Source organism: Microcebus murinus, chromosome 9 (genome assembly GCF_040939455.1).
Source record: "Microcebus murinus isolate Inina chromosome 9, M.murinus_Inina_mat1.0, whole genome shotgun sequence".
Lineage (NCBI taxonomy): Eukaryota > Metazoa > Chordata > Mammalia > Primates > Cheirogaleidae > Microcebus > Microcebus murinus.
In genome coordinates, this window is record NC_134112.1 from 27,223,254 (window position 1) to 27,511,611 (window position 288,358).

The following is a 288,358-nucleotide window of genomic DNA, read 5'->3' on the forward strand; positions in this document are numbered from 1 at the left end:
GGGCCCGACATCTCCCCGGTGCGCCCCCCCGACTTGGGTCCTGAGAAGTGTGCGAGGACTTTGGCCGAAGCCAAGGCCTGGGCCGCGAGCGACAGGGCTCCGGGGGAGTCGCACGAAGGAAGGCAACCCGCTCCCTCTGGGCCTTGCGGGCGTCTCGGGCCGCAGCCACCGCCGGGCGAGCCCCTCCCGCAGCTTCCCGCCGCCAGCCCCGCGGCTGCAGGGGGCGGGGACGGAGCAAAGGTCCCAGCGGGCCCGCCCTTCTCCCTTCTCCCTCCTCCCCGTCCGAGTGCCCGCCCGGCTCCGCCGACCCTGGACCCCGCGGGCGCAGGGCGCGAGCGCGCGACAGCCGGGCCGAGGGAGGCGCGCGGGTAAGTGCGCGGCGGGCGCGAGCTCCAGGCTCCGCTCCCGCTCCTCTGTTTTCCGTCCGGTGTCCCGCGCCGAGGGGAGCGGAGGCGGCGCGGCGCTTTCTCGCTGGGACACCCCTCCCCGCTCTCCTTCCTAAGGGAGACGAGTCGATTGGCTGCCCCGTCGCGCCCCTCGCCCTCCCCATACCCGGCCCCAGTCCGGTGACCCATCTCCCCGCCACTCCTGCACGCGCGCTCCCCGTCCCCGACCTCGCCCGCTGCCATTTCCTCTCCTGGCTGTTGCAGGCGCAGCTGGCACCTTCCTTCCCTGTCCCCCTCCCCGCCCCGTCCCCACTCATTCATCCTTTGTCTCCCGGTTTCTCCTCCGGGCGTCGCCGAGGCTCTCCTGGCTTGGGGGCGTGTGTGCGGGAGAAAGGCCCGAGCAGGCCTGGAGTTCAGTCCCCGCACCGGACGGCCTTGGTCCGAGGTACGGTGGCCCCGAGCTTGGGGACGAGGCCAAGCCCCCTCGCCGTGGCGGGCCGGACTGGGATGACCCAACGGCAGCCCGTGGGGCGTCCTTTGGCCTGGACAAGAGGACCCCTGGCGGTCCGGTCTGCACCTGGGAAGGAAGGACTAGCGGGCAGCGCGTGGAAAAGCGCAGGTTGTAAACACGCAATCCAGCCGCTCCTCTGCCCCAAATGGGGAATGGGGTAGTGAAAGGGCGGCCGTCTTGGGATCGCTGCCCTCAAGAGGCGGGCAGATGGCCAGACCGACGGCCGAGTCCAAGTGAAATGAAAGAAGTGCTGTGGGGTTGGAGAAGACGCCGAGGAGTGAAAATTAAGCATCTTCAAAATCCACAACAGACAGGCTCTTCTAAAGGAAAGCGGGGACAAGTTGAGCCCACAGATCTGGGAGAGAGGCCCGGACTCCCCAGCCACTGTCCCGTAGCTCCCCTGCCTTAAGAGGAAGCTCCACATTTTCCAGAACTGCTTTTCTCTTCGCTCTTTTTGCCCTCCCAAGGCACTCAAAGCGTCTTCCCTATTCTCAGACTGTTACCCACTCCGCCTCCTAAAAGCCTTCATACCTCACCTTGGCTCTTTTCAACCTCTTGCCTGTCTTGTGGCCATCATTTGTGTACTTTACATCCGATTTTTATTTCAGAAAGAAATAATAGAATATCTTGATACTGTACTTCCATTAAAAAACGAGTTCAGGTACTGGGCTGTAAGCATCGGAAGATATTATGTAAAAAGATGACACATCTGTTTTAGTTTAATAGACGTAGTTTCACTTTGTTATTTAGAAAACCAAAAATAATTCAGTTGTGCTGAATTTGTTAACCATGAGACAAGTTAGGCAAGTACAGCACTGTCTCATTTCCCCAGATAGTGAGCAATGATTTTTGTTCCCACCATAACTGAAGTTTACCCTTTCAAGCACACTTTCTTCCTTTACAAAACGAATCCTGTGTTGCCCAAATTAAAAAAGACAGAAGCTGAACAGGGAGTCAGCAGAGCAGGGTGGTTGAGGGCACAGGATTTGGCGTCAAATAGACCTTGGATGTAATCTTGGCTCAGCACTGATTCTCTGTGTGACATTACTACCCTCTAAAGACCACCAGGAACAGGCCCAGAGTTGAGCAAGTTGAGTCTGTTGCTCTTTGCAGCCAGGGAGACCACAGGGAAACTTGAGATGCCTCAGTAAGGGGGTGTTAGAAAGGACTTAGAGGATTTGGGCTTGGAGTAGGCAATCTGGGGGTGGTGAAGGGTTTAAGGAAGGTGGCTTTGCTCTGGATTGGATGTTGTCAGAAAGTGGAGGAAATTCTATGATTGACATTTTTCATAAATCTTATCTAAAAGGAGAGAAGGCCAGAGAGGGGCTAAAGCTGTGATTGGTCAAGAAGCAGCAGTCACTCATTAGGATTGAAAAGGGGGTGGTATTTGGTCACTTTGGTGGGGGAGTTGAAAATGTTCATGCTTAGTCTGTGTTCAGACATGATCACAGAGTGGGCTTGTTTTTGTCTTGATGCATCATGATCACGGAGGGCCTTGCCAAATGGTGATGCTATGTGAATTGTTCATGTTCAGCAACGCTGGGGCCTAGCCGACAGTACCAGGCCAGCTCCCAGATGTCAGGGCTGCTTCTTTGATCTTGTGATCTTGGACAAGTTACTTAACATCTTTGAACTTCAGGAACCACATCTGAAAAATGTGGACAATACCTACTTTATAGGAAGAATAAATAAGGAAATGGGTATAAAGTATTAAGCCCAATGCCTGACATATAGCAGGTACTCAACAAACAGTTGCAGTTCTCTTTATCTAGAGTATTTTGATGTTGAGGTTTCTTTTGTAGAACTGTTCAAACAGAGGGCCAGAGTTAACCACAGCTACTCTGAAGAAGAATCCTAAATGGAGTGTTAGAAAGAACTGGATCCAATTTAAAGGCTAGATAATCCTGTGACTCTGAATCACTCCTAACAGGTGTCACTGAATATAGCATCCTCTCCTGCAGTCATTACCTTGGCAGGTGTTTTTAAGATTCTTTGTTCCCAGTGGCCCCAGTTGGCTGTGTGCTTTGCTAACTTTGTGTCATTGCCTTGCTTTCATGGTTTCTTCCCTCCAGGTCTCCTGTCTGGCAGTCTAACTCTAGCTAGAATATCCTTACTGCATTCACTTGGCTGTTTCAGTTCTGATTTGCTTTGAACTGGGAAGCCACATAGGTGCTGTTTGCTAATATAATTCTTAAGGCTCTGTGTGAGAGCCCAGGATCTGTGTAGCAACTGTGAAGTGCAGTGGCTTTTTAGGCCATGAGCTATTTGAGCTATATCTCCTCTGAGGCCATTTACAGCTACTTTCAGGCTGGAGTATTGTGGAAATTTGAGTTCAAAGTCTGACTTCTGGCTGATCAAGACATTACTATGCTTGTCTGTGTCAGGCAACTTGGGTTCTAGATCATTCATTTGTTTGGACCTGGGCACATTTTTTAATCTTTCCTGGATAGACTAGTGATGTTTGACAATAATGGTGGAAGTCTATTATCTCCTAATGCTTCATGACAAACTCTGTTGTATTAAATGTGTAGCCTATATTTTGGCTGATCTATTATATCAAAAGTTCCTAGAAATAAAAGCAAAAAAAAAAAAATCAACACTAGAAAATGGGCCAAGGACACCAACAGTGAACACATTGACTGCCACACTAGAAAAAAATTCTTCCCCAGGGCCTCAGTGTTTTATTAAAACGAAATGATCCTTTCTAATTTGTTATTTTTTATTGTTTTCTGTGCGTGAGTTATTTGCAAAACAATCCACATTTTTAGAATTCAATTGTCAATTATTACAATAAGAACATCGACAAGTAAAATTTTCACAAATGAACTGCAAGGTTTTGCTTCACGAGGCCCTGGGCTCAAAACTAGCTTGAGTTAAATACAACTCACTTGGCAGTCAATGTGTTAAAGAAAGAAATACAAAAGCCTTTAAACAAAATGAATGGTGCTTGATTTTAATTGTGTTAACATGATATAACCTAAAACTATACTGAGATTCCATGTCTTACCTATCAGACTGGCAAAAATCCAAAAGTTTGATGACACACTGTTGCTAAAACTAATACTGTTATACATTTGGTGAGTCTACAGCCCCGAAAATTACAGATGCATTTATGCATTGATCTAGCATTCTCTTTTCTACCCTTCAGGTACATTGTCCATGTATGACGAAGACATGTGTACAGGGGTACTTAGAGAGGGAATCTTTAAGATAACAAAAATTTAGGAATAACCCAAGTGGGCAGCAACATGGGACAGATTAAATAAGCAATGATATCTCCATGTGAGGGAGTATTGTGCAACTGTAAAGAATGCACTACCATATTTATTCTTAGATGACAGCAAGGTGCAGAGCAGTATACAGACTTTTGCTTATGTTTGTATAAAGAAACATGAAAGCAATATGCCTGCAGGGGAGAGGTATAACAGTTGCTGGGATGTGAGCGGGAGTGGATTTCCTGGTGTATATCCTTTTGCATAGTTTAGATGTTTGAGCCATCTTAAATGTATTAAGTATTCAAACATAATAATAAAAAAGAACCCTCTAACTTTAACTTCACAAGGACAGTATTCTCAAAGTCTCATGATTGAATAAACCCGATTCTCATAAAAACCTACAAAGCAACAGCCGCCTCCATTCACGCTCCCTAAAGCAACTGCTTTGTCAAGAAGGCAAATTGTCTGTGTTTGATGTTAGATGAAAAAAAGAAACATTAAAAATTAATTTTGGAATTTCCTTTCTTTTACACTGTAATCCCTCTGGGGAGGATTGGTATCATTACTAAAGCTTTGCCTCCCACAACAGATGGGTTTTATTTTGTTTTTTAACAGCAAGCCTGATTTGGTTTCTCCAGAAACCTGTGTGATCTGAAGGCAAGTTAGTGAACTCCCTTTCAGTTTGTCCTGGGAAAGAATAGAAACCATAGAAATAAAGATCATGGCGCTAGCAGTAAACTGAGGCAGATCCTGCTGCGGCTCTTCTCTTGGACCAGCAGGAGGAGTTCCCACAGGTGATTGGGGAGACCTCATTTTGTTAAATGTTCATGCCCCGTGTTTGGCAACATAAATCCTGCACCTTACCCTAGATGTGTGCTCCCCAGTGACTGCCTTATTGGGTCCCATTGTTCTGCTTTCTCCTGAATTCCCAATCTTGGTAACTGGCTTCTCCATCTCATCGCTCAGCCCATACCTGGGATATTGAGGACATCGAGGGAGTCTTCTTTTATGACTGGCCCCTCATCCAACCAGAGCTTGGCAAAACCACCAAACCAGTATCTTTTCTATCTTTATGCCACTAGCATAGTTCAGGGCATCATCATTCTTGTCCATCTCTAATCTTGTTCTTCTCAGGCCCATTTCCTATTTTGCTTCCAGAAGGTCTTTTAAAGTGACCATTCTGATCACATTGCTCCCTAGACTCAGCCTCCAGTGGCTCCTGCTGCCCTGGCTCCCCTGCACGGGTGGCATGGACCTTCAGAACCTGGGCCAGGGTGGTGGCCTCAGCCTTGTCTCTGGCGCTTCTCCACTCTGGAACCTGGGCTCCAGTGCACGCGGCAATCCTGGAGTTGGACAGCCATTCTAGTCTGTTGAAGTGGTGGATAGACACTGTGACACACATCACAGTGTCTCCTGGGCCATCACGAGCTTGCTGGTGACACATCTCGCCTCGTACTATCTTCATCACCCCTCCACCACCTGCTGCAAATACTGTGCTTTTATAAAGGCTGCTTCTTGGCTAGAGCATCCTTACAGTGTTCCTTCGCCTGGCTGGCTTCTACGTAGTCTGCACATGCAGCTGGGATGCCCTCTGCTCCTGTGACCCTACATCCCTGTTATTCTTTGCAGGTCACTGTTTTAGAAAGGAACTTCCTTGCATATTTTTAGCATCTCTTCGTAAATGTTTATTCTACCTAGTAATATAGAAGAATATAGAAGAATAGGGTCAGGTAGCTATTGCTTCATAACAATCTAAGAAAAGGTACTTTAGAGAAGAATTAGTGATAGGTAAAGGCAAATGACTTCTGATACCCTAGAGGAGGGATTCTCATTAAAGAAAGAGGAGATAGTCTTATTAAAGAAAGTGGATTGAACTAGTTAAGGTCTGAGCTTACTCCTAGCTCTTACATTCTTTCATTTTTTTTTTTTTTAAATAAGATAGGATTTATTTATTTTTTTAAATAAGATAAGATCTTGTTTCGTTGCCTAGGCTGGAGTGTGGTGGTGTGATCATAGCTCACTGTAACTTTGAACTCCTGGGCTCAAGGAATCCTCTTGCCTCAGCCTTCCGAGTGGCTAGGACCACAGGCACACACCAACATACTTGGCTAATTTTTAAAATATTTTGTGGAGATGGGGTTTCACTATGTTGCCCAGGCCCAGCTGTTAAATTCTAAGAGAGCTGTGTGAATATGTGAGCATGCCAAGAGCCAGGGTGTGAATATATATATGAAGCATACTTCCTGTCCATTTGACTTTTCAACTTTTGACCATGGATAGTTTTTTTTAAATGTTATTTCTAGTTTAGTTTTTTTATATAATAAATTTTTAAATTATACACAAATGTATATATATAGTGTGTATGTGTGTGTGTATTTGGCTATTTGCAATTTGTGTATTGTTTATAACCTTTGCCCATGTTTCTACTGGAGTACAATATTTATTTTAAAACTTGATTTGTAAAACTGTTTTTTAAATATATTAAGCATTCTTGTTCTTTGTCATGAATACTACAAGTATTTTCTCAGTTTGTCCCTTGACTTTCTAAAGGCCCTTCCATCCTACAATTGTGTAAATGTTTGTCTACATTTTTTCTACTACTTTTAGGGTTTCATTTTTCCTTAAAGAAACTTCTGATCCATTGAGAAGTTGTTCTTGTGTATGGCAAGAGAAATGAATCAGACTTAATTTTTTCCAGATGGTTAACTCATTGTTCCAACACCATTTCTTAAATGGTCTATACTGAATAGAAAAATTAGCTGGACGCAATGGAGTGTGCCTGTAGTCCCAGCTACTCAGGAGGCAGAGGCAGGACGATCACTTGAACTCAGGAGTCTGAGGTTGCTGTGAGCTATGATGATGGCACTGCACTCTAGCCAGGGCAACAGAGAGAGAGACTCTGTCTCCAAAAAAATAAAATAAAATAATAAATAAATAGTCTATACTTCTTGCACTGAATATAGTACTTTTCTTTTATATCTTCTAATGTGTCTCTTCTTTTTCCCTCCAGCTGAAGTACAACTGTGCCTTCATTTTTGGATGAAAAATTCATAGCTAGGTACTTTCCATTTCTGCATAGGAGAGATCCCACAGTGTAGAGAAAAAGCACCTTTGACCCTTTAAAAAGTAGTCATAGGTAAGCTACCTATTGCCATCAGTATGTTGTTCTTGAACAAATATTCCCAGGTCTCTGCCTTCTAGATTCTTGGTAGGATTGTATTTCCTGACCTTTATGGTTGGCTGAGGCCATGGACCAGTTCTGACAGGTTGTAAGTGAACATGCCATGTGTCACTTTTAGGCCAGAGCATTTAACTGTTGGTGTGAGAGCTTCCAGAACTTTCTTTTCTGTTGGATAATGACTGACAATGTTCAAGATGGTGTCTTCCCCTTCAGCCTGGATCCTTGAGACTTTAATAAACAAAGCTCTCTTGTCCCCCTGTATTGGACCTGTAGTGTGAGCAAAAAATAAACTTTTATAGTTATAAGCCACTAGGATTTGGGGGTTGTTTGATTCTGAAGCACAACGTAGCCTGTCCTGACTGGAACACATGTGCTCTCTCAGTGTCTCAATTTGATTTCTTTGTCAGTTGAACTCAAACAGGAGGGGCTCGTCTCCTAGGGAGAAGATAGTCTTTCATTTGTACTCTTGAGACTAGGAAGAAACGTGATAATTTTAGGGCACATACCCCACAAAATACTAACTTCTCATTTGATGTTAGCATAACTTCATTTTTTTCAGGTAATCTGGAGCTTTCAAAATGTTTGCCAAAGCCACAAGAAATTTCCTTAGAGAAGTTGACAATGGCGGCGACCTGATCGCAGTGTCAAATTTGAATGACTCTGATAAACTACAACTTCTAAGTCTGGTGACCAAAAAGAAGAGATTCTGGTTCTGGCAACGACCCAAGTACCAGTTTTTATCCATCACCCTTGGAGACGTACTCGCAGAAGACCAATTTCTGAGTCCAGGTACGTTCCCTGGGAATATTTCACAATTAGTCCCAGAACAGGAGATTCTTCTTTTAGAAGCATGTTGTCTTGAGTCTAGATACTTTATAATGAATTCTCCTGTTTCTTTGCTGCCCGCCTGTAAAACATGTCCTTTCTTAAAGTGAACAAAATTCTGTAGGCCTGACATGAAAAGTTTATAGCTTAATCTTTTAAAAATAATTTTGCATTTTTGGTCTAAAAGTAAGACATGCCACTGAAAATTTGCTTCAGGGTTGAGATTGATGATGCCACATACCCATCAAGAGGGCGTGAAAAGTTTTATCACTCACATAATGATGCTTTCTGGGGAGAGGAGGGCAGGCTCTAAAGCTGGCCCAAAGTGGCTACGGAGAGGGGGATAAGGAGATGGGCTCACTGTTTATTGTGATTAGTGAGTGGAGATGGGTGAGGATCCCTGCCTGAGGGCTGGGCTTATGTAGTTCGAGCTGTCACTGGCACCTGTGGACAGAGCACCTGGATGCTCTTATCAGTTTGCCCAGAAAGAGAAGGAGGACTGGAATTTGAAAGCTGTCAGCAGACATCAGAAATGGAGTCACATGCATTATTGCAGTAGAGTACAAAATATGGAAAAGGATGAAGAAGACTTAAAAATCAACAAAAACCCCGCCATCACATATTAATTCCAGTGAACATTTAGATTGTAGTCTTTTATTCTCTGCATTCAATTTTTGTTGTTGTTGTTTTTGAGACAGAGTCTTGCTCTGTCGCTCCCGATAGAGTGCAGTGGCATCATCATAGCTCATTGTAACCTCAAACTCCTGGGCTCAAGCGATCCTCCTTTCTCAGCCACCCGAGTAGCTTGGACTATAGGCATGTACCACTGTGCCTGGCTAATTTTTCTATTTTCTGTAGAGATAGGGTCTTACTTTTTCTCAGGCTGGTCTCAGACTCCTGAGCTCAAGCTATACCCTACCCCCCTCCCTGCGCCTCAGCCTTCCAGAGTGCTGTGATTACAGACGTGACCCACTGTGCCTGGCCTGTATCCAATTTTTTAATAACAAAATTGGAAACATTACTACATACAATTTATATTTATTCCTTATTTTTTTATTTAACCTTATTATGCTTTCCTCCATAGATTTAAATATATTTTTAATGCTATTTTCAATGAACACATAATATTCCTTTGAGTGTATATATCCTAATTTGATTAACTGTTCCAATTTAGTGCTTAATAAATAAGACTACTATGAGCATTTTTGTTTGTATTTTTGTTGCTGTTTTTTAAGCAATTGTTTTAGCATAGATTCTTAGAGATTGAATTACAGGACCAGAGGTTGGGAGCTTTTTGAAGATTTGGTACTCATTGCTACATTACTTTTGGGGACATGATGATATATGAAAATATTATCAACTCTTTTTTTTTTTTTTTGAGATAGGGTCTCTCTCTCTCTCTGTTGCCCAGACTAGAGTACAGTGGCATCGTAATAGCTCACTGCAACCTCAAACTCCTGGGCTCAAGTGATCCTCCTACCTCAGCCTCCTAAGTAGCTGGGACCCAGGTGTGAGCTACCATGTCCAGCTAATTTTTCTGTTTTTTGTAGAGATGGGGTCTCACTATATTGCCCAGGTTGGTCTCGAACTCCTGGCCTTAAGTGATCCTCCGGCCTTGTGCACACTTCTGCATTGTCATCAACTGCTACTGGTGGAAGAGATTACAAGTGTGAGCCACCCCACCCAACCATCACCTCTTAATTATTGGACAAAATGATGTCCGAGTCCTCTTTCAGCTCTAAAGTTCTCTAATTTTGTGATTGCATCTTTATTAAAGGGGAAAAGACATAGAGGAGATAATTTGAGTTTACCCAAAAAATGTCCAGACCTTCTTCCAGACAAGCATTCTGGCCAGTGTTGTCTTCTACCAGCTTATCAGAGCTGCCAAGCAATGGGTGAATGAGTTTATATTAATTTTATGTCATCTCAGCCCCACCAGATTTTGTGTGCTTTCTGCTAGAAATTCTATTGAGTGGTGAAATAACTAAATATGAACAGGAGCTAAAGAAAGAAAAATTTACAAAATGGACCAGGGACCCCTGAGTAATTGGAATTTCACCACTCTGGGATGTTAAAATACCTCTTATTTGTTGTCCTGAGAGGTTGTGAAGCCCCTGTTAGACTGGTGAGGCTGGTGGCAGTCACTCCAGATGAAGAAGCCCTGAATATTCTGATCTCTGAGGTCGGAGCTCATCCTGGATTGTGTGTCCAGTTGGTGTTGGTGCTGTGATGAGAAGTATCCTCTACTTTGCCTACTGAATAGGCTCAGGATACTTCACCTTTGTCATTTTTTGCCACTTGCAACAACACCAGCCTGTGTGTTGCCCAGGGATGTGCAGGCTGGAGGGTGGCGATTTGGCAATTGGCTGTCCAAACCGTAGCCTGTTGGTTCCTTCATTTCTTCCCTTCCACCAGCAGTAGTTGATGATATCGTGGAAGTGTGCACAAATGACATCTTTTTTTAGAGCGAGTCTAGTTCTGGCTTTTGGAATACATAGACAAAATCTTGAGTGCCCCTACCTGCTGTGGAGTCCAGTCTTGGAGATAAGAGTTGTCAGGAGTGGTATTGAACTTGACTGAGACCAGCACGGTGTTCTGAAGATAGAATATCTATCTTTTCACACATCGTAGAACCTAGCACTGTCCTGTTTATCAGGAAATGATGTTGCTCTGGCCTAAAGCCAGTGGATAGATTGAGCCTTGCTGTGTGTCAGGCTCTGTGTTACATGCTGTACATACATCAGCTTGCAAGAGACTCCATCAGGTGGGTGCCATTAATGGTCTCCCAATTGCATATGAAAATCTGAGGTTCTGGAAGGTGAATGTTACCCAAGATCTCCCAGTTAGTAATACTAGAGTAGGGATATAATCTTAGGCTCTTAGTATCTGCTCTGTCCTGCTTATCAAAGCATTTCCTAAAGTGTTTGTTTTCCACCAGATATTAATAGGAAAAGCTTTGAATTGAAGGCATTTTCACAACCATTTTATTTTTGGCGGTGGTGGGGGAGGTGAATCTCTAGTTTGCAAATTGCAATGACAATGAATGGTGATTGCTTCTGATTAACCCTGGTTAAGGTGTGGGTTTTCTTCATTGGAGTGAAAGATATATAGGTGAGATATAGGTGTCAGGGCAGTGAGTGGGTGGAAAGAAGCCTTTCAGACTCTAGGGGGGTTTGAATCACTTGTGATATGCAACCTAGAGCCTAGGAAAGCCTTGAGTTGGGGAAATGGAAAATGCCAAGTGTGAACTTCCTAGAAGATTTAAAAAAAAATTTTTTTTTGTTTTTTAGATAGGGTCTTGCTCTATTTCCTGGGCTAGAGTGCTATGGTGTCAGCTCACTGCTGACATACTCACTGCATACTCAAACTCCTAGGAGGTCCTTCTACCTCAGCCTCCCAAAGTGCTAGGATTACAGGTATGAGCCACCGTGCCTGGGTCCTAGTAAACTCTTAATGTATCCTTACCACATGGTGATGATACAGACCATTTTTAAGGTGGTTTTGGTTGGATTGAGAATGAGAACAGTAGGAACCTGGAGCTATGAGAAGGCTGGCCATTCGGATATGAGATCATCAGACATTATCATTAGGGTTTGGATAAGAAGGGCCTGTCCTCTGACTTTATCAGAAAGTCAGAGATAAAGAGTTGCATGATAAGGAATTGAGTGACTGGGTAGAGGTCAGATATAAAAACATAAATGTGGGAAGGGAGTTATTTGATTGGAGATGGATCATGAGGGCCAGAGGACTGCTCTCCAAGCTGGTGGGTGGGAAGGCAAGATGCCCTGGGACAGGCCCAGGTGGCCGCCCTGCCCGATGCTGACTAAGGCAATCCTCAGTGCACCTGGGGGAGGCTGCTGAGTCTCTCTGTGTAGGTGTCATCCTCGTCTAGTCCCTCCTCAGGCTTTCATCCCGGAAAAGCACACATTGAAAATGTTCTGTTTCTACCCTGGACAATGGTTAAAGAGATGCTCACTTTAAAATTATTCGTTAAACTGTACAGATGGTTTTTGTGCACCTTTCTCCACATATTGGAATTGAAAAATGGGAAAACAATAAAGCACCCTGTGGAGCCCTGGCTAGCAGGGTGCACACAGGCGAGCTGGCCCCGTTTTCTTGCCCATCCACGTGGCTTGGCTGCTGGCTTTCCATCCAAATGCCAGCCTCCTGTTTCCCGGAGGAAAACAGGCTTTGGAAAGCTGGGCGACTGGAGACACAGGTGGCCTTGTCGTCATTAGATGCCTCTGCTTGTCCGGTCCATTCCAGTGGTCGTGGAGTCGGACTTTGTGAAATACGAGGGCAAGTTTGAGAACCACGTGAGCGGGACCATCGAGACAGCGCTGGGGAAGGTGAAGCTGAACCTGGGCGGCAGCGGCCTCGTGCAGAGTCAGTCTTCGTTTGGGACCCTGAGGAAGCAGGAGGTGGACTTGCAGCAGCTCATCGGGGACGCGGTGGAGAGGTAGGAGTTCTGTTTGGCATTTTGGATTTTGACACGTCTCACATTTAAAGGTCATTCATTTGAACCTCTGTTAAAAGGGTGACAGCTGCCATCTTTGCCGATCAAGGGAAGCTTTATCTGATGCCTGCTGTGCCGAAACTTCTTGAGAAGCACATTCTTGGGTCTGAGATTGCTTGACTGTTCTTAGCCTGAGGGGGAGACTTGGGAAGCACTTTAAAAGGATGCAGCCATGGCCTGGTGCGGTGGCTCATGCCTGTAATCTAGCACTCTGGGAAGCTGAGGTGGGAGGATAGTTCAAGGTCAGGAGTTTGAAACCAGCCTGAGCAAGAGCGAGACCCTGTCTCTACTAGAAATAGAAAGAAATTAATTGGCCAACTAATGTATATAGAAAAAATTAGCCAGGCATGGTGGCGCATGCCTGTAGTCCCAGCTACTCAGGAGGCTGAGGCAGAAGGATTGCTTGAGCCCAGGAGTTTGAGGTTGCTGTGAGCTAGGCTGGTTCCACAGCACTCACTCTAGCCTGGGCAACAAAGCGAGACTGTGTCTCAAAAATAAATAAATAAATAAAAGGATGTAGGCAAATATGTACTTTCTTCAATCTTGTGATTGATAAAATGCCAATGATACAACGGCTTTGTCCTGCATTTTTTTTTTTTTTTTTTGAGACAGAGTCTCACTCTGTTGCTAGGGCTAGAGTGCCATGGCATCAGCCTAGCTCACAGCAACCTCAGACTCCTGGGCTCAAGCAATCCTCCTGTTTCAGCCATCCCCAGTAGCTGGGACCACAGGCATGTGCCACCATGCCCGGCTAATTTTTTTTATATATTTTTAGTTGTCCAATTAATTTCTTTCTATTTTTAGTAGAGACGGAGTCTCGCTCTTACTCAGGCTTGTTTTGAACTCCTGACCTTGAGCGATCCGCCCGCCTCGGCCTCCCAGAGGGCTAGGATTACAGGTGTGAGCCACCACACCCAGCCCCTGCATTTTTGAATATTAACATCCGAAGTAGGAAAATCACAGCCTCCCTCTGGCTCCTAGTCATTTTCTGATGGGGAAAAGAAGAAAGCAGATTGGGGGCTTCACGGGAAGGGCTGTTTTTCAACCTTCAAAGTCTTGGAGAAAACCCCACATTTATTTGTTTGTTGGCTTTCAGGTAAAAACACTTTACCCCAGTTTAGCTCATCATTATCTTTACCTTATGTCTAGCCCAGCGCTCAGTAAATAGCTTTGCGCAGTGCCTACTGTGTGCCACATGCTGCTCTGCATGCTGGGCATGCTGCAGGGGACAGAGTGCCGCATTCCTGTCCTGCGTTCTAGTGGGGACAGACACAAACTATACAGCCAAAGTGAAACGTGCAGTAAGTTCATGGGTAGCGGTGGCAGGGAGGGGGATAGGAAGTGCTGGGAATGGGGGCTGTGATTTTACAAGGCTTGGCCAGAGAAGGCGTTCAGAGAAGCTGGCATTAGAGCACAGACCTGCAAGAGGGGAGGGAAGGAGCACAGGACGTCCTGGGCAAGGCCTGGCGGGGAGGCAGCATCAGTGGGACTGAAGCTGAATAAGGTTGGAGGGGAAGAACGGAGGGGGGAACTGAGTCCCACAGGACCTGGGAGGCTGTTGGAAAGACTTGCTCTCACAGGGAGTGAGCTGGGAAGCCGCTGGAGGATTCTGAGCAGGGAAGCAACACAATCTGACTTGGTTTTTTAGAAGATTCATTCCAGCTGCTGGGTGAGAAGAGACTGGCTGGGCAGAAGGAGGGAGTCCAGTTGGGAAGTTATTGCAGTAATCCAGTGGGCGTGATATTCAGTTTGTGCAGTAACTTACGTGCGCTTTCCTGTGAATTTTACCACCCCTTCTTCTTTTAAAACTGAAAATTCAAATCCAAATAATTAAGAGAGAACTCACTTATATTTAAGCATGAGTGGCTTATCTCCTCTTTTCCGACATTTTTAGGATTATATAGAATATTAGATATTAAATGAAATTATGCATAAAGATTTCAAAATTAAATTATGTATAAACAATTAATGAATAAAAAAATAAAATAAAACTCACACATCAGCATGTGATGGGAGGGTTTTGCACAGACATTGAGGATGCTTGGGCAACAGTGAGCTTCCAAACCCACGCACCTCTCCAGGAACTGCCCATACTTCACGGAAGGATGGTGACCACTATTCGCCACCTTCTGGCATTCCCCAGGACCTCATGACCCCACGGAGTTATGGCTCCATCAGGAATTCCCTTTTGATCTGAGAACTTGATGCTCTCCCTGGTGGCGCCAGGTGGGATGGCCACCTCTTTTTCTGGCAGTCATGATCATTATTTTCCTTTCTCTACTACTTTCCTTTGCTAGAGAAGCATTTTCCTTCCTGTTAGTTATCCGAAATGAAGATTTAACTGGGCATTCTACATCTTCATTTGTTAAATCGGGTGATGCTTTCTACTGGGGCAGGGGTGCAGCGGGGCGGGGAAGCCCGGGGCCTCTTCTCTCTCCCTCAGCCTTCGCAGCCCTCTAAAGCTTGGCCATATTTTGCAGTCTTGTCATTTCTATTTCGAGAACCACAGTTTGGCAATGCTCTGTAATCACGTTTCCCGAGACAGGTTTTTTAAACACTCGTCATGATTCAGGTGTAGAAGCTCTTGCCAGCAGAAGGCAGATGGGGAGGGGTCACCGAGCAGAGATGGGAGCCAGCAGTTACATGTGGAGGGACAGGGAGAGAGGGGGAGGAAAGGAGCTTCCACGGAGCACCTACTATGTGCTGGGCACTGTGTACACGTCTTCTCATTCACGCTGCACAGCCGTCTGCTTTTACACTTGAGTGTAAAAGCACTGCGGCTCAGGAAGGAGAAACAACTTGTTCCCAGGCACAGAGCTCAATTTGGGTGCTGGAGCTGGGATTCAACTCAGGATTTTCCAGCTCCGAAGCTCCTGTTCTTTCCTGTAAATCGTGTCAAAGTAGTTGGAATGACAGCACAGAACGGGAAGGCAGAGGCATGGGTCTGAGTCCCCACGGAGGATGCCGGGTGGGTGAATAGGGGCACGTGCACTGTCCCGAGCAGGCCCATGTGACTAGCTAGGCCTGTTTACCTGGAGGTACCTGGACACTGGGATAAGGTCACCTGGGGAGACTCTTCAGGAATCCCACGGGTTGTAGAGGTGACGGAAGAAGCGATGGCCCAGTGAGGGGCGATGCCAGGAGCGTGACAGAGAATAAATGTAGACTGGGCGTGTTGACTCACGCCTGTAATCCTAGCACTCTGGGAGGCCGAGGTGGGTGGATTGCTCGAGGTCAGGAGTTCGAAACCAGCCTGAGCAAGAGCGAGACCCCGTCTCTACTAGAAATAGAAAGAAATTAATTGGCCAACTAATATAGAAAAAATTAGCTGGGCATGGTGGTGCATGCCTGTAGTCCCAGCTTCTCTGGAGGCTGAAGCAGCAGGATCACTTGAGCCCAGGAGTTTGAGGTTGCTGTGAGCGAGGCTGACACCATGGCACTCACTTTATCCTGGACAACAAAGTGAGACTCTGTCTCAAAAAACAAACAAAGAAAAAGAGAATAAATGTAAGGCCTAGAAACCAAAGAGATGTCTTATCACAGTCACCCCTCGTTATCTTGCTAAGTGGAAAAGGTGAGCTGCTGGGAAGGGGGAGGGAAGACTCTCCCGAGCCTGGGACAGAAATAAGTAAAGCTGACATGCCTGTCACTTCATGCTGGAGTAATAAATTCTTATTCTGCTTGTCTTTGGACTCTGATAGCATCAGCAGGATTGATAAGACACTGTTGATACATCTGTGGCCTTGGGAGTGGTGATCAGTGATGCTTAAGTACTGTATGTTCTCGAGGGCTTATTTATGGTCAGTCATTTTTATTTCAGGTCATTTAGATAAGTTGTCTGCATACAAGTTATGTCAGCCCTCAAAAAATTAGAGTACCAGCTTTACTGTCTGGGAAATATGTGCACATCTCAAGAAACAAACTTCATCTATCCTTGAAAAAACAAGCGTGCACTGGGCACAAAGGCATTCCACAGGAAAGAACCTTCCAGATACCTGGAGCTGACCCCTTTGAATGAAATTGCCATGCGTACCTTAAACATTCTGGATGCAAACCATTCTATATTGTGTTTTTCTTCTTCTTTTTTTTTTTTAAATGGGGAATAACAGCTGGGACTTTTTTGTAATGACTCAGATTCATGTCTTAGTCTTAACACCCGGTATTATACTGTAATAAGCTCCTCACTCTTTCTGCCTCATCTTCCAGTGCCAGCTGCCATTTGTTACTGCCTTAAATGTAGAAGCCACACCCCACCCCACCTCTGTCACCAATTTATTGCTCCTAATCTCCTAGGGTCTGGGGATTTTATTCCTGGTCAGTAACTTAAGTGGACATGGTAAGTCCACTGCCCTGCCCTTGGCCTCATTTTCCCCAGCTGTATGTGAGATGGTTGGAATAGATGATTTTCTTTTTTTTTTTTGAGACAGAGTCTCACTCTGTCATCAGGGCTAGAGTACAGTGGTGTCATCATAGCTCACTGCAACCTCCAACTCCTGGGCTCAAATGATCCTCCTGCCTCAGCCTCCCAAGTAGCTGAGACTACAGGCATGAGCCACCATGTTTGACTAATTTTTCTATTTTTAGTAGAGACAGGGGTCTAGCTCTTGCTCAGGCTGGTCTCAAACTCTTACCTCAAGTGATTCTCCCACCTCGGCCTCCCAGAGTGCTAGGATTACAGGCGTGAGCCACCGCACCTGGCCTGGAGCCACCTCATCTGGCCTGGAATATAGATGATCTTTAAGGTTTTCTCCTGGCTAAATGTCTGCAAGTGAGTGGACTGCAGAGTGCACCTGCCAGCTCCTTTCCCTTGAGTTCTGGGCCTTGGTCCCATCGGTTTTCCATTTTGTGTTTTCCTGGCTATTTGGGGATTGAGGTGGGTATTACCATAAAAGGCACATCCCACTTTTATTCTTTGTGTATTGTAAAGTGAATTTTGGTAAAGCAGGTGACATTTTCCTATGTATCCATGGTAATGAGAAGGTTGAGTTTTCATTAAGAACTCCAAATTAAATAAATTATATGAAAATAGCATATCATGAAAGCAATGGCACAGCCATATTAAACTTTCACGATTATTTAAAATATTTTAAAATTACACTGAAAGTTTTATTACATCAAAATACAAATTCTACAAGTTTCGTATGTGAGGCATTTTTAAAAAAATGCTATTCTTTTTTATGGCCTTTATTTGACCTCTTTAAAGCTGTTGCAGCAGCTCCCATGAGTACTGCTGCAATGTGCTATTAACTCTTATTTTATTTAGGAGTTTTTTGAGGGGAAGGATTTGAGGGCTCAAGTTTTTCTTGAAAAAAAAAAAACAAAACAAAGTTTGACCTGGGCTTCTTTTCTACTTGATGGAGAAATTTCCCTGGGGCAAGCAGAGGGTTCAAAAATCACCCCACTGTGTCTGTGCTTTACTCAGCACTGGCATCGTTATTTTTAGTAAACAGAGTTTGTGCCCAACAAGGCGAAGACTCTGTCCACATGTACTGTGTTTCCCCAAAAATAAGATAGGGTCTTATATTTATTTTTCCTCAAGAAGACACCCTACGGCTTATTTTCAGGGGATGTGTTATTTTCCCCTCAAAGCCTCAGCTTGCAGCACGCACAGGATGGTCGAGACCTGACGGGGAGCCGACCTTGTTGGTGGGGCTGCCCGCACCTTTCCAGTCACCTCTGGGATAGTAGCTGTCACGATGGGGCAGATGAGAAGGGCTGCTTGTCTTCTTCACCGTTCCATGACGAAATGCATGGGTTGTGCAGACACGCTGTGTAGCCACGCCCATCACTAGGTCTTATTTTCGGGGTAGGGCTTCCATTTTGCGCAAATGCTTAGACATCCTGCTAGGGCTTATTTTATGGGTGGGTCTTATTTTCAGGGAAACACGGTACTTGCAGAACAGGAGAGTCCTGAGTCCAGTCTTGCTGTTGACTGTCTTTTTTTTACTGTGTCTCTCCTTCAGGGGCAGCCTGTGTGTTGTCAGGATCCACCAGGTGAGGGCGCCCTGAGGTCAGGGAGCAGGAGGTGGCAATGCCTCCCAGGTGCCTCTGCTCTTGGTGGGTGGAAGTATTTTTAGGCCGGTTGCAGGGTGGTAAACTTCAGGCTCATTTTAAAACATCAAAACAATTGGTGTGGAAACATATAGAAGATTTAAGGAATAATATAATAAATGTTAATATACCACCTCCCACCCAGCTTAACAAAGGAGTTTTTCTATAACACATTGACTGCCACACTAGAAAAAAAAGTTTTATCCTTGGAGCCATGGTGTTTTATTACAAAAATAGAATAAAAACTTCAAAAACAATCCTTTTTAATTTAATAATTTGTTATTTTCTTATAGTTTTCTGTGCATGAGTTACATGCAACTTGAAAAATTGTTCACTGGGCTCCCAAGGTGAAGAGACATATGAATTGTGTATGCTTTATGAGGCCCCAGGCTCAAAACTAGCGTGAGTTAAATACAACTCACATGGCAGTTAATGTGTTAAACCAAGATACAGGAGCCATCTTTTCCTGCCTTCACTGCCCAGGATCTCCTTAGCAAAATGGGATTAGCGCTTCTGGGAGAATTAAGTGAGAGTATAAATGAGGCAGGTAGAACAGTACCTGGCATGTGGCGAGTTTTCATTAACCATAGCTGTTCGTGTTACCACTTCCAGTACCCATTGCTGTCACTCTAGCCCCACACCCAGCCTGGTTAGCAAGCCTGGGGAAGGCTAGAGCTCTCGGGAGGAGAGATGTGACTCGGCATGCTGTGAGCAGGGCAGGGAGATGTGGAGCTTCAGAACTGAGATGAAGGGAAGCCCTCAGTTTCCGACACGTGGTGTTTCTGATGCTTGCCACCTTTGTGCTGAAGATAGGTAACCGTGCAGTCTCCGCGCTGAACTTCAGTGCAAGTCGGAGTAGCAGCAGCTTGTGTACCATCCAAAATGAGTGCTGACCCAGATGGGTCGCTGTGCCATGGAAAAGTCTGGAAAGCACACAGGATGTTCTTTGTACATGTTTTGTTTGTAGTGGGAGATGCTTATTGGATTAAGTAAAGATGAATGCAGCTCTTGAACAACATCAGTAAGATCTTCGTGGGCCTCGGTCTGGCCACCGTATTCTTTATGGAAAGCACGGCTCTGAAACTCAAGGCCCCACCAAATGCACTCTTTGTAAAAGATGTCTTTCCCGGGACCTTTAGGCCACACCATCTCCATGCTATCTGAAACTCAGTCAGTTTATTGTCATTTTTTTCTAAATGCTTCTGTCTCCTGGTCTTGGTTTTAGTGGGCCCCTGGAAGCTTGTCTGACCTTGTCAGACCCTCCGTGGTTTCCTTACACCGTATAAACACGGCCCACTGCTAATCCCCAACTCCGTGCTGGAGAGAAGGGCAGGGGACGTTTTCTAATACCTGTTCCCAGGAATGGCTCTTGTCTTTTTGTAGAAATTGTCTTGTCCTATGAGCTGTACTTTTAAATTCTACTTCAGATTTTTCTTATTTGTTTTTTGTAGAGATGAGGTCATGCTATGTTGCCCAGGCTGGTCTCGAACTCCTGGGCTCAAGTGATCCTCCTTGCCTCGGCCTCCCTAAGTGCTGGGGTTACAGGTGTGAGCCAGTGTGTCAGCCTCAGATCTTTTTGGAACTAATAGAATTTAAGTCCTAACAAGAGACATTCAAGTACTATTTTCTTCCAAGATTGATAGACATTTTTGTATTTCATCAAATCCAAGATGTCATCCATTGTAAGATGCACCATTATTTTATGTACCACCGAGAAAGAACACTGCCAATTAAACCATACCACCCGTCAATTTTAAAACAGCCTGATTCAGAGATAATAAAATGTGGGGGGAAAAGTGTATGTCTCGGAATTGCTGAGCTACGGTGTCCACAGTTGGGTTGGCTGGTATGAGTCATGAGTTGGAATTCAGATGAGCAGACATTTATTCCTCTTGGGCTTTTCATAGAGTGTCTGACACAGGGACTCAGGCCGTCACTGCACTTCTCATCTCCTCTCCAAACCCTCCAAGGAGCTCATGGGTGAGGCATGGGTCCAGCTATCTCAGCCAGGAGTCTGGGTATCAGATGTGGCCCCTTCCTCACCTTCTCTGCTATAGCTAGCCTCTCACAGTCCATTCTGCCTCTTCAATATTGGTCTTACCTGTTTCCATTGCCCCAGCCTCATCTCGCAGCTAGCCATCTCTTACCTGCGCTAGCCCCGCCCCTTCCAGCTGATGCTCCGCAGGGCAACCAATCAGATCCCAGCACTGCCTGGCCCATGCCCTTCCGTGCTCTCCCAATGTCCCCCTCACGTTCTCCAGCCCTGTCCCCTGTTCCAGTTCCTGGGATTAACACTCCAAGCCCTCCCTCAACTCCAAGCCTGGGCTGCAGGCCCCTCCTGGCCACATACGCTCGCTCCCTCTGCTATGCCTGGCCAGTTCCTAATTATTCTTTATGCCTCGGATTAGACGCCACTTCCTTCAGGAGCCACGCCACCCCACGCTTCCCCAGTGGGGTAAAGTATGTTGTAACTGCCTGGGTCTATGTCTGTGTCCCTCCTGGAACATGCCTCTCTTGTTGGCCGTGGGGTCTGGCACGGTGCCTGCCACATACTGAGCGCTGTTTGGTTGAAAGGATAATTGGTTTATCTTCGTTTTGCAACTGAGGATCCTGAAATGCAGAAATTAATTAGTTTGCCTGGACTCAGGATTTAAGGTCAGAGCCACAAAGCACATGATTTTTCCAGTCCAACGTCTATGCTCAGAGCTTGGAAAGAGAAATGCGTTGCAAGGGCTCCTGCCTGAATTCACCTCTCCGCATCAGCTCGTCCGGTTCATCATCTTTCGGGCCTGCTGCATCTCATCCGCTGGTTGCAGTTAATTAACTCCACGTCTGAAAGGCTGAACGGCTGTCACTGCTCAGTCCTGCTCCCCTTTCTCTCTCCTGGGTCGTTGTCTGTGAGTGGATGAGGAGGTAGAGACCATCATGTGGACAGAGGTAGAGCAGTCGCAGTGTGGGGCTGGCCTGGTGGCTCTGGTAATGATGTGCAGTTAGCTTTATGCCACAGCAGTTTTCAATCCTGAAGTCATCTTCGTCACAGCAAACGAGAGAAAGCGAGGAGGGCTTTTCTCACTATTTGGAAGTGGAAGCCACCCCGGGGCACAGTTGTTGGAAGTTTCTAGAGGTTTCCCGGCCCCTGCTCCAGTTGAGCATCTCTGGTGTGGGGGAAGTTTCTGTTGTGGTTGGAATGGGGACAGCCGGTTGGCACTGAGGACCCAGTGATGGCTTCTTCGGTTTCCAAGAGGATCCTCTGCCTGTCGCTGGGAAACTTGAGCAGATAAGGCTGCTTGTTCATTAACAGTCAACCACACATTAAGTACCTCCTGTATGCAGGGCCCTGGAGGCCCAGGAGGGAGAGGGAAGAGAGAGCTTCCGGGGATGTTGCTGAGCAGGTCCTCGTCCTGCCCCTTGCCAGCCGTGTGCCTTTTCGCCCTTGGCTTGTGAGTTCTCTGTGCTGCTTGTCCTTCTGTGAAATAAGGGTGACAGTAGCTTCCTGTGCCAGTTAGCGTGTCTAGTTGCAAAGAGCATTTGTTATTATCTCACATAAGGAAACAACCAAGGCAGGGCGAGTCCTAGTTAACCAAATGAACTAACGTGCAGTGGCTCCCCAGACCCTGACAGCCCCCACCCATCGTTCGTCCTGGCAGCCCAGGTTCTCTCTGTCCCTAAATGGCAGCCACATTGCAGACAACAAAGGCCAGAGGCAGAAAAGCGGTCTCTTCTTTGTGTGTCTTTTTAGACTGAGTAAAACCTGGGAACCCCCAACAGACTTTTCCTTAGGTCTCAACGACCCCAATACCTGATAAGAACCTGGAGCTACAGGGTTTGCTGAGAGACAAATCAACACTTGTCGGCAGGGCTACCTCCACCCCAAGGCCCTTAACCAGACTGGGGAGGGCAGCGAGAGGCACCCCACTCCCAGTGTGATGGGCTTGGAGCCTCCAAGCGCAGTTGCTCAGGGCAGCCCCCTGGGAGCAGCACAGAGGTGGCCTGAGGGCTCCTCCTTCCCCCTCCTCCTCCCCCCTCCTCCTCCCCCTCCTCCTCCCCCCTCTCCCCTCCCCCCTCTCCCCTCCCCCCTCTCCTCTCCCCTCTCCCCTCCCCCCTCTCCTCTCCCTCTCCGCCCTTCCCTTCCCTCCTCTCCTCCCTCTAGTCCTCCTCCCCCTCCCCTTCCCTCCCCCTCCCCCTCCTCTCCTCCTCCCCTCCTCCTCCCCCTCCTCTTCCCCCTCCGCCTCCCCTCCTCCTCCCCTCCTCCTTCTCCTCCTGGCAACAGCATCTCTATTCAGGATTTTAGGGGGCAATTGCCAAAATTAAGCACTAATCACGGGCTTGTGTGGATGCTTTGCCACCTCTGTGGACTGGAGGAGGTTGGTTATCATAAGAGGAGACTTTCCACTTGTCGAAGTGTCAGAAGGGCAAGCCCTCAAGTTTACGGGCAGCGTCTGTGGACCTGATTCTACTCTACAGCTGGGCTGTGAACACACATGCGCTTCTTTCTCTTTCGACTGCAGCTTTAGCCAATAAATCAGAACTCTTTGGGAGAAATACCTGAATTACTGAAGCCTTAATGGTCAATATATGTTTCTATTTCTGTGGGTAATTCTTGCTTAGTATCCTTGCAATGGCAGGCCGGCTACCTTCTTCTGGCTCCTTTTAGTGTTCCCATCTCTGTTCCTGGGGACCTACTGACACCACTGCTGACAGTATTGCACTGTTTCTTCAGAATGCATTTGTCCCTTCTGCCTCTCGTTGTTGGCGTTTATTATAGAACAGCGTAGCGGGAAAAGTGCTGGCCTCCGATCAGAAGGCGTGTGTCCTGATTTGGGCTCTGCCACCAATGTGCCATGTGGTTCAGGTGCGTCTGGAACCTCTCAGGGTGCTCCTCATTAATGAGCAGAGATGTTGGATTAGATCCGGGCCAGCCCCCTCCCGTGCCTGTGCCGGCGCCACCAATTAATTGCGGCTTTCGTGCGTTTTTTCCTGCCCCCAGCCCAGCCTCAGTCTCAGAATCCTTCCCCGACCGCTGGGCAGCAGTCGTGCGGGTTGAGCAGAGGTGGTACTCGGGGCAAAGCCGACTTTCCACCGCAGAGCCACATAATGCCCTGGGTCTCTGCTAGTTTTGTCATTTCTCGATAGCAGACACAACAAAAGCTCCTACTCTGTCGTGTTGGCTTCTGGTTCTTGGAGAGCCTTATTGGAACTCCACTGGAAACTCTTCCTTAAGGACGTGTTACTGTCAAGGGTTAGTACAGAAGAGGACCGTGCCAACTGTGGCAGCCTTGGTCTCGTTCCCTGAGGAGCAAGCGTCTGGCCCGGTGCCTGGAGCGTCGCAGGAGTTGACGTTTGTGCGGGTGAGGGGTCTGTGTGGGAAAGCACGTCCTCCCGTCCTTGTGCTTTGGGGAAGAAAGCTGCCTCCCTCCTTTTGGATAGCGTCAGAGTTTTCAAAGTCTCCTCTGGATTTCTTTCCTGTGTGTTTGCAGTTTGGCTTTTGAAAGCCTTAGAAGTAGAGAAAATGGGCATTAAAGCTTCAGCCTGGGAGAGCAGGCAGCTTCATTAGGGCTGGCCTGGGGAGCTGATGGCTGTCTCAGCAGCCTCCCTTCCCGCTGGGCGGCTCTGGCCCACGGCCTGGCCCCCAGCAGCCCTGCCGGCTCTGGGCCACGCGTCCTCCCGCCCTCTGTCATTGCCTGCTGCCTCCCAGCAGCTCCGTCCTGAATCCACGTAGCCATTTTCCTCGTCGCTCTCAGCGCTCACTCCCGGCCGAGGGCTCACCTCGTGGAGCATCCTGAAGGCTGTGGCCGTGGCTTTCAGCAGCCTGAGAGGGATCTGGCCTTGGCTTCTCTGCCAATGGTGGAAGGAAGGAAACATTTACGGAGCAGCTGCCTCGTGCTGGGTAGAGTGTGGGCCACGTTGTGCAAGATTTTGCTCACCGTAACCCTCGGAGCAAGGTCACGGTTTACAGACATGGAGACTGAGCCTTGGGGACTGGCGGTGGGAACCCAGCTAGGAGGAGAGCAAGCTTGGGCCCGACACAGGTGTTGGTGGTGCACAGGCCTGCCAGGTACACGGGGCGGGAGGAGGAGCTCACAGAGGGGCTGGCGGTGGGGCCGGCAGGTCCAGTGAGGGAGGACAGGGAGGTCTCCTCCCTTCCGTCCCCCTCCACACCTGCTCCTTTGGATCTGGCCCTTTGTCTTTGACGATGTTATGCCTCTGTCTTGGTGGTCTCCTGTTCCTGCCTTCCTGTTGCTGTCCCCCAGGAGGAGCAAGGCACCTCGCTGTTGGAGGCTGCTCTCAGAAATATGTAGGAAGTGGATGGAGATCACCTGGTTGCTCATTTTCTGGCAGGGAGTGCTCCTGCCCCGTTGCTCCTGTGTGTTTGCACTGACCCCTGGCTGGGCTAGGGGACAGGGTGTCATTTCAACCCTGCCTTTAAGGCTTTATTAGATAAATTATTCACATCCCCCCCCCCAAGTGTGTGGGTAGCACAGGGCTGGGCACCAGTAAAAAGGGCAAACGCTGTTGTCCTCGAGCTTATAGTCTGTGCAGAAAGTCTTTGCTTTTTTTTTTTATATATGTTTTGAATAGGTAATCTATTTACATGGTTTCAATGTCAAAAGGCCAAAAGAAAAAAGGTGAAAATGAACTCCCAGCCATCTAGTTCCCCACCCAAGAGGCAGCCACTGCCAACTGTTTCCTGTGTCTCTTTCTAAAGCCATTCTGCCCGTGTCCTTCAGTGGCCCTTACCAGGCCAGGAGAGAGGAAGCCGGTCAGGACAGCCAGGGAATGGCTGTCTGAAGGCACTGGCTGCTGCCATCGAGGGTGGGGCCAGGGTTAGGGAGCACAGGCAGGCGTGGATGTTCTGAGAAGGAATTCCAGAAGATCTGGATGTAACCCTCTCTCCCACCCGCCGACCACTGGTCTGGTTAGGCAGGCGGGGTGTGGGCGTATAGAGTGGGCAAAGCAATGTGGGAGTGAATAGAGACCCAGGCCACGTTCCTACTGCAGCCGAGGGTACTGTCACCCAGAGGAGGGAGACAGCAGCTGTGGGCTTTTGTGCAAGACCTAGATGGGCTTCTTAGCTGTGTGACTTTGGTAACTGCTGGCAGCCTCTTTGAGCCTCCTTTCTCCTCATTTCTGAAACCACTAATCCAGGGTTTTAAGTGTGTTTGTTTCTTGAACCCCATTAGCAGTCTGAAAACCCATGGATCTCCACAAACGTATATAGGAAAATGTGTAAGGTTATAATGTAAACAAATTACATCGATATGTGGCTGGTTTCCTCACTCGGTGGGCCCAGAGAGCCCTGTCTCGTGATTCCTGCTCTGAGCGGGGCCAGGGCCTGGCTCTCTTGGGCTGCTCTGGGTGTGCACCTGGGGACACTGTTCCCAGGGCAGCACCTGTTCCCCCCGGCCTACGTGGGGCCCGGCAGAGGTGACTAGGGCAGGAGGTGAGGAGGAATTCCCTTTGGAGACTGCTTTACAAAGAGTCAAAGCGACAATCCGTTTTCCCTGGTGAGTGGCTTCCCCCTCTTCCCCATGCGATCTCCCCTGACTGGAGGTGATTAGATTTGTCCAGCGTTCAGTTTCCAAAAGGTGGCAGCACTGTTCTGGCAATCGGAATCCCAGCGACTTGGGTGGAAGCGTCTGGGTCTCTTCACAGCCGCTGAGGTTGCTGCCGGGTGGATGCCGCCTGCCGTCCTCACAGCCCTGTGACTCTGTCCTCCCCAGTCACCTAAATCTTAGCCTCAAACATGGGCCCTGTCCCTGGTGGGGCTGCCCTCAGGGACCTTCTGAGGGGACCGATGCTTTGAAGGAGCTCGGCTGGACCCAGCAAGCACCCCGGGACTGTCCTGCCATCAGATGCAGAAGGAAGTTTCATGCCTGCCACAGACTGCTCCCCTCTCTTTTGGTGTGCCTGGGGTGGCTGGGGGGGTTCCTGGAGGGAGGTGGGCATTTTAGGCAATGGAGTCTTGGGTGGTCTGGGCTAAGCTTTTGCTTTTCAGACAATTTCATGTTAGCTGAGAGCAGCGTCAAGCGTCTCAGGGAGTCTATTGAAGGCACGTAGCTGTGCAGTGATTTCCAGTCTGGTAGAGTCACATCGGACTCCTGAAGGCACCTTCAGTGTCCCTCTGCCATCAGTTATGAGGTTGTCACCAGGCAGGATACCACTGCCTCTGACGTGGCATCCAAGTGGGGATGAGCCAATACCTTAACTGTAATTGAGGGTGTAGATTTTCAAGAATCTGCTACAAGATAGGGTTTTGTACAACAGAAGGAAGAGACCATTAGGGAATATTTGCATGCATGTTCCGACTGGTGGATACAATGGCTTTTATCTTTAAAGTTTCTGCCTGTAGGAGACCAGAACACAACCCCTTCGGAAGATTCACATCTATATATTCTTTAAACCAACCTGCTAGTCCTCCATCTTCCATGTGTTTTCTCTCTTTCACACACACGCGCACATACGCATTTGCACATTGATTAAAGCAAATAGAGGAAAACACCCACAAGTTTTATTTATTCATTTATTCCCATAATATTTACTGAGCCCTTCCTGTGCACTAGGTACTGATCTTGGCCCTGAGATGTGCAGTAGACGAGACGGCACGGTCCCCACCTCTGTGGAATTTATGTTCTAGATGGAGGAGGCAGGGAGTGAACAAATAAAGGAATGAGCTAGAAAATTATCACATGGAGATGTGCTCTCCAGAGAAGTGGCTTTAGGATGTGATAGCGCGATGGCAGTGCAGGGGACACCTCCCAGGAGGTGACAACACGTCAATGAGATGTGGTCGGGGACATGGAGCTGAGGCCTTGGGGTGAGCATGCACTTGGTGAGTCTAAGGCACGAGAGAGAAGGCTGGAAGGGTGAGGTCGACAGGGAGTAGGGGCCGGATCACGTAGGCCTCACAGCGTGGGTGAGGAGTTGATGTGGGGTGCAGCCACGGAAGGCTTTTAACAAGGCAGTGATGTGAAAAAGTACCTCTGACCCAATTAAATAGCTCGTGAAGTGCACACATTGAGGCATTTTTCTCTGGGCTTCATAGAGGAACATGTGAGGGTGGCTGGAGCCAGCCAGAGTCGCCGTGGCTTTTAACTCTGCTGGGCACGTGCCAGCTGCTCACTGCCAAACCCCAACGCAACCCCGTGAGAAGGGCATCGGCACCGTCAGTTTATCGATGAGCAAACCTGGGTGCAGAGGTGAAGCCGTTCACTCCAGGTCCCCAGCGAGAGGGCAGGGCTGGGGTTTGAAGCCCAGCGGGGCGGGCTCTAAGCGCTCTGTCCTATGTTCCTTCCTGGAAGTGGAGTCCGAGGGCAGCTTTGTGGTTGTTATCAATATGTTTTTATTACATGTGAAACACTTTCATAATTTGTATTTCCTGGACAAGTACTATGATTGAATCAGTTTTTCATATGTCTTTTTTTTTTTAATTGTGGTAAACTGTCTATAACATAACATTTGCTATTTTAACAATTTTTAAGTGTATAATTCAGTGGCGCTAAGTATAGTCACACTGTGGGGCAGCCATCACCACTCCCCGTTTCTAGAATTCTTCATCACCCCTCCCCGTTTCTAGAATTTCTTCACCACCCCAAACAGGGACTCTGAAGCCATCAAGCACTTGCTCCCTGACCTCCCAGCCCCTGGTAACCTCCAGTCTACTTGCTGTCACTATGAACGTGCCTATTCTACATGTCTCACATAAGTGGAATCGTACAGTATTTGGCCTGGCCTTAGTCACTTAGCATAATGTCCTGAAGACTCATCCATGCTGTAGCATGTATCTGAACTTCATTTCTTTTCGTGGAATGTAATATATACGAATACACCACATTTTGTTTCTCCGTTTGCTGATGGACACTCGAGTTGTTTCCACCCTGGGCAGGCTATCACATTGAGATGATAGCAGCTCTTCCAGCTACTCACTCCAGTCTGGGGCTACTTTCTGAAACCCGGAGAATCTGAGTGTGCCCAAAGTTGGCAAGCCAGCACTGCGTGGTGGCAGGAGCTGAGCTCTTCAAGGTGACTGACATCTGGCTGTTTAAAAAGACCAGGATGGACACAGTAACTCTCATTGTGCTGCTACCAACTCTAATTTGGCTCTTTTCCTGTCCATTTCGTAGAATCATAGTGTTGAATGAGATCTCCAGACAGGGCATCTTTTCATTCATCATTTGCTTCTAAGCATGAAATCATCTCCTGTTAGATACAAATTTAGTCTGTTCTTGAAATTCTACAGAATTTCAAGGGGCCGGGTGGGGGCCCATGTCTCTGCCAAGTGACCCTGGGCAGGTCATGCCTAACTGGCCTCAGTTTCTCCATATGTAAAATGCGGTAAAGCCCCTTCTAAGGGATTAAAGGTTAAGACATTCCTTTTTAGTTCAAATCTAATTTCCTCCTTGATACTTGTACTTTAAGTCTGTTCCTTTCTCCTGTGTGAGAAGCATGTGGCCACCGTTCCCGCCATTATAACCCTTATTCCCTGGCCCACGGCTGTGGCGTCTGACATCCTTCAGCTCTGATTGAATAACGAAAAGTGGAGTTCCCAGAGTCCCAGGCAGGTGGATTGCAGTTCCCCTGCTGGCTGGTTTCATTTCTTCTTCCTTGACAAGCTGCTGTTTGACTGAGAGCCCCTGTTCCCTCTGGAGTCCAGCCTGTTTCCCTGGCCTTGGAACTGTGGTTTATGCCTTTCCAGGTGACCTGCCCCCTCTTTTGTCACCAGGAAGTTAAGCTGTTGTCACCTGTTTGCTCCCCAGCCTCCCGCTGTGCAACAGGAGGAAATTCGCTCCGCATCATCAGGCACGGGACCACTCACAGCCATTTTTTCTCTTTCAGAACGATCAATCTGAAAAACCCCATTCTGCAGCAGGTGCTGGAGAGGAGGAACGAGGTCTTGTGCATCGTGGTGCAGAAGATCATGACGACGCAGAAGTGTGCCATCTCCGAGCACGTGCAGGTGGAGGAGAAGTGTGGTGGCATGGTGGGCATCCACACCAAGACCGTGCAGGTGCATGTCCAGGGGCCCTGGGAGCAAGGCCACGGCAGCCCTGGTGACCTGGGTCAGGGGGCTCTTGGAGGGTGTCTTCATTCGTCAGGACTCTTTCTGTAGTGAGTTAACAGAAATCCAGCTCGGATTGGTTTAAGTGAGCAGGAATTTATTGGCTTGTGTAGCTGAAACACTTGGGGTAACCTAGCTTCAGTCACTGGATCCAGGACTTGGGGACATTGTGAGGTGCCTTCCCTGGGCCTGGTGCTCTCTCCTGTGGTGCCCACAGCTCTGAGCTCTCACCTGACTTCCTACTCGGGGCTGGGGCGTTTTCTCAGCCTCTCTTGAGCACAGGGCATGAGACCAGACGTGGGGGAGGCCAGGGAGGCCTGAATGCATAGGAGGCATCGTGTGCTCTCGCCCACAGGTGTCAGCGACGGAGGATGGCAACCTCGTCAAGGACACCAACGTGGTGCTGGAGATCCCAGCCGCTACCACCATCGCCTACGGCGTCATCGAGTTATATGTGAAACTGGATGGCCAGTTTGGTGAGAGCCACCTTCTCAGGGTGCACAGGGATCCCCCATGTTCCCCGGAGGTGCACACACGTGGAGGCTCCCCTACTGCTTTGGGGACCGTGGCACGGAGGCCAGAGCTGCCAGGACAGCTGGGCTGCACTAGGGGGAGGCTTTGGGGGGAGGGGATGCTGGGGACAGCGTCACCCTCTCTCCCAGACCCCAGCGTGGGGCACGGCAGCAGGGGAGGATGGGTCTCTGCAGGCCGACGGGTGGGCAGCAGCCCCGTGCCCCGACATTCAGTGACATCTCGCCCAAGCCGGTGGGTTTTGGTGAGCTTAGCTTCCTTGTGTCTGGAAGAAGGACATTTCCTCCCTGGGCTGTGGGGAGGACTGCATAAGATGAGGTCTATGGCGTGCCTGGCACAGTGGTTCCATGTTAGCCACTAATAATGTCATCGTTATTGTTGTCCCATCTTCCCTCCCCCAACATGAAGCCAAAAATGCTAAACTCGACCTTTCTGTGCTCATCACGAGTGTGTTCAGAGTGTGGAAATCTGGGTCATTGGTCGTCACTGTGTGGAGAAAATCAGAGCTCCTGAGCTAGTGTCTGCCCATCCTAGACGCCCACAGCCCCTCGAGCCTCGTGTTCCCAACGAGAAGGGCTTGTGCTGAGCCCCAGAAAACTGTGTGCCTGCTGCTTGGGGACATGAATGAGGAAATAGAATAAATTGTCATTCACCTTTTTAGGTGTGATAATGATGTTATGGTCATATTTATAAAAACGAGTCATCTTTTAGAAATTTGTACTGGAATGTTCAGGGACAAAGTGGTAGGTGACATGAGAGAAGATGAGCGGGGCGTGCGCAGGGTGGGGGCAGCGGTGGGGAGCAGTGGCCGAGGGCGACAGCGGTTGAAGCTGCGAGGTGGGAGAGCCGGCACAGACCGTGTGCACGCCCGTTGCCGAGGAGGAGGAGGTAGCTTCCGTGAGACGGCTTGCACGCTCTCCTCGCCCACGCGAGCTCCCACGCCATTCCGCGGCAGCTGCAGGGACGCGGGACAGGATGCCGAGTGTCCTCATGTGACACTCCCGACAAGCCACAGGGCGTTTGAGGATCGTAGGAGAAACAGCGGGGCGCGGGGTGAGGTCACTGAGCGTCCCTGTCTTACTTTGTAGCTGAAGCAGCCTGGTGCGTTAGGGAGGTGGAGTGACTTACCGGATGTGACGTAAAGAGAACAGGTCAGTTTTAAGAAATTGGTCTGGAGAAGGCAGGTCAGGGACCCAGAAACACCAAGGATGCCAGGAATGGTGACCTGTGTCCTTTAGGCTCGTGGTTCCCAATTGGTGTCATCCTGGGCCTGTGGGTTGTTATTGCTTTATTCTTTCTCTTTGAAAGCCTTTTGTCTTCCAAACTGTGTTATGAAGATGACTAAATCGTCCCTCTGCTTTCTGTTATCGGGGTGTGATAAGCAGCGTTACCACGTGCACGTAGGCGTTCCCGATGCTTACGCCTTGGGTTGTCCAGCCTTATTGGTGGTCAGAGGTCAATGTGTCACTCTCCCACCTGCAGCTTTATTTAGACATAATTGACAAATAAAAAATTGTATTTATTCAAGGTGTACAACCTGATGATTTGATAGATATGTTGTGAAACGATCATCACCACAATCAAACTAATGAACACATCCATCACCTCACGCAGTTACCATTTGGTGTGCTTGTGTGTGGTGTGAGGAAACTTTGTGTTCTTAGCAAATCCCAAGGCTGGGAGCAGTGGCTCAAGCCTGTAATCCCAGCACTTTGGGAGGCCCAGGCAGGAGGATCACTTGGGGCCAGGAGTTTGAGACCACCCTGAGCAACATAGCAAGATCCCATTTCTATAAAATTAAAAAAAATAAATTAGCCGGGCATGGTGGCGCATGCCTGTAGTCCCAGCTACTCGGGAGGCTGAGGCTGGAGGATCGCTTGAGCCCCAGGCGTTTGAGGTTGCTGTGAGCTAGGCTGATGCCATGGCACTCTAGCCTAGGCAACAGAGTGAGATGCTGTCTCAAAAAAAAGGAAAAATCTCAAGAATACAATACAATATTATTACTATTAACTACTACCACTGGGCTGTATGATACATTAGATTCCCCAGAACTTACGCATCTCACAACTGAAAGTTTTACCCTCTGACCAGCATGTTCCCATTCTCTTTCCACCTTCCTCCCCCACCTACTGGTAACCACTCTTTTCCTCTCTGTTTCTGTGGGTTTGACTTGTTCGGATTCTACACATAAATGAGATCACATGGTATCTGCTTTCCATGCCTGGTTTATTTCCCTCAGCATGATGTCCTCCACCTTCATCCATGCTGTCACAAATGGCAAGACTTCTTTTTCTTAATGGCTGGCTAATATTCCATTGTGCATGTATATCACATTTTTCTTTATCGAGTTAGTCATCTGTCAGTGGACACTTACATCATTTCTGTACCTTGGCTATCTCGAGTAACGCCGCTTTCAAAAGGCCTTCGGAAATGTTGGTGCGCGCCCAGGAATGCCATGAGCACCCCGAGGACCCTTTGGTGGCGGGGTCCCTGGCCTGGCCTGCTGCTCTAGGCAGTGGTTCTCACATGAGATCCTTCCTGTTTGTCCCAGGAGGTGACCGGACCCTGCCCTGCACGCACCCCCCTTGGGGTGGCCTGTTGCTTCTGTGGCGGCCTCTTTTTTTCTCAGAAGCGGGTTGAAAGACACAGCTTGGTCTGGCAGGGCTCTCCTGTTTGCATTTCAATTTCAAGCCTTTTTATCTTTGCTTCTGCCCCTATTGAAAATAAACTCCTCTTTGTGCTGCCTAGAAGAGGTACCCTAGGGACATCTTGACCATTCCTTTTGCTCATCACCCCCAGCCTGGCCTGGGGGGCAGCTCTGTGGCCCGTTTCCACTGCCCAGCACAATGCCTTCGCCGCTTGCTGGTGGCACCACTGTTCTGGGTGGGCGACTTACTGCCTGACTCTAAACCAGTTCTGCTTTGCTCTTTTTGCTCATCTGTCTTCTGTCGCTCTTGCCGCAGAATGTTCTGATACAGCTTCATAAATGTAAACCTGCAGGGGCTGGAAGGGCCCTTAAGAGGCTGTCTGCTCTCTCCTCCCAGGTGGGATTGCATCTGACAGGGACCCAGGTTGTCTTCTGAAACGCCAAGACAATGCGGACTCCTCCCATGTCGCTGTAGCATGACCCCTTCCTTCACCAATAGCTCCCCTCTCTGGAGTCACTTGTGGCCAAGCAGAAACATCCTCTCATGATCTCGAACTTCAGCTTTGCACTTTTGTACAACTTGGCATTTGCTAGCGTCCTTTCAGCACACTGCACCTGAATCTGTGCACTTCCCCCCAGGCCCAGTGCCCTGACACCATCTTTCCCCTGGTGTCCCTTAGAGTCGGGGTCTCACTATGTTGGCCAGGCTGGCCTTGAACTCCTGGACTCAAGCGAGCCTCCTGCCTCAGCCTCTTGAGGAGCTGTGACCACACAGGGTCATGCCACCATGCTTGGCTTCGCCACACACCCTTAACTGGCTCTTCTACCTCTCTGAATCTTAACTGTCTGTCCCATCCTAGCAGTGCAGCCAATGTGCTTATTTTGAAATAAAAACTGGATCATTTCACTTGCTCAAATACCCTTTTGTGGCTCCTTTTGTCCCAAGGACAAAGTTTGTGCCTCAGGGGCATTGTGGGCCCAGCCCTGTGTGTCTCCAGCCCGCCCTCCCTGACTCGGGGATCTTGCCAAAGTCGGCCCACTCTCCGGACGTGCCACTCTCTCACCCCTGTGCCTGCTGCTCTCTGTGGAGCGCGCTCCCGGCTGCTTTGCCTGGGTCCCGCCGAACCGTCGGGAGGCTGCTTAGGTGCTGCCTCCTCCGGGAAGTCTTTTCTGGTTCTCTCTCTCTGTGATGGGGTCCAGGACACACGACCCCAAAATATTTTAAAGTGAAGGAATTTGAGAAAACTGCAGAAGCAGAAAAGTCACTGTGACCTTCCCTTCACTGTTCTGCCCTGAAGAGGTCACGGAGCCTCATGCGAGAGGTGGCCTCCCTGTAGGTGGGGGGAGGGAGCAGCCTTAGCTGGAAGGCACAGGGACACAGAAAACCTGCACAGACAGGCCTCGCTGAGTTCCCCCCAGGTTGGCCATCATGTGATCATGTTTTTTGGCCTGTCGTATCTCTCCACTACTCTCCATCAAGCCTAGCACGCGGTACTCAGGGTTAGCTGTGTCTGCGGTCTCCTTTCCTCACGAAGGCTGCCGTGTCACATAAAACTAACAGTAAATTTGTGTGCTTTTCTCTTGGTAATCTGCTGTTTGTTATGAAGCCCTCAGCCGTCTACCTGGGACGGGCAGCAGGGTGAGCTATTTTCCTCCCCCGAGCCACCCTTACCACGCCGACTGCCCAGGCCTGGTTGCGTCCTCCTGGCGTAGAGTGGGGTCCTCGCGTGTCTGCCGGATGGGAGGGATGGATAAATGAAAGGGGATGAGGGAATAGGCAGCGGCTGCAGGGGCTGTGCGTGGGTGAGGCATTGGTGTCGTGGACTCCTCAAATGCCGGTTGGCTCTGCATCATCCTGGGGACCTGACAGGGCCCCTGGCAGGATTCGAGGCTGTGCGAATGGTCACTGCACCTGTCCTCAGGGAGCAAAAGCATGGGTGCGGGTTTGCATTTAGCCACTGCAGTGGATAAGTGCAAAGGCCGGAGGATCTGGGGCCCTGCGTCTCCAGCGAGCATGGGTCGGTCGAGTAAACCAGGGATCATTTCACTTGCCTTTAGGCATTCTATCTCCATGAGCATCGTTAGTGAAGCAAATGAAAATATGTGCTCATACCCGTGCCTCCCACATTTCACTGAAGTCCAGGCTCAGCCGTATTTTTATTCTGCAGCTTTTGCTTAGGTATGCCGATTATTAAGTAGAGGCGCCGAGAGACCCCTAATTCTTGAGTTCACTTACTGTCCCTGCTTAGCAAGGACATAACAACTGTTACATTTCTACCCACAACTTAAGTATCTTAGCAGGGTTCTCAAATATGGAGGTGTTTGATGAAATGTTTATTTTTGTTAAAAACATTTTATTGTGGAAATTTTCACAAGTGCAAAAGTAGAGATGATACTATGGTGAACCCCCATGTGCCCAACATCCGGCTTCAGTGACTATGCTAATTCATGTGTCATCCATCACTCCACCTCCTCCTTCCTTTCACACTGGGGTGTTTTGAAGCAAATCCTAGGCATTATATTGTTTCACCTGTAAATATTTCAATACTTTTAAATGGTAAGGCTCTTTAGAGACCAGTTTTGCTTTCATATAAATAGATATGTATGGAATGTATTCTTTTGGCTTTTCTCACTCAATGTTTGTGAGATTCATTCATACAACTGCAGAAATCAGTTCATTTTTTATTGCTGTGATGATTATATTTATTAATAAAGAAAAGACTCCTTGAAAACATAACCATATACCATAACTACTTATGAACTCAAATATAGTGATAATAATTCTTTAATATTGTCCATGTTCAAGTTTTCCCAGTTGTTTTACACATGGAAGGTTTCATTTATTTAGAGGTGGTCTGTTTATATCAGGATAAGAAAATATATCCAGTGTTTTAAAGATTGCATCCTGCCTACTCAGAGAGTACCCAGTAGAGAGATTTATGTTAAGAACAACCATTTCTTCTGTGTTTGTAGGAAGTAGCTGGGTTTTTGGCCAAGCAGCATAATGTGTGTAGGAATCAGGTTTTATGGGCAAGAGGGCGGAAGTGTCCCCTGCCCCACCCCCTCCCCCAAGTTAGGTAGAATGTGTCAGCAAGGCCAGGCTGACCCTGTGCCTGGCTTGTCCCTTTCTCCTGCACTACAGAATTCTGCCTCCTCCGAGGGAAACACGGTGGCTTTGAGCACAAGAGGAGAATTGGGTCTGTCTGCCTGGATCCCCTGGTCTTTCCAGACTTTGCATTCGTGGACGTGCCAGATGCTGGACACGGGACGTCTTCCCAGGATGGGGTGTTCAGTGTTTTAAAACAAGGTATTGCCAGCAGGGCGGGGCGTGGGCAGTTGAGGGCCATTTGAGCCCTGGGTCCCAAGAGGTGCATGTGGCTTTCAGGATCAGTGACCCCTCAATGACTCACAGAAAACATTTGACAAAACAGGGCAGTGCAGTGGAGTCCTGGTCCCCTCGGCAGGACTGACTGTGGTTGGAGCGTAGGGAGCCCCGGGCCTTGGGTGCCATGTTCTGAGGAGAGGTGGGGAGAAAGACCCTACGTGGAGCAGAGCTAGGAGGCCGAGGAGGGAAGCTGTCAGGCTCCTGGCATTTTTCTTTCCTAGTAACCACAGCAGCCCTGCTGGCTACTGAGAACGGCTAGTCACAGCAAGCATGGAGAACTCAAGTTTTGCATCTGTGTCGTCATATCCCAGGCTTCATTGCCAAGACAAGCGACGCTTTGTCAGCCTGGCAGAATGCCGTCGTGGAGCCTCACGTTATCCACACGGCTCGGGCTGCCCGGTGCCAAGGAGGAAGAGGGGCAGGGCCCGGGACGGGCCTGCGGCAATTCCTTTAGCTCCTCACAGCCTGTTGTGTTTTAAAAAGATGGCTGCTGCTTGGTGGGCTGTGGGCTGCAGTGTGGCATACAGGAGGAGGAGGAGGGGATGGACAAGGAAGAGGAGAAACAAATAATCGGGGTGAAAGCTTAGTGCAAGAGAGAGCTGGGGGACAGCCTCTGGCTTGGAGGGCGACAAGAGAGACTCCCCCATGGAGCTTTGATGAGGCTTTTGCTCCTCCAAACCCCAGAGGAGGCTTTTGCTTCTGCAGCAAAAATGTCAGTGTTGGAGGTGATGACAACGCAGGCCCAGTCTTTCCCTCCTGGCTCTTTTGAGATGGATAATTGGGTGTGATTTTCGGCTGCCACTTAAAAGATGTTGTTGTGGGTTAGCACCACAGCACAGCGGTCCTGCCGCCTCGAGCAGCACCTCAGGGACGTGCAAGGGCAGTGAGTGCTGCAGCTCTCTTGGCACGGCCTTTCCCGCGGGCCTCCCTTTGGAGTCGGCCGTTCCTGTCAGGTGGGCAGCCAGGTGTGCCGGGCAGGAATACAGTAGGGGCCTGGTTTTTGTGCCCTCAGAACCTAGGCCAACCTGCACAGCTCTTCTCTTCAGGCTGGGGTTGGCAAAGGGAGTTTTTGAATATGTCGGTTAATGATGTTAGACGTTCTTCTCTATGGGGCTTTCTACAACTGTTTGCTGGAATTTTCCATCAACACAGGTGGTGCATGTATGTATTAGTGTGCATCCCTGCAGATGGAAAGATGAAAGCATTGCTTTATCAAATCTTTAATTTATGAGAAGCTTTTGACTATTAGAGAAGAAAAAAGATGATTACAAGGAGAGGGCTCCTAAGCCTTCTACAGGGGGGACGTGAGTGACAGACACAGCATAACGGGCCTAGTGCTCAGCTTGAGGACTCATGAGGAAGGGATTGGATGGGAAAAGTAGAATAGCTGTGTTTGCCGTGAAAATACGGTGCAAGCTTCTTTGAAAAATGTGCATTAAATATTAAAGGGTACAAAATCTGCAATGTATTATAAGAAAGGACATGAAAAATAACGTATTTTGGGATTTGTATGGCTCTGAAGTATTATAAAAGTACCGACTTGTGTTTAGTAATTCAGCTTTATAATTTACAGAAATCGTGTTAGGAATCTAAATGACTTTTCCAGAAAATGACTGATTAGGCTTAATTAATGTTTAGAGAGTCATTAGAGGAGAGTGAAGCCAGAAATACAAAACCCAGCTTCCTTCTTTCTTTCTCTCTCTCGTCCCACTCTCCTTCCCTTGCCTCTGGTAGGAGTTTGGTTATTGAAAAATATGCAGGGTGGCCTTTAACTTGACGTCAAGTTCCATGGCTGACTCTGTAGCCGGGAATATCTGGGAAAGAACTGACAGTTAGCTATAAAAAGCAGGAGTTGCTGTCCCGTGTTGTGAGACGTGCGTAGCAGTCACGAGACTGGGTATGCTGTGTGTTCACAGCCACCCTGCTCTTGGAGAGGAATTTCCAACCCTTTGTGGAGCTGCCAGAGTCGCAACAGACGGCAGTGAGCAGCGTCCTCCAGGCGGTCCTGTTCGATGAGGAATTACTCGTGGCCCTGGAACAAGTGGTAAGACCAGACTTGTCTTAAGGTGGTGTTTTCACCTGGATTTTCTGGGAACGTCCACAGGCTGGGCCTCTTGGGCTTTGAGCCAGACTAGAATTGTGTTAAAGTTTTCTCCACCTCCTTTTAACTCTAAAGCTTGTCTCCCTTTCCTTCTCTCAGGTCCTTAGTTTTCTAACTGCAGACAGGAAGCTGCCGTGAGGAAGAGAGGGACTTAGTAGTTTCCTAGGGCAGCCTCATCAAATTAACTTGGGGGCTTAAGACAACAGAAACGTGTTCCCTCACAGTTCTGGAGGCCGGCAGTCTACAGTCAAGGTGTGGGCACAGCCATGCTACCGCCAGAGGACCTAGGGCAAGTCCTGTCTTGCCACCTCCAACTTCTGGTGGCTCCTGGTGTTCCTTGGCTTGTGGAAGCGTCACTCCAGTCTGCTGTCTTCACGTGCTCTTCCCTTTACTGTCTCTTAGAAGGACACCACCATTGGATTGGGATCCACCCCAATCTAGGATGATCTCACCTCGAGATCCTTATTTGAGTTACATCTGCAAAGACTAAGGTCATGTTCTGTGTTTCCAAGTGGACATATATTTTGGGGGCCCCCCTCAGCCCATCCTAAGGGGGCTGTGTGGTAGAGTCCAGCAAGTCAACCTGTTCCAGTTAGACCAGAGACATAAGTAGGCCTTTGCATTCTTCTGTTTTACAGGAGGAGGATTTCCTGGGGAGGCCAAGTTCCTTAACTCTTAGTTGTGCAAATGGTGAGGGGCACACAAGCTGTCCGACCCTCCACTCCCCAGATTCCGTGTTCCCCTTCACTAAAGAAAGCTGAGGCTTTATAAACCTGATTTTTTTTTTTTTTACTATAGTTTTATTTTTTTTGTTCTTTTGTTTTTTCTGTTGTGAAGGGAGTTTAAATAACTGCTTTAATGCTTTATGGTTTCCAGTGAAGCATTCATATTATTTTTCCCTCTAAAAATTAGATTGTGCCCAAAGAGCTTAGTTGCCAGTGACGGAAGCTGCATGGGTGAAACAGTCCTAACGGTCCACGACACCTTCACATTCTGAAGGATGCAGAGCTCAGCCCCCAGGAGAACAGAAACGTTTCAAAATGCTCATTGACTTTTACTTCCTAAAATAACTCCTTCCAAGAGGAAAATGTCAGGCCAGCACCCTGTGGGGAGAGCCTCAGCGCCTAGTTGGACGCTGGGGAAGCAAGCTGCTTGGGCAGGGTTGGGCTGGGGAGGGGGCCGGCTTTCATGTGAGTGGACGTGGACCCAGAGGCTACAGTGGAGCAGAATTGGCTTGCTCAGCAGGGCCCCCTGCCCCATGGCAGGCCCTGTGGGGACAGAGGAGACTGCCTGGAACTAGCTGGGGGCTGGAGAGCCAAGCTTGGAGCTTGAGAACCACCACGAGATGGTGCATTTGTATTCCTTTCCGCAGTCCTGCATGTAACCACTTGTTTCTGGTCCATGGTACGACCTGGCAGACCCTGTCCTGGTCTGGAGGGTTCTATCCCACCAGTTCCTGCATGCCTCCTCCACTCTCGGTGAATGTGCAGTACTTGGGCAAAGCTCAGCTTACTGTCTCCTTAGGAGGAAATGTAACCCTGTTGATTAGTAATTTTAAAACACAGAAGAGTTGGGCATCTTTCTTTACTTGGAATAAGGTGAGAGGCAGGTGTGTGCGCTGTGGGGCAGAGGCCCTGGGTTGCACTGCCAGGTCTCTAACTCTGCAACAACTGTCTCCTTTATCCCCCGCCCTGCAGTGTGAGGACGTGGTCAGTGGTCTCTCGCCCCCGCTGGCACTGCTGGCGGAGCTGACGCCCCCGCGGCAGCAGAACCTCACGACCTTCCTGCGGCTGGTGGGGTGCAGCGTGCAGGGGCCCGAGGACTCGGTCAGCAATCAGAGGCTCTTTGCAACGGCCTACTTCCTGGTCAGTGCTCTAGCAGGTATGGAAAAAAGGAAATGAAATGGCTGTTGTCACTTTGAAATTGCTTTGCCTAGTATACATTCTTCTGGGTACAAAGAAATAACTGTGGGAGATCTGGTACACATGGGTCCCTGGCTCCCAGCACAGGGAGGAGTAGAGGTGAGGCCTTTCCATTGCCGTGAGCCTTCTTCCCTGCTCTCTCCTAACCCCCACAGGGAGAGCCACCTACGGGCACACCCTGCCAACAAAGCCCAGCATCTCCCAAAATACAGCCTGCGAGTCACATGTGAGCCCTGGCGGAACTGAGTGGCAGTGGCTTTCGTTTTGTAGCTGTTCTCCCCTAGGGTTCTGGTGCTTCTGATCCTCTCATTCTCTGCACACTCGTCACTCCCCACCCGTGTGTAGTGCCGTTGCCATCGGGGGCTTTGAGGCTGTGGTGAGCATCCCGCGATCCAGCACGCGAGGCTGGGAGGCAGAACTGTGGCTGGGCCGGCAGCTCCATAGCTTCCTGCACGGGTCCTGAAATGGCCTCCCAGGGGAGTGGCCATCCAGTTACAGAGCAATCCCTGCCACCCCCCAACACTCCTAGAACGCACCATGCTGTAGGGCCTGTGGTATCAGGACGTGGTCATCCTTCGTGAGGAAGCTGGGCTTTTTTGTTCCTGGCCTCCCAGTCTTCCTCAACTTCCCTCCCAGTCGATATCATCAGGGCACTGAGTTTCTGGCACATTTAAGGTTCCCACCCAGCACCACACAGAAACAGAAGCCTGGTAATCTTCAATTTTTAGAGACTGAATCAGAGGGAATGCCTCTCCCAACTCCATGTGCTGACGAGTGTATGCTCTGCGTCTTGTTCTGAGTTACAAGATAAAAATTTTGACTGGTTACCTGTGATAGCAAATAAGACGGAGTCCTGCGGAACTCCACTAGAGACTTTTTCCCGATGTTAACACGAGGGTATTAGTGACAGTCTTTGCGTACAGCCATTCTGTCAGGCTGATCCATAGGCCAGGGCTCTGCAGCTTGTGAGAGGCCTTTACTTCACATCCCCCATTACTTATTGCGGCCTTTTTATCAATAGGCTGGATGAGTGATGTCCAATATGTAGCACAGGGCCGGCGCTGCGCATGACCACAGTCTCATTCTCCTTGGGCCTAAATGTGGCTTCAAATTCTCTGCAACCCTGCACATAGGTAGCTGCTCGGACTTGACATATAACATGCGTCTTACTTGCTATTTCTGAGCTGGAAGCTCAGATAGTGAAGTCGTTCGGTGCAGCTATTGTCTCTAAATTTCTAAACCAGGGTTGCTGTCTCCTAACTGCCCTCCCACTGATGTGTGACAACAGAGGCTGGGCTGGTGTTGAGCTCTTCTACTCATGCTCTTGTTAATCCTTGGCACTTCTGAGTTGACTTTTTCCTCCTACATAGTATAGTCTCCTCCTTAGAATCTGGGGAAAGTACCAGAATAGAATATGGGCTCTTCTTAGGTCCTCACTCCAGTGTTTGGCTTTATGGTGCTTTTAGCTGTTTTTAGCACGTCAGTGCCACATGTGATGTGTCTCCTGGAAAACTTCCTCCACCGCCTGGTAACCTTACACGAGTCATCAAGTTCTGAATGTCTTGGACCTCATTTATAAAAATGGAATTGGTATATGGAAGAGCAGTCAAAATAATTCATTTCAGTTGAAGAAACATTTAACAAGCTTATATTGTTTTAGGTACTACTGGGTACTGAGGGAGGAGAAAATAACAAGTCCTGGCCCTCCAGGACATCAGAGTCCAGTAGTAAAATGAGTTGGAAGCTGTCCTTTCGGTCCTGTGCCCCTAGGACCATGCTCAGAATAGCAAACGAACAATATGGAACTAAAGTAGTGCTGAGAATAAGGGATGAGGGTGTTGATGCCATGGACAGGGGAGATGGCATGTGTCAGTGACTCAGCTGGGTACACAGGCCAGATGAGGGCCTACTTGAGAATTTGTTGAAAGCTATGGACCTTCTCTGTAGGCAAATGCACACACATTTGAATGCAATGTTGGGGGATCATCTCCCCAGGGGTTGCCCCACACCATGGTTGCCTTCCTGGGGTCACCACCTCAGCACACTGCCTTTTATAAGTAAGGCTGCTAATGCAGAGGCCATCGACTCGCTCACGCACAGCCCCTGGACTAAATGATTCAGCAGGTGACTCTTTCCTTCTTTAGCTCATCTTGTACTACCCCCACCCAACCAGGGATTGGGTTCCTTTTAGGAACTGTATCGTCTACCCTGGGAGGTGTTTAATATCCATTTTGAACAATGCTGACCTGGATTTCCTGTCCCCAGGGTTTGGCAAGGCCTCTCTGGGGCAGCCCCAGCCTTGCACAGCGCTGCCCCCACCCTTCTGCTGTTGGTGCTCCTGGCCTCAGGATTTCCGTGGTGCCACCCCTGATCAGGCCACACTGTACTGTACTTTTCCCCCCAAAATGATTGGTGACATGGGTAGAGCCCTTTATGCAGTGCTCTGACATATGCAAAAATAAAAATACGATGAAAGGAGGAACCCGAGGCTCAGAGAGGTATATCCAAAGTCACATCCCAAATATGCGGAAGTGCTCATAACGTAGCTCTTCTGTCACCAGGTTGCAGGGTCTTTCTACTTTTCCATGTTGATTCTCTTCCCCAGAGTCTGTGCAGTTCTTCCTGACTGGTAAGTTGAATATCAAGGAATATTCTCCGGTGAAACACAGAGCTGGTGACCAGGTTCCTATGTCTGTTTTCCAAAAGGTCTTTGCTGCCTGTTTAGCACCATTCATTCACTTAATTCAACAATTGCTGAGCACCTCCTCTGCTTAGCTCCTGGGAAGGTACTAAAATGTCAATTAGATACCATCCAGGAGCTGGCTCTGTTCTTGTGGACTTTATTTAGGACAGTGACTGTGGTTTTTGTCTCCTGCAGAAATGCCAGATAATGCAGTAGTTCTGCTGGGCACTTGCTGTAAACTCCAGATTATTCCTGCGGTTTGCCACTTGGTAAGAAACCCCCCATATGGGAGCTTGGGATGGATAAGAATGGGGAAATGAGGAGAGGGGTGGACAGCTAACAGCTGATAAGACACCTCTAGGCTTTCTCATCCACAATAGCTCTTCAGGACAGTTATACAAGAATTGTTACCCCCTTTTATATACATTACACCACCCCCACAGGAAGACTGAGGCCCAGAGGGAAAGGATTTGTTCAGAGAACTTGTTAGTAGGGCCAGGACCCCAACTTTGTCTTTATACCCCAAATCTTATGCTTTTCCGATTGTTTGCAGAGAATTTTGGCCAGGGCTTAGTGCTACATTGCACTGTATTATTGGCAATGGCAGTTTTATGCTTAGACTAGTTTGATTCAGCTCTGCATCAGATTCACCAGGAAGGTGTTCAGGACTGATTTGTCTCAGGGAGATACAGCTTCTTTCATCCTCTTTTAGGAGTATCATTAGCTTGGTGCCCTCAGGAAATGTCATTATAAGAGCAAGCTGAGTTGAACCCCAGAGAGTCAAGGTTAAGCCTTTCCTTTTTAAATTACAAATTGAGCCATTAGCAGAAGGAACCACCAATAGGCTACCCTGAAACCAGTCTAATGTAGCTTTTGCAGGTGTTGGTCAGCCTGGGGCAGAGGAGCACAGCATGCATGGTCTTATTATTTTAAGGTCTAATTACTAAGGGGCAAGGCCAGTCTGTTGTGTTGGCCCAAAGGATCATATCTCAGAGCTCTGCTTAGATTTGGGAAGCAGGTATTGGGGTAGACTGCCTAGATAGGACATTTGTTATACATCTACTCTGGGAACACTGAGCAAGTGGTTACTGCGTGTGTCTTTGCATAGCAGACATCAGAAGACTATGCAGCATGGCATCATTCCCAAAAGCAGTTTAGATGTAATTCACCACTGAAAGCAGATTTTACAGTCCCAGAGGAACTTGTGTCCTTGTATATTGACTGCAAAAACTGAGCTACTTGAAAATGTGCCACCGTCTGAGTCCTGGGCCAGCTGGGGGTAAAGCTTGTGGCATAGTTTGGTCATGAAAACAATATGTGTCATTATCCTAATTGTATGCAATGATGAGCAAAACAGCTCTGCTTTCAGAGCCCAGCTCCTTTTGTAGCAACTGAGTGCTCAGCATTTACCAACTTAGCCCTTCCTAAGTATTTACAGACCCATCAGCTGCATTCAGGAAGTATATTAAAGAGAAAATCCTCCTCCTAACAGACTTGTCATTTTCCATGAAGATCAGCTGTAGGATCTTATCTTTGTGTTACCCCCAGGTTCTGCTCTGTTAGTATTCTAAGAGGAGCTACTAGAACACCATCCAGAATGGATTGTGTGCTGCCTTTGCACAGAGCCCCACCCACAGTCATTTGTTTCTTTTGGTAGCTGCCCAACATAAAGAACTCCTTTTTCTTATCTTCCTAGGTGTCTTCATATAATCTCCCCTTAGATGTGCAACAGCTCTTTTTAAAACATCAAGGCTCCTGCCTCCTGAAAGAATTTGAGCATCTTGTGTTTCTTAAAGGGATTTACTTAGAACAGGACACAAAATCTATCTGGTGGCCAGAGTAACTTTGAGAGAAACTTTCTGAAGTTTCTTTTGGAGGACTGTCAGAGATTCTAACACATTTGCCAAGAACTGGTAAAAGGGTTAGAATCATGAATAGAGGATGTTAACTTCACAACCCTTTGGGTCGCTGTTATCCTAGGGGTTGGCAGATGTTTAGAGAAGGAAGCTGGATATTGCTCAGCCCTGTCCACTATGCTGAGGATGCAGAGCCTGTACCAGTGGAGCTTGTTCTTAAATCACTGGGATGTGGTGCTTGTGCTTAAAGAGCAGGCCTAATCCACTCTCTAAAGCACAATCAATAGTTTGCAGTCTGAGCCAAATGGTAACATTAAGCCCGTGGTTACTGCACAGGCTGCATGTTACTTTCAGTAATGTCACCATCGCTCTGAACATTTTTGGAATTCTTCTTTTGGATTCACTTCAGATTCAGTTAAAATTCACACATTTTAGTTTCATTTTTAAAATTTTACTTTCTACATTATTAGTCTGATCTTGAATGTCTGTTTAAAAATTAAATCTACTGACAAACTTGTAATTGCTGAAGATCTTTTTTAAAATACTACCAGCATGGATCAAGACCCTAAAAGCAAATCAAACATTTCAAATGTTTTAAGCAGTTGGCATTAGAGCAGCATCCAAAATGACCTCTGTGAAGAACAAATGTTCCTTCAATACATTGAGTATCTGTTCTAGGTAGAGCTCACATGCCCACCTTAAGGTTTAGTGAGGGGAAACAGACTAAACAGTGAGTATCAAACAGATATTTGATATAGTAAGTTAATGGGGACAATATAATGGAGGAACGTAAGTGTCTCTGGGATGCAGGGTGGGAAAGGGGAGATGAGGAAAGGCCTTCTCATGTGGCATTTCAGCTGCCATCTGAGTGACGAGAAAGGAAGGTCACAGGTTCTTGAGGCAGGAAGCATAATTAAACTGTGGTACCTACCTTTGAGGCATTCATTAAAATCTATAAGAAATTCTAATATTGTCATTAAAATAAAGACATACTATGTATATAAGAAAATGTGCATCCTGACCTTTTGAACCTACTGGAGTTAATGGGTCTAATAGAAAGTAAATTGGATAAAATCAGGTCCTGGCCTGAAATCAAATATATCTTGTTATGTCTTAAAGGGTCTCCTGCTCCACTTGGGGAATTTAAAAGGTGACAAACTTAGTTTTTTTCTAGAATTACCTCCAAGTGCACTACTGTCTAACAATGTGGATTTTCTGTAACATTTTAAGGTGAATTTGTTTAAATGTGTCATTTCAGCTTCAGGCTCTGTCTGATGATGGAGTATCTGATCTTGAAGATCCAACCTTGGCTCTGCTGAAAGATACAGAAAGGTTTGGGATTGTGCAGCGCTTGTTTGCCTTAGCAGACATTCGCCTGGAGAGACTGCAGTCGTCCGTTAAAGCCATCATCCTGAAGGACCCTAACGTCTTCCCACTAATTCTTTATATAACCTTGAATGGGCTCTGTGCTCTAGGCAGAGGACATTAGTAATGTCATATGTGAATTAGAAGTACATGTTTTTACCCACAACTGAGTATTTCTCAGAATTGTTAAGATACTACTATTGGGTTTAGGTAAGATGTACGTTAAAAATTGATCAATGAAATGAATTGACAAAACAGTTCAGCTGTTTAAACTGAGGCCATTCATACTGCAGAAAGTCACTGCTTCTTTCTCATCAGAGGCCTCTGCTGTGCTGGTGACCCATGTCTAGGTTAGCTTCCAGCACCTAAAAAGCTGAGGGTTGAGAGTTTGTAGTGAAGGTTCAGATCTGTTTTTCTACAGAATGGGGTCCATCTAAATTGTGAATGCTGTGGGAAGGCAATTTCTCTTCACAGAAGAGGTTATGTTTTGGATGTGATATGTTATTTGCTTGAAAATTAATTATAAATACCACTAGAGTGTGTGTATATATTCTCTCGAACAAATTATACTAAAAAAAAAATCTAACAGCAACCCCTTGCTTGGGGGTCTACCTTATATGTGGGTTAAAAAGGATATGAAGGTTGTACACTGTGGCAGCAACTATACAAAAAATAAGCATCTTATATATAAACTGGAAAGGAACATGCAAAAGTGAAAGTAATTGTGCTAAAATAGTAGCACTGTGCCTTATCTGGTTTTCTGAAATAAAATAAGAAAAACAGACCAATGTATAATATGAATCTATTTGTGTAAAAAATTTTAGATGTGTAGAGTTCACCATGGCTCCTTTGGGTAGAGAGACTAAGAGGCTGGGACAAGAGGGAGACTTTTCACCCTTTTTTTGAGACAGGGTTTTTGCTCTGTTGTCTGGGCTAGGGTGCAGTGGCAGCATCATAGCTCACTGCAACCTCAAACCCCTGGGCTCAAGTGATCCTCCTGCCCCAGCCTCCCAAGTAGCTGGGACTACTGGAGAGTAACTCGTGAGTAGCCTGGCTAACTTATATATTTTTTGCAGAGACAGAGTCTTGTTCTTAGGTGGGTCTCAAACTCCTGGCCTCAAGCAATCCTCCTGCTTCAGCATCCCAGAGTGCTAGGATTATAGACGTGCTTTTTCACCCTTCTAGTCCTGTTAGAATTTTGTATGTATTGTCCTCCCTAGCAGCTTTGCCCAGAGGAGGGGCATAGACCTTTGACCCCTGCACATTCCTGGCCAGGATTGGGTGGAACTTGAGGGCAGGCTCACCCAACCCAGCCCGACCTAGCTGCCTCCACTTTATTCTCTGCTGGAGAATAAGGACACACCTGGAATTTCCAGGGCCCCAACAACCACCTGGGGCAACAGTGATTCTCCTGAGGAACTAGAGCTGTTCATAGGGCTCCAAAACAACACTGCAGCTTTTTCCTTCCAGCAAGTGCCTACTGAAAAGGTCAATTTGTACACCCTTTTACTAACTCATCATACAGGGGATGGTTGATTCACAAACACTACAAACTGGCTTAGAGATAAACTGGGCATGTCATTTTCTAAACAGAAGAAAATCCAAATTAAACAGCAACAACTGCTCCAGGCGAGATGGAAACAGCGAAAGAACTCAAAGTACAAAGAAAGCGAAAGGACACCCCCAAAAGGGGACACCAGCTTTCTAGCTATGGATACCAACCAAAATCAGAATACTGAAATGACAGAAGAATTTGAACATGGGTTATAAGGAAGCTTAGTGAAATGCAAGATAAAATGGAAACCCAAGACAAACGACAAAAACAATGAAAGAAATGAGTAAAAAATTCACTACAGAAATTCTTATTAAAGAAAAATCAAATTTTGAAAATGAAAAATTCCTTCAAGGAATTACAAAACACAGTGGAATGCCTTCAGAATAGGTTAGATCAGGTAGAAGAAAGAATCTCAGAGCTTGAAGACCACACCCTTTAATTAAACAAGTCAGTCACAGAGCAGAGAAATAATATTCCTACAAGAAATAAAGGATTATATAAAAGGCTTAACATAAGATCATAGGCATGCCTGAGGGTGAAGGAAAAACTCACAAGGGTTGGAAAAACTACTTGAGAGAATTGAGGAAAATTTCCCTGGCTTTGCTATAAATCTAGATATCTAGGTACAAGAAGCTCAAAGGACTCCTGGTAGATTCATAGCAAAGAAGAAAACATCACAACACATAGTCATCAGACAGGCCAAAATAAACATGAAAAGGCCCTACTAGGAGCATTAAGGTGAAAGTAGCAGGTAACGTATGAAGGAAAATACATCAGACTAACTGCAGAATTCTCACCTGAGACCTTACAAGCCAGAAGGGATTGGAGCCCCATGCTCAGTCTTCTCAAACAGAATAATGGCCAGCCCAGAATTTTGTATCCTGCAAAAGTAAGTTTTGATTATGAGGTAGAAATAAAGACTTTCTCAGACAAGCAAACACAGGGAGTTTGTCAAGATGAGACCTGCCCTGCAGCTCAGAACTGCAGGGCGGTTATACACAGATCAGCACAATAGACACCCACCAGTGTAAAATCACCCAAAAGTTAAAGGTGAAAGGCCAGATACCACAATGGCTCAAGAGAGAAAACAAAGCAACAGAGTTCTACTCAACAGGATGAACAGAAATCCATCCCACTTATCAATTCTTCCAATAAATGTGAATGGCTTAAACTCCCCACTGAAGAGACATAGGCTGGCTGAATGGATAAATAGGTACAAGCCAAGTATCTGCTGTCTCCAGGAAACACATCTAACCCAAAGGAATCATTCAGACTCAAGGTGAAGAGATGGAAAACAATATTCTACACAAATGGAAACCAAAAGATAGCTGGTGTAGCAGTTCTCATATCAGATAACAGTCTTCAAATCAACAAAAGTAATGAATCATTCAGATTCATTATATAATGGTAAAGGGAACAGTTTGACAAGAAGATATAACAATCCTAAGTAGTCATGTACCTAACACAGGTGCACCTAGATTCATAAACCAAATTCTACTTGATCTAAACAAAATGATAAACAGCAGCACTGTAATAGCCAGGGATTTCAATACCCACTTGACAAAATAGGACATATCCGACAAACAGAAAAGAAACAATGGACTTAAATAGAACTCTAGAACAAATGGGCCTAACAGATATTTACAGAACATTCTACCCCCAAAACTACTGAATATACATTCTTCTCATCAGCTCATGGGACATTCTCTAATGATCACATTCTAAGCCACGAAACATGTCTTAACAAATTAAAAAAAAAATAGAAATGATACCATGCATTTTCTCAGACCACAGTGGAATAAAATTAGAAATCAACAGAAACACTTATCTGTACACAGAGTCATGGAAACTAAACAACCTACTGCTGAATGGTAGGTCAAGGAGGAAATTAAGATAGAAATCAAAAGATTCCCTGAACTAAATGATAAACGGGTACAAGTTATCAAAATCTGTGGGATATAGCTAAAGCAGTCATGAGCAGAAAATTCAGTCATAAGTGCCTATATCCAAGAGACAGGAAGATCACAAATCAACAATCTAATGAATTGTCTCTAAGAACTGGAAAAGAAACAAACCAATCTAACCACAGCAGAAGAAAAGAAATAACCAAGATCAGAGCAGAATTAGATGAAATCGATAAAAAAAGAACTATATAGGAGATTAATGATACATAAAGTTGGTTCTTCAAAAAGATAAAATTGACATGCCACTCAGTAGATTAACTAGAAGCAGAAAAGAAAGGACTCTAACAAATTTGATCAGGAATGAAAAAGGAGAAATTATTACTGCTACCATGGAAATACAAAATATCATCACTGAATACTATAAAAATCTCTATGCACATAAACTTGAAAATGTGGTGAAAATGGACAATTCATAGAAACACACAGCCTTCCTAGGCTCAATTAGGAAGAAATAGAATTCCTGAACAGACCAATATTAAGTACTAAAATTGAAACAGCAATAAAAAATCTTCAAAAAAACAAAAGACTGCTGGACCAGATGGTTTCAGACCTGAATTTTACCAGACCTACAAAGAAGAATGGGTACCTATCCTGCAGAAATTATTCCACAACATTGAGTAGCAAGGAATTCTCCTCAACACGGTTTACAAAGCCAACATCACCTTGATACCAATGCCAGGAAAGGACTCAATAGGAAAAGAAAACTACAGACCAATATCTCTTATGAATATAGATGCAAAAATTCTCAATAAAATCCTAGCAAACCAAGTTGAGCTGCTCATCAAAAAAATAATCCATCATGAACAAGTGGGCTTCATCCCAGAGATGCAGGGATAGTTCAACATATACAAATATATAAATGTAATTCACCACATAAATAGAAGTAAAAACAAAGACTTTATGATCCTTTCAATAGATGCAGAAAAAGCAGTTGACAAAATTCAGCATCCTTTTATAAGAACTCTTAATAAAATAGGCATAGCTGGGACTTACCTCAAAATGATGAAAGCCATAGATGACAAACCCAGAGCCAACTTCATACTGAATAGGGAAAAATCAAAAGCATTCCTGCTTCAAACTGGAACCAGACAAGGTTGCCCTCTATTACTGCTTCTATTCAACATAGTGTTGGAAGTCCTAGCCACAGCAATCAGACAAGAGAAGGAAATCAAGGGCATCCAAATGGGGGCAGAAGAGGTCAAACTGTTGTTATTTGCTGATGATATGATTTTATATCTAGAAAACCCCAAAGATTCATCCAAGAGACTCCTGGAATTGACAAATAAATTCAGCAAAGTGTCAGGTTACAAAATCAATGTACACAGATCAGTAGCATTTATATACGCCAACAACAGTCAAACTGAGAACTAAAAAGACTCAATACCTTTCACAATAGCAACAAGGAAAACAAAATACCTAGGAATATATTTGACTGAGGAGGTGAAAGACCTCTACAGGGAGAACTACAAAACACTGAGGAAGGAAATTGCAGAGGATGTAAACAGATGGAAAATCATACCATGCTCATGGATTGGGAAAATCAATATTGTTAAAATGTCTATACACCCCAAAGTGATTTACAGATTCAGGGCAATTCCTATTAAAACACCAAAATCAATTTTTGCAGATTTAGAAAAAATAATTCTATGCTGCATATGCAACCATAGAAGTCCCTACGTAGACAAAGCAACCTTAAACAAAACAAAAACAAAATCAAAAACGAATTGGGAAGTATTAATTGACTAGACTTCAAGGCTACAGTAACCAAAATAGCATGGTACTGGCACAATAACAGAGACATAGACCAATAGAACAGGATAGAGGACCCAGATATAAAACCCTCCTCATATAGTCACCTGATCTTTGACAAAGCAGACAAAAACATACACTGGGGGAAAGAATCCCTATTAAATAAATGGCGCTGGTAAAATTGGATAGCCACATGCAGAAGACTCAAACAGGATCTTTACTTCTTACCTCTCACAAAAACCAACTCATGATGGATAACAGACTTAAACCTAAGGCATGAATTCTAGAAGAGAATGTTGGAAAAACTCTTACAGACATTGGCCTAGGCAAATAATTTATGAAGAAGACCCCACAAGCAATGGCAGCAATAATAAATATAAATAAATGAGACCTGATTAAATTAAAAACTTTCTGCATAGCCAAAGAAACTATCATTAGAGCAAATAACCTACAGAATGGGAGAAAATATTTGCATGCTATACATCTGATAAAAGGGTGATAACTAGAATCTATATAGAACTCAGGAAAATCAGCAAGAAAAAATATCAAACAACCCAATTAAAAAGTTGGCAAAGGACATGAACAGAAACTTTTCTAAAGAAGATAGAGTAATGCCAACAAACATGAAAAAATGCTCAGTATCTCTAAGCATCAGGGAAATGCAAATCAAAACCAAAATGAGATATCACTTACCTCCAGTGAGAATGGCTTTTATCAAAAAGTCCCAAAATGATGAATGCTGGTGTGGATACGAAGAGATAGAAACACTTATATGCTGCTAGTGGGACTGCAAATTAGTACAACCGGAAAGTAGTATGGAGATACCCCAAGTGACTAAAAGTAGAACTACTATTTGATCTGGCAAGCCCACTACTGGGTATCTACCCAAAGGGGAAAAAGACATTCTATAAAAAAGATGTCTGCATCAAATATTTACAGCAGCACAATTCACAATTGCAAAGATGTGGAAACAATCCAAGTGCCCATCAATACATGAGTGGATTCATAGAATGTGGTATATGTATACCATGGAGTACTACTCAGCCATAGAAAAAAATGGTAAACTACCTCCTGTATTATCCTGGATAGAGCTGCAGCCCATTCTCTGAAGTATCACAAAAATGGAAAAACAAATACCATATGTACTCACCATTAAATTGGTACTAATCAATCAAAACTTATGTGCACATATAGGAGTAACATTCATTGGGTGTTGGGTAGGTGGGGGGAGGAAGGGATAGATAAACTCATCATCTAATGGGTGTGGTGCGTGCTGTCTGGGGAATGTGCATGCTTGTAGCTCTGACTCAGGTGGTGCAAAGGCAATTTATATAACCAAAGCATTTATACTCCCATAATATTCTGAAATTAAAAAAAAAAAAGAATTGGCTATTAAAAAGGAGGTAGTTTTATGCTGCTACAGGAGGTCCCAGCCTCCAGTTATTGCTGGGCTTCCTAGCAGACACCTGCAAAGATGTGGTGGGTGAGGCAGTGCTAGGCATGGTTGCCATGAGGTGAAACTGGGCTTCCAAAAATTTAACTAGACAGGATACCCAGTTTCCTCATTAAAAAAAAAAAATGTACCCTTATTTACTGGTTGAGATCAAGCCATGCTTTTTTTTGTTTTTTTTTTTTGAGACAGAGTCTCGCTTTGTTGCCCAGGCTAGAGTGAGTGCCGTGGCATCAGCCTAGCTCACAGCAACCTCAAACTCCTGGGCTCAAGCAATCCTGCTGCCTCAGCCTCCCAAGTAGCTGGGACTACAGGCATGTGCCACCATGCCCGTCTCATTTTTTTCTCTATATATTAGTTGGCCAATTAATTTATTTCTATTTATAGTAGAGATGGGGTCTCACTCTTGCTCAGGCTGGTTTCGAACTCCTGACCTCGAGCAATCCTCCCGCCTCGGCCTCCCAGAGTGCTAGGATTATAGGCGTGAGCCACCGCGCCCGGCCCAAGCCATGCTTTTTTCCATAATTAGATTTGGAAACAATTTCTAGTAGCTCAGGTCACTTGGAAAATAGTAAATAAATGTATTATGTCCTAGAACAGCACAGGACAGCCACCTTAACTCTGATGTTTCCATTCATGAAAGAGGAACAAACCACTTTTCCCATAAATAGATTCAGGAAGTACCACTGACATTAGTGTGGATGGTCCATTAATGGCTCATCAAAGAAGTCCAAGACCTGGTCCCTAAAACCTGTGAATATGTTACCTTACATGGAAAAAGGGGAATTTGCAGATGTTTTTAAGGTTATGGAATTTGAGATGGGCAGATTATCTTGGATTCTCTGACATGGCCCTTAAGGGAAAACAGGCATAAGAGTAAGTGAGAGACTTGGCTGAAGAAAATGCAGGAACAATGAGGCCAGGAGAAAGAATCCATGTGCTGTTGCTGGCTCTGAAGATTGAAGGGGCCAGTTTAAGATGAGAGAGAACAGGCTCTCTGACAGCCAGCAAGGAAATGATGACCTCACTCCTGTAACTGCATAGAACTGAAGTCAGCCAACAATCTGCATCAGCCTGGACACAAATTCTCCCCCAGACCTTCTGATAAGAGGCCCAGCAAGCCCTGGCTGACACCTTGATTTTGGCTTGATGTCATCTGTATTAGACTTCAGATGTATAGAACTGAGAAAATTAATTTGTGTTCTTAAGCTGCTAAATTTGTGGTTGTTATCACAGCGATAGACAACTAAGGTAGTATAAAATAGAAGAATGAACAATTCTTAATTCTTCTGGAGATATCACAAATACACTGTGCTAGCAAGTGTGAGGTATAGAATCCTAGAAACTAGCTTAGGAACGGGTTGCAGAGGCCCTTTCTGGACAGAGGCATGAGCTGTGCCCCACAGCAGGTTGGTTCACTGTCTTTCCCACCAGGGTTTCTCTCTTTCCCAGCTACCTGGGTGGGAAGGGTCAGAGCATACCCCGCTGTCTAAGCATAGAGGCCTTGTTTTCTTGATCCCATATTTTAACCTTCCCTACTTCTGAAATTCTTACCTGGGCTGGGATAGAGGAATGGTTAGGGCTTCCTTGTTGAAGAATAAAGGCAGGTGAAAATTTTATTTAGGTGGGAAAAACTAAATGACATTAGGGGCTTTTTACAAAGACAATTAGCACTTAAAAGAAGTTACCAAAGCTAATCTGAGGTCCTGTTATTTTATCTCTAAACCTTAGCTCTACCTATAAATGAAACACATTTTCCAATAGTAAATATTTATTTCTTTATATATACAAAAATATTTTACCAGGAGTATGTAATCTCACAGATTAAACGTTTCAGTAATTTTCATTTTGGGCAGCATATGGAAATACGTGAAAAGATTTATAGGGACAGTTTCTGAAAAATCAATACTTAATTGATTTTATTTATACAAGAACAGCAGTAATGTTTCTTTTATACAGGAACTAATAATACAATTACCTGGAAAGCAGTAGCAATTAATTTTTATTTTTAAACTTCATCAGAAACTTACTTAAGCAACTTGTTTAGCTTTGATTTTCAGATTGCTAACAAGCATTTTGCCCTCCATTAAAAAAAAAAAAAGATTCTCTTCTATAATCACTTCAAAGACTAGAGGTTAAAAAAAAGCATGCATCTGTGTTCAAAGGAAAGCTATATATCAAAACAAACTGGGGGGAAAAAAGGAAGAATAAACAATTCCCCCACACAGCCAAGTTTTCACATCAAATACTCATCATGGACTCTCAGAGCTCAGCATAGCATATAGAAAATCGCACTTTTTGCTGAACTCTAGTGTTCATTCTTCTACAACAGAATCCAAGGTATCACTTCTTTAAAAAAAAATCAATGTTACTGAAGAAACAGAAGCCAGTCAGTGGTGTTTTCTAAAAGAGGATATACAGCCAAAAGAAATATTTGTCTTATATTTCAAGAACAGATGTAGCTGAGCTATGCCTGAAATCCAGTTCTACCTGAAAAGACGAAGGTATTTCTCGTTTGGACCAGGTTTACCAGAATAAGCTTTAAACAGGTTTTCAAAGCAATGTTACTTATAATACTGTCCACCTCTCCTATTTAAGAAAATGAGATGAAAACTACCCATTTTAACTGTAATGACTTCTGGTTTAATGTTGGTAATTTATAGCTGATGAGTTTTTAATGCTATAATGTTTTCCTCTTTAAGTTAGTTTATTAGGCTTTCTCCAAGCTCCCAGGCCACCCTGAGTAATAGGTGGAAAGCCAAATTTCAGATATGGCCTGTCATAGTTATATATGCTGCTACTCCTGGCTTGCTGTTGGCTAAAGTACAATAAACACATCTATTTCCAACATTTAAAATAAGACATTTTGGCCTCTATTGCTAGTAACAATACCTACTGCATGAGACTCAAAGATAGTTGTTCTACAAGCAATAAATCATTTAATCTTCCAAGTTATAAGCAGCATTTACTTTAACTACAGATGTATTCATTTAGTATTCATTTAGCTGGAGATTAGAAAACAGTAAGAGTTGGGGAAGGAAAAAAGAGAGAGAATTGTTGCTTCTGACCAACTTGTGTGTGTGGAGATAAGTCAGATTTATCACACAAGTGCATTATCAGTCAATGAAGGGGAAGCAGTTAGAAGAGAAAGCAATAACCAAAATGGATTAATGTCTGGATTTAGAGGCTCACTAGCTGGACCTAACAGTGTATGTTTTTTCCTATAAAGACACAGATGCCTTTGAAACTTAATGCTATGAGTTAAACAATATGGCTGCAGTGATAAATTTCAGGCATAAGGATAAAATAGGACAGCTTTAAGAAGCAAAGATCAGAGTCTGTTCTGAGGTAAAAGAGTACTGGATTGCTTACTTAAATTTTGTTTGATTTGTGAGTGGTCTGTCAGGCAGCAAGGACTTGCTAAGGGTTTGGAATTAGAATGAGATTCTAAACTAAAAGGAACCTTCTAACTAGAACCACTAAGCAAGCAGATCAGACCCTCTTCCAGGCTGGAATTTCATCCTTGGGGCTGTTTTAAAACTGGAGGTAGGATTCCTGAATGGTGTTCACCATTCATTACTTCAGAAAGAGGTACACATTAAAAGAACTAAGCAATAAAAAGGAGCCCAATAAGGATATTATAGTTAAGCATTTACCACCCTACAGTTATAAATTACTTCCTATAATTTAAGGTGAAGACAAATATTAACTGAGCCCTATCTAATAAGTAAAATATTAAAAGTGAAGGGAGACATACATTTTATCAAACTTCACATGGTCAGAAGTCATAATTAGTATCTTTGCCAGTAGATGTACATTATCTACATATGAGTGTACATAAAACTACACTTTTATCACTGGAGAATATTTTTAAGAAAGTACTGCCAAAGTGGTTCAAACCATGCTTTCCTACCTTGAAAATGAGATGTCATCATTTTTTCACTTTTTTGTATAACAAGGACTCATGTTTGATTCTGTGCAGTTTTCCAAAAACCATTCCAGGAACACAGAAGGTAACATGATGAATTATGGGAAATATTAAAAAAATGAATATAATTTGAAAAATTCTAGAACAAAAATGCAAAAAATAACCTTACCTTACAAAATTATAGAATTGTCATCTTCCTCAGGTATATAACATATACTTACATAAAAACTGATATGATGCTGAATTATTATTAGTCAAAGGTCTGTGAATAATATTCACTTGTACTATATACAATCCCATTATTTAAAACACTGACTTTCTCCCAAGAACTCCAAATACATTACAAACATTATTACATGAATTCTCATAGCAAATCTCTTGGAATGAGGGCAGGTATCAAAATCTCTAAGCCTGAATCATATCATAAATTCATTCAAAGGTTTAAATAAGTATTAACCAAGAGGCTTCCATCCAGAGCTCTATCCTTTTTCCTTAAGAAAATTAAATCATAATAATGAATGATTAGTTTCTGAGCTTAATCCCCCAGAGCCTTTTAAAACAATCTATAAAAAGTTTCAGAATGTCTAAGAATTGGGAGTAATTAAAAATTTTAGAACACTAGTTATAATTACATGGGTGAATATATTTTTATTATTTATGTATTTGGGGAGAATTTTACATATTATACATATAGCTATATATATATATTATATGGTCACTCAAACATTTAAAAAATGAACCGCTATCTATTAATATGTACATAAAACGTCAGGATTGCCTTTTCCATATATTTAGTATAAAGATTCATTACTATAAAATAACCGGCTCTCTAGCCTGTCATTTCTGGATAGTGGAGTGCTGTTTCAGAAGTCATAAAAGTAAAATGCAAGTAGATTATTATTTTGACCAATTTTTAAAACATTTATCTTCAGTATTTGACAATTTAAAATAATTTTACCTAACCCTATGGCTATCCATCTTGAAGTGTCAACTCCAATCACTGGGATCATGACACTTACTATACATAAAAATAAGTACCATTTAAAATTTTTAAAGCAAGAATCATCTTTTTTTGGTCATTGGCATATTATGGTCAAAGCAGTTAGTATCTGCCATAATCTATAATGTCACACTATTGTATTTTATTGCTAATTTGGATTATTTTATAAACATGTCTTAATAATCAATTTGCTGTTTTAAAGGAAACATCTCCTTATAAGCTACTATGAAAATTATAAATTTATTAGATTCTAGAATCTAGGCTTTAGGCTGCTATTGCTGTGGTCACTGGGTTTCTGAAACAATTTCTATTTTAGAAAGCTATGTTCAGCAATTGAATAGAGCTGGCCAAAATAAACAAAGCCCTGATGTATTTGACATTTGATATTATCCAAATATCACACAGAAATGGAGACTGCATAATAAAGGCATGGCTGTAATGAAGGTGAAAACTCTACGTGTAGGGAATCACATGTATTCCACTAGTCATAGTTAAATGACTTATCCAGGACATCGCCTCTATGACTATTTGTACATTTGAAAATGAATATATACATATAGTCATGCCCTGAATGCTGAATGTGGACACTCGCCTGTCCACAAGGAACCCTCAGGCACATTAATGTATTGGCACATCATGTTTCCCAAAAGCATATGCTTGTTTGTGTATTTTAACTATTACCAATTGTTAAACGTCACTTTAACCCATTTTCTCTCAGTATGGCTAATTATCTTAGACCTTCCCAAAAGAGAAGTTCACATTTCCTTGATCACAACTATACTCTCATTACTTAAGAAGAATGCTGGGGCCTCTGGGACTTCTTGCCCCAGCACAGCACTGCTGGTTCCTGCAGACTAAGATAAGACATGGATCTCAAATTTGATAACTCTTCATTGAGATACAATGAACTTTTCTAAATTTATTCTCTTCAGCATTGGCATCTAGACTGAAATGAACTAAACTGCATAATTTCATTTTATATTGGGAGGGATCTAATATGCATTAAGTAATCAATCATGAATACCATTTATAATAGAAATAATTCCTTTAAGTACAGACAATTTTCTAAATAATATGTATTTTATCTCACATGATAAGGCTAACAATATATATGTTGTAAAGGTTATCTCTATTGTACCAAAATGGTTGAAATATTTTTCAGATAAAATTCTTGTGCTGCCATAATTATACCAAAGCTGTTTAAAGAGGCTCCATGCAGCAGCATGAAGATACATTGAAGAATACATGTTTCCTGAGAATGCAGAACTGAAATTTCTGTTAAAATTTACAGTGTGTTGAGTCACACATTTACAGTGTGTTGTCCTATGACATTAAGTCATAGGACATCACCTTGATAATGTGCTTTGATTCATGTTGCTTTGAGAAGCCAAGAATTCGGTGTAAATATACATGGTTTAAAAGTTTCCAAAGTTATTAAAAGAGTATGATCAGTTTTGTCACCAATTTCCTATCCTAGAACAAGGAACATGAATTTATGTTCTGGCTATAAAATTCTAGAATTAAAAAAAAAACACCTATAGATTTCCAATTTTAATAATATAACAACTTGGGTATTTTGTTTTATTGTGAAAAAGATTTAAAACAATGTGTGACAAAAAAAGAAACAAAAAACAATGTGTGAATACTACCTATTGTCCTATATTTTCTCTTTCCTCAAAGTCCTCCCAGCTGGCATTGGAATATGACAGCTTTGGTGAGGGAAAAAACACTTTCAGCAGCCAGGTGACTGGTGCCTATCACCAGACAAAGATGACTATCAATATTTAAGCACCTAACCCTTTGATGTATGAATACTGTTTATGTGAAAAGATAGCAGCAATATAAAGTATGGTTAATTTATGTTAATGATGAGCTGTATCTCTCAATATGTTTTTTGAGTCAGAGTCTCACTCTATTGTCCAGACTAGTGTGCCATGGCGTCAACCCTGCTCACAGCAACCTCAAACTCCTGGACTCAAGCAATCCTCCTGTCTCAGCCTCCCAAGTAGCTGGGACTACAGGCATGCACCACCATGTCCGGCTAATTTTCTATATATTTTTAGTTGGCCAAGTAATTTGTTTCTATTTTTTAGTAGAGACAGGGTCTCGGTCTTTCTCAGGCTGGTTTCGAACTCCTGACCTTGAGCGATCCACTTGCCTCAGCCTCCCAGATTGCTAGGATTACAGGCGTGAGCCACCACGCCCGGCCTCTCAATAAGTTTTAAGAAGAATTTCTACCATCCAAGAATCCTACAGGAAGAGAATAACTAAGGTGAATGCAGAAATTTGTATGTTGATGCATCTAAAGGAAAACTTTTTTCCCTAATCATGAAACAAAAAAGTGCATTTCTTAAGTGAAATGTAAAAAATATACAAAACATTATTTAATATATTATATAATACATATATAATATACATATTATATAATGTATATATTTTGTATGTATATATATGTATATATATATCTATAAAACAGCTGACAATTATTTCTCAATTTTGCAAATTGTTGAATGGATTTGGTTCTCAACACAACAAATAGAACAGGTATCCTAAGGATCACATCACATTTCAAAAAGCACATTGATCATTCACAAAAACCCCCAAATGCAAACTTAGAGGCATCTTTAAACATCACAGAAATTTGCAGAGGCATGATACATTTGCTGACCATATCCTAATTTAAAAAACCATTTAAAGCAGTAGGTTCATTTTATCAGTTAAATTTTTACATGTGAAAATAAATAAACTTTTTTTCAAGTGTCATTTTGCTTTAAGGTTTTACAGGATAAGGCACTCTCTCAGTCTGCATGACCTTGCTTCCAGCCCCAGAACGTACTGAGTACATGTTAAATTAGTTAGCATCAGCATGTCACTGCAACAAATAAAAAGAATAACCTCATAAAGAGAGTGCAAGGTATTGCTCTTCAATTTTTCACTAAAGATAGAAATGAAGAGACAAAACTAATATATCTGTATAAATTAGAATGGATAGCCATAAATCTTTGAAATAATGAAACTATGTGAATTGAACAGACTTCTGATGTCAGATTTAAATGGTAGTAGATTAACTATAGCACTGACAATAAAATTCTGCTTTTATAAGAAATTCAATTAAGAAGGAAGGTCAATAATTACTATTTTCTTCTATTAAGAGTAACTGACCCTTCACTAATTAAATACTGAACTAAATAACAGCATTACAAAACTATTTCAAGTAGTATTCATTATCACAGTGAAAATGTGAGACCAATGTTAGAGTGAATGATTTGAAAATTCCTTTGATGAAAAAGGCAAGGGTACTAAATTAAAACATATACAAAATGCTTCAACGCATTTATGTGATATGAATAGAAAGATTATCCATAAAAAGTTAGAAAAATTAAGATAAATTATATATTAGTACACCTTCCCAACCACATTTTATATAAAAATTCAGAATAGTGTACTGTTACTTCAATCTACACAATAAAAATGCCTGGACTTGGCAGATTTCTTCTATCTGTGCATGTATTTTCTCAGTAGAAGGTTTATTTGTTGCAGTCACTTTTTAAAAGTTTAACTTTAATTGTTAACCTTACTGAGTCATCAGTAAACCCAGCTGATTGGGACCCACTGTGGTTCCATTCTCAGTTTCTCAATGGCAGTCTGTAGTTTTTCAAAGGCTTTGTCTAGATTGTCATTTATGATGATCAAATCAAAATAATGGTTGTATGCTCTCTGAATCCGTGCACTTTCATCCACTGTTTTCTTCAGGTCAGAGTCCTGTTGAACAGTTTTAAAAGGAAATGCTTGTGTTATAATGTATATTTACTTGTTCAAACTCTAACTAAAAGTGATCATAAGTAATAAGTAGGTTAGATATGTTTATTGTAATTCTGATATTAATCCTCAGAATTCAATCTATAGAGTGTTGAAGAAGACATCACTGTCTGTTCATATCCTAGTCTTTCCAGCTATACTCATGTTTACATTTATGAGTATTCTGTATCTTCTGCTTCACTCATATTAGGATAAGATTCCTAATTAAGAGAGTGCTGACAATAATCGTAGGGTGAATCTAAGGTAACGAAAGAACTATTGCAGGTGACTGCTTTCGAGCTTAATGGTATCATCCTTTTGGAAAGATTTTTATCTTATGGCCTATGTAAATCGTGGAACCCAATTTGCAGTGGCTGTTGACCTCACAACCAAATGTGCTGCCTATTTCTAAGAAAGTCAGAAAATCTTAGAGGAGTGTAATTAGAATAACTTTACCTACTGCCCAGCCCCCACCAAAACACACATTCACACACTTTCATTTGTTTTTATCCTAATATTGTTTATATTTCATAAAGCAGTTCTAATCATTTTGAAATGACATGGGGAGTACCTAAGTAAGTATATGGGCTCTGTGTGAGAAGTAAAGCTTTTCATAAAATCACAAGTGTTTTGAAATTTCACTATATTTCTACATATTCTACAAATATTGGGTTCCTACTAAAATGTCTATTATGTTTCAGATTCAGTGGATATAACAATGAGTAGGGCAGGGAGTACTCCTATCCTTTAGCGGAGGAGACAGTTTATCTCTTATTTATTTTACGTTTTAATTTATTTATGTTATAAATGTTTAATTTATTATATTTTAATTTAATTTTATTTATTATATATTAATTTATTAAAATATTTTAATTTATTATGTTATAAATAAACATAAAATATTACAAGTTGTAATAAGTACTATTAAAGAAACAAACCAGGTACAAAGAATTATAAGAGATCTTCTTTAAATAATGTAATTAGAAAGACACTGAGTAAATGACATTTAAGCTGAGAACTAAAGGAAAATACAAAGGTGGGCATGTGTACAGTGGGGGAGAAAGAATATTCCAAGCAGAGAAAACAGCAATGCAGGGAATAAAAGAAATGACCCTGGTGCATTTAAGATACTGAAAAAAGACCAGAATCTATGGAGGGTTGGGAGGTGGGTAGGTCACAGAGGACCCATATGCGATGGAAAGCTATCAGTGGGTCCTGAGTGGGAATGTGACACAGCACGAGTGGAAACAGGATGACTGATGGCATCATCCTGGTCAGAGAAAAGGGCAGCCTGGACTGTGATAGGGGCAGAGGAGGTGGAAATAACACCACACTAGAAATTTATTTTGGTGACAAAATCATCATAATTAGTTTTTCACATCATCAGGATGTGAAAAGAAAGGAAAATGAACAAATCAAGGCTAGTCTTTGGGTTTCTGGATTGAGTAAATGGGAGGCTGTAAAAGATGCAGAGTTGAGGTTTGGGGAGAACATAATTTTGGGGGGAAAACAAATTGTTCTACTTTGTATGTGGTAAGTTTCAGATGTCTGTGAGGCATCCAAGTGGAGACATAAAGCAGGCGACTGGTTATAGGAATTGGAGCTCTGAGGTCTAGGCCCACTGTATATAAATCATTAAAATAACAATGGTATGTATGTAAATGATTTTGAAATCACGGGACAGTGTAGAGAGAGAAGGGGATCCACCACTAGGTCTGAGGAACCCTAATACTTATATTAATATTTCAGTTAATACTTTCATTTAGATTGCTAAGTAAGTTTGACAACTAAAATATCTCTGATCATAGATGTATAAACAGGCCACAATTCAACTTGAAAGCAATTCTTACCTATTATAGTCATTAGCAATCTGATTTATTAAAAAAAGAAAAACCCCAAAATCCTATAACAATAATGGAATATGTTATATAGATGGAAAAGGGATAAAGACTCTCTCTATTGCTATAGAGTGGTCTTTAGGATATACTGGTAATAGAAAAATGCAGGCAGACTATTGTATATAATAAGCTACCATTTATGTAAGAAACACAGAAAGGAGGACACACATACAAACTTGTTTATATTAAAAAATAAAATAGTAGAAATGGCTACTGATTACAGCTACCTATGGGTAGGAGAGAATAGAGAGGATAGAGAAAAGCTAAATTGGTTTTTAAGATCTATGTCAGAGCTATGAAAATGTATAGAATTATCTAATAAAAAATAAATTCAAATGGAAAAAAGAGCAATACCTATAATCAAAAGCAAAATGAAACAACTTATTGGTTTAACCACACAAAAAGGAATTATTTCAGTGATTTTAAAACAAAATAATTAATACCTATTGGGATATATCCTAAGAACAATTAAACAAAAGCCTGAAACTTAAAACTTTTCAATAATCATATTGATCTCATTATTGAGAAATTATATATATATGTGTGTATGTATGTGTGTGTGTGTACTTAGTTTACATACATGTAAAATAATAAATTATCTTAATATCAGGAACCACGATTTTCAGGATAAGAGGAAAAAAGACAAATATAAAGTCAAAGAAGTAAAAATAATGTAAAATTTGAATTGGAATTATCAAACTGACCTAATGATGTATGTTTCCTAAAAAAGAAAAATATATTTCCTACCTCTAGTTACTGAAAAAGTCTAGAAACAATGTCTAACTGAGTTGAAGATACACCCTTAGTGACTATACTCTCTTTACCATTTCCCTCTAAAAGAAACCAGGACTTTTGGATAGCTGGTTTCGGGTCTGGGACATGAAATGTAGAATAACCTGGAATAGCTTGTCATATCAGAAAGCAAAAAATCATCAAAGACTATTGTAATTGTGTTAAAAAGACTCAGAAGCCAAGCTGAATAGGTTCCTACTTGCTAGCTGAAGACAGGACAATTTAAACAACAAAAAGAATAATAACTGACCTAAGTACACAGAGAGGAAATATTGCAATTGCAAGTGACTTTAAAGCACAGACACTTGACTGCATATACTTAGTAGGATATATTCTAAGGATAGAAAGAACTGTGTGGGAGCTGCATGTTCACAGTAATCATACCATTGGTGGTTGTGCTGATATACTTATTGTGTTGATATGCTGTTGACATACAAACTGTAGTGTATGTACTGTACAATAAAGCAAATGAACAATTATATTCTAATTTTAACATTCCAAGTGTTTTAAGAACTGGGATATTCAGCTTAAGAGAAAGGAATTAGACATATAAAAGCAGTTAATCCTGTAATCCTGGATTTGATTGGGTCCTGATTCAAACAAATCAACTGTAAAAAAAATTATAAATCTTAGAGAAATTCAAATATAGATGATATTAAGCTATTACTTATTAATCTTTTGTGTATTAATATTATGATCATGTTTAAAAAGTCTATCTTTTATAGATAAATATGAAAGTATGGATGACATAATATCAAAAGTTTGCTTCAAAATAATTCAAAGTGAAGGAGAAAGTGGGGGAAGGGTCTGATCGAAATAGGAATTGCCAGGTATTATTGAAGCTAGGTAATGGCACATTGGTGTTCATTTTTCCCTCTTTTCTATATTATTTTTACATTTCCATAATATGAAAAAGGAGAGAGGAAGAAAAAGAGAAAACATGGAACAGAAATTAAACACCAGAATACCTAACTCTACCAGTAATAAACCAGATGATGGACATGCTTATTAATGGTCTTGGAGCCTAGTTACCTCATTAATGAAAAGAGGAGGTTGGATTAATATGTGTATTTAATACTGGTCTATTTCATTTTACAAAAGGAAACTAAACTTTTTTTTTAAAGTAAAGTGAACATGATTTTCAAGTAAAAGTAATACTGTTCCAAATCCTAACTATATCTACTGAATTTTTATTCTATGACACCTTATGTATGTTTATTTCATAAGCATGATTAGAATTAAACACGCTCAAAAGGAAAGGAAAAATTTTAAAAGGAAAAGAATATTGCTAGCTCACCGTCAAAAGCTTGGTAGTGATTCCGGCATCCACCACAGCCTTGTGCATGGCACGTAATGTCTCTAGCTCTGGAGCAGCGATAAATACCACATAGGGCATAAACTCAGATGTCCTCAATACTTTCAGTGCCTGCATAGAAGAATAATTATAAACCAATTTATATAGAATAAGACATTGAATTATGCTATCCTTTAGTATAAACCAAAGTCTATCTGCCCTCTTCCTAAAGGTAAAGGACATAATTTAATACTTGTCCCTCCTGTCCTTCTGATTTCCTAAAGTAGTGATCCATTTATCTCGTTCTGAACTCAGTCTCACTCCTCTTTGTTCCTCTTGAACAAAGGAAAGTATAAAACTTAATGACCTAAAAATCAAGAGTGATGTAAACTCTTTCTATGTTAATTGTGGAATTCTGTTAATTAATTGGAGGGTGGTAAATAATGAATATACTTCCATACTTTGAAGTATGACACAGCAACTACAAAGAACAAAGAAAGCTCTACAGTAACTGACATGAAAAGATCTTTAATACTGTTTAATAACAATGAAAAACCCTAAAGAATCTATATAGAATTTTTCCATTTATGTAAAAGGAAACAACAAAAACAGAAAGCTCATTAATTTTATATTTGTATTTAAGGCATATAAAATGACTAGAAAAACACCAAACTATTAACAATATTTATCTCTGAGTAGAGAAGTAAGGTTGGGCTGAGTGTAGAGGGGTGGGAAATGATGGGTTAAGAGAGATGTGGAATGAGAATAAAATGAATTGTGTGTGTGTGTGTTTTAGGTGAGAAGAGGAGTGACTTAAATTATTTATTTTTTTATTTTTTGGGACAGGGTCTTGCTCTGTTGCCCAAGTGGGATGCAGTGGCATCATCATAGTTCACTGCAACCTCAAACTCTTGGGCTCAAGTGATCCTCCTGCTTCAGCCTCCTGAGTAGCGAGGACTACAAGCCCATACCACTATTTCTATTTTTTGTAGAGACAGTATCTTGTTATGTTGCCCAGGCTAGTCATGAACTGCTGGCCTCTAGAGATCCTTCCATCTCAGCCTCTCAAAATGCTAGGATTATGGGCATGAACCACTGCTGGGCAATTTTTTATTCTCTATGTTGCAGCCTTGTTTGAGTTTTATTAATAAATTTGACATTTCTAAACATACTTGAGCAGGTAATACATACTAAACTTCTACTGCAGACCTACTCACAGTTTCTGTAGCCTCTGTTGGTTAACTGATCAGAGATTTATTTAGCTATGGATGCATAAGAAGGCTGTGTATCATTAAAGGGACTAGAGAGAAAGAGCCACCTTATTACCCTGACAAAACAAACATACACCCCCTCCCTAAAAAAAAAAAAAACTCCACAGGAAATAAAATGTACGAAAATGGCTTTGGATTCTACGTAGCTTACTTGTGGGTTGACGTCCAAAATGCAAGTTCGTCCAGTTTGGACAACTTCTAGGATAGAATCAATCTTGGTTCCATAGAGATTTCCTTCATATTCCCCATGTTCCAAATACTTTCCAGCTTTGATATCTGCTTCCATCTCAGAGCGTGACACAAATTTATATGCCTGGCCATCTTTTTCATCTTCCCTCGGTTTCCGTGAAGTAACTAAATAAAATAATGTCAAGAATTTGTACAAAGAGATTGTAGGGTGTAAAGATTAGACTAAAATACACAGGTAGCTTAACAGTTTTGCATGTAATGCAGGGGTCAGTTAATCATAGTCTATGGCCAAATCTGACTTGCTTCCTATTTTTGTAAATAAAGTTTTACTGGACCACAATCATGCTCATTCACTTATGTATCATCCATGTTTATTTTATTTAAAAAGGATTACTAGTTGTGACAGAGACTGTATGGCCTCCAAAGACTAAAATGTTTTTCATGTAGCCCTGGAATAGAAAAGATTTGCTGACTTCTGATTTAGAGGAATGTTTTATGAGGCAGATCCAACATAAAATTTGTATCAAAAATGTGCTTTTTAAAGTCATTTTGTAATTCAAAATATATTTACCTACAAGCAGAGACTTCAATTAAGTTCTTAATTATGGTGAGTCTTAAGTGTTAGGTATGTTACCTGTGAATATCTTTTCCAATTGACCAGCACACTTTCCTTAAAGAATCTATTATAACCTTCCTTTCCACTTTAACATTTCCTAATTGAGTGCTCAAAAGGTGAGCAAAGTTCACCTATTCTTACTTGGTAATATCAATCTTCTGAAGTATAGTTTTATCCACAAATTATCCTTTATCTTGTCTCAACCCCAAACCTTTCTTTTAGTTTCCTGTTTATTGATCTCCCAAACGTTAAATGTCCTGATTTTACACTTCAGTGGTGGAGCCAGCCACCTCATTGTTATGGTCTATTAACCTCCTCTACCCTGACCTGACATGTTATTTCTGAGAGAATGAGAGTGAATAGCCCAAGTCAAAATTTAGACGTAGGGGAACTTTTTGTTTGATATTTTAGAGTTTTGAATACTTTCAGAGCCATACAACTCTTTTGCAAATTGGTCTGTGCTAATAATGATTATCATCTTTCAAACTGTTGCAGAAGTATACTTTCTGACAACTTTGTTAACAACTTTGAAGATGAGAAATAATTTTTTTAAAAATATGGAATGCTTCATGAATTTGTGTATCATCCTTGGGCAGAGGCCATGCTAATCTTCTCTGTATCATTCCAATTTTAGCACATGTGCTACTGAAACAAGTACAAGAAAAGTAATTTTTGTGTGTGTTATTTCAAGCTTAGCCTTAATCTGAGCTTGGCTGGATAAGCTATGAAAAGTACCTATTCCACTAAGTACTTATAAATGTAGAATATGTGACCAAATCATTAAGTACATAAAATTAAAATGAGAAAGTAATCTAAATAAAAAGTTGACCGTGTTTTGACTATTCCTAGAATAAGCATGAGATGTGAAGAAAACTTTTATAAGAACAAATGAACTTCACTCAAAAATAAGGGTCTATCTAATTCATAAATAAGGTCATTGTGCACAACAGGACTCTCTTTCTCTCCTGCTGTTTTCTGGCTTAACTTTGAAGGGGGTCATTCCAAACCCCTGTGAAAAGCATTTATAAAGTAAGCTCAATAATCTTTAAGATGCTATGATGGCTTTTCATATACAAAACTGTGTGATCTCTAAGGTTTCTGAATTAGTCCCCAAAGGTGTATGATAAAACTTCTAAGGCAACTTTAAACTCCCCACATGAATGCAAAATAAAAGTTGGCTCAATCTGTGGACATAATTCTAAAGAGTACTGCTTTCTAGTGAAGCCCTACAATGAAACCATATATGGAAATGTGCTGCTTAAAATAAATATGCATATACACACGTATTATCCCTATCTCTACCTCCCAATACGTTGAGGGAATCTTAATTCTCAGCTAAATGTTCTTTACAAGTGAATTTTAACTACAATCTAATTCTCTATTGAATACTCTAAAAAAATTAAAAAATAAAAATCCATACTGCAACATACTTAAACTTCTTTCTATTCTTAGAATAGAGAAGTTAGAACAGAATGGCTTGACTATAGCCAATTTTTTAAGGTTATATACTGAGCAACTAAATAATGTGATTTTCTTAGAAATGAATTTTTGTGACTGATAGGCAAAATTCTAAATATTAGCAGTTCTTCAAGTAATGAGGATACAATCAACAAAGTAATACTTCATTTGTTATCTAAGCTCAAGAGTCAATGTTATTCTCTTCTTCAGATGGCTAAAAATATAAAAAAAGTTTTTTAGAAGGGTTAATGTTAAAGAGAAAATAGGATTCACAAGGTAGTTTATCCCCCTGGAATAGCAAAGTTTTTCTTTTTTATTTTAGAATAATTTTATAATATATGAAGAAAATTAAATCAACCCAATACAATGCCAGCATTTACCTCACTTCCTATACCACCTGACAATTTGTAGCACAATACTGTGTATGAGAAATTAGGCAAACTTGTCACATTTAATCAGTGTTTCTTTTCTGTGCTGATTCTGAGACTTTAAGAAAAGCTAGATGCTATATAAATATGAATGACTTAAAGAAAATTAAAACACACATTATATAAAGAAGTGAGAGTTGACTTGATGTATGGATATACATAAATCCTTCCATATAAAAATTCAGACTTCAATCTTTACTAAAAATAAAGGTCAGTTCAAAGGTAAAATAGAACATCTTTCTGGACATTAATTTGGCACTAGAAAATCAAGAAGTTGAAATTTTTATGTCTACCTTTTGATCTAATAATTTTACATTTGATATTCATGTATTTACACTTTACCATCACTTTGTCTGTAACAAAAATACCCCTCCTACAATAGCAGTAATGGTTAAATTAAGTGTAGCATACTTATATATTGAAATATTAAGAAACTATTAATAGATTAAGATTTTTTAGTGTTTTTACTGTGCTAAAATATACATAACATAAAACTTACCATTTTAAACATTTTTAAGTGATAATTCAGTGGCATTAAGTACATTCACATTTTTGAATAACCATCAGTTATTCTTTTCATGATCCCAACTGAAACTCTGCACTCATTAAACAACTCCCCATTAAGCTCTCCCCCATCTCCTGGTAACCACTACTCTACTTTTTCTCTACAAATTTGATATATTCTAGGTATCCCATATAAGTGGAATCACACAATATTTCTCTTTTTGCATCTAATTTCACTCAGCATGTCTTCAAGGTTCATTCATGTATCAGACTTGAATGTATGTTGTATCATACATGTATGATGTATCAGACTTGAATATATGACTATGAATGTAATGTTGTACTATGTATCAGACTTTCATTCTTTTTAAGGTTGAATAATATTCCAGTACTCATCACATTTTGTTTACCTATGTGTCCATCTATGGACATTTGGGTTGTTTCTACGTTTTGACTATTATAAACAATTCTGCTATGAATGCTAGTTTATAAATATCTGTTTGAATCCTAGATTTCAATTCTTTGGGGTATATACCTAGGAACTGCTGGATCACATGATAATTCTATGCTTAATTTTTTAAGGATACATTATATTGTTTTCTACACTGGGTACATCATTTTACATTCCTACCAGTAATGCATAAAGGTTCCCACATATTTCCACACTTCACCAACACTTATGACTTTTTATTTTTTCTAAAATATAATAGCCATGCTAATGGGTATGAAGTGGTGTATCCTTGTGGTTTTGATTTGCATTCCCCTAATGGTTACTGATATTGAGCATATTTTCATGCGTTTATTGGCTATTTTTATACTTTTTTTGAAGAAATGTCTACTTGCCCATTTTTAATTTTTTTATTGAGTTGTAAGATTAATGTTTACAAAGATGCTTTAATGACTAGTGAGAAAAAAGCTCATGATGTTCATTTGTTTATCAAATATTTTTTGGGTATATACTATGTGTCAAACCCTATTCTAGGTGCTGGGTCTACAGAAGTGCAAAAGACAGACAAGTTCTCTGTTCTTATGAGACATATGCCTTAACATGGAGATAAGTGAGTAATCAAATAACAAATAAGAATTTAAGTGCTAAAACACAACCACTAAGCAATGGAGAAGCTCCTGTAAGTTGAATGGCCTGTGAAGGCCTCTGAAAAAATAAGACTTGAATAAAATGTAAAATTCAAAAGCATGTGAAAATCTGGGAGGCAGAGTGTTCTAGGCAGATGGACTACAAGAACAAAAAAGGCATGAATAATAAGCTTGAGAAGTTTGAAGAAAAGAAAGATTAGTGTGTTAAGCCAGGGAAAAAAGTATAGAAATTTTATATGAACAATACAACTGTAATTGTGCAATGACAAATTCTGTAATTAGAAGTTATTAAACTGTTCTGAAGGTACTCTGCACAGAAAGGTGGTAGGAGTGGTAGAGAATGAAACAAAAAGAGAACATAAAATATGGGATAGGAGCTGGAGGTGAGATCACAAGGGGACAGCTAGAGATTGTAATACCCTTGGGCCAAGGAATTGCAGAGTACAGAAGTCTCCATGGAGTCTCCAAACAACCTGCAAATAGGCCTCATTGAAGAGACAGTATTTGGACATTCGGGACATAAAGGACTTTAACAGGCAAGATTTCACATGACAGTACTTTATCTCTTTTCCTTTAATGCCTCATTATTCCTGTTCTCTCTTGAGAAATAGCAGAGCAGGATGTAAAGGGAAGGTAATAAACTATACCCTACTCTTCACAATGCAGGTCCTGAACTATGGATAAGGAAATCAGCTGTGAGGAAGGGAAAAACTGTAAATTGAATGCAAGACTAAAGTTTTAAGGGGACTAGTCTTTCTAAAAAAAATACAGTCAGCCCTCCTTTATCTATGGGTTCCGTACCTGTGGCTTCAACTAGTCGTTGGTTAAAAATATTCAGAAAAAAGATTGTGTCTTTACTGAACATATATAGATTTTTCTTATTGTCATTATTCCCTGAACAATACAGTGTAACAATTTATATATACATTGTACTAGGAATTACAAGTAATCTAGAGATGATTTAAAGTATATGGGAGCTGTGGTCCCCAACCTTTCCGTCACCAGGGACCGTTTTCATGTAAGACAATTTTTCCATGGACTGGGGGGGGAGTGGTTTCAGGATGATTCAAGTGCATTACGTTTATTGTATACTTTATTACTATTACATAGTGATATACAATGAAATAATTATACAACTCACCATAATGCAGAATCTAATGATGCTGCTGATCTGATAGGAGGCAGTGATGTGAGTGATGGGACTCCTCATTGCTTGCATCACCGCCTGAACACCATCCCCAGATGGGACTGTCCAGCTGCAGGAAAACAAGCTCAGGGATCCCACTGATTCTACATTATGGTGAGCTGTATGATTATTTCGTTATATATTACAATGTAATAGTAATAAAAATAACGTACTCAATAAATGTAATGTGCATGAATCATCCCAAAACCATTCCTTATGCCAGTCTGTGGAAAAACTGTCTTCCATGAAAATGGTCCATGGTACCAGAAAGGTTGGGGACCGCTGCTATACTACAACCATTTTATATCAGGGACGTAAGTATGCATGGATTTTGGTATCCATGAGAGGTCCTGGAACAAATCTTCCACAGATAAGAGGGATGACTGTACTTGAAAATGAGTCTTATTTGACAAAATGACTGTTCTTATAACTGAAAATGATTAGAAAGTTATAAAATCTTCCAGGGGAGTGATGAAAAAAAAAGTGAGGGGGGAGAAAGAAGATCTGACAGAGCATGTGTGAAGTCAGCAGCTGGATAAAAATAGAGCTCTTTCTAGTATGTACACCAAAGAGCTCAACAATTCAGTAAGCCAGTTAGTTACTAACTGGCAGGAATAACTTAGTCAAGGGACACTGAGAAATGAAGTTTATCTGTGTGATCTCACAAAGTGAGAAGAGATTTTGGAGGACTGATAGCTGTTTCCTCAAATTTAGAAAAAGATGATATATTAATAAATTATTGATAAATGTTAAAATTGTGTGAAAGTTTGTTGAGGAGGTTGTTGAAAATATTTATACACTTTCAAAGTATCTTTAAATAGATTACTTAATTACAAATGGAAATTACCTTTTATAGTGGAGAAATCTAGCAAATTTCTAAATCTAAATCAATAAAATTAAAGGATAAAACATGATTTATATCTTTCCAATAATGCATTACCTGAACCTAATCATGAGGAAACAATCAGGCAAATCCATACTGATGGACATTTATTCACCTTACTAGTAATTACATTAAATGAACAAAAGAAGACTCTAATTAAAAGGCAGAGATTGGCAGAATGAACTAAAAAAAAAAAAAAAAAAAGATCCAACTATATTCTGTCTACAAAAGACACTTTTGATTCAAAGACACAAATAGGCTGAAAGTAAAAGGATGGAAAAGAGACACCATGCAAACAGTAACCCAAAGAGACCTAGAGTGACTATACTCATATCAGACAAAATAAACTGTAAGACAAAAGCATGTTATTAGAGACAAAGAATATTTTATAATGACGAAAGGGTTAACCTGTCAAAAAGATAAAACAATTATCTATATCTATATCCACACACACACACACACACACACACCCCTAATAATAAAGGCCCAAAATACATGAAGTAAAACCTGACAGAATGGAAGGGAGAAATAGACAAGGCAACAATAATATCTAGAGACTTCAATACACCATTTTCAATAACAGATAGAACAGACATGACAGTAAGAAAACAGAAGATTTGAACAATATTGCAAACCAACTAGACCTAAAAGACATCTAAAGAACACTTTGCTCAACACCACCAAAGTATACATTCTTTCTGACAGACTATACCTGAAGCCATAAAACAACTCTCAGTGTATTAAAATGAGGAAAATCATTGTTTTGACTACAATGGAACAAAATCATTAATTAATAACAGAAGAAATTTTAGAAATTCAAAAATTTGTGGAAATTAAACAATATACTCCCAAATAACCAATGGGTCAAATAAGAAATCACAAGTGAAATTAGAAAACGCTTTGAGATGGAGATGGTGCAGATGGAGAGTGAACAAGTTACTGATGGAACACTTCCAGAGTGCTAGTTGTTGGGCAGCATGTTTATCACCTCCAAGAAGTATTATGGTTAAACTAAACCCATTCTAAGGAAAGAGTCTGTGGCCAGCTTTAAGCCCTCAGACATTTGTCTTAAGAGCTACTAATGGGAAAAAGAAGATCGGCACTGTGGTGAGCTCCAAAGAAGTGAACAAGGTCAGATGGCTTATTCAAACCTATTAAGAGCTCACAAGAATGGGCTGAAGAAGGGGGACAAGAAGAACACGAATAAGAAGCACAGTGAAGGGCACTGAATTTCTTGCTTTCACAAACTAACCACTGGATTGCTATTTTTACTTTGATTTTTACTTTTGGCCACAAAGATAGGCTCTAGTTCCCCCACAGTAACTGTTTTCATGTGAGATTGGGGTCATTTTGGAGGGTAACAGGGTGGTTGTGGTAAGAAGCAAGTTTATTTTAGATCTGGTTAATTGGTCTGTGTCACATGGTTGTATATATCTGGATGTATGTATGTACATGTTTGTATGTTTGTTTATTGACTGATTGATTGATTGAGTGACAGACATAGCCTAAGTCACAGAAGCCTGTGGATTATAGTTTAAAAGTTTCGGTAGCCATCTACAGAGCAATGTATTAATAAACCTATATATAAAAAAAAGAAAGAAAGGAAGGAAGTTTGAGATGAATTAAAACCTACCCAAAAGAACAAAACACACTCTATAAAAAAGACACCTGCACTCAAATGTTTATAGCAGCACAATTCACAATTGCAAAGATGTGGAAACAACCAAAGTGCCCATCAATACATGAGTGGATCAATAAAATGTGGTATATATACACCATGGAGTACTATTCAGCTATAAGAAACAATGGTGATATAGCACCTCTTGTATTTTCCTGGATAGAGCTGGAATCCATTCTACTAAGTAAAGTATCCCAAGAATGGAAAAATAAGCACCACATGTACTCAACAGCAAATTGGTTTCACTGATCAACACCTAAGTGGACATATAGGAATAACATTTATTGGGTGTTGCACAGGTGGGGGAGGAGGAGAGGATGGGTATATAAATACATAATGAGTGCGATGTGCACCATCTAGGGGATGGACATGCTTGAAGCTCTGACTCGAGGGGAGGGGAGGGGCAATATATGTAACCTTAACATTTGTACCACCATAATATACTGGAAAAAAAAAAACAGAAACAGCATACCAGAAATTTCAGGATACAATTAAAGCAGTGTTTAGAGGGAAATTTACAGCTCTAAATGCCTCTGTTGAAAAAGATCTCAAATCAATAAGCTAACCTTTCACCTAAAGAAACTGGAAAAAGAGCAAACTAAACCCAAATCATAAGTAGGAAGAAGAAAATAATAAAGATTATAGCAAAAATTAATAAACTAGAGAATAGAAAAAATATAGAAAAATCAACAAAAGCAAAAGTTGGTTGTTTGGAAAAAAAATCAACAAAATAAGAATTTAAGTAGACTAAGAAAAAGAAGACTCAAATTTCTAAAATCAGAAATGAGAGAATGTTACTATGAACCCTGCAGAAATACTGAAACTGATCAAAAAGAAATAGAAAATCTGAGCAGACTTGGAACAAGAGACCAAATTAGTAATCAGAACTTCCATAAAGAAAATGTACAAATCCTTACAAAATACAAGCAAAATGCATCTAGAAGCATATAGAAAGGATTGTATATGATGACCAAATGGAATTTGCCACAGGAATACAAAGTTGGTTCAATACATAAAAATCAATGTGATGTATCATATCAAAAGAATAAAAAACAAAAATCACATGACCATCTCAATAGATAAAGAAAAAGCAACTGACAACAACCAGTATCCTTTCTTGATATAAAGTCAATAAAGCAGGAATAGAAAGGAACTTTTCCAACTGATAAAAGGCGTCTATGAAAAACCCACAGCTAACATCATATTGAATGATCAAAGATTAAATACTTTCTCCTAAAGATCTTAAACAAGACAAGGATGTCCACCTTTTCCACTTCTATTCCACATTGCACTGCAGGTTTTAGTTGGAGCAATTAGATAAGAAAAAGATATAAACAGCACCCAGATTGGAAAGGATCTCTATTTGCAGATGACATGATTTTGTATATAGAAAATCTTGAAGAATTCACACACACACACAAAATCATTAGGACTAATGAGGTCAGCAAGATTAAAAGACAAGGCTATAATAACATACAAAAATCAGTTGTATTTTGATACACTAGCAAGGAACAACACAAAAAGGAAATTAAGAAAATAATACTTTTGCTATATTTTGTTAAAATATTTTGGAATAAATCTGACAAAAGCAGCATAAGATTTGTACACTGAAAACTACAAATATCATTAAAATAAAGACATAAATAAATGGAAAGACATCATGCACATGGACTGGAAGAATATTGTTAAGATGGCAATACTTTCCAAGTTGATCGACAGATTCAATACAAGCCCTCTCAAAATTCCAGATGTCTTTTCTGCAGAAACGGAAAGCTTCTTTTATAATTTTTTTTTTTTTTTTTTTTTTTTTTGAGACAGAGTCTCACTTTGTTGCCCAGGCTAGAGTGAGTGCCGTGGCGTCAGCCTGGCTCACAGCAACCTCAATCTCCGGGGCTCAGCGATCCTACTGCCTCAGCCTCCCGAGTAGCTGGGACTACAGGCATGTGCCACCATGCCCGGCTAATTTTTTGTATATATATTTTTAGTTGGTCAATTAATTTATTTCTATTTTTGGTAGAGACGGGGTCTCGCTCAGGCTGGTTTCGAACTCCTGACCTTGAGCAATCCGCCCGCCTCGGCCTCCCAAAGTGCTAGGATTACAGGCGTGAGCCACCGCGCCCGGCCTCTATAATTTATATAGAAACACCAGGGACCCAGAAAAGTCAAAACAATCTTGAAAAAGAAAAACAAATTTGGGAGATTCATAATTCCTAATTTTGAAACTTATTACAAATATACAGTAATCAAGGCAATGCGGGACTGACATAAGGATAAACATGTCAGTTAATGCAACAGAATTGGGAGTCCATAAATGAATCTTCACATTTACAGTGAATCGATTTTCAAGAAAGGTGGCAAGACAATTCACTGGAGGAAAGAAATAGTCTTTTTAACAAACTGTGCTGAGACAACTGGATATCTGCAAGCAAAGGAATGAAGTCGGAACCCCTTCCTCACATTCCACACAAAATTAATGCAAAATTGATCAATAATCTAAAAGTAAGAGCTAGTATTATAAAACTCTTAGAGGAAAATACAGAAGGAAAGTTTTGTGGTCTTGGGTTAGGCAAATCTTTGACATATCATATTTGATATGAGATATCAAAGGCATGAGCAATAAAAAAGATAAATAATACCGGACTTCACCGAAATGAAAAATTTTTATATATCAAAGGACACTATCAAAAACATGGAAAGTCACCAAAGAATGAGAGAAAATATTTGCAAATCATAAATCTAATAAGGAACTTATACCCAGAACATAACATGAACTCCTACAACTCAAGAAAAAACCTAGTTAGAAAATGGGCAATTGATCTGAATAGATATTTCTCCAAAGAAAATATATAAATGGCCAATATATACATGAAATGTTGTCCAACACTATCAGCCGTTAGGGAAATGCAAATCAGAATCACAAGAAAATACAACTTTATACTCACTAGGATTACTATAATCAAAAAACTGGATGACAGACATTCGTAAGGATGTCGAGAAATTGGAAATTTCATACCCTGCTTGGATTGTAAAAAGGGTACACATAGCTAATGTGGGAAACAGTGTGGCAGTTCCTCAAAATGTTAAACATAGAGTCACCATATGACTCACAAGTGCCATTCCTAGTTATATGCCCAAGAGAAATATTAATAAAGCACATGTCCATACACATAATTATTAATGGCAGCACTATTCATGATGGCTAAAAAACATAACAATCCAAATGTCCATCAACTAATGAACAGATAAATAAAATGCAGTACAGCCATAAAATAGAGTATCATTTAGCAATGAAAAGAAACTAAGTACTGATACATGCTACAACATGATGAGACTTGAAGCCATCACATTAAGGAGCCAGTCACAGAATACCACATATTGTATAACTCCATTATAGGAAGTGTCTGGAATAAGCAAATTTATTGTAACAGAAAGGTTAGTGATTGCTAGTGGCTGTAGGGGGAGATGGGCTTGGTGGGAAATGGGTACAGGATTTCTTTTGGGGGTGAAAAAGAAATTTTACAATCCAGAATTTGTATTCTCAGTTAAGCAATCAATCAAATATAGAGCATAAAATATACATCTTAAATATAAAGATGCAGAAATTACATTCCATACACCATTTTTTGTGAAGTTACAGAAGGATGTGCCCCAGCAAAACAAGGCGACAAACCAAGAAAGAAAAAGAATGGGATCTAGGGACAACAGTTTCAACCCAGGATAACAACAAACTACTAACACTGGAACTACCCCAGTGTTAACAGCTGGGCAGCTAGAATAGAGAACAGGTAAACTTCACTGAAGCAGGAAGACTGAGGGTTCTGGGACAGAGGGCTCCTAGAAAAAAACATGACATAAGAGATGAGTGAGTCTTTGGTTTAAAAAACAGTAACAAAAAAATTATATACACATAACACATAAGATCAGGTAAAGAGTGGAAGGAAGAAAAGAACTCCAGCTATTGCTGGTTGAGGGGAGGATGGAGGGTATTCAATAAAGTAAAATTGAGTTAACTGAAAATAGAGCTATCTTTAGGTTGGGAGGACAGTAAAAAGTTAACAGATAAGGACTAAATTGGATAAAGCAGGAAATAGCAGAAAGAGACATTATTAAGAAATATGGAACACTACCAAAAGAAATAGCAGAAAGAATGAAAAGCAACTGTTTCTGGTAAGTGAGCCAGAGGTGGAGTAGAAGAGAAGGGGTTATTTTTTTCCATTATAAGGTCTTTAAGAATTACTTGCTTAAAATACTGTGCACATATTAATTTGATAAAAATAAAAAATAAACTTTTCTCTATTTCACAATGGCAGCTTTAAAATACTTTGATTACAGTGAAGGTTTTATTCTGTTAACCACTTAACTAGGATTTGTCTGAATTAGGGATTTACAGTGCCTATAATGAAATCCAAAGCCTTACACTGTAGGGATTATAAGTAGCAATGACTAGGTTACACCCCCAACCCTTAAGAATTTGAGCAGTAAGAGTGTTCGCTGAGAATTAAACCTCAAAACATACTGGATAAAACTAGATGAATTCTAAAATTCATTTAAGAGATGGGGTGGCCTGGGACTAAGATTTGACTCAAAACAGTTTAAAGGCATTAATGTACCTCCAGGAATACTGTGTTATAAGGGGGTTTGGTTATAAACAGAAGCACAGGAAAGGGAGTTATAAAAGCAACATTAGCTTGTCTCCTGTTTTGTTCAGGGAGACAGCATGTGAATTCCCACATTTAAAGGCTCATGCATCTCTAAAACAAAGACAAATATATATTAGTCATTACAATAAGTCAGTGATATCCAATTCCTTGATCTAATTCCATTCTCATCAAGCATACTTCTGACATTTGCCTTTTCATGTAAATATGCAAAATAGAGAAAGAATGCAAAGATCATAAAATGAGTGTTTGGATCACTTAACGGTTATACTTCCTCATCAGTATTATTTTACTTTATACATCAGTCTTTGTGACCTTAATTAACACTGCTTGTGGTGGAAGATTAATTCTTGATATGCTATCAAAAATCAGGCTTGGAGGGGCATGGTGGTTCAAGCCTATAATCCCAGCACTTTGGGAGGCCGAGATGGAAGGATCGATCACTTGAAGCCGGGAGTTGGAGATCAGCCTGAACACACAGGAAGACCCCTGTCTCTACAAAAATAGAAAAATTAGCCTGGTGTGGTGGCACATGCCTATAGTCTCAGTTACTCTGGAGGCTGAGGCAGACGGATGATCACTTTGAGCCCAGGAGTTTTGAGGTGGCGGTGAGTAATGATGATGCCACTGCACTCTAGCTTGGGCAACAGAGCAAGACTCAGTCTCAAAAACAAAACAAAAAATCTGGCTTATGATCTTGTAGGACTGAGAGCTATAAGCCAGATCACAAAAATTCACAAAGATACTGCCACACTGCATGTGTGTGAGCTTTCCCCTTTACACAGAAATGGGTGAAACATTCAACTTTTCAGACAGATATCAGTTGTGCAAGAAAATACTAAATTAGTGCCAATTTTGTCACAATGCTTAACTCTAACATTTCTGGACTGAATAGTTTGGAGAAGCAATTGCCACCAGACAGCAGGTCAACAGTGCCAAAGCACTATTTCAAGACAACCATAGAACTGCTGAGTTTTTCAGTATTTCTACTTGTTCATTTTCACTGGCATAATCAAAATTTGGAATAACAATAATTAGTAATAATAACTCTCTTCCTCCTCCATATGCCAATACTTTTCCCTGCCAATTAAATAGCAAAGAAAACACAGAAAACTTACATGGCACTGTAGTTCCAAATCTAGTGGGATTCAATACTATGAACCTGTTTTTCAAGCTTCTTCGGCCCACACCTTGAGCTCCTATCAGTACTAGTGTTTTTCTTTGGAATGGAGGCATTTTGGCTACCTCCTCATATATCTGGATCTCATGACGATCAAATTCTAAATGTAAAAGGAAATGGGAAAACATGTATTCAGTTATCTTTTACATACATGAAAAAAACTCTGCTATTTTGTCTAGTAATGGCTTAGTTGTCTTGATAGTTAAATATCACTTCAGTTGTACCCACTTAGCACAGACTTGTTACAAATTTGGTAAAGTACAATAAATTATTTTGTATCTTGATTTAAACATCTCCTTCCATTCATTTGCCCTTAAAAAATTTTGTCTAACCAAGCTAAAATAATTCCTTTGTTTTATCCTTATTAGAGAGGTTTCATTGAAACCTCTTTATTATGAATTTGTCAGTAGAAATAATTCCTTTAATATAAATAAAACTATAGATAATTTTATATATTAATAAAAAGTATGTATCAAATACGGGGGACAGGAGTACAACTTCTGTGGCCGCTTAAGTAAGTTCCATAGAATAAGTATGCCTGTCCAATGACATAAATGAAAAAATACTGTGTGGCAAATCTGCAATTATCAGTTTGATTAATAAAATGAATATGACAACATATTCACATTTAAATATTAAGATTCTGAAATTTGTGTATAAAATAAAATTTTGGATACAAACTATTTTCAGTAGTGACAAATCCCAAAATTATAATCTTAATCAATGGGAAAACTACAAATTTTCTATTTTGTAAAAAAGCCTTGAGGACATATATTTAATGAATAATAAGGCCAAAGTAGATCTGAAGTATTATATTACCTATAACAATTCCTGTAACTCAATCTGTAGTAATAACATTTCTTTCCTACGTTATTACCTTAACAGCGACCCTTTCTTTGCACAACCTTCTCATGGTAGATTAAACCAATATTAAAAGAGAAAAAGCCTATTTCTCCCTTCTGTATTATTTCCTTTATAGTGTGCTAGTTTATTAGCAGTACAGAGGTAGCTCTGAAGTCAAGAAAGTATTTTAAAAATTTCCGATTCGTTTGATTAAGCCTCCAGAACCTTCTGATTCAAAGAGCTGCATTTCACTCCTACCATTCTCTGTAACTGGGAAGAATACAATAGTTTCCATTCCTTTCCTCCCCTACCTCCTTTTTATTTATTTATTTTTATAGGGAAGGGGTACCCAATCTAGGCCTGAGGTTTTAAAATTTTTTTAAAAACTTTTCAGCTTTATTGAGGTATAATTGACAAATAGGAATTATGTATATTTAAGGTGTTCAGCTTGATGTTTTAATACATGTATATACTGTGAATGATCACAATCAAGCTAATTAACATATCCATCACCTCACATAATTATCATTTCTTTCTTTTTAGAAATACTTTTTAAAATTTTTTTCCCTGTTTTTGACAGTCTTGCTCTGTCACCCAGGCTAGAGTGCAGTGGCTCACTTTCAACCTCAAACTTCCGGGCTCACGTGATCCTCTTGCCTCAGCCTCCCAAGTAGCTGGACCTACAGGCCCATGTGCCACCATGCCTGGCTAAGTTTTTCTATTTTTAGTAGAGGGTCTTGCTGTTGCTCAGGCTGGTGTTGAACTCCTGAGCTGAAGCCATTGTCCAGCCTCAGTCTCCCAGAGTGCTAGGATTATAGATGTGAGCCATTGCAGCCAGTCAAAAAAAAAAAAAATTCTCTTCCTTTAAGATAAAAAGATTTAAGAAAGAATCCTATTATTAAATACATCAGACTAAGATGTGTTTGGTCCAGTGCTATTTTTCCAGTATCACGAACAATGTTATGGCAGAATACAATTGCCATTAATCATAAGTTAATATCTTTTAATATCTTCAGAAAGGCATTCACCATTTTAGAAATGGCATATAAATTACTATTTCAAAATTCTCTGACAAATAGTTTCAATGATAATATCGCTCCTTAATTAATACAAACATAAATCCTAATTCATTTATTGTGTAGTACACTATATTGACAAAATAAAGCACACTAGTAGTATATATTGTGAGGATTTAAATAATTTCTTTATATTATATTATACCACATGTTCACATGCAAACTTCTTGAAATTGATTACTGATCTGAATTATGTTCATTTTAAATTATACATTTTAGGTTCACATCATACTAATAATATGAAGCTACTTCACTTGGACTTCTCAAAAAATATTTAAAACCTACCTGCATTTCTGGTTGTGAGATACATCATTTTTTTCTTTTTTTTGCTACTTATAGTTCCACAAAAAGGTCCTGAAGGTATGACAAGACAAATATAATGTAAACAATATGCAGAATATGAAAGAATTGCCCTGTGGTATTCTATAGGGGTGGGAGAATTATATTCCCAATGTTGCATCCATCCTAGGAAGCAAAAAGGGGTCGGGAGAGTTAAGCCACGGAATTTTGAAACTCTACCAGCAGGTGGCAGAAAGGGATCAAAAAGATTATTTTTGAGAGAGAAAATAAAGTAGATGGGAGGGATTAACTCTAGACATGTAGTTTACATAAATTCATTTGTTTATTCAGACAAAAGAGGCAAAGATAGGTGGCCACAAAGGACTGCTTATTACTTATTGTGTCGAGCTCATCACCTGAATTGTCCCAGTCTCTTCTAACAAATGCCTTTCTCTTCTCTTCCAGGAATTGGCTTGGAATGAGACCAGCGCTTCCTCCCTCTTTTACATGGCTAGCCTAGAATCAAATTAATGAATTGTATATCTCAGTGACCAAAATTTGAGACCATATTGTAATAAGCAGGACAAGCAGTGGTCAGTAAAAAAAAAAAAAAGTCACATTTGCTCTTAAAAACAACCTTGAGATTTAAATCCATGGCATTGTCAGTTCCGATATTTAAACACTTAAGCATTGAGGAATCAATTGGCACCTACAGTTCCTTTATATCTGTCATCTGATAGTGAAATTTGGAAACCAATATAAAGGTGTATGAGTACTTTAAATTACTAAAATTTTTTATTTATAATACTAATTTAGTCAAAAACGGGAAGGAAATAAATACTATTCTATAGTGAGATGTGTTTACAGGCCATTTCATCTAGCACCTTTTAGTAAGACATTTACTATCAACCTTAATCCTACCACGTTGGTATTTCCTAATGCCAAATCAATGAAATGGAAACAATATTGGGAATATAGAGGTATAAATTTTAATTCATGCTACCAGGAATCTAAATATCCTGAGAGTTTGTAAATTTAAAATGGGTAAAACTTCACCAAATGTAAAAAAAAAAAAAAAAAAAGAAACAAAAAACAGTTTAAAAAACTAACTTTTAAAATAAAATCCAAAGAGAAATATTTTAAAACAGTGGTTAGAAAACTGGCTGCTAGTGGCTTGTCTCACAAAGTTAGTATCTTTATCCTTACAACTAGCATAGAAAATCTGGTATCATTTTTAGAATTAAAATCCTGAAAATGGAATTAAAGTAAGGGACTATCAAAATGCAGGAAGAGATTGAGATAATGGTAATAGGATTAGAAGAAAAAAAAAAAGAGATGAAAAAGAGAAAAAAGAGGGAAAATTAGAAAAATCCAACAAAGGAAGCAGCCACAGAAAGAAGATTTTAAAGAAAAAGATTCTAAAAAAATTCAGTGGAAACCTCTTGAACTCACAGATTCTGTTTAATTTACCCATTTCTTAGTTGTCTCACCACATACTACACTTAAACGTAATAATGTCTTAAATTTAAGGACACATTCTAGTAAGATTATTCTCATTCTGTGATTCATTTTCCCTTAGAAGTCAATATAATTTATTAGAACTAATATAGGCTACCAATATCTTAGTTAATTTTAGAGTTTGGTGCTAAGCCCTGGGTCCTTTCCTCTTATTCCTTGTTTTTTAATGAGACTCTCATTTGCTCTGATAGTTTTGGAGTTTCAGACTTTCTGACTTGTCTGTTTTTCAGTTCTGAATACCGTGGTTGTTAGCTGATATAAACAATTACAAAAAGAGAGTTATTACTGCTGCTAGACATTTCTGAAAGCTGTATTAAGAGGAAGGAAAAATAATACCATCACATAGATCTTCTGGAAAATGGAGGGAGGGAAAAATACAGTAATAACACACATCTCTTTCCACGTACACAGATTTTAATCCAAAATCAAACAAAACTGACAGAGCAAACCTTCATTTCTCAACAACTGAGAAGGGGTAAGCAAATAGATTTAAGATCTTCTAGTCATAATCATACACAAGAGGGGGGGGGGCAAGAAAACAACTAGTATAACCACAATAAAAGACCTCTAGCTAAAAGAAACAAAAACAAACAATGAAAAGAGATAACATCAAGTTAGTTCTTCTTGCCCAATGGGATATTTTAATACAATCACCCATGTGAAAGAACCAATTGGTCTAATCCTTAAACCAATGGGACTGTACCACAGGCTGGTAATTCTGCACTTACTAACAGTTACTTATGAATTCCCTCTCAATTTGGTCTTAAGTCCACAAATTAGCAGCCATAAAGCAGGAGCTGTTGATATGGGGAAAGTCATTGGAGCAAATGCTAACACTAACACAAATGCAAATATTCTTCCTGAATACTCAGATATTGGCCAGATCTAAGATTAAAAGTAGAAAAGTTGAGAAAATTTTGAGAGGCTTACTAACCTGCCACCAATTTGGATCTTCTCTGTTTACAATCTGAAGAATTTCTCCTTTGGAAAACTTCAATCCTGCTTCTTTACAGGGTATCAGGTTATCATTATATGGATTATAATCAAAGTGACACTTCACAAATACCTAAAACACACAGCACAATTAAATATACTATAGATGTATTATTTGCCACTGGATTTTTATAATCCTTTTCAAACCACTGTGCTATAACTGTAACTGACAATGTATTTAGTACTTCAGATAAGGAACTTGTCTCAAATAAAAATCAAGTTATTCAAATATTAATATATTAAAATTTCATTTCTATTTTAACATCTGATCTTAAACCTACTAAAGAATTTGATAATCATACTCTTCTACCATTCTTCCACTTTCCTCTCTTTTCACTTGATTTTCCAACCAACATAGCATAATTCTTAATGCAAGTAAATGCTACACTCCAATTAACATCCTGATCATATGCAGCTGATTTAAGGCATATATTTCACATATATTAGAACTAACCTTATGAAAGTCCCCTGAGACCAAAATTAAACAATAAAAGTTCATGTTGAAGTCAGACCTGAATGAAATAAACTTGGTAGCCTTAGAAAAAATTAAAATCCAACTTTCATTCCTGGTAATGTTTTTAATTATACAGATTTACACAGGCCAGAACTAATGTGGATAATACTTTTTCAGAATTATCTTGCTCTGATTTATATGCTCGCCCTAAATTTAAATGATCAGCATTAATAAGATAAATACTGAAAAAGCCTTGAAATTATTTTCTAATCTAAATTCACTTACACATACACATTTCTTTTAAATTTGCTTTATTAATAAAAGTATGTCAGTTACCAGTGTTAGTTATCATCTCCAATATGTGGAATATTTTGCTTATTTGCTTTAATTTGAACTCTAATTATTAAGCATTTTTATCATTTGCTGGCAAGATCAGACCAATTGGTTTCTTAAAACAGACTTGTTTTATACATATTTATAGAAATTCAAATTTTATCTTCTAAAAAATTGCCTTAGCATGAATCAGCATGTAAACTTTAATAAGAAAGCACATAATTAGTCAAAATAACAATGTCATTTCTCTATTTATCATACTATTATAACCAAACAAGATATTCAAATAACACAAAGTAGATACATTATTATTAGTGTCGTAAAAAGTAATGTAATCGATGCATACTAAAATAATTTTAAAACAATTAAATTTGGGAACATATGATAAAATTTTAGTTATTTATGATTATTTTGGTAGAAAGCATTCAGAACATTTTAATAACTTTAGAAAAGTTAAATATTAATGCTTAAAAAAATCACTAAGCCAGTAATTTTTTTCTTGATAAACAATTTTAGAGCTATCTAAAAAGCAAGCACACGAACAATATTAGGGTTGCTAAAATGTGATAACTGGCTACCTACACAATGACATGCAGCTCAATGTTTTGGCAATGGAAAAAACTCAAAATAATTAAGTTCAATCAAGGTAAATTTAGTTGGCTGATGAGGCAGAAAAACAGAGTACCACAGAATGTTCTGGAATGACACCATACCTGACGGATGTGTGCTGGATGCTTCTCCATATTGATGCAACTCTAAAAATATATTTTTAATTGCATAAATAAAGCCAGGCCTTTAAGTTATAATAAATTAACAAAATATAAACAAACTACCGGCCCATTTTCTTACTTCACTCATTTGATAAAGCAACTACCTCCCTAACACAGGGTATAATATCTATAAATTACAAATGACAGAAACAAAAAGTTAAGAGGTATTTGAGATGAGGCTGAGGAAAAGGATTGGTAGGCTCAGTTATAAAAATACCTGCATACTCTTTACTTCTCAAGAAAGGTACACTGAATGGAGACTAGTAAGAGTACTCTGTCATCTAACCATGAATGTGTTTATCATTCTTATGTGTAGGACAGAATATATTTTGTAACCATAAAGCTCAGACTTTATAAGACAGTCCAAATTTCAAATATTTGTTCCCCCACACCCATCAAATTATTCTGCAAATGCCATTATTTGTAGAATACAAACCACCTCTTTCAAAGGTAAAAGATTTTTAGAAGAAATAATTCGTATATTTTCATTTACCAAACTAATTTTGGAACATTACTCTTATGCTCAAAAATTCTGATTAACCTGATTTTACTTTGAACTTTGAAAATCTGTCTGAAAAATCAATTAACCCAACCTTTGATCTAAGCATTTTGTAATGATCTTAAAACCTTTAAAGATTTGACTAGATTTAGCATAATTATATTTTATTAGATGCATTTTAAAGTATTTCACTAGTAGGCTATGAATATTAACTGTTCATTCACTATTAAGTTACTAAACACTACTACTAACATATTTCCATTTAATATTCTTTCTAAAAGAAAGAACTGAATGACTAACAATTTACAGTAGACAGAACAGAGAAAAGGAAATACAAACGGTTATAAACATAGGAGATACTCAACCTCACTCAGAGTGGAAATACAAATTAAAACTATGGTACGATAACATTTTCTTCCTATCAGGTTGGCAGAAATCCCAATATTTGATAAGATTCTCTAAATAAGGCTATGGGTTAATAGGCACTTCCCTAACAGGCCTGTGGAAGAATGATTTAACCCCTTGGAAGGACAATTTGGCAATAGCTTTCTGGGAATGTATTCAACAGCTATATTACTCAAATACATTCAAAATGACTTATGCACAGACTATTAACTACTGAATTATTCCTAATAGTAAAAGACTCGAAAGCCACCTATTTGTTTAACAGCAGGAAACTGGTTAAACAACTGATAGTACATCTATGTAATGTAACACTATCTAGCGTTAAAAAGTGTGTGTGTGTGTGTGTGTGTGTGTGTGTGTGTGTGTATAGAGTCAGCCTTACCAATAAGTAAACATCCTCAAGATACATGGTTAAGTAAAAAAAAAAAGGAGGTCAAATTAGTACATACACTATGGAATCTTTTTATGAAAAAAAGGTAGAAGGGCAAATAAGAATATGTAATTTTTATTTACTTGCATATGAATGAAGTAACCCTGGAAAGATAAACAGCATGGTTTCTTTTGGGAGAGAGAGTGAGGACCAAGTTGGTAGTAGAAAGGATTCAGAGGGAGACTTCAACTGACTACATATTCATACTTTCTTGATTTCTGAACCATGGGAATGATTAACCCATTTAAAAATTAAAATTTTGGTGCGAGGGAAGATGTAGCAGCCTCTTCTCCGAACCACCCCTTTGCCTCCGGACTTTTCTGGGGCCGGCAGCCGCCTGAGCAGGGGCCAGGGGCCGCGGGCTCAGCCGACGACCATGGGCTCCGTGTCCAACCAGCAGTTTGCAGGTGGCTGCGCCAAGGCGGCGGCGGAGGCGCCCGAGGAGGTGCCGGAGGACGCGGCCCGGGCTGCGGACGAGCCGCAGTTGCTCCATGGTGCCGGCATCTGTAAGTGGTTCAACGTGCGCATGGGGTTCGGCTTCATGTCCATGACCGCCCGCGCCGGGGTCGCCCTCGACCCCCCTGTGGACGTCTTTGTGCACCAGAGTAAGCTGCACATGGAAGGCTTCCGGAGCCTGAAGGAGGGTGAGGCAGTTGAGTTCACCTTTAATAAGTCTGCCAAGGGCCTGGAATCTATCCGAGTCACTGGACCTGGTGGGGTGTTCTGTATCAGGAGTGAGAGGCGGCCAAAGGGGAAGAACATGCAGAAGCGCAGATCAAAAGGAGACAGGTGCTACAACTGTGGAGGTCTAGACCATCATGCTAAGGAATGCAAGCTGCCACCCCAGACCAAGAAGTGCCACTTCTGCCAGAGCATCAGCCACATGGTAGCCTCGTGTCCACTGAAGGCCCAGCAGGCCCCTAGCGCACAGGGAAAGCCAGCCTACTTTCGGGAGGAAGAAGAAGAGATCCACAGCCCTGCCCTGCTCCCAGAGGCCCAGAATTGAGCCATAGTGGGTGGGGGCTATTCTTTTGCTATCAGGAAGTTTCAATGAGCAGCAGAGTGGAGAAAGTGGGGACAGGGTGGGTTGGGGGTGGTTGGCACTGCCATGTATCTCAGGCCAGGTTCATGGCATCACCCCTTCTTCCTTCTTGGTGGGGGGAAAGGGTGAGGCAAAGGAACCCTACCCATGCTCTATCCAAATGCAAGGGAGGACTTTATGGGGAAATCACCCTAGAACCTGAATGCTTTATCTGAGACTCCATCCCCGAATCTCTAGCTTTTGAAAGTGGCCTGGATAGGAGGTTGTTTTCCTTTTAAAGAAGGATATGTAATAATATAATGCCCATGCCAGAGTGAAACGATTAAGTACAAGGGGGCTCAGTCTCCTGCAGTTCAGGAATAAGGGGAAGGGATGAGGAAAAGAACAGACAAGTACAGGCTTTCCTACCCTCCCCTCCCTCCCCATAAATTCAAGATTTCACACAAAGCTTTGGTTTCTAGCAGTAAACATGGAGTTACATTCGTCCGTCTCCTATTAAACAATCTTGTGGCCACTTTGACATAAGTTTCTTGCACCTGTATTATAAAATTTCCTGAGTGACTTGGATATACATTCATAATCCCTTTCTTGGTCTCCTGCCCTCACTTTCTATATGTAAGGCCCCCAATTGTGTCTCTCTACTTTCAGATTACAGATTAAGTAGGTTTGATCCATCCAAAATACAGTAGTTGTTTCAAGTGTTTGGCATGAATCACCATCAAGAAATGGTCTTGACTTAAGAGGTTGGGAACAAGGAATGGAGGGTTCCTAGCTTCTTCAGGATTTTTGCATAAATCATTGAAGAGTTGTGGAGGCATCCCAAGAATTAAATGCATTATGTGTGTGGGTGTGTAGGTTTTCTTTTGGGGGGGATGGGAAAGAGGGTAGGGTAGGAGACAAGTTTTTTAGGACAGAAGATCTGGTGGAAAATAGGAAACAGGGCATGGGGAACACAAAAGAAAAATGAAGAAAATATCCTGCCAGGAGGAGATGCGCCTCATCATGCCCCCCTCCCTTCTTGGAGACATCCTTTGCAACCCATTAGCAGCCCTAAGGGTATGCAAGACAAACCTGTAGGTCCTCAATTTATACAACAAATCTATGTCTGGTGGCTTATCTCTGATAAACAACTTATGTTAAAACATTCCAAGCATTTAGACAAAGCTTCATGTCTTTAACCAATTACAAGTCAAAGAATCTTTAAACCCACCTATATAACCTGTAAGCATCCCCCCTTTCGAGATGGCCCACCTTTTTCGGCCAAACCAATTTATGCCTCCCATGTATTCATTTATGACTTTACCTATAACCCTTGTATCTCTGAAATGCATAAAACCGAACTGTGACCCAGACACACCGAGTCCACTTGCTCAGGCTTCTAGGGAATGGCTCTGGGTCATGGTCCCCAAATTTGTCTCAGAGTAAATCTCTTTAAAATTATTTTACAGAGTTTGGTCTTTTTTTCCATTGACAATAGCAAGAGATTCCAGGTCTCCTAGGGATGCAAGTGTGTGACTTGCCTTGGTGCAATTGCCCCACCTGGGAAGAAAGACAAAGGTGGGCCCAGGCTCCCATCTTGGTCCTGCCCTTAATCCTTAATCCCACTTCAATCCTGCCCTGAGTTATGGCCATACCTGGGGTAGGAGGGAATACCCTGCAAATCTGTCAGTCAAAACTTAGTACACCAACTGCAAAAGAATTCAGAGGACTCTCTGGCCCATAGGCCAAGCAGCATAGGTACCACAGACTCCAGAAATTGACCTAGAACAATGTACGTGCATAGTCTAAGACTCAGGTCATGGAATTCCGAACTGTCCAAAGTGGTTCCATGGTGACATCTCAGCCACAGGGAGGTCCCAATCCAGGCACTATAAAACAAAGTGCAGACCATAACCAAGCCCTTTTGCTCTCCCTTTGCTGTGACAGTGGATCCCGTCTTCTGTGGTGTATGTATCATACTCTGTGAACCTATATCTTGCTCTTGCTCTGTAATCCTGTCTTTCTCAATAAACCTCATTTTTGTGCTCACCTTAAAAAAAAAAAAAAGGAAAATAGTAAAAGTATTGAGAAAATAAATATTGCATGGAAATATGCTGCGCTTATGCAAACGACAATAATTAGTGTGAGAAAAGAGATAAAATGGATGAAATGGATGGAGAAACAGCTCCACTGTGACCCTAATGTTAAATCAGAAGGTAGTAATTTGTTTGGGAATGTGCTGACTAAACATGGTGCAAATGTTGCTTAGAGAACCTAGGTCTTAAGCCATAGTTCCAGGACCAACTGAATCTGCACTTCGGAGTGATTGACAAGAAGGCAAATAAGTCATCATCACTGCTAAGAGGTTCTCCATGACAACAGCTGAGATGATCAAGGAAGGAAGTTTTTTTTCCTAAAGATTTTCACACCATGAACTTGGCTTACTTGGTTAAATACAGACACATGAACATTTTGAGAATAGCTAGACTATCTGTTTAAAAAAGCTTTGAGGGGCAATTCACATCCCTATTTGGTAAATATCCATCTGGAGGCCATAAATTTAAGCCTCAGTTACTCAAATAAAAAATTTTATTAAAAAAATCTAATAACCTAGGATGTTCAGAATAATACTAATCATAATTTTTAAATTTATATCACACTGAGCCACTGGCTCATGCAAGCACTGCTTCTATTTAGTTAGTTTTAATACTGTGATAAACAGCCAGAGACTTGCCACCCAAAACCAAAGCTAGAACCCTGCTTGCTCCCCCTGTGCCCATCATCCTGGCTTCCCCAACCAAAACACCTTTCACTCTAAATCTTGTGTGTACAAATTCCTTGTTTTTCATTTTGCATATAGTTTTACTGCATCCATATTTATTCTTTAAAATTATGTATTTAGATGTTTTAAATTTAATAATATCATGCTATTTGCATGTAATCTTTGGGGTTTACATGCTTGTTAACATGTTTCCAGCAATACATATGTAAGAAATTGTCCTAGGAAATTACTGCATCTTGATATATGTGGACATTCAACTCTAAAAGATACTACTAAACTTTTTCCCCCATGTGCTTACACCAACTTACACTGCCACTAGCAATGTAGAAGAGATGCTACAGATTCACAGCTATAATTTTTGCCAACTGAATGGTATACAATGGTATCTCACATAGTGATTTTTAACATTATCTTCATATGTTTACTGACCACATCTCCTTTTACTTGATTTTTCTATGTAGAATGAAACAGGAATACAATTTCAAATAGTATCCCCATGAATAACCAATTTCCCCCCATTCACTGAATCGCCTCTCCTTTTCTCACTGAAAGACATATGTCATCACATATCATATAGGTGTTGGTCTCTTTCTGAGCTGTCTAATCCATTGATCATGCTGCCTATTCCCATGCCAACACCACAATATCTTAATTTCTACATATTAATAATAAGCACCCAATTTGCAGCCGGGAACCTGGGGCCTCAAGGCCACATGTGGCTCTCCAGATCCCCGAATGTGGCCCTTTAACTGAATCCAAACTTCACAGAACAAATCCCTTTATTATTATTTATTATTATTATTGTTAAAAGGATTTGTTCTGTGAAATTTGGATTCAGTCAAAAGGCTAAGGATCCAGAAAGCAACATGTGGCCCCGAGGCTACACGTTCCTCACAAATCAAATGCTACGAAAAACCCTGTCGGAATTTTGATTGAAATTCCATCTACAAGTCAATTTGAGGAAAATTCACATTTTTACAATACTGTCTTTCTGATCATGAACATGATGTAAATATCTATTTGCTTAGATCTTCTTTATAATTCTTTCGTGTAGAGGTCCTGAATTTTTTTCATTAGATTTAGTCCTAGACATAAATGTTGACATTCTCTGACTTTATTGTGAATGATGTCTTAGTTATGTTTCTAAATGTATGCTGATAATATATAGAAATAAAGTTGACTTTTGTATACTAATCTTATTTTCAATTACCTTGCTAAATTCTATTATTTCTAATAATTTGAAGTTTTGGGGGAGTTTTCGATGCAAAAACTCTTATTTGTAAATAAGAAGTTTTATTTCCTCCTTTCCAAACCTTCTGCTTCTGTAATTTATTTTTGTCATATTGTGCCTATGGAATCTTCAAGAAAATACTGAATAGAAATGGTGCTAGTGAACATCCTCCTATAGTTAATTTTTTTAACTACACAAAGACTTTATTTATCTTTGTTTTAAATTACTTTCTGACTTCTTTGGCTTAATTTGTTACAAACAAATAATTGTCTATAAGCAATAATTTAAAAGTAGCAGTGTTCTAGGGCCTTGGAATTTAAAATATTAGGGATCTATATTTCATCATATATATCCTAAACAAAAATTTTAACAGTTGTCAAAATTCTTGAAGTTTTATTATTATTTTTTAGAAGTTGAATCAAGTCAGTTTGCCTCATTGTTGGAAGCCTCATCAAAATTCTGAACAAGATCCCCTTCCTCCCCAATAGCAAGCGGTACTTTTCCATCCGGCTTCTGCCAGTGTCCTTAAGTTGTTTTGACACCAAGCTGGTTTAAGATGCTGGGTGGCATTTCTGTCAGCTGCTTTTCTCAGCTTGGCTGGTAATGGCAAAAGTGTTTGCTGCCAGGGATGTCTGAATATTGGGACTATAAAAGTGGATTACCATTCCCTGGTTGGCAAACATATCTATCTCTTTAATATCAGAGATAATACTTATTCTTACTTTCTTTAAGAAGAACTAAAGATTTTTATTATTTATTGTAACAGGTAATGTTTATTATATTATCTGAAGGTAGTTCCTTTTTAGCAATGCACAATTGTGCCTAAAGTTTGGCAAGTTTCTCTTGGTTTATGATGGGTTCTTTCATTTTGTGGCACTCAAGAGATCTCAGGCAAACCAGCTAAGAGTCCAGTCTCTGGTTTTAAAGGGAAAGCTTCTGAAATCCAACTATTCTGAATACAGTTTATTCTATTTGCTTTAAGATAAAGGAGGTTCCCTTCTATTTCTAATTTACTGATCTTTAAAAAAAAAATCATGAGTATGTATTGAATTTTTACCGAATTCTCTATCAAAGTTATTTTCTTTTAAACTGTTAATGTGTTTAGTTACATATACAGATTTTCTAATGTGAAATTCTAGTATACCTGGGATAAATCCAATTGGACACATTGTATTATCTTTTTTATGTACACAATTAAATTTGATTTACTACTATTTTGTTGAGAATTTTTACATGTATATCAGTAAGTGAAACAGACCTGTAATTTTTTTTAACATTATGGTGTCCTTATTCACGCTGGCCTCAAAAATTGAGCAGGAGAGAATTCCCATCAGTTTTACCTTCACAAATGGAATTATGAATAGCCTCTGGGAACCCAGCTTGTATGCAAGTTGAAGAATTTCACAGTTGGCTAAAACTTCTAATTCACCTTAGTCTTCAAGTTTAAAAATATAGATCTTTATGTTCCATAAAAGATTTTGGACTTTTAGCAAGCACCTCAAATGATTCTGATCAAGATGATCTACTGGCCATACTTTGAAAAACACCATCCTGGTAGAGAAAGTCCCCTGGCTGCCCATCTGCTCTCACAGCAATCCAGAGCCGAGACAGGCTCCACAGTGCTGTGTGGTGAAGCTTCTAGTCAAAGAGCTGAAGAGGTTAAATGCCTTTGCTTCCCCTTAGCATTTTTTGGTAGTTATGTTCATGGTTTGTGGACAGTCCTGGCTTATGCCTATTATTCCAACATAATGAGTAACAGTTCACCTTTTCATTTAAAAAAAGTCAATTTGGATATGTCTTAGCCCTCTTTTATAAGCCTTCATATTACAGTCTCTTTTCCTGCTCATGGGAGGACGGGCCAGAGACTGACTCAGGCTTGTATGACCTCTTCTGTTTCAATCCCCTCCCCCAGCTCTCAATGCCAAGTCAAAGCCAGAGTTTGAGAGGGTATGGAATTTGTGCATAAACAAAGGCTAAATATCCTTACATTTCAGGGTATTCAGTTTACCAGGTACAAAATCTACAAAGTAATTTGGGCTAAAGCTCTAGCTATTGATACTACAAAAATTTATTTTGCCTTTAAAAGTCCACATAGCCATGGCAAGCTGTAAGAATTCTTGGAGTTTGGACCACAGAGGGGGGAAAAATCTTCATATCACAACACATTAATAATAAAAATAATAAATAAATATTAGATTTTTACTCTTCCAATCTATTCAGGTCCAAGACAGGTCTCAAGCTGTCACAAATGGAAATGTGCCAAATGAGGAATAAAGGTGGTCCGAGAAGTATTAGTAATATGAAATGTCTAAGTTCTGAAACCTTTTTTAATTTTTTTCACAGTGCTTTTCCTTGAGGACCAGCTCTCCACTTTCATTTCAACCAAAGTTCATTACAAGCTTATTTATTTTGAGAAGTCCAATTTACATGCTCATATTCATAACTAAAGAATCTATCTTATCTTCTAAGGACAGTTTAAAACAGGTATTCAATGAATGTTGTTTCAAAGAACTGTATGGAAATATAAAAATCAGGCTTTTAAAGTCTCTTATTAACAATATGAAAATAAGATACACTGGCAGTGTCTTATATAAGAAAGCTTGTAATTTCACTCATACATAATAAACTTCAATCAATAAAGCTGAATATTAGAGGTATCTATTTCTATATTATCTAGGCTTGAAAACTCTCTCTTCAGTTTCAACACTCCTACCATATTTTCAATTCTTCCTTTGCAATTACTTTCTTTCTTTATAGTTCCATCATTCCATCACTGCCTCGCCACCAGTGTCACGTTAGCAATAGCAGCCGCCTGTTGAGCACTCACTATGTGCCTGGCGTGGCTACGGGGACTTTACATAATTAGCTTATTTAATCCTCACAATGATCTTTTAAGAAAAGAAATATTATCCATAACTATATAGATGAGAAAAATGAAGCATAAAGAAGGTAAGCTGGTAAGTGGCAGTGCTGGTATTTAAACAGTCATCTTAACCATTCATTTAGAGCTGTCCTTCACAAATCACCTCACACCTTCACAAAGCTGCTACTACCTGTTTACATGATCTCACACCTCCCTTTTTTTTGAAATTTACTCAACATAATGAGGTTAGATGATCTCTACCATTAAAACATTCCCCTGTTCAATTATCTATTTTACCTAAAATTAATTATAAAATACAGATCAAATTTGTACAAACCAGGTGGCCAAGACTTTCTTCAATCTCTACCCATCCCCCCTTCTGGCCTTGTTCGTCATTTAGCCCATCATGTGAACACTAAGCTGGAAGTTATCTAGACTACTTTCTTATTCTCTCACAGGGCCTAGAGCAATGTCTGGGACATTACAGCTGCCAAAAATGTTTGCTAGATTGGTTCTTCTGATACCTAGCTATAGGTTACTTTGATACCAGGGTTCATGGTGTTCACAAAGAATGTCCTTACTACTTCCTCATTATAATAGTGTTGTTGGCCCCCCGGTGCGGTGCCTCATGCATGTAATGCTAGCACTCTGGGAGGACAAGGTGGGTGAATTCTTTAAGCTCAGGAGTTTGAAACCAGCCTGAGCATGAGCAAGACCACATCTCTACTATAAATAGAAAGAAATTAATTGGCCAACTAAAAATATGTAGAAAAAATTAGCCAGGCATGGTGGCTCGTGCCTGTAGTCCCAGCTACTCGGGAGGCTGAGGCAGAAGGATTGCTTGAGCCCAGAAGGCCGAGGTTGCTGTGAGCTAGGCTGACGCCACGGCACTCTAGTCCAGGCAACACAGTGAGACTCTGTCTCAAAAAAAATAAAAAAATAAAAACCTCACCTATGACAGAGTAAGACAATCAGACAATTGTTTTTATCTTTTCTTTGGCAAAATAATAGCAACTGGTGGTTCTATCCAACAGTGTGATTAAAGAAGTATTCTTAATATTACCAAAAATTTTATTACTAACCTGTTGAGGAGTAATGGTATCTCTATAACTTGGTAAAATTTTTAGGGTGACACTTCCACTAATATTTTTCAGTAATTCTTGTAATTCCTTTGGATTGTTTCCAACCTCATGGCCATTAACTTCTTTAATGATATCTCCCACATGAAGTAGACCTTGTCGATCTATCATTCCTCCATGAAGAATTCTGGCGATTACTAGGTCATTATTTTCAACTCTAAATGTTACACCCTATAGAAAATAAGAAACAGAATTATCATTCATTTTATTTTATTAATATTAGGGATAAATACTTAAATGCTCATGAACATATATAAGAAAATAATTCTAAAACCAGGTAAATGAATCGTTCTTACTTTTCTCATGTTCTCTCCTGTCTCAATATTCAAACACCATTAAAATGTGCAACTGTGGCAATATATACTACTCCCTGAAAAAGGGCTTCAATGGTAAGGTTAACCTTAAAAATGAAACATATACTAGTATCTAGGCTGTATTCCACAGCATAATGGAAGTTCAAGGGAGCAAGAAAAAGTATTTGTGCAGCCTAAAGAACTTATTTCTGGCTTTTTTTCCCCACTTCACTGTTCTTATAGTCAGGATCCAGAAATAACAATTTTAGCAGGAAATAGTAGACTTCACTACTTATAGAGTTCCACCATAGCTTCACTTTTTAATAACAATCTTCTTCCATGTTTTGATACTATCATTAACATTTGTTCAAAGAGGAGTTCATTTCTACATTTTTGCTGTCCGTTGGCATACTTCTTCTATCTTCTGTTTCAGCTTAACTTTTCAATTTTGGTTTAATTTTGCAGGCTAAATTGAGTTGAGAAAGCACCTGCTATGTATTTATACACAGGCCAAAAAAGACTGATAAAACAAACATGAATACACTTTTCATAAAAATATATTAAGGAAAAGGAAAAAAGATGACAGAGTAGTGACTGAACCACAAATTATGTCATATTTCAGATTTAAGAAGGCACTAATTTATTTACTCACCAATGGCTCCCCAGCTCTTTTGTGAATACCAAGAATACGAATGGCATCTACTGGTAATAACTGATTATTGATAGAAGCATTATTCATTTCTGGGCTTGATGGAGGTGACTCATAACACTTTGATGCCACAATATCATGGGCCTCCAAGAGTGACTATAAGGAGTCAGAATAGCCTGTGGTTATTAACTACTGATGAAATATGTTACTAAAAATAATTTGTTAGTTCATTATCCCAGTAGAGTACTAAAAATTTCCAAGGCACACATTAAATTCCCAAATATAAGTTGAATCAAATACATGTAGAATCTTAATATAAAAGCATACACTTTTACTTATCATCAAAAAATATCATATTCCTTGTTTGATACGTGAAGAGACAGAGTTCAGTGACACTTTTTAAATGGCATGTTCACTGGAAACTGCTCCTAGGTTTCTAAGTCTGGTGCAATGAAGGTACTGAATTTCACTGCTACCATTGTAATTATCCTTATTGGATGTTTATCATTAGTCTCTATTTATTAAGGTATTATAAAAACCCAAATGACAGGAACCCTAACTTTCATCCTAATGTTGCCATGCACAAAATGTCCATTAAAGAGATGTTCAATAGAAAATGGATAAATATCAGCATCTTGTCTCAGTGACAGAAAATGTATACTACCAATAAAGGTTTTAGTCTACAAAAGAAACACTTTTTGAAAAAAAAAAAAAAGGTCAGTAATGGCCCTGAATATAATGTATATCTTATCTTCTATATTTACTATGTATGTGTGATCAAAATCACTGCTGATTTTGATCTAGCTTTCTAGGAATTTCTTGCATTTTTGTTGTACATTTAAAAAGATCTTCATTCTTTATCTTAAAGGAATAATTTTTACTACAATTGTGAATAAAGCTAGGTTTAAAAAATAATTTTGGATGGATTGAATAGAAGTTCAAAAATCGTAAAACAACACAGAAAGAAGGACGCAAATATCAACATGTTCAGAATGGAAGTAATCAGGATACTGGCTTAATTGGTAATTAATTTCTGGTCATTTCATGAAACCATTTCTAAGATTAGAGAAAAAGGAAACCATTTTAAGACTGGAGTTTAAACAAACAAAACCCAACTCACTCAAATCCAAATCCATATATAAGAATTCTTTCTATAAATGCTGAAAGTTACTCAAAAACTCTAACCTGGGCTGCTTAGTTTTCCATCCTATCCTCTCCTTAGGCAATATTATTTACTCCCATGACTTGAACTACTGCTTATACAATGATAACTCCCAATTTCATATCTCCAGTCCAGAACTCTCATGTGCTTCAGGTTCATATACTAAATCTGCCTCAATTGCCAAAAATCATGGCAATTTGAAAACTAAAATTAGTAAGGATTGGAGAGGATTGAAACATTGAATTAATGAAAAATCCATAGATCCACAATGCTAAATTAAAAAAACTCTTTTCTTTGAAAATTGGTAAAAGGAAGCATCAAGCATATTCTTGCCTTTTCAATAGAAAATGCATTATAGGATAACTAAATAACAATAGTCCAATTGATATGAAGCTTTACATTATAGAAGAACAACAGCTAATTAAGTGTAGAACGAGAGAACTGAAAAATGTGCATTTGTGTGTAGAAAAATATGAAGGAATATGGACTAAGATACTAATGATCCTTAAAATACATTATGTCCAAAACAATCTTCCCCAGAATATTCCTTATCTCAATGAATGGCCATCAACTGTTTGTGAGAAATTGTTCTTATCAACTTCCCACATATCCCTTTTGCAACTGTCATGTATAGCCAATCACCAAGTCCTCTTGATTTTATCACGTTAAGACTTGAAAATACTCACATTTCTCACTATTTTGCCATCACAATTTCCTGCCTTCGTACTTAACCATCTTGCTCTACAATTTGACCTTTCCCTGGTAATACCCAGCACATCCCAACCCACCAGGTTTCCTACTATTCTCAGGATAAAGTTCAAAGACCTAAGTATGCCAAGCGGCCCTTACATATAGGTATCTCTGACTTGTGTCCATTTTTTTGTACCTAAGACACCAATTTATGTAGGAACCATATGACAATAAATATTCACATTTTATAGTAACATTATTGCAGAGTCACACAAAGTCTCTGGCTAAGAGCAAGCAAGGGATGATGTTACCATTTGATTATCTGTGCCGAGATTTGTGGTGGAAAGTAGGTAACACTTTATTCTTCTATCCCAGCACCATTCCTTCTCCACTAAAATGCAATGTCCCCATCATAAATCAAGTTACCATATACAACTGAATGTATTTCTGGGGTTTCTATTATCTTCAATTAGTCTATTTTTCTAACATTGCTCCGATACCATGCTTTTTAAATTATTACAGACTTACAATAAATTTTTCCCACCCTTCTTCTTCTGAAATGGATTATTCTTTGTTAAACTGATTCCCTTGTACAGGCTGATGCTGAAATTGCACTTATTTCTCTACCCATGGAGAGTATGTTGTGTAATAGTTTCTATCTCAACACAGCTCTCTTTTGTTCCAGTCATTGAATGTACCCCTATCTTGAGCAGTGATATTTGCAACCTCTAATGAAAATACTGATTTAGGCAAGGATATTAATTTGTGTTCATCAGTAGGTAAATGGTTGATAGGAAATAGAATTTGGATAATGTCAGAATAATAATACACTAGATTACTTCCTAGTGGAGAGGATTTCAAAAAAAACAACCAGGCTGTCATCACCTTTAATCAATGGACCCAATCTCAGGATCGATGCTGGTGGGTCAACCAGGTATCATATATCTTCTGAAGTGGTTTAATTCATGCTGCATCACATAAGATGCATTCTAACTCCAAATAATTAACTTGAATCATCAACCTTTTATATAGAAATTCTGTTTACAGGAAATAGAAGGAATAACTAAACACAGCAACGAAGCAACCAAATCTTCAATAGATCAACATCATAATCTAGGGGAAAGGGATGGATGGTTCTACCAGATGCCACACATGGACCTAAGCTAGAAACTCATATGTCCAAACCATCTGTAAATAATATTTGGTGTTAAATGGAGAAGTCTGAATTCAGATTGTGTATTATGAGAGACGGAAGTTCACTGAAATGGAAAAGTAGAAATCAACAACTGAAGAAAAAGGTAAGTTAAAAAGAGCTTCTGCAAAATGACCTCAAATTAGTAAAAAAATTATGTATCTTGAGCAGCAATACTAAAAAGTGTGTATTACTGGGCCCAAAAAGGGGAAACAGAATAGTAGTAAGGAAGAAAAAAATCCATTACCCACAGTAGGGAAAATGTAGTCTCTAGTATGTGATCTGATGGTAAACCAAGGTTGACGTTTTCTTTAACTGTAAAAAGGAAAATTGCATTTTTGTGACAGTGTACATTAATGTAGTGTCTATACCAGGGGTGGGGAAGCTGCAGCCTTAAGGACACATGTGGCCTTCTAGGACTTTCTAGGTCCTTAAGTGTGGCTTTTTGACTGAATCCAGATTTTATAGAACAAATTCTTTTATTTTTGTTAATACATTTGTTTATCTTTTGTATTTTTTAAATGAACACAATAAAACAAGTTTCAATGAAATAATCCTCCCAGATTGACCGGCACAACGAGAGCATTAATAAAGCCACGAGGGCTAAACTGATGGCTGCTATGCTCATGATTTAGTTCTAACTTCCCCAGCCTGACTGGCACCACTACGGCATGAGGCTGGTTAGTGACAGTTTATGGAGGTCGTATACATCAATTTGTTATCAGCTTTTGATAACTCTGCACCATGTTTCTGTTTGAAGTGGAATTTGTGAATAGATGCACAGCCTGACAGTGTTTTTAAATTCTGTCTGCTTAACAGCCCATCATGTCAAAGAAGACCAAGAGAGGGCCGGGCGGCACGGTGGCTCCCGCCTGTAATCCTAGCACTCTGGGAGGCCGAGGCAGGTGGATTGTTTGAGCTCAGGAGTTCGAGACCAGCCTGAGCAACAATGAGACTCCATCTCTCTCCCAAAAATAGAAAAAATTAGCTGGGCACAGTGGCGCATGCTTGTAGTGCCAGCTACTTGGGAGGCTGAGGCAGAAGGATCGCTTGAGCCCAAGAACGTGAGGTTGCTGTGAGCTAGGCTGATGCCATGGCACTCTAGCCAGGGCTACAAAGTGAGACTCTGTCTCAAAAAAAAAATAAAAAACATAGAAGACCAAGAGAACACTGAATGAAGAAAGCAGATTTTTTAATAAGGATTGGAAACTGCAATATTATCTTGTTTCTGCTAAAGATAAGATTTGCTTGCTTTGTGATACTACAATATCAACATTAAAGAAACTCAAAGCTCATCAGCATTATAACACTCATAAGGACCACAAATATTTTAAATTAGAGGGAGAGGTGTGAAAGGTTGTATCACAGAAATTAAAAGATGAAAAACAAAAGCAAAAACAATTCTTTCAAGCAGCAGTAAGATCTGGAAATAATGTCATGGGAGCAACTTATGAATTAGTTCATATACATGTGACAAAAGGGAAGCCATTCGATGATGTAGAAATTGTGAAAGGATTAATTGTCAAAGTTGTAGGATACTTAGACTCTGATAATGTTTCAAAGTACAAACAACTGTCTCTTTCAGGGAGAACCATAATGAACCACAGAATGAATTAGCCTTCAACTTAACAGAACAACTCCATGCAATACTTCAAAAGGAAAATATATTATTCAATCACTTTGGATGAATTGACTGATACTAGTGACTCAGTGCAGATTTTATACTTCATTCGGATCATAACAAAAGATTTTCTTTCCTGTGAAGAGTTACTTGCTTTGGGCACTCTTGGGAACAGAACACGAGGAATAGATATCTTCAACAACTTTCAAAATAAATGCTGTGAAGTTGGACTGAATTTAGTGAGTGTACGTACACATGGTGCACCTTCTATGACAGGAAAACATGAAGGGTTTATTGCACAGATAATAAAAGTATTAACAGATCCAGATGCTCTCATTTCTTTTCATTGTATCTTGCATCAGCAAAATCTCTGTGCTAAAGCTACTGTTTTAAGTGATACTTTGCAAGAAGTTATAAGTATTGTTAACTATATTCAGATAAATGCAACATGGCATCATCATCAGTTACATAACATGCTAAAGTTGACCAAGGAGGTATTCAGTGTGGATTTGCCATATCATTCTAAAGTGTGTTGGCTATTACAAGGACAGGTGTTAGCCAAAATTTTGTCTCTGCAAGAACAGATAAATTTTATGAAGAACAGAATCAGCAATGTGAATTATTGAAAGAAGATTTTTATAGGAAGGAGGCATTTCTGTGTGATAACATGTCAAATCAAAATGACTTCAATATTTCTTTACAATATTTCTTAGTTTTACAAGGTAAAACTAAGTCTATATATGATATGTGGCAAAAAATTCAAGCATTTTGGAAAAAGTTATCTTTTTTCAAAACATTTCTTCAGAAGGAAATTTCAGATGACCATTTTCCCCCATTAGCAAAGGTCACTGATGAGCAGGATGACAAATGTGAATTGCTTGAAGAATATGCAGCTGTTACAGACCTATTAATTGGATAATACAACAAAAGTTTTACTGACTTTGAGAATCATGACATCACACTCAAATTAGCATTTCCAGTCTCACCTAGTTGATATCACCAACTCACCTAAAGAACTACAGATAGAATTGACTGAGTTTTCAGTGGATGACATTCTAAAGTCATTGATAAATGCTAAGAAAGCTCCAATCGAAATATGGGAAAATGCAGTAAAATACCCCTGCCTTCAGCAACACGCCCGAAAAATGCTTTCTTGCTTTTCAATTGCTTATTGCTGTGAATCTACATTCTCCTACCTTACCCAAATCAAGACTCCCTTAAGGTCACAAATAATTGATTTCCATCTAGAAGAGCAACTGAAACTGAGAACCTCCATGCTGCAACCAAATATTCAAATACTTTCCAACAAAAAGCAGCAAAAAGCTTTCCAACAAAAATGCTTTCCAACATAACAAAGTCATTAAAAGGTTACTTAACTTTAAAATTAACAAATAGTTTTCACTTTTTGATATTATTAAGTACATAGTAGTCTTTTACAAAATAATGTATATTTTGAAGTATATCTAATTGAAGTTTCTTGAATGCATCCTTATTTGATTACAGCTAAATTAATGTGGCCTTCCAACATTAAAAGATTCCCCACTCTGGGTCTATAGTTATATGTGTATGTTTATGTATCCTCAGCATATCAGGATATTAAAATACCTAAGTTAGAATTTACATACCAAATGTGGTCCCAAATAATCTTTGGGGAAAAAAATCACCTTAAACTGAAACTTAACTACAAAAGAGTGATAGGGAAAGGTTACCTGGAAGTGAGGCTCTTTGAGTATACCAACTAGTTCTGCCACATTTTCATCCACATTTATTAGGGGAGTGATATCTTCAAGAATTTCATTGACTAATTCCAGGTTATTGTCACTGACAGCTTCTAGTTTTGAATCTTCTAGCTTCTCATGAGCCTGAAAAGACAACAGTGCATTTAAGTATTACACTTGCTCGTTTTGCTCCAGACCATGGTTATTTCTTGATTTATTTCTTTTTCGTAAAGTTATAAAAGATATTACTTGGAAGTTTGAGTCAAGGAAACCAAATTTAATCTTTCAATCAGAAGCAATATATAGATTTTATGGAAAGTGTACCATATAATTATAAATCTTGGCCTCTATTTCTATCCTAAAAGACATGAAATATTCATTTTTGTAACTAAACCATGAAAAAATTGAAGAAACCAGATAACTATTTTAAAAATGTATTATAGTCCTTATATACCAAGAGAATTTCCTAATGACTTTCTAGTCAAGGCTCAAACTCTAGATGCTATTATTTATGTTTTATTAAAATAAATAAGTACAATAAAAACAAAGATTAGGAATATAATAATTATATATGTTAACATTTTAAAAAATGATAAAATCATTTTGGAAACCCTACATTCCTGAATTTACTATCTTCTAATTTTGAAAATCAGCAAAAAAGTCAATTTAGAGCATGTGGCCCTTGAACTGAATTTTGAAAGACCATATGATTTAATTAGGAGAATGATTCTCTCCTGTCTTTATATCTTAAGCTGTTTTTGTTTTTCAAATCTTATATTTTTTTCCATAGAAAATGAACCATGAATCACTGTCACAGAAAATAAATAATCCTAATTATCCTTTAATAGTAGGTGTAGAGTTTTTAATTTAAACTGAGAATGAACACTAAGCTGGCTCTATCTTTTAAGTGCTCTTTGCTTTCTTGATAAATGGTTGCTATCTGATTTTGAAGATAGGAAAAGCATAATTATCAAGAATTAAATGATCAATAAAACCACGTAAGTTTGACATTGTGGGTTATTAAAAAAACCTACATAAGATGACAAATCTTACACTTATATTTTAATATTCAATTCTGTAAGTGCTGAAGAGAAATTTAAATTTAAAGTGCTAACAGTAGCAACTAAACTTTATCAAATACCTATACTGTCATACATATTATTTCTATCATACAGAGTGCATCTTTCAGAATCCAAATAAAACATTATAATTTTAAAAAAGACATTTTTTTTTGTTTAAATGTATTTTTTTCTAAAGGATTCACAAGTGTGAAATAAGTCCTTAAGTGAAGAGAGGGCTATTATATATTAAGCAACATTTTTAAGAAAGACCTCAAAAGAAGAAATTTTAAAAGTCATATGAAATAGACTGTTAAAGGAGAAAAAGATTATTATTAAACAAAAAGAAAAATATCAAAAGACCAAATGTAAATTAAACAGATGAAAAGATTCCTATTAGATAAGAAAAAATTAGAAGGACTAGAAAATGCCACAAAGAATGAGCATAGGTAATTTTGTAATTTTCTGAACGTATGTATTAGAGCCAGATAAGGATGGGATGAAGGACACTCAATATTTACTATGAAATGATTACCAGCATTTGAAAAAACTAAAATAATCTACGTAATTAGTTAACTCTTAAAAAATAAACTAGAATTGCCAATTGCTTAAATACAAATATTGGCTGGTAAAAACAAACAAACAAAAACACCTAATTTAGCATCTGTAACCTTGAGATACTCCAATACTCCAATGGTTGAATAACAAGAAAGCTCATACAGAAAGGAAAGAACCTTAATATTTATTGAGGGCTTTTGTGTGTTGGGTACTATATTCTAAGTAGTGTGTGTGTGTGTGTGTGTGTGTGTGTGTGTGTGTGTGTGTGTGTGTGTGTGTGTGTTCAGCAAAGGTACGTATTTTATGATCCTCACTCTACAGACGAAGATACTGATACGAAACAGGTGAAATGATTTGAATCCATACTATTGGTAAATGGCAGAGTCAAGTGGTCTAATACGAAGCCTTGAGCTCTTATCTACTAAAGCTTATTTGACTTGATCAACACACAGAGAACCACTCTATCACCATCTTGCAGTTAATGATTCAATTGGATATATGATGCATTATTCTCAGTCACTTAAATATGTGACATATGATCTCACTGACTGCTAGCTTAGCTATTGCTTGTTAGCATGGCTCTTCCAGTCTAGATATGTTAATTCTGTTCTGCCGAACCTATCCCCTTGGTTAGTTTGTACTCCTATGGTTCGGAATGCCACTTCGTCCCTCTGACTTTCACACCTTTGCTCTAAGTAAGAGCTATAAAGATCATCTGTTCCCCCATGAAAGAGATAATGACCAGCTTACTACTTTCATGTATTATGTCAACATATTTTCTGTATTGTCCTATGCAATCAGTAACGATACTCGGACATTGGCAGACTTTAGTTGAAATCAGGACTTCAAGACAAGTAAAGGAACAGAAATCAACATTGACTTGAAAACTCCCTTCTTTACTACGTGTAGTTACCTAATGATCCCAAATTAGGCAAGGAAAAGTGGAAATGAGGAAATACTGATGGCAAGTGAGAAAGAGGAATTCAAGTGGAAGGGCAGAAACATTTTATAAAAAAACCCCATATATACCTGATAACTTTTCACATCAACCTCACAGACCAGTTCTATGGAAGAAAAGAATCTCACCAGAAAATACAGAAATTCTCAGGGGAAAAAAATACTTTTTACTGAAATTGCAGTTATAATTATATTAACAAGCAAAGCCAATTTCTGAAATATATTTAGGTTCAATCAAAATCAATTTTACTTTTTCGAACAAAGCAAATGTGGGTCTGTATTTGTTAGTAAGTGTTTTAAGCTCTAAGATATTGTCAAAGAACATGGAACTTCTAATTCACTTTAAAGTCAGAATTTAGTAGCTTTCAAAAGGCAAGTACCAACTTGAATTTAACTAATCAAACTAAAAAAGATAAAGGAAACATTAAAAAATGACCAGAGGGGCAGATGAGCCATATGCTCTTTGAATAAATGGGTCTTGTTTCCTTTAAGAAAAAGCAGTATTAGAAAGCTAGTGTAACTCAATAAAAATATATTTAACCTGCCACAAGTGGTTGGAAGAACATTCCCTAATTGGCATTATACAACACTTGGAGCTGATACAAATACCGCCCACCCCCTTTATATATCCAGTTCTGAGAATCCTATTCACCACTGCTCCCTAGAAAAATAAACTATGGAGAAGAAAAAGGTCTTTCAGAACTTCTGAGTATTTCACCCAAGCACAGTCCAACCATGCTTGCAAATAAAAAGCTTTTTAAACAAAAGCTGTGGCCCATATCTACAATGACAAATACTATTTTCTAATAATTATAGCATTATTATTTTGTGCAGTAATTTGACCTTTCCCTCTAAAAAGCTAGGACTATATCATAAATTTTGTTCTTAGAACAGGGCTAAGTATATAGTAGTTACTTATAAAGTATTTCTTAAAAAAGCTGTAAGTAAATGGGAAATAAGTTTGACTGTCATCAAGAGTCATCCTCTTATTCTAGAAACCTAAAACACAAAAGATAAATCCACAAATACTCAAAAATAAGTAAGAATTTGAGTAGAAAGTAGAAATGAGACAGAGAATGGAGAATTTAATTTCTATTTTGCTTCTGCATACATTATATTAAAAAGGATAGGCTTCACTCTGGAAAAAAAAAATGGATGAAATAAGTAAATTAGAATGGAATTGTCTAATGAGTAAAGAACTTGTCAGAAATCATCTAGTTAACCAAAAGAAGTTCAAATTCCTACATTAGATAAGTTATATATCAAGGTACTCAGAGAGCTTCTAAATAACAATGCTAAGCCTCTCAGAGATATTGGTAGAATTAGGAGAATCACACAGATGTCAAAAAACTAAAAAAAGGAATATGTTATACTTTTTGGAAAGAAAAAAGAACACTTTAAAAGCTTGCAGTATTCAGAGAAAATATAAAAGAATCTTTTTATAATCTTTGAGTGGGAATGACCTTTCTAACTATAATACAAAATCTGCAAGCTATAAATTATACCCAAAAAGTCCAATAAAATTCACTAGTGAACATTTAAAATCTCTCATCAAATATCAGCAAAGTCAGGCCAGGCGCGGTGGCTCACGCCTGTAATCCTAGCACTCTGGGAGGCCAAGGCGAGCAGATTGCTCCAGGTCAAGAGTTCGAAACCAGCCTGAGCAAGAGCAGAGACCCCGTTTCTACTATAAATAGAAAGAAATTAACTGGCCAACTAATATATATAGAAAAAATTAGCTGGGCATGGTGGTGCATGCCTGTAGTCCCAGCTACTTGGGAGGCTGAGGCAGCAGGATTGCTTGAGCCCAGGAGTTTGAGGTTGCTGTGAGCAAGGCTGATGCCACAGCACTCACTCTAGCCTGAGCAACAAAGTGAGACTCTGTCTCAAAAAAAAAAAAAAAGATCAGCAAAGTCAAAACACAAATGACAAATTAGAGTCAAAACACTTACAAATCATATTAAAGACAGAGGCTAATATCCTGAAATATAAAGGAATTCCACAAATCAGTTAAGAAAAAGACCAAGAACTCATTAACAGAAATGGGTGAAGAATAAGAAATCACAAAAAGGGAAATTCAAACATCTTTTAAATTTAATTTTTATAATTCACAAATAATAACTATACAGATTTATGAGGTACAATGTGATGTTTCAATGCATGTGTCCACAGCTTAATCATCAAATCAGGGTAATTACCATGTTCATCACTTTAAACATTTATCATTTCTTTGTGTTGACAACATTCAAAATCTTCTCTTCTAGCTACTTTGAAATATATACTACATTGTTATTTGTGAGTCACTCTACCGTATATCAAATATATCTTAAACATATAAAAATATATATAGCCTCACTCATGAGAGAAGTGCAAACTAAAACTGTAATGAAACACCCTTTTTCTTATCATTGGCAAGAATAAAATCCTGGTAACATACCAGGTTGGTGACAATGTGGGAGAAGACAGGCACTCTCACTTTTTTTTACTAGTGGAAACATACTGGTGGGCAATTTGACCAAAATTACCAAAATTATAGTGATTCTTCTTCTAAGATTTAGCCTAAACATATAAATACATGTACAAAATAACATAGCAAAATTACATATTATAGCATGACTTGTAAGGAAAAAGGCCATCTAAATATCTAATCACAAGGTGTACTAAAAAAAAATCTGTAGTATATCTGTATAATGGAATATTATGGCATCTTTACAAAGAATGAAATTTGCTCTGTAGGTACTGATATGGAATCTTCTGCAAAAATTAAGGTTTAGAACAGGCAGTATTAAACCCACAACCTCCAATACATTTACTAGTGAAAGATTAGATGCCTCTCTCTGAGATCAGAAAGAAGACAAATATGCATACTCTTACCACTTCTATTCAACATCTGTACTGAAGGTTATAGTCAGATATTTAGGCAAGGGGAAAAAAAAGCTATCCAATCCAGATTGGAAACAAAAAAGTAAAACTATCTTTATTCAGATGACATAACCTTGTATTTAGAAAATGCTAAGGAGTCCACTAAAAGACTACTAGAACCAATAAACAAGGTCAGGAAGGTTGCAAGATATAAGATCAATGTACAAAAATCAATTGTATTTCTATACAGTAGAATGAAAAATCTGAAAATGAAATTAAAAAAACAATTCCATTCACAATAGCATCAAAAGGAATAAAACACTTAGGAGTAAATTTAACAAAAGTGCAAAACATACTCTGAAAACTACAAAACATTGTTGACAGAAATTCAAGATTTAAATAAATGAAGAATCATCCCATGTTCATGGATTAGAAGATTTAACATTGTTAAGGTGGCAATACTTCCCAGAATGATTTACATATTAAATGAAATGCCTATCTGAATCCCAGCTGACTTCTCTGTAGAAACTGACTCTAAAATTTTTATGAAAATAAAATTTATGAAAATACAAGGAACCTGGAACAGCCAAAACAATCCTGAAAAAAAAAAACAACAACCCAGAAGTACTCACACTTTCTGATTTCAAAACTTACTACAAAGCAATAATTATTAAAACAACTCCAGCCCCATCTAGCCTTCCTGTTTCAACTAAGCCGGGAGGGGTAGAAACAAACTGAGAAGCACTTACGATGGTTACAGCCTAGAGAACAGGCTCACTACAAGATTAAGACCTAATCATAGGAATACTGAACACTTCCCCTCCTCCTCATACCTCACAATCACATCAGTAGGGTTCTGATATAAAAATAGGGAATGTAACTGAAAGAACTGCACATCTTAGACCTTATTTAATAAGAAGTCTCTTAAGATAATGGAAGAGACAAAAACAAAGACATCAGAGGAAATTTTAGCCTCTGACAGACACCTACAGCAACAGTAAACACAGCCTAACTCCTTCCTAACCAGATAAACATAACCCTCACACTGAAAGCTTATTTACCTCAGTTCCTTTTACCCAGTACATTATGTCCATCTTTCAATACAAATTACAAAAACACAGTTTGAAGAGTCAGAGCAAGCATTAGAACCAGACTCAGATATGGCAGAGATGTTATGTGATAATTCTATCAGGCTGGTAATTTTAAAACACTATGATTAATATGGTAAAGGTCCTAATGGAAAAAGTGGATAATATGTAAGAAGAGATAGGTAATATAAGCAGAGAAATGGAAACTCAAGAATCAAAAGAAAATGCTATAAATAAACACTGTCACAAATTAAAAAAAAATGCCCAACAGGCTCATATTAGAAATAGCTGAAGAAAAAATTAGTGAGCTTGAAGACATGTCAATAGAAACTACTAAAAGTAAAATACAAAGGAAAAAAAAAGAATGAAAATGACAGAACAGAATATTCCAGAATTGTGGGACAATTACAAACAGTTTACCATGTGTAATAGAAATACCAGAAGAAGAGTAAAAGAAACAGAAAAAATATTTGCAGCAGTAATGGCTGAGGATTTTCCAAAATTAGTGAAAGACACCAAACCACAGACTCAGGAAGCTCAAAAAGCACTAAGCAAGATAAACACTAAAAAGAGCTAGGCATATCATATTCCAATTGCAGAAAATCAAAAACAAAGAGAAACTCTTGAAAGCATCCAAAGGGGAGAAAAACATTTTACTTATGTAGGAGCAATCTTAAGAATTATGTTGGACTGCTCTTCAGAAACCATGCAGACAAGAGAGTAGAGTAAAATATTTAAAATGTTGAGAGACAAAGCCCCATCAATCTAGAATTATCTACCCAGTGAAATTATCATTCAACAATGAAGAAGAAATGCCTTTCCAAAAAAACAAAAATTAAAGGAATTTGATGCTAATACAACTGCCTTGCAAGAAATGTTAAAAAAAAAGTTCTTGAAAAAGAAAGAAACTTATATAAGTCCAAAACTCAGATCTACATAAAGAAGAGCACTACACCAGGCGTGGTGGCTCATGCCTATAATCCTAGCCCTCTGGGAGGCCAAGGCTGGAGAATTGCTTGAGGTCAGGAGTTTGAGACCAACCTGAACAAAAGCAAAAAACCCTTTCTCTAAAAAAAATAGAAAAATTAGCCAGGTGTGGTGGTATGCACTTATTGTCCCAGTTACTCAGGAGGCTGAGGCAGGAGGATCACTTGAACCCAGGAATTTGAGGTTGTAGTCAACTGTGACGACACCACTGCACTCTAGCTTGGGCAACAGCATGACACTCTGTCTCAAAAGGAATAGCACTAGAGAAAAAAATAAAGATAAAATAAAATTTGTCTTATTCTTAATTGGCTTATTAGATAATAGTTTGTTGACAATCATAATAGCAACAATGAATCCAGTGAGTATAGCTTATGGACAAGTGAGATGAATGGCAGCAATGTTTTAAGGGACAGGAGGGAGAAATGGGAAATATTCTGACATAAAGTGTTCACACTTCACATGAAGTGGTGTAGTGTTACCTGAATGTAGTTTAGATTGCAAATGCATACTGCAAAATCAAGGAAACCACTAAAAAGTTTTTAAAAAGAATTATAATATGCTGATAGGAGAAAAAAATGAAACCATACAACATGCTTAGTTAAAGCAGAGAAGGCAGAAAAGGAGTGGGAGACCAAAAAAAGAAACAAGGCAGGCAAGGAAGCAAACAGGCAGGAAAAAAGGAATGAAAGAAGGAAAGAAAGAATGAGGGCAGCAAATAGAAAATAACAATATGGAAAATATTAATCAAATTATATCAATAATCACTTTAAAAATCAATGCCTACCAAATAAAGGAGACAGAGTGGATAAAAAAGTAAGATCCAACTATATGTTATCTATAAGACATTTGCTTTAAATATAAAGATACAAGTAGATTAAAAGTAAAGGTATAGAGAAAGATATATCATCTAACATTAATCAAAAGAAAGCTGCAGTATCTACTTTTAATTTCACACTGAAGATTAAGGAAAATCACTGGGAACAAAGAGGGGCATTACATAATAATAAAAGGGATAATTCTCCAAGAAGATCTAACAATCCTATGTATGTCATATATGTGTCTAACAACAGAGCATTAAAATATGTGAAGCAAAATCTGGCAGAATTGCAAAAAGAAAGAGATTAATCCACTAATATACTTGGAGGTTTCAACATCCCTCTATCAGTATAGGCACAGCTCAGAGATATTGTAGGATTGGTTCCAGATTACCACAGTAAAGCCATATAACAATAAAGTGAGTCATACAAATTTTTTGTTTCCCTGTGCATACAAAGGTTATGTGTATATAGACTGTAGACTACTAAGGGTGCAACAGCATTATATCTACAAAACAATGTACATATCTTAATTTAAAATGCTTTAAAGCTAAAAAGTGCTAATGATCATTTAAGCCTTCAGCAACTTGTAATCTTTTTGACAGTGGAGGGTCTTATGTTAATGTTGATGACTGTTGACTGACCAGAGTGGTGGTTACTAAATGTTGGGATAGCTGTGGCAATTTTTTTAAATGAGACAACAATAAAGTTCACTGGATTGTTTGACTCTGCTTTTATGAAAGACTTTTCTGTAGCATGCAATGTTGTGTGACAGCATTTTACCCACAGAACTTCTTTCAAAATTTGAGTCAATCCTCTCAAATCCTGCCACTGCTTTATCAAGTTTATGTAATATGGTAAATTCTTTGTTGTCACTGTGACAATATTCACAGAATATTCACCAGATTTCATCTCAAGGAATCACTTTCTTTGCTCATCCATAAGAAGCAACTCTTCATCCATTAAAGTTTTATTATGAGATTGCAGCAATTAAGTTACATCTTCAAGCTCTACTTCTCTTACTACTTCTACCACATCTGCAGTGACTTCCTCCCCTTAAGTCTTGAACCCCTCAAAGACATCCATGATGGTTGGAATTAACTTCTTCCAAACTCCTGTGAATGCTGATATTTTGAACGCTTCTCATGAATCACAGATGTTCTTAATGGTATCTAGAATGCTGAATCCTTCCAGAAGGATTTCAATTTACTTTGCTCAGATCCATCAGAGGAATCACTATCTATAGTAGCTATAGCCTTATGAAATGTATTTCTTAAATAATAAGACTTGAAAGTCAAAATCGCTCCTTGAACCATGGCTGCAGAATGGATATTGTGTTAGCAGGCATGAAAAACGACATTAATTTCCTTGTATATCTCCATCAGAGCTCTTGGGTGATCAGATGCATTGTCAATGAATAGTAATATTGTGAAAGGAATCTTGTTTTCTGAGCAGCAGGTCTCAACAGTGGGCTTGCTGTACCTTCTCCATCAGCACTTGCTGCTTCACCCTGCACTTTTATGTTATGGTGATAGCTTCTTTCCATAAACCATTATAGCAGAGAACTAATCTCTGCTAGCTTCAAATTTTCTTTTGCGACTTCCTCACATCTCTCAGCCTTCACAGAATTGTAGAGTTAGGGCCTTATTCTGGATTCGGCTTTGGCTTAAGGGAATATTGTGATTGCTTTGATCTTCTATCCAGACCACAAAACATTTGTGCATATCAGCAATAAGGCTCCTTCACCTTCTTATCTTTTGTGTGTTCACTGGAGTAGCACTTTTAATTTCCTTCAAGAACTTTTTCTTTGCCTTCACAACTTGTACCAGTGTTTGGTACAAGAGGCCTAGCTTTTGGCCTATCGTGGCTCTGACATGCCTTCCTCAATAAGCTTAATAATTTCCAGCTTTTGATTAAAAGTGAGAGACATGTGACTCTTCCATTCACTTGTACACTTAGAGGCCAATGTAGGATTATTAATTGACCTAATTTCAATATTGTGTCTTGGGGAATAGAGAATTCTAAGAGAAAGGAGAATGGATGGTGGAGGGAGCAGTCAGAATATACACAGAACATTTATTAAGTTCAGTGTGTTATAAGGGCATGGTTTGTGGCACCCCAGAACAATTATAATAGTGACATGAAAGATCACTGATCATAGATCAATATAACAGATACAGTAAAAAGTTTGAAATATTGCAAAAATTACACAAATGTGACACAGACAAAATAAGCACATGCTGTTGGAAAAATGATGCTGATACACTTGCTTGATGCAAGCTGCCATAGATTTTTGACTTATAAAAAATGTAGCACTGGCCAGGTGCGGTGGCTCACGCCTGTAATCCTAGCACTCTGGGAGGCAGAGGCGGGCAGATTGTTCAAGGTCAGGAGTTTGAAACCAGCCTGAGCAAGAGCAAGACCCTATCTATACTATAAATAGAAATAAATTAATTGACCAACTAATATATATAGAAAAAAATCAGCTGAGCATGGTGGCTCATGCCTGTAGTCCCAGCTACTCAGGAGGCTGAGGCAGCAGGATCGCTTGAGCCCAGGAGTTTGAAGTTGCTGTGAGCTAGGCTGACGCCATGGCACTCACTCTAGCCTGGGCAATAAAGCGAGACTCTGTCTTCAAAAAAAAAAAAATAAAAATGCAGCACCTGCAAAGCCCAATAAAGTAAAGTACAATAAAATAAGGTATACCTATATTTCTTCTTCCCCCTCCCCTTTCTTTCTGAAATACAAATTACATATATATTAGATCTTTTGAACATATCTCACATAGTCTCTGTTCTTTTTTTCATTCTCTCTACTCTGTGAGCTTCAGTTTGAATATCTTCTATTGACCTGTCTTCAATATCACTAATTCCCTCTTCTGCTGTGTCTAATCTTCTATTAAAACCATTGTATTAGTCCATTTAGCACAGTTATAAAGAAAATACCTAAGGCTGGGTAATTTATAAAGAAAAGAGGTTTATTTGGCTCATGGTTCTGCAGATTGTACAAGAAGCATTGTACCGTGTCTGCTTCTGGTGAGGGCTTCAAGAAGCTTCCAATCAAGGCAGAAGGAGGTGAAGGGGGAGCAGAGGTGTCACATGGCAAGAGAAGGAGCAAAGAGGGGGAGGAGGAGGTTCAAGGCTCTTAGACAATCAGCTCTCAAGTGTGAACTAATAAAGTGAGAACTCATTAATTATCTCAGGGAGGGCACTAAGCCATTCATGTGGGATCTGCCTCTATAACCCGAACACCTCCCACCAGGCCCCAAATTCAACAATTTGGATCAAGTTTCAACAGGAGATTTGGAGGGGCTAAACACCTAAACCATATCACCCATCAAATGAGCTAATTTCAGATACTGTATTTTTGATTCTAAAATGTCCACTTGATTATATTTTATTTTGATTTTCCAGTAAAATAGAATAGTACCTGTTGTTTTTTTCTCTTTTCTTCTGTTAAAAATATATTAATACATTATTTTTAAATCCTTATTTACAAACTCTAACAGAAGGACCATCTATGGGAATGCCTTTCTTGTTTTCTAATTATTGGTTACCTGTTCCTGTCTTTCTGCATGTCTAGCAATGCATGCCTCTCTTTTTTCCCCTACTTATTATACTGCGTGCATTGACCTGTGACTTACTATCCTTGTCTTGGAAGCAGAAGTCCTCCCTTATTCCTGGAATTCCTCCTCAGTGGTATTGAACTACCACTGCATTTATTTATTGAAAATCTGCTTGAATATTACTGGGTAAGTCTGGTTTTTATTTTCATCACCAAGAGTACTATAGCACCTTACCGCTCAAAAGCCATCTAACCATTTCTTCTATTAAGAATAATGAACAAGGCCAGGCGCGGTGGCTCACGCCTGTAATCCTAGCACTCTGGGAGGCTGAGGCAGGTGGATGGCTCAAGGTCAGGAGTTCGAAACCAGCCTGAGCAAGAGTGAGACCCTGTCTCTACTATAAATAGAAAGAAATTAATTGCCCAACTAAAAAATATATAGAAAAAATGAGCCAGGCATGGTGGCACATGCCTGTAGTCCCAGCCAAGTGGGAGGCTGAGGCAGTAGGATTGCTTGAGGTTGCTGTGAGCTAGGCTGATGCCATGGCACTCTACCCCAGGCAAAGAGACTGTGTCTCAAAAAAAAAAAAAAAAAGAATAATGAACAAGATAATCCTGATAGGCCAACATCAGTGGCACAAAACCAATAAATTTTTACTCACAGAATTTCTTAAGAATAAATACACACACACACACACACACACACACACACACACACACACACACACACACACCTCTGATACACTGTGCTGTAGTAGATAGAGCACAGAATTTAAAGACAGAACGCCTGAACTAAACCTCATCTCTACCATTTACTAGCAAAGTCATCTTAGGTAGAACACTTTGAGGTAAACTACTTTGAGTTTTGGTTTTCATTCATAAAGTTATGGCAAAGACAAAATAGTACAATATATATTTTAAAGACCTTTGTAAACTATGCCTTACATAATATTACATGGTTTACAAATCTACCGATCAAAAGCCATAAATTAAACAAACATGGAGACAGGTGTAACAGACACATGGACAATAAAAACTGACAATCTACCATGTAACATCAAGGGAAGAGTGAAAAAGCTATTTTAAAAGTACCAAAAAAACTTAGGGTAAGCCAGTTAATATAGCCATAAACAGCTACTACTTATTTCAACAGACCCTAGAGCTATTACTTTACCTTAACGTAGTAGTGATTAGTGTTTATGACAAGAAGTTTGAATCTGAAAGTAATACCTTGTATATTATTAAAATATAAAAATGTCTAATAAACTTTGGAAAGACTACAATCAAAAATAATTAAATAAAAATTCTGGCTGGATGATTTGCAAGTGGATTTGTTTCTACTTAGAAGCCTTTATGCCACATGACCATATGAATAAGTCTGTGAATAAAATTAAGTATCTGCATCATTAATTCACTTAATTCACTTCATCATTAATTCACTAACAGAAAACTTTGTAAAAGGTATTTTTCAGACGTCTTAGAAGAAAACAATTAACAGACTGTGGCTAAAAAAAGATCACAAGAGAGAGTAAAATCAACATTCTCAGAGAGCAAAAAGTAAAAGGAACGATGGGATGGCTGTATGAAGGAAATGTCAGAGAAGGCATGTGGCACAGGTTCTTGTTTTCAAGAATCACTTGGGGAACTCTAAAGATGGAATAATAGGGTTGTGAAGTAGGTAATACACTAAGCTTCAATGATGTTAAAATTTCTATGTTAAAAATTTTTATGGGGAAATAGTGAAGTGAAATAAAAGTGAAGTAAAATAAAACTTCACTTCACAGAAGTGAAATAAAACTGTACCAAAAATGGTTGTAAGTATATTTATGAATGAGTTAAGGCAAATTACTCCAGAGTTGACCATGGAAACAGACTTAAAATATCAGAGGTATGCAAGAAAAAACAGGATTTCAAAAAAGTACTAAATAAAGGAAAAACAGAGCTAGGACCAGGATCTTTTTCATAAATTTTGCTGTAACACTAACTGTGTAGACATGATTTCTCTAAACCTTGAAAGTGATAGGCCAAAACTAAGAGTCATTTCATCCTATATTTAAAAACAGATTAGAAAAGGCAACAGTTGCCTAATTTTTACATACATTAAGATTTCATTATGTGATGTTATTATTTGCTAACTAAACCAAAGGTTTATCAACCAACTTCTAAAATAGTAGTATCTGAAAAAATCTCTATAAAGACAATTTTCAAAATAATTCAGTAATCTTATGAATAAACCAATATACCTTAGCAAGTGATTTTACAATAGGATTCTCCATAATTCCCTTGAGGAAAATTAGGTCTATTTCTTCTGCTCCTGTAGATGAGGGCAGCTCCGTAAGGTTTTCCAAGACTTGCTGCATTGCTCCTGAAATAAAAGCAACATAAAAAAACCAAAAACTTAAATTCCAAGCCATTATGGGGTAACATATTTTAAAAATGCAAATAAATAGACATTAAGAATGCTCTTTTTAAAAATCACATTTTAAAAAACTGAATTGTTAAACAGTGTGAATTTCAAGTTGACTTTCCCTGAATTAGAAGGATAGATTTTTATATGCAATTTGGGCTTTATCAGACTACCTATACATACTTACAACCTTGCACTTGCTTTATATTTTTCAAATTTAAAAACATTACTCAAGAAGAAATATAAAATCTGAATAGACTTATAAAAAGTAAAAATATAGATTTACTATCAAAAAACTCCCCACAAGCCCAGAACAAGCATTCAGTGGTGAATTCCATCAAACATTTAAAGAGGAATTAAAATCAACACTTCACTAACTCTTCCAAAATTAGACAAGGGAACATTTCCCAATTCATTCTATGAGGCCAATTATCCTGACACTAAATCTAGACAAAGACAGAACAAGAAATTATAGCCAATATATCTTATAAATACAAAAATCTTTAATAAAATCCTAGTAAACTGAACCCAGCAACATTTAAAAAGGACTGTACACAAGGACAAATTTCAGTTTATCCTAGGAATAAAAGATTCAACATATGAAAATCATGTATACTATATAAACAGAACAAATAAAAACCAAATGACATATCAATAGACAGACAAAAAAGTATCTGACAAAGTTCAAAACCTTCATGATAAAAACATTCACTTAATTAGAAATAGAAGGGAAATTCCTCACCCTTAATAAAAGGCATCTATGAAAAACCTCACCTAACATCACACTTAACGGTGAAAGACCATTAAGCTGTCCCCCTAAGGTCAGGAAATAAGACAAGGTTGTCTACTTTGGCCATTTCTATTCAACTTTGTACTGGAGGTTCCAGCCAGGGCAGTTTATCCAGAAAAAGAAATAAAAGGCAACCAGACTGGAAAGAAATAAGTAAAACTATCTTTATTTGCAGATGTTATCCATCTTGTACATGGAAAATCCTTATGCACAAAAAATTTATTAGAATTAATAAGTTCACCTAGGCTTCAGGATACAAGATCAAAACACAGTAATTGTACTTCTATATACCAGCAACAAACAATCCAAAAATGAAATTAAGAAAATCAGTCTTTTTATAGTAGCATCAAAAACAACAAGAAATTAATGTAACAAAAGTAGTATAAAATTTGTACCCTGAAACTATAAAATATCATGGAAAAAATAAAAAATTACCTAAATAAATGGAAAGAGATCCCATATTCATGGATTGGAAGACTTAATGTTATTAAGATGGCAATATTCCCCAAACTGATCGACAGGTTTAATGCAATCTCTATTAAAATCTTAGCTGCCTTTTTTTTTTTTTGCAGGAATTCACAAGCTCACCTACAATTCATATAGAAACACAAGACATCCAGAAAAGCCAAAATAATCTTAAAAAGAACAAAGTTGGAGAATTCACACTTCTCAATTTCAAAACTCATTAAAAATTTATAGCAAGCAAAACTCTGTGGATGTAGCATATAGACAGATAACTAGAGTCTAGAAATAAATCCATAAATTTATGGTCAATTGATTTTTGACAGAGTGGCAAGATAATTCAATAAAGAATACTTTTTTCAATAATTGGTGGTAGAACAACTGGATATGTACATCTAAGAGAGTGAAGCTAGAATTCTGCCTCGTTCAATATCAGTCTTAATTTTATTAGGACTAATTTTATTAGTTTTAAGTCCTTTTGATGTTTCTTTAGAATAAATTTACTCATATAACAATTGTTTTTAATATTAACTTTTTTGTTAAAATAAAATACACTGCTGGAAGTCAGATGGTACTACTAAATGGATTATAATGAAATACAGTAGTTCTTTGTTCCATGCTGCCCACCCTTGTGCCAACTTATCTTATTCCCCCAAAATAATTACTATGCATTTATTAGCTGTTTCTCTTAATCAGATCTATTAATGGTTTCTTTTTTTCCTGGATAATATGCTAATAGTGCTACTTTTTGACTGACTCATTTTGGACATTATCTGTTTTCTGTTAGAATATTAGAAGTTTAAGCTTTTACCTTCTCTTCAGACTCTCAATCTGTTATAAAATCAATAATGATTTTAATATGGAATATTTTTCCAAATGTTCCAGCAAAGTTTTTCACATTTCTATATTTTTCCAAAAGCTAAAATATTTTTCTAGTACTCTATCAGATCTACTTCCTAACTCCTACTCCTGATTTCCATCCCAAAGCATTCTTTTCTTATGCTTAAATGGGACAGGTTCATCTATAGGTCTCCTACTCAGTCTGTGTAAATGACTGACAATTTTGGGAGAGATGAACAGGAGCATAATGTGCACTGGAAATGAGGAGGAAAACCAGTATTGGACTAAGTGGAAGAAAAAAGACAGTAGGAAAGAAAGAATATAATCAACCATTACTTCATAAAGTTGTTTAACAAAGTCCAAAGTACCTTTATGTGGGCCGAGAACAATAAAATCAATTTCTAAAAGTACGTTTGCCCTGTTGCTATAAATATACTTAGCTCTACTTCTCATGATTACTTATTTCTCTTTCCTTTGACATTTTATATTTGTCTTTATTTTTAACTTTTATTATGAAAAATTTCAAACACATACAAAGGAAAACAGGATAATACAATGAACTCAATAATCATCAGCTCCGATTAGCAACTCATGGCCAATCTTGTTTCATACCCCTATACACTTTCTACCTTGCATGACTTTGAAGCAAATCCCAAATACAGTATATATAATCCCAAATCCCAAATACAGCACACATGTTCAAAAGATTAGACTCTTTTTAAAAACAATGTAAGCAAAACACCATTTGCATACCTACAAAATTAACAATAGTTCCTTAATGTTATTATGTATCTAGTCAGTATTCAAATCTCCAGTTGTACTGAAGAGTTAAAGAAAATGTATCTTCTATCAGTGGTCCCAACTGTTCTGGCACCAGGGGCCAGTTCATGGAAGACAATTTTTCCACTGACCTGGGTGGGGGGATGGTTTTGGGAGGATTCAAGTGTACTACATTTACTGTAAACTTTATTTCTATTTTCACTGCATTGTAATATATAATGAAATAATTATATGAATCCCCATAATGCAGAATCACTAAGAGCCCTGAGCTTGTTTTTCTGTAATTAGACGGTCTCATCTGGAGGTGATGGGAGACAGTGATACTCGAAGTGTGTTGCTGATGTCCAGTCTACTCCATAATCTTGTTTTGGTTGCTGTCACTGCAGAAAACCCTGCTTCACAAAGATAGGAATGGAAGCAGGCTTTTCAGTGATTTTGTGACAATCTCAGGGTATTCCACCTTGACTTTAATACAGAATGTATGGAGATTTGAAGTTGTCTCAAAATTACTTTTAAGGCCAACGTCATTTGTGATCTCAAGTAGTTGATCCTCTTCTAGCATAGCCCAAGTCAATTCACCTGGCTTACCCACAAATGGGTTGCATATCCATTCCTTCCCAGTTTGGGGGTCTTTAGTGGTTGGTCTTTAATGCTCCAACTCTTCTGAAAGCTGAGATAGGTGATTATGCACCAGCTGAGGGAAAGAAGGCCCTGGCTCAATCTCTTTCAAAATCTCTGCTAATGTTTGAAGCATGTCAAAAATCTCAATGTTCACTCATCATCCCCATAATTTCAGTTTGGCTTTGAAGCAGCCACTTTATCTGCCAACTTGAACACAGTTGTCAATCTCCCCTGAAGTGACAGGTTGAGTTCTTTGAGCAGGTTGAATATGTCATAGAAGCAAGTTTTGTGACCCATTCTGTGTCACTGAAATATACGGCCAGCAGTGACTATTCTAAAAGAATCTGTGGAGTGGCTCTCATAACTCAAAAACTCTGGCCAGTGATCTACCTCTAGAAAGCCATCTCACTTCTGTGTATAAGAGAAGACATATGCTCTGCATCCATTTCCTCACAGAGCTGTGCGAACAGATGTGGAGTTAAGAGCATATACTTTAATGTGATTGATCATTTTAATCACATTCTACAAAACATTTAGTTCAGGTGACATTTTTTGGCTAGCCAGCATTTCCCTATCGGTGATACAGTGCATAGAATTACATTCAGAAGCAACCTCCATGACCCGAGTGGTGAAACCAGAAAGCCATCCAGTCAGGCAGCTACTCTGTGCATACATCGATATACAGTGACTAGTTCAGTTTTCCTGATATGTAATCATTCAAAGACTTGAATAGTTCTGCAGCTGTGATGTTGGTTGGCAACAAAAGTGCACAGGACATATCCTCAAGCACATCCTCCTGAAAAATATATACCGCAAAAACAAACACTGTTGCCTAGTCAATATCAGTAGACCCATCAACCTGGATTGCATACTACTGTTACTCATTAATTCTCTCTAACAATTGTGCCCCAATATCCTCTTCTAGTTCATCAATTTGTCTAGTTATGGTGCTAGCCAAAAGAGGTGCCATCGTTTGGACTGCAGCCTCTCTTAAAAGTTCAAGGCAATTGTCCTTAGCAGCTGGCAGGATCAATTTTTCACCAATAGTAAAAGAGCTTTTTAGCTTTAGTAATGCGGTTAGCCACTAAGAATGATGTTCTCAGTGCAGACACATTTGATGAAGTGGTGGCCTTCAGTAATTGCTTCTGTTCTTTGTGTTCACATTTTTTTTTCTTTTGAAAAAAAATCCAAAGGCTTGTCTTTTACTGCAGGATGCTTGGACTCCATGTGGCAAAGCAGTCTTGAAGGTTTCATGGCTTTTTGGATAGCCAGTCACCACATATCATACAAAGCAGGCTTGCAGAATGTGAATCACCTGTTGCAATGAACCTATAACTTAAGCAGGACTCTTGGTATTTTCTTTTAAATGCCACTTCCATTTTGTTGGCAGTCTTAGAGTCTTCTGCTATCTCATCATTGGGTATTTCCCCCTTTTCAAAGAAGCTCTCCAGCAATGTTTGTTTTTTGCTCATTTTTGCTAGGGTTAGCTTGTGGTCTTAACAAAACTATGACTGAGACAAGTTCAGAGTGTGGGAAAGAGGCACAGATGAAAGTGGTAAATAAAACAAAGGCAGGGGGGCACACACAGACTAAAATAAGTGTCAGATTCTGACTTAAAGTCTGCCTCCAGATGCAGCTCAATTGTCACTTGCCACTCACTGACAGGATTTTGATATGAGTCTGCAAGCAATTGATTTATTATGGTCTCTGTTCAAACTTCTCTGTTAATGATAATCTGTATTTGCAGCTGCTCCCCAGCACTAGCATCACCACCTCAGCTCCACTTCAGATCATCAGAATTAGATTCTCATAAGAAGCACGCAACCTAGATCCCTCGCATGTGCAGTTCATAGTAGGGTTCATGGCTCCTACAAGAATCTAAAGCTACTACTGATCTGACAGGAAGCAGAGCTCAGGCAGTGATGCAAATGAAGGGGAGCAGCTGTAAATACAGGTGAAGCTTCCCTTGCTTCCCCACTGCTCACCTCCTGCTGTGTGGCCCAGTCCCTAACAGGCCCAGGACTAGTACTGGTCTGCAGCCCAGGGGTTGCGGACCACGATTCTATATTGATTCTTGAGGTGCTTGATTTTTTATTGGTACTTAATTAATTAAGTGGGTAGAAAAGTGATAGAGATTGCAAAATATATCCTTGGTTATTTTGAAGATCTTCGTAAGTTGTTACTGATTCTTGATTATATGGAATTTAACTCAAACACTACTGCCAATATTCCTTGTTCTAGAAAAGGAATCTTAAATATTATAATGCTGTCGATCATGCTTAAACGAATTTGTACATTTGGTGGATCTCTAATCAAAATACAATACATAGTTCTTTTCAACTATATTATCCTAAAAGCATATGAAAATATAAGCAAAAGAAAATGTCATAAAATTATAACAAAGAATAATGAGAGACAGGTCCAATCCCAATTTACTAAAAGATTGATTCTGCAGAGTCCCACACCAATATTATGAACAATGGAGTCTGAGCTATTACTTTTTTATGGAAATCTCTCCTGTTTCTTTAAAACGGAAATAACTGTCCTTCTTGTCACCATCACAGTTCTTTCTTATGTCAAATAAAGTATTTAATACTTTCATGATTAAAAAAAAGAGTAACAGTAAAGAATTAACCCTATAAAAATCAAAACACAAAATAAATCTATAATAATCATACAGACATGGATAACCACAAGATAACACTAGTATATGTAAAAGCTTAATATATAAAATATGAAGCTCTGTGGAGTGGGAACCTTGTAAAGTTAAGACAGGAGCCAGAGAATCAAAGAAATGTCTTCCATTTACTCAGATTCCAGGAAGGAAGGAAAGTCTTAAAACTCAGAAAGTTACCTACAAGTTCCACTCCTTTAAAATCACCAGAGGACAGTCCTTTTAATTAGACCTTAGATTCAATCACATACAAATGGGATTCTTATTTAAGCTAGAGGAAAATTAACATATGCAAATCAATAAACATGATGCATCACATCAACAGAATGAAGGACAAAAACCATATGATCATCGCAACACAGAAAAATCATTTGATAAAGTTCAACATCCCTTCATGATAAGAACTCTAAAAAAATGACTTATAGAAGGATAGTATTTCAACACAGTAAAGGCCATATATGACAATTCCACAGCTAATATATTGAATAGGGAAAAGCTGAAATCTTTTCCTGTAAGAACTGGAAAAAGAGGCCGGGCGTGGTGGCTCACACCTGTAATCCTAGCACTTTGGGAGGCCGAGGCGGGCGGATTGCTCAAGGTCAGGAGTTTGAAACCAGCCTCAGAAAGACCCCGTCTCTACCAAAAATAAAAAAAATAAATTAATTGACCAACTAAAAATATATATACAAAAAATTAGCCGGGCATGGTGGCGCACGCCTGTAGTCCCAGCTACTCGGGAGGCTGAGGCAGTAGGATCGCTGAGCCCCGGAGATTGAGGTTGCTGTGAGCCAGCCTGACGCCACGGCACTCACTCTAGCCTGGGCAACAAAGTGAGACTCTGTCTCAAAAAAAAAAAAAAAGAAGAACTGGAAAAAGATAAAAACGCTCACTGTCGCCACTCTTATTCAACATAGTACTGGAAGTTCTAGTCAGAGTAATTAGGTAAGAGAAAGAAAGAAAGGGCATCCAAATTGGAAAGGAGGAAGTCAAATTGTTCCTCTTTGCAAATGACATGATCTTATATTTAGCAAGACATAAAAACTATCTAAAAACTCTTAGAACTGATAAACAAATTCAGTAAAGTTTTAGGCCACAAAATCAACATACAAAAATCAGTAGTGTTTCTATACTCAAACAACAAACTAGGTGAAAAAGAAATTAAGAAAGCCACCCCATTTACAATAACTACAAAAAGATAAAACACTTAGGAATAAACTTAACCAAAGAAATGAAAGATCTCTACAAGAAAAACCATAAAACATGGATAAAAAATTGAAAAAGACACAAAAAATTAGAAAGACATTCCATGTTCATGGACTGGGAAAATTAATATTGTGAAAATGACTATACCACACAAAGCGATCTACAGATTTAATGTAATCTCTATCAAAATATCAATGGCATTTTTCACAGAAAAAGAAAAAACAATCCTAAAATATATATGGTACCACAAAAGACCCTGAATAGCCAAAGCAATTGTGAGCAAAAAGAACAAAGCTGGAAGCATCACACTACTATACTTTAAAATATGCTTCAAAGCTATAGTAACCAAAACAGCATAGTATAGGCATAAAAACAGACACATAGACAAATGGAACAGAATAAGGAATCCAGAAATTAATCTAAGTACATACAGCCAACTGATATTTGACAAAAGAACCAAGAACAAACACTGGGACAGGACAGTTTCTTCAGTAAATGAAGCTAGGAAAACTAGATATCCATATGAAAAAGAATGAAACTAGACCCCCACTTCTTACCATATACAAAAATCAACTCAAAATGGATTAAAGACCTAACCAAAAGGCCATAAACTATAAAACTCTAGAAGAAAACACAGAGGAAATGCTTTAGGACACTGGTCTGGAAAAAGATTTAATGAGTAAGACATTAAAAGCATAGGCAAAAAAAAAAAAGGAAAAATAAACAATGGTATTATATCAAACTAAAAAGCTTCTGCACAGCAAAGGAACAATCAACACAGTGAAGAGACGACCTACAGAATGGGAGACAATACTTGCAAACATCTGACAGGATTAATATTCAGAATATACAAAAAACTGAAACATCTCAATAGAAAAAGAAAACAATCCAATTAAAAATGGGTAAATGATCTGAATAGTCGTTTCTCAAAATAAAACATTATAAATAGCCACAAATATATGAAAAACTGTTCAATATCACTAATCATCATGGAAATGCAAATCAGACATCCTCTCACCCCAGCTAGGATGGCTACTATCAAAAAGACAAACAATAGTAAGTGTTGGCAAGGATGCAGAGAAAAGGAAACTCTTACATACTATTGTTGGGAATGTAAACTGGAACAGCCACTATGGAGAAAAATATGGAGATACCTCAAAAAACTTTAAATAGAATTACCACAGGATCCAGAAATCCCACCACTGGGCATTATTCAAAGTTAACAAAATCAGTATATGGAAGAGATATCTGCACCCTCATGTTTACTGCAGCAGTATTCACAATAGCCAAACTATGGAATCAACCTAGGTATCCAACAACAGACAAATGAATCAAGAAAATGTGGTATATACACACAATGTAATATTATAATATTAGCTCTAAAAAAGAATGAAATCCTATCATTCCCAGCAACACAGACAGAACTGGAGGACATTATGTTCAGTGAAATAAACCAGGAATGGAAAGTTAAACATCACAAATTCTCATTCATATGTGGAAGCTTAAAAAAAAAGTTGATCTCATAGAAGTAAAAAGTAGAACTGAGGATCCTACAGGTTGGGAAGGGGAAGGGGAAGGAACAAATAGAGATTTGTTAATGGATACAAAATTACAGCTATATATGAGAAATAAGCAAGTTTTAGTGTTTTATAGCACTGTAGGATGATTATACTTAACAATACTGTATACTTTAAAATAGATAGAAGAGAGGATATTAAATGTTCCCACAAAGAAATGACACATGTTTGAGATGACAGATATGCTAACCACCCTCCTGTCACTATACATTGTATGTACTGAAACATTACTATGTACCCCGTAAATATGTACACTTATATGTCAATTAAAAATAAATAAGAAAAGACAAGACACAAGTAACATTAGGAATGAAATAAGAAAATAAATGCAGGTATAGCAATTAAAAATATAATGAATAATTTTATTTTAATATCTAGTCAAATAGATGATTTTCTAGGAAAATGTCAATTATCAAAGTTTAGGAGAAAGACGAAAAAAATAAAAATAGATCACAAAAGAAGAAATTGAAAGGTTTCTAAAAATCCACTTTTTTACAGAGCCATGAGGCCTGTATAGATTTAAGAATAAATTCTATAAAACCTTCAAGAAAGAGATAACTTTTGCTTTTAAAACAAAACAGAGGCCAGGCAAGGTGGCTCACACCTGTAATCCTAGCACTCTGGGAGGCCGAGGCAGGAGGATTGCTCAAGGTCAGGAGTTCGAAACCAGCCTGAGCAAGAGCGAGACCCTGTCTTTACTATAAATAGAAAGAAATTAATTGGCCAACTAATATATATAGAAAAAATTAGCCGGGCATGGTGGCACATGCCTGTAGTCCTAGCTACTCAGGAGGCTGAGGCAGAAGGATTGCTTGAGCCCAGGAGTTTGAGGTTGCTGTGAGCTAGGCTGACGCCATGGCACTCACTCTAGCCTGGGCAACAAAGTGAGACTCCGTCTCAAAAAAATAAATAAATAAAATAAAACAAAACAGAAAAGATCAAAAGCTTTCCAATTTCTATGTGGACTTCAAAACTCAGTAAAAAAAAAGAAAATTATATAGTAAACTCACCTATGAACATACAAATATCTTAAACAGATTTGTAAATTGAATATAACATCTTAAAAGTAATAATAACCAAGTACAGTTTATCCTAGTAATGTAAAGATGGTTCAACATTAAGTATACAATGTAGTTTAATACATTATCATGGACTAGGAAAAAAAACCCCACACTCATCTCAATGCTTAAGATACATCGGATAAAAAACCGATGGATTTTTCCAACTCTGATGGAAAATCTTACATTAGTAAAAACAGAAGGAAACCAGAGATGTTTTATACCAGATTCTATAGGTAGCATCACACTTAATGGAGAAATGTCAGAAGTTTCACTATTAAAGTCAGTACCTAGACAAAAATGCCACTAAGACTTACCACAACTCTTCCAACCTGTACTTTAAGTTTTAACTAATGTAGAAAGAAATGACATTTTTTAAAATGCAGATAATATAACTATCTACTTAGAAAAGTCTCAAAGAATCAGTTGAAAAATTATTAGTTCTGAGAGTTTGGGTGGCTAGACCAGCAGTCCCCAACCTTTTGGGATCAGGGACTGTTTTCATGGAAGATAATTCTTCCACGGATGGCAGAGGAATGGTTTTGGAATGATTCAAGCACATTACATTATTGTGCACTTTATTTCTATTATTATTACATTGTAATATATACTGAAATAACTATACAATTCACCATAGGTTAGACATAAGAGCAATACAGAAAAGTCAAAAGTTTTCCTAAATAATAGTAATAACCAAAAGGCTAAAGTTAAAATGTTCAGACAGATATGAAGAAAATCATAAAACTTATATTAAAGAACATTAGAAATAAATTGATTAAATGAAGAGACCATGTTCTGAGATAAGAAGATTCAATACTGTAAAAATGCCAATTCTCTCCAAATTTTTTTAAAGGAATAAATCCTAGTATTAACAGAAATCCCAACAGGATTTTTGGATAAAGTTATTTCAAAATGTATCTGAAAGAAAATATGTAAAGCTAGCCAATGTTTTTTTAAAAGCATAAATGTAAAGAGGGTACCTGCTATCAACTATAAAATCACTATAACTTAAAATAGTGCAGTATTGCCATAGCAACAAATCTTGAAACAGAATAGCTAAATGAAACTTACTATATGATAAAGGTGACATTTCAAATCAGTAGGGTGGGGTTCAGTAAAATATGGTATAATGCATTGAATACTTGGGTTTAGATCCCTTCTCTTCAGAATCTCTATTAAAACAGCAGCAAAGAATTAATAAAGGTAAATAAAACCCCACATGAACAAAGAGAATAAAGAGAAAACACTGGACAATAAATATTTCAAAGCTTGAAAGTGGTAGGCACACTTAGAGCAATGGAAGCAGTAAACTCTACCTCCTAAATACTTCTGGTATCTATCAATTTCTTTCCATCACACCCTAATGAGTCCTAGCCATCATCCTATCTTGCCCAAATTAACTACCACAATTAGTTTAATTCCATAAAGAATTAATTAAAATGTAAATTTTATGACCTATAAGCTTTTTAATACATTGATAGATTGAATTTGTACTGCCTCTGTAGCTTTGGCCAAACCAATCCTTCTCTAGCCCTGATGCAAAACTCTCCCTGCCACTTACCACAACATATGTACAACCAACCACCTTTGCATGTCTAATCTATAATCATCTGTCAAGAGCAGAATTTCAATGTCCCCGATTGCCTCCATTAGGATAAATTCACCAATATATATTTTCACAGTACTGTATAATTCTGATAAATATATATAACCAAATATTTTGGTATTTGTTTAATGCATAATTTCCTTTCTAGGTCTGACAAGCACAGAAATTACATCTGTCTTGTTCATATCAGTATCCCCAACGACTAGGCCATAGTCTGATATTATCATTAGTTACTGATAATATGGTTTCAGTCACAAAAATATTTAATACTTTTCTGTTACCAAAATCAAAAAACGTTTTAAATTATACATTATTGTTTATAAATAAAATTGTATAATACTTAAAAGCGGCAAAATGTGGCATAGTTTATAGAGTAGTAATCTCAAAGCTATCAACTTCCCATGAATTCTATAAGACTTAAAGATAGAAGTGGTATCTTTAAGTGCTTAGTCTATTAAAATGCTTTTACAGTAATACTTCCTACCTGTAAATATGTTTCTAGCCCTCTATAGTATAGTTCATCATATAAAGCAAATTTAATAAAATGAATATTTACCCACCTACATTCTGTTTGAAAAGCTTTCTATACAAACTGTTTTTACAAAAGCATTTCTACCCAGTTTTAGAACTATAAATAATTAAATGAGCTATTCTTAATAAATTAGAACTGTGCCTATTTTAATATTAATAAAAATCCTTTTGTAACCACAATGGTGATATGTTCATACCCATTTAACTCAACAAACTGAATTCCCCACTGAAAATATGACAGCTAAATTAAGTGTTCAGAAAATGTTAAAAATTATTTCTGCTTATAGTTTATAGATAAAATTATTTCACCAAATTCATGTTGCATAACTTACAGAATCCATGAAAACCAAAATCTCATTCTATGTGCATTTTGGAAAGATTTAAGCATAATCTTAAAGGAAGTACTTAAAACTTATCTGCACTATTTCTAATGTGTTTGCAAATGAGCAGCAAAATTATCTTTTAATATATTTCCAAGAAATGATATATAAAAAAAGAACCTATTGAAATTTCATTTCCTTAAGATTAAATTTTGACACTATTTTCACATACTGATTTGACCATGACAGCTGAGTTCATTTAAAACATTAATTAAATCAATAAAAACAATTTTCTATAAAATGACAATATGCTGTGAAAACCTTAGCTCTCAAACTAATATCTTGAAATTCTAATTTAGTAATATTATATTGAACCAAAGAAGAAAAATAGAATTTTGAATGTACGCAGCTAATTCAATCAATATTTACTCAGAGCCTGATGCCAGGCATGAGGTTAGATGTTGAAGAAAATACAGAGACACTATCTTTTCTCCAAAAACTCAATATAATAGACAAAAACATATAAACACATGTACGTAACATAATGGTAAGAACACTATGAAATAATCACAGAGAAAGGTGACACAGCGTAGTGGTTAAGAACCTGGACTCTATTGCTTAAATAGTCCTGGGAGCCTGGGTAAATGACAACCTCCCAAAGTCAGTTTCTTTTACCTGTTAAGTGGGAAGTGACAATGGTATCTGTCTCACAGGGTTGTTGTTGCTAAATAATACATGGAAAACTCTTAGAACAATACCTCCTAGTGCATTATGAACATTGTGGAAATACAGGAAAGGAGTTAAATGGTAACTCTTTATTTGATGGGATCGGCAGAGTGGTAAGAAGATGGGGAACTGAGGGAGACACCACTGCAAGCATCCTAGTGGAAATAACTGAACTGAGTTCATCCTACTAAAAATATTAAATTTATGATCAATATTTAAAGCCTTAAAGCAAAATGTACAACTGAATTCCCCAAAGCAATCCTAGAGAAAATCCAAGCTTAAAGTTAACAACAAAAAAATGCAAGCACAGTGGAGGGGCAGTCATTCTGGTCAACTAAGGAACCCCATAAACAAGAGCCCACTTTTTAGCCTGACCAAATACCACTAACTTCTTTCCAAAGACAGCGGGTACTCATTCTGCCTGGGAGGGGTTCCTAACCAGGATGTTGGAGCCTGCAAAAGAGAGAGCAGAGGCTGAGGTAAATCTGGCTCTTTGTAAATACTAAAGGAGGAAGGATAAAGGGAAGGAGACTCTGACTAGGAGTGAATGCATTAAAGCAGTTTCTCAAAGAGGAAACTATTGGCATTTGGGGAGCATAATTTCCTTTTCTGCACAGGATTGTTCTCCACCAAAATACCTGTCGTATTCCACAATTTTTACAACAACCAAAAGTTCCCCTAAGTACATTTCCTAACACTTCCAGGGGCGGTAACCCATTCTCCCCTTCTGTTCTTCCAACTTAAAGCCTTCCAACAATATGTCCTATATCCAGGAATTCTTCCTTCTTAATTTAGTTATTTTAAGGGTTCCCACCTGCTCCCTGCCGACAACTCTGAAGGAGGAGAAACCTGCCCAAGGGCAAACCCACCACTTACTCAGTGCCTGCTCAGGGCCTCCCATTCCAGATAGGCTGTGGGTGGGAGGGGGGAGAAGGGCAGCCCACACAGCAGCAGAGGAAATCCTTATCACACTCACCACATATAGATTCCGGATTCATCAGCCCAGTCCTTCATTTATAAATATAAACCAGCAATTATAGAACACCAGACATTTGAAGAAAATATCAGTGATAGTGAGCAAAGCTGAAGAATCTAAACTAGGGGAAAAACCAGATGGCACTGAGATTAGAAGAGAACTTTAAAATTTTATTTTTGTTAGCATTCTCAGACAAATGAGAGAGGCTACCACGTTCATTAAAGAACAGGCCACTAAAAGGGAGTCAATGGAGCAACCAAAAAATTTTACGAATTTCCTGGCAATTAAAAATGTTACTGTCAAATTAAAATCTAACAGCAGACTAAATGATAGAATGATAAGGTTGAAACTACTAATCTGTAAAATCAAGTCAAGGTAATCTTTGAAATGCAGAACAAAGGAAAAAGAAGATGAAAAATATGAGAATAAAGTTAAAACACAGAAGCAAGTCCACAGTGCCTATTAGGAGTTTCATAAGACAAGATTAGGGACAAGGGTGTGGAGAAAATAGTTGAAGAAATAATAGAAGAAAATATCCCTGAGTTTAAATGACATGCAAAACTTTAGAATGAAAGCCCTTCCAAGTGCGGAGTACATTAAATGAAAATAGACACAAATCTAAACACATCTAAGTGAAACTTCAGCATGCTGAGGATTAAAAGGGAAAAAGCAGGGATTGCCAGAGAGAAAAGAAAAGGGTTATGTTTTATAAAAGGTATGCTAATCAAATGTCAATGACATTTATTACTGGCAATACTGAATACCAGAAGATAGTGGAGGAAAGACTTCAAAGTTCTGATGAAAATGATTTAAAAAAACTTTACAAATAACATTTTAAAAAGTCATTACACATTCATACATATATATATATACATACATGTAAGTGTATATGCACACATACATGGTAAAAGACAGTTTAACTATATTGAAATATTTAAAAATAAAAAACAAAAATTGATTTCTCCCCCAAAGATATTTCTTTCTAGCCTTTCAGACAAAATTTATGCCTGTATTTGAATATATTCATTTGCTTTTACACAAATGCAATTATTTTAATAAAATATCTTAGTGATCTTCCCATAAGAGAGTTCTTTCTTTTGAATATACCTAGTACTTCATAGCATTGATACATCAAAATTTATTTAGTGTGCTCTCTACTGAAAATTATACAGGTTGCTTCCATCTTTGGAAGTTATGTTAATAATTCATGTTACAATCAGCATCCAAAAAACATATATACATGTATCAATACACATACACACATGCCTGCATATATATTATCTGGGCATACATTAGCAAGTAAAAAGAAAATTTGTAGGTCAAAGAATATGCTATCTTTCAACTGTGAGATATTGTCATACTGTCCTTTAAATATGTTGTAGCAATGACATTTCCATCAAGAGCACCTCATTTCATTATTTGTTACAATAATAATGAACTGTCTCATAAAACACTCCAATATAAATGCTGGGGATACACAGAGCACAAGGAGTGACTGAAATAGACTAAATTCTGAACTCTAATCTCATTTTCCCCAGTGCTGTATTTTTTAAAATTTAACCTCACGTTTATTTCCTTACCTATAAAATACTACATTGATACAACTCATAAGGTTATATAGGTTGAATATACCTAATTCAAAAATCTGAAATCCAAAATGCTCTAAAATCCAAAACTTTTTCTTACCACCAATGACACCACAAGTAGAAAATTCCATATCTGATCTCATGTGATGGATTGCAGTCAAACTTTGTTTCATGTACAAAATTAAAAATATTATATAAAATTACCTTCAGGCTATGTGTATAAGATGTATATGAAACAGAAATGAATTTCATGTTTAGATTTGGGTACCATGCCCAGATACCTAATTCTGTATCTGCAAATATTCCAAAATACAGAAAAATCCAAAATCCAAAACTACTCCTCCCAAGCATTTCAGATAAGGTATACTCAACCTGTACAATACAATCAAATAATTTACCAAATGTAAATGTTAAATATTGTTTTGCCTATATTCTGCAACTCAATCTTTTGAAACATCTCTCATTTTGACCATTATTCAAAATATCAATGAAAAACTAATCTCAACAGCAATTTGATTCATTTTCCCAACTTAAAAACAATTTTTTAAGAAATTAAAATAGTTGGGTTTTTCCTGTATTTTATATTTTTCTTAACTGACCACTTTACACTTTGCCATCTTCTGACAAGTTTAATTCAGAAAGGAAAGCAAATTGCCATTTTTTAAAGTACTTATCTATTTTCCCATTATAAACCAAATGCCTTGCAAAAGTGGCTAGTATAACTTTCTGGCAATCTTACTTCTTAGAGTCAATTTTCTATTATGTGCAATGCTTTCAGAAAGAAGTTCCCTCAAAAATTAAAAAAAAAATTCTAGTAAAAGGAATTTTAAAACTACTATGTTCTAAATTATTATTAAGTATAATAATTTAAAATACTGAAATATAAAATTGAGGAGCCGAAGATGTAAAGATGGAACTTAAATTCACTTTGAAATATCTTAAGGCCCTCTCCTATATTCTATAAAATCATTCTGTTCTTAAAAGAAAAATTCATATTTTCTCTACCAACACATAAGGAGATAAGACAGAAATAAAAAGTTTCTAACAATATAAAATCTTTTCAGGATAATCATCAACATATATTTGTTTTACAAAGACAACCGTCAAGTAACTATGCTGTCTTTAATTTCTCTCACATATACTTGGTAACTTTCTGTATCAAGGTCTTGACATCTTAGATTTACTCCTAGGTATTCAAATGTTTTGTGCTACTATAAAATATATTTCTTAATATTTTATTTTTCATTGACCTTGTATCTAGAAATCTTATTTATTAACAGTTTATCTGTAATCTCTTTGAATTTCCTAAATATACAAGGATATCATAGTTATCCTCCTTTACCAATGAGGCCATCTAAACAATTTTCTTTGTGGGAAAGTTTTAAATTACAGATTTATCTTAAAGACACAGAAGTAATTTTTTCTGTCTTTGGTGTCAGTTGTACAAATTTGTGTTCATTGAGGAATTTGTCAAATTTATTGGCATGAAGTTGTTCATATTTTCTCTAAATAAAATCTTGCAGCCAAACTGAGTACATTTTAAAAATAATAGCAACTTATACTTCTACAATCTTTTTTTAAGTTCTGTAAAACTTAAGTATAGTTGACATACAATAAATATCTAAATTATACAATTTTGACAGGTCTCGCCATATACATACACCTGTAAAACCATCACCACAGTCTAGATAGTGAACATATTCATCACTCTCAGAATTTATTGGTACCCTCTTATAAACCTTCCTCAGGCCCTTCCCTGCCTCCAATACCTTACTTCTCTCCTCCCACTTTACCCAGGCAACAACTGATCTGTCATTATAGACTAGTTTGCATTATTTGAGAATTTTGATGTACTGTGGCACTCAAGAAGAATGTGTATTCTCTATTACAAGGACATAAAGTTCGATATATGCCTAATAAGGTCTACCCTGTTATTTAGATCTTCTTTCTACTTATTTTTGTCCAGTTGATCTGCATTGAGAGTGATATATTAAAGAGACTCATTAGTGTTTCTGTTTCTTTGCATCTCTTGTAGTTTTTGCTTCAAAAAGGTGGTTGCTATGTTATTTGGTACATAGATACTCATAAATGTTATCTAGTATGAAAATAATTGTCCTTCTTTTTCAGTTTTAATGCTCAGGGACTTGAATTTCATTCTGATATCAGAATCCTTCCCTCTGTTTCCATTTGCCTGATACACATTTTGTTCATCCCTTTATCTTTAACCTAAAATCAGATGTCTCTGTATTGTATATAGCACATCTTGTATACAGTACATAGCTGGATTTTATTTTATTGGCTAAACCAAAAGCAGTTTTCTTTCAAAAAGTGAGTTAATCCCACTCACATTTATTGTTATTACTGATATGCTTGGTCTCAATGCCATCTAAAGATTTTATAGTTTTGTACATTTTGTGATATTTGTTATGTTTTTTTTCTATGAGAAAGTATTCCTGCTCTTTTATTAAAGCTTTTTCTTTGTACTTAGGAAAGTGTATTTTTGTTTTAGCATTACCTTTGCACATATACCTTTTCCAATGTCCTTAGTCCCCTGTTTTTTAATGTAATTGTTTACCATCTGGTTTACCAGGGCCTTTTAAGAAAAACCATTTAACACTCCACCTACAGTTTATACAACCACAAGTTTTTCCTATTTGCTTCCTTCTCCCTTCTCTCATTTTTTAGTTGCATTATTGGTAATAGGTCACAATGTAAAACATTTGTACATTAGCCTTCCATGTTCATCCCCACTTTTGTGAAGTTTTCATTTCTTGTGGGTAAATACCCAGGAGTGAGATTGCTGAGTCACAGAAATAGATATAATTAAATGTATAAGAAACTACTAAACCATCTTCCAGAGTGGTTGTACAAATATACATACTTAGCTTTTCACAGACTATTTAGAATTAGTATTTTACCACTCAGGTGGAATGTAGAAACCTTATCACACCACACAGGTCTCTTTACTTTCCCCACTTTACGTTGTAATTGTCTTAATGTTACATCTCTATTCATTGAAAACCCCACCAACATCATGATTTTTGTTTCCAACCATTTTATGTATATATATTTTAAAGAACAAGTGAAGAATAGTCTATTACATTTGCCTCAATCTGTTTTCTTCCTTCATTCCTGATGCTCCCAGTTTCCTTTTGGTATCATCTTTCTGAAGAACTCACTTCAGCAATTTCTTTTATAATATATATGCTAGCAACAAATTCCTTTACTGTTTATTCATCAGAGAATGTCTTCATTTTGCTTTTATTCCTGGAGAATATTTCCATTGGATAAAGAATTCTCTGTTGATTACTTTTTTCCCCCAGTATGCTTAAAACAGTGTTTTGCTTCCTTCTAGCCTCTTGGTCTCTGATGAGAAATCTTCATTCAAATAGTTCCTCTGTTAGTAATAAAATGTGTTTTGTTTGTTTTTGTTTTCAGGAGTTTGTCTTTTGTTTTCGGCAGTTTGATTATAATGTGTCTGGGCATGGATTTCCTTAGGTTTATCTTGTTTGCGGTTCACCCATGTTCTTGAGCCTACAGGTTTGTCTTTCTCCAAATTTGGGAAGTTTTCAACCATTACCTCTTTAAATATTTTTTCTGCATCATATTCTTTATTCTCTCCTGTGTGCTTGATGAAACAAAATGTTAGACCTTCTGGTATTATCCCACAGTTCCCTGAGGCTCTGTTCATTATTTTAAGTCTTTTTTCTCTGTTATTCAATTTAAGATATATTTCTATTTATCTTCACAGATTCTTCCTATGTCATCTCCCTTCTGCTATTGTGCCTGTCCAGTAAGTTGGTTTTATTTGCTTTTGTATTATTCAGGTCCAAATTCTTCATTTGGTTCTCCTTTTTCTACTTCTTTACTGAGATATTCTATATTGCCATTCATTTAAGGAGAACATACATACTCTTACTTCTTGTAGTGTAACAGCTGCTTTAAACCTGTTAGTTCCCACAGCTGTGTTGGTGTCTGTTCATTTTCTTTGTTCACATGAGTTGAGATTTTTCCTGGTTCTTCATATGCCAGATAATTTTGAATTTATGCTATACATTTTTAATATAAGATTCTGTGTCTTACTGAAATCTTATGGAGAATGTCGATATTTTTGTTTAGCAGTTAATTGACCAAATTCAGGCCTCAAGTTCTGACCAGCCTTTTGAGGTACTACTGTCATTTTAGTTTATTCTTCCATGTTCATTTGCACCTTTGTGAACTTAAATTTTCATTTCTCTTCAGTAAATACCTAGAAGTGAGCACACTGGGTCACCTGGTAAATGTATGCTTAACTTTTTCACAAAGTATTCAACTTTTAAAGCTTTCGCAATGCTATTCAGATTGGTACCACACACGCGCCACCCAATGGGCAATCTGGAATTTGGGTGGAGACCTACCCATATTTCAGCATTGAACATCTATGTATGCTTTTTAGGGTCAGATCTACATATACACATCCCAGGGGTAAGCCTTTGAGTGCATAAATGTTAAGGGCTCTCTTTCCAGACCTCCTCCTTCTCTGTAATCTGTCTGGTACTTCTGGTTATCTGGGATGCCCTTTTCCAATCCTCTAGCCAGAAATCTGGAGCTTAATTTATGCCACTCTGCCATGTCCAGGTTCAAGCAGTGGGAGAACACAGGGGAAAAACAGTGATTCATCCCACTCTCTTGGGACTACAGCTCCTACAACTGAAGAGGAAACTTCCACTTCAGAGTGCTATAACAAAAATGCCACAGACGGCTTAAACAACAAACTTACTTCTCACAATTCTGAAGGTTGGAAGTCTAAGATCAAGGTGCTGGCTGAACTAAAGTTCCTAGTGAGCCCCCATCTAACCCTAATCACCTCCCAAAGGCCCAACATCCAAATACCATCCCATTTGGGGAGGTGCAACAAACATTCAGTCTCTAGCACTAATAAAGCTTCAGTTCTCAACTGAGCTGGGGGGATTAGGAGGAATATAGGATCAGTCCAGGTAAGACAGTCACAGGCTTACAGTGTTCTTACCTCAACCTCTAGTAGATTTGCAAGAATAAATGCTTCTCAATTTTTTAACTGCTTTGGTCAACTTTTAGTACCCTTAATTGGCTGTTTTTGACCATTTGTCCAGTTCTATATTTGCTTTTTGCAGAGGGGAACTGCCAACCTCTTCATGTCAACCATTACCAGAATTTGAGTAATATTTTTAATAAAAGATTTTCAACGTTTTAATTTTACTAAACTTTCACAGTCACAACTTTATTCAATCAAGTGAAAGAGATTACCATGGTATAGGCAATATTACTTCTAACGATGCAATTTATTAGGATGTTCATCGTAGGATTTCTTGAAAACATGGGGAAAAATAGAGACAACCTCAATGTTCCACCTCAGGAGCTAAGTAAACTATACTCATCCTATGAATAATCTGCAATAGTTAAAAGAATAACATGTTTTTCATAAGTACTAACGTTAAAAGTTCTCCAAAACACATTTCCGTGTGGGGGAAAAAAGCAAGTTTCATATAATAAGATATTACTAATATATTATAGTAAGATATTATATTTTATATATTTATATAAATATTCATAGAAATGAAGCATACAAAACAATGTTTTATATTTTCTACAGGTACAAATATATACACACACAGGAATAGGTCTGTAAAGATATAAAACAAAGTTATAATAGGCATTACTCCTGGAAAAGGAACAGAGATTGAAAGCAGACATATTTAAAAAGGCTCTTGGCTCTATAATACCTTAATTTTTTTTTTACAAAATATGCTTATGTATACCTGTATAAAAAAACAATAATTTAACAAATGGATTGCCCAAGCTATGAACTGTGCATATTTGCAGAGTGAGCAATCATGAGGGTTTGTAGAGGTGTCTATTTAGATTCATAAAGATTAAAGAAAACCACTTTACCTAATAAAATTAAGTAATTTTATATAAAAAATTTTATTAACAGAAGAAAAAAATATTTTCCTAGGCAAAAATGCTTGGCATCATTTCTCAACTCATGGATTTGTCTCTCCAAAGATAATCTTCTTATATAGAACATTTCATCTGTTAAAAATCCCATGTCTTATGTGTTAATGTATACTTTTCATCATGAATTTCTTTCCTAGTAAGCTATTTCAGTCTATGCTACATATCTTTTAATAACTTTAACAGGTATACTTTAAAGTTATAAGACTTCTTTAATGCCTAAAATTAAGAATTTCATGAATGAAATGTATTAACAATTACTCTTAATGCTTTAAATTTTTATTTTACAAATCAGATATTTTTTGCCAAAAACATTTTACCCACAACCTTCATAGATTTCAAAAAGAAACTTCAAGACATTATGCCAATAAATGAAAACAAGTTATCTTCCACTTTTAGTCACACTAACACATACACAAAATGTAGTTTCTACAAGTAGTTCAGGGTATCCGGTCTAAGATTACCAAGAATTAAGTTCTACATTGATTCTTGATAAATATTTATCAAGCCAAAGACTTTTCTTACTTCTCTTACAATTGTAAAATGATAAAATAGATCATCTTTTCTATTTACACCAAGTGATTGAGGAAGAATTTTTTATTGTTGTTGCTTTAAGGAGTTCTTCTTATGTATTTTCTTTTAGACCTCTCTGCCAATATAAATACACATCTACACACGATGATTTATTTAACCAAAGCCATCGAGTGATATCTGTTGTAGAAGTCTTCATAATCCCTTACTCTTTATAACTTCTCCACCACTGAATCATGCCTGCATACTAGTAAGGATACACAAACTATCTTATTTTAATTTCACTTTTAGGTCAGTTGTCCATTGTCTCCCACACTAGTTACTTCAATATTCATCTTGATGTTTTCCTAAACATTACTCTAAGCCATTACTTGAATTCAAGTAATAACCACCTCATATATAATTTTCTATCCCATTTTAGTCTCCAAAAATTCCCTATAAGTTGGGTGGGATAGGTATTATCTCCATTTTATAGATGAGAAAAATGAGGCCCAGAAAGGTTAAGAGACATACCAGATGTTGGTCGGTAGGAGAAAGAAAAATAAATCAATAATTCAGTTTAACTGGCCCCAAACTACATTCACCTTTTGCAGCAGAAATCATAGACTATATTCCCCATGTATGATTGCTCCACAAAGCAATCTTGATATTTTCCCTAAACAGAAAGAAGAAAAATGCCCAAGAGGCTGGAAAGATAACAAATAAGGACATTCTGGAAGGGACTGGCCAAGGGCAGAGGGGTATAATGAGCTAGGTTCTGTCACCGAGGGCTTGCATTTCAAAAAATGGCAGATATGCAGAAAAGTCATGAAACAATCTAGTTTTGTTAGTGCAGAGAGCATTGGGCATGAGAAAATGTAGTTTCTACTCCTAGACTTGCCACTACACAGTATGACTTTATTATAATTTTAGTGGGTCAAGACACAAATTTCTGCAGGTCAACACCATCTCTCATCATTCCTCTTGTCAATGCCAACTATTTAAACACAGTAATGGAGGAATCAGAAATATCCCTGAAGAACTCCGAAGTCATTGCAAAGTTCAGTAAGATGGAAGAAACTGAGTTGCCAGTAGTAACTTGTTCAGAAACAGCAGATGACTGAAATAAATACTTATAAGAACAATAGATGACTAAAGCGTAAGCAAGGTTAATAGTAAGAAACGGCCCTTAAAAACTACTTGCAGTCAGGAAGGTCATAGATGCTGGATGCTATAGATCAGTGTCCTCAAACTTTTTAAACAGGGGGCCAGTTCACTGTCCCTCAGACCGTTGGAGGGCCGAACTATAGTTTAAAAAAAACTATGAACAAATTCTTATGCACACTGCACATATCTTATTTTGAAGTAAAAAAGCAAACGGGCAAAAACACCCGCACTTAACAAGAATAGTGAGAAATGTTAAAGGAAGAGTAAAAATAGAGATTTTAATTACATCACTGTACATTATGTAATTCTGAAAAATGACTATTATGGTGGTTGTCTTAGTCAGTTTGAGCTGCTATAATGAAATACCACAGACTGTGTGGCTTATAAACAACAGAAATTTATTTCTCACAGTTCTAGAGTATGGAAATCCAAAATCAAGGTGTCAGCATGATCAGTTTAGTGAGGTGTGCTTTCCAGATTACGTCTCATTATACTCTCATATAGCAGAACGAGAACTAGAAAGTTCTTTGGGGTCCCTTTTGTAAGGCACTAATCATAATCATGAGAGCTCCACCCCCATAACAATCACCTCCAAAGGTCAGACCTCCTAATATCATCGCATTCGGGGTTAGGATTTGAACATATGAATTTGATGGGGACACATTCAGTCCATAACTATAGTTAGTAAATGAAGCCAAGATCTAAAGATAACCCATATTTTATAATATCTTTTGCCATTTCCCTGTTTTTAAATAAAAATATCTGATAAAACAAGAGGAAAGATTCATTTTCCACCATGCACTACTTGTTTCATATATATTCTGATTCTCTTTATTATAATCCCTTAAAGAACCAGAGTTTACTCTCTTATTATGGCTCCCAATATAGTACATTGTATATGGACTCAACAAATGCTTAGTAAATGCAAAACTGCATGAAGGATTATTAATATTCTGAATTATTTTTTTCCTTTTTATTATGTGGCTTTCAGCTCTAATTGGAGACAGAAGTATAACCAACAACTGACACATAGCAAAGTAAAGTACACAGTCTCTTTGGGATTAGCTTGAATTTGTAATAGAGCCAGTATTCCAAAGGAACCAATTCATTTCATGATGCTAACACTCAAGAGGTATAAAGAAAACCTCAAAGTAAAGCAATGCACAGATGGTTGCAGTGGCTCATGGAGCAAACAATATTCTTTTAGACAGCGAAAGCTGAACTGTACTCTTTATTACAGATCTTTTCCACAAAAGGTATAATTAAAAATTAAAATTAAGAAATCATGGGCTGGGTACAATCCTAGCACTCTCGGAGGCTGAGGCAGGAGGATCACTTGAGCTCCGGAATTCTAGACCAGCCTGAGCAAGAGCAAGACCTCGTCTCTACTAAAAATAGAAAAACTAGCAGGGCATCGTAGTGTGCGCCTAGGTCCTGCTCAGGAGGCTGAGGCAGGAGGATCACTTGAGCCCAGGAGGTTGCTGTGAGCTAGGCTGACACCACGGCACTCTACTCAGGGTAACAGAGTGAGACTCTATTGTAAAAAAAAAAAAAAAAAGAACTATTTTTTAGCAGAAACACCTCCCCTTGACAGTCTCCAAAATTTTATTGTGCTTGGATTTGACAAAAATCAAGTGCCAAGCTTGAAAGAAAATTAAATAGAAATATAAAAAGAAAATGAAAAATTTTTACTCAAGAGGACAAATATCAATATTTCCAGGTAATGATAAATTGAACTCACCTAATTGTGCTTTTGCCTAAAAAACCCTCTAGCATGTAATAAAGATGTGTGCGTCATTTTATTTTATAAAGCATATATTTACTAAGATGGAAATAATGAGAGAAAAGGTGACTTTGGAAGCTATAATACATATGGACAAAGGAGTAACCGACATAGTATACCCAAAGAGGCCAAACTAAAACAGCCATGGGGAACATTTCACATACTCTACAAAATCTTCCAAAGGCTCAGGAATTAGCAGCACAAGGTACTAGAGGCGAGGGGAACTACAAGGAGAATCAAATAAAAACTGCTTCAAAAGAACTGAGATTTCTAGCTCCCACTCCCACCCTCCTTGTCTGTCTCTCACCCTCCAGCACACAGGACTGAAGACTAGAGGTTTGTTTTCTGCAAAGAGTAAGAGAAGAGGTGTCTCTTGATCACAGGTAATGAAATTCCCTGCAAAACAGGATCATTAAATGCTAAGACAAACCCCTCCACCTGATTCTCCCTCTTGACTACCAGAACCCTTCCAGACAGATGTGAAGCATCTTCTCTAGAGAATATGACCAGCCAACAGGAAAGACACAGACATGAAGATCAGGTATCACCCCCAACAATCCAGCTATAAGACAGCTACAGTGAAGCTCAACATGCAATCAGAGCTTCAGGTTTTTAGTTCCCCACCCCTAACAATGAGCTAATAACCTGGGCAAATGAAATGGCTGAGAAAAGCCTGTAACATGAAAGAAAGAGACTAAAATAAACAAACAGGTCAAAACTATTCAGAATGAAGAAAACCGTCATTAAAATTCTCAAAGAAAAAGAGAATAGTGTATTCATGAAACTAGAATAAGACTGCTATATGGAAACAAAAGGGCTCTTAGAAAATAAAAATGCAAAAGCCGAAATAAATTTAATAGAAATCATGGAAGATAAATTTTGGGGAAAAAACTAGAAAAGCACAGAGGCAGAAAAATAAAGAAAATTAGGGAGCCTGATTCAGCAGCATCTAAATAATATGGGGTTTGGACAGAAAGAACAGACAAAATGGAGGTGAGGAAAACATTAATGAAATATTTAACATTTTCCAGAACTGAAAGCTGTATGTAAGTTGCTGAACTAAATGAGGCACTAGCACCCAGAAAAATAGATTAAAACAGACTCATACTAAGACACTTTACTGTGAAATATCACAACACTGGGGACAAAGAGAAAAAAAAAATCTCATGTCAAGAATCAGGAGTCGGAGTGGTTTTGATCTGCTCAATGACAACACCTAAAGATAGATGATGAAATGATGCCTTTAAGAATATTCCCAGCAGGCCAAGGGTAATGGCTCACACCCGTAATCCTAGCACTCTGGGAGGCCAAGGCAGGAGGATCACTTGAGGTCAGGAGTTTGAGACAAGCATGAGCAAGAGCAAGACCCCGTCTCTACTAAAAATAGAAAGAAATTAGTTGGACAACTAAAAATATATAGGAAAAAAAAAAGGAATATTCCCAGCTGAAAATCCTTTACTGTGTCAAACCATCAATCAAGTGTGAGGACAGTTAATAATTTTTAGACTTAACCTACCACAATGTTTTTTGACAGAAAGGAAAAAAAAAGACATGCTGCCATCTGAGCATGAAACAAAAAGGCAAAATAAAAAGAGGAAGAGATGGGATACAGGAACTAGAAGTCCCAACTCAGGAGAAAGGTAACGGTAAGTTCCAAGAAGATGGTGACAAATGTGCACCAGGTATAGAGAATAATGAGTCCACACTGGAAAGGTCAGAAGGCTCCAGGAGTGCCATCTTCAAGAAAATGAAGTTGATAAATTTGAATAAATACACTGAAAGTTGATTTAGAAAACAACCAGAAATTTGGGGGCTGAATTATAGATAAATAGTACATATGGAAAACTAAGCAAATAAATATTAACTCCAGGAAAATAAAAATACAGGAATGGAGAACCACGGTTCACTAATGGACCACCTAAATAACAAATACTGATCTGATCAAAATTACTAATATAATTATTTTGAAACGATTGTGGGAAGAGTATGTGATGAGTATATGTATATGTGGTAGGGGAGAATGTGAAAGGAGCTAAATCTTCATTTTCCAAAATATTTAAAACCAAAATATCAATAATCGGCAACATAAACATGCCATTTACTGACATAGAGCTAAATGCCAAAAGAATCAGCTAAAAAGTTCAAAGGGAATAGCCTCCTTGGAAAAAGAAATGCAAATCAAGAGACTTGGGGAGTACTGTTTGCCTTACATCTGTATGTGCATTAACAATTTTAGTAAAAGATAAAAACCTAAAAAAATACATCTATCATATGTAACAGTAACTAGCTTGCATGTAGAAAAGTCAAAGAATTGTAACCATGCTTTTGGAGTTAAAAACAAGCAGGACTTTTTCATTAAAGACAGAAATCTGGTGAAGACAAAGTTATCCTTAGAGGATATACTTTATTAAATTCTATTTATATATACTATGATATAAAATATATTTCAATAAAATATTTAACTAAATGTAAGATATTTAGACGATAAGGGGATTTCTAGTAAAAATACAACGTGAGATGTAAAAATTAATAACCTATAAAGAATATTTTCAATTTTTAAAAAAGATACAGCTATTCTCTGTATTCATAAATATAAAGATGTAACTTACACAAAATGAAACTTTTCAGTCAACCTTATTTTATTTAATTTACTACAAAACTGCTCCGACTTACTGCAATGTTTATCTAGTGCCTCTCTAAATCATTTTCTTTAACTGGCAAATCATCAGTTCCATTTTAACATGGAACTGGGGCTCAAAAATCATTGACTTGTAATCAAATACAATTCAGATTAGAGTATTATGTTACATTAAATTGACACAGATCTTGCTGTATATTTTATAAACTACTAGAGGTAGCTCATCAATTTGGAATGCAGTCATGTGGCATATAATGATGTTTCAGTCAACAATGGACCACACATACAATGATGGTCTCATAAGATTATAATAAAGCTGAAAAATTCCCCAAAGAAATTTCACAAAGAAGGGTTTAGCAGAAGCTTTTGCAGAACTCAACAAGCTCCAGGAGGTTATTTTAGAAGGTGTTGATGATCTTCACCCTGTGTAGGCCTAGGCTAATGTCTGTGTCTTAGTTTTTAACAAAAAAGTTTAAAAAGAAAAAAAATTCATACAAAAAAGCTTAGAGATGAAGAATATATATAAAAAAAGAGATTTTTGTACATCTGTACAGTGTGTTTTAAGCCAAGTGTTAAAACAGTTTTAAAAGACTCAACATTTTTTAAAAAAATTTAGAAGTTTATAAAGTAAAAAAGTAACAGTAAGCTAAGGTTAATCATTGAAAAAGAAAAAAAAATTATAAATTGAGTGTGGCCTAAGTATATACTGTTAGTTTATAATGACCTAGATCTTTACATTCACTTGCTGACTCACCCAGAGCAACTTCCAGTCCTACAAGCTCCATTCATGGTTAAGTGCCCTATACAGGTGCACCATTTTTTTTAATCTTTTATACTGTAACCACATTTTTACTGTACCTTATCTATGTTTAGATATGTTCAAATACACAAATACTTACCATTGTGTTATAATTGCCTATAGTATTCAGGACAGAAACATGCTGTACAGGTTTATAGCCTAGGTACAATAGGAATAAGTGTGTAGTATGGTATACCATCTAGGCTTGTGTAAGTACATTCCATGATGTTTGCACAACAAAATCACCTAACAACACATATCTCAGAATGTATCCCTATCATTAAGGGATGCATGACTATCATTTATGCTTACCTCATTTAACACACAGGGTGCTCACCTTTGTTTATACCACCCTTTTAAAGTACTGAGCAAAGTATTACATAAAAATACAATGCATTACATTAACAATAAACACAGAAAGTATTTTTGAAGATGAAAAAGATGTGGAAAACAAATTCTCTTTTCCAGAGCTATAATGCCACTCAGACATCCCTTCTGAGCATGAACGCTCAGGTTAAAAAGAAGGTGAAACACAGGCACACTACACAGAAAATCCTTGCATGAAGTGCTAACACAGTCCAAATATTAGAAAACTTTGATTCTATGTGTCTGGATGAAAACCATGCACACAATGCCCTATTTATTTAACAAAGTTTTTGAAATTTACAAAGTCCAAAGAAATCCTATCTTGATGAAAACAGGTCATATCCAATCCAAAATGAACATAACATTTTAGGTTTTAACATATTTCTTATCTGAAAGACCTTCTGGTTATAAGAAACTTAAGCAATATGGTAATTTGTTCAATATGGTGGAAAGAATGCTCTAAATAGATGAAATTATAATTGAACAACGGTACTATTTTAACCTTTTACTCATTGCAAATTTCCCTATGACAAGTGTAAACACTAGAGACAACTGGATATCCTTTCTAGCAATTCACTTCTAGTAAAGACAGAACTGGGTACCATGTTTTGAAAATAAATGGTAATAAAATGAACTAGAAATATGGTAATTTGTGTCTTTCATAAATTTTTAAAAAGTTACATAAAAATATTGTTTCAGATACTGCAGGATGTTTCACAAGTCCTTTTTTATAATGACCGTTTTCTGCTCTAACAGAACTTTCTTCACACACTTTGGTTTGATAAAACAGCATTAATGAAGTAGTTTACATTTAGATGCAGTGAAAAGATTGCCCAGGGGCCTGGCTCTAGCTTGCCTGCACACATTTCAATATAGGTAGCCCCTCACAAAATTATGAGGTAACTATCTCTCCTTGGCTCTTATATCCATAGCTCTTTCCTCCATTTCAGGGCTTTCTTTCCTATTCTTATCCCTCAATTGTTCAATAGTCTCAAATTGCCCTGGTCCTACAAAAATAAGCAAGGCCCCAAATACTGCTGCACAATTCTATTACTTGTCCCTTCTTGGGTTCACTCATATTCTCTATTTCAACACTTACCATGCTAAATTGTCAACAGATGATTTTGTCAGAAGGAAAAGGAAAAAAGAAGCTATATGATTTCTTGAAATTCCCCTCCACTTGTAGAATCTAATACATTATCTTTCCTTATCTCTTTTCTTTAAATCTCAGAAAAAAGATCCTCCTCTACAAGGCTGCTATCTACAAAATGAATCAAGTCCCTCCTGCCCACTGTGGGATCATGATCTATGGGTTTTCTCCTACAACTTCAATATTTTTTCTTCATTTGATACTTCTACATCTATAAATATGCTAACATCTTCCCCATCCTTAGATAATAATTTTTTAAAATCCCTATTTTGAACCACACTTCTCTTTTACATCACAGCCTTATCTCCTTCCTTTTCCCTATCACACCAGGCTTCTCTAAAGAGTAGTTCACAAGTGCACCACCTCATCAGTTCTCCATTCCTGCCATCTCAGCCACTGCTTTCCCCAAACTCCTTGGAAAAGATTAGGAATGAGCTAACTGACAAATCAATCACATATTTGATCTGCAGCCTGCTCAAGGACAGACTATCACTGCTGTTGGTATCCCTCAGGTTGTCATATTTTTCTTGAGTAATCCAATTTACTTCTGGGCTTCACCTAGTTTTTATATAATTTCTAAATATTATTTACAGACTCACTTTTCTCCACTTTCTTTCTTAACATTATTTCTCCTGGAAGTCCCAAAGATGGTGCCTTTAATTTACCATTTTCAAAACTACTCACTCCCCCTAACCAAGCCTACTCTTCCTAGTATAGATTCCACCTCTCATTTGTATTATGACATCACCACCTACCTCTTCTTCAAAGCTTATAATCTCAGAATCATCTAATTTTTTTTTCTCTCTGACCATCAGATACCTAATTCTTTTTCAAATCTTTCCATTCTGCTTCATAAAAGTCTCAAAGTCATCCTAATCACAATTTCACTCTCTGAAAATTTCACTCCAGTGTCGTTTTTAAAGTACAACGCACAGACAGGAAAAAGCTAGATCTGCAGAGTTTTTTTTTTCTCCAAATAGCTCAAAGAAGTAATGCTGTTCCTGACTGGCTGATTTGCTCTCACAATGTAACAGCCCTGTTTTGAATAAATTTTTATTGACTTAACCACCAATAAACAAAGCAGGTCAAAGTTTCATTATTTTATTACAAGAAAATATGTAGTAGTATAACTGAATCAGAATTGTCTGGAAGTATCTTCACACAGCTAATAAACACCAATAAACATGAAAGATGACTATAGGATCACTGCCACCTTTTATTAAATATTCAAATTTGAATCTCAAAACTATACTATTTTATTTTTTAGAGACAGGATCTAGCTCTGTCAACTAGGCTGGAGTGCACTGGCAAGATAATAGCTCACTATAATCTCCAACTCCTGGACTCAAGCAATTTTCCTGCCTCAGCTCTGAGTAGCTAGGACTACAGACGTGCACCACCACCAAGCCTATCTTTTTTTTTTTTTTTTTTTTTTTTTTTTTTTTATAAAAATGGGGTTTTCCTATGTTGCCTGGGCTAGTCTCAAACTCCCGGCCTCAAGCAATCCTCCTGCCTTGGCCTCCTAAATTGCTGGGATTACAGGCATGCCCAGCCTCTAAGTTTAGAATGATGAATTTCATTGACAGTTTCTGTTTTCAAGATAACACTTATTTTATATGTACACTTACAAAAATACCTAGACTTCATAACAGATACAGGGACAAACTGGTTCTTAAATGCAGCCATGGTAGAGGTGACAGAAGAGAAGCCATCTGACTCCTTTGTCCCTCCACTGCCATCACCCTACTCTAAGTCACTATCACCTCTGCCTATCTGTTGCAGTACTCACTTAACTAGCTCCCTTACTTTCACTCTAATTCTCAACAATAATCTCCCAGAGTGGCTAGAACCATCATTTTAAAACATAAAACAGATTTTATTACTCTCCTGCTAAAACTGTCCAAAGGCTTCCCACTGTAGTTAGAAAAATATCCACTCTTCACATGACCTACCCAAGCCTTCATGATTTGGCACCCTGTGTACCTGAGTTCATCTTCTACAACTCTTCTCCTTGTCCACTCAACTACAGTCACACTGGTCTCCTTTCTGTTCTTCAAACTCACTCAGTTCATTTCCCATCTTTACCATTTTCTGCTCTCCCTACTTGAAATGAGCTTCCCAGAGGTCCACATGTACATCCTTACTCTCTTCATTCTGTCTCAGTGTAAATGTTACTTCCCCCAAAAGTGAACCCAAACACCCAATCTAAACTAGTCCCCAACCTTTACACACAGTGTCAGTCACTCTCGATCCTATTAGTTTCATTTTCATTGTAGTATTCATCCGAAATTATTTGTATGCCTGTTATCTGTCTCCCCTCACTAGAAATCCACTCATTGTTCTATCTGTGCTAGGCTTAGGACAGTGCCTTGATACACAGTAGGCATTCAGATATTGATCAATGCCTGATGTCTCTCAAAGCCCTATCTCCTAAGCTTCAGATCCATACTTCCTTGCTTATATCTCCATAAATATGTCCCGTGGGCACCATAAACTGAGCATGTCCAAAACTTATGTTACTTCTTAAATCTGGTCTTCCTCCTGTGTTCCCTTCTCAGTTAATAGCACCCATGAGTAGCTGTTCAATCTTCTTTATTCCCTCTGTCACTAAGACTTTTTAATTTAAATTCTACATATTTCTCAATTATCCCCTGTTCTCTACCTCCACTGTGACTGCCTTAGCTCATACTCTCATCATCTCTCACCTTAACATCTAAAACCTTCTACAGGCATACCTCATTTTAGTAAACTTTACTTTATTGAATTTTGCAGATGTTGCATTTTTTACAAATTAAAGGTTTGTGGCAACCCTGCCTTAAGCAAGTCTATTGGTATCAGTTTTCCAACAGCATGTGCTTTGTGTTTATGCCAGGTTTCTATAATTTTCACAGTATTTCAAACTTTTTATTACTACTATATCTGTTATGTTGATCTGTGGTCAGTGACCTTTCATGTTACTATTGTAATTGTGGAGTGCCACGAACTACACCCATACAAAACAGCAAATTTAATTGATAAATGTTGTACGTGTTCTGACTGCTTAGTACTTAAGGATATTGGACATTTCATACTTAATAATCTAATAATTCCAACCCTTATGAACAATTTTGATAGGTTCAAGACTTCAGTGGAAGAAGTTACTGCAAGATGTGGTGGAAACAGCAAGAGAACTAGAAGATTGAAGATGTGACTGAATTTCTTCAATCTCATGACAAAACAGATGAGGAGATGCTTCTTATGAATAAACAAAGAAAGTGATTCCTTGAGGTGGAATCTATTCCTGGTGAAGATGTGAATGTTACTGAAATGATAACCAGTGTGAATATTACATAAACTTAGTTGATAAAGCAGTGGCAGGATTTGAGAAGATTGACTCCAAAGTTCTACTATGGGTAAAATGATATCAAATAGCATTGCATGCTACAGAGAAATCTTTCATGAAATGAAGAGTCAAATGGTATAGTAAACTTCACTGCTGTGTCACTTTAGGAAATTGCCACAGCAATTTCCCGAATCTTCAGCAACCACCAGCCTGATCAGTCAGCAGCCATCAACATTGGGGCAAGACCCTCCACCAGCAAAAAGATTACTCAATGAAGGCTCAGATGATCATTAGCATTTTGTAGCTTTAAAGTATTTTAAAATTAATGTATGCATATTTTTTAGACACAACGCTATTGCACACTTAATAGGCTATAGTATAAGCATAACCATAATTGTATATGCCCTGAGAAACAAAAAACTCATGTTGACTGGCTTTACTGCAACATTCATTTTATTGCAGTGGTCTGGAACAGAACCTACAATATCTTCAAGGTATGACTGCATTTATTTTCCTTACTTTATCTATCCTCATTACAACCAGTAGAGCAAACTTTCAAAAATACAAGTATGACCATGTTTCTCCTCTGGTTAAAATCTTTCAGTAGTTTTCCATCACCTATAAAATCCAAATTCCCTAATATGGCATAAGGGCCTTCACATCCTCTCGTTAACCGGCCAGTCCAAACATCTCTTACCTCTCCTTACAGGGGCCCTTTTAATTCAAGCCACACTGGACCATTTGCTCTTCCCTAAATTCACTGCTTCATACTGCTGTAACTTCAACAATTGTCTCAAGTGAAACTTTCCCTGATCCATGTTAGCAGATTTAGAATATAGAACTGCTACTATATAGCAGAATTCCCCAACCTTTTTGGCACCAGGGACCAGTTTCATGAAAGACAACTTTTCCATGTGGAGGGGTTGGGGGGGATGGTTTAGGGATGATTCAAGTGCATTACATTTATTGTGCATTTTATGTCTATTACTATTACATCATAATATACAATGCAATAATTATACAATCCACCATAATGCAGAATCAGTGGGAGCCCTGAGCTTATTTTCCTGCAACTAAATAGTTCCATCTGGGGGTGAGGGGAGACAGTGACTGATCTGACAGGAGATGGAGCTCAGGTGGTGATGCAAGTGAAGGGGAGCAGCTGTAAATACAGATGAAGGTTTGCTCACTTGCTTGTCCACAGCTCACCTCCCCTGCTGTGAAGCTCAGTTCCTAACAGGTTACAGATCCATCGCAGACTGCAGACATACAGTATACCTAGTACAACCAATCCCTATTATTCATAAGTTCTGTATTTGTGAATTCACCTACTTGCTAAAATTTGTCATCCAATAATCAATACTTGCAGAGCTTTTGTGGTCATTTGTGAACATGCACAGAGTGGCAAAATATTTGAATCAACCAACATTGCACAGTCCCAGCTGAGGCTGAACAAGACAACACTTTGCTCTCTTGTTTTAGCTCTCATACTAAAAAAAAGTGTCCTTTCATTGTCTATTTAGTGCCACTTTTTTTTTTTGCATTTTTGTGTTCTATTATTTCACTGTCTAAAATGGCCCCAATCATAGTACTGAAGTGCTGTCCAGTGTTTCTAACCAAGGCGGCCATGATGTGCCTTATAGGAAAATGCATATATTAAATAAGTTTTGTTCAGGCATGACTAATAGTGGGGTTGGGTACAATGTTAATGAATCAATATTACATATTATATAAAGTGTCTTTAAACAAAAACTCTCACAAAACAAGGTTATGTATTGATCAGCTGATGAAAATATTGTGACCAAAGGCTTGCAGGAACCTAACCTTGTATTTCCCCTAGAAGCAAAAATAGTTCAATATTTGATAATTCAGTGTTTGCAGAGACTTTATAGGCTATAACTACCATGAATAATGAGAACTGACTATATTTTAATTTACATGTCTGTCTCCAACACAAAATTATTGGGCTCACTGAGGACAGACATGGCATCTTATTTATTTTTGAACTCTAGTTCTTAGTATTATGCCAGACACACTGCAGTTAACAAATATTTACGGAATGGAATTTTTTTTTTTTTTTTTAATTTTTATACAAAAAATTTTTTTAAATTCTATTTTTTTTCACCAGTACTTCTCAGTTCTACGGAATGGAATTTTAAAATTCTGGTTTCTCATCACTGTAATGTGATTTCCTCTAATCTATTACCAGATAAAATTATCCTAAAGTAAAATTATTCCTAGTTAGGGTAAGATCTCCGTGTAGGCCAACAGTTACACATCGCCCCTCCACCTCAGTGAGGCCTTGCTCAATCGCATAATAGTCTGAATATCATCCTCTATTCCTGCCCCTTGCCTCTTTTATAGCCAAAGACTATGTTCTTTCAGTTCAAACTTAAAATCACAGTTAAATGGAAAGGCATTTTCAGACATTTACTTTGCCTCAGGTCAGTTATCCCTAAAGGGCACAGACCTAACAACTGTTAGACACTCTTACAGTCAAAGTGGAAGACTGAACACACGTGCCCACATTCCCTCCCTTTGAGGGCCCAGTGAAATGACCAAACAGCTACCTACTTTTAAAAAGAATAAAACAGCAACAATACTAGAAGTGAAGTGAGTGCACAATAAGAGAAAGATTAGCAAACCAGAAGTTTTAGGAAATGGTCACAAGTTAGAAAACAGATGAGTAGCTTATGTGTCTGGCAAAAATTTAGGCTTGATAATCTGAAAATAATTCTCTCACATCTCAAAATGATAAATAAAATACAAAAATATCCCCTAAATAAAAAAAATAAGTTCCCAAGAAAATCCCCATGGGCCAACATGTAGGGGAAAAAAACAAACTGGTAAGCACGCCCTGAAGTCATGACTTCCCTGGGTGAGTGCTGATCTCAGTCTCAGGCACTCAGAGGCCTGTCCAAGAAGGAGAACTGCAGCTTAGATCCCTCCACATGAAGCTAAGACCTGAAAGGCCAACCCCTCCACCTTGTAAAAGAACAGTCTAATAAAAATGTGCCAGTTGGCCAAGAAAGACAAGGAAAATGGCCTGTTTCAGCTTGGGGGAAAAATATCACCTGAAAATTTGAAATCACAGCCTACTCTCAAGGATTCAGGGTTCAAAATTACCCACCAGAAAACCCCAAGCAGAGAAATTATAAAGTGATCCCGGGTTGGTGGCTTCCACAGGTGCCAAAGCCTTAGCAAATCTCTCGAGGAATATGTCCTCTAACTAAGCTGCACACAATTCCCTTGAATAAAACCCAATCAAGCAAGAGCATGTAATTCAAAAATCACAAAACACTCAAAAAAGAGAGGCAGCTGAAACACAAGAAAGTAATACTATCATAAAGGAAAACAGGTAAGATTGGATAATCTTATAATCTAAGACTTTAGTGGTTAAGCACAGTTCTTTCCAAGTGGACTTTCTCCAGGACTCCCTTGAGAAGTCTACATGTGTTAAAACATTCTTCTTTTATCTACTGTCTACTAAAAGAAAACGGGTACTTACTCCAAAACCTTGCCTCCCACAGAGAAAAAATGCTACACATACACACACACACACATCTGGATTCACCACATTCTGACTACTACAGTGCAGAGATACTTTTGCTTTCCCTCTTCATTCTGTTACTGCACAGAGTAGCTGGTATACATAGGCAGACTGTACTGATATTTCATATTAAATGGCCAATATGTTTAGATCAATCAAATGGAGGTGGGGTAAAGAAAAAATGAACTGATTCTCTGAAAATATCCCCCTTCTCTATTACAGGTACGTTCATTCAACTTTTATCTTACAATGTAATACATTTATATTACAATGATTTTGTTCTGCTTAACAAAAACAACACAGCCAAGTAAAAACCCTTGCACACCTTGTTCTCATTCTAGAATTTCAACATTTTTTCATTTATCACTAGAAACCACTATAAAACCTTTCTGTATTGTAAGCAGGAATAAAATTATTCTAAAAGAAATAACCCCTAGCTAGTTTTTCCTTTAAGTGTTTTGGTGTTTAAACTTTTTGCATATACAAAAATTAGATTCAAATACGGTAAGAAAAAAACCTAGACTCAAGAATTAGTTCAACTCAGACCTGGGACAAGTAGTATCTCACAGCACATGAAAAGCATTGTTGTAATGAGAGTATCTAAAGAAATCATATCCGGAGGCCCTTGGGATTTGAAAATAGAGTGATCCTATAGGGATATCACTGCAGAGTTAAATTAGCAAAAGTGAACACAAGATAAGTGAATTTAGCATGAAACAGCCAACCCAAGTGAAGATGGGTAAAAATATTTAGAAATATTTGTGTAATCTAAGTGTCTAAGATATGCCCTTAAGAATACAATAAAAAATACAGTAAGAATCTATTGTATTGTAAGCTGTTGGAAGGCAATATCTCATCAAGCCTAGGAAAAAAAGGAAGTAGGAAATTGACCTATGTCTCCAAAAATGTCTATGAAAGAACTTGCCTACTCTATATTCCAGGGTTTTTCAACCTTGGCACTACTGACATTTGGTGCCAGATAATTCTTTGTTGTGGGGGCTTTGTCCTATGAATTGGTTAGTAACATCCCTGGCCTCTATGCACTAGCCCTCAGTAGCACCTGCTACCTCTAGATGTGACAACCAAAAATGTCTTTAGATATTACCAAATGTCCCTTAGGAGGCAAAAATGCCCCCTTTGAGAATCAATGGTATATTCTGAATAATGCAAATAGATGTTCTACAGTTTGGTTGTTTTCCCCTCATACCTCATGTTGAAATTTGATCCGCAGTGTTGGAGGTGAGGCTTAATGGGAGGTGTTTAGGTCACCTGGGCAGATCCCTCATGAATGGCTTGGTGCTGTCCTGGTGGTAATGAGTAATTTCTTGTTCTATTAGTTCTCGAGAAAGCTGGTTGTTTAAAAAAAGCCTGGTACCTTCCCCTTCTCTCATCAAGTCATCTTCTCATGCCAGCTGTTTGCCTTCCAACATGAGTGGAAGCAGCCGGAGGCCCTCACTAGAAGCAGATTCTGGCACCGTGCTTCCTGTACAGCCTGCAGAATAGTGAGCCATACAAACCTTTTTTCTTTATAAATTACCCAGCCGCAGGTATTCCTTTACCGCAACACAAACGGCAAGATGCATTGAGCTAATGTAGTCTGATTATTTCTAACGTCAGGATCCCTCTACTCTTCCAGCTCACCTAGTAAATGTCTCATAATGATTTAGCTTTCTATGGACAGTAAGATCATGGTTGTAAGATGTACTTGCTGTACTGTTCTTTTATGAAATTTTAAAAAAGATATTAGAAAGGAAGGCCTATGAACAAGTAAAAGTTTCTGATAATAAAAATCAAGCCACATACTTCTCACATTTCCCCACAATACTTAATGCTGTACATTTGAATTTGAACTGCTTTTAAAATGTTCTAACATATTTTAATATTTATATTCCTTACAATCAGTATCTTGATTGTCTCAGTTTCCTTTTTGCACTAATTTTTACAGTTCCTCTGCCCTTTCCTCTCCCCTACACGACAATACCCACACAGCTCATCCATCATAATTACTATTAATGTCCTTCCATTGAAAGTTAACATATATCATGCAGGGATAAATGAAATGACTTACTAATTAGTACCTAGCTAGGTGGTCTCAAAAGAACTTTTCCATCCTTTAACAATAAAGGGATCGAATACAGTTGAGAACCAGATAAAATCTAGGAAATATTACAACTTATATTAAAAAAGAAAATAACCAGGCCGGGCGCTGTGGCTCACGCCTGTAATCCTAGCTCTTGGGAGGCCGAGGCGGGCGGATTGCTCAAGGTCAGGAGTTCAAAACCAGCCTGAGCAAGAGCGAGACCCCGTCTCTACTATAAATAGAAAGAAATTAATTGGCCAACTGATATATATAAAAAATTAGCCGGGCATGGTGGCGCATGCCTGTAGTCCCAGCTACTCGGAAGGCTGAGGCAGAAGGATCACTCAAGCCCAGGAGTTTGAGGTTGCTGTGAGCTAGGCTGACGCCACGGCACTCACTCTAGCCTGGACAACAAAGTGAGACTCTGTCTCAAAAAAAAAAAAAAAAAAAAAACAAAGAAAATAACCTAAAAGAACCTTTAAACCACAACCAGGGCTTATCTTGGGGGAAAGACTGGAATTGTAGGGAAATCGCCAAACTCCGAAAATCCAGGGACTGCCTTTGCCTAGGAATCCCTTGAAAAACTTCAAAATATTGGTCATTTGGGTTGCCAAGGTGAAATCACAGTGTCCCTGTATTTATATTTTACTGTCCCTTCATTCTGCCACGACTGACTTTCAGTCTCATTAATTTACCTTTAAATTATCACAACAAACCTCTGCCTACTATACTCTTCCTGGTAATCCACTCAGCATAGGGCTATAACACATATCATGTTAAAATTATCATTTTAATGACCAGACTGCATCAGAAAAACTTACGATCTTCTTTCATCTGGGAACGTTTAAATTTCTCATCTTAATACCTAGCTTTCCATCTATTCAAACAAATTCACTGTTATTCCTTAATATAAACTCTCTGTTCTAACCACATTGATCTTTTCACTCCTTGGCAAATAAACACATTTCTCATTACCACCTAAATGCCATTACTCATGTTACTCACCCTATTTAAGAAATACCTTTTTTCCCTTAGCTATTCAATAGTTGGCCAGTTTATGGCCCACCTCCTGCTTTTGTGGAATCTAAGTTTTAGAACTAAATTGGGTATTTAAACTTATTTCAAAATTCAATCAAATGAGTAGCAAGTTTCTCCCCACAGGTATTTCTTTTTCTGAATTCTTTCAGAGCTTACAGCCTGCTACACATGATCAAACACTATTTGTATATTAAATTTTGTTGTTTTATAACATGTTCAATAACTTAAATATTAAGCATAGTTTATGTGTATGGGACAATTTGGCTGGGGGAATACATATTTTTTCCCTCAAATAAACTTACATAAAGTAATACTTTTATTATATGAAATTCCTATATATATGTACACAGATTTTCTTTTAGTGAAAATTTCTACTTAGGAGTAACAAATTCTGAAGTTGTTATTTTTGGAGATATTTTGGGAAAGATGGAACTCCAGGATTAGATGATAAAAGAGAAGAGAAATAAAAAGAAGGCAGAGTAGGAGTAGAAGATGTTTGCAGTGCAAGCTCTTAGAAGAGAACAGCAGCAGAGATAAAACAAATTTGTAGCCTTCAATCTAAGATGGCAGAGAGTCTGTTGGGAAGGAGAGAATGGAGATGAGAATAAGGAGGACAGAGCCAAGTCAGTGTTCCATTGTTATGTTCTGATGAATACTGGCATAAAATTATCATGGGTGGAAACTATAAATATCTACTTGGCTATAGCAAGCTGAGTGAAATAAAGGTTACTAAAAGTTTATTTTTTATCTCAGACATCCAAGTTGTGCTAGGACAGCATTTGGAACCAGAAGTTGGAATCAGTAACTTTTAAGTGAAAATTAGAAAAGTTCTAAATAAAAATCCTCAAAAATGCCTCCTAGGATTTATGAGGTGATGGTTTTGTTGTTGCTGTTTTTGTTTGTTTTTTGTCCAGACTGAAAGTCCTGAGATATTTCTTTCAAGAAAATAATGACAAGAAACTAACTGTATAGTATCTGGTATTTCCAAAACTGAATTGCATAAAATGTTGATGATCTGATTGATATATTCTATTAATATTTAATGTTTCAATTGGGCAAACATTAAAACTTTATAAGGATTTTTACGGATTCACTCACAATCTTAGTCTCCTTAACCTCATTTATCCCACAATATTTTAAATTCCTTCATGGAAAATTTCTCTACCCCCAGGAGTTTTCAAGCGCTAAGGACTAGTGAGGGCACACTGTGGCTACTACTTTGTCTCACAAGATATTCCAACCTTCTTAAAAATGTGGTTTAAATTTTTTTTCATTGATCCCCTTTCAAAAAATTACTAACTTAAACAGAAAATTAAAAACACTTGAATCAATTTGTTAAAAAAATATGCATGACTATCATTTCATTTCTAAAATAAGTTAACCTATTAAACTTCTCTACTCAGTTACCTAAGTTTCTTATATCATAGTCCCAGCTAGGATACTAAAAGATTAATGAAAAAGGCAAATAATTTATGTAACTAAAGTTAAATTTTCCACAGAGCATTTAAATATGTGTATATATACATATTCTAGTAAAATAAAAAGGCAGACAAATCCACTTGAAGACAGCCACATTCATTCAAACTTCAAATAATATGTTACAGTAATGAAAAAAATTAATGTTTTCTTTAGTAGAAAAGCAACTCAAGAATTAAGCTGATATCATTAAGGTATTTATAGTAATACTCTATAGATAATTTGTAAACTGTTTTTACAGTACCAAAACAAAATTTTCTGAAACATTCAAGAATTTGTAAAAAAACTGACATCAGCCCTCACCATATCACCTGATTAGAAGCTGTTCCAATAAATGAGCAGCAACTGGAAATACTCCCAATTCCTCAGTGAATCATTATTTTTTGTACAAAATAGATTTTCTTTTTGGATACAAGACCACAAGAGTTATATTGTTCTTTATATGAAAATCAAGTTCAATGCTTTGGAAAGACCCAAAGAAACCAAAGTGACAAAAGAAAACAAAAAGATAAATTGCTGTATAATTAAGGGTAAGCAAGATAAGTATAAACAATTGAGTCATAAAACACTAGAAGTCTAGATCCTACACTCAGATTGCTTCATAAACTTTTAAGTTCTCACTCAAATCTGGTAATCAGTGATAAGGCAGTAGTTTATATAAGAATGATGACCCAGAGCTCCTGGCAAAAGACAAATACTGAAAGAAAAGACTGACATACAAATGTATATTTTTATTTTTAAGTAATACTAAAGTATATGTGAATAATTTTTTATGGCTCTTCACTTAAATCAACTTTCAGTTAGTCAAAAACTACCACTAGTCCCGATCAATCAGATTAGAGGGTTTTACTCATGATATATGCTGATAAAGGCATAATTTTTTTTTCTAGACTACTACAAAAAAAGCTACTGGCAATAGTTACCTTTAGAACAATGTTTTTCCCTTGGGGCCACGGTCCCCCAGCTGACTTAGAACTGGTGTGGACCAGGGGAATTAAAAAAAAAAAAAAAAAAAAAAAAGGACAATGTTTCTGAACCTCAGCCCTACTGACGTTTGGGGCTGGATAATTCCTCTGTGGGGGACTGTCCTGTGCACTGCTGGCAGCATACCTGACCTCTTCCCCATGGATATCAGCAGCAATCCTATCCCAGGTGTGAAAGCCAATGCTCCTGGGGTAGGATGCCAGCAAAATTATCCACCCCCACCCCCAGTTGAGAAACACTGACTTAAACTGGATGTGGTGGCTCACACCTGTAATCCCAGCACTTTGGGAGGCCAAGGTGGGAGAATTACTTGAGACCAGGAGCAGTCTGAGACCAACCTAGGCAATAGAGAGATATCATCTCTACAAAAAGTTTTAAAATAAGCCAAGCATGATGGTGGGAGCCTGTAGTCCCAGCTACTCGGGAGAAACTTGGAATGAACTTTTATTAGCCCCTCCCCCCTTTTCTTACCCACCTGAATCACCTTTGTGGTAGGCTGAATAATGGTCCCCCAAAAGATATCTATGTCTTAATCTCTGGAACCTGTGAATGTTACCTCAGTTGGAAAAATTGGTTTTCCAGATGTGATTAAGTTAAGGATCTTGTGATGGGGAGATTATGCTGGAGGGTCCTAACTACTACTACAAGTGTCCTTAGCAGAGGGGGATTTCACATAGGGAGGCTGGAAGCAATGAGAAAAAGAGCTCAGAGAGATTTCAAATGCTGGCCTTGAAGTTTGGAGTGGTGCAGCCACAAGCCAAGGAATTCCAGAAGCCACCATAAACTGTGGAAAGAGCAATAAAGGATTCTCCCTTAGATCCTTCAGAGGGAGTACAGCCCTGCTGATACCTTGATTTTGGTCCAATGATACTGATTTCAGACCTATGTCCTCCAGAATTGTGAGAGAACAAACTTCTGCTTTTATTTATAAGCCAACTAAGTCTGTGGCAATTTGTTACAACAGTCACAGGAAACTCAAACAATTATAAAAGGATTTTACTTTGACTTTAAAAATCTGATTTTTAAATCTGCAATAAGCAAATGTGATAATGTATGGTGTGCATTCAGCATAGTTCCTGAAACACAGGAAGCATTTTATAATATTACTGATACCACTATCAACATTATACAAACATGACTAAGCTCCAGCCCCTTGGTAGCAAGAGGAAAAAAATAAGGATGTTCAAAATTGGGCATATATGTTCAAGGTTCATATGAATGAAAACACACAAATCATCCACTCATATGATCAGTATACCTGCCAGTCGTATAAGTCTTGTATTATAATTTATCCTGTACTAAAAAGAAAAATTGTGGATGTCGTCAGCCAATGATGGCTTCTTGGTGAAGCAATCCTGAGCATCTATTAGAAGAGAAGAAAAAAGGAGGAAAGAGTATGCAAATGATGAAGCACTGGCAATCAATGAAATATTTGTAGATGTGCTGACTTGGCTAAAGTAGAGACCATGGTGAAATAGACCCAGTTCTAGGGTCAGAGTTATCTAAATGATAGAGGACCCTAAAAACTATGTTGAATGATTTGGTCATTAAACAGAATATTTCATAGGATGTATTATTTTATGCTCAAAAAGTGGCTCTTGGGGACTTTAACAATATAAACATGCTCCTGCCCCATACCAGACCTATTAATTAGAATCCTCTAGTGTAGGAAAACTCCAAAGGGTTCTGATGCCCACTTAAGTAAAGATCCCTACCAGAGTCACTTCATGGTAAAATGACCTACAGAACAAAATATCATAATGTATATATTTATCCTTAAAGTATGCACTTAACTAAGTCAGCCTAGCCTCTTCCTAGGTTAAAACTCCTCCCAAGATGGAGCCCCTATGAATTCCACCAGAGTTTCCCTAAACTAAAACCTCACCCTTCACACTTCCTTTCTTAAGCATATGGCCCTTAGTCTGCTCAGAAAATCATTTTCCTCAAGCTTTCCCATAAATTGTCCTAAAAAGGTACCACACATCTCCAGTTACCCTATCCCCCCTTTTAACATTTATCCTAATCAACTATGATCAAATAATATCCTACTGAAAAAAGGAACTGTGAAAAAGTTCCATTAGTAACTATATGATAAACCAAAATTTACAAAAACTGCTCTATTGCCCATTTATTCTAATAAATATTCTAAGTACATGTATCAAGTGAAATTCTAAATCACTTTTTACAAAAGACTGCTTCCAAAGCATAAAATTATGAACTGGGGGTCTATAAAAAAGTAATAAACTAAACTCCTTAAATTCAATCTTTACTTAGTGCACTAAGCAGCTAACAAAGTATTATGCTCTGTGAAGGATACAAAATATCTGGAAATCTCAGTGATTCAGAAACAACATCACCAGTACTAGGGTAGAAGAAAGGAGGATCAGGGAAGGTGGGTAGGGTAACTAAATAGGACCCTAAAGGGAATCTCTTTTGGAGGAGTTTGTTTCATGACTAAAGCCTACAGCAAAGCAATATAAGTTAGTGTTCATGTCATTTGTATTAATATATTAGCCCTTTACTCTCCCCACAATTTACGCATATTTCTAGTTTTTCCTATTTACCGTAATGCTTTTCAGAAATTTCGACCACATCAATTTCTTTCTCTTTTTTTGAGATAGGCTCTCACTCAGTTTCCCAGGCTAGAGTGCAGTGGCATCATCGTAGCTCACTGCACCCTCAAACTCCTGGGCTCAAGGGATCCTCCTGCCTCAGCCTCCTGAGTAGCTGGGACTATAGGCACACACCACTGCACCGGGCTAATTTTTCTATTTTTAGTAGAGACCAGGGTCTCACTGTTGCTCAGGGTAGCCTTGAACCACCTGTTAAAGTGACAACTTTAACAGATAGGTCTTTAGAAACTACCATGCCCAAGTATTTAACACAATCTAGAAGTCAGCCAGGAAAGAATATTATTTTCCTACATAAAAAATCTCTCGGGCCAGGCGGGGTGGTTCATGCCTAAAATCATAGCACTCTGGGAGGCTGAGCCAGGCTGATTGCTCAAGGTCAGGAGTTCAAAACCAGCCTGAGCAAGAGCAAGACCAAGTCTCTAGAAATTAATTGGCCAACTAAAAACATATAGAAAAAATTAGCCGGGCATGGTGGCACATGCCTGTAATCCCAGTTACTTAGGAGGCTGAGGCAGAAGGATTGCTTGAGCCCTGGAGTATGAGGGTGCTGTGAGCTAGGCTGACACCACAGCACTCTATTCCAGGCAACAGAGTGAGACTCTGTCTCAAAAAAACAAAACAAAACAAAAACAAAAACCTCTTCTGGTATACTACACTTAAAAAAAAAAAAAAAAGGACAAAAGCAAAGCCATCTTAAAGGAAAAATGGAGAATAATCTAGAATGAAGGAATGATAGAAACTACTCCAAATTTTGTGCTTTTTGTTATTCCATGAATGAATTTACTATAATAAAGACTCCAGAATGGTCTTTGAATTATTCTACCATAATTAAGGAAGGTCAAAATTTAGTTTCTTTCTAAACTACTGTAAACGTTAACATCTTTTGTTTACTAAGTTCACCATTATTGAAGTGGACATTAACAAGGTTAAATAGCGTCAGAAAAGAAAAATAGAAGCCAGGCATGGTGGCACATGTCTGTAGTCCCAGCTACTTGGCAGGATCACTTGAGCCCAGGAGTTGGAGGCTGCAGTGAACCATGACTGCACCACTGCACTCTAGCCTGGGCAACAAAGTGATACCCAGACTTCTCATGTTATTGCACCTGGTAAGAATAGCCACAGCTTAATGGTCAACAAAGCTGTGGGCATTCATTTTATCTCTATGACAACAATAAAGGAAGAACTTCATAAAATTAAGTACAAGAGACACTTCAACATCTCCTCCTCTGAATGCTTCTTAAAAGAGACTAATCTGTATAAAGAGGTTTGGATATAGTACACTTCTTGGAAGAGTGATGATCTTTCCAGATCCTTCCAGACAACTAATATCTGTGTACACTGAGCAAGTAATTAAAGCTACATTGCTTCTATGATTAATGTCAGTAAAGTCAGATCTTTGAAAGCTATAATGTATTCGTGAATCTTATCTTTCACTATGTTAGACATTTAGTTAGCCCACTTAACAGCAGACCAAAAAGTAGACTGTTAATAACACAGTCTATAAAGAGAGGCACTTTGTGAGTATGGTGTGAGTTAAAGAAAGGAAAGTCATTAAAAACCTTGATCAAGATTTGAATCTGAGTGCATCCTCTTCAGCACACTTAGCAGCAACCTGGCAGAATGCCCAGGATGATTAGCAGCCAATGTGTGTGAAGGAGGGGTATGGTCAAGCTAAATTATAAAGTCTCCCCCCAGTGGTCACATAGAAATAACAGAAAAGTGGGAAAAATCACTGCAGCTTCTAGAAGACTGAACACTAATACTATACACAAAACTGGTCCTTACAACAAAAAAATAAAATCTTTAATTCAATACTAGCATCTTATCAGTGAAGAGATCTCTTATGCTTATCTGCTCTCAAGATATGTGAAGACTACTTTTGGAAGAACCTACAATTAAAACTAGCATAATTTTTCTCAGTATAATTTTTGAGGAATAACTGATAATATCCCCCAAACAGCCCAGTATTTGTTTTATCAAATGGACAGGTATTCATTCTTCCTGAAATAAATATCAGCACATCCCTTGCAACTTAACTACACTTACCTGGAGTTCTGATACAAATTTAGTCAGTTATCAAATGAATCACTTTGGAAAGAAAAATTAGCATCAATGTTATATGCCTAATGTCTACGTTATAAAATACTTTTTCAAAAGTCACCTAGAATCAGGTAATTTATATTACAGTAAAGTGATGTCAAAAGTACAAATGGGTCTTCTTGTCTCTTTTAATATTTATTTTCTTAGTGTATTTACAATTAGATAGCTTTTGACTAGCACTAACCCTGTATTATTTGCAACTCTCTAAGCAATAATACTGATGCTGCTCACTTTTAACAAAGCTCCGATGTCAAAAATGTGAAAGGCATTTAATCAAAACATAGGTTGTCTTCTGCTAATCTTCCATTATTAAATGGTAAAATATAGGAAGGAATGGTAAATATTTAAACAGACAACTTCAATTTTAAAACAGCTTTTTAAAAAGGTAGCACATACAGAGTCTCAAAATTATGTGTTCTTGGTTACCCCAAGCCAAAAAGAGGGAGAGAGAGACCGGAGGGTGAGAAGCAGGATGTGTAGTCTTCTGGAACAATTTCAGCCCAAAATGAGACTCAGAATAAAGCAAACTGCTCCCTCAAATGTTTAAAAATATGGTTCAATTTTAAAAATCCAACAGTTGGCCTAAGAAAAACAAAAAAAAAGGGGGGTCTGTCTTATACAGAGCTACTAGATTTGCTTAAGCATCTTAATTTTTCCAGTATTGATTTAACCTCGAATGTAAAATCATTCATTTTGATATTCCAGATGAAAAAAGAATTCAGTGGCATCAGTAAGAAAAGGACACACATATTTCCCTTTCATAAAGACGGTGTGCAGTAGTTTCCACAGGACAAAACGGAACAATTAAAAGTGTGGCCATTTGTGTATTATGTAACCCTAGTCTAGAATAAAAGAAACTTGGACTTTTGAGGAGTAACACATTGTGCAAATACGCATTTAAACACATATATAATAGATTTAAGATACAAATGACCTCAAAATGACACTGCCCACAAAAGTTCTTTGTTTACTGTAATAAGGCCTCAGAAGACACAACTATAACCGGGCCTGGAACCTTACCATAATTGCCCAGTAGACTCCTAAAATAAGCAATATTGCTTGAGGTCCTATGTACAGAACCTATCTCCGCATTAATTACTGTTAATAAGTTTCCAAAGGATCACTTGAAAGATTTCTTGGGAATAAATGGCTGCTAAATCATACTCCAATTTAAGAGCATTTTAACGCACCCCGAATGTTCTCAGCTATATTACAAGACCAAGTCAGGAAGCATCAAGGAAAATTCCAACCACCTCCGAAGGCGTAGGAAAGAACAGAACGTGGCTAGCCTGGCCTTAACTGGCAGCTTGTAAGTAATGCGGAGAATTTTCTGATCCTCCCCATCAGTCTTCCATTCTCTTCCTCGCCTCAACCCCCCCCCCGCACCCCCCACACAAATGCACGCCCCAACCGATGGAAGTTTAATGGACGCAATCTCGAGCTGTAATCCCAGGAGTTGGCAGGATTGAGGATAAACTCCCAATAAAGTGTTAAAAAAAGTCCTTCTGGGGGAAAGAAAAAAAATCCACCAACCAATCCACATCCTGTCATCACACGGTCGGATCCCTCTATCGATTCCCCTCCTGGCCCTCTACCCAGCCAAAAAAAAAAAGCCCCAGCACCTTTCTGGTTCCAGATAAATGCACCCAAGACCGGAGAGCACGATCTCGGCAGCGAACGCCCCAGAGCAGCGAACGCTCGGCCCACAACCACTTTGGCCAAACTGGAGTCTCGTGCCTCGGAAGTAGCAGCGGTAGTTGCAGAAAGCCTCCTCCCCCAGGAACTCCGAGCTCAGGAGCGAGCCAGACGCCGGCGGAATCGCCCCCTCCCGGGACTGACCCCGAAGGTGTCAGTCACAGCAACGCCGCCCCCGGCGCGGCTCTCCATTCATGCTTAAACGCTACTCCCGCTGCAGAGGTGCCGGCGCCGGCGTCCCGCGCGTCCGCAGCCCCAGCCCCAGCCCCAGCCCCAGCCGGGGCCGCGCCAGAGAGCGCGTGGGGAGCGCCGGGCGCGGCGCGGCGGCCGGCAGCATGGGCCAGACACGTTGCCGCGCTCCGGCCCGCCCGGCCGCCCGCAGCCCGCGAGGCGGGGGCCCAGCCGAGCGCGCCCCTCCACGCGGGCCGGGCGGGGGCAGCGAGCACCCTTCTCTCCCGCGCCGCCTCCGCCCGCGCGGCCCCGGCCCGCCGAAACCCAGGTGGCGAGGGGCGGGGCGGGCCAGGGTCCCCGCGTGGCGCGCGGCGACGAGCAACAGGGCGCCCCCGGCCGGCCCGGCGCGCGGCGAGACCGTTACCCGGGCGGCGTGGTGGCCCCACAACTCACCGGCTCGCACCTCGGCCGCCTCCGCGCCGCCGCCGCTCCCCTGCGCCCGCCGCCGCTGCTCTCCCTCAGCCACAGGCGCCGCCGAGCAGCCCCATCGACAAACTCGGGGTCGTAGTTGAGAATTGGAAATGCGTCTCTCGCTGCCCTCTGCTTCCTTCTCCCTCCGCCCGCTCCCTCGCTCCCCACTCCGCCCGGGCTCCGGTCGCCCCCGCCGCCGCCGCCTCCGCGCGCGCGACGAGCCTCCCCTCGGCCGCCCTCCTCTCCTCCTCCTCCTCCCGCGGCTGCCGCCGGGGCGCGCTCTCTCGCGGCCTCGCGCGTGCGCCGGACGCCGGGGAGCGCGCGCTCGGGCGCGAGGAGGCGCCGCCGCCGCCTCAGGGAAGCCGGGCCCCGCCCCTGCCGCCGCGGCGCACGGGCCAGGTGGAGCCGCCGCCTGCGCTCCCGGCCGCCTCGCCGCCAGGCTCCGGCCTCGGCCCGCGCCCCGCCGCCGCCGCCGCGTCCGCGGGAGGGCTTGTGCGACCCCATCCCTGCCGGGGCTTCCAGGGCGACGTCGCCGCTGTCACTCAGCATTTACTGAGGGGCAACATTACTCCACGGGGCAAAGGAGAGGCTCCTCCCTGCCCTTTCTGAGAGTTTGCATTCAGAGAACCCAGTCGCGGGGCACAAAGGAGGGACAGACCTGGAAGAAAAGCCTCCGGGAAAACGCCCCCTCCCGCCTCACACACACACACACCGCTGCTTCTGACGTGTGTTTGGCAGGTTCTACGGCGCTGGCTGTGTCCTTCCTTCATGGATTTTCTCCCAAAGGCCCAACCGGGGGTTTGATGCACACCCAGGGAAGTGGGCGGACACTAGCCCTTTTCATGGCACCGAGGCTCCCGTGGACTCCGGGGCCAGCTGCGCCAGACAGCCCCTGGACACAGTTGTCCCGCCCCGCCCAAACATCTGGCCTTCCCGGACCTTGAGCGGGGCGGGGACGGGGTGTAAGCCGTACTCTCAGCCTCCACGCGAGGCAGAGTATGGTGAATGGTGATGAGTGTCCGGGCGTGCAGATGACACATCTTGACGGGAGTGCAGATTTAATTTTTCAGTTGAAAGGAACCGAGCAATGCACTGCAGCAGAGGCTACTGTCTAGAAAAAAAACACAGCAAGGCAGGAAAACTTAAAAGATCTCTGTGAACCCTCAGACCTGTGATGGGGACTTTCAGAAAAACTGTTGTGTTCTTCCTAAAATTGAAGAAACTATTAAATGCCATTTAAATTTTACAAAATGTTTACTGCAGTCTTTTCAAACCGTGAATGCAGAAAGCGCAAGCAAAACTTCATATGCGGTGAATGTATAAGGTGGCCTCTCTGCAGCCGTTCTTGGCTTTTCTTGGGCACCTTGCACGGCTCCTGCACAAACCAGGCAATTGATAAATGTTTGCAAAATGAGTGCTATCTACAACTGGGACCATCCCTGGCCAGCTCCCCCGTCTCTGCCTGTACCAGAGACCCAGCATTTAGGAGAGGAACACAGGAATGATTATCTTTCTTTTACAGGTCTAAGTCTGTTCTTTAAGTAAGGACAGCAGCTATTAGAAGGAAGCTTATCAGTGTTGTAGGACTCAGCTTCATCCTCAGAGTCAGAGAAATGATTTGCTCCAGATAACTATCTTCAATTGCTTCTCTTCAGGAAGCTCTTGCTGGTGAAATTTCTCTCTCAGTGTCTATATTTCATCAAATACTCACATACAGGTTATATTATGAAATAGTACTTTCTTTTTATAAATAATAGTCCCACTTTATGACATTCTGCCCTTCTTCTAAACTTTAAAGGTGGGACATGCCAGAACAGATTGAAAGTGATCTAATTTGAACATTGGAACTCCCATCATTGCTCACCAGCTCACCTTTCTGAGAGGTCATCATTCTGAGACACCACCAATCATCTCCCATACCTGTTAAAAATTCTTCATTCCAGCAAAGGGGAATGTTATGATTGAAAATGATGGTGAGGCTTTCTCTTCAGTGTCCTTAATGGTCTGACTTTTCATTTCCTTCAAGGTTACTCAAAAGAGATCATAATTTTATCACAGCCAGATATCCCTAACTGTAACTTAATTTTAAATATGGATTTTGATACTTAATTCAGGAGTATCCATAACTGGATTCTATAATATTTCCTCCTTCAAATATAAACAAAAGTTTACATACTTTGAAAGTGATTGCATTTCCTTTTCCTCTCTGACCTGCTTTGCTACTACAGAAATTGAAAGTTTTGCAAATAGTAAAAACTCCAAATTTTAGTAAAAGTGAGTCCTGTGTGCTCATTTTCCAACTAATCCATTGTAATAAGAGCAGTGATGCTCCTGGAGGATAGCTTTATTAAAAAATTGCAACTGACATGCATCACAAAGCCCAACCAAATTTTCCTCCAGAATACTTTATTTAGCTTCACCCCTTTTATCTCTGTTCACAAAGCTAGGTCAGACTCCAATTTCCAACCTCCTTGGTCACCTTTCTAATTCTAGCCTCTCTCTTGCTTGCTGGCAATGTAGCCTACACTCAGAGCAGTACTTCTCAATTTGGGCTGTTTGTTGGAATTACCCAGATAATTTTTTTAAAAAAAAAAACAATGATGTTCGGGGCCTGCTCCTAGATTTAATCACTCTGGAGCACAGCCTGGGCACTGGGATTTTTCAAAGCTCTCCATTTAATTCCAATAAAGCAGCCAGGGTTATGAACTATGGAAATAAGTCATCTTCCAAACAACATTTATACCAAGTCTTCTCAAAACACTGGGGTAGCTCCAAATTACCTCAACTAATCAAATTAAAACACCTAATCCTGTGCTTTAAGACTCTTTCCAATTGACTAGAATAGTCCCCTTTCAAAACAGCTTAAATTTATCTCCTTCCTAAAGCTTCTCCAGATTAGTCTCACCTGGCTGCCTGGAGATCGCTGTTCCCACCTCTGAGCATTCTGACTGGCACCGGTTTACAAACCCTTGGACCACAGTTGATTGTGTATATTATTGTTTTAATCTTGCTTTTGTAGATATCTGTCAGAGGCTTTTCTTGTAATCTAAATCTCTCCAAAGTCCCACTGGGTTAACATACAATCTCAAACAGAAATATCTTAGCAGAACTTTCTCCTCTACACTAGCTAACTGAAAGAATATTCCCTGACACAATGGCAGTTCTTTTTTTTTTTTTTTTAATTAATCATCACAGTTAAAGCCAACAATTTTAAGAACTTAGATTTTGGGGGATATTTGGGTTTTTTTTTTACAAAAGAAAACTTTATATCATGATATATCTCCCTGACTCTCCTTACCATTATTCGTTTATTTTAGGCATTGGAATTTGGCTTCCACACCCACCTCTCTACTGAAACTATTCTCTATGTCACAACTGACATTTTCATTCATGTCCTTCAATCATTTACTCATGAAGAATGCTAGGAATAAAATAATCAACAATAACAAATAATCCTTATAGCAAAGAATAGTAAACTAAAATAGCATGTGTAAGTGCAATATCAGGTGTCCTCATAGGACACAACAGAATTGTGGGGGGACAGTCTTTGCTTGGTGTTCATGCAATTTACCTTCTCTGCTGTGATTGAGGAGGTTTACCTCTCACACCCCTACTTTTTAAACTTTTCCCTTCCTTTGACTTCCCTGACACTATAAAAGCAGGAAACTCCTACTTCTCTGTTCTGTCTCTGATCCCTCACTTTATAGCTTTATTTCCTCCTACTTCATAAGTAAAAATGTTCCACTAAGAATGGGAGAGATTTTTGAGGGGAAACTATAGACAGAGAAGATAGCACTGCTTATCTGAAGAATCTCATAGATCCTTAGGACTCCAGCACCAAATCTTCCACATCTGTATCTATTCTCCCTTGAGGCATGTTTTCAGTTCCCTGTTGAATGACTCCATCTGGACAAGCCATTCACAGGTGCAATTAATCTGTCTAAAATCACATTCATTGTTTCCGGCTACCCTAACCTAGTCCCTCCGGCTGGTTTTCCTGGTACCTTCCTTTCCTTCACATCCTTTTACTCTCTCCCAAACAGACAGATACTCAGGATCCTTGCAGTCCCCCTCCTCAAAGTCATAGGAATAGATTCTTTTGTTCATTTCCTTTGGCCCTAAAGAGTCTCCTAATTCAACTCCCTACCTCAGGGCTTTCTTGCCCTCGGATCATCTGCACCTGACTGACAGATGCCAGTCATTTTGATCCCTGCCTCCACACTGTCTACAAGACTCTATTCACAAGGTCATCCACAATGACAGTAAAGCCTCCCATGTTTTGAGATTAAAGTCAGACATGTCTTTCACCTTCATGTTTCTACCCCTGTTTTTGCAGAAATGCCTCCCCCCGCCTCTGCTGGTTAAAATCCAAGTTCACACGCTCATCTCACACCCTCCTTTTCCATGAAGCCCTTCCTGCCCCACTCCAAACAGAGGTGCAGTGGACCCTCCTTTTCTGCAGTTTTGGTTTCTTGCAGTACAGTACAATAAGATATTTTGAGGCTGAGACCACTTCACTTAGCTTTTATTACAGCAAATTATAATTGTTCTGTTTTATTAATTATTGTTAATCTCTTGCTTGCCTATTATAATAACAAACTTCATCAAGGTATGTATATCTATGAAAAACATAGTACTGTACATATAGGGTTCCCTTCTATCCAAGGTTTTTGGGTATCCCCTGGGGGTCTTCGAGTGGGTGCCCCTCAGATAAGGGAAACTACTATAACCTACTGTAATCATTCTCCTTTGAATTCCTATACAACTTTGATAATTTCTTCAACCCCTTTCTTATGCTACTTCCTAAAAGCAACATTTGTGTTTTTAAGTATTTATCTTCACATTCTTTTCACCGCCACCTGGCCCATCCCCTTCTTGCTTGCAGGTGAGAGCCCAGGGTGCTGTGTACCGGAATGCCTATAGTACTTGGCGTAGTACTGTACATAGTAGGTGCTCATTTATTGAGACAGATAAAGCTGTTCATCGGTGGACTTCTAAAGTTAAAGAAAATTAAGTGGAAAATCTTGCTAATTATAATTGAACACTCATTCTTAAGCATTCATGTTACACAAATGAGAAGCTCTTTCAAGGACACTCAGATTTCAGGCAGGGATCTTAATTGAACTGCTTGACTTTATCCCACTAGCAGCCAGCATCTGTATCTAATTAACCCTTTGAGATTCTCGTTTAAAATTGGCTTCTAAGTTCCACCTCTTTTGTTAGCATATGAACTAAAAAAATAATAACCCTTCTGCTCAGTTATCGGAGATTGAAAACATATGAAAGTGGGAATTAAAAAAAAAAAAAAAAACAACTGTAAGCATATATGGTGTCAGTATAATGCCCTGACCTCATTGGAGAGGCAGAGAGGCATAAAGTCCTGGAGGGCAAAGAGGATCTTTTTGAAGAGTCTTATGGCAGAATGGACAAAAAGAGTATCAATAGTGATTAAGCTCAAAAGCAAAGGGTCAAACTGTGAAGCCCATGCTCCCCCAGGGGACAGAGGAGAGGCCATGAAAGTAAAATCAAATCATGAAGATGTATAGTAGGCTCCTAAGACATTTCTTTTAAGTAAATGAATAAAAGATGATTAGGATCAGGACACAAACATGTAAGTAGGTGTGTGTTTGCAGGGGGCAATCATAACAAGCTGTTTTGGTTATTAAAAATCCAGGAAATTAATGGTCCATTTTAAAGTGATGCCATCTTCATGCTTGGAACTACACGGCACTTAGTTCTTCCATAAAATAATCAGCTGTTTATTAATATGAAAGACCAGGTCTTTAAAAAATCCTGCTTTGGTAATAGCAGTAACTCTCTATTGAGCTCAAGCCTATGTGGTAGACACTTGTGTATTTCCTTCACTCATCTATTTCCTTCATACCGAGCATCCCATGGGGATCAAGTGAAGAGGGGTTGCGTTCACTTGCTCAGGCCCCAGAACTAGGAAGTGTTTCAGTTGGCTCTCAAAGCTCCTTCTCATTCCCACACTTCTTACACAGAGTGTTCAGGTCAATTCAACAAGAATTATTTATAGTACAAGTCGCCACGATTAAGGGTTCTCTGTAGCATGTTCTTTAACTCAGGTTCATCACCATGATCTGCAAACTTATCACAGGTGTGTTTTTTAACAATGTAAAATTTGTGGAAAGACTGTTTTGTTGTTGCAGTAGTAGAACTACGTATATGATCCAAAAGCACAAATTTTTGTGAACTATTTCTTTCAAGAATTAAAAGAGTAATAAGTAAAATGATAAATAAATAATACATTTAAAAAAGAGTAAGGAAAGGGTTTCTTTTAGTCATTGAGTAGGACGTGGTCATTGTTTAATGGTTTTGTAGTATAGGAACTGACCAGGTAAGAAAGGAAGGGGCATCAGTTCAGCTTCACCATGTGTAAATCCACTTCTCCACCAGGAAACAATAGCACTGGGATTGAATGAAATACTTTAAAAACAAAATTTATAGAAATTATCTATTGCATGCAAAAACTATTACTCTAGCTTTTTATCTTTCAGCACTATTTGCTTCAACTTCCTTAGAGAATGTGTAGGACGCAGAGATGCACTGCCGAGACCTGCCTTCAAGGAAAGACTTCTTGCCTCCACTGTGCTGTGGGAGAGCTATCAGAAGAAAGCCTTCAGCTGTCAGACCCTCTGGGATCACCTGAGCTGCAGAGAGCCCATTATGCTTAAAGACCTGCCCCGCCCCCTTCCTAGGATGCTCCACGTCAAATGGCTGATGGGAGTGGGGTATAAAGGCCCAGCCACTTCAGCCCAGTGCAGCAAATCTGAGAGGTCAATTTAGCTCCAGAGTTCCCTGTGTGGTCCGCTGAGGCTGGTATTCAGGCCTGTGTTATACATTGCCTTCTCCCTCTGCCCGGTCCTGCTACCATCCCCTTCCTTTTTCAGGTCTTGACCCAGGGGCATCTAATAAGCTGTGCTCTAAAGTCTGTCTCAGGGTCTGCCTCTCAGAGAGCCCACCAGGTGACATAGAAAAAGGGGCATATTTTGATTCATACATTACACATTTTTTTCACCTTAGGAAGAAAACATAATTGAGTCATATATGCTAATTCAATTGTTTTAAAGGAGGTTCATGGCTGATTCAATCTATTTGTATGTATACATGTAGTTATGCATTGTTTGGATATCTTCTATTCACATGGATAATCACTTTACTAGTCACTGTGATGGATACAACTACATGAGAGAAACTGTTGACTTAAGGAGTGTTTTAGTCCATTTGGGCTACTATAACAAGATATCTTTGATTGGGTAATTTATAAACAACAGATATTTTTCTCACTGTTCTATATGCTAGGAAGTCCAAGATCAAGGCACCAGTAGATTTGGTGTCTGATCAGGGCTCTCTGCTTCTTAGATGGCATCTTATTGCTGTGTTCTCATATGGTGAATGGTGCAATAGAGCTCCTTCCGGCCTCTTTCATAAGGGCACTAATCTCATTCTCCAGGGCTCAACCCTAATGACCTAGTCTCCTCCCAAAGGCCCCACGTATTAATGCCATCACCTTGGGGGTTAGATTTCAACATATGAATGGGGACAGTGGAGGGATGGGGACACATAGACCACAGAAAAGAGCTTACAATTTATGATGTACATCTGTTTATTTAACCAATTCTACTTCTCTTATCTTCTCATATTGATAATTGCAGTCTCTCTCTTCTCTTGGGGAAATGTTTCTCTCACTACTCATTGCATTAGAGGCATACCCCCATACCTTTAAATTACAGGAGTGGACATGTGACTCAATGCCAATCAGAGCACCCCATCCCCTCAGCCACAGGGGTTGCTCCAAGAAGTAGGCATGTTACCTAAATCAAGAAAATCTTGGATTTTTTATATACTACCACAGGGAGAAAGATAATTTGTTTTTTCTTTTCTCAAAGCAACATTTGAAGGACACTGTAAAAAGGGAAGATTTAGTCATGCCTGAGGCTAGCCTTACTTCTGGACTTTCCTGGTTACATAAATTCATGAGACTCTTTTTAATTTAAGCTAATCTGAGTTTCTGTCACTTGTCAGCAACAAAGTTCTGACTTGTAGACAATCTATTTGGAGGTGAATTTATGCATTTATGAAATGATAAGTCACAATATAATGAATACAAGTTGAGTATCCCTTATCTGAAATACTTGAGATGAAAAGTGTTTCAGATTTAAGATTTTTTCAGATTTGGGGATATTTGCATATATATGAGATATCTTGGGGATGGGACCCAGGTCTAAACATGAAATTCATTTATATTTCATATATACCTTATATATAGCCTGAAGGTAATTTTATAGAATATTTTTAATATTTTTTTGCACAAAATGAAGGTTGCATTAATTATTTCTATGTGGAATTTTTCACTTGTGGCATCATGTTGGTGTGCAAAAAGTTTTAGATTTTGGAGCATTTCAAATTTTGGATTTTTAGGGATACTCAACCTGTATATGATTATATGGTATAGTTAGGTAAATAATTATAAAGACACTGACATGTTGTAGGTACTTAATGTTTATTTGATTCATTCCAATTTTTTAAGTTAAGAAGTAATGATTATAATTCATCTCATTCTAAGTCAATATATAATTTTACAAGTTGAATACTTACAAAGTATATCATTGTAATTCTATACCAATTGCCCAATCAAAGATATCTATTTACATATATCAGAATTAAGTCTTTATGGTATTTGTATAATGCAGGTAATATGGTACTAAAGAAGAGTTTAGAATTAAAGAGCTCTAGGTTCTATTTCTGGATTCAACACTTATGCGCTGAGTAACCTTAGGTATGCTTTTCAATACATGAGAGCCTTCCTTCCCTCATCTGCAAATGGGTATAATAGGCCTATCTTACAGGATGTTTTAAGGATTATTGGTTAAACCTGTCAAATGCCTGCTAGAGTTGCTTTCTCAGAGAAGAGTACAGTTATTGACTATTATTTTCACAGTATTGTAGTTGTAGAGTACATAATCATATGCTAAGAATGCTTTTATTTTCCCCAAGACAGAGTCTTGCTGCGTTGCCCAGGCTAGAGTGCAGTGGTGCGATCACAACTCACTACAGTCTTGAACTCCTGGACTCAAATGATCCTCCCACCTCAGCCTCCCGATTAGCTGGAACTACAGGTACCATGCCTGGCTAACATTTTTATTTTTATTTTAATTTCTATTGTTTTTCATTTACCATTTTTTTTTATTTCGGCATATTATGGGGGTACAGATTTTAAGGTTTCAATAAATGCCCATTCCCCCCTCCCCCCACAAGTCTGAGTCTCCAGCATGACCATCCCCCAGATGGTGCACATCTCACTCATTATATATGTATATACCCGCCCCTCCCCCTCCTCCCTGCCCAATACCCTATTACTGTAGTACCTATGTGTCCTCTTAGGTGCTACTCAGTTAATACCAGTTTGCTGGTGAGTATATGTGGTGCTTGTTTTTCCATTCTTGGGAAACTTCACTTAGTAGTATGGGTTCCAGCTCTAACCAGGAAAATATAAGATGTGCTATATCACCATTGTTTCTTAGAGCTGAATAGTACTCCATGGTATACATATACCACATTTTATTAATCCATTCTTGGATTGATGGGCACTTGGGCTGTTTCCACAGCCTTGCAATTATGAATTGTGCTGCTATAAACATTCGAGTGCAGGTGTCTTTTTTGTAGAGTGTCATTGGCTCTTTTGGGTAGATGCCCAGCAGTGGGATTGTTGGATCAAATGGTAGATTAACTTGTATCGCTTTAAGGTACCTCCATATTGCTTTCCACAGAGGTTGAACTAGTTTGCAGTCCCACCAGCAGAGTAGGAGTGTTCTTCTCTCTCCGCATCCACGCCAGCATTTATTGTTTGGAGACTTTTTGATAAAGGCCATTCTCACTGGAGTTAAGTGATATCTCATTGTGGTTTTGATTTGCATTTCCCTGATGATTAGAGATGTTGAGCATTTTTTCATATGTTTGTTGGCCATTCTTCTCTCTTCTTTAGAAAAGTTTCAGTTCAAGTCCTTTGCCCACTTTTTAATAGGGTTATTTGATTTTTTTCTTGCTGATTTTCGTGAGTTCTAAGTATATTCTAGTTATCAGCCCCTTATCAGATGCATAGGATGCAAAAATTTTCTCCCATTCTGTAGGTTGTCTGTTTAACATTTTTATTTTCTGTAGAGTCAGGAGTCTCACTATATTGCCCAGGCTGGTCTTGAACTTCTGGCCTCAAGAGATTCTCCTACATTGACCTCCCAATGTGCTGAGATTACAGGCATGAGCCAGTATCCAGCCTAAGAATGCTCTTAATTAAATTATCTGTCTTCCCAAAGAAAAGAAAGTTTCCAGCTGGGCATGGTGGCTCACACTTGTAATCCTAGCTCTCTAGGAGGCTGAGGCAGGAAGATTGCTTGAGGACAGGAGTTCCAGACCAGCCTGAGCAAGAGTGAGACCCCATCTTTACTAAAAATAGAAAAATTAGCCAGGTGTGGTGGCCTTTGCCTGTGATCCTAGCTACTTGGGAGAATGAGGCAGGAAAATCACTTAAGCCCAAGAGTTTGAAGTTGCTGTAAGCTAGGCTGATGCCACGGCACTCTAGCCCAGGTGACAAAGTGAGACTCTATCTCAAAAAAAAAAAAAAAAAATTAAAAAAGAAAGAAAACAAAGTTTCCATTTTATCTACTATTGTTAAACATTGATCTGGAAGTTCTAGCCAGTGCAACAATATGAAAAAAGGAGAGAGATAAATAAGAGTATTAATGGTATTAATATTGGAAGGGAGAGATAAAGTTGTCACTATTTACTGATAATGAAATTGAATTTCTAGATGATCCAAGATGATCAACTAAAAGGGTGAATAGAACTAAAAAGAAAGTTTTCAAAGTCAGATCTGATCAAAATTTATAAAACACAATTAGTTTTCTATTTATACTATATAATAACCTGATAGAAAATTAGACTGAAAAAGAAAATATCCCATTCACAATTGCAACAAAATGTGCCATATCAGAAATTGAAAGGTAAGGCCAAAGTAACTTAAACATACAGTATTGGAGAAAGAATAGACAAATTAAGGGAACAAAATAGTCATTAAATAGATCCACATATATATGGAACTTTAGGAATGCAAAAGTTATTATTTTTAATTGGTAGAGAAAGTTTGGATCACTCAATAAATGTTGTGAAGATAATTGGCAAAACATTTTAAAATTATCATCCAAAAATATATTCTAGATGAACTGAAGATTTATATCTAAAAGAGCTAAAAGAAAATACACCATTACACCAAGGCAGAAACTATAATCAAAAGACTAAAAACCATGACTATATCAAATATTTTGGAGAAAAAAAGACACCATAAACAAAGTTGAAAATAAAATGATAAACTTAGAAATAAAATTGAAAGTTGTGGCAAAGTGTTAAGAGTCATATGTAAAGAATATCTAAAAAGCAGTATCAATATAAATAACTCAATCTAGTTTAAATTAATAAATGACAAATGTAAGCTTGGTTGAATTGTATTCTTTAGGACCTTTAACATTTGATGATTTATAAAGGTTAATGGAAGTGTTAATATAATAAAATCCAATGGAACTTTTTTTTTGAGCAGAGAGGATTATTTGGGTAAACTTGATTCCCAAAGTGTAGGGATTGAACTTGTTTTAATTAAAGTCTTTTTCATGGCACCTAGCAGGGTGTTTTACCCAGATGGGTGTTTAATGATGATGATGTACACTACGGTAATGTTCACACAATATGTGAAATATTTTGCAATCATGTGGCCTTCTTTATGACAGCAAACATGACTGATTAGATCAATATCATTTGCATATCATTATGGGCTTGATGTTTTTCTTTCTTACATCTTAATCATATCTTAGTATGCTCAAAGAATATTAGCAGAATTATGGCAATTTTTTCATATCTTTATGAGATTCTACAGATAGGAAAAGTGGTAAGGTCTTATGAGATGTTAACTCTATAACTGATTTAATAACATATTGCTTTGAAAATACCAACCTGTGATTTTTTTAATTCCAACCAGAGTGTAAGCTACTTGTTGGCCAAAGACTTGGTATCTATTCCTTTCCTGGTTCAGTCATTTGCAAGTTCCTTAATATCCTTGAGCATCAGATTTTTCCATCTGTAAAAGTGGAGATAATAGTGAGCATTAATTACATGTACTTTATACTAGATTAGCTAATTCAACTCATATTTATTTCAAGCACCTAATATATGAGACAGATAGTATCCTGGAAATAAGGCTACAAAGAAGAGTAAGACTGACATGATCCTGGTCCTCATGGAGCTCACGGTCTAGCCAGGGAGACAATGAAACGAGGGTATTAGATTCAATACAGGTGCTCCCATTGGGAAAGTTCAGGTTGCTATAGGACCACATAATAGGAGTGCCAAGCTCACCTATTATTATCTCAGCCCAGGGGAATTATTTTCAATCCCTAACAAACTATTTAAATTATTTATTGAATACCAACTATGTCCTATGTACTGTGCTAGACACTTTCACTTCTTGTTCAATATATATACATTTTTTGAGAAATATATAATTATTTCTAGTTTATGAGTGAGGAAGCTGTAAGTCAGATTGTTTAACAGATTTATAAAGATTATACAATTTAGTGGTTAAGACAGGTCCTGAAAGTTGGTATGGTGAATCTTGGCCATCAATTAACTGAGTGAACAAGTTCCTTAACATCCTTGAGCATCAGGTTTTTTCATCTGTAAAAATGGAGATAATAGTGAGCATTAATTAAGTTAATATAAAAAATAAATTAGCATAGTACCAAGCAGCTGGCAAAGGCTAAATAACTAGTAGCAAAAGATTAAATATGTAAAAGAGCCACATAGCTATTTATTAAATCTTAAAAACACTTATTATTTACCTAGTACCTACTATGTATCAGATGAGCTACTGTATGGTCAATTATATACTATAAGAACAATCCTTATGACCTGGGAACTTTTTAGGGGTATGAAAATATTTGAGACTTGAAAAACTTTATTATTGTTTTAAAAAATGGGGAAAAAGGCAAATTTAAAATAAGAAGTATTTTGTTAAATATGTGCAAAACATTAGTTTAGTATTTTATTATATTTAAAAATAATTTCTATGTCAGTTTTCCTACCTTGGAAGAATTTTGTGTCTGTTTAATGATTGCCAAGAAATCATAGCCCTTTGAAAATTAAACTAGTTACTTGTAGCTAAATAATTTTCAAAGCAAAATTATAAAATCTTTTCAAATATAGCAAAAAAGTTATATTACTGGTGAAATGTGAATTCACTTTAATATATTCAGTATAAACTATGATGCAGTCTATTTGTTAGGTATTGGCTACGTAAGGCTATTTAACTTGAGGATTAACTTGTAAATTTAATCCTCCGTGAACTCAAGACTCTGGGAGGGAAATGGACACACAAGTAATTATCATACTACAGTGTTATAAATGATGTAATTATGTTGTATACAAAGTATAATAGAAACAAAAAGGATGTAAGATAAATTATGTAATATAAATAATTCAGGGATAATTTCTTAAAGCTGGAGATTCTTAAAGTGGGACTTAAGGAATGAGTAGCAAGGAGTTGTTACTTAGACAAAGTTGGGGAAAAGGAAGGGTATTTGAGCTAGTGACCAGAGCTGGGAAGTCAGGCAGGCATGAAGCAGCTTGGAGTGTGCAGTTCAGAAAGCACCTAGAAGGGGAGGCATAGAAGATGAAAGGCAAATGTAAAGACAGTGGAAGACAGTGAATGGAATGCTTGCGGAGGGCTTTGTCCTGTAAGCAATGGTAAAATCTAATCACTTTTTTAAAAATCAGATTTATTTTTTTTATTTCAGTATATTACAGGGGTACAAATGTTTAGGTTACATACGATGTCTTTGCCCCCTCCCCCAATTTCTGACTTAGAAAGGTGGCTCTGATAGTAGTGTGGATGTTCATTTGGAGACCAGAGGACCTGTTAGAAAACATTGATCAAAACTGAAGAACAAAAAACGGGTGGGAGAAGGAAACCCATATTCATTGGACAGTTGCTTGTTGGAGGTAGCGTGTGCAGTGCTTTCCCTTATGCTATCTTATTAACCCTCACAGCATGCCCACGAGATAGATGTGGCTCCCATTTTAAAGAGGATGCAGCCTCAGAAATGTCAAGGTATCATGCCCAGTGCCAGACAGTTAATAAGCAGTGGCTGTGAGACTCAAGCACAGGTCTCTCTGATACGAAATTGTGTGCGTGTTTATTTCTGCACCATGCTGCCTTTCCAGGGGACAGTCCACAAAGGCAGTAACAATGATGAGCAAAAGCATGGCCGTGTTTGAGAGATGCTGAGACTTAGGCTCCCAGATTTGATGTCTGGATGTGGGGAATGAGGAAAGGGTCTGGGATGACTCCCAGATGGGATAAAAAACATGGAAAAATGTAAGGAGCTTATTTGGAGTAGAACAAGAGATTTCAGAAAGCGTAGTGGACAAAAAGCAAAGCAGTGTTTGAGGAGGACACACAGATGTTGTGTGTTGAAGACTAAGCCTGAAGGGCTTGCCTGTAGACAAGGCAGCTGGGGATGAGAGGCAGGGTGGTATTAACTGGCTCTGAGGTATGACTTGCCAATCATTCCGTATTTTCTCAAAAAAATATACATCTCAGAAGTGGGAATTTTGTTTACTACTTAAAAAGAACCACTTTTTAGGCAGGGTGTGATGGCTCACGCCTGTAATCATAGCACCTTGGGAGGATTGCTTGAGGCCAGGAGTTAGAGCAACATAGCAAGACACTGTCTCTACAAAACATAGAAAAATTAGCTGGGTGCAATGGTGCGTGCCTGTAGTCTCAGTTACTCAGGAGGCTGAAACAGGAGGATCACTTGAGCCCAAAAATTTAAGATCGCATTGAGCTATGATGACACCACTGCATTCTAGCCCAGCAACTGAGCAAGATGCTGTCCCCCACCAAAAAAAGAACCAAAAAAGAACCACAGCTTAGCTTAAAGGATAGTTTAAGTCAACATTCACCACAGAGGTTATCTACAAAATGGTAGACTCTCTGCCAGTACTCAATCAGAACCAGACCTGGCCACTGAGCTTAGGAGCATTTCAGGTTTATGGAGCCCTGGAGAACTTTTGGAAACTTACTATCTAAACAAGATTGTCCTTACTTGGCTACCCTTGAGTGGTGACTGTTGAGTAGGGTCAGGTGTACCAGAGAATCTTTGCTCAGACTATATAAATTTATTTTAATGTATCAGATTAGAGAAAACCATTAGATTAGGAAAGGATGAAATAAATGAATTCAAATTGGCTGTTCCATTAAGGGATTCCAGTGTTTTCACCTATTGTTGTTTACTAGGGTAGCCTGAAGAACTGGGAACTTGTTAGAAATGCAGATTCTTGGGCCCTGCCTAAAACCACTGGATTAGAGGCTTGTCCCTTCTGGGAAGAAAAGCCAGTAATACGAATGTCTCGAGCATTGTCTACCCCTAATCTCTCTCTCTGTCTCTATCCTTGTACATCACTTCCTCTTCCCCTCTGTTCCTTCTTCTGAAAACTGAAAAATTATATTGCTTCTCTCAAACCTGAGAGATATTCAGAATGTGTCTGACACATTTTGTGATGTTATTCTTTAGAGTTAGGAAGAATCAAATGGTAACAGATGCTGAAGTGATAGAGGACATTCTAAGCTACAAACCAGAGCAGAAGTTATAAAATAAAATTATCTATAAATGTGACCACATAAAATTTTAAAACTCAAAAGTCAAAAACTCAGTAAATAAATTTAAAAAGCAAGTTATAAACTGTGAAAAATAGCTGTATTATATATGGCAGGCAAAAAGTCATTGCGTATTTTAATTTTTAAAAACCCTTACCAATGTAAGAGAAAAAGATAATTACCCCAGTAGAAAAGTGGCCAAGAATAGACAAGAAAAGGCAATTCACAAAAGATGAACTACAGAAGCCAATGAAGGTTTGACCTCACAAGAGATCAAAAAAGAATATTAAAATAAGAAACTAATTTTCACCTACAAATTGGTTTAAAAATTTTAATAATAAATATCCAATGTTGTTGAGGGTATGGGAAAATAGCCATCCATAAACTACTTTTGGATACATAAACTGACATAAATCTGGGATACAATTAGCAATGTGTCAAAAATCTTAAAAATATCCATAATCTTTGACCCAGAAAGAAGATCATGTTGTTCTGAAAAGAATTTATCCAAAGGAAATAATCATAGATAAGTACAAAAATTTGTCTATAAAAATTCATCTTAGTATGTTTATAAGAATAAAAAATTTTAAACAACCTAAACCTCCAACAATTGGAGTTTTAGTTGGAGGCTTATTATATATGTCATGTCCCAAAAATAATTACTAAGCAGCTTTTAACAGCTATAGTATAGATGAAAATGTAATAAAATAATGTTTATGACATACTATTAAATGAAGTCACCTAATAAAAGAATATATGTGGTAGTATCCCTGTCACATAACAATGCATGCATGTGTATTTGTTTACCTATGTCTGTGTCTATATCCATATCTGCAAGAATAAGGAAGTACAATATCTTTGAGCGCAAGGATTTTGACTATGTAGTTCACAGTGTAACCCCAGAGTTGACAATAGTTCTTGGGAACACAGCAGATTAACAATCTAACTTCTGATTGATGAGTTTAAGGCATTTACATTTTTTTCTTTATGTTTCTTTAGATTTTCTGAACTTTCTACAGTAAGTTTTTTAGTTGGAGAAAGAGCATCAATTCTAATTTTTTAAAAATGTTAATGGATAAAATTAGCTATTTATAGACAGAACCTAAGAACTAATTATCAACGTGGGGCTCATGAAATTTAAAACATCCTATTCAATCAGGGTGAACTGGGCAGTGTTGTAGAGAGGTTGACAAATATGTGGTTGCAATTCAGGCAATTTAGGGCCTATTCAGCTGTTGTGTGTTGCCCTTGTATGATAATACTATGATTTGGGGGATATTTTTGTTTTTGTTTTTGAGATGGGGTCCCTCTCTGTCACCAAGGCTAGGAGTACAGTGGCATCATCATAGCTCACTGCAACCTCAAACTCCTGGCTCAAGCGATCCTCCTGCCTCAGCGTCCCGAGTAGCTGGGAATACAGTTGTGCACTCCCACATCTGGCTAATTTTTACTTTGTGTAGAGATGAAGGCTCACTATATTGCTCAGGCTGATCTCAAACTCCTGGCTTCAAGTGATCCTCCCACCTCCGCCTCTCAAAGTGCTAGCATTACAGGCGTGAGCCACCACACCCAGCAGGTACTATGATTTTTAAACTTTTCCACTAAGTACTCTAAAAGAGATTTCAAGATTTTGTATTTTAAGTATGAAATTTCTTTGAGGTTTATCCTGAAACATTCATTCACATTTTTCAATGTGCTTAGTAATATATCCAGTTTATTTCATATAAAAATATTTGATACTGTTTACCATCAAGTAAGATTGATTCCACGTTATTCTGTGGCTTATTGTGTGCCCACTGGCACTGCTTGGGTACCTTTAGGAGTATGCTTATACAAGGATGGGAACACAGTGTTAGTGAGCAGGATTACCAGAGTCCCAGAAAACAGAGTCAAAAGGAATTTGTTAGCATGTCTTCAAAAGAGGGGTAGTTGACTAATTGACATCAACATGTCACCTACTTGGCAAGTATATCTCTAAAGTGAAAAATCACTTAGGGTGAGGATTAAATGAGATATAAGGTATTAAGTAGAATGCCTGACATGCAGCCAGCTCTCAGTAAATGTTAGCTGTCATTAATTATTATTACCATGGAGAGGTTCCCTACCTAGATGTCACTACCACTTACATTATCAAACCAATCACTGTTACTCAGATTCAGTGTGTACCAAGCCACATTCTCATGTAACATGCCAGGCAGATTTTCCCCACAGGGAGCAGATTATCAAAATAGCTTTGTGCATCCATATGTCTCTTTACAAATTAATAAATGAATCAGCCCTAAAATACTGACCATCTCTTCATGGGTCACACCATCAGATTTCTTTACCCATGGAGTCGTGAAATTGACCTTAGAACATGGTGTTTTTCTCATCAAGATAATATTTCCCCTTGAGGCATACTAGACCATGGTTCTTTCCTAATCAATGCCTATAGCTCATTTCCCTAACTACCATTGACAATGGTATACTTTTCTAGTATATTCCATAGTCCCTAAAGCAAAAGATTTCAAAATATTTTGGCCATGCCCATAGTAAGAAAAATAAACTTTACGATGTGATCCAGAACACACACTGAAAGTTTCGTGAAATGATACTTAATTACTACATTATCTAAAACCAGAATAGTGGGTAAATGCCTCCGTCATGGGATCCACAGATGAAAGTTGGTTTTGCCTCCTTGCTTAGTCTATGTTTTCTTCCTTCTCTGCTTATTCTAGTGACCAGTCTGAACTGCATTGGTCCATGCCTTATACATATATTCTCCTCCACCTATGATTCCTGGTTGCCCTTGAGATCTGAACGTCCATATGAGCTCACTTTTTGCTTCTATCTGTGGCAACTATTGGTCTTCACTGAATTTTTCAGGACAATTTTAATTTTTTGTTCTATGATCCCTGGCTTTGGTTTAGAATATATGTTCCTTTGGTCTAAGTCCTCTTGTTTGTCCTGGTCCCTTAAATTCTTACCTTAGCTTTACCTAGGGACTTAGAGGTAAATCTAAGTATGGGGCACATTTCTCCTATGTTAAATGTCTTCCATTCACTAAACAGACACTTATTGTGCCAGGCACTGTTCTCCAAGCCACCAACTCCAGCTTACCCACGCTCTGTCCATTCCAGCTGCCTCCATGTTCCAAATAGGACTGTCTCTGTCCATTCTGAGCGGCAGCAAGCCCTTTTGCTTAGTTCTTGATATGTGTGTGGGAGCTCATTTATGAGGCTAATGAATGCTTTCTTGGCAATCACCCTGATACTGTTGTTTTTTCATTCTGATAACTGCTTTCTTGTAGACACAGAAAAATAATTTTTGGAGTCAGTGAGCTCTGGGCTCAAATCCTTGCCCTGCCACTTATTTGCTGTATGACTTTGAATATCATTCCCTCATTTGCAACCTCATAAGGGTCTTGCAAAGATTAAATAAATAAAATTTTACACCATTTATATGCTTAGTGTAAGTACCTACCACATAATAGGTGGTGAATAAATGTTCATCCATTCCATTCACTTTTTTTCTAGTTAGTATTGCATAAAGATAAGATATAGTGTGGGAGCAGGATAATGTTAGCATGTCTTAAACACTTAGACTGTACTAAGTTCTTCATGTGCCTTATCTGATCTAGTCTTAGAACAACCCAACAGTGTCTTATCATTTTACAGATGATGAAAGCTAAGGCCAAAGGGGATTGAGGAACATGGCCAAAGTAACAAAATTAGTAAATTGCACAGCTAGATTTGAACTCCCCCAACTAGAAGAGTGTTTAAGCTTCTGACCGTGTTTGTAGTATAGGACCCACTGTGGGTCAGAATTCTCCACAGATTAGATTTGGAATTACAATTGTACACACCTGTATAATCACATTTCTTGACTTTCCCAAAGATGAAGATTCTAGGCTTCTTCCCATTATCCTCCACCCTCCATTAGTTAGGACCATGCAGGAGACTCTTGGGCACAAAGTAGCTGGAAGAAGCAGCTAGAGTTCACGATAAAAAAGCATTTGTGAACCATTTGACTATCTTTTTCACTCACCATTTTGCACAGTTCTACAGTGGTCAGTATTAAACACACTGAATAACTGACTCAGCGCAGGCCAAATGGCTGGGGGCTCTGTCTGGGCGTTGAGTTTACTGCTCAGCTCACAGAGCCGCCTGGCTTGATGTTGCAGCTTCTCAAACACATTTTTGTCAATTCCAAAAGGCCATTAGGTTAGTACGTGCCTAACCACAGTACATCTGTTTGTTTTGGATAATAGCGAGTGCTTTTCCAGCTGTTCGTTTCTCTACCTTCTTTTTTTGTTTCCCTAGGGATTGAGCTTTTAGCATTCATGATTTTTTTTCAAGCTGGTAGACCAAATCCAGAATTATCATTCTAGCATGTCAGAGGACTTGACCTCATCCATTTTCAGACTTATGTTAAACTCTAAAATACACTCACATAGAGCTCCCTTGGAATCTGACTCCTGGCCCAACATAGTTTTAACTATCTCCATTTAATACGTGCATCTATATATTTTTCTTCTTTTTATTTAATTTATTAATATTTATTTGAATATGTAAAACATATGTACATGATTCCAAAGCCAAAACTATATAACAAGATAGAATCAGAGAAGTCTTACTTCTCAGCCCATTCCCTCCACCCTGCTCCCCCCTTCCTTCAGATCTAATTATATGTTTTTAAACATTTTAAAAGTATAATATACATACAGTGAAGTATTCATATCATGAATGAACAGCTTGATGAATTCTCATAAACTGATTATGCCCATGTATCCACCATTCAGGTGCAGAAATAGAATCTTACCAATGCCCCAGAAACTGCCTTGTGCCCTTCCTGGTCACTACCCTTTACTTCTTTCCAGAGATAACTGCTTTCAATATCAAACAGATGTCGAACTATAAGTGGAATAATACAAAATGTGTTCTTTAGTGCTAGGTTTCTTTCACTCAATGATATATTTATGAGATGTATCCAAGTTGTGTGTAGTAGAAGTGTTCACTCTTTTTGGTTGCTGTTAACATATTCTATCATACAGCATATATAGTATACCATAATTTGTTTATTCATTTTGCTATTGATGGAAATATGAGTTTCTCATTTTTGGCTTTAACCAATAGTGCTTCTTAATACATTCTTGTACATGTCTTTTGACAGACATTTCTGGTGGGTATATTCCCAAGAGTAGAATTGTTGGGTCACATGGTATATATATGTTCAGGCTTTAGTAGATATTGCCAAAGAGTTTCTAAAAGTAGATGTTCCAATTTACACTTCCAGCAATGTATAAGAGTCCCATTTGTTCCTTATATTTGCCAATACGTTATAATTTCTGTCTTGTTAATTTTATCCATTCTGGTTGTTATCTCACTGTGCTTTTATTTTGCTTTTCCCTGATGACTTGTAGTAGTTTTTGATTTATTCTTCCACTAATTATTTTTGAAAAAAATTATATGCTCTTTTATTTCACAAAAGATAACACTCTCTATATGTACTGTTTTCTGTTTTGCACATTGCTTTTTTCACTTGATATATCATGGAGATCTCAGTGTATTACACAGTATCAAGATCTTACTCATTTCTTTTAACAGACATATGTTAAATAGTATTCAAATTATATGACTATACCTGAATTTATTCTATCAGTCATCTCTTAATGGACATTTAAGTTTGTTTCAAAGTTTCCTATTAAAAAATGCTGTAATTAGTAGGTTTGTACATATATCTTCTCATATTTTTGCTATTGAATCTTTGGGATAGATTCTTAGAACTGGTATTTCTGGCTCAAAGACAAATGTATATGTAATTTTGTTAGATATTGCCATATTTCTCTCCATAGGGATTATACCATTTTATATTCCCACAAGTGACCTGTGAAACATGTACCTATATTTTGTGCAATAAATCTTTCTCTTAGAATATTCAATAGCCAGGGAATTAAGATACTGGGAAATTTTTTAAAAATAAAGAATCTTCAAAAGTAAAATATTTGATTATGTATAACACTACAACCTCATAAAGCATTTTAATGTTCCTTAGATGTATATATATTGAAATTAAGTTAATAATATAATATGTATTTTTTTAATACATATTTTTAAATGTCATTCTGACAGGCTGGGAGACACTACTCTGGCCTCAAGCCAGGAGCACATGTTTCTTGTATTCTTATATTTCATATAAAATATAGTTTTTAATGATAGCATATTAGTCAAGAAAGTTTTAGTTGTAAGTTTTAGAAAAAAAGTGGGGCATTCATTGATTCAGATGACTGGGAGGAAAAAGGTAGTCCAGCTAGCTTTAGGTGTGGTAGGATCCAATATTGATGAGAATCCTCTCTCTCCATCTATCACCTCTGCTTTCCTCAGTGTTAGTTTCTCACCATCCTCACAGCTTGCAATTTCACAAGGCAAGAGGCCTTCACTTGTCAAGCATTCACATCTGACCTCACAAGAGGACTCTGGCTCCGAATGAGTCATGAATATCTCATCTCTATCAGAGAAGATGGGGATCCCTTGATTGACAGTACTGTCAGAAATGGAATAAAAGAAGCTGAGATTTCCAAAGAAAAAGTTGTGGGACAGCTCTCAAATAACAGATATGTTTTATAGCTGTAAATTCTGTAGTCTGAATACACTATAATTAATCTTGCCTCTTACTGGTGTTCCCTTTCATATTTAGGTTGTTTCCAGGTTTTGCTAGTGTGTATCATATCATCATAAATATTCTTGTAGTCCACACTTTTATTTCTTTAGGATCTATCTCTATAAGTGGGATTACTGGGTGAGAAGATATGCATATTTCACAAATATTGTCACACCCTTCCAGGGTGCATGTAGTAATATATACTCTCAAAAGCAATTGATTAGATTGCTGTTCTATCACACCCTAGAGAGCATTAGGAATTTTAATTTGATAGGGGTTATCACATTGCTTCATGCTTAATTTACACAAGATAATAAATATCTGTTCTGCTTATAGTAGGTATTCAATACATAGCTCTTCACTTGATTAATGTTTCATATTTTCCTATATTTTTTCAAATGCCTATTCACTCTTCTTCCAATTTAAAAGAAAAATTGTGAAATAAAAGAAAGGAGAATGTATCTAAGTAGGAAAATGTCAAGTTCTTATATTTCCGCCTTTATGCTTAGGATTTATGAGATGCCCTGAGCAATTAGCTAGGTACAGCTGTGTCACAAAGAGGTGGTTGGAAGGTGTGTGAAGCTGGTTAGGGTTCTTTTGGCTCTCCCATTAAAGCTTTTCCAAATAAACCTACAGTCGAAAGACACGGTGCTTGCTATACTAACTGCATGGCATCCCCTCATCCTTCTTCCAACCAGCTTGTTACCCATAAACCCCTTTTATATAGAATTTCTGGAGTTGTCACTAAATTTGTTCATCACAGTGGTTCTCAGACTATGCGCCCAGCATCAGCAGCATCAGAACAACCTGGGAACCGGCTGGAAATGCAAATTCTCAGGCCCCATCTCAGACCTATTATATCAGTAACTCTGGGTATTGGATCTGGCAATGTTGTGTGTGTGTACCTGGCAATGTTTGTGTGTGTGTGTATATGTGTGTTTAATTGGGGTAAAATATATAGAACATCAGAAAATTTACCATCTTACCCTTTTTTAAGATTCATTTTATATTGACAAAATTGTGAATATTTGTCATACACATGTTGTTTTGAAATATGTAAGCATTGTGAAATGGCTAACTCAAGCTAATTAACATATGTATTGTCTGACATATTTCTCATTTTTTTTGTGGTGAGAATCTTAACCATTTCTATATGTAGGGTTCAGTAGTGTTAAGTACATTCGCTTTGTTGTACAATCAATCTCCAGAACTCTTCCCATCTGGCAAAAACTGAAACTCTGTATCCATCAAACAACAAATCCCCATTTCCTCCTCTTCCCAGCCCCTGGCAACTACCACCCTCTTTTCTGTTTCTATGATGCCTTTTTGTGACTGGCTCATTTCATTTAACATAATGTACTCAGGTTTATCCATGAAGAATGTATCAGAATTTCTTTCCTTTCTAAGGCTGAATAATATTCCATTGTATGTATATGCAATATTTTGTTTATTCATCTATCATCTATCATCTATCAATATTGGGTTGCTTCCACTTGACAATCTGTGTTTTAACAAGTCCTCCAGGAAATTCTCCTGCATAGTTAAGTTTGAGAACTCTTGGCTAGTAGGAAATAAAAGTGTACTGAATGTCATCCTGACAGATCTAGAATTCTTTTTAGAATATTTTAAATTATATTTGATACAGCAAGTTAATCTGTATGCATATAACCCAGGGTGAAGTATCATATCTCTTTGCTTGTGGTAATCTCACAAGGATGCAGTGTGGAACACTGCAATGCCAAATAAAAAGTATTTAGTATTGTTTAAAATAAAAAATGTGCTAAACTAGGCTAATCTGGTTTTTGAAAGGCAGAAACTGGACTGGGTTGAGAGTTGATCGAGTTAGAAAGGTAAGGTGGATAAAAGAAAAGTAATGAAGTCAAACAGCATGTGCCATAAATACCATAAAGGTAGACAGAAGCATTCTACATAATCTCACCATGGAATTCAGTGAGCTGCTAATGGCGTTGACAGTTGCAGCTATTTTAAATAAGCTGAATTCTTTGGCAGTTACCAGGGAACATTTGTGGTTATGTAAACTACCGTAACAAGGGTAGTCAAACCTCAGGAAAACTGACAGCCCGAGGCAGTCAGTCAATTGAGGACCCTGTGGTGATGTGCAGCATTGCATAATGGGATACACGGGCTTTGGGGTGGGAGATTCGATTTTCCCAAAGAAATCCCAGCTAGAGAATTGAGTTGGAGGCAGAGTGTAGTGCTAGACAGGCTAATGGTATGATTTGATATAGGACTATTAATTTTTCCTCGAGAAATGAAACATGTATTTGATTTTAGTGTATTTTATCTGGAAGAGGAAAATTATCTAAATGATGATATACTTGATGCCTGGCACAGGGAAGGCATTTAGATAGAGATGAGCGAATGAATGGGTGAATAAATAATATAATGAATAAATTAATTTCACCCATATTTACTGAGTACCTATAACGTTCAGGCCAAAGGGAGGCCCTAGTATATATCAATATAGAGATAAATAAGTCAGCAGACTGTCTAGTAAGTCAGCAAATAAATAAGGGCTTCTCACTTGTGTTGCATCTATGGTTCTCACTTCTAAATTAACCACAGAAACTTGGGCAAATTATTTAACCTCCCTGGGTCTTGGTTCACTCATCTCTAAAACTGGGTGTGTGTGGTGCCTCCAGATGCCAAGATAGATGATCTTAAGGCTCCTTGCCGTTTTCAAATTCTGTTTCTTCTGCTTTATTTTGTGAGGTAGAGTGCTGTCATTTATTAATTCATTTTGCAATGTTTGTTGATTCTGTGTAAGGCACTGTGCTCTAATTTTCCCATAACTTATTAAAAATCAATTACCTTTTCCATCACTATAAAGGAGAACGGCTGAATGTTAGGTAGAAAAGTCCCCATAAACAGATGACTATGTAACTCATACCAAAATAGTAAGCACTCTTTGGTTCCCACACAACCCCCACCAGCAATTCGGTTTTCTCCTACCTTCCTGGGAGCTTCCCTGTTCCAAGAAGTGATGATTGGAACACCTGTGCTGGCTGTCTCCTCATGATGTCTTTTCGTGAGATGAAAAATTCCCTGGCAACAGCTCAGTAAGGATCTCCAGGTCTTTCCATCAACCAGCAATACCGTGCAAAAAGTTGTTGTTGTTGTTTTAAATGGTTTCAGAAGCATTTGGTTATTTAAAGATTTGGTCTTTATAAACACATCCATCCCATGTGATTGAGAAATGGGACTAGCAGATGTTGCCTGATTTTTCTTTTTACCTAGGGATTTCATGGTATCTGTTTTTCAATTTCCAACTAAGTATTAAATGCTTGTATAATTTAAGTGTTTCATTTAATTAAGCTTTAAAATGTATTTAAACTTTAGATCAGCCTAGATAACTTGAAAATAGAAACAATCGGAGCAGTTCTGCCAGTTTAGACTCAATCTAGAGTGTATTTTAAATGATTTAGGCAATGATAAAGTATAGTTCCAGTGGTTTCTGGACAAACTCTAAATTCTTGAGTCTTTCAGTGCTATATTTATATAAGTAAGGCTATCACTTCCTATCTCTGCTTCCTGTCATTTAAAAATTAGCCCATTTGTTGGGCCTGAAATGGGTGAGGAATGAGTCTTTGCTTAAACTTGCAAACTGGTGCTAAGTCATTAGCACGACGCTCCTAAAGAACATTTGTATTATAGAAGAGCACCTTGACATCCACGACAAATATATTCCTGGAAAGTGTTTAAGTATGTAGTTTGAGCGTCTTGCCACTTTCTGTGTTTATGGGTTATTGCTCTGCCACTTGAAATATAATTGAATCCAGAAGTTTTTCTTCAGCACAAATGTTCAAAATAGATTACTTATTGTTTGCCACACAGAGTGATGTCTACAGACTAGGCTTAGGGGAGAAAAATGTGGTTTCTATGCACACATCTACATTGGTGATTTTCCTCCAAGATACTAAGGGCAATAGTTGACAACAGCAGACAGATTGACTTTGCAAAGTATGATAACTCCTTTTTAATGAATATGGGTTCTAAACAGCATCTTTTCTTATGGGGGCAGTAAATTTATGCTCTCTATCATAAAAGTAATTATATAAGATATTGAGGAAGGTACATTTCCTCTCTGCAGAGCCCAGGTAGGCTGATTCCTTCTGCATTTCTTCCCTTTACGAAAGAGGCAGGCTCTGAAGATCTTTGTCAGTGGCCTGTCCTTTTCTGAATGGTTCCTTTTATGGAGCACAGAGTCCTGCTTATTTCTTCACCAGCTAAGCCCTTACTCTACCCCATCCTTTTCCCAAAAAAGAAAGATCTTTCTGTAAAGGAACTCACTTCCTCTTTCTCTATTGCTTCTTGGGGACCCAGCTGAGGAGGTGAGGACTTGTGCAAACCCTTGGTCTTTTCTTCTGCATTCCTGCTTTGCTGAATATCTTTTGCACTACCATGTTTCCCTGAAAATAAGACCTACCCATAAAATAAGCCCTAGCAGGATTTCTAAGCATTTGCGCAATCTAACCCCTACTCCGAAAATAAGACCTGGCGATGGGCTGGGCGTGGCTACGCAATGTATCTGCACAACCCATGTATTTTGTTGGGGAGAGGTAAAGAAGACGAGCAGCCCTTCTCATCTGCCCCATCGTGACAGCTACTATCCCAGAGGTGACCGGAAAGGTGTGGGCAGCCCCACCAACAAGGTTGGCTCCCCCTGTCAGGCCCTGGCCATCTTGTGCGTGCTGCAAGCTGAGGCTTTGGGGGGAAGTCTCCTCAGTGAAGTGAGGAGTGGGACGCTCCACTTTAGGTATTGTGTGTCCCCAGGGGAAAGAAGGAAAGCTGTGGCCGCCATTTTACTATGATGATGTTCCAGAAGAAGACGACTTAACTATATTTGAATAAATGTAGATTGTTGTACCGTACTTTAAAAAAAACTAACACATTCCCTGAAAATAAGCCCTAGGGTGTCTTCTTGAGGAAAACTAAACATAAGACACTGTCTTATTTTCGGGGAAACACAGTATTGCGCCTCACCCTCAGGATTCATCTGGGCCCTGTTCCATGCAGAGGTCAGCTCTTCCGGAAATGCAAATTTGATTATGGCACAGCCCTGCCTGAAATCTAGAGTGGTTCCAATCGCTGAATTTTTGAGCATGTCATAAAAGGCCCCTCCTGCCCACCCAGCATCATTTCCTACCACTCAGATATACCTGTTCTCTCTTTCGGTCTTACCTGAGTCGCAGTTCTGTCAGTCTTCCTGCTTGGAGCACACTTCTCCAGCGTTCTCACTCGATTGGTGCAAACAGATTCTTCACTTCTGATGCGGGCTTCACTGTTTTCCACACAGAGTTAGGTGCCTTCTCTGTCAGCTCTCACAGTGCCTTGTGCATAGCATATCATTATACTCACCTAGTTATTCCTCTATTTTTCTGTCTCTCTCATTAGACAATGAGCCTGTCGTGTCTGCAACAATTGCCGCTGAATCTTTCCCTTCACCTATTGTGTCTCTAGCTACAACAGCAGTGCCTGATGTGTAGCAGTTTCACAGTAAAGACTGGTGGCAGGAATGTATTAATCCACTCATTTATTCTTATTCTGATCAACTTTATTCAAAAAGAGCTCTGTTACCAGAGGACTGGTTATGCCAGTAGATATGCTATGTATAGGTCATCTGTTTCAAAATAATTCTGTACTTAATTGATGCCACTTATATAATTTCTTATTAGCGTTAATATCTCATAATATCACCTGGGCCGTAATAGTGTATATGGCACATCAGCTTATGCTAAAATACGATGAGAACAGATTCTGTAACGCCAAGCAAGTATTTCAGGAAGATCCTCTGTATACTTAGTTGTTTGTAAAGAGGTTCCCAAGGTCTGTGTTTTCAAGGACTCTTCTACAGAATGGAAACTGTTTGAATAGAACTTACATCTACACTGTGTTATTTAATGGTCAAGTCAAATGCTTCTACATGAATTGTTAAAAATAGAGTTTTCTTTTCCAAACAAGTTGCCTATACTGTGTTCATATGAGCACTTTATTATCAGCTGGTGAGCAAAATGAAAAAACCATTGGACCTAGGGCTGCAAACACCAGCTTTGAAGTTGGGGATGTATAGTTAGAAAATAGTCTTTCTAGTGTGCAAATTAACTGTGCCCAAGGCTTATCTTTCTCTTTTTTGAGATTTCCCTTTGGCAACACAGAACTTAGCACTGCAGTAGCTCTTATCGTAGAATACTGGTTCTCAACCAGGGCATTTTAACCCCAGTGTACATTTGGCAATGTCTGGAGACATTTTTGACTGTCATAATTAGGGGAGAGTGGTGAGCGTTTAGTGGAAAGAGGCCAGAGATGCTGCCATACAATGCACTGGATGGTCCCACACAAAAACTTACCTGGCTTGAAATGTCAATAGTGCTGAGATTGAGAAGGCCTGTAGTAAGAAGAAACAAGAAACAGTATGGTTAGAAGCTGGCAGTGAGAATTTTCCATGTGTGTGATTGATTTGTCTTTCTCAGTTTGCTGCTCCTTCACAGACCATTCACAGAGTTGTCTGTGATCCTCTCTCTAGGTGGTTCACAACTTGGCTCTTTGCTTCTGCAAGCTGGCAGGAGAGTCTCGCTTGCTCCAATCTGCTAGGACTGAGTTTCATGTAATATAGCACAATTGCAGGAGTGACTTCTATCACCTTTGCTACATTCTATTGATTAGAGGCAAGTTCTGTACAGGCCCCACCTACTCTCAGGTGGTGGGTATTATACAGAGCCACAGACACCAGGAGGTAGGAATCATGAGGACCAGCCTAGGGTCTATCCACACAACTTACTATTGATGACAGGTGTGGAATACTCACAAGGTTAGAAGGCAGATGGAGTGGCTCTTAATCTATCTCTGATGGTTGTCACTGTGGGAGGCTGAGGAGAGGATCGTTTGAGCCTAGGAGTTTGATATCACCTAGAGCAAGAGTGAGAACCCATCTCTACAAAAAAACAGGAAAAATTAGCCAGGTGTGGTGGTGCACACCTGTAGTTCCAGCTACTTGGGAGGCTGAGGCAGGAAGATTGCTTGAGCCCAGGAGTTTGAGGTTGCAGTGAGGTATGATGATGCCACTGCACTTTAGCCCAAAAAACATGTGTTGGTGAGGACCTGGAAAAATTGGAACCCTCATATACTGCTGGTGGGAATATAAAATGGTATAGCCATTTTAGAAAAGTCTGGCAGTTGCTTAAATGTGTAAGCATGGAATTACCATATTACCAAGCAATTCTAGGTATATATCTAAGACATATTAAAAATATATATCCACACAAAAAGTTGTACAGGAATGTTCATGGCAGCATTATTTATAATAGCCAAAGAGTAGAACAATTCAAATGTCTGTAAACTGAGAATGGATAAACATAATGTGGTATATTCATACAATGGAATATATTTGGCTAGAAAAAGAATGAAAGACCGAGGGGATACCACATGGATGAATCTTAACATTGTGCTAAAATAAAGAAGCCAGTCACAAAGACCACATAATTATATTATTCCATTGATATGAAATGTCCAGAATAGGCAAATCTATAAAGATAGGAAGTCAATTAATGGTTGCCTACAGCTGGGGGATTGGAGGTTAATGGAGAGTGACCACTAATCCGCACAGGATGTTATATGGGGTGCTGAAAATGTTTTAAAATTGATTATGCACAACTCCGTTAATACGCTAAAACCCTTTGAATTGTATACTTTAAATGGATGAATTGTATATGAGTTGTATCTCTATAAAGCTGTTACTTCAACTATATAAGGTATACATACCTACATAAATATATATGTACGCTATATATATGTTACTCACCTAAAGTGTATATACACTTTTTATATCGAAGAAAATGATATACAGCAAATATAGTAAAAATGTACCCCAACATTTCCAATGTGCTTGCTGTGTAGGCACATGGATGTAAAGACCAAAAGATCCCCAAGCCTTTCTGCCCCGGAGAGTCCACAGTTTAGTGGGCATTCGTGCCTTTCTGTAGGAGCCGTGAGAGTAGCTGTATCCGACAGAGACACCAGTGGCTACTGTTCCCCAGCAGGCATCAGTTAAAGGTTCCTGGATAAAGGTGAGTCAGATGCAACATTCCCTTTGAGGCATTTTACGTCCTTGCTGCTCTCCTTCATCATGAAAATGTTGAAATGCCTGAACTTACCATAAACTTAAAAAAAAAAAAAACAACTAAAAAACAATGCTGAAATCTATCAGTTCTCAGCAGGTAGACAAGGGGTAAAATTTCTGAAAACAAAGAATTTTATTCTGGCTTGTTTTCTTCACAGCTGAAAGCCCTCAGTCCCTTTAGTCATTTATGACTTTAAGCTTTGAATTCTGGGCAGTAGAAAAAAGTTATTCAGTGTTTGTCCATCATTTAGATCTAGATTAAAAAACAAAAGTATTACATTTTAATCCTGATAATTTCTAATATTTCATGTACAATAGTGTGATTTATTTTTAGCGTGCTACATGCTAAGCACTGTGCTTCAATTAAAGATGTACCAGTGCCAAGGTTAGGCATAATTCCCATTCTTAGAGACCATACGATTCACTGAGAAAGACAGAAATTATAGAAATAATTGTGAAGGAAAAATGTTAGATGCTGTGGGAACTGCTAACCTGTGGAAACCAAAACTTTTGTGTGAGGAGGTGAATTTTATGCTGAAACCTGAAGTTGCATAGTTACCCAGGAGACGGTGTGGAGATGGTTGTGGGTGGTGGTCAAGGGCATGGTGGCTGGAGAGAAGAATTTTGCAGGCTGGGGAAGAGAATGGGAGAAGGTCCCAGTGGAGAAAAGTCAGGCAGAAAGAAGCTTATATGGCTGAGAGTGAATGAGGAGAAAGGGTGTGGGACGAGGCCAGTGAATTAGATGGGAACGGGACAGGCAAGGCCTTAAAGGCTGGAATGAGAAGTTCAGACTTTGTTATAGGGTTGATGGGAAACCATTGAACATTTTAAGCAGCGATCAGACCTATGACCAGATATTTTGAGAGATGCCCCTGGCTGCTGTGTGAAAAACTTTTCAAATCTGCATATCATAATGGAAATAATTTTTAAAAAGAAATCCAATTTCATGTTTTTACTTCAAAATTTTCAAAACTCAGATGAAACTTAAAACTTCTTTGTAAGGAATGAAAAGTAGAACATTACATTCATCTGATCCTGTTAATAACCCATCACTGGGTTATTCAGGGACAAAGCATAGAAAGTTTGCTTTTCAGCTATATTTTTTCCTCATTCCAAACATTTATATTTTGAAATCCAATAAAAACATGAACAAAGATACTTTTTAATTTTTCTAGGACAAATGTCACGAAAGCAAACAATTGGAGTACCAAAGACACGATTTGAGGTCCAGTGACTACCGTGGGCAGTGGATGGCAGAGTTTGTGGGTGTTGGTATGCTGAAAATTCAAGTGCTGCTCTGTGGACTTGGAAAGAAGTTGGGCAGGACCTCAATCCTAAGTCTTAGAGAGTGGGTGACAACACCCCCCAAAATCACCAACTCTAAGCAAATGCAAAACAAGATTAGTATTAGAAAAAGAGAGTGACCTATAGACATTTTTTTAAAATTTCAGTGTTTAATTAATTTAGTAAGTACTTATTGACCTTCAATTTTGTGTAAAGAATGGTACTAGGTATCTTCTCTCTCTCTCTTCTCTCCATCTCTCTTTCCACAGATAGATACATAAAGAAATGAGAAGAAGCAGCGGTCACCCGTAGCTAGTGGGTTTTTTTCCATGTTAGTCACTTTTTATTACAGAAGAGTCCCAAAGTTTATTTTGAAGACTTAACAAGATGGATCTAATCTTATCCTCCCAAACAACACAATAATCTTCCTAAGTTATTTATATAAAATGAGTCTGTAACTTCAATACCCAATGTTTTCAGAAATATAAAGTTGGGGCATATGGCATGAAAAGTATATTCATGGGACAATAAGAGAAAATATTTGAAACCACAACTGGTCCATGGGAATTTTAGAATGTGTTGTCATTTATCTGTATCACTGCATTCACTGTCTCCAAGATTATTAAAATGACAAAAGGACTCCATTGTGATTTGCTAAAGGCAGAGGTGACTTGAAGACACAATACTTTGATCCACACAACACGATATCCATCAATCATCCATGTTTCCTGCATTCGTGAAATCGCGCAGCACCTGCCATATGTGGAAACAGACCAGTTTTCACTTTCTATTATGATTTATATCATTATTCACATTCCACTGTAGTCTCTTTGAGAGTGTTGGTTACCATTAGCATTGGCTGTCAATCAAATTTTGCTCCTTCCCTTCCCCTTTTTTTCATGTCTGAACTACTGTAGAATAAGACAAAAATAGAAGTTTCAATACGAAAAGAAGATAACAGAATATATGACCTTTAACCAACGCTACGATCATTTGCTTCTTTTTCAAATAAGATGTATAATTAGAACTGACAAATGCCAATAAAACCCAGTCATTTGTATCTTTTCCTCATATAAAGAAAAGTTGGGAAATTAGTGGAAATGAAAAATGATTCTTAAGGTTTAATGCAGAATAATTCTTTAAAATAATGACTAACACTGAACATTTACTCAAGGTATTCACTTATTTCAAAGCATCCATTTAGCTTACAACCTTATTTTAATAATATGAGGCCTCAATATCTTTCTGTCTTGCTGGTTTTTTTTAAATGGGCATTTATTTTAAAAGAGGTTCTGGATTTATAAACAGATTAGGATGTTGATGCTAATTCCTTTTCTTCTAGGAGGTTGCGCTTTCATATTTAGAAAGGTCATTTATTTTTTTCAATACCAAACATATAGCAGGTATTTTTAGGTGCCAGGCATGGCTTTAGATTCTGAAATACAAAGACTTCAAGTCATGGTTTTCCTGTTCAGATAAGTTTACCTTTCATTGAGGAAAACAGTAGGCATGTTAAAATATATATGACAATAAAATGTGGAAAGTGCTAGCAGATAATGAAAGCAGAGTAGGAGCCCTGAAGGCAGCATCACTGAGGGAATAACTGAGCTGAGCTGGAACCCTTACTGGAAAAAAAGGGAGTTTGTGAAACTAAAGAGGAGAGGGAAGGGAGGGAAAAAAATAGCATGTGTCAGGGTTCACAAAAGGGCCTGGTGTCTTGGGGATTATTGGCCTGAGTACAGGGCTAATGGGGTGAGTGCAAAGGAGCTCACAGTACAAACAGTACAAGATGATAAGTGAAAGTTCACAGTATCCCACCAAATTCTTCCAGGCATTTGCTATGCATATTGTTATCTGTCTGTCTATCTACCCATCTCTCATCTATCAGTCTATCCTGCTGCAGGACACCATCCCCTCTCCCATAATCCCCTCGCAACAAAGCACAACCACAGAAGAAAGAGCCTTTCTCTCTTATTCCGCAATATGCTGACCAGCAGAAGAAGTATAAAGGTTAAATGCATCAGAAGCAAGTGTCATCAAAAAGAGGGATGTGTGCCCCAAAGCAGATAGTAACATTGACAGACCTTTGACACAGTTACCAGCAACCCTGGTGAAGCCTCAATATGGCAGAGGCCAGTGATGGTGGTAAGAGCAAAGGATACCTGTACTCATTTATGAGCCCTGTGGCTCTACTCTGAAATATTTGGGTATGTAGGGGATCGGACGCTGTGTTTCTAAGAATCTGTAGTTGCGTGGATGTGTTGATCCTTAGTAGTAAAAACCCTTCAGTGGTTTCTCGTTGATGCAGAATAAAATCCCAATTCCTTAGTGATTTTCAAGGATTGTTATGATCAGGTCCCTTCTTACATTCTCAAATGTTTGCTTGCAGAGTGAGCCTCTTGGCCTTTGCGCCAACAGATCTCTTGTCCTGAAACACAAGCTACTACCTGGTCCTCTTCAGCCGTCTGACTCTTCTCATTCTTTGGGACTTAGTTTACATATTATCTGCTGTAGAAAGACTTTTCTGACCATGCAAGGCTAGGTTAGTTGTCTTTCATTTATACTCTTGTAGCACTTAATTAAAATTCCCATTTTATAACACTTATGTTGCATGGTATTATATAGCATGATTGTCTATCTCCATCACAATACCAGAAGGTTCTGGAAGGCAGGGTCCACATCTTATTCATTGTTGCATCCCCATTGCTTACTGCAGTGCCTACCATGTAGTACACACTCAATATATATTTGTTGAAATGGATAAATTAAGGAGATAGGTAACATTATTAAACAAGATGGAAATTAACAAGAGGTACAAATTTGGGGGGAAAGACAATGAGCTTAATTGTGTGCCTCTTAATTTAAATATCTGCGGCTGAGAGGGTATGATCAGTTGTGAATATTGGCAGACTTCAATGAAAAGTAAGAATTGAGAGTCATTTAGTTTCTTTATTTTTTGTACTCACCTATTTATTTTTTTCTTAAAATTCAGTAATATTAACTTTTCTAATAATACAAGATAGAAAAATTTGGAAACACACAAAAGAATATATAGTAATGAAGAAATTACTAATAATATTATCCTCCTTCCTCCCAGAAGAGGTTAATTGCTGATAATACATGTGGATATTTCCTTCTGGTTTTATTTTCTCTCTTTCTCTCTCCCCACCACTCCCCCATACCCATATTTAACACAATTGGGTCATGTACTTATATAGTCCTTTTTTCATTCAGCATTAGATCATAAGCAATTTTCCTTGTTTCTAAATATTCTTTAAATACCTGACGTTTAACAACCTTAAAATCTTCTATTGCATGGATGCACCATAATTATTTTAATCATCCCTAGGTTGTTTCTGATCTTTTTGTTACCATATATAATGCTTTGATGAACATTTTGTCTTTTCTTTTCTTTCTTTCTTTCTTTTTTTTTTTTTTGAGACAGAGTCTCGCTTTGTTGCCCAGGCTAGAGTGAGTGCCATGGCATCAGCCTAGCTCACAGCAACCTCAAACTCCTGGGCTCAAGCTATCCTCCTGTCTCAGCCTCCTGAGTAGCTGGGACTACAGGCATGTGCCACCATGCCCGGCTAATTTTTTCTATATATATATTAGCCAATTAATTTTTTCTATTTATACTAGAGACAGGTCTCGCTCTTGCTCAGGCTGGTTTCCAACTCCTGACCTGAGCTATCCACCCACTGCGGCCTCCCAGAGTGCTAGGATTATAGGCGTGAGCCACCTCTCCTGGCCTGATGAACATTTTTTCTTCCACAAATCTTTGAGTCATTGTTTTCAAGAAAATTTGTACCACTTTAATCCACCCTCCAATGGTTTTTGCTATGTTCTAAATGTTTGTGTCCCCTTAAAATTCATGTTGAAGTCCCAACTCCCTAGGTGATGCAGTATTAGTAGGTGGAGACTTTGGGAAATGATTAGGTCATGGGGTGGGGTCCTCATCAGTGGGATTAGTGCCCTTATAAAATGGTCTCCAGAGAGACCCCCTCACTCCTTTTACCATGAAAGGACACAGCAAGTAGGCAACGTCTATGAACCAGAAACTTGGCCCTGACCAGACTGTGGGCTCCTTGATCTTGGACTTCCCAGCTGCCAAAACTGTGGGAAATGAATTTTTACTGTTTAGAAGCCCCCAGTCTATGGTATTCTGGTATAGCAGCCTGGATGGACAAAGAAAGCATTGGTAAGTGGTTGCTTTCACTGCACCTTTGCCAATTTTGAAAGTCATATTTATTTAAACTTTGCCAATTTGATAGATTGAAAAACGGCACTCACTGATGTTTAAATTTGCTTTTGGGTCGATTTCTAATTAAGATGGACTTCTTTAGCATGTTAATTGATTATTTATAGTTCTGTAGACCTATTTTATTCCCTCATTTACTTTCTTTGGTAGGACCAATATTTCTTATTAATTAGTAATAACTAGTTATGTCTATATTAATTTTTCGTATTTATTACATTTTCCCCAGTTTTATTCTTTAAGTTTCTATGATTTGTCCTCCCCCCTGGAGAAGATTTACTGGAATTAAAAGATGAGATTTTAATAAGAGAGTAAAAAAGAAAGTAGTTGTTCAAAGGGTCTGAAATGGAAGACTGTATCAGTCAGAAATGAGTGACTGACTATCCAATCATAAGTGAATAAGTAAGATGAATACCAGATGATTGCTCTGCCATTATTTTTGAAACTACCTTCTTACTTCTTTTAAAGAAGAATGTTTAATTTATAAAAGTAATATATGCTTGCTATAGAAAATATGAAAATGCATAAAGAAAGAAATCACCTTTCAGAATCAACCCTCACTATTTACCTTTTGAAATGTATTTTAGTTTCCCATATTATTAAAATTCTTTCTTAGCATAATTTTAATGTTTGAGTAATATTGCCTTGAATGGCTTTGTGATAATTTATTTGCGACTTCCTTATGTTAAAAATGTTTTGTTACAATAAATAAAAGTATGACAAACATCTTTTTACTTACATCTTATGCATATTTTCATGTTTTCAAATGTAAACTCATTCTAGAATACAGGATTACTGAATTACAGAATATGAACTCATTTATAATTGCTGTTATTTTTTTAAAATTAAAAATTTTTTTTTTATTTCAGCATATTACAATGGTACAAATATTTAGGTTATATATATTATATTTGCCAAACTCCCCACAGAAAGGTTATTATCAATTTGTGTGTTTAACAGTTACATACAGGAGTGCTCTTCTTATTGCATACCTACTTGCATTGAATATAATTATTTTAATAATAATTGCTATTTCCATAGACAAAAATATGGCCTTAATACCTTTATTGAGGCATAATTTACGTACAATAAACTGTATACATTTAAAGGGTACAATTTTATATGTTTAGAGAGATGTATCATCTGTAAAACCACCATAATCAAGATAATGAACATATCCATCACCCCTAAAAGTTTCCACATGCTCCTTTGGAATCTCTCCTTCCTGCCTGTCCTTGCTTTGCACCTCATACACCATTCCCAGGCAACTACTGTTCTGCTTCTGTCATTATACATTACTTTGCAGTTCCTAGAAGTTTTTACACATGAAATAAGTCATAGAGTATACACTTTTTCTGGTCTGGTTTATTTTGCTAAGCATAATATTGAGATTCTTCCATGCCATAGCATACATCAATAGTTCTTTCCTTTCTGTTGTTGAGTAAGTATTCCATTGTGTGGACATGTCATCGTTTGTATATCCATTCATCCGTTGATGGACATTTGAGTTGCTTTGAGATATTGGCTATTACTAATACAAATAAAGCTGCTATAAATACTGGCATAAAAGTTTTTGTGTGTATATATATATGCTTTCATTTTTCTTGGTCAAATACCTAGAAGTGAAATGGCTGGATCACAGACAGGGTAGGTGTAAGTTTAACTTTTATGATTTTTGAGACAGGGTCTCATTCTGTTACCCAGGCTGGAATGCAGTGGCATTATCATAGCTCATTGCAGCTTCAAACTCCTGGGCTCAAGTGATCCTCCTGCCTCAGCTTCCTGAGTAGCCAAGACTGCAGGTACATGCCACCACAACCGGCTAATTTTTATTTTATTTTTTGTGGAGATGGGGTCTTGCTATGTTGCCCAGGCTGGTCTCATTCTCCTGGGCTTGAGTAATCTTCCATCTTGGCCTCCCAAAGAGCTGGGATTACAGGTGTGAGCCACCATGCCTGGCCTAAGTTTAACTTTTTAATAAATTACCATAGGGAGACCTCATCTTTACAAAAAATTTTAAAAAGAGCCATGCATGGTGGCTGGTGCCTGTAGTCACAGCTATTCAGGAGGCTGAGTCACGAGAATCGCTTGAGCTCAGAAGGTTGAGGCTGCAGAGGGCTGTGATTGCAACACTGCACTCCAGCCTGGGTGAAAGAGCCAACCCTGTCTCCTTTAGAAAGAAAGAAAAAAAGAAAGAAAGAAAGAGAGAGAGAGAGAGAGAGAGAGAGAGAGAGAGAGAGAGAGAGAGAGAGAGAGAGAGAGAGAGAGAAAGGAAAGGAAGGAAGGAAGGAAGGAAGGAAGGAAGGAAGGAAGGAAGGAAGGAAGGAAGGAAGGAAGGAAGGAAGGAAGGAAGGAAGGGAGGGATGGATTACCAAACTACTTTTCTAAAGTGGTTGGGCCATTTTATATTCTTTCTAGCAGTATATGAGAATTTCAGTTTCCCCACATCCTTAGCAATACTTGGCATGATCTGTCATCTTAGCCTTACACAGTCTAATAGGCGTGTAATGGTATCTCATTCATTTTTATTTCCCTAAAGACTAATGATATTGAATATCTCTTTATGTGTTTACTTGCCTTTTGTATATTTTATCTGATTAAGTGTCTGTTACAATTTTTTATCTATTTTTATTGGATTCTTTTTTAATTATTGCATTTTGAGAGCTCTGTTTATATTTGGCATGCAAGTCCTCTATCAAGATAGATGCTTGGCAAAGATATTTTCCTAGTATATGGCTTGTCTTTTCTCTTAACTGTATCTTTTGAAGAACAAGTATAATTTTTCCATTTGCTCATTTATGGATTGAAGAAGTCTAATTTTTCAATGTGTTCCGTTATAGATTATGTTTTTGGAATCATATTTTAAAAATCTTTGCATGATCCAAAGTCAGATAAGTTTACTCCTATGTTTTCTTCATGAAGTTTTATATTTTTAGGTTTTAAATGTAGTCTATGATTCATTTTGAGTTAATTATTGCATATGGTATGAGGTGTGGATTGAAGCTTAACTTTTTGGGTTTTTTTTGTATTTAGGTATCCCATTGTTCCAGTGCTATTTGTTGAAAATGCTATCCTTTTTTCACTGAATTACTTTTGTACCTTTGTCAAAAATTAGTTGTCAATATGTGTGTAGTTCTATTTGTGGACACTCTAAATTGTCTATCTATCTATCTATCTATCGATCTTCATTACCTATCTTTGTCTTTACACCAATACTACAGTCTTGATTAGTGTAGCCTTAAAATAAGACTTGAAATAAGGTAGTGTTGTTAGCTCTTCAATTTTGTTGTTGTTTTTCAAAGTTGTTTTGGCTATTCTGGGCCCTTCACATTTCTATATAATTTTAAAATCATTTTTTCAATTTATGTGAAAAAACTTACTGGATTTTTGATGTGGTTATGTTAAATTTATAGATTAATTTGGGAAGAATCAACTTATTACCAATATTGAGTCTTCTGACTCAAGCGTTAGGTGTATCTCTATGTTTATTTACATCTTCTTCAATTTCTCACAGAAATGTTTTATTGATTTCAGTGGACAAGATTTGTACATATTTTGCCAGATTTACCCTTAAGTATTTCATACTTTTTGATGTTACTATAAATAGTAATTTTTTAAAATTATAATTTCTGATCATTTGTCATTAGGTCATAGAAATACACTCAATTTTGTATATTGACCTGGACTTGTAAGCTTACTGAACTCACTTTTTAGTTCTAGCAGCCTTTTTTGTTGTTGTTGTTGTTTGTAGATTCCATTAGATTTTTCTCCATAGATGATCATGTCCTCTATGAATAAAGACAGCTTTGCTTCCTCTTTTCAAATCTGGATGACTTTTATTTTTCTTGTCTTACTGGCTAGAATCTCTAGTAAAATGTTGTATAGTAGTGGTGAGAATAGATAACTTTTGTCTTATTCCTGATCTTAGTGGAACTAAGATTCACTCTTTTGTCATTAAGTATGATATTTATCTACAGGGTTTTTTGTAGATGCCCTTTATGGGGCTAAAGAAATTCCCTTCTACTACTAATTTGCTGAGAGTTTTTATTGGAAATGAGTATTGGGTTTTGTCCATGTTTGCTTTGCATCTTTTGAGATGATCAAAGGGGTTTTTTAAAGTTTGAATTCCATTTAAAAAATTTTGAGTATTAAACCAAACTTGCATACCTGGGATAAACTCCATTGGGTCATAATGTATTATTCTTTTTTAAAAAACATTGTTGAATTCAACTTGCTAAACTTTTGTATATATGCTTATAAGGGATGTTGGCCTATACTTTTCTTTTCTTATAATGTCTTGGATTTGCTACTAGTGTAATGTTTTCTGAAAAAGTTTGTATAGAACTAGTATTATTTCTTCCTTACATGTTTGATGAATTTCACCACAGAAGCCATATGGGCTTGGAGTTTTTCTTGTGGGAATGTTTTTGAACTACAATTTTTAAAAATAGATATAGAACAATTTAGGTTATCTGTTTCTTCCTGAGTAAGTTTTGCTCGTTTGTGTCTATTGAGGAATTTGTCTATTTAATCTAAGTTGTTGAATTTATTGGCATAATGTTGTTTATAATATTTCCTCCTTATCATTTAGTATATGTAGAATTTGTAGTGGAGCCACCTCCCACATTCCAGATATTGGTAATTTGTAACTTCTTTCTTTTCTGGGCTAATCAATCTGGCTAGAGGTTAATCAATTTTATTGATCTCAAATAACTAGATCTTGGTTTTATTTTCTTTATTGTTTTTTCATTTTCTATTTTATTAATTTCTGCCCTGATCTTTATTATTTACTTTCTTTTACTCACTTTGCCTTTAACTTGCTATTCTTTTTCTTGTTACTTAAGGTGGAAGCTGAGGCCACTGATTGAGACATTTCTTCTTTTCTAATACAGGCATAAGCTTCCCCCTAAACAATGCTATAAATTCCCCCTCTAAATACTACTTTAGCAGTATCCCACAGATTCTGGTATTTATATTTTCATTTTCACTCAGTTGAAAATACTTTATAATTTTTATTTTTATTTCTTCTTTGACCTATGTGTTATTTAGATGTGTGCTATTTCATTTCCATGTATTTGGAGAGTTCCAAACATGTTTTATGTCTTTTAATTTAATTCTACTGTGGTCAGAGAACATACTCAGTATGACTTGAATCCTTTTGAATTTATCGAGATTTGTGTTATGGCTCAGAAAATGGCCTAACATGGTGAATATTCTGTGTGCACTTATGAAGAATGGGTATTCTGCTCTTGTTGCATGGAGTAGACTATAAATATCTACTAGATCAATTTGGCTAATAGTATTGTTCAAATCTTCCACTTTCTTACTGAATTTTTAAAAAAATTTATGAGAGTCTATGTGAAAGTGATATTTGACTACTTCAGATATAGGACGAGAACAAGTTCCATTTCTCCCCTTCCAACTTTTGTGCTACTGTTGTCATACATTTTGTACAAATGGTAGGAAGCCCACACTCCATCATTGCATTTTAATTTAAACAGCCTATCTTTTAAGGAAATTCCAGTGATGAAAACAATTATATTTACCCACATAGTTTCATTTTTTAGTCTCTTCATTCCTTTGCATTAATATTTCAATCTGTATCTTTTCCTTTCTGTCCGAGGACTTAACATTTCTTATAGTGTGGACCTCCTGATAATACATTCTCTCAGCTTTTTGACCTTTTAAGTGTCTAAAATAGTCTTTAATTGATCTTCAATTTTGAAAGCTATTTTCTCTGGGTATAGAACTCTAGGTTAATAGTCTTTTTCTTTCAGTGTTTTGCAGATGCTGCTCTATTCTCTTCTCATTTGAATTTTTCCTGGAGATTTAGCTGCTGTCATCCTTATTTTCTTTCTTTTGTATATAGCATAGCTTTTTTCTCTGGCTGATTTTAAGATTTTTTTTTTACTTCATCACTGGTTTTGAACACATCTGTTATGAAATACCTTGTTATATTTATTCTCAAATTTCTTGTGCTTGGAGTTAGCTGAGATTCTTAGATTTGTGGGTTTATAGTTTTCATCAAATTTGGAAAAATTTGGTCCATTATTTCAGCAAAAAATGTTTTCTTATTCTCCCTTCCCCTACCCCATGTGCACTTAGGTAACTTCAATTTCATGTTTATTCAGCCGCTTGATGTTGTCCCAAAGCTCCCTGATGCTCTGTTTATTTTTCTGATTCTATTTTCTCTCATTAGACTTTGGATAGTTTCTACTGCTGTGTCTTCAAGTTCACTAATATTTTTCTTTTGCAATGTGTACTCTGCTGTTAATCCCATCCAGTATATTTTACATCTCACATATTGTAGTTTACATCTCTACAATTTTGATATTGGTTTTTTTTTTAAATATCTTCTATGTCTCTATTTAACTTTTTAAATCTATGGAGTATAGTTGTTATAATTGTTTTATTGTCTTTAGATGCTAATTCTAACACCCATGTTAGGTTAATTACCTGTGTGATTAGTTTTTCTCCTTATTATGGGTCATATTATCTTTCTCAGTTGCATACCTATTTAATTTTTGGTTGGATTCTAGACATTGTGAAGTTTATCTTGTTAACTATTTGATATTTTTGTATTCACATGATGGTCTCGGGCTTATTTCCAGGATGCAGTTAAATAACTTGGAAATAGTTCGATACTTTTAGGTCTTGCTTGTGAGGTTTATTAGATGGGACCAGAGCATTTTTTTAGGTAAGAACTAATTTTTCACTACTTTCCCTTCTGAATACCTTGCACAATGTCCCATGAATTCAGTCTGGCTGATGGGACAGACCCTGTGTGAGCACCAGGCACTGTTTAACCTCAATCCTTCCAGAAGATTCTTCCCTTGGCCTCTCTGGTGGCCTCTTCATGTACATGTGCTGATCAATATTCAGCGAGGAACGGGACAGGGAGCCTCCTTGCACAGATTTCTGAAGCTCTCTCTCTGTTCAGCTTTCTCCTTATTATTCTATCCTGCAAATTCTAAATGTCGTGGTCTCCCTGTACTCTCTGCTCCCTCTTTTCAACTCAGGCAGTCTGCTAGGCTCTGCCTGGGGACCCCCTCCCTGTGCTGTGAACTGAAAACTCTCTCAAGGTAATAAGCTGGGCAACTTGTGCCTCACCTTATTTGCTTCCCATCTCTCAGGATCACCGTCCTTCTCTTACTGAGGTCCAATGTCAGACAGATCATTGTTTCCTATAGTTTGTCCATTTGTCAGTTGCAGGGAGGGCAAATCTTGTCATTGTTATTCCTCTTGGTCAGAGAAGAAGTCAAACCAAACCCAACAGAGCAGTTCACATTTATACCTTTTTCAGTTCCTGGTGAGGTTGAAACATTTCGTCCCCTATTTGTTAGTAACTTTAGTTTCTCTTCTATTACTGTTGCACATTTTTTTTTTTTTTTTTTGAGACAGAGTCTCACTCCGTTGCCTGGGCTAGAGTGCCATAGCGTCAGTCTAGCTCACAGCAACCTCAAACTCCTGGGCTCAAGCAATCCTTCTGCCTCAGCCTCCCGAGTAGCTGGGACTACAGGAATGTGCAACCATGCCTGGCTAATTTTTTTTATATATTTTTAGTTGACCAATTAATTTCTTTCTATTTTTAGTAGAGACGGGGTCTCGCTCTTGCTCAGGCTGGTTTCGAACTCCTGACCTCGAGCAATCCTCCCGCCTCGGCCTCCCAGAGTGCTAGGATTACAGGCGTGAGCCACCGAGCCGGCCCTGTTGTTCATTTTTAATTGGAAATTTAATCTTTTTCTCATTCATTTGTGAGAGCACTTTATGTATTGTTTCTTGGCCCACCTTATTCAGTCTAGGCAGTGAGACAATGACATGCCATTAGAAATTTGTTTTGCTGTGAAAGCCTCACATGAAGAGTTATATAATCAGTGTGTGGTTCTTACCCTTTTCTTGGCCCTAATCCACTTGAAAGCTACAATACACTCTCACCAGTCAGACAGGCTCCCAGTGGCTGTAATTCTCAAGAGAGAAGAAGAAAAGGATCCCCACCCCCCACCCCTACCCAGAGGGCGGATCAGTTTCTCAGCATGGGCTCAAGGAATTATATACTGTAGGTTGAAAAAGTCCCCAAGGTGATTTTGATAAGCCCTTTCAAGGTACTTGCCTCCTCTCTGCTGAGATAAACTGATATAAATGCTAATGATTAGATTGGTGAATCCTTATTTAGAGACCCTGGAAGGTAGCCGTGGAGATTTTCAGTATTTCTGAAAACCTAATGAATTTTCAGTGTTTTAACATGTCTAAAGGCATTTATAGATGAAAAAGCTGACAGGTAAACCAGAAAGTCAATTCTGCCTCACGCTAGTCAGAGACCCAGATAGGTAGGTGTATATGTATGATACAACTAATAAGTAGAAAATAGAAAATGAATTTATTTTTATTTAGTAAGTACAGGTTGATGTTGTTTAACGGATATTATCTTTCAAAAACATGTAATCCTAGGAAAATAATAAATAAATGTGTTCTTGCTTATGACAAAGCTGAAAACTACTGTATAGATCATATGCTTGGATTTCTTAAGTATAGCATTATCTCTAAAAAGACAGTTCCCTAGAAGCAAATAGAATTAGAGACAGAATCAAAGACCGCTGTTTTGTTCTATAGATCTGGGAAGTGATTGTTTCCTGTTAGTACTTAGACTCTCTCTTTCTTACTTTCAAAGTCATGTCACACACAACCTGAAGTTCATTCCTCTCTCAGATGCTGGGCTCCAAATCTCATTGCCAGGAAAAATCTCCACAGCATTGTGCTGTTATGCTTTTGAAAAGCGTCTCTCAAGCAGAGCAAATCTTCTCACATTTCTAAAACATCTAAGTTGCATAAGGTGGTCAAACTTTTAATTTTGGGAAGCGCATGTTTCACGCTAATTTTTTTGTTGTAAAATACATAACATAAAATTTATTATTGCAACCATTTTAAAGTATACGTTTCAGTGGCATTTGGTATATTCACAATGTTGTGCAACCACCACCACTATCTGGTTCCAGAAAGTTTTCATTTCTCCAAATGGAAACCTTGTGTGTTACAGTTTTGAAGTTAAAAGATGCATAGCTAGTCACGGTAGAGATGTTTTAAAAGAATGTCTATAATTCTTCCCTTTGAAGAAGAAGGAGATAATTTTTTGCAATTGTCAGCCACAACTTTCAGAAGCAGCCCATCTGAAATCACATCTTGTCTGTCTTTACCAGAAATTGAAGTCAATTAGATAAAATTGTTCTAACGAAAATATCTGGTTAACATGTAAAGTATTAAAATACTAATATAAATGCGAAATATTGAATACAACCCAGTAATACTTCACACACACACTCATGTTTTGTTTTCCTTTCTTTTGATAGAATGTCATTTTGAATACTTGTATCTTTTCTTTGAAAACAAATAGCTGAATAGTGACGTTTTAGGCACTGTCTGCACAAGCACTTGTGCTCACATTTTTCCCTCTCTCAGGGAATGGAACTGCCCACTGGCCCACTGATGGCCTCTGCTCGTGCAACCTCCAACCTCATTCATTTGACAAACATATTTGAGTGTTCTACCATGTCCCAGGAACTGCTCAAGACTCATGCAGTACAGTGGGAACCAGACACATAAGAGCTTACCCTTTTCTCTGATTATTTCCCCTATTTACAGCTAATTTTCAAGTCCAGTCACTCTTACCACTTAAAATTCAAATCAATCCTTTCTCTCTAACCCTTCAATTTAGGGTTAGAGAGAAACTCTCTAACTCTCTCATTGCTTTCATTCATTTATTCAATCTATAACCACTGATACATTGAGCAGTATTGTGCTAAGAGATGGGGGTGACTAGCAAGACAAGTGGGAAGGGGAAGTTGAATCTAGTAGGAAAGATTGGCATTCAATAAGCATGTTCAATAAAGCGTGATGAGAAGAGAGGTACAGGGCATAATGGGAGGGTCTGGAGCGTAGTGCAGGGTGGAGGGCTTCATTCAGTCAAGGAGAGAAAGGACCACATCCCTGAGAAGGTGGAGGTTAGGCTGAGATCTGAATGAAATACATACATTAGACACAGGCAGATGAATCTCATGTTCTAGGCAGCGAGAACAACCCATTTGGAGTTCGGGGGGGGGGGCGTGGGGTAGTGGAAATGAGAGCTTGGTGCTGCAGAGGAACTGGAAGAAAACTGGGTGGAATAGAAAGAGTTGAGGAAGTAGAGATGGTATTGAAATTGGGTAGGTTTCTTGCACCAGATTAAGAAAGATGTGTGAATCCTATTCAGATTTTTGGCTGCTTTGTAAGGACAATGGGATGCCAAAGCATTGTTTAAGCAGGGGAGTGACCTGATCTGATTTGCATTTCTTTTTCTATTTTCTTTCTTTTTCTTTTCTCTTTTTTAATTTTAGCGTATTATGGGGGTACAAGTGTTAAGGTTACATATATTGCCCATGCCCCCCTGATTTGCATTTTTAGTTGACTATGAGGATGAATCGAGGGACTCTTCAAGGGACTGATGCACTGGTACCAGAGAGAGATGATGGTCGCCTGAATGTCGTGGTTGGGTGAGGAGGTGGAAGAAAGGTTGGATTCCATTCCACCCCCTCAAGTCCATGCTCTCAACTACAGCCAGAGTGATCTTTGAATATCGTTGTTCTGTCAGTTTGCAAGACCCTCAAAGCTCAGAACCTAAGGGAAGACAAACTTAGTTTAGAACAGATCAGTTCCCAGGTAATTGAGCTGCACATCTGATCCATAACTCTAATATTGTTCTGCAGAATGCTCATCTCCACAGTGACTTGAAATATTCAGCATAAAATTTCTGACATTAGATCAAATGAGCAATTTTTTAATGCTTGGAAAAGCTAAACGTTTTAAATAAACATTGCTTTTATTATAAAGCAAAGAAGATTATTTAAAATTGTGTAGTGGTGGAACATGTTCTACTGCTGACAGATTCCAGGAATCTTTCTGTTAATGTAGAATTAAAACAAAAAATGAAGAGCAATATTTTGTCATCTAAAAGCTAGGTAGGGAGAATTGGGGCAGAGAGATTATAATTAGTCTAGCCATAGTTTTGGGAACATTTGTGCCTTAAATTTTTCCAATGATTTACAACAATTTTGGTTTTTATATTTCATTTGAAATGACACTTGGATCCTTTCATGCAAAATGCCAGGGTGTTGAATTAGTGTCATTTCGACAGACTTTGGGTAATGTTCTGTCAATATCCTGGCAGCCTCTTCTAATTCCATGAGTTTCCAGGCCAAGGGATAGGCCTGGTACCAGGATAGTATAGCAGAGGGCAATGGCTACTCTATCAGGTTAAGAGCCTTGGAGTCATCTTTGACTCTTTTTTTTTTTTTCCACAGCCCACATTTAATTCATCAGGAATTCTATTGACTCTGACTTCAAACTATATCCAGAAGAATCTGACCACTTCTTACTATCTTCACCACCTACCATCAGGTCCAAGCCACCATAATCTCTCACATGTATTCCTGAGATTGCCTCATAGCTGTCCTTCTTGCTTGTCCTTCTTGTCTTCTACCCTTGCCCTCCCCATCCATTCTCCACACAGCACTCAGAAGAGTCCTTCCGTTAGGTAGATAGCGAGGGATTCTGGGTCTCTTAGGGACGAAAATGGGTGCTGTCACCCCTATCTTGGTCCTGCCCCACCCTAATTCTCCATACCTGGGGGAGGAGAGAATACCAATCTGCCAATCAGAACTTGGCATGTCAGCTGCAGAAGAATGCAGAGGACTTTAGCCCACAGGCCAAGCAGCATGGGTACCATAAAGTCTAGAAAGTGACCTAGAACCTACAGGCACAGTTGAGGCTCAGGTCATATGGCTCCCAACTGTCCAATCAAAGTGGTTTCAAGGTTACATTTGAACCATGTGGAGGTCCCTATCCAGACACCATAAAATAAGACCCAGACACTAACCTTTCTCTCTTTGTGCCCTTTCTTTGGCTCTCACTTTGCTGTAACGATGGGTCTGGTTGTCATCTGTGGCATGTGTACCATGCTCTGTAAACCTATATCTTGCTCTTGCTCTATAATCCTACCTTTCTCTCCTCAATAAACCTCATTTTCGTCCTTGCCTAACTTTGGCATGTCTGGTCATTCTTTGGCCATGAGCGCTCCAAGATCCGACATTTCAGACTAAAACCTGACACTTCTAAAACAGAAGGCAGATTTTAAGCACTCTTCCGCCCCAAACCTCCAGTCGCACCTCACCTCATTTAGAATACCAGCTGAAGACCTAGCAGTGGTCTGCTAGCTGGTCTCCATCGGCAATCAGTGTGTGACTTCCAAAGTTAGGTGATAAAAGGCATTGCAGCTTCTGCCTCCGTCTCTTGGGTTGCTTTCTCTGAGGGAAGCCAGCCACCGTGCAGAACTCTCAAGCATCTCCACGGAGCGACCACGTGGAAAAGAACTGAGTGTCCCAGGCACAAACCCAGTGCTTACTGAGAAGAACTTAATTTACTCTACTACTAAATCTATCTGTGGTTTAACAAGAAGAAAGTCTCCAGCTAAAAGAAATTGATCTAGTGGTGGAAATTCACGTAATAGCAGAGTATGAAAGAAGATTCCCTGAGGTTTGGTTTCAAGATTTGTGCAGAGTGGTGGTTCTCCAAGTGACATCTCCGTGGGCTTCAGCATTACCTAGGAACTGGAGAGAAATGCAAATTCTTGGCCCCACCCCAGGCCTTTGGAATCCGAAACTGTGTGTTTCCCCAGCAACAAGTGGTTGAATGAGCCCTCCAGGTGATTCTGATCCACCCTCCAGTTTGATGTGGTTCTTTTGTGCACGTGTGTAAGTCAGCCTGGTAGGGTGAGTATCCCAGAGAACAAAGGTCAGCGTTCTTTCTTCATGCATGTGCTTGCGTCTGAATATACTAATTCATGAATTTAATAGCAATTCTATTGAATTTTGAAAAACATACTTTAGTCGTACATCAAGTCTGCTTTCCTTAAATAATTTTCTCAGGTGGCAAAGCGAAAAGAAAAGCTTTGAAATTTCCTTGGCTTTTAAACAAAATCTATTTAAGGGAACAGAGAGAGAATCTTCTTTGGAATTCAAAAGGAATGCATTTAATTCATGGTTCAACTTTATTACAACTAATAAGCTAGTTATATTTCCCGTCTGGCAAGTGATAATTGCTTTTTAATATTATGCTTTCCTGTGTTGTAAAACACTTGCAAGCATATACACAATAACATCTGCAGTCGTGTGCCGGGGCTGACTTGACTGGCTAGCTCGAACTGATCGTGCACATCTCTTCCTGGCTCTGCCTTCTGCGGTGTCACATTGGTAGCCTGAAATCGCCAATAATGGGAATATTTACACCATGGAAATCAACAAATGTTACAAATCAGGGCTACCTTTTTTTTTTTTTAATTCAGATGGCTGTTAAAAGTTTACCAGCACACCACCGAAAATGTCTGAAAAAATGCTCATTGAAATATTATTTGTCACAAAGGAAAATAGGAGGAATAAGTGATTATCTGTAGGAGATTGTTGAATTAGAAAGAATACTATGCAGCCATTAAAAAAATCAGTACATCATCAAAGGACATTATTGTCAAGTAAGAAAAATTTACAGGATAATATTAATATACATAATATGATTCTACTTTTTGTACAGTTTTTTGACATAATGCTATTGCAGACTTAACTGATTATAGTATAGTGTAAACATAACTTTCAAACTGAAATGGGGCCATAAGATTCCATAGTGGACTAGGCCGGTGCAATTTTTAATGGTGCAACAGAAAAAGTGCAGGCTTGGGAGGAGATCAACAAGCATTTGAATCCCTTTCTAGTAGTCTGGCCCTGATCGAGTTATTATATTTAACCTTCCTGGGCCAGTTGCCTCAGTTGTGAATTAAAGATTCTGATATGCTTTCCTTAAAGTTATTAGGAGACTTAGAAAGCATCTCACGTGGTGCTAAGTAAGGTAACAGATAAATGCTAGTTTTCTTCCTTTGGGAGCCCAGTAATAGCAGCAAGGGAAGCATGCAATGGGTATAATTCCAGGTTGATGACCTGTGCACAGGACATGACAGAAGGTCAGCAGTCAGAGGTCAGGGGTCAGGGTGAAGTGGATGCCCTGCAGTGGTTAATTATGGCATCTAGTGCTCAGAAGGTGCTGGGTGAGTGACATACTCAGGGTGTTTTATGGGGAGGGATAGGTAAAAGGAGGTATAGTTAATGCAGACAAAGGAAACATGGCTTCCTAGGGTGACATAGCCCAGGAACTCATCATGATTTAGTGTCTGATCTTCAACCCTGAAGGCCCAGGAACTTGATTTTGTCAAGGTACCCAGAGGCCGTCAGACCTTGAAGATGGGTTCACTGGCTGCTACAGCAGTTCGTGACTTTGGTAATAAATCACCAGAAATCCAATTTAAAATAGTTTGAACAAGCAATTTGTTAACTTGTATATCTGAAAATGCAGTAGTTGTGTTTTGCAGTAGACATTTTTTGCCTGCCTAATGTCCATTCTACCCATCCTCATTGTGTAGCAGCAGCCCACGTCAGAAGACTGACCAGGTTTTGAGGGTTGTTTTTGTAAGTTAATCATGACAATTTTTGCCCCCTTCCCGCCCCCTTGACAATAATTGGTTCAGGAATGGGTAAACCTATGTCAGTCTGGACTGATACACTATGAAAAAAAGAATCACACTTACTTTTGAGAGACAGAACCATGGAAATCTAATTTCTTCCACCGGATGTGATGGAGAAAGTGGGTAGCTCTGATTGTTGTCAATGTTATCAATATTAGTCCATAAGTATGAGGACATCAGAAGCCTGTTCTACTACAGGAATTTCTACTTTGTAAGGCATACATTTATACAATTGTTTAAGGTAGTTGGGTTTTCTGTTACTTGCTGCTGAAATCACCCTGGTTGTAACACGTGAGTTTCAGACTGGGTTTGATCCAGGCTCTGGCTTGTGTCCTCTATAATTGTCTTGGCTGTGCTCTCTTCTGTGAGGCTGCTTTGTTCTCAGACTGACGTTCCTGATGGTAGCCCTATTGGTCAGGGTTCTCCAGAGAAACAGAACTAAGAAGAAAGAGGTGGAGAGAGAGAGAAAGGGAGAGAGAGAGAGAGAGAGAGAGAGAGAGAGAAATTTAAGGATTTGTGTGATTATAAAGACTGGTAAGCCCAAAATCTGCAGGGCAGGCCAGTAGGAGGCTGGAGGCCCAGGGAAGAGTTGATGTTACAGTCTTGCCTGGAGGCAGTCTGCAGGCAGAATGCCCTCTTCCTCAGGGGGCCCCATTCTTCTCTTTTAAAGTCTTCAATTATTAGATAAAGCTTACCCATATTATGGAAGGTAATCTACTTTACCCAAAGTCTACTAATTTAAATGTTAATCAAATATTTTTTTAAAAGCCAACCCTTTATAGCAACATCTAGATTAGTGTTTGACTAAACAACGGAGCACTATAGCCTAGGTAACTTGACACATAAAATTAACCATAGCAGTAGCAAACTGGCTTCCTGTGATGTCCAGGAGCTAAATGCTTCCTCCTTCATCATAAGGAATATAGAGCATCTCTGTTTCAGTTTTCTAAGAAATTTAAGACTCTTAAATTTCGCTCAGATCAGACTGGGTTAGGTCACGCACCAAACTTTGAACCAATGACTGAGGCCCTGGTGAAATGTGATGATTGTCATAAGACAGTAAGGGCCCAGTTGGGGCTGGAGGTGGAGTCAGTTAGTACAGAAGCACAAGACCTGCATGGTGAGGGAGAGATGACTGATTGGAAAAACAGTTCCTGATTGGAGGGAGAAAGGGGAGATGAATGCCAAATAAACAACCACAAGTGTCCGTTATCCTGATCAAACACGAAGGAGATGGATTCGCCAACCATAAAGCCAACTTAATCATTGATGGCAAAAATAGAAGTGTAAACCAGACTAGAAAGTTTGTTTCAGCTAATCAGTACATTTTATGCTCATAGAAAAGATTCACAGGAAGCCAAATTGTGATCAGAAAATTGCTTGGTGAGCATGGAATCCAATTTAATCCAATTCACCACAAACTGATATTTATTCTATGTCTAGTAGGCAGAGTGAAATTAACAGCTGGTGTCATCAAGTTATGGTAGATGAATATACTCATTTAAACCACTGGGCTGGACCTACAAGTCTGGATGCTGGTGCCGAAGACAGCTACCTGCTTACTTTCTGCTCCTACTGTTTTAGCCCCAGGCTGACATGCCCTTGTAGTAATGCAGTCTTTCTTCAGACTGAGTGTAATACAGTTGAAAAAATTTCAACTTCCGTGTTTGAAACCAGCTTCCTTGATTAAGACTTTAAGTATTCAGTCATCCCTTACATATTTCAAAACCTTAATACCAAGTTGTAGGGGTAACTCCTTACCCTGAAGAAACTCCTCCCTGTGATTGTCACAACCATCAATTTTTCAGCCCAGACTATGCACAGTATCCAGAGTCTTCTAAGCCCAGACTCTTAAAAAAAGAAAAAAGCTTTATTAAGGTATAAATGATACACAAAAAATTGAACATTCAGTATTTAGTGTATACAATTTGATGAATTGGGACATAGGCCAACATCCATGACACTATTTACCACATTCAAGGTAATATCCACCACTTCCAAAAGTTTTCTTGTGTCCTTCTCTTTTTTGTGGTAAGAACCCTTAACATGAGATCTCCCCTCTTAACAACTTTTCAAAGGGCACAATATAGTATTGTTAACTGTAGGTATTATGTTGTAAAACTCTTTCATCTTGCATAATTGAAACTTTATACCTGTTGAACAACTCCCCATTTCCCCTTCCCCCAGCACCTGGCAAGAACCATTCTACTCTTTGCTTCTATGAGTTTGATTATTTTAGATGCCTCATATAAGTGGAATCATACAGTATTCGTCCTTGTGACTGACTTCTTTCACTTAGCATAATGTCCTCAGGGTTCATACATATTGTCACATATGACAGGATTTTCTTCTTTTGAAAGGTTGAATAATATTCCACTGCATGTATATATCACATTTTCTTTATTCATTCACTTCAGTGGACATTTGGTTTGCTTCTGTCTTTCAGCTATCGTGAATAATGATACTGAACTAGGAATGCACTGAACATGGGAATGCATATATCTCTTCAAGATTCTGATTTTAATTCTTTTGGATATATAACCAAATGCGGGATTGCTGGATCATATGGTAATTCTATTTTTAACTTTTTGAGGAACTACCATACTGTTTTCCATAAATGACTGCACCATTTAACATTCCCACCAGCAGTGTACAAGAGTTCCAATTTCTTCCCATCCTTGCCAATACTGGTTATCTTTTGTTTTTCTTTGAAACAGCCGTCCTAACAGGTATGAGGTGATATTTCATTGCATTTCCCTGTCCAGAGTGATTCCTTAAAAGCAAAATCAGATCCTGTCACTCTTCTTTAAAGCCTTTCTGTGGCTTCCTGTTATTCTTGATATAAAATTCAAACACTTGTATGTAGCCTCCGGGCCCTTGGTTTCCCTTAACTTGCCCCTCACATCCTAAGCAACAGCCTTGTACTTGTGTTACTTTCACATCTCTTGGCCTTTGTACATGATATTTCATGCCCAGAACACTTCTTCTTCTTCCTTTGTTTAACTCTTCCTCATCACTCAGGTGTGTGTTTAATTTCATTTCCTCTAGGAAGCCCCTCTCAACCACCCCAATGCCCAGGTTATTTTCCCTTGCTGTGCCTTCCTTGTCCCACTCCATGTATCTCCCACCATTGCACTCATCACTTGTCTTCTAGCCTGTAAGCTTCTCAAAGGTGGGGGCACCTCCATATTGCTTACATTTTGCCCCCAGGGTCCGACTTGGTACCTTCCACAAAAAGATATTTAGTAGGTATCTGTGGAACAGCAAAGGAAGTGAGTAAATGAAGAGATGAATGACTCATCATTACTGACGTATTTATATAGCACCTATTCTGGACAAGATGTTGTGCCAGGCCCCTGGGGATATGGAAGTATTGGATTAGCTCCCATGGATAGCCACGTCAGTGAAACTGGATGTCAGAAACATGCAATTCACAACATAAGAGAGCCTATCTGTGTTTAACATTGAGTATATCACTAAATGAAGATTTCTTGGCCTTAGCATGATTGACATGTTGGACTGGATAATTCTTTATTGTAGGGGGCTGTCCTGTGCATTGTTAAGATGCTTAGCAGCATTCCCTGGCCTCCACCCATCAGATGCCAAGAGCACCTCCCTGCTCCCCCCTGCCCAGCCCATCTCCAATCAGTACATTTTATGCTTATAGAAAAGATTCACAGGAAGCCAAATTGTGATCATAAAATTGCTTGGTGACCATGGAATCCAATTTTATCTAATTCACTGCAAACCAATATTTATTGAATGTCTACTAGGCAGGGTGTCTAGTAGGATGATAGTAGGATAGTAGGATAATAGGCAGGATGTCTATTTGGCATCCAATTGTGATGCTGAAATGTCCCCAGACACTGCAAATGACCCCTGGTTGAGAACCACTGACGTAGAGATTGATGATCTGTGGCTTGGAGTGAGGACAGAGACCTTGGAGTTGGGGCAGAAGCTTGAGACTCACAAAGTGCAGGGGATGGCTCTGCTGGCTGCTTCATGTGCAGCCAAGAGAGTAAAAGAAACAAATAAATATAAAGCCTGAAAGGCTGGAGAATGTAATAGCTGGGTAACATGGAAGAAGTGGGTCAGGGAGGAAGAAAATAAGCCAGTACTCAAACCCCAGTATGGATTTGGGGCAAGTTACTCAATTTCACAAAAGCTCAGTTTCATCGTCTATAAAAGTGGGATAGTAATTATATTTACTTCATAGGGGTAAAGAGTAGATGACGTAAGTTATTATAGTGCTTCATGTGGTTCTTGGTTTGGAGCAAGTGCAATGAATGTTACCTACTATTATTTAGGCTTTGAAAAAAATGATAGGGAAGGTATAGAATCAAATATTAAAACTTTAAAGTTCGAATTCTTAGGTTAAAATGTGAAATTATACTTAGTCTAAATAAGTTTAGTAAAACTTAGTAAATTACTATCAAAGAGAAAATACATCAGCATAAAAATCACATAGCTATACAAACTAAGGTGTGAGAAACGGGTTTCCAAAATGAATGGTGCATTCAATATTTGATGTCTTCTTTCCCAGTTTTGATCTCGACTGTGTAGGCTCCAGAAGTTTCAGGAAATAGGTTGTTTAGATTTACTTTGCTTTTCAAGGTAGTTCTATGCCTAGTAAATTTTATAGGATCACTGAAAGCAATTAGGAAGAAGGTCGCATAATGACCTGCTGGGGACCTCAGTCCTCTACCTTCTGAGGGTGGGCTCCTCTGAAGAATAGCTGTGGTTTCCATAGCCCTTAGCCTGCAGGAGGTAGCTCTGCAAATGTGTGTTGAATTGAATTCAATTGCCTTAATGAACTTCAAACAAGGCTTCAGGTGACTTTGAATTAAACCAAACCAGTTCTCCCAACCTCTTGTGGCTCATCACCAATGAAAGAGAACAGGCTTCACATCTGCTCAGAAAGCTAAAAGCCTGCTAACTTAGACACAAGTCATGTTTTGTGCTTTGGGAACAAGTTAAAAATCCTTCTCCCAATAGTCTTATAATTCATTTGCTCCCATGTGTTTGTGAAATGAATTTTAGAATTGTGATTGGTATTGTTGTCTGTTTGTCATTTCAAAGTAGAACAAAAGAATGCCACTGAATGATTAACTATAGGGAAAAAAATCTAGATATAGGATAACTAAAAAAAGAAGAAGAAGAAGAAAAAGAAGAAAGAAAAACACCAAACAAAAAAACCCCACGATAAACCCCAAAACCTCTTGAGTAACAGACTTTGTTTTCAGGATTTATTTTAAAGAGCTGCTGAAACCCTCTCCTCTATAAGAAGGCTCAAAATACCAAGCTGAGATTTTTATCACAGCATTTTCTGAATCAATTCAAGCTCTGTCGATGAGTCAGTAAGTTTCTATTATGGGCTTCATAAAAATTCAGTGCAGTCATGTAAACAATGAAGTTTTTTTTTTTTTTTTTATAAGAAGCAAATAAATATACAGTACTTTGATTGACTGCTAATTGCCTTGTAGAGGTTGGGTAATTTCCTGTTCTCAGATTTCCCAAGGGTCTTTTATCCTTAAGACTGTTATTTTCAAGCAGAAAATCCATCATGTTTTTTGAAATTCCTAGTTGTAAGAGAAAGAGAGAGGGGGGAGAGAGAGAGGTTTTCAGAGGTTTCTAATTATGGCACTTGGAATATAGTCATGACATATTTTTTTTTCCTCAGAGTTTACCACCTTGACTTTTCTCTCCCAACTATTGACTTTGACTTCCCTATAGCCAAAATCAACTTTAGAGTCAACAGCCAACAGTTATTTACTAATATATATATATATATATATAAATATAAATATATATATATATATATTTGAGTGAAAGCCCTTTAATCATTTCTTAAGTAGTCTGCCTTTCACTAGGAATGTTGATTCCTTCCTCCAACTGCAACCATCTCAGCTCATTTTTGCTCCATCTGCCTCCCAACAATGACAGATGAGATTGCAGGGCTTTCAGGCATGCTGATGACAAACAGCCAGAGACAGGTGACAATGAGCGCCAGCCTATGGGCGCTTTATCACTGAGATTTTGAAATTATTATACTCTAATTTACTTAGGAGGGGAATTAAATCTGGAGAGAGTGCTTTGGACTAGGATCAAAGGTCTTTAACTTCTACTGTCCTCTATGAGAGAAAGCAGGGCCACTCTTTTGGATGGGAGACTGCCAGGGAAGAGAAATGAAAGAAGGCAGAAAAGCCCAAAGTATTGCATAAAAATTATGTGGAGAGAGAGGAACAATCCTACACTGCTGGTGGGACTGCAAACTAGTTCAATCTCTATGGAAAGCAATATGGAGATACCTCAAAGTGATACAAGTAGACCTACCATTTGATCCAGCAATTCCACTACTGGGCATCTACCCAAAGATCAAAAGTCACTTTATGAAAAAGACACCTGCACTCGAATGTTTATAGCAGCACAATTCACAATTGCAAAGCAATGGAAACAACCCAAGTGCCCATCAATTTATGAGTGGATTAATAAAATGTGGTATATGTATACCATGGAGTACTACTCAGCTTGAGAAACAACGGTGATATAGCACCTCTTATATATTCCTGGATAGAGCTGGAACCCATTCTACTAAGTGAAGTATCTCAAGAATGGAAAAACCAGCACCACATGTACTCACCAGCAAACTGGTATTAACGGATTAATACCTAAGTGGACATATAGGAGTAACATTTATCGGGTGTCAGGAGGGTGGGGGGGGAGGAGGGGATGGGTATATACAACCAAACGAGTAAGATGTGCAATATTTGGGGGATGGACACACTTGAACCTCTTACTTGAGGGGGGAGGGGAGGCATGGGCAATATATGTAACCTTAACACTTGTACCCCCATAATACGCTAAAATAAAAAAAAGTGATTCATCTATTATTCAATATACAGAACATTCTTACTGGGCACAAGGTATAGGGAACTCTGATGGGTATGCCTTCTGGGGCAAACACAATCTGACATGTGGGAGGTACAGAATAAGTATCTGTTGAATGAATGAATAAATCAGGGGTCCTCAAACTTTTTAAACAAAGGCCAGTTGACTGTCCCTCAGACCGTTGGAGGGCCATTGGAGAGTGCAGCACACATTCCACACATGCCCACTATGGGCCCAGGACAAGACCTCTGCTACACAGGAAAGGCAGCGGTGGCAAAAACACCCTGTGGGCCGGATAAATGTTCTTGGCGGGCCGTATGTGGCCGTAGTTTGAGGACCCCTGGAAATAAATGAATAGCTGAACAATTCATCCAGCTCGCCTGTTCTTAACTGTAATATCAGGACACACCCATATGTTGTGACAAGTTATGAAACACATAGCAATGAATTGGTTAACAATTATAGAATATTCAGGGTTCTGGAATTATTTTTCTTTTCTTTTTCTTTCTTTCTTTTTTAGAAGAAATTGAAGCTGATTCAAGGTCATGTCTGTAGAGATGTTGCTTCATTTTTTTCCATTCCAATATGGTTTCTTTTGATAGTTACTGATGTGCTGTTATAGATGTGATTAAAAATGACCATGCAACTTGTGATGATAGCTACTTCTGTTTATTTTTTAATTTTACTCATGAATAAATTTTTAACGAGCAAGAAGGCAAGGGTAGATAAAGGTCATATGTAAAGTACATCTATATTTGCATTGCATGAGAACAAGAGTGATGCTCTGCACATATCTGTTGATAATGACACAAGAGTTAGGATCACTGAATCAAAGGCAGAGCAATGATACAAGTAAAATTTGCAACATTATTCATATTAATAACATTAAAATTTTATATTTTATTTTTAACAATAGAAATATAGTGTCTTTATATTTGTTCTTCAGTGGTATTCACTGACTTTATTATTAATAACACTAACTTTGGAGTAGAGGTCCTAGAAAAGAATTGAGTCTTTAAAAAATGTTTGGTTAAACAGTTAGATTAGCCATATGTATTATTGAACATCTTTAAATGACTGATTTTATTACTCATAAAAGTACTTTAATAGATGCCATGTTAAAAATAAAAGTGTGTGGCACTATTTGTTTTATTTCCTCATAAAATCAGGAGGGGGGTGTCAGAAATCATAGACACCCTAAAATGCTATGATTTGTATGCTTATCTCATCACATCATATCTGTCTGAGTGGAGAAAACAAGATTAAATGCTCCTGAGGGGCAGTAAAATCTGGTAGTTAAGAGCACAGGTTTTGGTGCCAGACTGCATGGTTTTAAATTTTGGGTTTGCCATTTGCTGACTGTGTGACTCTGGGCAAGTTATACAACCACTCTGTTCCTTAGTTTCCATATCAGTAAAATGGGATTAAGAATATAGCAATACATGCAAGGCACTTAGAACATATGTGGCATGTAGCAGGCATTGGATACATACAAACAATAATTACCTAACTCAAATCTCTATCATTTAACAGTCATTCAGTCATCTTTATTGTAGATTCTTTTTTTTTATTATGAGGCTTGTATTAAAAGCATGCAGCAACAAAAATCATTTTACAACTCAAAATATTTCTAACTTCGACTCTGTTATGTAGGACCTCTATGTCTACTCAGTTCCATAGAAATTTTCTCTTTTGCTAATTCAGCACCATGGGTGTGTGTTTCGGTGGCATAAAGTACAACTTGTACACCGTTTTGCTCCATGAATCTTTTCTGCTGTAGCTCTGAATCAAGTGCTGGCAATTCTTCAGCGAAAATGAAAATGGAATAACGCTTGCAGCCTCATCTCCTTTTCCCTTAAAACAGCTCTGAATGCCTCACTTTCATCCTTGCAGGAACATCAAATTCCTGGCAAATTAAGAGAAAAAGAATTATGTCTGTGGCTCCTTATTATCTAGCCAAATTGGTTTTAATTTTTGGTTGGCAAGGGTGGTGGTCCCAAGAGATTGCACAACTTGCTGTGTCTGAACTGAAACCAGAAGAGGGGGAATTCATTTTCATCTTGGAATTCTTGGCACTCAGGATATCATTCTGAGAGAACAAACAATTCAGCATTTGTCTTGGCAAAGACAGGAAGGCAGTGAGAGGGAAATCTTCCACTTAAGACAGACCCCAAGCCGAAGGCACCATGAGTGCATCTCACACAAACAAATCCGGACAGTGCTGTCCACAGATGTTAATTCTGCCTAAGTTTGCTTCCTGCCAGGCTGCAGGACCTCAGCAGGCAGACATTTCCCCAGCTTTCCTGGGAGCTGGCATTTAGGAGAAAGGCAGAGTGGTGTGGAAACCCCAATAACATCCTAAGATTAGGTTCTCCTTGAGCCTGCTCACAGCAATTTGCAAACTAGAACATCTTACCCAGAAAGGGATTTTTGTGCCGCCTGGATTTTTAGTTCCCTAAATTGCTTGGTATAACTACCAAAAAAAATCAATACCCCGGAGCTGAGTTGTGTACACAAAGCCCTGAAGAATGCTGCCCACATTGTCCTTCCTGGAGGTGATGTCAGAGTCGGGCCCTACCCGGCCACTCCTCAGCTCCGCATCTGTATTCTGTGTTCATCGCTCAGGATACCAGCGGAGCAAGTCGTGCTCTGCAAACTAGATGGCACTCGGCGGCACACACAAATCCACCTCCATCAGAGTGGCGCTTTTCAAAAGCATAACTGACGCCCATCAAGGAGCCCATTCTATTACGTGAAGTAACACAAGAATGGAAAAACAAGCACCACATGCACTCACCATCAAATTGGTATTAACTGATCGACGCTTATGTGCACATACAGCAGTAACATTCATCGGGTGTCGGGCAGGTGGGAGCGGGGAGGAGGGGATGGGTATATTCACACCTAATGGGTGTGGTGTGCACCGTCTGGGGGACTGACACGCTTGTAGTTCTGACTCGGGCAGGGCAAAGGCAATATTTGTAACCTAAACATTTGTACCCCTATAAGATTCTGCAATTAAAATAAATAAAATAAAATTGAATTAAAAAAAAAAAAGCATAACTGCTTGTTATCTTTACTGTCCTGCCTCAGTTTGCTGATCCTTAGGCAGAAACGGAACAGGGCTGGCCACAGCCACAAAAATGTCAATGGAGATGTTCATTTTTTTTTAAGTCTGATAATTTTTCTTTGACAAAACTGTCACCAGAGAGTCCATTTGGGGCTCATTCTTTGAAAGCCACTGCAGCCTCGCAGCTCCACCTTTGCACTCTTCTGCCTCTCGAGGATGCAGGACAGCAATTTGGAACTTATGCAGTTTCCCCTGCATCACAGCCCCTGCGGGGTGTCGGACAGAGATTCTTCATCTAGCTGGGCTAATTTACAAACATCATGTTACTCTCTGCCTCCGGTCTTGTTTTCATTGGAACTTTTCGAAACCTAAATTGTTTTGCATCCAAGGCTACATGCACCTCTGTATTAAGACTGTCTTAATTTTTCCTCATTCATATTAAACATTGCTAATTTATATCCAAAACAGAATAAGATCTGAGGCTGTTCAGAAATGGTTATTTAGTTCTCGAGCTCTGAGACACAACCACTTGCTGGACCTTGACCCCAAAGTGTCCCTGTTCGGAGAAGAGCTCTCGGCTGGGAAGTCAAGATTATCTGACCTGGGCAGGAAAGCAAAAATGTTAGCACAGGCTTTAAAATGCTCATCATTATACCACAATATCGAGTTTATCTGACAACGTACCTTGGCGTTTATAGGAAGAAGGCATTTCCCAACCAGTCTGTTCCAAAGTCATTAAAATATTTTCACCCTTAAAATGGCACGTTTGGGGTTTGGCATCATGGTTGGTACTTGTCAAATATTTATTATAATAACACAGAAAATGTGTGTTTATGGCTTGATCTTCTGGTAAAATTCCTAGACATTTTTCACATTCTGGGTCTCCAACAGGTTTCACAGAGGATTGCAATTCAGACAATTGTGGCATGGTTTTTAACAAAGAAAAACTGATTCAATTCCATATACACCACTGTTGCCTTCATGCAGAGGTTATGTCTCTCTTAGTTTGAAATGAAATGACTCCTGCACAATATTACAGCTAGAAGTTTAACAAGCTAATAACCTGTTTCCATACTGATGTGTTTTAGAATGATGAACCAGGAAAAGGATAAAATTGGACCAACTGCAGACTTGTTTCCAAATAATAAACAAGGTTTTACGAATCCGCTTTTATGAAAAACCCAGCCCCAAAAGAATGTATTCAGATTCTAGATGAGAAGTCAGGTCTTGAGTTTCGTATATTTTAAGACATACGAATGTTTTAAGGAACAGATGGTTTTACTGAAAGATGTTTTGCATCCTGGCTGGGCTGGAGAGAGAGTCACAGGGTTGAGGCATCAAACATCTGATCTTTTAGTACAAAAACTACTTTCAAAAATTAAGCCGTTTGTCATTCGAAGTGTTTAGGAGACTTAGAGGTTAAAGAGAACAAAATCAACTGGCTGGCTTATTGTTTCTTCTTTCCTTTGTTCTCCCTTTGTAGTCTCTCTAAGGTCTAGAACAACACAGAGGCACACTGGAGCAGGCTGTTCTCCTGCCTTGGGTGCTGTCGAAAGGAGCATTTTAGAGTTAGCCTTCTGATGCCAAGGTGGGCTCCAACCAGACTCAGTTGTCTTAGGTCACAGAAGTGGCCTGCTGGAAGCTCATGAGTAACAGATGCTTTCCTCTTATCAACGCTCTTCTCTGCCCCCACCCCTTAGCTGCACCTTCAGAGGATTTTCAAGTAATTTTAAGGACTTCGAAAGAGAATACAGTCCACCAGAAAGAGGCAATCTAATTCCAATGAGCCTCTAAATTCAGAATCGTAGGTCATAATTCTGGCTCTGACAAGGTCTTGCTGTGCAAACTAAGGAAATGAATTCAATTTCTTTCTGTTACCTCTCTAACACGGGGGCAAGTGCTAAATTAGATCAGAAGTTCTATCAAATACTGTGTGACTGCTAATGAATGGCACTTTGACATTTGACATTATTTCCATAACAATAATCATGAGCCTTGATTTAATGGCGTGCAAGGGGATGAGACCGAGGGCAAGAGCCCAGGTATGGTTTAGGAAAAGGCAATTTGTCTGGAGAGCAAATGCAGGGTGGACCTCCCAAATAGGATTGCCAGATCAAATACAGGTCATCCCGTTAAATTTGTATTTCACATAATGAAAATTTTTAATTTTTTTTACTATAAGCATGCCCCAAAGATTGTAGGAAACATACTTATCCTAAAAAATTATTTGTTTATCTGGGATTCAAATTTAATTGGGCATCCTATATGTTTCTTTGCTAAATCTGGTAAGCCTGTTCTGAAACAGAGATTTGACTCAAAAGGCAATAGGTTGAAGATGTTATTGACCGGCGGCCTCTTAAATCAGAGAATTATTCTGAGTTGGGAAGTCTTAAGTCAGGTTTGGGGATGAGTTCTTAGATCAGTTAGGACAATACAGGTCTTGATGTATGTGTTTTGCTTTTAAAAGGGTGTCAGATACAGTACTTCTCTCTCTTTCCTCTCTTCCAGCCCTACCCAGAAACAGATTAAAGTGAATTCCTTCTCAGAGGACTTGTCAACTCATTCATCATTCTACAAATATTTACTGTCTGTCATGTGGTAAGCAGTGTGCTGGCTTCTAAGCAGTGGGAACAGATGGGCATGGCCTCTGCTTTCGTGGAGCCTCCCTGGGTGCGGGGGTGCTAAGACCCCCTTACACTTGGAACTCTTTTAAGTCTGTCTCCTGGATCCAAATCCCAACCCATTCCCTTTTTTCCTACCTGCAATTTGATACCTGCTAGGTACAAATTCTATAGGTACAAGAGAAATAAAGATAAATAAAATGTAGTTTTTGAATGATGAAATGAGAGCCTTATGCCAACAGCTACTTTACAGTAAAAGGTGGGCTATGATAAGAACAGTGGAAGGCATGGAGTGAAGGGAGGTTTCTTAAAAGAGTGTGGGCATAAGAAGGTTTCCTACAGGAATCCGAGATGGCCTTGAGGGATGCCAAGATAGTCTCCCATAACTCAGGTCTTAGAATCATATAATTAGGGAACCTTAGCAATGGAAGTGTCCTCAGAAGTCTACATGTCCAAAAATACTTTCTATAGCTTCCTTTGCCAAGCATCATATTTGGCTTTTGCTTGAATTCTTCTCATATCTTCCCATGAACTTTATTCCATTGTTGGAAAACTAATTGTTAGAGGTAACATTTCAAAAAAGCTGAGTTGAAACCTGCTATCTCTAAGCTCTCCGCACTGCTTCTGTATCTGCTGTTTGCCCTACTTACCACTTTCATCAAATGCTTGTATGAAGATACAGAATATAAACTTACTAATTTTTTTCCTTGATAGAAGTATAGGAGTGATAGTGAACACTGTAAATGTCATAAAAAAAGTTCAACACTAATAAGGTGAGATGGTAATAGCAATATATGTAAAATTCTGCATTTAGATTCAAAACCATCAATTACAGAATAGGAGAGACTGGCTTGGTAGGAGGTCCTTTGAAAGCAACCTAACAGTTTACATTAATTCTTAACTTAATATGAGCCAACAATGTGATGTGGCTGCTGAAAAGGCTAATAATCTCAGGCCACACAGCTAGAATAGTGTCAAGATCATGGAAAGTAATAGCTCCAATCTAGTCTGCCTCTGTCAGATTGTATTTATATGCTGTGTTCAATTTTTCATGCTAGGTTTTAAAAGGTTTATAGATACAAACACTACCACCATTATACCTAGAAATAGGGGCCTCTGCCCTGGTCATGGCCCCACATATCCCAAATGTTGATACAAAAATACTTTTTTTTTTTTCCTGTTTATGTCTCCTAAGAAAAATGTTTTCAAAGTTTGGTAATTGATTGATCAAATGGAAATTTTGGAAAGGGCCACATATGAGGAACTGGACCCTACTCCAGCCTCACAGGAGGATGGAGGATGCTGGGCTGGGAGCACAGTGAGGTCGTGAGTAAGACGGGTGTGGATTGGTGAAGAAAAAACTCACCGCCTCTGTCTGGCAACCAGGCAAAGCGCCGGGCTGCTGTGTTGAATGTTGGCACCCCAAATTCCCCAAAGTAGGTTTCTAGGCAGAGTGGGCTTGCCAGCTGACCGCAGTCCTTTGAGGAGTAATTTTGGAAAGTTCTTTGAGCTGCCTCAGTTGGAAGAGCAGGGCAGTTGAAGGATTAGCCTGCTGGGCTCTCTGAGGTGACAGTGACCAGGGGACCGGGCCTGCCCCTGTCCTAGCGTCACCCTGGGCTCCTGGGCCCAGAACCCATTTCCATCTTGCCCCACCCAAGCAGATGTGTGCCACCATCCGGGAAAGATGGGGGCACCCTTTAGCCTTTAGATTTCAAGGGTGATACCCAAGATAGCTGAGTGGCCCTGGGTGGAAACATGGGCTGGCATGGGCCCAGCTTGACTTTTAACTTTACAATTTTTAGATATATGGTAAGTGGCCTCCATTTATATTCTACTCAGCCTGTAAGTGTCAGGACACAGACAAGACATTACAACGCCTCTAGTTTAGAGGAGGAAGTTTCCCTGTGTTAGGGTTATTCTAACAGCCTCAGAGAATTTGAACATCTGTATCCCTACCCACTCCTTTATTTATTTATTTTATGAACAAATGAGTTAGTCTATGTAAAACACCTAGTACAGAGCCTGACATATAGTAAGTGCTCAGAATGTGTTAGTTTTTTCCTTTAATATATATATATATATATTTTTACCTTTCACGAACAACTACAAATATCAACATATTTTTGCAAGCTTCGCTTTACTCTGAGCTTTGAAATCCTATTAACACTGGATCTTTTGTGTTTGACTTTGATCCTGAGTTCCTTCTTCCATTTTTCGTACATGTCTTTTTTTTTTTTTTTGAGACAGAGTCTCGCTTTGTTGCCCAGGCTAGAGTGAGTGCCGTGGCGTCAGCCTAGCTCACAGCAACCTCAAACTCCTGGGCTCAAGTGATTCTTCTGTCTCAGCCTCCCAAGTAGCTGGGACTACAGGCATGAGCCATCATGCCCGGCTAATTTTTTCTATATATATTAGTTGGCCAATTAGTTTCTTTCTATTTATAGTGGAGACGGGGTCTCGCTCTTGCTCAAGCTGGTTTCGAACTCCCGACCTCTAGCAATCCGCCCGCCTCGGCCTCCCAGAGAGCTAGGATTACAGGCGTGAGCCACCGCACCCGGCCGTACATGTCTTTTAACAATAAGAACTCCTCCCAAACTCTTTGATATCCACGGTGGTTTCTATAGATGTTTCCCCGTGCACGTGTGTGTGTGTGTGTGTGTGTGTGTGTGTGTGTGTATGAGAGAGAGAGGATACAGATGCAGGCAGAATTTTATTTCCTCAATTTCTTCACTCTGTGAGACCTATTATTCCCTTTTAGAGTCTCAAGTCCCGGGTTTCATTATAAAACTTTCACATCTATCTTTTCCTTTAGCCATTTTGAAAACAACTTAAAAGATCAATGCACATATGTGAGTTTGCTTCAATTTTCCTTTCTATCAGGGTTCTTTGATTTTAGGTTATAGAAATCGACTCTGAAGCAAGGAAAAAACAGGCTTATTGAAAAAATACTGAGGGCCTCACAGACTTAAGGAAGGAGGGTACCCCCAGACTGCAGGAAGAGCAATACTCCAGGCCAACTCTAGGAATTTTAGAGAAATGCTTGGGTTATTGAGTGACTTGGCTTCAACTGCCTGCCTGTATGTCTCTGCTCACTGTGCTGGTGCCAGGATGTGAGACTCTTGATTGGCCATTGTGATCAAGAGGAGTGAAGATCTGTGACTAATAGCCCCAGCAAAATCTTGTGGGGTTTGGGTAGCGAAGGAATGCTAAGGAGAAGAACCCACACATATTTATGACATTTTCTTAGAAACATGTGGGATGATTGTTGAGGTCTCTATCACTTTCGTATTATGAATCTGTTCAGATTGAAGGCTAGAAAATTACATTTCAGCATAGCGTCATTCTCCTGAGGAACTTGGTAGGGTGCCGTGAACTGGTGGCTACTGAGCCAGCATGATACCTTGATTCTTCCCCCAATCTCTCACTGTCATTCATAAGCATCAAGACTCAGGGAAATAGTAGACTAGGAAAGATAGGGAGTTAAAAACTTCCTTTAAAATTCTTGCTTTAATTTTAACATCTTATCTTGGAGATGGTACATGAGTTTTAAGACTGAAATTTACCCCAAAAGCTGATAAATAAACCTTTACACATAAATACTTAAGTGCCTTTTCAAAACATCAAACATTCTGCTCAAAGATAATACAGTATTAAGGCCAAGAAAAGGGTACTTTATATAATTGGAAAAAGCAGACTATTATAAAGCACCCATTAACATCTTTAAGACTGATACATAGTAAATTTTTATACAATGTAATTAAAAGGAAAAAATAATGCAGATTAAGCATTAGGACTAAAAAGAGTGTCAGCATTCCTTGCAAAAACATTATGTGTGCTCTATGCTCAGAACAAGTGTTTAAAACTAATGAACAAATATGCATTCAAAAAGATTTGGTAGCTGAGAAAATTAAAAATGGATTCTGAATTATTTCTATTCTAGATCATCTGTTCCAAGGCCCTAATGAAGTTAAATAGTGTAATTAAAATTGTAATTTTAGTTGGATGACTAGAATTTTGTTTTTTAAGTACACCTTTGCTGCTGCAGTAGTTAATTAGGCTAAAAATGAAGGGGTTGACTGAAGAATGTGGAAAAATAAACAGGAGTATCAAAAATAATAGATATTATCTAAAAAGCTTTTTCAGACTATGTCTTCATGTTGTTAATATATTTTTAATGGAAATTTTTATTATTATTAGTTCATCCTTAGCCAAAATCTCTGCATCTAAAGTATTTTATTGTCTGTTTCAGGACTATGAGAGGCGATAGAATGGTAAGACCAGGCAAGGGGCTGGATAGGGGTGGAGCAGGGGGCTCTGGATGGGTCTAGAATAGGGAAAAATTCGGATGAATGAAGCAGAGTCAGAAGTATGACTATATTCTATCAATGCAAGTGACAGCAGAGAATCGGGAACTACTTTAAGGGCCCTTTCTTTGTATTCCCCTGGCACTATGGGCAAACCTCAAATGCTGCCCTAATGCACACTATATCACGCTTACTGATTTATTTGTCCATTGTCTCTTAAAGACTGTATATGCTTTTTAAAAATTGTCCCCTTGGGATGGGCATATATATACATAATGAGTGCGATAAGCACCACCTGGGGGGTGGACATGCTTGAAGCTCTGACTCGAGGGGGGAGAGGAGGCAAGGGCAATATATGTAACCTTAACAACAATTTGTACCCCCATAATATGTTGAAATAAGAAAAAGAAGAAAAAAAATTGTCCCCTTGACTTATTTAACTTTGTGATTCAAGCCCTTGATGCTGTCTGATATGTAGTAAGCATTTAATAATTACTCTTGACTATCTAATTAAAAGATTGAATGAATGGTATGTAGTTATCTTCCAAATCTACTGTGTTAATCCTGATTTTTATTGCAAATTCAAGATCCATATTTCTTACTGGGTGTTGGACAGCCCTATCTGCCTGCCAAAGACATTTCAAACAACAGATCCAAAATCAAATTCACGAACTTTCCCACCCCTACGTCATGGCAAACATGTTCTTCCTCCCGTGTTTCTTATTCTTTTCCTCGAGTAAGTCTTGAAGATTCAAGCAGGCAGAGAGGTTTAGAGCAAATAACAGGGAGTCGTGAAAGAAATGTATTTTTCTAGACTTCAGTCTGAACAGATTGATAATACGGAAATGATGGAGGCCTCAACAATAATCTTAAATGTTGGTAAGAAAATGTGATAGATATGTGTGGTTTCTTTTCCTTGGAATTCCTTTCCTTAGGGACCTGCCCTATTCAAGTTGCATGAGGCATCAAGGCAGGTGAAACCATATAGATCAGCGGGCCCCAACCTTTTTGGCACCAGGGACTTGTTTCATGGAAGATAATTTTTCCATGTACTGGGGTGCAGGGGGATAGTTTCCAGATGATTCAAGTGCATTACATTTATCGTGCACTTTATTTCATTGTAATGTATTATTACATTGTAATATACAATGAAATAATTATACAACAAACCAAAATGCAGAATCAGTGGGAGCCCTGAGCTTGTTTTCCTGCAACTGGAAAGTCCCATCTAGGGCTGATGGGAGACAGTGACACCTGAAATGTATTGTTTATGTCCAGTCTACTCTGTAATCTTGTTTTGGTTGCTGTCACTGCAGAAAACCCTGCTTCACAAAGATAGGATGTTGGAATGGACACAGGCTTTTCAGTGCTTTTGTGGCAATGTCAGGATATTCCTTCTTGGCTTTAATCCAGAATGTATGGAGATTTGAAGTTGTCTCAAACACACTTTTAAGGCCAACATCATTTGTGATCTCAAGTGGTCTTCTACCACAGACCAAGTTGATTCACCTGGTTCATTCACAAATGGGTCATAGATCCGTTCCTTCCCAGTTTGTGGGATTTTTGTGGTCAGGAAGTAATGCTCAAACTCTTTTAAAAGCGGAGATAGGTGATCATGGACCAGCTGGGAGAAACAAGGCCCTGTCTCATTCTCTTTCAAAATCTCTGCTAATGTTTGAAAAGTCAAAAATTCCAATGTTCGTTCACTCATTGCCCCCATAATTCCAGTTTGGCTTTGAAAGCAGCCACTTTATCTCACGACTTGAACACAGTTGTTGTTCTCCTCTGAAGTGACAGGTTGAGTTTGTTGGGCAGGTTGAATATGTCACACAAGTAAACAAGTTTCCTGACCCGTTCTGTGTCACTGAAATGTGCTGCCAGCAGAGACTGTTTTTCTAAAAGAAATCTCTGGAGCGGCTCTTGTAACTCAAAAACTCTGACCAGTGATCTACCTTTGGAAAGCCATCTCACTTCTGTCTGTAAGAGAAGACGTGTGTGCTCCATCTCCTCACAGAGCTGTGTGAACAGATGTGAGTTAAGGGCATGTACTTTAATGTGGTTGATAATTTTAATCACATTCTGCAAAACGTTGTTTAGTTCAGGTGACATTTTTCGGCTAGGCAGCATTTCTCTATGGATGACACAGTGCATAAATTCACATTCAGAGGTGACCTCTTTGACCTGAGTAGTGAAATCAGAAAGCTGTCCAGTCATGGCAGCCTGTCTATCCATGCATATAATGACACAAAATGGCCAATTCAGTTTTCCTGATGTGTAATCATTCAAAGACTTGAATAGTTCTGCAGCTGTGGTGTTGGTTGGCAACAAAAGTGCACACGACATATCCTCATGCACATCCTCCTAAAAATTATATCCCACAAAAACAAGCATTGTTGCCTTATTGTCAACACTGGTAGACTCTTCAACCTGGATTATGGTACCATGGTGACTCATTAATCCTCTTTAACAATTGTGCTTCAATATCCTTTGCCATTTCATCAATTCATCTAGTTATGGTGCTAGCTGAAAGAGGAACACGTGCCACTGTTTGAACTGCTGCCTCTCCTGAGAGGTCACAGCAAATGTCCTTAGCAGCAGGCAGGGTCAACTCTTCACCAATAGTAAAAGGCTTCTTAGCTTTAGCAATGTGGTTGGCCGCTAAGAATGATGCTCTCAGTGCAGACACATTTGATGAGGTGGTGGCCTTCAACAATTGCTTCTATTCTTCATGTTAATGTTTTTTTCTTTTGAAAAACTCCAAAGGCTTGTCTTCTACTGCAGAGTGCTTGGTCTCCATGTGGAGAAGCAGTTTTGAAGGTTTCATGGCTTCACTGGCTAGCTGATCAGCACATATTGTACAAAGTGGGCTTGGAGAATGTGAATCACCTGTTGCAATGAATCTATAATTTAAGCAGGACTCTTGGCATTTTTTTTTTAATGAAATTTTCATTTTGTTGGCAGTCTTCGAGTCTTCTGCTGTCTCATCATTGGCTCTTTCCCCCCTTTCAAAGCAGCTCTTCAGCAATGTTTGTTTTTTACTCATTTTCGCTAGGGATAGCTTGAAGGCTTAGCAAAACTGTGATGGAGACAAGTGCACAGTGTGGGAAATAAAATAATGGGCAGGCTACGCATAGACTAAACTAAGTGCTGGATTCTGACTTAAAGCCTGCCACCAGATGCAGCTGTACAATTGAAGTATACCAACTCACTTGCCACTATAAAGCCTGCCACCAGATGTAGCTTAATTGTCACTTGCCACTCAGTGAATAGGGTTTTGATATAAGTCTGCAAGCAATTGATTTATTATGGTCTCCGTGCAGTCAAACCTTTCAGCTGAAGACAATCTGTATTTGCAGCCACTCCCCAGTGCTAGCATCCCCACCTCGGGTCCATCTCAGGTCATCAGAATTAGATTCTCATAAGGAGCAGCAACCTAGATCCCTCTCGTGCACAGTTTGCAGTAGGGTTCACGATCCTATGAGAATCTAATGCTGCCGCTGATCTGACAGGAGGCGGAGCTCAGGCAGTGATGTGAGCAATAAGGAGCGGCTGTAAATACAGATGAAGCTTTGCTCTCTTGCTCACCACTCACGTCCTGCTATGCAGCCTGGTTCTTAACAGGCCATGGACCAGTACCAGTCAATAGCACCGGGGTTGGGATCTGCAATATAGATCTTGGAAACATGGATGGCTCATATACTCAGGTCTTCCTATGCACATTGATCTAGAGATCAACAACTCTTTCTAACACATTTTTCTTGCCTATAACTCAACTGCACTTCCATGGGCTTCCAATGTTTGTCCTCTTCTTAAACACCCAACTCCAATAAGTTTAATTCTAAGACTGCCTAACTTATATATTTTCTTCCTTTTTATCATTGCCTTTTCTTCCAGAATCTAGCTTACTCAGGTTTACTGTTTTTTAAAAAATTAAAAATTTTAATTGTGGCGAAATACACATAACATAAAAGTAACCATCCTAACGATTTTAAGTGTACAATTCACTAGTGTTCAGTACATTCACATTGTTGTACAAGCAATCTCCAGAACTATTTTTATCTTGCAAAACTGAAATCCTGTACGCATTAAACAACAACTTCCTATCCTGCTCCTTCCCTTGGTCCCTGACAACCACTGTTGTACTTTCTGTTTCTGTAAGCTTGACTTCTAGATAACTCATCTGAGTGGAATTAGACAATATTTGTCCTTCTGTGACTGACTTATCTCACTTAGCATAGTGTCCTCCAGGTTCATCCATGTCGTAGCCTGTGTCAGAATTTTCTTCCTTTTAAGGCTGAATAATATTACATCATATGTTTATACTATATTTTGTTTACCAATTCATTTGGGTTGGGTTTGGGTTGCTTTCATCTTTTGGCTATTGCAAAAAAAAAAAAAATGCTGCCGCGAATATGGGTGTGCAATGTCCTTTTAAGATGAGACTTGTTTCTTTTGATGACACATACCTATTTTTTAAAAAGCTTTTGTCATGGAAAATTTTAAATGTGTGAAAAAGTAGATAGAATAGCATAATGAACTTCAGAATACCTATCACTTGGCTTCAACAGTTATCAACTTGTAGCTTATATTCATATTTCACCTGCATCCCTACCCATAATACCTACTCTGGATTATTTTGAAGCAAATCACCATCATATCTGTTAATATTTTATGCTGTATCTCTAAAAAATAAGAACTCTATTAAAAGGTAAAGCCATCATACTATTTACATATCAAAAAACTTAAAACTTAAAATAATCCCTCTTTATCATCAATACTCAGTGTTCATAGTATCCCAATTATCTCAATTTTTTTTAAATAGTTAATTTGTTTGAATTGGAATCCAAATAAAATCCATCATTGAAATTGATTTATGTCTCTGGTTTCCTTTAATCTAAAGTTTCCTCCTTTATCTAATTCTTTCTTCTTACTTCTTTTCCTTGAAATTTCCTTTAAGACGCTTTTTTTTTTTTTTTTTTTTTTTTGAGACAGAGTCTCACTTTGTTGTCCAGGCTAGAGTGAGTGCCGTGGCGTCAGCCTAGCTCACAGCAACCTCAAACTCCTGGGCTCAAGCGATCCTCCTGCCTCAGCCTCCCGAGTAGCTGGGACTACAGGCATGCGCCACCATGCCCGGCTAATTTTTTATATATATCAGTTGGCCAATTAATTTCTTTCTATTTTATAGTAGAGACGGGGTCTCGCTCTTGCTCAGGCTGGTTTTGAACTCCTGACCTTGAGCAATCCGCCCGCCTCGGCCTCCCAAGAGCTAGGATTACAGGCGTGAGCCACAGCGCCCGGCCTTAAGACGCTTTTTTTTAAAACAATAATAATTCTGTAGAGTTTCCCAAATTTTGGATTTTGCTTATTGTATTCCTGTGGTTTATTTAACATTGTCTCCTGTTCCTTGAATTTCTTATAAATTAGTATTTGGGTTTAAATGATCAGATTCAGACTTTTTTTTCGGCAAGACCACCTTATCTCGTGTTTTTCCATTGGACGGTACATAATGTCTGATTATCTCTTTTTTATGATTATTAAAGACTAGCTCGATCCATTTGAAGTTGCAAAATGGAAATATTCTGTTATTCCTTCTTCATTTATTAGCTAAAATAGTTCCATAAAAAGTAATGTCCTCTCACCAATTATTTGGTTTCCCTGAGGTACAGTTCTCATAGGAAATGAGGATAAATACTTATTTTTCTTTATTTGCCAGTTTTCAAAGCAATGAGTTGGCTCCAAAAGTGGCCAATAAGATTTTTCTTCTTTTAGTATAATTTGAACCCATTGATTAAATCATGCTTGATGTGTTTGAATTCATTGCACTTACCTTCCTTATTGAAGTTGGCTGCTTTTGACATGACCCTGCCGGCCGTCGATAGATTCTGAGCTGTCTGTTCTCCAAGGCACTTCAGAATCATCTTGTACTTTCCAGTCCTAGGCTTGGCTTCAGCCATTTCTCCGAAGAGCCTTTGTTTCCTTACTGGGAAGACTACAAATTTGATTACCAGAGGAGCTCGTCACCCCTGGATTATTGTTGTTTTTAGGGTTTTTTTAGTGGGCAAAGCTAGGAAATATGTTTTTCATTTTAAAGATAAAATATATCATGAGTTTGCATTGACACTTGAAATTCAATTTCAGAACTATAGTGCATTTACTTATCCTCGTGAATCTTATGTCTATATTTCCTTTTACCAAATAAAATTGGTTCTCAATTATACCAGTATAATTATTTTTTATTTTATTTTATTTTTTCCTCCACAATATACATACAACAGTTCCAGAATAGCAACAACAACACTTCCACCAATAATAATACTGGAAACAGTGTAAATTTTTCTTCCTGTAATTATTTTTGTTAGTAGGGTATATTTCACTAGGGATATGTACAATAAAATTACTATGTTTTAAAACTACTTGGTAAATCTCCTCTCTATGTGGTTATTTTACTTTTATTTATGAGGACAGTTTTTTAAAATTTGTTTTATAATTATGTAAAATATTTACATGGTCCAAAATCAAATCATCAAAGCCAGATATATTTTTAAAAGTCTAACTTCTCATTATTTCTGAGTGCACTATAGGCATTCATTTTTATCCGTTGTTTATTTTAAATCTAGTGCTTATCTATTTTAGTGATTAAATGCATTTTATTTTTATCAAGAAACTATAACATAAAAATATTCCCAAATATAGGATATGTGATATTTAAATCTTTGGAATTACTAAAGTCTGGGGTATGATCCTAACAGTAGATTTGTAGAAGATGTAAAAACAAGGCTTGAGATGGAAGCAGAAGAGTGAGAGAAAGGGAGAGACTAGTAGGAGATCAGGTTGGTGGGGAGAGATCATATAAGAGGAACTTGGCTTTTATCCAGTGAAATTTGCATCATTGCCATGGAACCATCCACCAAATGGAACCTCACTTGAGTCCACAGACTTGTGGGGGCTGAAGAGCTATGGCTGTAGATTGAATCTGTCTGGACTTCAGTAAGGATGTTGGTTTTGCCTCAAAAACATAATCAGCAAGTTAGGCATATCCATGCTGAATCAGACTGCTGTGGAGTGGATTCATAACTGGTTAAAAGGTCAGTTCAAGGACAAGTAAAGTCAGCCCTCTGAAGCACGCCATGCCTGTGAGGCAAAGATGACGTGACAAGAGGGACTCAGGCCCAGGAAAGTGACCGGCAACGAGCAGTGAGCATCATCACTTGCTGTCATTGGTGGCCTGCCCACACCCTCTCCACTAGTTGGCGCATGATTGCTGCCATGTTCACATGAAAGTTGGCATGAAGACAGGGGTGCCTGATCCTTTCCTATTCTCCTGTATGCTAGAATGCCAGAGATTGGAGATGGCCAGTGCAAAGACGGCTTTCAAAGTGTTCTACCCCTTAGAGTATTAATTACAGATTAATAGTGATACTTAACCCATGTGACCATATAACAAATTCTCATCAACTTGTGCTTCAATTATGCAATGAACTTAAATATGTGTTGAATGTTTATTAGATGCCAGGCACTCTGCTAGGCTTTGAGGATGTAAAAATAACTACAACACAGCTCCTATCGTTTTGGAGTTAATAGTTTAGTGACGGGAGGCTGGCACAAACGATAATCATGACTGAACAATGCAGTGAGTACTAAGGTAGGTCATTCACAAACTGCTTTGGGGGGTTTGGAGGTGGGACCCCAACCCAGCTCAGCGGGGAAGGGAAGCCTTCCTGAAGCAGGTGATACCTAGACTGTGCTAGAGGCTGGGGGGACAGAGGGTCGTGTGGGGAATGCGGTACAGAGATGGGTCTCCCCGGCAGCAGTAGGGGCAGCACAAGGATGACATGCAGGGGACGGGCAAGGCAGGAGCAGCTGAGGCCTAGGCTGGATACATCAGCAGGACCCCTCCCTGGAAAATCTTAAATGCCGTCCTAATGAGCTTGGACTTTATTCTGAGCTATCAACAAGCCACTTAAGGGCTTTAAAGGCAGAGGTATTAGGAATGAAGAGGCCATGGAACATATGGGAAATACCTGTTTGTTATAATTTTATAACCGGAAACAACAAAACAAACCGTTTTCCTTATATAAAATTCAAACTTTGCTAAAGTATATAACATGGAAAGTAAAATTTCACTCCCCAAATCATTAATGGTTTGGTTACTATTCCTCTAATTTGATTCATTCTGAAAAAGACTTCTTATTAATGTTGGGGTGGGGAGAAAATCAGAAAATACCATGGTACATTTTTGCAACTTGATTGTTTCATTTTTTAATATGTTTTGGACACTTCTATTTTTTCCATAGATCTGCCTTATTTTTTAAGCAGTGGCCTATATTCTTTTAATACTATATGTAGGAAATATTTTTTAATTTAATCATTTATCTGTTGATAGGTATTTGAGTTCTTCCCAACTTTTCTTTCTTTTGTTTTTTTAAAATCAAAGCAATGCATATACAGTCATTGCTTGGTATTTGTTGGGAATTGGTTCCATGACCTCCCTCAGGTACCCAAATCCATGGATACACAAGTCCCTTATATAACCTATGTGCATCTTCCCGTATACTTTAAATCATTTCTAGATTACTTGTAATACCAACACAATGTGAATGCTATGTAGGTAGTTGTTATACTGTATAATTTAGGGAATAATGACAAGAAAAAGAAGTCTGTACATGTTCAGTACAGATGCAATTTTTTTCTGAATATTTTCCATCTGCAGCTGATTGAATCCACAAATGTGGGACCCACAGATATGGAGGCTGATTGTATATACTTTAAGAAGGCAAATAATACTACTGGGTTTATGATGAAAAACGCGAGTTCCCAGCCCCATTTCTTCCCATTGCTGTACATCTATTCTCTGAGACAACCCCAGTCAACCCTTTTTTTGTTTTTGTTAGTGCTCTTTCTTGATTTTTCATTTTTAGTTATTATATATTCATACCATGAAATGGAAGATGTCAATTAGGCTTCAGAATCCTCACCTCTGCCTACACACATATACACAAAACACTTTCCTTTAGTCCATCTTTCCAGTATAGTTATGTCCATATTTTCAATTAAGTCAATATTCAGTGTTGACAATAGCGTGATTATGATTACAGAACTAATTAGTCGGAGTTGAGCCATGTGGTTGAGCCATGCATTTTTTTTTTCCTGTGAAGCAGACACTGATTCATTCCAAAATGTTTGCCAAACTGTAACAACATCTTTCAGTACATTCAGACACCTTACACATTCTAGCAGTTTCCCTTTCTTTTTTGCAACATCCCCCCAAGAATCCTCCATCACCCTGCTGCACCTTGGAGGGGTTCCTGCCTGTGCTGGTCAAGCAGCTGTTGCCCTGGAACTTCTCATCCACATAAGCCGGGCAATTCCCTTCTCCTCCCTCCTGGCTTGGGTTCCCTATAGCCTACTTACCATGTCTTTCTTTCTTTGGTTCACTCCCTTGTTTGGGTGCAGCACATCCTCCAGTAGCTTCCTGAGAAGTATCTTAAGGCATTTCATGAAATTTTTAGGAGGCAGAATTCACAGACCTCATGACTGATGGACATAGGGTGATGAGAGAAGAAGGAATAAGAAATTACCGCTGAGCTTTTATAGGAAGCATCTAAATGGCTGAGTATATAGGATCAGAGTAGGTTTGAGGGTGGAGTAAAGATACTCAATCCATTGAGGTACCTGGGATGTCTGGGTGCAGGAGCTAGCAGATATCTACCTGAATTTGAGGAAAGACGTCGGCGATAAAGATCCTGAATTTGTAGCTATTCATCTGGATGTGGTTGCTAAACTGAGAGTAAATGAGATTGGTTGGAAAAGGGAAGTAGAATGAAGGCAAGAGTAAGCCAAGGATAAAGCCTAGTTATATATGAATGTTTAAAGAGTGAGCCAGGGAAAGAGCCCATGGAAAAGTCTGAGAAGAAACCATCAGAGGTGGGAGAACCAGGAAAAATTAGACTAATGGACAATAGAGATAGATCATGAGAATGTACAATGTATAACAGAATTTCAAGAAGGAGTGGGTGGTAAAATGGCAAAGGGATAAATGCATGAAAATATGTACTGCAACTTTGTTTATGATAGTAAAAATTGGAAACAACTTTAACATTCATCTTCTAGGGAACCTGTTATATTTAATATAAATAATACTGCACAGTGTCATTGGAGTAAAATGCTCCTATCAAAAGTTACACAGGTTTATGCTTATTGACATTTATACTTGTTCAGGAAAAGCAATGCAAATTACTAAAAGAAAGGAGTATGGTATTATCTAATTAATGTAAATCTCTATACACATAACCATCTGCTTGTGCATGTATGCATAGACTAGAGAGGTGTTTGGAAGAATGTTCACCAAAGTGTTAATAATAATGGTGATTATCTTTGGAAAAGGAGATTTGGGTAAGTCTTACTTGCTTCTTTGCATTTTAAGTATTGTTTAAATTTGTTACAATAATTATGTAATAAAACCCAGCTATTTTTAAAGGATAAATGTTAATGATGTTAAATACTGCAGAGAGATTGAGTAGTTAAATACTGTGAAGTGGGAACAGAACAGTGGTTAGAACAAGCTGAGGAGTGAATGGGACATGAAGATAACAAAATGACAAAGATCTTTCTAGAAGTGTGAATGAGATGGGAGGGTGAGAGAGTGATAGGTAGAGGAATAGACAACTCCCCTTTTCCCCTTCTCTGCCTCCAATTCTGCCTTTTCCTTCCTTTAATTCATTCTGAACACTGTTGCCAGGTAAATTCCCCAAATACCACATTATCTTGTCATTCCCATGCCAGACTTCAGCAGCTCCCACCCATGGAAGCTGAAATTGCCCAGTTGCCTTTCAGGGGCCTCTATAATCTGAATTCAATCACCATTACCCATATTAACCTGCTTTTTCATCCAAACCAATTTTCCTTAGAAACAATTTAAACATGTACTTACTGAGCATGTAGTATAGGCCAGGCACTCCTGAGATCACTGGGTATACAGGGACATTATGGTCCCTGCAATCACTGTAGTTGTAATGCAGTGAGGATGCCAGAATTATACACAGCTAATGGTGGTACAGAGTAGCAGGGGCTGCAACTGATTTGTGTCGGCTGGTTAGCCCCCCACGAGGGAAATAGAGACGGCTCATCCTTGCAGTGCTATTGCTTCTGCACTTCATACCATCACCTCTTCATTTTTTTTAAACACCTAAATCCTCCTAACCTTTCATACCATAGATCAAGTCCAGTTTTTTTCTGTGTGTGTGGGTATGAATCTTTACACCCCCTCTTTTTATTTGAATAGATCTGGAGGTACAAGTTGAATTCCATTATATTGCATAGTGGTGAAGCCCAGGCACTTGGTGTACCCATTACCTGAATAGTGTACATTGTACACCATAGGTAATTTTTCATCCCTTGTCCCCTCCCACTCTCCTCCCTTTTGAGTCTCCAATGTCCATTATACCACCCTGTGTGTCCCTGTGTAGCCATCGTTTAGCTCCCACTTATAAGTGAGAACGTGCAGCATTTATTTTTCTGTTCTTGAGTCACTTCACTTAGGATAATGACCTCCAGTTCCACTCAAGTTGTTGCAAAAGACATTATTTCATTTCTTTCTTATCCCTGAGTAGTAGCACTCCAGGGTGTCTGTGTATACACTACATTTTCTTTATCCACTCATTGGTCAATGAGTATCAAGTCCAACCTTGATATCTTTCTTCTTATGACTGGTATGGCATTTACTTTTCTTTAGGTTTTTGATCACATAATACCTCTCACTGTTAGCTACTTGTGTGGATGAACTACCTCTTCACCAGGAAGAAGTTAACCATGAGCTTTGAAAGCTGTCACAGTACTGAGCACAGGGTTAAAAAGGTAGCAAGTATGAATAAATATCTGCTGAAATTTATCAGGAAACTTCCTTCTCAAGCTATATTTAAAAATAAAATACAATTAACATGAAAGGTGGTATATTTGAAAGCATCCTAACACGATCTGTAGGTAACACCAATTCTGAGGTGGGGAGAAGCACGGTGCCAGGACAAGGGTGGTTACTGAGACTTCAAAAGGATGGAATTTAAAGTGATAAGAAAAAAATTAGGTGATAGTCAGAACCCAACCAAGATGGCATATGCAATGAATAAAACCCAAACTCAATTATTATGCAAGACAAGGAATAAAAGCTCAATTATTATTCATGACTATGAAACCACAAGTGTGTTCTAAGCATGAGGTGGTGTCATGAGCCTGCAGTTCAGGAGACAATTGCAATATAATGAGTATGTAAACAGAAGGATGGCCTTGCAAAGGCTGGAAGTCATCTTTGTACTCTAGGTGGTACAAGCGATGCCCTTACTAGGATGTCACATCTAGCTTTTATCTTAACATTTAAAAAGGAATGTGCAAACATCACAAGGCCCTGTTTCCCAAATTTCATTCCACTGAACATTAGGTGAGCAGGATATTAATGGGTGTTCCATTTTTAATGTGGTCTAATGAAACTGGGAAATGTTGTTTTAGAAGATCCTAAAATCTTTTGATTAAAATGATGTGAAGGACCAGTGAATAGAGTTTAGAAGAGAAGGCAGTTTTTTCAGAAGTAAAATAAAACCGAGGGGAGAACCAGTGGCTGTGAGTAGTAGGAAGGTTATTATAAGCTGGTTACAGAGCAGCTGCTTTATCTCCATAAAGTCAAAAATTGACATATTGCAGCAGAGAAAGATGGGTTAGAAATGAACTGCCTGGTGAGGGTGGGAGAGGAAAATATTAAATTATTATTGTGAGAGAGCATATCATCTTCAACTTTGCACAAATGATGGGCAAGACAGAGAACCATTTAAGGATGATTTATGTGTCCTGCTGTCTGGAGCTGCCAGGCAGGTGACCCTTTGAATCTATTCCTCACTATAGAAATCCAGGACTCCAGTACTGTGGACCCCAGGATGAGGAGTATGACTGTAAGGAGATCTGGTTCCAGCTCCACTTCTCTCATCAACCTCCTGAACCATCTATAAAGTGACAGTAATGATTTCTTATACTGTCCTGCAGGAATTTCCTTAGCATTGATTGTGCAATGCTTGTAAGCTACTTTGAACTCCATGGAGAAAGACACTGAAAATATGTACAGTAATAGGTTGAATCATATGAAACTGCTGGTATTTGATCATTTGTGAACTATAAAGATGGCAATTTCAAATGGTCTAACCTAATAAAGTTCATCATTCATGGAGCCTGCTGTGTGGCAGGCATGGGCTGGTTTGAGGATGTGAAGATGATTAAGACATTATCCCTGCCTGCAGAGAGCTCTCAGACCAGGGAGAGAAATGGACACTCGAATAAAACATTGCAGTGCAGGTGGACACGTGCTACCGTGGAGGTGTTGGTAACAAGATGTTGTGGATAAAAAAGATGAAACCAATGAATGGTTCTGCTGTGGCAGCAGGGGAAGCCCGGAAAGAGGCAAGCAAAGGGTGGCTTTGCAGAGGGGGTGACATTAACTGAGGTTGGATTTTGCAGATTGGGTAATTCATCAAGTGGAAAGGACCACTCTAGACAGAGGAAACAGCTGTGCAAAGACAAAGAAGTGCGAAAAGGTCTTTCTGGAGGGGAAAAATCATTAAAATATTAAGTAATATTAAGATGGGGAGACATTAATCGAACCCTCTGTAAATCAATTCTGTTAGAGTGTCCCTTTACTTATCATTACTTCAGTAGTGTTTGTCATATTTCATCCTTGTTTAACAGGGCTCATGCAAGTTTTTCTGAACGGCAGCAGGCACAATGCCTTTCAGCAGGAAAAAGAGATGACATTGGACAGGTCGCCAGAGCAGGTTGTGAAGAGCCCCGTGTCCAGCAACTAGGAGAAGGGCCTTCACCCTGTGGGCACTGGGGAGGCAGGAGAGAATTTCAGGTGGGCTAGCCACCCAATCGGATTTGTATTTTGGAAAAGAAAGACCACCGGGATGGCTTTATGGAGGCAGGATTAAAAGCAGGTGCCAGGGGAGGCGAGGGCCACAGCTGAGGAACAGTGATAAGGAGAGGGTCCCAGTAAGCAGCAGCGGTTAAGGGACAAGAGCAGTTTGGGACCAGAAGAACTGAAGAGAGTCCAGGGAGAAAAGGGCTTCGACAAAGTGAAGTTTCAGCGAGATCCAAACTGAAGGCTATCTCTTGGATCTGGAAGCTGGTCATTGCTGATATTAGCAAAGCAGTTTCAATGGTGTGGACAGAGGTCAGATTTCTGTGTATCCAAGCACACATGGGACGTAAGGAAGAGGGAGCAATGACTATCCAAACAATTTTAAAGGATGTTAGCTGGAAAGGAACAAAGAGAGATGGGACAGTTAGATGGGGCTGTGGAACTGAAAAGAGCCACCATGGTCATTGTTTTGTCTTGTTTTATTTTGAAGGAGTAGGGAGTCTTGAGCAGGTGTGAAGTAGAGGGAGAGAGGCCAGGGGAAAGGGAGGGGCAAGCCTAGGGGCACAGAGAAGAAAGGGGGCCATGATTTTGAACACCCAGGAAGGTTCCTTCTTCCTTCCAGACCTGGGGGAGAAGGCAAGGCTGGCTGCAGCTGTGAATAAGTTTGGTGGTGAGGCTGGGAAGATAAGGAATTAGCCTCTCTTGACTTCGTCTTTTCCGAGAGCGCCAGGGATGTGAGATGGCTACTGGGCGGTGACCAGAGAGCAAGGCAAAACTTGCCAAGCAGCACGGTGAGCCCAGCGGCCGAAGCTGGAAACCACAAACTGTGGGGGCTGTCATTGAGATGTCTGTATTATTTTTCCCAAGCAGTGTGTTTGGCAGCAGGGATGCAGGAGATTAGGAGGATGTGTGGGAGTCTCTAGAGGAGGGTAGCAAGGACTGAGGGTCACTGAGAGGGAGTGTTGAGTAGACAAACCATTCAGAGATGATTCAGGGTTTGCAGGAAAGGCTGCAGAGCCTGCAGAGAACTGATGGCCCTGGGACCAAGGGATGAATTCATGGATCAGATTCATGGATTCAGGACAGAGCTCTTAGGAGGTCTCACGGGCTCAACAGGCAAGCATAGTGAGAGCAAATAGAGAGAGGGTGTCAGCCACACAAGGGGGTAAGGCTGGGGAGTGGCTGATCAGAGTTCAAGGCCTCAGCGATGGAGTGGTTTGGGGTCACAGCGAGATCCCAGCATGGCCACAAGAGTGGGTTGCCCAAGTGTGAAAGCGGTGGAGCAGACTAGACTAGGAAAGTTGCAAGCAAGGGTGACAGATGGGTGTCCCACAAAGATGTTTCCTTGCTCGAGACAGCAGGAGGGTTAGGGTAGGTAGAAATTACAAATCAGGTGCCAAATTGTTCCTTGGAAAAATATACCCAGTAAAATTCAGTTTTCTTTTGAGCATAATCTTTTGCCAGTTGGTTTCCAGGGCCATGATCTCCTACTGCCGTATTTGTTTCCTTTTCTTTCATTGTAGTAGGATTAGGGATGATGCCTCCTCTTTGATGAGGGGGACTATGGCTTGCTTTCCTCTTTGTCACAGCCTCCCTCTGCTTTCTCCATCATTTGCTGCCTTCCTAGTCTGCTGGATGGCTCATTAACAATCACCCTCTGTTCTTGCCAATCATCATTTACCTGCGTGAGGAGCAGATTTCCGTAGTTTCAGGGGCCAGAGAGATTTCCTTGCACAGATCAGTGGACCTTTCAGAGCCCACACTCTGCTTCTCTTTTCCCAGCCAGCATCTTTCACCTCCCCGAGCTCTGAGGTTCTAAATCACTCTGCCCCCACACGCGAGGAAGTTGTTTGTTTGCCAATCCATTCTGTTCCTGCCAAGGCTGCTTGACAAGTTCAACATGAACAGCTTGAAATTGATTTGTCATCAATATAACATATTAAACTCTTAACTCACAGAGGAACAGAGCAGTTTTTCACAATATATATTTTGCTGGAGGGGGTAGTATCCCAAACATCCAGCTTTAGGATTTTCCTGTGGACAAGGGCTGAATAACTGTCCTTTAACTCTGCTGTCTGTCACAGCCCTGACCGCAGCAGGAACCGCAAAGCTACACGCAGTTAAAAGTTCTGGAGGATCTAGTCTAGGATCATGAAAACACAGTATAGCTGCCTTTGGTATTACTAATGCACCAACCTCTCTGGGAGCCTTTCTCAGCTTCATAATGTCCCCTCTGAAGTGAGTCAGCATTTCTGTGTTTGTTTAACTTCCAAGGTTACTGAAGCACCGAGGGGGACATAGTTTGTCCAGAGTCACGCTGCAGGGATCACGGCAGGCTGAAGTCAGACCAAGAACTTGTTTCCACTAAGCAGGATTCCTTGACCCTTGTCACACCTATTGGAAGTGGTTATGTTGATCCGAGTCCTGCGCTTCTGTCTTTAAATAGTCCACTGGCAACCGTGGGTGTTGTAAGTCCCTACGTGGAATTAGTTCAGGCCCTCGTGTGAAGTTCAGACTGTGGTTTAAAGGGATCCTGATGGTTTCTGCCAAATATAATACTTAGATCTCAGAGCGAGCAAAATGATGCAAGATGGCAGGGATCTGAAGTGGAGACTGAAATAGGTCTGCTCTGTTCCTGTGCTGTTCTACTGGCAGTCATAGCCTACACTCTTTTATTTCCCCTTCTGGAACATGCTTCTAAGTCCAGAAATCATTTTTCCCTTGAAACAATTAGATTGGACATTCAAAATGCAAGCATATCCGTGTGCGCTGTTACTATTAGTCTCCGGGAACTCTTCGTGTTCCAGGGAGCCAGGATACAGCGCCAGGGAAGAAGGGTGGTTTCGGATTAATAGCACTCTAAATTTATCACGCATTTTCTTAGCTTCTTTTCCTGAAATATAATTTTGAAGAGATAGAAATCCGATACAGTAGGTGTGGTCTTTTGTAGCTTACATCTTGTCGCTTTCCTACATGTAAAGAATTGCAGCTCTTTTTCACTAAGGATTGATCATAACATCATCGATAGCCATCATGAACAGCAAACTCACAGTGGAAGGCGTCACTCAGCAACGTAGGAGTTTAGAATTGGAAGGGACATTGGAGATAATTTGAACTCACCACCTATTCGAGGGAGGAATTCATTCTCCAGTAACCCTGATGAGATATCTATCTCAATGGTTCTCTAACTTTGTTGCACATTAAAATTACCTGGGGAGCTTACAAAGACCCCAATGCCAGGGACCTGTACCCCAAATCAATTAAGAACTTTTGGGAAAGGGACCCAGGTATCAGCATTTCTTAAAATTTCCCAGGGGATTATAATGTGCAGCCAAGTTTTGACCAGTGATCTTGCTTCTGCTTAGCTGTACCCTGTGGGGAAGAGTCCCTGCTTTGTGGGGCTGGCTGTTCCCTGATACAGTCCTTTCTATTAGAATTAATAGGAGTTAATGCCTGTCTGGAAGCCACATGGAACCAATGGGCTCCCTTCTTCACTGGATAGCCCTTTGAATGTTCGCAGTAAGCAGTTTGCAACACACTAAAGTATTTTAGCTCTGACTTTATCCTTTCAAAGGCCAACGATACCAATGAAAATAAAACTCTTAGTCATGTTATTTCATAATGTGGACTTTCATCCACTATTTGGCTATTATCCCAGCTTTATTATTTTGACTCCGTAATAAAACAGTCAGGGCAGCCATAGGGAAAGGAGTTGGATTTCTCTCAAAGTTAAAGCCAGCCTATTTCTTAAGAGCCGAGGTGGAATATGAGGTGTGTTTTGCTCCATCCATCAGCTGGGTTCCCAGCAACCTGCTTCTTCCTTGCCCCGGCCTGCACTGCCTGCTCCTCTCCTTGGCTGTCTCACTCGCCTCTGCTCTCCCATCACTCACATCTGAGCCTGGGGGACCGCCAGGCCCACAGAAGAATGGCAGCAGGAAGGAGGCAGAGGAAGAGGATGTCGTTGCTACACGCCACCACGGAGACTCAGCTGCTGTGTCCCAGAAGCCTGGTCCAGCACCATTTATTTGTTAAGAGGCCAAATCCTGGTCATAGCTTTTGGGTTTGAGCCCTGGCTACCCCACTCACTCCAGGGACAACCTTGGGCAAAACTCTCCACCTCAGTTTCTTCATCTGTAAACCAGGAGTAGTAATAGGAACTAACCTCTATGCAATAGGCAGATAAGGAATATAATGTACTTGGTACGGTGCCTGGGGTATAGCTGGCGCCTAATAAGAATTAGCTGTTATATACGGTTATAACTCCAGCCCCCTTCCCCCAACCCTGCTCCAAGCTAGCCTTGGTCCCAGGCCCATCACCTACACCCTCCTCCTAATCTAAGCTCCAACATTGGCTGCCCAACAACACTGCTGAGCCTCGCTCCTGCTGGTCTCTTCTCCTTGCATCTGTCCATGCTTAGCTTTGACTTTCATGTCTGTTCCTTGCAGTTCCACACTTCACCTGGGCTCATCGTACCTCACAAAGGCACTGAGGGGGAAAAAAAAAAAGCTAATTAGCTCTTGTTCCACTGGCTCACATGGGATGGAAGGGAGAACCAGCAGCAAAAATCTTGCTGCTGGTCAGGGTTTTTCTTTGCTCCTTTCTGTTTCCTTTCTCAAGGGGCCATATGAAACTGAACTTAGAACTACGATTTGCCCTTCCCTTAAAGCATGTCAGGAAAATCATTACATTTTTAGCAGGCGCTGGAGGATAGACTCTTATTTCCCTTTCCATTTAACAAAGATTAAATTTTTGACCAGGGTTTCTTGAACATGGCCTTTATTTTATTGTCTTCTTCTGTTTATTTTATCAGGACTGCCAGCAAAACTCTGGGAATGCGATCTGTTAGGCCTTGCCTTCCCCAGCCAAGATTTAAAGGGTACAACAGATTGAAGAATTTTAGACTACAGAACAGTGCTTCCAATATGTGTTCGGTGGGCAATGAAATGCTTCGTTTGCGGGAGCCCTTGCTCCCTCCGTTGGGTGAATGGATGACTTTCCAGGGAGGCTACATGAAAGAGTGATTAAGAAAAAAATGCCTGTAGGCAGCTGTATACTCAATCTAGTATACATTTATTTCTCGCTGTTTAAAAACAAGTTTAAATTAGGCCCTCTAACCATTCAACCTTGTCCCCTGAAGTCTGTACGTAAGTCACTCGCTAGTGAAGGGAAAAGGGGGCTGGTAAATTAAGTGTTGCTGAACAGTTCTCAGGTAGCTGGCACCCCAAATGTCAGAATACTTTTACAAGGGCATGTTGAAACCCTGCATTTAATTATCCCTGTGGGGTTTGTCCAAGATGGTTTCAAAGCAAGCTGCAAAAAAAGAAAATAAAGAAAAAAAGGAGAAAAACAAAGGGCCAATGAGAAAAAAAAGTTTGGCTCCAAGAACTCAGAGTCAGTATAAATAAAACAAACCCCAACATCGTTCTCACTTCAAATTACAGTTATTTGATGTGTTAGTCTGCTTTGCATTGCTATAAAGGAAATACCGAAGAGGTTTATTTGGCTCCTGGTCTTGCAGGCTGTACAAGAAGCATCCTGCCAGCATCTGCCTCTGGGGAGGGCTTCAGGGAGCTTCCAATCAAGGCAGAGGTGAAGGGGGAGCAGGTGTGTCACATGACAAGAGCAGGAGCAAGAGAGGGAGGACGTGGTGCCAGGCTCTTTTTAAACAACTGGCTCTTGTGTGAACTAATAAAGTGAGAGCTCACTCATTTTTGCATGGAGGGGACCAAGCCGTTCATGAGAGATCTGCCCCCCATGACCCACACACCTCCCACCAGGCCCCACCTCCAACACTAAGCATTGAATTTCAACGTGAGATTTGGAGAAGCCAAACATCCAAACCACATCACTGGCTTTTTTTTCCCACTCTAAGTTTTATTCACTTGACTCTAAGCAGGTAAATATTTTCTGGTATCAGCATACACTTGCACTCCTTGGTCTAAAGACATGAATTTACCTTGCCTGCATAGACAGGTAGACACATCAGTAAATACACTTGCAGGTATACCTGCATGAAAAGGTCCTCATCAGCTAAATCTGACTTAATATATAAGGAGGATGCAAATTTTGTATTCACTCTCTAGAAAGTAGAATAGATCTTCTAAATCTACTATCTAAGGTAGAGTATATTTTCTCTAAATTCTTACCTATGGTAGTGATAGGTTTGCCACTGATCTATTATTGAGTAGTTACTAGTTCAGTGTGTGGCATTGGAGCAAGAAACAACCCTGCAATATTAGCTTGACACCATTCTGGAAACATCTATGCCAACCACCTCAAGATAACTAACATAAATCTATACCTACAAACATCTTAATGCTGCCTTAGAATAGACATTATATCATTTCCTTCACTTGATTCATTCATTCATTTTTTTCATCAAACAAGTGTTCATTCATTCTTTACTAACACAGACTTGAAAATATGAGCAACACATTTACTGTTTCTAAAATTCATGTACTGCGTTTCTCTTGTCCTTGAGTTATATGGAGACGAGGATAAAACAAAATCAATATTCTATTCATCTTGCATAAATATTTTTCCAGACAAGTGGCTATTTACCATATTGAGTCAACATAGACTGCTGGAATGTAAAAAGGTTATCTGGAAAGTTTTCTTCCCCCATAGGTCTGTTAACACAGCCTAGGCGGCTACCCCAAAGGGAGGGGAACAGGCACTCATTGTGTGCCTATCTCAGCGGGCCAGCTACGGTGCCTGTCATTTACATGCATTTAGCATTCCTTCCTCATACACACCGTAGGAGACAGCTATTCTTACTCACTTCATTTTATAGATGAGAAAACTAGGATTCTAAAGGTTAAGCAATTCTCTTCTTAAAATGTTCTGTTCCCCCATTTCAATAACAGTAACAATAACTGATTTTTTCTTTCCTTTTCTTTCTCAGTCTTTTTTTTTTTTTTTCTCTCCTCTCCTTCATTCATGGCTCAGTTTTGGACACTATCTGTATTCCCTAGTGATCTCATCCAGTACGCTGGCTTTAAATACCACCCATGTGCTCTTGGCTCTCCAATGTGTCTCACCAGCCCAAATCTCTGCTAGTACCACCAGACTTGTACACCCAACTATCCACCTGAAATGTGCACCTGGATAAGAGGTGAGCATCTCCAATTTAGTATGTCCAAATTGGAGATTTTGATTTTTTTTTCTCTCCAGATTTCTTTCTCCTTGAATTTGAAACACTTAAGTAAATGGCCACGCCATTCAACCAATTGCTCGTGTGAAAAACCTGTGAGACACCCTTTTTTTACTCCCCTTATCCATAACAAAAATATATTGCAAATCTGTTTGCATTTCTCCATATCCACCTTTGTGTAAATGAATGCAAAAAAAAAATCTCTGACTGCTGGTAACACCCCATTTGTCTTCCTCCTGTTCCTTGCCTAGAATGTGAATTTGATGACAGGAGCTGCTGCAGCCATTTGTAAATATGAGAGAAAAGGCACCAAAATCACAGACATCAGCCCTGATATACTAGATCTAAAAGTTACATCTTCAGCCATCATGTTCTGAGGGAAAAATAACTTCTGTTTAATCTGAAAGAGTTGGATTCTTTTTTTCTATTACTTGAAGGTGAAAATATTCCTAAGTGAAATATCCTCCCTCTCTACCCCCATCAATGTATATCCACACAGCAATTAGAGAAGTCTTTTTTTTTTTTAAAAAAAAAAAAAAAAAACATAGGGAGGCCGAGGCGGGCGGATTGCTCGAGGTCAGGAGTTCGAAACCAGCCTGAGCAAGAGTGAGACCCCGTCTCTACTATAAATAGAAAGAAATTAATTGGCCAAATAATATATATAGAAAAAATTAGTCGGGCATGGTGGCGCATGCCTGTAGTCCCAGCCACTTGGGAGGCTGAGGCAGAAGGATCGCTTGAGCCCAGGAGTTTGAGGTTGCTGTGAGCTAGGCTGATGCCATGGCACTCATTCTAGCCTGGGCAACAAAGTGAGACTCTGTCTCAAAAAAAAAACCAAAAAAACAAAAAACATAAACAAGGTTTGTTCAGTAACCAAATATTTACTGAGCACATATCATGTGCCTTGTATGCTTCCAGGTGCACCTAGAACTCATACCAGTGAAGAAAGCAAACAGAACTGGGACACACCAGCAAACAAAGCAAAGAGTCTCTCCTTTGTGGAGAGAAGAGATATATGAACATGATAAGTAAGTGAATTGCATAGTATTTTAGCAGATGATATGTACAATATAGGGGAAAAGGGAAAAATAAAGTGGGATAAGGTTGTTCAGAATCTAGTGACACAATCTTAAACAGTGTGGTTAGGATAGGCTTCAATGAGAAGGTGACATCTGAGAGAAGACATGAAGTACCTGGGTGATCGTGGAGAGAGTAAAAAGAGGTTGTATTCTAGATATGTTTTGAAAGAAGAACCAAAAGGATTTCCTGATGAATTGGGTATGGGGTGCAAGACAAAGAGAGGAGTCATACCTGAGTTCCAGATTTTTGCTTGAGCAACTGGAAGGAGGGGATTGCCATTGCCGAGATGAGGAAAGCTGAGCACAAAGCACATTGGTGGTATGAGATGGACATCTCTGTTTTAGACATGTAAAATTTTAGGTATTTATCAGGCATCTGAGAAGAGATAATGCTAGATAAGCAGTTGAACGTGTGAGTCAAGAGTTCAGTTGACAGGTCTGCACAGCAGATAAAAAGTTGTGAGCCACGGCCTATATGAGATTTAAAGCCATGAAGATTGTATGAGATCACTAAGATAGTGAGAGTACTTTGTGGAAGAAAAAGGACCAGGGTCCTAGAACTGATGCACTGTAGTATTAATAAGTTCGAGAGAAGAGAAACCAGTAGAGGAGATTGAAAAGAAGCAGCTGGTGAAGTAGAAGGAAAACCCAGACATTGAGGTAAACTGGAACCCAAATGAAGAAAGAGTATTCAGAAGGAGAGAGTGATCACTACTCTTGATTTTCAAATAAGATGAGGATTCAGAATTGATCGCGGGGTTTAGCAGCTCTGAGGTCATTGGTGACTTCACAAGGAGAGTTTCCATGAATTGTTGGGGAACAAAGCCTGACTGGAGCAGGTTTGAGGGAGTGGGAGAGCACTAATGTAGCTCCTTCGAGGAGTTTTGCTGCAAAAGTGAGAACAAGATCAGAGGGGATCTGGAGGAGTTTTTTTTTTTTTTTTAAAGGTGGGAATATAACAACTTGTTTAATGATGAGGATAATCAAGTAGAGATGTAAAAAAGATAATGTAGGAGAAAGGGGACAATTGCTGGAGTGATGCCCTTGAATGCGGGGATTCACTTTATGTGGCAACGTGTCCTCAAACACTTTGACACTCTGCCCTTCAAAAGAGTGTCTTCTTCCCCCTCAAATGGGCTGGACTTAGTGAATTGCTTTTAACAAATGGAATGTGACAGAAGTAATGGGGTGTGACTTCTACGAAGAGGTCATAAAAGGCATTGTGGCATCCCTCTTGCTCTCTCTTGGATTACTCACTCTTTGGGAAACCAACTGGCATGTGTGGGGACTCTCAATGGCCCTGTGGAGAGATCCATTTGATGAGGAACTGAGGCCTCCCATGAATAACCAGTGGCTGTGCCATCTTCTGAGCAGCAGACCTTCCAGAACCAGTCAAGCCTCCAGTGGCGGACACCCAACCTAATACCTCCCTGCAACCTCATGAAAGACTCTGAGCCGGAACTACCAGCTAAGTTGCTCCTTAATTCCTGACCCACAAAAACTATGAGATGATAAATGTTTATTGTTTTAAGCCACTGAATTTTGGGATTATTTGTTATGCAGCAATATATGACTAGTACAGATGAGAACCCCAAATAGTTCATGTATAGCAACAGGCAGGAAGACAGAGTATATGGGTATAGATGTTGTTGTGGGTGAGTAGAAGTGGGGTGAAGAATTTGTGGAGCTTTTCTTTGCATTGCTTCAGTTTTCTCAGGAAGCATGCTCAACAGCTGAGAGTTGAGAGCAAGAATGAGAAAAGAGCAAGAATGTTATGTGTTGGAGGCTTGCAGGGAAAGAAAAAGTTGTAAAATAGTTGTATTGGGTAAGGATCGGGGACAGATAGAATGGACAAGGGAAATGTAGTAGGATTGTAGGCTGTAATAAGGACAAAAAGGGAGTACTGCATTCAGTCATTAAATAAAATGAGATCAGTCAGTGTGGTTGTGTGCTCTGCTCCAGCCAAATTCAATTGCATTCATGCAGAGACACAGAGCAGGTGGGGAATTGGACTGAACCGGGGATGCAGTTTTGCCAAGCAAGTACTATTACACAAAATAGGGCACAGTGTATGCAAAGGAATGATCATAAAAATCAGGCTATTGTCTTAAAAGTCATTTCAGTCTTCTGCTTCTAGGAAGATGAAGTAGAGTAGTTTGCCTCTTTCCTCCTGCTGAGAGGGAAATTTGTGACACTAAATGCATGCGCTTAAAAAAATGAAAAGTCTCAAATCTATAACCTAAGCTCCTACTTCAAAAACCTAAAACAGAAGAGCAAAATAAACTCAAAGTAAGCAAAAGGAATAAAATGCTAAGATTACAGTAGAACTGGATGAAATTGAAAACAGAAAATAGTGAAAAATCAATGAAACAGGGAATTGGCTCTTTGAAAAGATTGATAAAATTGACAAACATCTTGCAAAACTGACAAGGATAAAAAGAGAGAGGGCACAAATTACCCATATCAGGAAGGAAGCAGGGATATCACTGTAGACCCTGCACACATCAAAATGATGATAATGGAATGCAATGAATAATTCTGCACACATAAATTTGACAACTTAGACAAAATCAACCAATTCTTAGAAAACCAGAAACTACCACAACTCACCCAACATGAAGTGGATAATTTGAAGAGCTTTATAACTACTAAGGAAATAAAATTTGTAGTTTAAAAATTCCCCAGAACATCTCCAGGCCCAGATGGTTTCATCAGAGAATTCTACCATATGGTTAAAGAAGAATTAACAACCAATTCTACACAATCTCTTTCAGAAAATAGAAAGAAGGGAAAACTTCCCAATTCATGTTTAAAGCTAGTATTACTCTGATATCAAAATCAAAGACAGTACAAAAAAGGAAAATTGTAGACCAATATTTCTTATGAATATAGATACAAAAGTCTTTAACAAAATATTAGCAAGTTGAATTCAGCAACATATAACAGAAATCATACACTATGAGCATGTGAGATTTATTCTATGACACAAGGTTGAATCAGTATTTGATAATAAATCAGTGGAATCCCCCTATTAACAGGCTAAAGAAGAAAAATCACATGATCATATCATTTGATATAGAAAAAGCATTTGACAAAATTCAGTACCATTTATGACAATTTATGATAACTCTCAGAAAAATTGGAATGGCGAGAAGCTCATCCACACAGTAAAGAGCATCTATAAAATCCTTTCATTCTGATTGGAAAGAAAAAACTGTACGTATTTACAGATGACATAATAATTTGCAGATGACATAATAATCTACTTAGGAAATCCCAGAAAATCTATTAGAAAACTTCTTAGAACTAATAAGCGAGTTCAGCTTCTCACTGCTTCAGTGTCAGTGGCTCTCAGGGCTTGTCACTTCCCTTTTTGTGCACATTCCTAGGATGATCCTCCTCATGCCACTGCAGGATTTCCAATTGGGAGCTCAGTGTTGGCACATTGACTTGGGTGTCCCAAAGGAACCTCAATGCACCACGTCAAACACTAAATGATTTATTTTTGCTTTTCCCCTTCTTGTCACTCTCTTATACTGATCTTATACTGGTTAGTGGCATTGCCATCGACCCTGTTACCTAAGTAGAAATCTGGGAGGGATACTTTGGTCTTTTCTTTATCTAACTTCCTAAATCTTATCAGTCTTCTACCACTTATCATGCCTCATATCACCCCTCATCCCCTCTCCAGTGCTAATCAGGGTTACTAGTTACACCCTGTGGCAGCCCAGCTGCAAAACATTAAGCATTGCACATGGGCCATGTTAATCATCTAACTAATTACTGGCCTTATATCTCTGTACATCCTTTACACAACCACACTACAATTAAATAATATTTTGAACTGCAAACAGGCCCCTTTTGTTCCATTGCTTAAAATGATTTTAAAGTTCCCATGTTAGAGGTATGCTGTGGTAGGCCCTTTATTGCTGCTATGGTTTGAATATGTCCCCCAACATTCACGCATTGGAAACTTAATTCCCAATGCAACAATGTTGGGAGGCAGGGCCTAATGGAAGGTGTTTCGGTCATGGGGGCATGACCTAATGTCATTACTGAGGGAGTGAGTTTGTTATAAAAGTGAGTTTGGGCCCCCTCTTGCCCTGCCTTGCTCTCATGGATGACTTCATCCATGTTATGATGCAGCCAGAAGGCCTTTGCCAGATGCAGCCCCTCAATCTTGTACTTCCCAGCCTCTAGAACATTGAGCCAAATACATTTCTATTCATTATCAATTACCTAATCTGTGGTATTCTGTTATAGCAGCACAAAAGGGACTAAAACAATCACCAATCCAGATATCTCAATTTCTGCACCTTGCTTCAAAACCTGCTGCTATGGACTAAGTAGTGTTCCCCCTACAATTCACATGTTGAATTCTAGCCACCAATATGATGGTATTTGGAGATGGGGCCTTTGGGAGGTAATTAGGTCAAGAAGGTGGAGCCCTCATGAATGAGATTAATGACTTTATATGAAGGGGCAAGAGAGAGCCCCACCCCTGCCATGTAAGGACACAGCAAGAAGGTGCCTATCTGCAAACCAGGAAGAGAGCCCTCGCCGGGAACCAAATCAGCTGGCGCCCAGATCACGGGACTTCCCAGCCTCCAGAACTGTGAGAGAAATAAATTTCTGTTGTTTAAACTACCCTAGTCAATGGTATTTTGTTATGGCAGCTCAAGGTAACTAAGATACCTGCACAACTTTCATACCAACCCTGTAGCATCATTAGTTTTTCAAAAAATTTTTTGACTACACTGTCTCTGCAGTTACTCAGATATCACAAGTGCAAGTAAAAGGCCTTAACCAAGACACACAGTTGCATTTAAAGTTCTGTTCACTTGTGACATACAACTTGCCTGCTCATATTTCATTGGCAAGTCCTATGGCCAATCCCAACATCAATGAGGTTGGGAGGTTTACCCTTAGAGAAGGGCAGAATGAATACCTGGTTAAAATCATACAATGTACCTCACTACCCAATACCTGGTACCTATTTTCATTACAGCCCTCAGAACCCTTTGTTTACTTGTCTTTATTCTCTAGATTTCAAGGTCCTGAGGGCAGGGTCTGACTTGTTCTTTTATACCTTACCAGCATTTAGTATAGTTTATGAATAGGAAAATGAATTAATGATTGACCCTATAATTCAAGATGCAGAATATAGGAAGAATATTGAGTGTGTTGGAGAGGATAATAAATTCAGTGTCAGCCTCTTAGCTAAATATGTTCTGAGCCCAGTCCTGGCGATAGAGCTGTCACTTTCAATACAGTTACTAAGAGCTAATAGGTTTTGAATTCTCTACTTTGATCAACTTAGAATCATGCTTTTGGAAAATAGCTAATAAGCTTAACACAGCCTGTAATGTTTTGATTGACTGATTACCTTGATCTTAAGTTTTCTCATATCTGAGTTATAAATGCTAGTAGTTTTGTAGAGTTCGCTTTTTTATTTTCAGGAGCTGTCATTAAGGAAGACTAATTAAGCAGTTGTAACATGTAGATGGCCACAAAACAAAACGACAGTGAGGGAGAATGGAACGATAACTGAGAGCAGTGCTTTTTAGAATCCAAGGGGTCCTTGAAACTCTGAAATTGAAAACTGTTGAGTGTGTATGTATGTATGTAAACTTTTCTAGAGAAATAGACTATATATAGTTTTGCATCAGATTCTTAAAGGGGTTTGTAAATCACAAAAGGTTAAATAAACCCATTATAACACTGAGAGAAGACAGAAGAAATGACATTTTCCTTTATTCCCAGATGACAGTAATAACAATAATTTATTGAACATTTGTTTTTTGCTTGTCGCTGTTCCAAGCACTTTCATTGATATTCTCATTTAACTTTCAAACCAACTCTGTTGCTATCTTTAATTTATGAATGAGGAGACTCAGGTTTAGAGAAGAGAAACACTGCAAGTTGTTCTGAGTTCTCTGTCTGGTCAGTGGCCAAGAGAGATGCTCCAACACTGCCCTCTTAACCAGGGTGCTGGTTAAGTATGTAATAAGTCCTCCACTTATTTTACTTTACCCTCTGTCTTTCTTAATCATTTTAGTTAAAAAAAAAAATAGCTTTTAAATTTAGCTCCCTGGCAGTCACAGACTGGCCAGCTCTCAGATTTCTGGCAGGGCAACCCGTTTGCATGGCATAAATATAACTGAAGACCTAACCAAACACTTAGATACATTTTCATCATTGTGCAATCTTACTAATGGATTGGCCTCGGGTTCCAAGTAGAAACGTTGTGGTGCCTCCCTTGACTGGCAGGCACTTTCCAGGTCCTGAACAACTATTAAATTCTGCTCATTAGGTTAATGAAAAGCGAATTTGTGGTACCCTTGCTGACGTAAAGCATTCTAGCAGCGATAAATTCGTGTGAGATTTATTTATCAGTTCTTATCGAAGTAGTTGCAAACCCTCAGACGTGGCCTTGCACAGTATGAAAATTCACTTACTGAGGAGAGCACTGAGGATCTGTCCCATTTCCAGAGATCCTCTTTCAGAGAGGTATTTAAATGAGGACATTAAATTGATAGTGCCAAGTGCGATGAGTGATAGGCCATACTGTATGTGCACTCGAATGGGTGTCAGGTTTATGGTCTGCCTGAACTTAACGATAAATCAGTGTTAGGCACTTCAGCCAGCGAGTTCAGCTTCCCTGCTCACCTTTCATCTCTGAGTGGTTACTGTGCATATTTGGCATTTACATTTGCAAAGTGTCTTTGTCCTCCAAATGTCAGTGTGGATGCAGGCTCATTTTATGATTGCTGCTTCAAAGGTGGAGAAACTGACAGGGTTGCAGGGGTGGGAGGGAGTGGAGTAACCGGGGTGCTAGGGACCCTTGAAGCAGCCACAGTGGTCTGTCCTCTGACGTTACTGTCCTTGTATATCTCTTTTGTTGTTCCCTCCTTCTTTTTCTCTCTTCTGGTTTTCATCTTTTGTGCTTCCCAATCGTACCCCACAAATATGGTTTAAATTACAGGAAGCAGCATATAGCAGAGTGCTTAAGAAGGAGCTCAAAGAAAGAGTCAAACAGACTTTGGCACAGTAGAAGTGACCTTGGGCAAGTAACTCAGCTTACCTGAATCTCATCTGTAAAATGGGGCTAATAAGACATCCCTGACAGAATTGTTGCAATGATTTTAATTTAATTAGATAATATATATAGATTATCTGTTATAAATTTTGTTACCATCATCAGAAACAAAGCACATGAGGCAGAATACAATGAAAAGTTTATCTCTGTAGTATAGAATACAGGCTGTGGGATTTTTATGAAAGGAGAAATGACTGAGGTCTGGAGCAACCAGGGGTGTCTTCTGGGGGCTGAGGACACTTAATCTAGCTGCAAAGGATGACAGGATTTGGATTAGCAGACAGGAAGGGGAAGGAGCTGTGTAATCGTGGTAGTTTGACATGTCTACAAATTCTTCGACACTTCTTTCCTAGAAGTAGAGTCTAATTCCCCTACCTGTGAATGTGGGCTGGCCTTGGGACCTTGCTTCTAATGAGCAGAATATGGCAAAAGTGAGACTGAGTGAATCCTGACACATAGTTATGTTGCCGCCCAACCAGATTCATTTGCCCACTGCCCAAGAGGAAGCTGAAGCACTGAGACAGCAGGATTTGCAGCAGAGAGTTTAGTTCCACATAGCACTAAGTGGAGAAACAGGCGTAATTTCTCAAATCTGCCTCCCTGAGAATTGGGAGTCAGGGTTTTTAAGGATAGTTTGGCAGGCAAAGAATTAGGCAATTAAGTTTGCTAATTGGCTGGATTTGGGTGGAACCTTAGTGCTGTAGAAATTGTCTTCTTTGTTGACCAGGTTCTTTGGTGGGGGCCATAAGACCAGCTGTGTCAGTTCCTTAGTATGGGTTGCTGCCTGGGTGGGTCAGCTGATCTGCGGGAATGCAGGATGGGGAAACATCTCAAAACTTACCTGTAGGTTTCAGAAAGGTGATGTTATCTATGGAAAAGCTAAGAATCTTTATGACTGCTAGCTATGTGACTCCAGAGTAGCAGACGGGGATAATGGCTTATTATTATCATTATTTTTAGCTGGGTCTGTGCCTTATTTTTATTTTATCTTATTTATTTTTATTTTGGGGGGACAGAGTCTCACTGTATTGCCTGGACTAGAGTGCTGTGGCATCAGCTTAGCTCACAGCAACCTTAAACCCTGGACTCAAGCGATCCTTCTGCCTCAGCCTCCCGAGTAGCTGGGACTACAGGCATGTGACACCACAACCGGCTAAGTTTTTTTTTCATATTTTTAGTTGCCCAGCTAATTTCTATTTTTTTTTTTTTTTTTTTTTTAGTAGAGACGGGGTCTCGCTTTTGCTGAGGCTGTTCTAGAACTCCTGACATCAAGTGATCCTCTGCCTTGTCCTCCCAGAGTGCTAGGATTATAGGCGTGAGCCACCATGCCTGGCCTGTGCCTTAATTTTTTTTTTTTTAGACAGAGACTCACTGTTGCCTGGGCTAGAGTGCTGTGGCATCAGCTTAGCTCACAGCAACCTCAAACTCCTCGACTTAAGCAATCCTCCTGCCTCAGCCTCCTGTAGCTGGGACTACAGGCATGTGCCACCATGCCCAGCTAATTCTTTTCTATATATTTTTGGTTGTCCAGTTCATTTCTTTCTATTTTTAGTAGAGACAGGGTCTTGCTCTTGCTCAAGCTGGTCTTGAACACCTGAGCTCAAACAATACTCCTGTCTTGGCCTCCCAGAGTGCTAGGATAATCCTAGCATTGTAGGCATGAGCCACTTGGCCTGTGTCTAATTTTTTAGCTAGGCCCTTACCACAGTTCTAGCCTTGTACCCCTTTATCAATTTGTAAGGGAGGTTTCACTTAGAAGATGTTGTACAGCTTGTCTGTCACTCTATCATCCATCCATCCAGCTCAGGGGTCTTCAAACTTTTTAAACAGGGGGCCAGTTCACTGTCCTTCAGACCATTGGAGGGTGGGACTATAGTTTAAAAAAAACTATGAACAAATTTCTATGCACACTGCACATATCTTATTTTGAAGTAAAAAAACCAAATGGGCAAAAGCACCTGCATGTGGCCCGAGGGCTGTAGTTTGAGGACACCTGATCTAGCTAGTGACCTACCTATATATCTACCAATTGATTAATTGACTGATCTACATACTACCTAGATCTATCTATCTACCTATCTGCCTTTAGAGCTGTGAGCCACTTTGTGTGAATTCAGACTTCCCTAAAGCTACCATGGAACCACGTGGGGGGACTACATGCACACGGAGCCATCACGCTCCTGTCCCAGCGGTTCGAGTCTTCCCAGCACTGGCATGGGGTATGTGAGCGAGGCTCCATGTAATTCAGGTCCCGGCCACTATCTGACAGTAACGGTGTGGGACCATCTTAGTCCATTTTGCACTGCAAAGGAACACCTGCGTCTGGGTTAATTTATAAAGAAAAGAGGTTTACTTAGCTCATGATTCTGCAGGCTGCACAAGAAGCATGGCACCAGCATCTGTTTCTGGCGAGGGCTTCAGGAAGCTTCCGATCATGGGGGAAGGTGAAGAGGAGCTGGCTTATGCAGATCCCATGAAAGAGGGGGAGAGAGAGAGAGAGAGAGAGAGGAGGTGCCAGACTCTTTTTTAAACAGCCAGCTTTTGGAGGAACTAATAGAGTGAGAACTCGCACCCCCACCCCCACCCCCAGCCAAGGAAGGCATTAATCTATTCATGAGGAATCTGCCCTTAAGACCCAAACACCTCCCAGTAGGCCCAAACACCTCCCAGTAGGCCCCAGTCCAACACGGAGGATCAAATTCCAGCATGAGGTTTGGAGGATCAAATATCCAAACTCTAGCAGAGACCCAGAGTGAGAACTGCCTAGCTGAGTCCATCAACCACTAGAACCTCGAGAGATAACAATAAAATGTTTAAGCTGCAAAATTTGGGAGTAATTTGTTACTCAAGCCATAGTAACTGGAACAATAAGCAAAGTCATTAGAGAACTTATAAAGCAAAGCAAATTTACCAATTGGATAACAAAGCTACAAAACCAGTGGTATTCAGTTTAAATAGGTTAATTTATTTTGACAGATGATATTGTGCAATAGCCAAACGATGCTTATGTTATTCAAAGGTAAATGCTACAGTGCAAGCTTTTGGCAGATTGACACATGCATGCTGAGTGACAGCTCAATTCCCGTCCTGCTGCTCTGTTCTAGCTACCAGGAAACCATGGGTCCTCAAACTTTTTACACAGGGGGCCAGTTCACTGTCCCTCAGACCGTTGGAGAGTGCGCACAGTGGGCCTGGGATGAATCAACTGCTAAGCAGGACAGGCAGCGGTGGCAAAAACACATGGAGGCCCGGATAAATGTGCTAGGCAGCCGCATGTGGCCCAAGGGCCATAGTTTGAGGATGTCTGGAAACCCAGATTTTTTAAAATATTCATTTCCTTTTAGGTTAACGTGAAAATGAAAATGAAAAAATTTCAACAATTCTTACAGGGGATCGCCAACCACAGAGAAGGTACCAGAAAGCCAGGCTGGACTGGAAGGGAAGAATGTATACTCTAGGTAGGTCTGAGCAGAAAGTTTAGCTGAAGTGGGGTGGAGCTGTGTTGTGGATGGCCCCGAAAGCTGGAATCTAGAGTCTGAACTGTTAACTTGCAGCCATTACTGGTTCAGTGACAGGAGGAGAGAAAGCTCTATTTCAAGATTCATCTCACAGTTATATGTTTATGATGAAGTAGACAAGAGTGAAGCCAGCATTGGGAAGGCTAACAGTGTCTCCTACTGTACTAGTCACTAGCACTTACAAAAATCAGTGTTCACCAAGTTCTCACTGAGTATGTGGTACTCTGTGAGGCTCTTTGAAAAATGCAGTGTGGATTGTGAACTGGATTTAGTTTCAGGGCTCAGGGATTTATGGTGTTCTTCCTTCCACTCCTGCTTGTCATTGACAAATGATACAACCTTGGTCAAACCATTCATGTTCCAGTACCTCTGAGACTTCATTTATCAAACAGGGGATAATGATATATACATTCTAACCGTGTTATAAATATTAAATGTATATTATATATTAAATCTTCAAGAAGCTTCAAGCCTTCACAGAATAGAATGAGTTTATATCCTTTAGAGAACACTTTAGTGTTAGATCATACTTATATGACAACATTTAAACTGTTGCAAAAAAGAGCTGATACTGTTTCTTTTTTGTTGCACAGACTGTATCATAACAGCATTGAGAGAAATTTTGAAGAGCAGAAAAAGTGCTCAGAATTTTGTAGCTACCAATATCAACTTTTCATTTTCCCGATTTCTTGCTAGTTCATATACATAAATACATTTATAATGCGTAGTGCAGATGTATTGTATGTTGTTTATTATGTAAACATGAGCATTTTCATATTATATAATGTTCATAATTATAATTTTATAATAGTCCATCAAGTTGATACATCACATTTGACTTAAATAATCTGTTGTTCAAAGCACGTCTATATATGTCACATGTCTTCCTTCCTTCCTTCCTTCCTTCCTTCCTTCCTTCCTTCCTTCCTTCCTTCCTTCCTTCCTTCCTTCCTTTGTTCTTTGATAGAAGGGAGAAAGAAGGCAGATTATACAACACCAGGAATGAAATTATTGGGGTAAAGAGAATGAAAATTTTTAAGAAATCATTTATTGAGCTCTCTGTCTTTCAAAATTGGAGGGTATTATATATTTTAGAAATGTCAAACTTTGGAGCATGATTGAAAACTCAGCACAGACAGGATTTCAATTCATTGAAATTCTTAATTTGTGACACTTGGTTTTCTTTGTCTTCATGCATGGAAGAAAGCAGGAGGATGCTTTCCACTCTGTAGAGTCTGTTGAAGGGTATTACTTGTATGACAAGTGGGCTATTGTGGCAGTCAAGGCTTGTTGACTGAGTTAAGCACAGAAGCAAAAGGATCAGCCCTGACAGAGATATGACTTAGAGTAAGTACAGTCTTAGTCCCTTGGTGATGTCAGATGGACATCAGTTTGAGAAAATCTTCAATCCCAGTCAAATGAGGTTAAGCTTGTGTTTTAATTTGCAGATAGTTCTCTGATTTAGGAGTGACCTAAGGTTTATCTGCCTGCTTACATTAATCGTTTAGGGACAGCTGCTAGAAGCACAGCGGTTTAATGGGGTGCCAATCCTTTCCAAGAGCAAGTAAACAAGGTCACCAGGTGCCAGGGGACAAGTTCAACTGGAGCAATATCATCCCACTCCTCCAAACATTTTTTTTTAAGAGTCACATTCTTGAAGATTAGGAGCTGTGATCTGGGACTTACTAAGTATGAGGCTTTGATGGTTCAAAGTCCCTGAACTCTGTCACAGACTGTTGAACTGCCACCAGGGAATTGAAATGAGATCATGATGCAGCAAAGCCTCCTCTGCGTGCCACGGTTCCTGTACTTATTGAACAGTTTTGTAAACGGTATAAATATTAACTTAGTCTGTTGCGTGCCAAACCTGAGTTAGGTAATACCGAAAGAGGAATGACAGTCACTGAAAGCTAGATTTAGTCAGGTAAAATGATAAAAGGATTTCAGTTTTGTTATTTGCTTTTGATGGGCACATGAAACTGTCTGCCTCCAGGAAGAAGCAGACAGGCACGTCAGTTCTCGAAATATTTTTGGCTGACTTTAGAACCCCCCAAATACAGAAAAGTAGGCCCTGCCCACATCAATCGAATTTGAAATTTCTGTGTGTATGTGGGTTAGGGGGGTAGAGGGATTTCTGGGATCTTAAATCCTAACTCAGAATTGAGAATCACTGTTCTAATGTTATTGCAAAAATGCATCTGAGACAAGGACTTAAATATAATTAACTCTGATTATTAGCTATATATGCACGTTGTTTGTTTAATGTCATCAACGTTGTGATTATTCACAGAGTCCTGACCCATCCGTTCTTAGCCCTAGCTCCTTGTCTGTAGCTCCCAATGTTTGTCTCTCCTTAAGTTTCCTCCAAGCCACAATGTCAATATGGACAAGCACGACCTATAATCTCATCCACAGCGCTATCAATAGATACAGTATCATTTAGTTGCCATGAGAATTCTCACTCGTCTGGGATGAGGGTAAAAGGCACAATCTTTGCCAAAGGTGGAGGCCGACTGTGGAGCTCCCACAGCTCAGAGAGGCCGGAGGGGCTTCAGACAAAGCTGACAAGAAGACTCAGAGCATCGTAGGTGTTACAGTGGAAGAGACCTGGGTGCCTCTTCGTCTCATGGGCGAGGAAACATTGAGTACAGAGAGGCTGGTTCTTGTTCAGAACGGCACACAGCGTGTCAGTGGGATTGTCTGGTTTGGAACTCAGGTCTCCCAGCTCTCTTCCACCACATGGATGTTGATTTGAGGGAAAACAGAGTGGGCAAGCTCTCCCCCTCCAGCCAGAGCAGCTTTGCTGAAGTCTGCTTTACGTAAGAGGCTTTTAGAAAGGGGTCAAAAACCACAGCACACCGATGTTCTGGTTTCAGCATACCGATGGTTCTGGTTTCAGCACTGTGTGTTTTCGCAGGTTCTGCTAATCCAACAGAGCTTGTTTACAGAGTGTTTAGCAGAGAACTTTCCAGTTTTAAAAACAGAATACACACACATACCCGTTTAGAGAAACCACCAAACCCTATTTCTAGAGATCATTGCTCCTGTTAGCTCAATCCTTTTAACTTATGAAAGGGCCAAAGATCATTGCATTATGAACATCCTGAAATGTAAAAAGTTAACCTTTTTATGACTCTGCTCAAGGACACTTTTCTAGGTTTACAACACACACTCTTGATTTTTCTCTGTATGACTTCTCTAAAATACTTTTTGCAGATTAGGTATAAATGTACAAGTTTCTAGCCACAAGCTTTCTGAAAAAAAAATAATAACAGCTTTGTATGTGCTTTTGCAGTGTACAAAGATTATACTGTTTAATTTCAATGATAACCCAGTTATTTATATTAGCTCCATTTTACAGATGAGGAAACCGGGAGGCTGGGTTCTTTGCCTAGGTCAAATATCTAATGAGAAGGAGATTTAAACCCACATCTCTTTGATTCCAAAGCTGAGTATCTAACCACTAAGACACAAGTATGCCCCATTCCATAAATAATTATTATAAATACATTATTTTTTACATTTTGCCGAGACATAAAAATCACTATATTTCCTATATCACTATATTATCTTCAAATAGAAGGTATTTTTGCCCCATCCCCCATTTACCTAAAGAAACAAGGACAGTGATTTATTTCAAAAACAACTACATGATCCTACAACAGACGGAAGTCACACCCAGGGCATAGTAAAGTGGTGAGGTTCTCGAGATATGGGTAAGGGGACCACCAGCATCTGCTATACTATTTACTCAATATTATATGCACTGTGCTAGGCACTGCAGCTACACAGGTGAATAAGACCGGGCTTTCTACCCTAAAAGAACTCAGAGCCTAGAGGGGAAGACAGACTTGCAAACAGACAATTTTAATATAATATGGCAAGCACTCAATTAGCACAATACTCAAGACACATTTGAGCACAGAGAGAAATCAGTAATCTAGACTGTGAGGAAAGGACAGTCAGGGGAGACAGCTGAAGAGCCTGAACCATGTGCTAAGGCTGGAAGGAGGAAGGAGAACTAGCCAGACTGAGATCGTTGAGGGACAGATGGGGAAGGGTACTGCAGGCAGAAGAAATAGCACAACGGATAGAGCAAGGTCTGGAAGGACACAGGGATTCATGGGAACTGTGAGCAGATCCATGTATCAGACTGTAGAGTGTAAGGTGCGAGGAGAGTGGCAGCTTCATAGGAAGCTTTACATGTTGTGCAGACATTGGAAGGCATCTAAGAGTCTTAAGTTTATGAGTGATGTGATCAGATTTACATTTTAGGTTGATCACCCTGACTGGCCATCCTGCCATCACTTGTGATTCTCATACATGTGACAGTCTCCAAACAGTGATTATGAGCCGATACTAGCCTGTTTTTGTTTGTGTTTTTTTGTCCTATTCAATAAAGTTATGTAAGAAAATACAAATGAGAAGACATTAGGACATATAGGAATGTGGTAGATTGAAAAACTAGTCACAGGCCGAAAAAAGATGGCGGATGAGAAACACCGCCAGACAGAGTGTCTCTGCAGAAAAGATAGATTCTAGCAGAAATCAGAAGAAAGAAGCAAGAAGACGAGCCTACATCGGATGAGGGTCGGAAGGAGGAGTACCTGAGACCACGGGAGACTCCACGGGAGGAGGTCACGGAGGAGAACTGGAAGCTGAGACCGCTGGAGCAGCCCGGAGACCAGCGGGAAGTATCGGGCGTTTCCCCTCCCCTGCATCCCGGACTGCTGGTGGGCTCCCCAGCAAGTGGAGAGACCTTCGGACACCAGGCCAGCGACGGCCGCTGCCAGTGAGTGGTAAGCCAGTGGCGGATGTGGCACCGGGCTCCCAACTCCCTTGGGGCACCTCCGTGTGCACAGACCCGAGCCGCGCAGCAGACGCCATATTGCCTCCTCCTCCTCCTCTCCCCCGACCCTACCTGCGGCTGCCCAGAGAGACAGAGAGATAATATAGCCACCAGCCGGAGGCACCTCCAGGGAATGGCACCTTCCCTTTTGGGGCCCTACAGCTGACTAAGGGGAACTCAGACTGTGAGCTCCCTACCTGCCAGCCCTCCCAGGTGCTGCTGGCACGGTGATCCCAGGAGAACGGGGCAGACTCAGAGGCTGAGAGACATAGATGCAGCTTGGGCTCCCTGTGGGTGAATTGGGACTGGCACTGCTCTCCCTGGTGGGGATATAGTTTGAACTCTGGGATCCAGAGGTCAGACCTGCAGACCACATCTTGTGCACCAAGGCCTCGCATTGCCTGGGGCACAGAAGGGATATTTGTGAACAGCCTACTGCGGTGTGTGTGCCTTCAGGGGCAGATCAGCGTCCTAGAGGGCAACCCTCCCCCGAAAGGGAGGCCCTGCACCCAGCTCAGGTGGGAACCTCCCCGCAGGTAGCACAGCCAGGGGAGGAGTGGTGGCGTGTGGTCTGGCCTGTGGGCAGAGGCCCAGCAGTAGCTGCAGAGTTGGGGACGGTGGAAAGAAGCCAGGCCCGCTCCAGACTGCAAGTCTCAGACAGTCCCATCCCCACACGCAGACTCTCTAACTGAGCCGGGCCATTCCAGCCCCAACCTGAAAGCTTTGCCTGGAAGCAGAGAACAGAACTTTGACCCCTGCTAACGACATTGGTGTTGCCTGAGGGCAGGCTTACCCAACCCAGCTCTGCCAAGACTCTCTCCTAGACTAGCCCTCACTGAATGGGAGAAAAGGACACACCTGGAAGTCCAAGAGCCCCACCCACCACCTGAGGCACTAGAGTTCTCTCTACAGGAACAAGAGCTGATAACAGGGCATAAAAACAACTGCATAGCCTGTTCCTCCAAACAAGCGCCACCTACTGACAGGGAGAGCATCCTGCACACCCTTATCAGGACAGGGAGTGGACGAATCTCACCCACAGACACCACCTTCCGGCTCAGAAACTAAAAAGGTGTGTGAATACCCAAACAAAAACCTAAAGAAAAGAAACAACAACTGATCGTTATGGGAAGAAATCAGCGAAGGAACTCAGGAAATATGAAGAACCAAAGGGAAAACTCTCCCCTAAAGAGGAGCCCCAGACCCCTAGAAACGGGCACCAACCAAAATCAGGCAACCAAAATGACAGAAGAGGAATTTTGTCTGTGGATCATAAGAACACTCACCGAGCTGAAACAACAACTCAATAACCAACACAAAGAAACCACAAAAAGCCTCCAGGATCTGGAAAAAGAATGGACACAATGAAGAAAAGTTTAACCGAACTCCTGGAAATGAAGAATCAATTCAAGGAAATACAAAATACAGTGGAAAGTCTCAAGAACAGGGTAGATCAAACAGAAGAAAGAATCTCAGAGCTTGAAGATAACACCCTCCAATTAAATAAATCAGTCACCGAAATAGAGAGGAGAAACAAGAGAAAAGAGCAAAGCCTACAAGAGCTGTGGGATTATGTGAAGAAACCTAATGTGAGGGTCATAGGCTTACCAGAAGGGGAAGAAGACAACACTCAAGGGTTGGACAAGCTGTTTGAAGATATAATAGAGGAAAATTTCCCAGGCCTTGCTCAAAATCTTGATATACAAGTTCAAGAAGCTCAGAGGACCCCTGGGAGATTCAATGCAAACAGGAAGACGTCACGACATGCAGTCATCAGACTGACCAAAGTATCAACTAAAGAGGCCCTTCTAAGAGCTGTAAGACAAAAGAAGCAAGTAACATACAACGGAAAGCCAATTTGAATAACACCAGACTTCTCTAATGAGACTTTACAAGCAAGGAGAGACTGGGGCCCCATTCTCTCTCTTTTGAAACAAAACGATGCCCAGCCTAGAATATTATTCCCTGCAAAACTAAGCTTCGTATATGAAGGAGAAATAAAAACATTCTCAGACAAGCAAAGGCTCAGAGAATTCACCAAGACAAGACCAGCCCTACAAGAAGTACTTAAAACAGCGTTATGCACGGAACATCATAATAATAATCCACGAATATAAAAACAACCAAAACCCAAAGGTATTAAAGGCCAGATATTACAATGGCTCAAGACAGAAATCATAGCAACAACATCCAACCCAACAGAATGAACAGTAATCTACCTTACCTATCAGTTCTCTCAATAAATGTGAATGGCTTAAACTCTCCACTCAAGAGACATAGGCTGGCTGAATGGATAAGAAAATACAGGCCAAGTATATGCTGTCTTCAGGAAACACATCTAACCTGCAAGGATGCATATAGACTAAAAATAAAAGGGTGGAGATCAATATTCCAAGCAAATAGAAGCCAGAAGAAGGCTGGTGTGGCAGTTCTAATTTCAGACGATTTAGTTTTTAAACCAACAAAAGAAGTGAAAGACAAAGAGGTTCATTATATAATGGTGAAGGGCACAGTTCAACAAGAAGAGATAACAATTTTAAATATATATGCACCCAACTTAGGTGCACCCAGATTCATAAAGCAAACCTTACTGGAGCTAAGCAAATGGATTAATAGCAACTCCATAATCACCGGAGATTTCAACACCCCACTGACGGCACGAGACAGATCCTCCAAACAGAAAATTAATAAAGAAATAATGGACTTAAACAAAACTCTAGAACAATTGGGTCTGACTGACATTTACAGAATATTCTACCCCCAAACCACTGAATATACGTTCTTCTCATCAGCACATGGGACATTCTCTAAGATTGACCATATCCTAGGACATAAAGTAAACCTCAAGAAATTTAATAAAATAGAAATCATACCATGTATCTTCTCAGATCACAGTGGAATAAAAGTAGAAATCAACCCTAACAGAAACACATTTCTACACAAAAACGTGGAAATTAAACAACCTCCTACTAAATGATTACTTCATAAATGAAGAAATCAAGACGGAAATAAAAAAATTCTATGAAGAAAATGACAATGGAGAGACAAGTTATCAAATCCTCTGGGACACAGCTAAAGCAGTTCTGAGAGGAAAGTTTATCTCCATAAATGCCTATAACCAAAAGTCAAGAAGATCACAAATAGACAATCTAATAAAACGACTCAAAGAGCTTGAAAAAGAAAAACAGACAAGCCCCAAACCCAGCAGAAGAAGTGAAATCAATAAGATCAAATCAGAACTAAACGAAATTGAAAATAGGGAAGCTATTCCGGAGATTAACAAAACAAAAAGTTGGTTCTTTGAAAAAATAAACAAAATTGACACACCACTGGCTAAGATAACGAAACCCAGAAAAGAGAAATCTCTAATAAGCTCCATCATAAACAAAAAAGGAGATATCACAACTGATCCCAAAGAGATACAAGATATAATTTATGAGTACTACAAAAATCTTTATTCACACAAATTGGAAAATGTGGAGGAAATGGACAAATTTCTAGAAACACATAGCCTCCCTAGGCTCAATCAGGAAGAAATAGATTCCCTGAACAGACCAATCTCAACTGCTGAAATAGAAACAGCAATTAAAAATCTCCCTAAAAAGAAAAGTCCTGGTCCAGATGGTTTCACACCCGAATTTTACCACACTTACAAAGAAGAACTAGTACCTATCTTGCAGAAACTATTCCACAACATCGAGAAGACTGGAAACCTCCCGACACCTTTTATGAATCGAATATTACTCTGATACCAAAACCAGGAAAGGATGCAACAAAAAAAGAAAGCTACAGACCAATATCCCTAATGAATATAGATGCAAAAATTTTCAACAAAATCTTAGCTAACCGAATCCAGACGCTTATTAAAAAAATAATCCATCACGACCAAGTGGGCTTCATCCCAGGGATGCAGGGATGGTTCAACATACGTAAATCTATAAATGCAATTCACCACATAAACAGAAGCAAAAACAAAGACCACATGATTCTTTCAATAGATGCAGAAAAAGCTTTTGACAAAATTCAATACCCTTTCATGATGCGAACACTTAAGAAAATAGGCATAGAAGGGACATCCCTAAAAATGATACAAGCCATATATGACAGACCTATAGCCAACATCATACTGAATGGGGAAAAACTGAAAGCATTCCCACTTAGAACTGGAACCAGACAAGGCTTCCCACTATCTCCACTTCTATTCAACATAGTGCTGGAAGTCTTGGCTACAGCAATCAGACAGGAAAGTGGAATCAAAGGTATCCAAATAGGGGCAGAAGAGATCAAACTTTCACTGTTTGCTGATGATATGATATTATATTTAGAAAACCCCAAAGATTCAACCAAGAAACTCCTGGAACTGATCAATGAATTTAGTAAAGTCTCAGGATACAAAATCAATACACAGAAATCAGAGGCATTCATATACGCCAACAACAATCTAATTGAGAACCAAATTAAAGACTCAATACTCTTCACAATAGCAACAAAGAAATTAAAGTACCTAGGAGTATACTTAACCAAGGAGGTAAAACACCTCTACAGAGAGAACTATGAAACACTGAGGAAGGAAATAGCAGAGGATGTAAACAGATGGAAATCCATTCCATGCTCATGGATCGGCAGACTCAACATCATTAAAATGTCTATACTACCCAAACTGATCTGCAGATTCAATGCAATACCTATTAAAATCCCATCAGCATTCTTCACAGATATAGAAAAAATAATTTTACGCTTTGTATGGAACCAAAGAAGACCCCGAATATCAAGAGCAATTCTAGGCAACAAAAACATAATGGGAGGTATTAATATGCCAGATATCAAACTATACTACAAAGCTGTAGTAATTAAAACAATCTGGTATTGGTACAAAAATAGGAATATTGACCAGTGGAACAGCTCTGAGAATCCTGATATAAAACCATCCTCATATAGCCATCTAATCTTTGACAAAGCAGACAAAAACATACGCTGGGGAAAAGAATCCCTCTTCAATAAATGGTGCTGGGAAAACTGGATAGCCACCTGTAGAAGGCTAAAGCAGGACCCACACCTTTCACCTCTCAGAAAAATCAACTCATGCTGGATAACAGACTTAAACCTAAGGTATGAAACTATTAGAATTCTAGAGGAAAATGTTGGAAACACTCTCCTAGACATCAGCCTAGGCAAAGAGTTTATGAAGAAGTCCCCAAAGGCAATCAAAGCAGCAACAAAAATAAATAAATGGGACATGATGAAACTACAAAGCTTCTGCACAGCCAAAGAAATAGTCATGAAAGTATACAGACAACCTACAGAATGGGAGAAAATTTTTGCCTCCTACGTATCTGATAAAGGGCTGATAACTAGAATATACTTAGAACTCACGAAAATCAGCAAGAAAAAATCAAATAACCCTATTAAAAAGTGGGCAAAGTACTTGAACAGGAACTTTTCTAAAGAAGACAGAAGAATGGCCAACAAACATATGAAAAAATGCTCATCATCTCTAATCATCAGGAAAATGCAAATCAAAACTACAATGAGATATCACTTAACTCCACTGAGAATGGCCTTTATCAAAAAGTCTCCAAATAACAAATGCTGGCATGGATGCGGAGAGAGAGGAACACTCCTACACTGCTGGTGGGACTGCAAACTAGTTCAACCTCTGTGGGAAGCAATATGGAGATACCTTAAAGCGATACAAGTGAATCTACCATTTGATCCAGCAATCCCATTGCTGGGCATCTACCCAAATGATCCAATGACACTCTACAAAAAAGACACCTGCACTCGAATGTTTATAGCAGCACAATTCATAATTGCAAGGCTGTGGAAACAGCCCAAGTGTCCATCAATCCAAGAATGGATTAATAAAATGTGGTATATGTATACCATGGAGTACTATTCAGCTCTAAGAAACAACAGTGATATAGCACATCTTATATTTTCCTGGTTAGAGCTGGAACCCATACTACTAAGTGAAGTATCCCAAGAATGGAAAAACAAGCACCAGATATATTCTCCAGCAAACTGGTATTAACTGAGTAGCACCTAAGTGGACACATAGGTACTACAGTAATAGGGTATTGGGCAGGTGGGAGGGGGGAGGGGGGCGGGTATATATATGTACACGAGGAGTGAGATGTGCACCATCTGGGGGATGGTCATGCTGGAAACTCAGACTTGTGGGGGGGGGCATTTATTGAAGCCTTAAAATCTGTTCCCCCATAATATGCCACAATAAAAAAAAAAAAAAGAAAAGAAAAACTAGTCACAATTCTCCACTCCTCACTGCATCCACATCCTTTATGAAGTCACTTTGTTGCTACCCCCATCAACATATGGAGTCTATCTCCCCCGCACTTTGAATGTGGACTAACTCTGTGTCTCACTTTGGTCATAAGAATGAGGTAATAGTGATGGTGTACCAGAGCCAGGTCTAGACTTCAAGAGCTATGCTCACTTCCCCTCTCTCTCCAAGACCCCTGATCCCCATGTGAACAAGTCCAGGTCACCTACAGCAGCATGAGAGATCTCGGTCACCAGCTCCAAGTCAGCCCTGTTGTCCAGCCAGAGTTCAGATTTGAGAGAGTCCAGCCAGACCACAGCAGACCATGAACACACGAGGGAGCCCAGTCAAGAGCAGGAGCAGCCAGCACAGCCCAGCCCAAATTTCTGACCTACCATGAGGGTTAAGCCACTAAGTTTGTAAATGGCGTAAGTCACTAAATATGGGGTGGTGAGTTATCCTGCAAAGACTAATGTAGATGAGATAATTTTCTTTGCTCTAATTATCAAAGAGTAAATCATTTACAAGCCATGACACTTTAACAATGGTGAGTAACAAATTACTTGAAACTTGTTGAGATCTTGCAACACCACGGCAGAGCACGATAAAGAGCATTTCTCAAAGTGTGTCTTGGAAAGGCTCTGCTTTTGGGAAGGTGGAACAGATGTGCCATTCCTTATTCTTCTGGTAAGTACAGCTAAGACCCCTGGATTTAGATATAAAACAGATAAGACTCTGAAAGGGAAAGAGAAAAGGCAGATCAGCTAGGGAGCCTGGGACCAGAAGAAGGACACAGTAGTAAGTTCCCTGGGGTTTCTTTCTGCCTCGTATATCCCAGACTTGGAACTGAAGAAGCCAACATTCTGGGAAGGCCAACACACACAGACAAAAAAAGGTCCCAACACAAACCTGCTCTTTCTAGTCAAAGGGACAGCCCAGCAAGACCAAAAACTTTTAGACAGCAATCACTTTACTCCAGCCAGAACCCCAGCCCCACTCCTGCGCCCACCAGCAAAAACTGTGTGGGGAGCTTAGACACGCACCTTCGAGAAGCTGCCATGAGGTGCTTCAGTGCTCTGCGAGGGTGATGTCAAAGAATGCCAAGCAGGAGGCGGGGATTGTCATTGCCGTCCACTGATAGTGAGCTGCTCCCACCTCCCACTGTGCCAGTGGGGGCCTCGTAGGAGCTTAGGAGCATGGACTCCCACCCCAGCCTGTAGTAACAAGGCACCTTCTCCCTCCTCCTGGGATGTCGTCAGAGGAGGCCTAGTGTCAAGTCAGGACTTTCACCATTGCCAGGGGTAAGGAGGCCACTCCCACTAGAGCTGTCAATGGAAACCATGTGGAGAGCTGGAACTCCCCTCTCCTCCTCCACTCTCTGTCAGTGGAAGCTGAGTGGGAAACAGGGACTTCTGTCTCCCACTGGCAGTACTCTGGCCATGCCCACCCATTCCCATGCTGGAGCAAGCATGGAAACAGCCAATAACAGAAGGTAAACAAGATCCAGCATCTGATTAACAGTGTCTTATAATATGAAAATGTCTAGGTTTCAAAAAGATCACAAGCCGAATGAAAAGAACAACACTAAGATGACAGAAATGGAAAAATTATCTGACAAAGATTTTAGATCAGCCACAATAAAAATGCCCCAATGACCAATTACAACCATGGTTGAAGCAAATAAAAAAAAAATAGAACTCCTCTGAAGAAAGATATGGTCTCAGCAAAGAAATAAAAGATATACAAAAGAACCGAATGGAAATTTTAGGACTGAACAATACAATAAACTGAAATGGAAAGCTCAGATGCTGTTGAGATGGGCTCATTAGCAGAATGGAGAAGACAGGAAAAAAAAAAATCAGTGACCTGGAACGCAGAATAGAAATTGCTCAATCTGAACAGTAAGGTAAAGTGATGGAAAAACGATGAACAGAGCCTCGGGATCTGTGGGACTATTACAGAAGATAAAACATTTGTGTCATCAGAGTCCCTGAAGGAGAGGAGAAAGGGAATGGGGATGTCCTCTGTGCCAGCCACTTTGATTCCAAGTTTGATTCCTGCCAGGGGAATGTGGACAGACCCCTGGCCTGTGAGAAGAACAGCATGACCTAACCCTATGGCGTCATCAGCTGAGACGATGGCTGTGGCAGGCACCTACCCTTGTGTGGCCAATTATGTGAACTGGATCAATGACTGGATGCAGCCTCCCAACCGACCTGTGGCTCCCTCCTGCGACCCCAGAGAAGTGCGTCCTGTCTTTTCACCATTTCCTGCCTAGTTGACAATGTAGATGTTTCTGAGAATGGGGCTGGCATGATATCTAAATTAGTATCTAAAATATGTAAATAAATATCTATCTATAATTAAGCTCTAAGAAGTCAAGTTAAAAAAAAAAAAGCAAACAATCCAATTAGAATACGGGCAGAAGACATGAAGAGACATTACACGGAGGAAGATATACAGATGACAAATAAGCACATAAAAAGATGTTCAACATCATTAGCCATCAGGAAGTGGAAATTAAAACCATAATGAAGAGAGGTTGATTGATGGGTACAAATACACACAGAGATAAAAGACAAAAGAGCCGGTGTTTGATAGATCAGTAGGGTGACTGTAGTTAACATTAACCAATTGTACATTTTAGGATAGCCAGAAGAGAATAATTCAAATGTTCCTAATGTAAAAATGTTTAAGATAATAGATATCCCAATGACCCTGAGTTGATTATATGACCGTATCAAATTATCACATGTACCTCAAAAATATGTACAGCTCTTATGTATCAATAATAAATAAATAACCAAACCAAACAAACAAATAGAAAAACACAATGAAACACCCATATATACCTCCCAGGAGGATCACTTGAAGTCAGGAGTTCAAGACCAGCCTCAGCAAGAGTGAGACACCTCATCTCCACTAAAAATAGAAAGAAATTAGCCAGGCAACTAAAATAGAAAAAAATTAGCTGGGCATGGTGGCACATGCCTGTAGTTCCAGCTACTTGGGAGGCTGAGGCAGGAGGATTGCTTAAGCCTAGGAGTTTGAGTTTGCTGTGAGCTAGCTAGCCACAGCATTCTAGCCCAGGCAACAGAATGAGACTCTGCTTCAAAAAAAAAATGTTTTAGGAAAGTAATGATATGGGGAAATGCATAGGATATATCTTTAAGTGAAAAAAGCAGGAAACTCCTAATTTTATAAAAGCAAAATATGTAAATGCACAGGTGTAAAAGAGTTGAAGAAAAATATATCAAAACATCAAGAGTGTCTATCTATTGGCTAAGGATATCGTGGAGGGTGCTTTTTTTTCTTTACTATAATTGCCAAAATTCCTACAGTAATAATTCAGCAAAAAAAAAAAAAAAAAGGCACAATAATCTATTTCCCACAGTTGTTTGAACTCAAAACTTCTATCATGTGAACACCGTGAAGACTTGGAAGAGCTCCCATGTCAGGGTGCTACATTCCCAGGGTCACATAAGAGGTGAGAGTGAAAAAGCAGCAAGATCTCAGCAGAAATTCCCTCGCAGAGGTGGATATCCCTGAGCAGGCAGGAGGAAGTGTGAGAGGACTTGAATTTGCCCCTCACACCCCTCCCCCCAGCCTCCCCAGCTCCTTCTGTTCACCTTGCCACTGACAGACTCTTAGGTACATGAACACCAGGTTAAATGTGTGTGTTGAATCCCAAATTATCATCCAAAGGTTTTTGCCAATTTGTTGAAAGCAGTAACAGTAGGATAGTATTGACAGCACTATTTTACAGCTAGAGTACAGTAGGTCCTCGCTTACTGTCGTCGATAGGTTCTTGGAAACCGTGACTTTAAGTGAAATGACATAGAGTGAAACCCATTTTACCACAGGCTAATTGATACAAACAAGAGTTAAGTTCCTACGGCATATTTCTGGTCACAAAAACTTCACCACACTTCTAAATAAAGACCCAACACGCTTCTAATATTAAACATTGAAATAAATGTGAGCTACATATAAATTTAAGAAAGGTTAATAAAAACAAGGTAATGATCTAAGAAAGGTTAATAAAAACAAGATAATGATTCCAGTTCAGGGTGGTGGATGGATGGCCCAAACCTGTCCCAGCAGCCCAGGGTACAAGGTGGGGACAGGCCCTGGCTGGGATGCTATCTCATCATAGGGTGTGCTCACACACACCCCCACGCTCACTCAGCTGGGGACCAAGTAGACACACCAATTAGCCCAATGTGCACAGCTTTGGGCTGTGGAAAGAAACTGGAGGACCCAGAGAAAACCTGCACAGACATGGGGAGAGAGTGAGAACTCTGTATGGACAGTGGCCTCAGCTGGGAATTGATTTTTTTATCATCAATGTTGTAATGAAAGGACATTGGGAGAAAAGACTAATCTGTTGTAGACCTTCGTCCATATCAAACATTGTTTAGATCTTTTAAAAAATTGCCCAGGAGGCCGGGCGCGGTGGCTCACACCTGTAATCCTAGCTCTCTGGGAGGCTGAGACAGGCGGATTGCTCGAGGTCAGGAGTTCGAAACCAGGCTAAGCAAGAGCGAGACCCTGTCTCTACTATAAATAGAAAGAAATTAATTGGCCAACTAATATATATAGAAAAAAATTAGCTGGGCATGGCGGCACATGCCTGTAGTCCCAGCTACTTGGGAGGCTGAGGCAGCAGGATCGCTTGAGCCCAGGAGTTTGAGGTTGCTGCGAGCTAGGCTGATGCCACGGCACTCACGCTAGCCTGGACAACAAAGTGAGACTCTGTCTCAAAAAAAAAAAAAAAAAAAAAAAAAATTGCCCAGACTATTGGGTGTGTTAACAGATTATTTAGTGAATGGGTCTAGCAGGCATCTTGAACCTAAAGTGACTACAGATCTCTTGTTCTCTTCTACCACATTTGTCCTTCTCTCTGTCTTCACCAGCTCAGTAAAAGGTATTGTCATTAACCATTTGCTTAATTTCCAATCTGTAGGCTGATCTTGCTTCTTCACTTCTGTTTTAGTCAGTTTGGGCAGCTACAACTAAATGCCATGGACTGAGTGGCTTAGAAACAAGAGAAATTTATCTCTCACAATCTGGAGGCTGTAAGTCCAAGATCAGGGTGTCAGCATGCTCAGTTCTAGAAAGGGCCCTCTTGGATCGCAGATAGTCAACTTCTTGTCATATTCTCATATGGTGGGAAGAGATCTAGGGAGCACTCTGGGGTCCCTTTCATAAGGGCACTAATCCCACTCCTAAGGGCTCCACTTTCCCAAGCTAATCACCTCCCTCAGGCCCCACCTTCTAATTCCATCACATGGGAGGTTAGGATTTCAACATGGATTTTGAGGAGACACAAACATTTAGACTGTAACAAATTCACAACCCTTCTGACCCTTTCTGGGATCAGCTCTGCTCCCCAAACTTATTCTGAGTCCATCCGCTTCTTTCTATCTGCATCATAACCCCACTAGTCCATGCCAAGACGAATGACATTGTTTTCCTTCTCACGGGTCTCCCTGTGCTCATTCCTGCCCCTTATAGTCAGCTCTCTCCCGGGCAACCCAAGTGATCTTTTACAAACGTAGATCAGATCCCTTCAGGCCTTCACTTAAAGCCTGTCAATGGCTTCCCACCACCCTTAGTATGGAACCCAAACTCCTTACTCTGGCATCAACATTCTACCTGATCTGACCCTGCTGACTTCTCTGACTTCATTTTCCTGGTCACACCCACTTCGGGAGTCTTCTTGCTCATGTCCAGCATGGGGCTTTGGTCCAGCTCATTCCTCTGTCGGAACACTCTTCCTCCAGATCTTTCAGTTATTCACTTCTTAGCCCAAGTACCACCTCTTCATTAATTGCCTTCGTTAACCACCCACATTGAAGTTGCTCTATGACTTCACCCCATTTCATTTGGTTCGTAGCACTCACAATTCTTCAATAGTATTTTCTTTATCTGCTTAACGTCTGTCTCCCCTAACTAGAATGTGAGCCCCAAGGAGCAGGAGTCTGGTCTGTCTTGTGTCCTACACCACTAGAGCATGCCTGGCAGAGAGAATATTGATTGAATGGACATATATTTAATCATATAAAATATATTCTCTTACTGATCTGTTGAGCAATAAGCACTGTCCATTATATGTATATTCTAAAAAGCATTTTCAAGCACTGCTAGATTATTTTGGGGATAAAATATAGTAATATTTAAAAGCAACTGACTGTTTTATTTTTAGTAAGTGTTCCTACTTGGTCATGAGAGGATTCCGCTGAGTGTAGCGGGGTGACAGCTAACAGGGAAGCTGACAGCGTGGGACAGGGCTGGTAGCTAGGGCAAGCCCAGGACGGGGACTGGGAAGACTCCAAGACAAGGAGGATGGTGCAGTGAGGTGGCTAATGATGACCAACAGGCGTGTGTGGTCAGTGTGCAAAACACAGCTAAGGGTGAGGTAGGAACGGGTGGTGGCTTCAAGAACAGCTGGCTGTGAATTGCCGGCTCCAGGCAATTTAATAAGTTGCAGACAGAGCTCTGGTTCAGGGAGAAATCGCAAGCAAGACAGGTGGAGCCACAAACTAGTAGGAAGTGGAGTGTGAGATAGGTTATTAAAATAGGAAGTCAGACTCCAATGACAAGGAGGTCTCTGTAATTAGAGCTAATGCACAAGACGGAGCCTGGGTTTGGAGTAAAATGGTGATGTCTTCCTCTGTGCCCAGGGGTCCCCGGCCAAGTTGAGTTTCAGCCAGTGTGTGAGACTAGAAACAGAGGCTGGGCTAGAAGAAGCCTTTCTGGCCTTCTGCACAAGGTCTGCATGGATCCTGGAGCAATGTTCTCAGCTGTGACAGCAAAGTGGGATCCCGTGAGGAACTGGAAGAACACAGGGAAGCCTGAGCCCTACACCTGCGGATTCTGATGTAATTGGCCCCAGGGGCAGGCAGGGCTTCCGGGATTTTTAAAAGCTGTCCAGTGGGTCTAATGTACAGTCCCAGCTGAGACCTTGGCCCTAGAGACCCATGCTGAACTCAACCACAGATGGAGGGGTTCACGGTGTCACTCCCGGTGAGTGACCAGGCAGTCTGATAAATTCTATTGAAGCACAAATGGCTTTCACTTGTCTTGACATTATCAGAAAATCAGTTTTAAAATTTCACCCAGCTTTTATTTCATTATTTATAAGATTATTTTTATTCTTCTTCCATGTGGTAGAAGAAGACACTTTTAAACTCAGGGTTGTGACTTGGGGCCAATATGGGGCACTAATTATTTTGCTGGAGGCAATATTGCTCTCAGTGATTTAAAAAGCAGCCTCTAGAGTCAGACAGAGCTAAGTAAAAATCCCAGCTTGGCCACTTCTTAAATCTATAAATGAGAAATGAAATTGATAGCAGCAACTACCTGTTCCATGAGGTCTTTGCAAGGATTAAATGAGCATCTGTATGTAACGTACGTACCCTGGTAAATAGCATATAATAAAATACTCAATTATCACCTCCACATCTTACCACTAATTCTCTTAGCTGAAGCCTTCTTTTAAAAATTACAGCTTTCAGTTTTTAGGTTCACACTATCATTTAGATAACTTGATACACATTTTCACAATATTTTGCATTCTATATTTTTGTATGAATTAAAGTTCTTTTGATTGTGAACAGTAGACACCAACTTTGGCTTCCTTGGGATGGGGAACAAATTGTTGGGGAGGATTCATGGTACGTAATCATGATAAAGCCAGGAGCCATCCAGAGCAGGTCTAAATGGAAAGACAAATCTCAAAGTTTTCCAGCCTGTCTTCTGAATTTCACATCTCTATGATTTGTTTGCTCCATCTGCAGAGCAATCTACAAGGACACTGAGATGACACATGAGTTTTCTATTGCTGCATGACTAATTACCATACATTTAGCAGTTTAAAAGTGCATAGTTATTATAAGCTGATTCCATGGGAGGGGATGGCTTAACTGTGCCCTCTGCTCAGGGTCTCACCAGGCTGAGTTCTCGTCTGGAGGTTCTCAGGGAAAATCCATTTTAAGCCCACTCAGGTTGTTGGCAGAGTTCAATTCCTTGTGGTTGTACAACTGAAGTCCCATTTTCTTGCTGGTTATGAGCTGAAGGTTGCTCTCCACTCCTTGAGACCACCCTCAGGTCCTAACCACATGGCTCCCTCCAAACACGGCCATGTCCCTCCTCAAAGCCATCAGGAGACACTCTCTAGTCTGCTGCACTGGGGGCCTTTTGTAAAATAATGTGATCACGGAAGTGACTATCCCACCGTATTTGCAGGCGCT

General features: G+C 39.2%; 2 protein-coding genes, 1 non-coding gene and 1 pseudogene across 10 annotated transcripts; 2 read left to right on the forward strand and 2 right to left on the reverse strand.

The window, feature by feature from the left end:
* The first annotated feature begins 254 nt into the window (after positions 1-254).
* Positions 255-46,492, forward strand: GSDME (gasdermin E). 4 transcript variants are annotated; one of them, XM_076006368.1, is made up of 11 exons: positions 255-368; positions 7,123-7,248; positions 7,853-8,082; positions 12,385-12,577; positions 29,519-29,690; positions 30,097-30,217; positions 36,062-36,226; positions 38,221-38,348; positions 40,103-40,286; positions 43,206-43,279; positions 46,125-46,492. In XM_076006368.1, exons 3-11 carry the CDS (start codon positions 7,872-7,874, stop codon positions 46,353-46,355), a joined length of 1,479 nt encoding a protein of 492 aa, XP_075862483.1. In that variant the 5' UTR covers positions 255-368; positions 7,123-7,248; positions 7,853-7,871; the 3' UTR covers positions 46,356-46,492. The 4 variants fall into 4 exon arrangements, with proteins under 4 accessions (XP_075862483.1, XP_075862484.1, XP_012628783.2 ...); XM_076006369.1 differs by having other exon boundaries at positions 7,123-7,170; XM_012773329.3 differs by lacking the exon at positions 7,123-7,248.
* An 8,221-nt stretch (positions 46,493-54,713) lies between these two features.
* Positions 54,714-168,981, reverse strand: PALS2 (protein associated with LIN7 2, MAGUK p55 family member). Of its 5 annotated transcripts, none has more exons than XM_076006364.1 (12): positions 168,711-168,981; positions 118,899-119,020; positions 104,758-104,910; positions 98,387-98,539; positions 97,385-97,612; positions 85,456-85,587; positions 83,420-83,519; positions 83,010-83,078; positions 80,744-80,905; positions 67,082-67,284; positions 65,663-65,791; positions 54,714-61,639 (listed from the first exon to the last, which is right to left on the reverse strand). In XM_076006364.1, the coding sequence occupies exons 2-12, from the start codon at positions 119,013-119,015 to the stop codon at positions 61,463-61,465; spliced, it is 1,623 nt and encodes a 540-aa protein (XP_075862479.1). In that variant the 5' UTR covers positions 119,016-119,020; positions 168,711-168,981; the 3' UTR covers positions 54,714-61,462. The 5 variants fall into 5 exon arrangements, with proteins under 5 accessions (XP_075862479.1, XP_020145473.1, XP_075862482.1 ...); XM_020289884.2 differs by having other exon boundaries at positions 168,701-168,981; XM_076006367.1 differs by lacking the exon at positions 168,711-168,981 and adding an exon at positions 168,004-168,106.
* On the reverse strand, positions 68,287-68,393 carry LOC142873134 (U6 spliceosomal RNA). The gene has a single exon (XR_012921182.1). It is a non-coding gene; the product is annotated as a U6 spliceosomal RNA (small nuclear RNA).
* Positions 88,782-89,465, forward strand: LOC142872907 (protein lin-28 homolog A pseudogene; annotated as a pseudogene).
* Positions 168,982-288,358: the final 119,377 nt, after the last annotated feature.

Coding starts and splice junctions, on each gene's coding strand:
- GSDME (XM_076006368.1), top strand. CDS start 7,872: ATGTTTGCCAAAGCCACAAGAAATTTCCTTAGAGAAGTTGACAATGGC. Junction 38,349..40,102: donor TCGTGGCCCTGGAACAAGTG/GTAAGACCAGAC, acceptor CCCGCCCTGCAG/TGTGAGGACGTGGTCAGTGG. Junction 43,280..46,124: donor TTCCTGCGGTTTGCCACTTG/GTAAGAAACCCC, acceptor GTGTCATTTCAG/CTTCAGGCTCTGTCTGATGA.
- PALS2 (XM_012773327.3), bottom strand. CDS start 149,822: ATGTTAAGAAAGAAAGTGGAGAAAA. Junction 119,021..149,797: donor AAGAAAGAAAGTGGAGAAAA/GTGAGTCTGTAA, acceptor CTTTTATTTCAG/GAGCAATGCAGCAAGTCTTG. Junction 97,613..98,386: donor AAAGAGCTGGGGAGCCATTG/GTGAGTAAATAA, acceptor TATTTTCTATAG/GGTGTAACATTTAGAGTTGA.